The sequence below is a fragment of the Falco biarmicus genome, chromosome W (genome assembly GCF_023638135.1).
Source record: "Falco biarmicus isolate bFalBia1 chromosome W, bFalBia1.pri, whole genome shotgun sequence".
Lineage (NCBI taxonomy): Eukaryota > Metazoa > Chordata > Aves > Falconiformes > Falconidae > Falco > Falco biarmicus.
The window spans coordinates 23197382-23485739 of NC_079310.1; the positions used below are offsets into that span (position 1 = coordinate 23197382).

General features: G+C 43.1%; 2 protein-coding genes across 10 annotated transcripts in view; one reads left to right on the plus strand and one right to left on the minus strand.

The window, feature by feature from the left end:
• The window catches only part of LOC130141873 (polycomb group RING finger protein 3-like), a 145253-nt gene extending 120997 nt beyond the window's left edge, over positions 1–24256 (plus strand). For all 6 annotated transcript variants that reach the window (XM_056323141.1, XM_056323140.1, XM_056323138.1 and 3 more), the window contains 3 exons: positions 2087–2224; positions 8597–8677; positions 23639–24256. In XM_056323141.1, the coding sequence (XP_056179116.1) occupies positions 2087–2224; positions 8597–8677; positions 23639–23686 (267 nt within the window). In that variant the 3' untranslated portion in view covers positions 23687–24256. The remainder of the gene's footprint in view (positions 1–2086; positions 2225–8596; positions 8678–23638) is intronic.
• Positions 24257–45470: 21214 nt separating this feature from the next.
• LOC130141865 (E3 ubiquitin-protein ligase RNF38-like) lies at positions 45471–225663 on the minus strand. 4 transcript variants are annotated; one of them, XM_056323100.1, is made up of 13 exons: positions 224961–225661; positions 224599–224695; positions 145285–145355; positions 126412–126605; positions 103162–103375; positions 96186–96353; positions 76382–76552; positions 72363–72524; positions 58865–58974; positions 56268–56352; positions 54663–54784; positions 52844–52943; positions 45472–49633 (listed from the first exon to the last, which is right to left on the minus strand). In XM_056323100.1, exons 1-13 carry the CDS (start codon positions 225102–225104, stop codon positions 49571–49573), a joined length of 1701 nt encoding a protein of 566 aa, XP_056179075.1. In that variant the 5' UTR covers positions 225105–225661; the 3' UTR covers positions 45472–49570. The 4 variants fall into 4 exon arrangements, with proteins under 4 accessions (XP_056179077.1, XP_056179075.1, XP_056179076.1 ...); XM_056323101.1 differs by having other exon boundaries at positions 45473–49633; positions 224599–224805; positions 224961–225096; XM_056323102.1 differs by lacking the exon at positions 72363–72524 and having other exon boundaries at positions 45471–49633; positions 224961–225663.
• Positions 225664–288358: the final 62695 nt, after the last annotated feature.

Sequence of the window (288358 nt, forward strand, 5' to 3'; positions counted from 1 at the left end):
AGCCCTTTATCTGAGAGTCTACTCCCATGCCACTCCGGTGCATCAGGACTGAATGTTTCAATAATTAGAATGAAAAGTCTTTTTGTACTTAGTAATTAGTGTCGAGTTTTAAACACAAAACCTGTTTGAGTATGAAAGTTGCTATTGGAATACACAAGTCACTACCTTCATGTTTCCTTGCTAACTGTGTCCAAAGTAAATTAAATTTGGATTAATTTTCCATTTAATGATAGTGTAATGGTAGTATTCAGATGGATTGTATTTTGTACCAGATCATTTAAGTGCACAGAATAAACTTATCCTAAAGACCTTACACTAAATAAAGAAAATAGATGATTGAGGAAAGAAGAAGGAATTTAAGCACAGAGATAAAAAGGCCATTTTCCCCCATATAATCTTTTGAATTTCAAAAATTTGCTATATCATCTGCATCAGTAAATTTTAAAGTTCAAAATATTATTTTAAATCATGTCTTCAATAGTAAAATATGTTTCTGGATTCAGAGGTTAGATTAGAAACAGTCATTAAAAAGTGATAATGCTCCATAGTGGCAGGTGTCGTGGTTTAACCCCAGCCGGCAACCAAGCACCACACAGCCGCTTGCTCACTCCCCTCCACCTGGAGGGGTGGGGAGGACAATTGGAAAGGGATGTAAAACTGGAGGATTGAGATAAGAACAATTTAATAATTTAAATAGAATAAAAAGGTAAGAACAACAATAATAATAATAATGACAACAGTTATAATGGAAAGGTGGGGAAAAGGATAAAATCCAAAGGAAAAGGGAGAAAGGAAACAAGTGATGCACAGTATAACTGCTCACCACCCGCTGACCAATGCCCAGCCAGTCCCTGAGCAACAATCCTCAGGCCCCGGTTAACACCCCCACAAGTTTATATACCAAGCATGATGTCCCATGGTATGGAATACCTCTTTGGCTGGTTCAGGTCAGCTGACCTGGCTGTGTCCCTTCCCACTCTCTTGTGCCCCTCCAGCCCTCTGGCTGGCAGGGCCCAAGAAACCAAAGTCTTTGACTTAGTATAAACATTACCCAGCAACAACTAAAAACATCAGTGTGGTTATCAACATTATTCTCACATCATAGCCAAAACACAGCACTGTACTAGCTACTAAGAAGAAAGTTAACTCCATCCCAGCTGAAACCAGGACATCAGGCAAGCCAGGAGCCAAGAGTGACAGCAAGGCAGACAGGGCACTGACCTCACTAGCAAGTAGTGCAGTCCCACAATACCTGAATAAGGAGAGCATAGCAGCTCTGGTGACAGTGACCAATTTCAGCCACAGTCCAGTGATCATCAGGTAATCTTTAGTGATGAGGCAGGTCCAAGGTTAAGTCAGAAAGTAAAATTGGCAACTCAAAGTTTGGTCAGTCAGATGACAGTTAACCAAGGTCATACACAGTCCAGTGATCACCAAGCCAAGTCCATAGTGATGAGGCAGGTCCAAGGTCAAGCCAGGAAGTCTAATCTGTGGGTCAGTCTAGGCCAGGCACAGGCATGACTGCAATGTAGCTCATGCAGGAGGACCAACCAAGGGAGGGAACTTCAGCTTAAATTATGCTGCTTAGTGGAGCAGAGTGAGCTCACACTGAAAATTCTTCAACCTTTTTCTCTAACAGCTCAAACAATAGTTTCATGGCCATATAGCTGCTTATCAAAATTGGCCCTGAGCTCAGGTAACCAAACCCCCAGAGGGGAGGGGAATGAGCTCAGGGTTCTGACAGGTTTTCATATTAGATATCTCTCTTTGGCCTTGACCTAGGTTTCTTCTGAACTAGTTGTAACCTCTGCAGTTAGAATAAAGCTCTGGAACAAGGCAGCCCTAAAATTCTGGCTTGAAATTTTGTCCAGATCCCTTTTGAGTTGAATGGTGCTTAGCAGTAAGCTGACAAAATACTAGACAACCTTTTTTTTTAATGATACTGCATGCATTTTGCTTTAAAGAATACTGGTATTCTATATTTTCACCTTTTTGTTGGACTAATAAATGCTGCATCTGAAATGCACAATGGGGAATGCAGAAAATTCTGTCAACTAGCCCTGACTGTGTTTGCTTTTTCCTGAAGGTAAGCATCTGCTTGGAATGCAACAGCAGCAAATTACGTGGATTGAAACGAAAATGGATCCGCTGCTCAGCACAAGCAACAGTCTTGCATCTAAAGAAGTTCATTGCTAAAAAACTTAACCTTTCTTCTTTTAATGAGGTAATATTTTAATGTTTAAAACTGATTTTGCAAATGAAAGTCATGGATTATTTTCAAAACAGTGTCTTTGCTTCCAACCAGATTTTTTAAAAAACTAAAGCACACACTATTTCCTAATATAAAGGAGCAGAAAATGGCTATTTAAGTTGAAGAGCTGAATGCAGAGAAATAAGTTTTTCTCCAAATTTACCTCCCCCACTTTTAATTTAAGGATGCTGGTCATCTTCCCTTTTTTTCTCCCCCTCCAATACAATGGAGATGTAGCTCTTACTAGTTCTTGACTTTATACAGAGTTGGCAGTGCAGCTCAGTGTATTGTTCCATGACCAGTTTTAAAACATACCAAAAGGCTTGGTTATGTGTTTTACACCTGTGTTAAAACTGACTCCTGCAAGATACTTTGGTGGCCTTAAATGAAGGGATACACTGCCCTAGCAGAGATTTTTCACTCATTGCAGAGAATGGATTATAACACTTGGACACTACTGAAAGACTGATTTAATGGAAAGCAGCACATATACTTTCTTCTGCTTCTCTACTCTGAGTGAAACTCAGCCTTGTGTAGTATCAGCTGATGCCACCTTCTCTGCAGGGAGTACATAATGGACTGTTCATGGAAAGAAATCATGGTGGAGGGTAAGGGAAAAAAGAGGCTTTTCTATCCTCTGAAAGTTCTGTGATTTCAGATTCTAAAACTAGAACACACAATGTCAGGCACGTGAAAAACTCAGCCTCTGTTCCCTCTTTGTTGGTATTAGTCACAATCCCCCCTCCATCCAGTCTGACTCTCAATCTTGAAAGCTTCCAAGGATGGTGATGCCATGACCTCTTTGGGCAACTTGTTCTGGTGCTTAATTAACCTTTTAGAGATTTTTTTTCTCTTTATATCTGGACAGAACTTCCTCTGTTTCCATTGATGACTATTGTCTCTCATTCTCCCACCATACACCTCAGTAAAGAGCCTCGTTCTATCTTCTCTATAGGCTTCTCTTAGCTATTGGAAGGCTGTAACTAGGTCCCCTTTAAGTCTTCTGTTCTCTGAGATAATTAGGCCCAGTTCCCTCAGCCTCTCCTTATAGGACCTGTGTTCAAGCATCCTGACCATCTTGGTGACCCTTCGCTAAACTTGCTCAAGTTTATCAACATTTTTCTTGTAATGGAGGAGGCAAAACTAGATGCAGTATTCCAGATGTGGTCTAATGTAGAGGAATTGTAGAGGAATTATAGAGGAATGAAGGCAGGTTAATTAACATTGATAATATACAACTGTGGGTTTGCTTCAGGGGTGGTTGGTTGGCTGATGTGGATAATGTGCAGCCATGGCTGGTTCCTGCTAAGTAGTTAAATAGCTGTAAGGGGTATGGAAGAGGAGCACTGGATGAAGAGAGACCTGGAAGAAGCAGAGGGAGGAAAGAGAGTGTGCCCCCAGATGTAAGCAAGATAAGGAGAGGCCCTGGAAGAAGCAGAGAGAAGAAGGGGGCCCAGATGAGAGGAGGCTGGCTGGAAGAGGAGCTCAGAGAAGAAAGACTCTGGATGCAGCAGAGGCAAGAAGCATGGTGGACTGGCCTGTAAAGGATGAAGAAACAGCATGGACAGTAGATGAATTTTGAAACCTTGTGAGGAACTGGTGGCTGTGCCAGGGCAAGACGTGGGAGCTACTTATTGAGGTTAACCTGGTATGTGATAGTAAAAATTGTGTTGTAGCTTGTTGGTTTGGATAGCGCTGTGACAATTGGTGCCCTATGTGAGGCTTGAACTTAGGACCTTCAATTTATGAGACTGAGTGTAATGAGCGGTGACAGCAGTGATGGCTGTGCCAGAGGACATTTGAAGTTTTGAAGCAGTGAAGGTGGTGCCCAACGTAGCGGAGACAGGCAGGGATAGCCTGCGACCCAGATCACATTGAGATAGGTGGGAAGAGCCTGGGGATCTGGATCAGAGAGCGGTAGAGGTGTGCCATTGGGATCAAAGAGAAGGAAGACTGACTGCCGTGGAGCAAAGAGACTGAGAGTAACAGGCAGTAGCGACAATATACACGACCAGATGTGGTAGTGGCCCGCAGTGGCAGGTCCAGAGCAGGTCTGGCTAGACAGCAGTGATGGCTGTGCCAGGGGAAGGTGTGGGAGCAGTGTGGTGCCGCAGGTGGCTCCTGCTGCCGCTTGGCCTGGCGGTATTCTTGCTGATGTTTATGTGCTTGTTGGAGGTGTCTCCACTTGTAGAAGAAATGGGCGACCACAAGGATGTTAAGAAGCTTTTCAGGACAAAGAATGATGTGTTAGTGCTGTATTCTAGATCTGCTACTGCTGAAAGCTCACTCAGGTTACTGTCCAGTGTGACCCAGGAGGTGAAAGTGCAAGATACTATAATCTCATCAGAACCTCCCTCTGAACAAAACAATCCCAGGTGTCAAGAGCATGAGAAGAAAAGTGATCAGCCCCCAGAAGCTGAAAAGCCCAAGATAAAAGTGAAGCAGGAATATGCGCATGAGTTCAGGGACAAGTTGTCTGGACTGTATGAGAAGTTTATTTGTGAAAAGGTTGTGATGATTGTTAAATACATAACGTATGAAATGTTAAGGGAAAAAAAAAAGGGGGTGGGGAATTATAGAGGACTTAAAGCAGGGGTCCTCAAACTACGGCCCGCAGGCCGGATACAGCCCCCCAGGGTCCTCAATCCGGCCCCTGGTATTTGCAGACCCCCCCCGCCCCTCCCCCAATGGGGGTTGGGGGGGAAAACCAAGCAGCCACAAATAACTTCCTGCCACTTCATCCGCACGCCAGCCCCCTCTTTAAAAAGTTAGAGGACCCCTGCTCTAGAGTCATAAAATGGAAGGCTTGAAGGGTTGTAAGGGGCCTTAAAGATAATCTAGTCCAACCCCTCTGCCATAGGCAGGGACATCTTTCACTAGATCAAACCCTATCCGACCTGGCCTTGAACACTTCCATTAATGAGGACCCACAACTGCTCTGGGCAACCTGTTCCAGTGTCTCACTGCCCTCATTGTAAAAAAATTCTTCCTTATATCTAATCTAAACCTATTCTTGTTCAGTTTAAAACTGTTGCCCCTGGTCATAGGGCTACTTGTCCTTGTAAAAAGTCCCTCTCCAGCTTTCTTATAGGCCCCCTTTAGGTACTGAAAGGCTGCAATAAGGTCTCCCCAGATCCTTCTCTTCTCCAGGATGAACAACCCCAACTCTCTCAGCCTGTCTTACATAGGAGAGGTGTTCCAGCCCTCTGATCATCTTTGTGGGCCTCCTCTGGACTTGCTCCGACAGGTCCATGTCTTTCTTATGTTGGGGGCCACAGAGCTGAACACAGTACTCCAGGTGTGGTCTCACAAGAGCAGAGTAGAGGGGGAGAATCACCTCCCTCGACCTGCTAGCCACACTTCTTTTGATGAAGCTCAGGATACGGTTGGCTTTCTGGGCTGCAAGCACACGTTGCCGGCTCATGTCTAATTTTTCATCCACTGGTATATCCTCAAGTCCTTCTCTGCAGGGCTGCTCTCAATCCATTCAGCCCCCAGTCTGTAGTGGTATTGGGGATTGCCCCAACCCCAGTGCAGGGCCCTGCACTTGGCCTTGTTGAACTCTGTGAGGTCTGCACTGCAGGGGCCTGCTCTTCAAGCCTGTTGAGTTCCCTCTGGATGACATCCCTTCCCTCTAGTGAATCAACTGCATCACTCAGCTTGGTGGTGTCCGCAGACTTGCTGAGGGTGCACTCAATCCCACTGACTGTGTCATTGATGAAGATATTAATTAGTTTTGGTCCCAGTATGGACCCTTGAGGGATACCACTCGTTACTGGTTTCCACTTGGACACTGTTCCATTGACTTCTTTCAGTTTACTGGCTGCTCTTCTGTTTATAAACTCCAGTATCCTGTTAGGCTTCATCACTGCCAGAGCACACTGCTGACTAATGTTCAATTTACTTTCAACCAGGGCCCCCAGGTCCTTTTCAACAGAGCTGCTACCCAGCTTGTAATGTCTCATGACTTTGCTGTTATTCTTGTTAAGTTTCATGAGGTTCTTGTCAGCCCATTTTTCTTGCCTGTTTAGGTTCCCTCTGAATGGCAGCTCCATCCTCAAGTGTGTCAGCTGCAGTCCCCCAGTTCAGTGTAATCCACAAGCTTGATGAGGTGGATTCTGTCTCCTCCTCTAGGTCACTGATAAAGATATTCAACAGTACAGGTCCCAGGATAGACCCCTGCAATACTCCACATGTCACTGGCCTCTGCTTAGAGTACAACCCATTAACAGCTACTCTGAGCCTGACAATCCACTTGGGTGTTCGCTCATCAGGTAGTCTACCCATCCAGATTATAATGTCCAAATTTGGATACAAGGATGCTGTGCAAGATGGTGCTGAAAGCCTTGCTTAAGTCAAGGTTGACAACATCCACTGTTCTTTCCTTATCCATGGATCAAGTTATTTCATTAAAGAAGGCAATCAGATTGGTCAAGCATGATTTTTTTCCCTTGGTGACTGGGAAATAGCTGGCATGGATTTACCTTTACCTTTGCCCAGATATGGTTTCCAAGAGAACTCACTTCATGACTGTCCTAGGGATCACCAAAATGAGGCTGATCAGCATCTAGTTCCCTAGATAGTCTTTCTTGCCCTTTTTGGAGATGGGTACAACATTTCTCTAGTCATTGGGTACTTTCCCTGATCTTTGTGACCTTTCAGTGATGATAGTGTGGCCTCACAATGACATCAGCAAAATCTTGTGGCACCCTTGGATGCATCCCATCTCGTTCCATGGACTATTATGGGCTGAAATTTCTCAATAGATCCCTGACTCGATCCTCCTCTGCTACTGGCAGTTCACCTTCTCCTTGAACCCTGTCTCTAGGCACAAAAAAGCCTGGGAGACCTTGTTGGTGAAAACCAAGGCAAAGGTGGTACTGAGTACCTCAACCTTATCTGCAGTCAATTGTCCACCCCATGCAGCAGTGGGTTTACATTTCCCTTGTTTATTCTTTTATTGATAATGTAGCAATAGAAGTTCTTGTTACCTGTGATGTCCCTTGCCAGCTTCAGTTCCAGCTGAGCTTTGGCTTTCCCCAAACTATCCTTGTATACCCAGGCAATGTTTCTATATTTCTCCTTTGTAGCTTGTCCTCCCTTCCACCTTCTGTGTATGTCCTTTTTATCATGAGCTCCCTGTTTAGCCAAGCTGGTCTCCTGATACATCTACTCATTTTTCTGAGTATCGTGATGGACCGTTCTTGTGTTTGGAGGACATTGTCTGTAAAGACTTGTCGTCTCTTGAGCTTCTTTGCCCTTCAGAGCTGTCTCTCATGGGATCCCACTTACCAGCTTCTTGAAAAAGTAAATTTCTGCTCTACTGAAGTCCAGGATCTCTACTCTGCTACTTGATTTCCTCGCTTCTTTCAGGATCTTGAACTTCGCTATTTCATGGTTGCTAGAATCAAGGCTGCCATTGATTATAATGTCCCCAGAAAGTTCTTCCTTTTTGGTGAGTAGTAGATCCAGCTGTGCGTCACCTATGTTTGGCCCATTAATCCGTGTTAAAATTTCTAATACCTTTCAGAAATCTGGGTTGCTTTCTTACTAATTACACCTTTTACTTTTGTGTTTAAACTCACTATTCCACTGCAGCAATCTCTGGTTTTACAACCTACTTGGCTCTTATTGAAATGTAAGAATGTTCATTCAACAGTATTTGTGTTTTAGAGTCATCCCTCCCCGTTTAAGGGCACACAGCATTTTTGTGGAAACAGTGTATTGGTATGTCCAGTGAGGAGGAAGGCCCTAAGGATGTGAACACTTGGTTGAATGCTATAGACAAATCCTGGTTTGAGTTATTGTCTGTCAGCTAAGCCATGTTAGTGGACTGCATACACATTCTTAGCTTTCTCAGGTTGTAGTACAGTACTGTTAGCATATGTTACTTTCATGGTGACTTACCCTTTCAGTGCACGTCACCTTGCAGTCAAATAGGCTAAGATCAAGCGCACGATCATCTATTGCAATTCAGCTGATGACTGGTCACATAATCTCACATTTGCTTATGAGTCCATACCCTTGCTTTTTCCAATATCAAGATCTTTCAAAGCTATATAGTTATAGTTGTTTTTACTTTTCTATAAAGTGTCTGAAAAAAAAAAAAAGCCCTAAACATTGATGTATAAGTGGGGGATAGCCTTTTAATAATTTATTTTCAAAGTAGGAAGTTAGTTGCTGGGTACTGTGTAAACAATTTTCATAGCATGTCAAAGGACTGTCTTTACGTGAGAATTGAGTTCTGGGTTTTTTGGTCTTTTTATTGGGCCTTATCTGAAGTGTATCGTTTCAAAGCCATGTTGTGTGTCTCACTGAATTAATTATTGCTTCTTTTTACGTCAGCTGGATATATTATGCAATGAAGAGATTCTTGGCAAGGACCACACACTCAAGTTTGTAGTTGTTACAAGATGGAGATTTAAGGTATGACACAACTGCTTTTCATCAAAATTTTCATGTTCCATGTAAATCATTAGCTAACTAAAGAACAAAGTTCATAAAGCATACATCATGCAGGGCTATACTGCAATAACTTCAAAATTATTACAATAGATATTTTTAAATGTCTAATAAACTATCTTTGAAATCAGATATTTTTCTTAATTCAAATGAGAAAAATGGGGGGAAATGTAAGATGTGCCACTAAGGAAAAGGGGAAGTTGATGGCAGATCTCTATTTGATAGTCATTAAAAATGTGTAAAGTAAAGGAGGCTGAAGCCATTGAGAGGGACATTTTTCTCAGCCATGTCAGTCAGATACAACTAATGTTACTCTGTGTAGATTATGAAACTGGTTACAGTGCAGAACAGACAAATATTCAATACATTCATATTCTGTAGTTTGGAAGCAAGAGCCTGAATATACTCATTAAAGGAGGTGGATGAATTAACTTTGCTCCCTAGTTCAGTTCAAGAGACTCGTAGCAATATTTAGTAGGCATAAACAAGGCTGGGGAAAGCAGCTGAGTGGGTCTCTTGGTTACTGATATTAGTTTCTTTAAACAAAACAAAACCAAAACTCCACACAAAAAACCTTAGAGCTGAATAGTAAATGATGGTGTATTCATATTGACCATAAATTATCACAGGTTATTTATGGCTACCCAAATAAAATGGCTCTAAGTGTCATGAAATGTCAAGTTGAACATCTAGGAAACAAGTCACATCTAGAGAATCAGGGTGTATGCAGTTTGGGAGTGATAACTTTGAAGAGGGGTTAGTGTTCATAATGGACATGCAACGCAACACAAGTTCCCAGGATAATACTGTGTTAGAAAGATGTAATACCTTTTGATGCATAAATAGAAGGGATGGTTGAGAATAGGAAGGCAATTTTTATCTGTCTATGAAGAAATAATTGATTTCAGATTGGGAAATAGAAGGTAGGAGATTGTGGTCAGTTATGACATATTCATGAATGACCTGGAAAAGAGGTTAAATAGTGAGGTGACACTGGCACCAATAGTTATTCAAGACAGTAAAGATAAATGTTGGTGATGAAAGGTTGCAGGAGGCCTTTACGGTACTGGATGACCAGGTGATAAAATGGTACCTAAAGTTCAATATGGGTAAATGTAGAGATGCATGCTGGGGAAAACATGTATCTGAACTTTACATATAAAAACGGTGGGCTCTGAGATGACTGCCATTAAACAGAAATCAGGTTTTGGGGTTAGACATAAAGATATTGGCTCGGTAATGGTCCAAGAAAAACCCAAATGAAATGCTAGAAATTATTAGGAAAAGAATAGCAAGCTAAATGAGCACAGCCATGTCTCTGTATAAATCCACTGTTTACCTATACCATGAAGACTGGTACAGTCACGAGTGGCATGGAAAAGGCAGCAACTGTAAACTGTCTTATTCTGTGAAAGAGACAAAGGATATCAAGTGAAACTCATAGGTATGAGGTTCAGAACGTACAAAAGGAAGTGATTTTATTGTAAATTCCATTTACCCTGATAGGGGATTGAGTTGGGAGAGACACAGATCAAAACCAATATTCATTAATAACAAGTTTTATAAATCATGGAATCATAGAATACCAGGTTGGAAGGGATGTCAAGGATCATCTTGTCCAACCTTTCTTGGCAAAAGCATGGTCTAGACAAGATGGCCCAGCACCCTGTCCAGCCAAATCTTAAAAGTGTCCAATGTTGGGGAATCCACCACTTCCCTGGGGACGTTATTCCAATGGCTGATTGTTCTCATTGTGAAAAATTTTCCTCTTATGTCCAGTCATAATCTCCCCAGGAGTAACTTGTACCCATTACCCCTCCTCTTTTCCATGTGACTCCTTGTAAAAAGGGAGTCTCCATCTTCTTTGTAGCCACCCTTTAAATACTGGAAGATGGTCATAAGTTGTCCCCTAAGCCTTCTTTTCTCAAGGCTGAACAAACCCAGTTCTCTCAAGCCTTTTCTCATATGGCAGACTTCCCAGTCCTTTGATCACCTTTGTGGCCCTTCTCTGGACCCTCTCCAGCCTGTCCACATCTTTTTTCATAGCGGGGACCAAAACAGAACATAGTATTCCAGGTGCAGCCTGACAAGCGCTGAGTAGAGTGGGATAATGACTTCTTTATCTCTGCTGGTGACACCCTTGTTGATGCAACCCAGCATCCTGTTGGCTTTCTTTGCTGCAGCAGCACACTGTTCACTCATATTGAGCTTGTTGTCCACCAGGACCCCCAAGTCCCTTTCCACAGAGCTGCTCCCCAGTCAGGTAGATCCCTGCCTTTGCTGCACTCCTGGATTACGTTTTCCCAGGTGCAAGACCTTATGTTTGTCTTCATTGAATTTCATAAGGTTCTCGTTAGTCCACTCTTCCAGACTATCCAGGTCTTCCTGCAGGGTGGCTCTCCCTTGCAAAGTGTCTGCTTCCTCACTCAGTTTGGTTTCATCAGGCTATTATTAGTAGGAGATAACTTTATATGGTATATTGATTTATTCCTTCACACACTTGGTCAGTTACCTAGTTGGAGAAACAGCAGGGAGACCAACCCCAGCTGTATACTCAGAAGCAGTATGTCATATTGACATGCCAGTGGCTTCTAGGTAGGTGTTCAAACAGTCTTTTATGACACTTTTCCTGTTGATACCCAAGTTAAACTTATGGTATTGGCAATTTTCATTCAGTTTACATAATTACATGATATTTCATTAGCTGTATAATTATAAGCATAAATATTTTTATTCTATGATTATCAAAATTAATAAAACTATCCATTCAAATGTGATTAACCATACAACAGGGTGCCTTAAGAGATATACTAATATTTCCTTAAAGTCTTATCCCTTAAAACTTTTTACCCGATATCTTCTTATAACATGTGACAGTGATGAAATGTTTCTCATTCCTTATATAATTGTTTTGTTAACCAATATGTTCTCTTTTATCATGAGTAAGATTATATTTACAGTAGATCTTTCCCAATTCTATTAAGCATGTACATTTTACAGTATCTTGTTAGGTATCCTAATATAATTGTCACCTAATGTAGCACCAGTACATGAACAGTGATATTCCTGGTCACTACTGAAAAAGTTAACACATGATTGTAACGATCAAACCAGTTTCATCTAGCTTTCACCGTTGATATTAGTGGCTTGATCTGACCCAAAGTTCTCAGCTAGCCTCACCATGCTTTTCCCCTTCATATATTTATTCTTGCAGGTTCTCTCATAACTTAGTGATTTTCTCAGATGTGTCCCAAGGTTATGCAGCTGTGTAGCATCAGAGCTGGGCTTTTGATTCTTGGAACACAGGCAACTAAATAGTTGGGGGAGGAGAAAAAGAGAAATAGCAGAGGAGAAATTACACAGTTGTTCACATAAGCAGTCATCACATTCATGTATAGACTTCTACCATTCTTTCTTATTTTTTACTCTTACAGAAATGCTGGGTTTAGTGATTAAGTTCTAATTATTAGATATAAGTAACCTCCAATACCTGGCATAGATAAGTATCTCACTTCAGTGTTACTTCTATTCTGACTCAACCATAATATTTCACTATTCATTATATATTATCCTCTTTCAGACCTTGGTATATACACATGTAACCCACAATTATCTCAACCTGTTAGTATTGTTTCCCCTCTGTTTCAAATCTTTCTTTCTTTTTCCTTTCTTCTTTGATACCTCTCCCCAATTCCTTTTATATTTGCATATTTTCTTAAAAAAAATATTACTGAAATCAACAATTCTGTCACTAGTTCTGGCTGCTTCTATTCAAATTGTTTCTTTGAGCATTATCCTGTAAATAAAACTACAAAGGTTGTAAGGTTTTTATAACTTTAGAGCATTTTTACAAAGCTTTAACTGTGATCCCCCAGCCTGGGTGGACCCAAATCCTGAGTTGTTAACACTTAAATATGTTAGAGCTCTAAAAGGAGTCTTAATCCAAGTCTCTTAAACTGTTGTTATTACATTAAATAGTTAGACCAAGCTAAGCAAGACAAAGATGAGTTAGGTCACAGATTAGCTAACCAGTCATACAAAATTTTATTGTAATAATTACGGGCTACTCCAGTTAAACAGACAAAAATAAAGTTCCAAACAAGCAAAAATGACAAGTGAGGCCTATATCGAATTTGTGGCCTTGTTAGCAAAAGCAATGCCATGTTTCCTAGGCTACAAGGTCACTTCTCTTCCTCTCCTTTGGTAGTCCATGAGTCACAGGTTATTGCTCAATGAATCCAACAAGGATGCTGCAAACCCTCCTACAGCTCAAAGCCTAATCAGGACTGAGCAGAGACTCTTCTTGGAAGCATTCACTTTTTCCTATCAGGTCTTGCCTCATGATAATCTGTAAAGATCTGACACTCTTCATAGAATCATAGATGGTTTGGGTTGGAAGGGACCTTAAAGACCCTCTAGTTCCAACCTCCCTGCCACAAGCAGGGACACCTTCCACTAGACCAGCTTGCTCAAAGCCATGTCCAACCTGGCCTTGAACACTTCCAATGATGGGGCATCCACAACTTCTCTGGTGTCACATGCCAGTCCAAGACCGAAGCGAGGTTCTGCTTGTATTCTCAGGAACAGAATTAAGGCTCAACATGGAGTCAAGAGCCAAGGAATTTTATTTGCCTGACAACAGATTTGCAATTGCAAAGGAGAGAGCGAGAGGTAAAGAGAGAAAGGAAAGAATAAAAGAGTTCACAGCAATAGCTACCACCCCAGAGCTGTGGCGTCCTGACAGTCCGATTTGTTTCCAAGAACGGTGGGGGAATGTTCCACCCGATGTTGGTTGGTTCTGTTCTTTTATAGGGTTGCCACAAGCTGTTCTGCTTAACCACACCTTCCACCCAGTGGTAATGTGTGTGCCCAATACCATCAGGTGGTCCTCAGGGGTCTCCAGGCCCCTCGATCCCCTCAACCCCAGGTTTGGGCACATGCACAGGGATTTGGTTAAGTTTCTCAGGATTAGCTCCCCCCATTGCTCCATGGTATAAGCTGGTGGGATTCCTGCCTTAATGTTGAGAGAAACCTCTGCTGTGGCAATGGTGATTCTCACAGACACAGTCTCTTACACTCTGGGCAACCTGTTCCAGTGTCTCACTGCCCTCATTGTAAAAAAATTCTTCCTTGTATCTAATCTAAACCTATTCATGTTCAGTTTAAAACTGTTGCCCCTGGTCATAGGGCTACTTGTCCTTGTAAAAAGTCCCTCTCCAGCTTTCTTATAGGCCCCCTTTAGGTACTGAAAGGCTGCAATAAGGTCTCCCCAGATCCTTCTCTTCTCCAGGATGAACAACCCCAACTCTCTCAGCCTGTCTTTACATAGGAGAGGTGTTCCAGCCCTCTGATCATCTTTGTGGGCCTCCTCTGGACTTGCTTCAACAGGTCCATGTCTTTCTTATATTGGGGGCTGTTGCAGCACTCTCCAAACTATCAAGCTGCAACAAGGTCTTTTACCGTCACATACCAGCATACTCTTCATGCTGGTCCCTCTGCTGCCCTGCACTTGGCCTTGTTGAGCTCTGTGAGGTCTGCACTGCAGGGGCCTGCTCCTCAAGCCTGTTGAGTTCCCTCTGGATGACATCCCTTCCCTCTAGTGAATCAACTGCATCACTCAGCTTGGTGGTGTCCGCAGACTTGCTGAGGGTGCACTCAATCCCACTGACTGTGTCATTGATGAAGATATTAATTAGTTTTGGTCCCAGTATGGACCCTTGAGGGATACCACTCGTTCCTGGTTTCCACTTGGACATCAAGCTGTTGACTAGAACTCTTTGGGCATGGCCATCAAGCCAATTCCTTTTCCACCTAGCAGTCCATCTATCAAACCCATTTCTCTCTAATTTTGAGGCAAGAATGTGGGGGGGACTGCATCAAAGGCATTACAGAAGTCCAGGTAGATGATATCTGTTGCTCTTCCTTTGTCCACTGATGCAGTCTCTTCATCGGAGAAGGCCACTAAATTAGTCAGGCCCTTTTTCCAGTCATTTTTTTAAGTCAATGGGGATTTCGCCTGAATGCCATGACCTTTCAAATATGTTGGAGACTGGCTTGGTAACTACATCAGACAATTCCCTCAGGACCCTGGGGTGCATTTTGTTGCGTTCCATGGACTTGTGTATGTTTAGGTTCCTCAGGTGATCTTGAACCGGATCTTCTCCTACAATGGGGAGTGACTTCATTCCCCCCAGTCCCTGCTTTGAGATTCAGGGGCTTGAGAGATACGGGAAGAGAGGTTACTATTGGAAACCGAGGGGAAAAAATTGTTGAGTACCTCATTCTTCTCCATGTTGATCACCAGTTCTCCTGTCCTATTTATGAGGGGCTGTACATTTTCTTCAATCTTTCTTTTCTGGCCAATGTACCTGTAGAAGCCCTTATTATTCTTTGTATCCCTTGCCAAGTTCAGATCCAACTGCACCTTAGCTTTCCTGATCCCATGCCTACACATATGGGTAGCATTCCTATATTCTTCCCAGGATAAATGTCTCTGGTTCTACTGCCTGTGCATTTCCTTCTTACGCTTTAGTTTGACCAGGAGGTTATTACTCAGCCATGCTAGTCTCCTGCCTTCATTGCCCGGTTTCTTACACGTGGGATTTGAGAGTGCTCTAAGTAAAATATTCTTGAAGAGCTGCCAGCTATGTTCAGCATCTTTGTCCCTGAGGGCATCTTACCAGGGGGTCCCATCCACTAATTCCTTAAACAACTGAAAGTTTGCTTTCCTAAAATTCAGGGTCCTGACTCTACTCTTCACCTGTTCCATATCCCTCAAAATTGTGAATCCCACCAGGGCATGATCACTGCAGGCCAGGCTGCTACCAGTCATGACCTCTCTAATTAGTTCATCTCTTGGTGAGCAAGAGGTCCAGTAATCCATCTCCTGTGGTTGGATTTTCTATCACCTGGATTAAGAAATTATTCTTGATGCACACCAAGAGTCTCCTGAACTGCTTACACCTTGTGCTGCTTTTCCAGCCTATGTCAGAACGATTGAAGTCTCCGAGCATGATCAGTTTGCGAGCTTGATGCTTCCTGTAGATGAAGTAAGAATGCTTCGCCAACAGTATCAAACCCTACGGTACTCAACTCATGTCTGGTCTCCAGCTGGATTTTATGCTGCTGATCACAACCGTTTGTGTCTGGCAGTTCAGTCATTTTTCTGTCTGCTTAGCTCATTATTACCTCATTAGTTTGTTTGTGAGGCTTTTATGGGAGATAAAACCTTGATTGATTCCACACTTATTTACACCTGTAGGGAGACATCTGAGAAACATGAATCCATTTATATGTCAGGGAGCAGTTAGGGCTAGCTGCTCTCTACAAGAATGATGAAGCTGTGCACAAATAACATCTAGCAAGGCCGGGGTCTTCCTAGCCAGACTACAGCCCTACAGTACCAAAGTAAGGCAGACCCAGAGATCATAGCCAGGTTCATCTAAGAGCTTAGATCATCAGGGAAGTTCATGGTGATGAGGCCCTTACAGTCTTGAGTGTGGGGTCACTAAAGCATAGGCTATGCAAATATTATATGGAACAGTTTTAAACCAGTATTTATATCTGTCACTGTTCCTTAAAGCTACTAATATCAAGGGTAATTTTCCAGCCTATAATTGTGGGTATTGTCCTACAGTTTTCTTTAGACTATTTTTACAAGCCTGATAATTATTTCTACCACTCTGGATGATTGTGAGTGGTAGGATGTATGCAGTCTTTAATTCCCAGGTTACTCATTAAGGCTTGAGTTCTTTCACTTACAAAAGTCCCTCCTTATCTGATCCTTTCTCTGTGGATGTTCCATATCTACATATAATTTCCTTAAATGGAATTTTTACAGTTACAGAGGCTGTGTTCCTTTCAGAAGAAAAAGTTTTAACCCGTCCTGAAAAGATACCTCTGATGACAAGGTGACATGGTTTAACCTAGCCTGCAGCTAAGCACCACACAGCCACTTTTTCACTCCCCTCCACAGTGGGATGGGGGAGAGAATCGGAAGGGTAAAGTGTGAAAACTCATGGATTGAGATAAAGGCAGTTTAATAATTAAAAAAAAAAAAAGGGGGTGGGTGGGGGGGGAGAAACACAAAGAGAGAGGGAAACACCTCCCCCCAAGAAAAACAAGAAAAACAAATGGATGCAAAAGAAAGCAATTGCTCACCACCAAATGACCAATGTCCAGCCAGTTCCCGAGCAACAGCAGCCCCCGCCAACCTCCACCCACTCTGTTTTATTGCTGAGCAGAATGTCATATGGTATGGAATATCCCTTTGGTCAGTTGGTGTCAGCTGTCCCGGCTGTGTCCCCTCCCAACTGCTTGTGCACCCACAGCCTACTTGCTGGCGGGGCAGTATGAAAAGCAGAAAGGGCCTTGACACTGGAAGCACTGCTCAGCAACAGTTAAAACATCCCTGTATTATCAACACTGTTTTCATCACAAATTCAAAACATAGCCCCGTACAAGCTTCTATGAAGAAATTTTACTCTAACCCGACCAAAACCAGTACACAAGGAGATATCCTCTTTTAGTTTATGGAAGTTATCTATATAATCCATTTGCAGTATTTGCCAGATTCCAAGGGTTCTCTGATGCAATGGAGGTGGCATCTTAATTTCACTAGTCTGCTTTTGTATCATTACAGTTTGCTTTTGTATCATGCACTTTTTAATTATGTGCTGAATTTCTTCCTTCATTTGTGGCCAAATATAAAGTCCTTGAACTATAGTGCCCTATACTCCTTCATGTAACATATTATGACAATCTAAGATACTTTGCTTTCTTTCAGACATCCCTGGTATCCATGTCTTCTTATTTTTTCCCTTTTTCCTGGTTTAAACTGCAGCAATTATTCTGAGTCAACTGATCTATTTGATCACTAAACTGTTTCTCAGTATTGTTTTCAGTCTCTCGTGCTTTAACACACATGTTTTTCCCCACTGCCTCTCTGAGATTGTAAAATGAACCTCCGGTTTTCTTCCATCACTATTGGTCATCCATTGTCTGCTTTCCATCCCCCTTTCTCCCAGTCATAAGTCTAGTATTTTATTCCATTATTAACATAATCACTGCTGATAAAGAGAGATAATGGGTTCTGTTTAAAGGTTTGGTGTCTTTTAATAACTTCTGTGGTAGCCTATATTTCTGCTGTTTGAGATAATCTTTTGTTGTGGGTTTACCCTGGCCAGCAACTAAGTACCCACAGAGCCACTCAGCCCCCAGTCAACAAGATGGGTGAGAGAATAAAAACAGCAAAAAAAAGAGAAATCATGGGTCCAGATAAAGACAGTTTAATAAGTGAAGAAAAGAGAAAAAAACCAAGTGATGCAAACGCAAATCACTCACCACCTCCCACAAGTAGAATGATGCCTAGCCAGGCTCCAAGCAAGTCACCTTAGAAGACACACACACCCCTCCCCCCAACTTCTTCTGCTACCCCAGTTTTATTGCTGAGCATGATATTATATGGTATGGAATATCCCTTTGGTCAGTTTGGGCCATCTGTGTCTCCTCCCAACCTCTTGTCTTTCCGTAGCCTACTCCTGGGGAGTGGGGGTGGGGGGTGGGTAGAAAGCCTTGACACTGCTAGCACTGTTCAGCAACAGTCAAAACATTGGTGTGTCATCAACACTGTTTTAGTCACAAATCCAAAACACAGCATCATACAGGCTGCTATGAATAAAATTAACTCCATCCCAACCAAACACAGTACATCTTTTCTCTAGTTTTCCTACTATTTATTCTCCCATTCTATTAACAGCAACATATTGGACTATTCTTTTTCCTTGCTCATATCTAGCACTCTTGTCAGTGAACCACAACTTTAGTTTATTACTAGGTTTCTCTAAAGGACATGCACATCAATATCTAGTTGTTCTTTCCTGAGCAATTGCCCTTTGTTCACAACTGGGATCCACCCCTTGTTTAGATCTGGTTCTTGTAATACTCATACAGTACACCATCATCATTACCAACCCCAGTTCATTAATATTAACTTGATAAATTGGTGTGGTGGGTTAACCTTGGCCAGCAGTCAGATGCCCACCCAGCCACTCAGCCCCCTCCTCAACAGGACAGGGGGAGAAACTAAACAGTCTTTCTCACAGCCAGATAATTTTTGTTCTGCCCTCTGAAGATGATGTACTTTTTATTTTTGTAATGGTACTGCTCCCACAGAATCAGCCAGAGCTTTTTAAAGCAACTTCTTTCATTTTAGTTAAAGCATCATGTTCCTTGTTCCAGTTTCATTCCTGATTCTTTCTCAGTAATTTCCATAATGGTCTCCTGATACCAGCAAAGCTTTCTTTTTCCCCAATTACAGTTCCCAAGTAGTTTACCTGGGGTTGCCCTAACTGGGCCTTATTCAAATTGACTTTAAATCCTGTTTGGTCTGTTAATCTTAAATTTCAGATACTTGTGTTTTACACTTCTGTAGCTCCAATCACTAGAATATCATCCGCATAATGTTTCTGCTTTGTAAACCCCCTGCAGTACCTAAGTAAAGGTATATCATTTGTCTCTAAATGTGAAAGCAAACCTCTAAACTGATTCTTCAGTAAGTCAGATGGCAATGAAACATATTATAACTGAAAAACACTTGTTATTTTCTTGTAAATTAGCAATAATCTCAGGCATGCATGCTACAATAGGAGCCATCCTCAGAATGAACTTATTTATCTGACAGTAGCCTACCATCATTCTCCAGGATTTTTATCAACTTTTTTAACAGGCCATAATGGAGAATTATATTGTTAGGCCCCTGAGGGCACTAATAGGTCTTAACAGCCCTGACCAGCTTTACTTGGGGCCTCTACATCCTCTGCCCAGGAGCCCCAGTTCAGCTCAGACCTGGGCCTTCAGTCCCTGCCTGAGCTATGTCATAGGAATACTAGACTCCAGCTCAGCCACAGCTGTGCTTGACCATAGACCCCGCTGATCTGGACCCTGACCTGCAGACTGATTTCCTAGTCTGTCCTTGGCCTTGCCTCATCACTATGGACCTACTTGGTGATCACTGTCTGACTCTGTTTACTCTCATCAGACCTGATCTTGACATTAACCTGCAGATTGACTTCTTGGCTTGATCTTGAACTTGCATCATCATCATGAACTTGACTGATGATCTAGACTCTTAGTTGAACCTGTTTACCATCCCTGGGTCTACCCTGCTCACCTTGCTCGGGTACTGTGAGGTCTCTGGCCAGCAAAGCCCCTGCCCTGCTGGGTTTGTTATTGTATTTGGCTTCTCATTCCTTAGGGAGAAGATGGCCCTCACTGCACCCTGACATATGTGGGTTTATAATTTCCCACAAAACACCTTGTTCTAAATACTCTTTAATGATTTATCCCAGAGCAGTCCTAGAGTTTTTAGGATATGGATATTGTATAAGGGGGGCAAACTGAAAGTCCCACTGTTTCCTCTTGGTCTTTTCTTTTTTTCACACTGTAGGATTGTTTTCTGCCATACTCCTGGGACCTGTTGTTTCCAGAATTCTTTATCTATTTCAGTTAAAATTTGTGCTTGTTCTCTTGAATCTTTATACCAGCCTTTCTCTGCTTCCTGTATTCCTTTATATTTCTACAAAATATCACTATAAAAATTAAGAATCCATGTTCCATTATCCAGTCATAATTCATCCACTGTTCAAGGAACCTGATTCATCCTTATTTCTGCCAGGGATACTACTTGTACCCCATCAGGAAAGGGCAGTCAGTACATGATAGATATCAAGTCCTGCCAGCATTTGAGAAACTCCACATTTGTTCATAAAGCATTCTCCATCTTCTCCTGGCTTAGTGCAGCTAACAGAAGCATCCAACAGATACAGAAGTTTGATACAGTGGTTTCTGGGCTCTGCTTTTAGATCATCTAAATTTTCAGGGAACAGGAACAACTTCTGAGATTGTCAGGGGTCTTTTAGGAACCCCTTGAAGAACTTCAGGGTACCTGATGTTGCTGGGAAAAGATACCTACAGAAGAGTGTGGTTCTAGCAGCAGTTAATAAGCTCTGTCAGATGTTCTTGATCAAAGGGTGCTTTGAGCTTTTGTTCCAGCTGACTCCTGATTTGGAACAGTCAATCACACTTAAAGCAAGTGCTAGGAAGAAGCCTATATAACTGCTGGGCTTAGCACTAATAGGAGTAGTGAGCAGATATAATATTTGTTATAGTATGTAGAAATTGGTTAGACCCTCTGCTGAGGGTAGTTTATATGTGTTCAGCAATGATGTGCTTTGGGTCATGGTCCCTAGCACTAATTAGAGCAACTTTCCCTGGAATCTAAGTGGTCTTGACTAAGACCGAGCTCCAGAGGAAGATGCATCTCTCCAGGCCTTTGGCTGTAGGGAGTACCTAAGGATGGAGTAGGAGGAGATGGTGCCCTTGCCTGAAGATGTGTGTTGGAGGAGAATCTCTGCTGTGAAGTAAAGGAGCTGCAGAGAAGAGGTCAGCAGACTGCATGGTATCAAAGGTGATGAAAAGGAGATTGATAAGATATTTTTCTCGAAGACTGTAGAGATGCAAAAATCTGAATCTGTAGTTGCAATGAGGAAGGGGGCAGCCAGGGCCTGTGTTGAAAGAAAGGAACAAGGTAAATGACAGAATTGCATCCCTGGACTTCAGGAGAGCAAGCTTTGGTCTGTTTGAGCACCTGCTTGGAAGAATTCTGTGTGTTGTGGTTTAATCCCAATAGGCAACTAGGCACCACACAGCCACTTGTTCATTCCCTTCCAGGAAGATGGAAGAGAGAATTGGAACAGTAAAAGTAAGAAAAACTGTGGATTGAGATAGAGTTCAATGGGTAAAGCAAAGCTGTGTATGCAAGCAGAGCAAACTAAGGAATTCATTCATTTCTTCCTGTAGGCAAGCAGCTGTTTAGCCATTTCCAGGAAAGCAGGGGCTTCCTCATGCATAATGATCCAAATATCACCAATCGCCCCCTCCTCCTCCTTTCCCACAGCTTTTATTGAATCCCCTTCCAACTTCTTGTGTACCCCTAGCCTACTTGCTGATGAGGCAGTGTGAGAAAGATAAGGCCTTGATGCTATGCAAGCACTGTTCAGCAATAACTAAAACGTGGATGTGTTATCAACACCATTTTGTTTGCAAATCCAAAAGGTAGCACTATAAGAGCTGCTATGAAGAAAACTAACTCCATCCAGTAGATAATTAGTCACACAGTACAGTTATTTAACATAATTCACTTGTGCACATGTGCTTGTAATTATTGGATTGGAGCAACAGTAGGGAGGCCAACCCCATTTGTCTGCTAAGAAGTAGACTGTCATACTGACATGCTAGTGGCTTTCAGATAGGTGTTTAGGAAGTTCCCTTAGTGGTCCCTTGTCTATTCAGGTGTATATATAATCCTTTAGTTTTCATGTACATGTAGCAGCCATTGCTTTCTTGGATGTGGTCTGAGTTGTGCAGCCCATTATTAATGCTGGTGTTTGCTCATGGCCTTGGCGTTAAGCAGACCCTTGGTGGTCTGTGTTTATCAGGTTCCCCTACAAGGGTTCAACAGGACTGCTAGTTTCAGGAGTTTATTGGTCCTTGGGAGATATTCACACACTAACTTCATGATGTTCATGAAGTTCAACAAGGGAAAGTGCAAAGTCCTGCACCTGGGGAAGAAAAACCCCATGCACCAATATATGCTGGGGGCCACCCAACTGGAAAGCAGCTTGGCAGAAAAGGACATAGGGATCCTGGTGGATACCAGGTTGAACATGAGCTGGCAACGTGCCCTTGCAGCTAAGAAAGCTGATGGTGTCCTGGGATGTATCAGGCAAAGTATTGCCAGCAAGTTGAGGGAGGTGATCCTTCCCTTCTACTCAGCACTGGTGAGGCCACACCTGGAGTCATGTGTCTATTTTTTGGCTCCTCACTACAAGAGAGACATGGATATACTGGAGAGAGTCCAGCACAAGGCCACAAAGATGATTAAGGGACTAGAATATCTCTCCTATGAGGAAAGGCTGAGAGAACTGGGACTGTTTAGCCTAGAGAAGAGAAGGCTCAGAGGGGATCTCATCAATGTATATAAATACCTGAATGGAGGGTGCAAAGAAGACAGAGCCAGGCTCTTTTCATTGGTGCTCAGTGACAGGACAAGAGGCAATGGGCACAAACTGAAACATGGGAGGTCACACCTGAACATAAGGAAACACTTTTTTTTCCTGTGAGGGTGACAGTACTGGAAGGGGCTGTCCAGGGATGTTGTGGAGTCTCCCTCCTTGGAGATATTCAAAAGTCATCTGGACATAGTCCTGGGCAACTGGCTCTAGGTGGCCCTGCTTGAGCAGTGGGGTTGGACAAGATTACCTCCAAAAGTCACTTCCAACCTCAGTCATTCTGTGATTCTCAGCATGTACTTATCCTCTCTTTGTCCTGCTCTTTTCAGGTCACTATTGCTCCATCCATGCACATAAGTACCTGAAAAGCCAATTCACACAAACTCCCGCAGAAGAGGCTTTTATGACCATTCTTTACATTGTGTAAACTTGAACTGAAGAACTCTGTACTGCAGGATGTTGTAGGTGTTAAAAGTTTACATAGCTTTAAAAAAGCAATGGGTAAATTCACAGAAGAATTATTGGGTGAGGACTATTAATTAATACAAAGCTCTACTGGCTTTGGAAATTCCTGAATTGTTTGAGATTGGGGAGCATTCTGGAGACTATTGCTATTTACCTGATCCTATGCCCTTCCCCAAGGGTCTGTGACTGGCTCCTGCTGGGAACAGGTCCTATTCTAGATGGTCATTTCTAGTGTTAGTTAGCTTTTATCAAAATTGGTAAAATTCTGGAACATAGCTACGTTGATAGCCTCTCTAAGCCTTAATTTATGAAACAGATAAGTTTTATTTATAAAGTATATTAATTCATTTTGGTTTTGCTCCTTAACCTGTCTGATGGTTCTGTCTTGCAGAAAGCACCTCTACTGCTACATTACAGACCCAAAATGGACTTACTGTAGGAGAACTTTATTGTCCTTCTGGACAGTTTTTTTTGCAGAGACTATCATCTGGCACCTTAGTGCAGCACTTAACTCTCATGTGACACAAACCAGCAGAATCATTTTGGAACATTGTAGTGCTTCTGTAGCAGGTTGTCCTTCTGAATATTTCTAGGGATGTGCTACATGGATTTTTTTGACAAATATATATATATTTATTTTTGTACAAATGAAATAAATCACAACTCAATAGGATTCTACAAACACTGAGTTTACAAGCAATGAAAACACTTAACGGTTCCATGGAGCTCAGCCTGATTCATCTATTTGTAGTTACACAAAAATAAGTTAAAATGGTGCAGGAAAGATTTAAAATGTTGCTTTTAACACCAAATTACTAAATTTACTTATTTTTGTCTTTAAAATTTTCAACTTGTTTCAGTATGTTTTTCTGAGTTGTTCTTGTTTTATGTAGTATGTCCAATTATGTCAGCTTTAATCAAGCCATTCTATAGAGCATTGAACATACCTAATGGTACAGTGACTGGTGATATTTATTATGCTGCATTAAAAACTTCCTAAAAGCCTGGAGATCCAATTACTTCATTAGTTTTGCACAGTGATTGTTCTTTATTTTTTATTTCAGTAATATTTTAATATCCCTCCTTTGCATGTTGATTTTAAATGAGTTCTATTGACTTTTAAAAATATGCCTTAATATTTTGCCATGGCATAAATTACATCCAATCATAACAAATATTCATAAGTGCTGAACTTGTGAAATTGTTTTAAAGCAAATATGTCATATAATTGGGGCTTGAAAAAATCAGATTTTACTTTAGAGAGTATTTGCTATTTGATTAGCTGTTAAAACTATGGCTGTTGAGCACCTTTTGTTGATGTTGCAAAAGTTTCCATTTCACTAGCTAAAAATTCTTCAGTTAACTGCAAATCAATTCTGTGTTTCTTTTGCTGTTTTCTATGTGAAACCATAGCTGTTTATAGCTCAATTACTAATCTGACCTCAAAGATAAATAGATTACAGGGGCACCGTCTGGCTTTCCCTGATAATTTTGCTTGTGTCAAGCCCTGAGAGATGCAAACTACTGTATGTGTGTCTATGTACAGACATGCACACACCTTAGAGAATCCACCTTCAGTAGTGCTTAGCAGTGTTGACTACACTGATTGAAAGGCTTTTTAAAATAGCTTCATAAAAATGTGGTAGTAGCTGAAAGTGACTTCTGCAAGCTGTATGCTGCACAACACTATATATAGCACGGATGTGAGTGTGTCTGACATGGAGTCTTAAGTAACTGAAAAGATGAGCAGTATTATTGGCAGTTGCTAATAATTTTTAACTCTTTGAGTTTTCCTGTCTGCTAAAAATGGCAGTTATATCAAACACTTTATTCTTTCATAAAATATCAATGGCTAGGAAAATCAGTATGCCTATTAGCACTGTCCTGCTTCTTCCAGCTATGTTCCCGTACTTTGCAAGAAAGCATTGCTTAATGTTACTTGATAAAAGGAGGTTGATCTCATAAGAGGTTTATTCAAGTATTCTAAATCCTACTGCATCTTGAGTTTTCCATGCACCGCATTGCTCTGTACATCTCCCATGCTTTTCTTAATTGAACTTTTCAGTTCTTCTTTACCTAGTTCTGCTGTTGCCAGAGGGAAGCTCTAAGTTCACTTGTTTGTCTTAAGAAATGGGGCCCTTGTTTTCATTTATGGCCATAGATGGTGGATGGTGAAGAAATTGAAAGAAATGCAAAGAGAAAGAAAAAGTCTACTGAACTGTGAGGATGGTCAAGAGAGCCACAATAAGGCCAGTGGAGTACTGCCATCTCTGCAAATGATGATGTGATACCACTACATTTGAACACTTGACTTAGACAGGACTTGTTCACATCAAGGCTTAGAGAATATGCATGTAATGGAATTAGAAGTTTGCTCTGGTTTTGCTTTACTGTTTCTGGACTTGCTTGCCTACAATTTAGCTTTTATCTGTTTTTAGCATTAATAGAAGTGACAGAAGAGGGCAGGTGAGATCTAGTTAGTCTCTATTTTTGTTCAGCTATAGTCTAAGGGTTTAATAAATATATTTATGATTGGTCTATCTCAGTATATTTACACTGTGGAACCTTATTGTAAGATCAGATGTTGATGCAGTCCTGCTGAACTTTATTGGGATTTTAGTGTTTCCCTGTGTAGCTCTACAACTGAAAGAGGTTAGCATTATACAAATGTAAATTCAGGAAGCTCTCTGCCATACAGTTCTAAATCTTGTTCTAACAGTCTATAGTATAGAATATATGTTTTCAAGTACGTAACTACATTTGGAATCACTCAAATTTGTTAGTGATATATCAATATATTTAAATCTGTTTATAATAGGTATGCATCTGTAGCCATTGTTAACACCTATAGCTGGCAATTGCTCATAATCATAACTTCTTTGTAGTGTTTAATTTGATAAAACCTCAGCAGTAATTTTAAAAGCAAAACAAACCACAACCCTATTGTTTGCATCATGTCACAATAGATATCGTCATTACAAAAACCGTTTCCCATCAGGAGGGATGGGATGGGATGGTGTCTGCACCATTTGTTTGCTTTCTAGCTTTATAGAGAGGCTAGACTACAATTGGATTCAAGTCAGAGGCAAGCCTTAGGGTCAAAGTGCTAGTTTACTTCTTTGAAGCTTAAGGAACAGTTGGTTTGATGTCAAGATTATATTGGCTAAAACAATACGGACTTCTCTCTTTAATTTTTTTAAACTTAAATCTGAAAGTTGGGTTCAGTATAGCTATTTCTTAAATCCTAATGAAGTCATGATTAATTTATTTTGATCTTAATGAAAAAAGCATTAATGTGGCTGTAAAAATTACTTCACTTACGCTGGTAAATAATCGTGGTAAAAAGGTATCTTGTAGCATTATCCTCAGCAGCAATGAGACTAAATTATCCCATGTTCCATGTCCTGGTTTTGGCTGTCTGACTGTTGTGGTTTAACCCTGGCCAGCAACCAAGCACCATGCAGCTGCTCACTCGCTGCCCCTTCACCCATAGGGGTGGGGAGGAGAATCGGAAAGGAATGTAAAATTTGAGGATTGAGATAAGAACAATCTAATAATATAAACTGAATTAAAATGAAAGAACAATAACAATAACTAACAGTTATAATGAAAAGATGGGGGGAAAGGATAAAATCCAAAGGGAAAGGGAGAAAGAAAAACAAATGATGCACAGTACAATTGCTCACCACCTGCTGACCAATGCCCAGCCAGTCCCTGATCTGCAGGCCCTGGCTAACCCTCCAAGTTTATATACCAAGCATGACATCCCATGGTATGGGATACCTCTGGCTGGTTCAGGTCAGCTGACCTGGCTGTGTCCCCTCCCAATTTCTTTTGCCCCTCCAGCCTTCTCACTGGCAAGGCCCTGAAACAGAAAAGTCCTTGACTTAGTATAAACATTACCCAGCAACAACTAAAAACACCAGTGCAGTTATCAACACTGTTCTCACATCAGAGCCAAAACACAGCCCTGTACTAACTACTAAGAAGAAAATTAACTCTATTCCAGCCACAACCAGGACACAGAGTCTCACTAAACACAGTTTTTATAAAAAATGGGTAATTCACAGAAAGTATATAATATTCAATTTAAATAAGATTTGAAAGCCTCGAAGAACTAGCTTTATAAAAAATATTTATTAAGCATTCTGTTTTATCATTTTTTGTTTCAAAGGTTCAGATTTTTTTGTAGGCATATAAAACTAGAATGGTTTTACAGCTTCTTCCTATCATATTGGGTTTTAATGGCTTTTATTTGTATGGCTAAAGAGCTTTGCTTGTTCTTTTGTGCAATGGGTCAGAAACATACTTTTATAAGGCATATATTTAAACTATATATGTAGCATCTACTTCTAAATTGAAAAGCAGCATAGATGGGGATTTTCATATATATGTTTACTGGGGTTTGCTTGGGATTTTAATTTGTTGTTTGTTGGGGGCTCTGTTTTTTTTAAGAATGAAGTTTGGAATTTTATGGGCTTGTAAAATCTTTAAGTGCAAGAACTACCCATCAGCAATATTTTAAAATGGATGATCTAGCAAGAAACTTCAATGTGAATCGTGAAAGTAATATGCAAAAGATGCAGCCTATCCAAAATTTATTTGTGCCATTGTTATGTCTGGTATCTTTGTGCGTCATCTAACCTAAGAATATTTATTTTTATTAGTTGTGCAATAATGTACACAACACTGTCACCTCTGGGAATGTGGGACTTAAAAAATGAGACTACATTTATGATGGTACTATTTTTTTCAATAGACTATGAGCCTTTGAAATCTTATCTGGCTCTACTGTTTTAATGGTATAATTAGTCTTAGGGGATTCACTTTTTTTCCTACTGGATGGTAAATGGAACTATACAGCTAGCCTATTTTTCAATTATATGAATCTTACCATTGAGTTAAGTATAATTGGAAAGAGCCAACTAGTCTGTGCAATAACACATTAATCTTAATAAATGCATTTTCTCAGCAGTACTTAAGAAATGTATTTAGTACATAAGGCTGAATTTTACAGAAAAATCTAGTTTCTGTATTTCCTCAGGTAATTGATTCAGTTTGGACATTTCACCGGATATGTTAATACAATCTATGCTTCAGGTTTTCTGCCTGAAATTAATAACAAGAAAAAAATGTCATACATAATAGCATCTTTGCATAAGTTTCACTTAACTATAATTGAGAGGTATTGACTTCTGATGCTTTTAAAGGTGCAGAGAGAGCATTAAGGTGCCTAACATCAGCATGGAAAAATACTTTAATGTCTGCTTTCATCAAAATCTGTAATCATGTATGGACACTCTAGGTACCTGCTTTTTGTGGGAACCCAACAGTCATATTTTTACAATGGAGTTTGATATGTCTATACATAAATTTAAAACTGTTCTGGTTGTTTGAGACACTTGAGTGGATCCTCAAGGCTTCTTGGAAACCTTTTGAAGCCACCATGATCTGCTGAGGGCGGACTGCAAGATGGGCTAAAAGGCCAATTCTGCAAACTCTTACAGTGGTAGCTTTATTACTTAACCTAAATGATTCCACTGAAAGCAGTGGAATTATTCATGTGGAAAAAATTGCTTAAATGTGTGTCTGCAAGATGGAGTCCTAACTTTTGAAGGATGGACTGATGTTTCTGTATCTTTTAACTTAAAAAGCATTGGTTTAATAAAGTTCCTTTATCCAAGTAATTTAATTGGACAAAAAGAGTTTGTTCTTTTTCTGCAACAACATTAAGGTTAAAGGGCAATAAACCAGTACAATCACTGAGCCTTTATCCTCAAAATGTGGCATAATAAAGATACTGAAACTATCACAGTGTAATACCATATTTTTGACTTAGTTTCACTTGAGAGATTACTTTTTTAATACTGTTTTCTGTGTGAATTTTGTACTATTGGTGGCTAGTTTTGGTGTGAAGAAGCCTTTTAGGATTATTGCTTGATGTTCTGATTTTACAATAGTGATGCTTGTATACAGTGTTTTGCCAAATAATATATGCTTATTAATAAAAGTAAAAAAACTAACTGAAATCCTGCCAGGCTGGTGGTAGTTGTTCCATTCCATCCCCCCACCCCTGTACTATATTATGCGAGCTAGTCCTTTATGTTCTTAAGCAAAACAGAGTCTGACTGGAACAATAATGACATACGTGGTTCTATAATCAATCCTTATTCCCATCTTACTCAGTTGAGATGTTGGCATGGCCCAAAAGAGTACTTTTTGACATATGATGCTGAAATGTCTGTGCCAAATGTGTGGCCGTAATTGCCTATCAGTTAATTAACATGTTGGGGGGACAGGAAGTAGGTACTTTATTATTTTCAGGTATTTGTGAGTATAAATAGAGTAGAATATAGAATAGAACTGCACACAGTATTCAAGGTGAGGCTGCATCAGTGCTGAATACAGTTGGTTAATGACCTCTTTTGGCTGACTGTTTACACTGTGTGTAATGCACCCCAGGATGCGGTTTGCCCTCTTGGCTGCCAGAGCACACTGCTGACTCATATTGAGCCTGCTGTCAACCAGCACCCCCAGATCCCTTTCTGCAGGGCTGCTCTCCAGCCACTCCTCTCCCAATTTATACTTGTGCCTGGCGTTACTCTATCCTAGGTGCAGAATCTGACATTTTGACTTGTTAAATTTCATGCTATTAATGATTTCCCAGTGCTCCAATCTATCTAGGTCCCTCTGCATGGCATCTTGCCCCTCAAGCAAGTCAATAGCACCTCCCAGTTTGATATCATCAGCGAACTTGCTAATGGTGTATTCAACTCCTGCATTCAGATTGTTGATAAATATATTGAACAGAATTGGCCCTAGAATTGAGTCCTGAGGAACACCGCTGGGGACTGGTTGCCAGCCAGATGTAGCCCCATTCAATACAACCCTCTGAATCTTGATGTTCAGCTAGTTCTTCACCCAGTGCACTGCGAACCTGCTTATCTCACGGTTGGACAACTTGTCCAGAAGGATGCTCTGATGGACAGTATCAAAAGCCTTACTGAAAACCCGAAAAGCTATTTTCCCTACCCATGCATGTTACTTTTAAGTTTTGCTCTTATCTAATGATGCTGATGCAGAGGGGTACACTGGACCATGACACTTTTGGACATATGTCAAATTGAAAAGCATACCAACCCGGATTCTGCCTTTTCTCTTTTGAATAGGGAGGGAGAGAGCATAGTTGTCCCTGATGAACTTGGGAGAGGGTGATCTTGCAGTATCTTTCTATAGTACTGTGAATTTACAGGCTATTCTATTGCTCTTTGTATTGAGGAATGCAGAAGGGTTCTTTTCCTGCTAATAAGTTAGGAATTGTCAAGAGTTTTTGATTGCTTCAAAGTCAGAGCTTTGTTCTTACACACAGTTCTCACACCAATAATAGCCACGTATAATCATCCCAAGGAGATGCCACAGATTGCCACTGATTGGTTCATTGAAATACTGACATGAGATCTAACAGAGGAAGGCCACTGTATTTATAAATATTCATTTAAAGTGGATAACCATTAGCACTAATTCTACTGTCAGATCAAACAATGCAAATTGTAAATCTTACATGTTCTCATTATTAGTGGTTCTGACATTTCCCCTGTCCTTTCTACTGTTGTTTATCTGTCTGAATTAGTTGGGCACAATTCTGGTTCAGCTTGCTTTTTCCCACTGTGCTTTTTTTAGTGAATTTCAAGAATTCAGAAAAAAATAATGCTAGAAATGTTCTGTTTTGTAGTAGTATAATTATATATTTTATTTTATCCATCTCCTGTATGATGCTGAGACTATAACAAATTCTATCTGTGACCCAACATGTTCGGATAGAAGAATGTAATGATATACAGTGTGTATGTGTATTGTCTCTGGTTGAGCCCCATAGCAGCCCTCACAGTGCTGTGCTTTGTATTGGTAGCTAGAAAGGTGGTGCTAACACACCAGTGTTTTGACTACTGCTGAGCAGTGCTCACACAGCATCCAGGCTCTCTCTCCAACCTCACCACCACCACCACCTCACCAGTAGGCTGGGAGTGGGCAAGATCTTGGGAGGAGATGTAGCCAGGACAGCTGATACAAAGTGGCCAATGGGATATTCTATACCATATGACGTTGTGCTCAGATATAAAAGCTAAGAGAAAGGAGGAGGAAGTGGGGACATCATTACTTTTTTACAACATTTGTCTTCCAGAGCAGCCACTACATGTACCGAAGCCCTGCTTCCTGGGTCAGTGGCCAAACATCACCTGCTGATGGAAAGTAGAGAATAACATCTTTTGTTTTCCTTTGCTTCCACACATGCAACTTCTGCTATTGCTTCATTAAACTGCCTTTTTTCTTGACCCACAAGGGGGTTTCCCATCTTATTTTCTCCCTCCTCCCCGCACTTTGCTGAGTAGAGTGATAGAGCAGCTTGGTGGGCACCTGGCATCCAGCCAAGTCAACCCACCACAGTAAGCCATGAATTCTTAATTGGCATATGCTTCACAGAATGGTTGAGGTTGGAAGAAACAGCTGGAGATCTTCTATTCCAATCCCCTGTTCAAAGCACAGTCATCTAGAGGAGGTTTCTCAGAGCCATGTCTAGTCAGGTTTTGAATATCTCCAAGACTGGAGACTCCAAAACCTCTCTGGGCAAACTGTTCCAGTGTTCAATCACCCTCTGTTAAAGAAAATGTATTTTGAATTAGTAAATGTAAAGTGCTGAAGCTGCTAAATGGTAGAACCAGGCCTCATCCCTTGTATAGCCCTAATCCAAGGCTGGTTTAAAACTTTGTCAAGTTAATCAGTAGGAGAATAGAAAACAATATATGATCAATCTGTGTACACACGTGCTCTCAGAAACGCAGGGTTTTTTAGAAAAAATAGTATATCTGAACAGGAATTGCTTGTTCAAAGACTAAGTGTGCTTGAAGGATTGTGTGAGTTAAAGCAGACAGAAAGAAGATCGCGATCCGAGGAGGACCTTGGAACCGAGGCAGAGACTGGAATTGAATAGATGAATCAACTGGGACAGGGTCAGGTGATGGATTCACAGAACTGACAAGACCAAAGGAAACTTCTAAAAACTTCGGACATTGACTAACGATTTTATAAGTGTATATAAGCTGTGCTGTATCCCTTTGTTCTCTGCCACTCACTGAGGTGGTGGCCCAACTGAGCTGTGATTAAAGCAAGCCTAGTGGTACCCACATCTGTGTGAATTTTTCCTTTAACAGATGGCGACCCAGATGGGACACTAGGATGCAAGAGAAAGGAGTCAGGAATCTCTTCTGGACATACCCGTTACCAACGCTCTACTGCTGGCAACTAGGTGAGATCAACTGATGAGACTTGGACACGGGTAATTCCAGACACAGACCTGAAAGTACTCTTGTGTTTAAATTTGCATACTGGTGAGTAAGTTAAGAAATTTGATAAGAATGGAAAGTACACCCAGCGTTGAAAGGGGGACACCCCTTGCTGAGGTTTTAGAGAATTGGAAAAAGATATCTCTGGCACAGGCTTTGCAGGAACGAAAATTGATTATTTTGTGCCAGGAGGAATGGCCATTTCTGACTCATACTAGAGGAGGAGGACCAATGGATGTGTAGCCTCCTAAAGGAACTTTTAAGCCTCATAAACAGTAACTTTTGAGAATTATTTTAGAAGACTCTGGTGGCCAGGATATTGATTATTGTTATGTATGGTATAAGTGGGCACAGCAAAGACGTAAATCACCTAAAACAAAGGTAAGCTTACTTCCCTCCACCCCAGAGGCAGAGGAAACTAACCTTCCCACTGCAGGACTGTATCCTTTGAGGCTGGAATACATTCCTAACCCTAGAGCAGGATCCAGAGCTCCTCCAGAGGGTCAGTCACTGCGGTAATGAGAGATGAACCCTGGAAACAGGGAGGTTTGGTTGCTTGGCAGAGTAAAATGCTGAGATTGAGAGATGATGCTGAAAGATGTGCACAAATGTTATCTAGAATTTTTACAGATTATACTCCCAGCTGGAATGATATGAAACCTCTACTGAGAGAATTATTCCAAATGGAAGAGAGGGAAAGAATTTTTCAAAAAGATAGAAAAATTGCTCAAAGAAGACAAGGACTTAATCCTTGGCCTGAACAAGATCCTAATTGACAGTCTCAATTAAATTCTAATACTTTAGTATGTTTTCATTGTGGAGATTCAGGACATATGCAATGGGAATGCCCACTTTGCTCAACAGTCTCAGAACAAGGATCGACACCCCCACATCATCCACATCCTCATTCACAATAGACTGCGGCGAATGAAGAGACGGGACGCAGCTTGATGCAAGCAAATGTCGATTTATTGTACAGAAGCACGAGGTTTTATACACTTTCAGAAGCTGCGCGTTTTAAACAGATTGGTTCTTGAAGCTAAGCCTTGCATACTAGGCAATCCCTGATTGGTGGTTAACTACCAGCAACTAACCACAAGGTGTTACCTTTCCTTGGCACCAACCTTGGCGCCATCCGTCTCCCACTCCCCTGTGCTCTGTAAACATGCCCCATCATGTTAATTGTTGTCTAGACAAGCTCGAGCACATTCCCCTCAGCTGATTGCCACGCATGGTCCTAGTTTCCAGCCGCTCCTGCATCTCCCCCTTCCTGTTGCACAAAAGAACCCCTGAAACCGAGCAAAAAAAAGGCACAAGTAATAGAACAAATAAAAAACCAACTAAGACATATTATCAATGTCAAAATAACCCACTGTCTTTGTTTCGTATAATTTTACAATTTCCCCTTTTTGTTTTTGAACAGCTAGTACCAGGTTTGCCATGTTCTGCAGGGCCCTTGCAAACATGACAGCAACCAAGGCAACAGCAAAAAACAATACTGCCAATTGAGTGAATGGATGTCAAAAAAGGCTGAAATTTTCTCAGATTTTGATAACATGTTGCTGCAATGGGGCGCCTAAAATCCACGCAGCACATACCATCAAAATCCTCTCAGCCATGTCCCTGAACCAACAACAAAAAGCAGTGGCAATTTTGACTCACATTCTGAACTGCCTACCAAACAAGGTGATTTAACTCTTTAATGCTTTCCCTGCTGTTACTCTGGATAAGAGAAGAACTGCTGCAATACGTTCCCATCATAGCCTCCTACTACATTAGCATCTACAGAAAGACAATTATTGACAAAGTGTAAACAATATCATCTTCTTTTGGATTAACATTATACATAGGTGGAAGGGCACACCAAACAAGAATTGGTTCAGTCAAAAAGTTCAAAACATCACATGCCTTCTCTGAACATACCTCTGGGGTCATTCCCTTCATTCCCTCTCTTTTTTATGCAAAGAGAAACACTTTTACCATAACAGAGAAGCCCCTATTTACATCTGAGCCCGGACACAAACCAAACCGCAGCTGTATGCTCCACCAGGCTCAGGGCAGAAATCATTCATGTAGTTACATAGCTATGTATCTCTACAAGTATGCAGACACCTATTAAACACTAGATAACCATGTTTATCTTTCCTAGTCTCCTTCACAATACCCAGCTGTTCTCTCATCTCTTGTTAGGTCAAATATTCTCCAGTTTCCTCTCCTATATCTCTCTTCAGACATTCTCTATCCTCCTCTTTTTTGCTTGTTAATTGCGACAAGGCAAAGGTTGTGTGTAGCTGGGTGACCATGACCTGATTTATGTTACAATCAACTAAATACTGAATACAGGAAAGAAAAAAAATGTATGGGAGACATAAGGCAAACATCAATAAGGTGGTTAAAGATAATTATAATAAATCCTGTAATACTTTTGAGTCATGGCCCAAAGTTTCCCAGCCGTGAGAAGAGACCAAAGGCATCCCGCCCCTGGCTCTGTTGCAGATCTTTGTTTTAAGGCTTTTGAGTTTTGTATACTTTTGTAAATTAATTCACAGTGGTCACTCAGATTCACGTAACACATCCTATCAAAGTCTTCACACTTGTGTCCCTGTGCTAATAATAAAAATCAAAAGCAACTCGGTTCTGTAGCAACATAACATCTGTTAATAAGCCAGAAAAAAAAAAGAATAGTATTTGTAGTATTACTTTGTTTAGCAAGCTAGCAGCCTAATTTACTAAGCAAGTTAAGAGCGTGTACTATTCTTACAGAAGAGATTAGAGAAGCAAAAATCTGTTATGCTGCATTCCAGAACTCAGCCTGAGAATTACAGTCTGCTGTGAGTTCTGCGTTACAATCACTTGACACATGTTGGGGTTGCGATTGTGAAAGTTGCCCGTTTACTCTTTTCATTGGCATTATCACAGCCAGTTGTTTTAAAAGCAACCCTTGAGCTTCCTGATGTTCGACTTGTTGCAAAATATTCTGAAGCCAATCAATAAAGTTAGCATTAAAGTTAGTGACTCTCTAGGACCCGGCAAGACTGTGGCAAGACTCCCGCATCCGGACTGCCTTAATAGCCATCTCATTCATTTACAAACAGTTGTCCCTGGGATACCTTGCCTGAGTCACAGAATCGGCACAGTTAATTGCTCCAGCCAACTGCTCATATTTAACAGCAATTCCCCGATTAAGGTTTTCAGTCAAGGCCACTACACATAGCTCACAAAAATCAGATAACCACATCATATACTGTATCAGTTAGTACCATACAAAGCAATAACTTCCAATCATGCAGTGTGAGTGTATAAGGCTCTGCCATCACTTCAAGAAGGGACATAGCAAATGTATTATGAATCCTCCCTTCCCGCACTGCTTTGCTTAACTCTTTAACAGCCTCGTATTGCACAGGCTGCCACTCTGCAGGTTGATTTGTCTGACAAAATACTGAACATGCCCTAGCGACTCCCAAAACCCATCACTTAAGTGTTTCCCACTTGCATTCCTGCCACCAATCCCTCAGACCCCCTTTCACCCTCCCCAAAAATACAATCAATGCATCAGGAGAGACAAGGGGGTGGGGGAAAGGTCTAGCTCCTTTTCCAGATCTATAGGACCTGGATCAAAAGGTTTATCAGTGTCAATGGAATCATTGTCCGAGTTGTCCTGTTCCCGTGCTTGGTCCTGTGTTGTGAGGGTCGCTGCAGTCAGTGACAGAAGCTTTGGGGGCAGAGGAGGTGTGGACGGAATCGCCATCACTGACGGTGTCTTGAGAAGAGTCGCACTGTCGGTGGAATTTACAGCTTCCTCTGGTTTAGCACCGTTAGTAGAATTAGTCCACACTTGGCAAAGAGGAGTCAGAATTTGCCACCATGATGTTAAATGCATTCCCGACACGGAGTCCCCCTCCGCGGCAGCATCATACAATTGGCTGCTGTATGTACACACTTTCATTCTTTCAAAGTCTCTAAAGTTTCTTGGCTGCTCACCTGTCTCAATGAATACAGGTGTTATCCTCGGGGTTTAGGTTGTCTGCCTGGTCCAGACAGCAAGACGATCGTTCAGCCAAGCCGTCTCCTCCGGAACGCAGCCCTCTTCCACGAGCTGTCTTTTTTCCGTCCTTATTCTTCCAAGGCTTTGGAACACCACCATAGGGGTCACCATTTGAGGAGATTGAGGCACGGACTCCCTGATCTGACTAGAAGACCCTTCATGAGTCCATATACGTCTCTTTCTGGGGACGAAGCCTGATTCCCCATTACGGATTTCCCACAGCTCACCCCTCAACTCCGGAGGGATTTCAGGCCGGCTCCTGCTTCCTTTCAGCAGATCATTCAAAGTTCTGTGGGATTCGCTGCATGTCGCTCATACAGGCGATTCGAGAGCCCTTCACGTTAGATCCTTAAACGCATCACGTCGGGGTCACCAATTTGCGGCGAATGAAGAGAAGGGACGCAGCTTGATGCAAGCAAATGTCAATTTATTGTACAGAAGCACGAGGTTTTATACACTTTCAGAAGCTGCGCGTTTTAAACAGATTGGTTCTTGAAGCTAAGCCTTGCATACTAGGCAATCCCTGATTGGTGGTTAACTGCCAGCAATTAACAGCAAGGTGTTACCTTTCCTTGGCGCCAACCTTGGCGCCATCCGTCTCCCACTCCCCTGTGCTCTGTAAACATGCCTCATCATGTTAATTGTTGTCTAGACAAGCTCGAGCACATTCCCCTCAGCTAACTGATTGCCACGCGTGGTCCTAATTTCCAGCCCGCTCCTGCAATAGACGAATAAGATTATCGAGGAACTGCTGAGAGATGAATCTGGAAGGAATAGAGGTAAATGAGTACGGACAAATTACTGCAAAGGTAAATGGAATTCTTTCTGTTTTTTTTAGTAGATATTGGAGCAACATTATCATTGTTGATTTATGAGATACCTCAATTATCAGAAAAAAAAGTTATTGTTAAAGGGGTAGTAGGCAAGGAGGTGAAATACCTTTCTACACCCCTTCCAAGTGTTTTAGCTGGAAAAATTGCATGGGGAAGATTCGTAATTTCTCCTAATTCCTCTATATCATTATTAGGGAGATATCTTTTGCAGGAATTTGGTACTCAGGTATCTCTAGTGCCTGACGGGATTTGGTTAATCCTTATGGGTTCTGAAATTGTGCATGTTTTAAAAAATGAAGAACCTAATTTTGAAATAACTTTGGGATTGGAAGCAGTTCCCTGAGAATTGTGGAGTACCTCAAGTGAGGATGTAAGATTATTGCTATTGGCAGAGCCGGTGGTAATAAAACAAAGGGAGAGACTCCCTCCTCTATTAAACAATATCCTATTGTTGCTGAAGCAGTCCCAAGCATTGAAAAAACAACTTGAATTTTTCCTGAAAAAAAAAAGGAATTCTCAGAGAATGCCAAAGCCCTTATAATACCCCAATTTTACCTGTAAGCAAGCACAGAATAGATAAAGATGGGAATCCAGAGTACAGATTTGTTCAGGATCTCCGTGCAGTAAATGAGCATGTTATCTCACCTCACCCGATAGTTCCAGAGCCTAATTTAATACTTACTCAGATACCACCATGGGCAAACTATTCTAATGATCTTAAAGACTTAAATTTTCCAGGAAATTCTACTTTGTTTCAGTATGTGGATGATCTTTTTAGCTAGTCATACAGAAGAAGACATACCTGTGTATACTACTTGCAAAAAAGGGACACTGTGCATCTCTATCCAAATTACAACTTTGTCTACAACAGCTTATTATTCTTGTACTCTAGATCCAGTAATTAAAGGAACTCCCCTTTGTATATGGGCTATAGCAACTGCTGCTGAGTTAGTGGAAAGAGCTCAGACTACTGTCCTGGGACACCCCCTGACAGTATGTGTACCCCATGAAGTGGAAATACTTTTGAAACAATATGCAGAAAAAGTGCTTTCTCCACAAAGGGCACATCGATATGAAGTAGTGCTTTTACCTGCAGACAATGTGAAACTTGAAAGATGTAATAACATTAATCCAGCTACCTTAATGCCACTACCTACAGAGGGAGAAAAAGATGATCACAATTGTGAACAAGTAGTAACCACAACAAGTAAGCTGTGAGACGATTTAACAGATGAACCTTTAGATAAACCAGGTTTGAATCTTTACAGATGGATCATCATACTATGAAGACGGCTGGTGCTGCACTGGATATGCAGTTACCGCAGAGACTCAAGTTTTATTGGCCAGACCTTTATCTCCCAATCTAGGTGCACAAGTTGCAGAAATTTTTGCTCTCACTGAGGCTGCAAAATATGCACTTGGACTGCGAGTTAACCTTTACATGGACTCTAAATATGCATTTGGAGTTTGTCACGCTACAGGCATGCTATGGAAAGAGCGTGGGTTTCTTACCTCCTCAGGTAAGACCACAGCACATGGAACTTTAATTAAAGGATCGTTAGAGGCAATACAACAGCCCATGGAATTGGCAGTAATTTATGTAAAGTCTCATACCAACCACTGAGACAGTGTATCTCAAGGAAATGCCTTGTTTGATCAAGCAGCAAAAGCTGCTGCACAGCAAGTGATTTGAACAATGACTGATTCTGACTGAACAGGATAAGGCTGAACTACCAGTTGTAACTCATCTCCATGAAGACCTACCTGAAGAAGAAAGACAAACCTGGGAGAAACTGGGAGCACAATAATGTGATGAACAGTAACTATTAGGAAGTAAACCACTACTTCCAAAGAGGTATTTATTACCTATCACTCACTGGCAGCATGACAGATCTCAGAGGACCAGAAAGTATTGCTTTCAAAATCCAGCAGTTGTGGGCAGCGCCTGGAATTTATGCAACAGCCAAAAGAATTTGTGAGAACTGTTGACTATGTAAAGAATATGCCTCTTTAAGAATGAAGACACTGCTGGGAAAGCGACATCCAGTGACATATCCTTTTCAAAAGCTTCAGACTGATCATGCCGAAATGCCTAAAGTAATGGGGTTCACATACCTCCTTGTTATTGTTGATCAATTGTCAGGGTGAGCGGAAGCTTTCCCTTCTCAGAAAAATGACTCAAAAGTAGTTGTTAAAGCTCTCTTGAAGGAAATTATTCCTAGATATGGCATTCCAGAGGTAACTGGAACCAGCGCCTCGTTCTCGACCTGCCCCCGCCAGGGGGCGCCTCTCGCCTACAAACCGCGCCGCGTTCTCCTCCTCCTTCTTCTCCGCCGGGCAAGCTCAGTCGGCAGCCTCTGCACTGCGAGGTCCAGCCAACTCGGGCGAATCGCCAGAGCCCCGGCGCGGCAAAGTCCCTTCAGTCCCTTCTGGCCACCCTGTCCGGACTGCGCGGCCGGGCTGAGGAGGGGGGCGGCGGCATCAGCGAGGGGGGCGGCTCCCCCGTCTCTCCCTCCCTCCCTCCAGCTCCCAGGCAGGACAAGCAAGCCAGCACCAGTGGGAAGCGCGCACACCATCATGTCAAAAAAAAGAACAATTGACTCCGAGTGCGGGGTGTTCCAAGAAAAGTGGACTTCTGATTATTTTTTCACCGGAGTACAAAGAGCGAGCTGTTTGTCTGATATGCCAGAATTCAGTGTCTGTGTCAAAGGAATACAATTTGCGTTGACACTATGAAACTCAACATAAAGGTAAATATGATTCTTTGGTCGGACAAGTGAGAAAAGATAAAATATTAAGACTGAAACATGGATTGACAACTCAGCAAAGTACGTTTGTGAAGCAAAAGCAGCTCAATATGTCATCACTTCGAGCAAGCTATCAAGTTGCCAAGCTCGTAGCGCGCACTGGCAGAGCATTCACAGAGGGAGAATTTGTTAAAGAATGCCTCCTTTCTGTGGCCAAAGAGATGTGTCCAGAGAAGGCGAATTTATTTAGTATAGTGAGTATTTCAGGACCTACAATTACACGAAGGACTGAAGAAATGGGGGGAAATTTGAATCTGCAGTTGCAAAACTCCTCAAAAAAACTTTGCTATTTCTCATTGGCACTCGACGAAAGCAATGATGTTTGTGATTCTGCACAACTTCTAATTTTCATTCGTGGGACAAATGATTCTTTCGAAGTCACAAAGGAGCTTGCTGCACTGAAAAGCACCAAAGGAACAACTACAGGAGAGGATATCTCTGAGAAAGTTTGCCAAACTATGAATGATTTGGAGCTGGACTGGGGTAAACTATTCAATGTGACAAATGATGGTGCTTCTAGCATGGACGGCTCCATGAAAGGAGTGGTTGCACACATTAACAAAGAGATGGACAAACGCAGCCATTCACATCCAATAGCCATACACCGCATCATCCACCAACAAGCCCTGTGTTGTAAATCACTGAAGCTGGACTCTGTCATGAAAATTGTGCTTTCTTGTGTTAACTTCATTAGAGCTCCTGCACTAAAACACAGACAGTGTCAGGAATTTCTGTCTGAGCTAAATGTTGCCTATGAAGATATTCTGTACCACACAGAAGTCCGTTGGCTGAGTCGAGGGACAGTTTTGAAATGATTTTATGACTTATTTCCACAGGTTTATGATTTTGTGCTTTCTAAAAACAAAGAAGTACCAGAGATCAAAGATGCAGAATTTGCCACCAAGGTGTTAAATGCATTCCCGTTGCGGAGTCCCCCTCCATGGCAGCATCATACAATCGTCTGCTGACCGCTTTAATTTCTTTCAAAGTTTCTAAAATCAACCACATTGCAGAGAATTTAGCACTTTCTTTAGAGCCTGAACTAATGTCCTCCCACAGTGCCACGCCAATCTTTTCCCAAGTGGCTAGTTCAAAGGCTGCTCTCACTGAAAGGATTAATCCATGCTGCCGAGCCCATGACAGCAACCTCTTCAGGCCTCCCTCATCATAAGATAACTCTCTCTTAGAGAGGATATGTTGGAGCTTAACTACTGCCACTTCTTCTTTGCTTAGTGTGGACCCCATCTCCTCCCCGACCGCTCACCTGATCAGGGCGAGATTCCAAGGGTTGCGCTCAAGCGTCTTCCCAGGCACCAGGGTAGCGCCTGCTACGGCCGGCTTCTTCCGCCCCCTCTGAGCCGTCTCTTCGCTCCAGGAAGCATGGACGAGAGGGTCCCTGTTTGAGTGCCACTTGTTGATGTGGAAGGTTCGAACACAACTTATACGACCAATGTGATCAAGTTAGTGCCACTTTATTAAGGGATACACAGCAATGTATACACTAGCACAAACACACACATTGCTTCTAGATTGCTAATAGGCTAAAGCTGCTTGTCTATTCACTCTCCTGCACTCTATGATTGGTCACGGCGTGGTATCCATGCTCCTCGCCTACATTCTGTTTTGACATTCTATTTTCTTATTTTTCAGTCCAACTCCTTTATCTCTTTCCCACGTACGCAGTTCCTTAATAGTCCAACTTTCTTATCTCTCTGCCAGTACACAATTTCTTTGTCTCCCTTGGCCTTGCATATGTCCTTCACAACAGCTGCAGCTTGTTACAGCTTCTGCCTACTTGGCCTGCTATTACAACAAAGTTACTTGGTCTGGATTGCTTATAATATGCCCATTGTCTTCTAGCCACTCCACATAAGTCCATGCCTGAGCAGGCACTCTCGGAGTGTCTGTGGCCATGGTTATGTCTGTGCTGCAGAAGGTATGCTTCTGAAGGAATTGTGGCCCAAGGACAAGTTCATGTTGGAGAAGGCACACCTTGAAGCATCAGTGGCTGTACATGAGTTCATGCTGGAGCACCGCAAAGTGTGTGGTCATGAATAAGCCCACGACAGAGCAGGTACAGCCCTGGAGGGATTGTGGCCAGGGATAAGGCCATGATAGAGCTGATTTACTTCTGAAGGGACTGTGTCTGTGTGTAAGGCCACGCTAGAGCAGGTAGGTCTATGGTCATGGCCCATGGATAAGGCCACGTTGGAACAGGTTTACCTCAAAATGACTGTGACTGTGGATGAATCTGTGCCGCAGCAGGGATAACCCTGGAGAGACTGTGGCTCGTAGCTGAGGCTCCACTTGGAGCAGGTACAACCCTAAGGGACAGCAGTCTGGGGATAAGTCCAAGCCAGAGCAGGGGCAAGGGGAGGAGTTCATTGCAATGTTAAACCCTATGGGCTGGTCCAAAGGGTCCAGAGGTGGAGATTGTAATAGATATACCTTTAAATTGTGGTAACCCATGATTTGAGTTTCATGTTGTAGGAATGACTGTAGCAGCAACCACCTGAACCATTGGAGGACAAGCCTTACAAGAAGCAGTGACCTGACCTGAGCCGGCTTTGATGCCCGATAACCCCATACAACACACAACCTCTCATCTCCTGAGTGACCACCATAAGACATTGTGTTCATAGGCTAAATGAACTCAATGGATATTTTATGGACATTTTGTGGACATTTTATAGACATTTTTACAAGGGTGTGCATAGACTAGGGGAATGATATCAGTGTATTATATCAAAGGATGGGAAGGGTGATGGTGGTTAATGAGGTTGTATTGGAAAGTGTGGCATGACATAAATGGTATGGATAAGGACTGGATAGTGTCCTGGTTTCAGCTGCGATAGATTTAGTTTTCTTCTTAGTAGCTAGTACAGTGCTGTGCTTTGGATTTGGTGTGAGAACAATGTTGATAGGACACTGAGGTTATTAGTTGTTGCTGGGTGATTTTTTTACTAAGTCAAGGACTTTTCAGTTCCTTGGGCCCTGCCAGCCAGAGGGCTGGAGAGGCACAGGAAATTGGGAGGGGACACAGCCAGGGCAGGTGATCCAAACTAGCCAAAGGGATATTCCATACCATATGACATCATTAACTCTATCCCAGCTGAAACCAGGACACAATCAGTGCTAATAATAGCATAAATGGGAACAACCAATAGAGAGTTTGATCAGGTCCTGATCACAAGTGGTGTTCCCCAGGGCTCAGTATTGGGGCCAGTTCTGTTTAATATCTTTATCAGTGCCTGGGCGAAGGGATCAAGTGCACCCTCAGTAACTTTGCAGATGACACCATACTGGGCAGGAGTGTTGATCTGCTTGAGGGTAGATTGGCTCTACAGAGGGATCTGGACCGGCTGGATCAATGGGCCGAGGCCAACTGTATGAAGTTCAACAAGGCTTAGTGCCAGGTCCTCCACTTGGGTCACAACAACTTCATGCAATGCTACAAGCTTGGGGAAGGATGGCTGGAAAGCTGCCTGGCAGAAAAGGACCTGGGGGTGCTGGTTGACAGCCAGCTGAATATGAGCCAGCAGTGTGCCCAGGTGGCCAAGAAGGCCAATAGCATCCTGGCTTGTATTCGGGCATAGTGTGACTGGCAGGACTAGGGAAGTGATTGTCCCCTTGTACTCAGCACTGGTGAGGCCGCACCTCAAATACAGTGTTCAGTTTTGGGCCCCTCACTACAAGAAAGACATTGAGGTGCTGCAGCGTGTCCAAAGAAGAGCAATGAAGCTGGTGAAGGGCCTAGACAACAAGTCTTATGAGGAGCGGCTGAGAGAACTGGGCTTGCTTAGTCTGGAGAAAAGAAGGCTGAGGGGAAGACCTTATCACTTTCTACAACTACCTGAAAGGAGGTTGTGGCAAGGTGGGACTTCATCTCTTCTCCCAAGTAACAAGTGATTGGAGGAGAGGAAATGGCCTCAAGTTGCAATAGGGGAGGTTTAGATTGGATATAAGGAAAAATTTCTTCACCAAAAGGGTGGTCAAGCATTGGAACAGGCTTCCCAGGGAAGTGGTTGAGCCACCATCCCTGGAGGTATTTAAAAAACATGTAGACATGGTACTTAGGGATATGGTTTAGTGGTGGACTTGGCAGTGCTTGGTTTATGGTTGGATTCAATGACCTTAAAGGTCTTTTCCAACCTAAATGTTTCTATCATTCTGTGATCCAGGTTACAAACTGCCAGGCTTAAAATGCAATTCTTACAGCACAGCTTATAAAGTGACTTGTATTCAGTATAGCAGGAGATCACTGATGTATTTTCTGTGCAAAGTGCTGCTGAAGAAGGAAGTATCTGCACCCAAAGTAGGGTGCATGTATTAAAGCTAATAGTCTTTCTGGCCATGTCACAGCCTTCTGTTGTATTTGAACAGTTGAGCTACTGAAGTATTTCTAAATAATAATACAATTTCTGTTTGTCCTTGGGTGATCAGATTTACAGTGTCATCTTGAGAAATTATTGTTCTATGATGCTTTTCTAACCTAAATGTTTCTATCATTCTGTGATTTAGTGCACACACATCAAGATGTCCTACTTTCAGAGCTGTGCTGGCACAGTTTCTAATCAAGTCAGTCTTGAACACCCATGAGGCTCTGCCATTACTGAAACTGGACCTCCTAGCACCTTAGCTTGTAGAAATATTAGTAGTGGCAGTACTGTCCACTTTAATTGATAGATAATTTTTATTGCGTAAAGGGTAAACCAGTTATTTAACCAGGATTATAAAAACAAAAGAAATTTAAATAGATCCTCCCATAATGATTATCTTTAGCAAAACTCCACTAGATCTTCAAATATTATGTGCTTTGAGCACAAAAATAATTTCAACAGCAGGAAATGATCAACTGCACTGTGTGGATGGTATCCTTTACACAGATTACTTCTGAAGACGGAGTTTGTATCATCCCACCAACAAAAAAACAAGCAAGTAGAACCCTACCCACAGTATAAACCCTCTTCTTTTTATTTTATACTGTTTTCTTCCTGTGACCCTCAACTAACCAAACTCTGTACTTCAGATTTACCTCTTAATTCAGGGATATATTTTTACATCACACATGGGCACTCAATGCATAATACATCTTCACCTAACATAGAATACAAATTATATTTCCAAAACAATCCACCTTCCCCCCCTGGCACTTTCCTTATCATTCATTTCAATTAAGCAAGTTTTGCAGAAAGCTGAACAAGGCTTTAAAAAATGTTATAGTTCAAGAAGTTAAATTGTAAAAGAGCTATTAAAGACATGACACTGCATTTTTTAAAAAAATGTGTCTTCCTAGGGTCTCTAGGAATAAACCTGTTAATTAAAACAATTCTATTTGACAGAGTTAGCAAAGCACACACACCCTCCAACCCAACTTTGTTACTGGGATGAAACTATAAGAAAAAATTAAGTTGAAAGGAATCTCTGGAGATCACCTTGTCCTCTCCCTTGCTCAAAGCAGATCCATTAGATGAGGATGCTCAGGGCCTTGTTAAGTGTGAAATTTCTATCTTTAGAGATATTAAAAACCCACTTTATGCTCATATTTAAATACTCAACCACACTCATGGAAAAAAAAGTTTCCTTGCATCTAATCAGAATTTCCCACATCATAGCTTGGGCCCATTGCCTCTTGTCTTTTAACTGTGCATTTCCCCTAGTCAGCTCATCAGTCACCTGCATCAAGAAACTGCCATGAATACACTCCAGAAATCTGGGTTGCTTATGCCCAAACATATTACCCTTCCACCTAGAGTTGCATGAAGAAGCATTGAAATATGGAGACTACTCAAGGCAAGGACTGCATCCCTTTCTAGGAACAAGGAATAGGCCAAAATTGTGTAAGTATACATCATATCTTTATTTTTATTATTAAACAAGTCTCTCCAAAATTGGGCACAGAGATTAAAAATAAAAATTAATTGAACTATTTCATAAAGCATTAGTAGTAACTCATAAAAAAGTACAAGTTTTGTTAAAAAATTATCAAGCTTGCAAATTATTTCATTACACATATTTATACATTTAAAATGTTAAATGACACAATAAAGTGTGATTTTAAAGAAAATGCTTGACAAAATATTATTCTAAGAAAACCCATAAGCTTTGATAATCATTAACAAACCAAACATATAGAAAAATGAGGTAACAGTACCAAAGGAAAGGAAAAAAAACCAACCCCCAAAAAACCCACATAGCTCATTTATAGGAGTCTAAATATAACTCGGTCAAAAATGTGTTTTTCAAAAGTAAAACAGCAAAAGTTGGTAAATGCCATTCCAAATATTTTTCAGCTGTTAACATGTCTCATTATCACATTCAAGATCCTTTACAGAAGCCATACACACTAAAAAGGTTTACTTTGCACAGTAAATTTTCTGGAGAGAAAATGATAAAATGAGACCTTGGAGATATATGTAAGCCTTTAAGCCTCTCTCTCTCTCAGGTCAAAGTTATGTTGAGGGCTCTTGCTAAAAAAAACCCCAAACCCAAAACCCCCCAACTCTACCCCCCCCCCCCCCACCTAACAGGTGTGCCAATATGGTAAACTGTTAACATGCCCCCCCCTCCTTGGGTAAGTATGGTAGGAAGGCAATGAACGTTTATTTGTCTTGCTGGTTTCTGGTACCATCAGGCACCACAATGGGCTGTGACATTAAATACAAATGTGCACAGCACATGGCAGTTAAGAGCTGAGCATAAATCCCCTTCCCCTTCTCTTTTGACAGCCACAATACAAAAGACTTGGTTGTACCTGGTCTGATCTGATTTGGAACACATGCACATGTGCTGTTTATACACACTAACCACAGGAAGCAAGTCTGCACATATCTCCAAGAGTCCCATGGAAACAGAAGTAACATTCCAGAAGAGATCGACCACAGTAGTGCAACAATTAAATTCAGTATTTCACCAAATTAGATACTCCATCTCCTAAATCTTCATCTGTCTCAGTGTTTAACTGGCAAAAAAGGGACATTACACACCAAGATTTCTCCAGTTACAGAAAGACTACTTTCCCCTTGGTATTCATGCAGTGTGCCTTGTACATTGCGCATTTATATCTAGCTTAGAACAAGTGCCTTCTTTCCATGCTTCAAAGTGAATACTGAGTGTAGTAGTGTTTGCTATGGTTAAGTCTGCACAGCTAGGGTTGGGTTTTTTTCAGATATATTAGAGACCCTAAGTATTATAAGACATATACAGCACATACTTTTTAAAATAACTACATGATTTAATTTGCTAAAAAATAAAATTTACTATAGGTGATTTTTTTGATGTTATTTATTGTGAGGAGTCCATTCTTTAGTGCCTGGGGAAGAGGGCAAGTTGTAATATTTTGAAGTTGATATAACAGTATATTTTTATTTAGCGTTCTTAATTATTGACAGGTATGGACAGACTAAAGTTTTGAGTACTATTTATGGAACTAAAAGACAAGAGCATTTGAAACAAGCAAAAATAATAGCTATAATTAATTGGTTTGTAGAACCTTCAAAGAAGGGCAAGCAGCATATAAAACATAACATTGTCTGAAAATATAACTGATACTCAAGCATAGCAGCATACAAAAGTATCAGAAATGACAAAGAACAAACAAAGCTCATACTGGCACCAAGTTATAGCAATATTGGTAGTTGTGTTGCTTGTACTATTGTAACCAAGGTATTGACACTAAATTTAGGAGAAAACATTTTGATGCCAAAAATCACATCCCTTGATTAACTATGGTATGTTTAGATACAGTTATTTCACTAAAACATCTTTAAGTTCTTAACAGTCTGAAGTGTTAAGTCAATATTTTCAACTGCACAAATAAAAAATATTATTTGAAAAGCAGTCAAATGAAAGTTACTTCCCATTTCACAGCATTATTTGTTCTGGATGGTGTACCAATTTACTCTTCTACAGTGGAACATTCTGGAGACTTGACAGAAAAAGAAATAGGGGTAATTCATTCATGCCAAGCCTATCAGAAAATACAGAAGGCTAAGAAGCAGCATCCTAGGACAACTGTATTCTAGCAGTGAATGACCACCAACAACCCTTTCTGAAGCACAAAAATTGAAAGTTCTACTTCTCTGAAAAAATGTTAAAAACTTTATTTTGTTCATTAAGTCACAGGAATAAAATCATATCCTGTTACAGATTATTTTAATTGTATACAAACCCTCTTGTAAACAAAGAACATAAGTGACTAAAGCCAATGTTTATATACTAAAGAATAATACATACTTAGCAAGTATAATGGTCAAAGTGAAGAAACTTTTCACAAGACCCTCAACACCTTTTCAGCTTCCTTTTGGAGAAGGAGCACAAAATGCAATATCTTCAAAACTCAAGTCTAATCTGAAATCAGCTGAACGTAAATAAAACACAGCTAGAAGAACTGAGAACAGAAAAGTTTCAACATTTAATGTCACCAATTGGAAGTGTTAATATTGTTAACTGAATTATGCAATATTGCAACTTCATATTGATAAAATAAGCAGTAAACCTGTCATACTGAAATTTGGATTTCCTATTGTGTGTAAAAATCCAAAGTTACTCACATACTGAGTAATGAACACACTCTTTAGAGGTACATTTAAAAGCCTCCAATAAAGGGGAAGCATAACATCTGTTTGAATAGCGAGTAAAAAAGTCTTTTTATACCATTAAGTATATTGAGGAGAAAATATTAAATGTCTCTAATTGCAGCACCCTCTGCATTCAGTGTGCGACTCCAAACACAAGGAAAGAAACCAGTGTACAGTACTAGTACTGTTTAAATAGCATAAGATTATACACTGCAGCATAATTAATACTACACACATACATTCTTAGTACATGCTGGTATATATGTTCTCAAACACATATACACACCCAGTCACAAGTGCACTTCACACATCCTCTCACACACACACCCCCTTCATGCCCACTCACAGTATCTGAAGGTAGATTTCTATGTTGTTTGGAGCTACCACTTTTTATAAAAGCACATACTAAAAGATCATGTCCACTGTAATCTCGCAGCAAAACTCAGAATGATCACACAAACCCCAGGAAAAGTTAGTGCACACACAAAATTAAGCTAAAAAATGTCTTTGGAGTTCCAATCACACAGTTAGTATAGCAATCCCACAACTGTGAAGTCTAATTATAAGCTTTATAATCAATTAAGTCGCACAGTGCAAAGAAATGTCCATTGACTCTTGTGTAAAGGGAATGCTGGAAGCCACATGGGTAAGTTTAATGGATAGTTCATATACACACGTGACCAAGAACACCCAAACCAGATTTGTGCTCTTAGATTAGTCATACTGAATCACGATGCACTTCTGAAGCATCAGCTCTGCAAATTGGGCAGGTACGATTTGCCTGTAAAAACAGAAATAAAAGAAAGTTTAATGCACTGACAAATACACTCATTATGGTAACAGTGTCTGCAACCCAGAATGAAATTGCCACTCGCAGTGATCAAGAGTACCCAAAAGGGACAAAAAAAAAGAGATAAACCCAGTGAGCGCCCATTTTCTGTTACTTTAGAGAATGTGAAAATGAACTAAAAGTTTTGTAAACTCAAAAGAAAAATACAGTGGACAGAGAAAGCCACCATCGCTAGAGAAGCAAGACAGAGGTGGAAAAAAGTGCTCTATATTAGGGCATCCTAGTCTTACTAGCTCTTTGTCATGAATCACAGCTCTTTAGGTCTCACTACCCCCCATTATCCTAGAAGAAAAGTCTATCATGCAGGCTTGGCCAAAGCTTGAAAGCTGAACAGAGGGGAAAAAGAGAAGGGGTTTTAGTAATAGACACAACACACAATCTGACTAAACAGCTCCAAAGCTGAACATGCATAAAAGTTTTAAGTTTAGCCCTTCAGTGAAAAACTTGTTGAGGATACACCTATTCATAAAATAATTCATGTTGGAATGATCCTCAGGAGGTGTCTACTCCAGCCTCCTGCTCAAAGCAGGGTCAGCTGTAAGATTAGACCAGGTTACTCAGGGCTCTTTGCCATTAGGTCCTGAAAATATCCAGGATGGAGGCTGCACAGCATCTCTGGACCCCTGTTCGACTACTTGTTCTTGTATATTTCATGAAATTAATTCCCCTTCGCATCTTAACATAACTGGTGTAAAGACTAATTAGGTGCACATAATGCATCATAGGCTGCAATGTATATCCTCTTTTAACTTGCTATTCCTTCAGGCAAGCTAACTTTCTGTAACATAAGAGCTGCACAATTAACTGAAATTATCATAAAAAATATTAAATTAAAATTTTCTATCTGAAATGAACCACTTTTAGAAGAAAAGAATTTACAGCCTGAGCCTTCAGGGTGAATACAAGTCATGTTTTCAAGTTTTTCTTCGGAATTATGACTAAATCCTGCTTTAAAAAAAAAAAAGATTTCTCATGTATTCCTTTGACTCAAGGAGTTAGGATATCAATAAGCAATCAGATATTGTGAAACACGATAAAAATGAGTGCTGAAAAGACTGACAAGCAAAAAGGATAATCTCTCTTGTTAATCTTGTCCCATTCACTGTTTAACATCTCTTTCAAGAGTCTTCAGCCTTCTTTAACATGGGTTTTTTTTCTCACTGTAGTCTAATATATAGGTGTTGATGCAGAAGGCTCGGACACAACTTATACGACCAATGTGATCAAGTTAGTGCCACTTTATTAAGGGTTACACAGCAATTTATACTCTACAGGTGCTATTAATAGACCCACACCAATTCATACCCCCAGCTAAAAATACACACGCTATGCATGCTTTGTTATGTAAAAGGTGAGAGGTTAAAACTACTCGTTCACACGCTTCCATCTCCCCTATGGTTGGTCCCGGTGTGGTGCCCACACGCTGCTCTCCCCTTGTGCAGGCATCCTGCTTTTTCTCATCTTTCTGTCCAACTCTCTTATCTCTCTGCCAGTACACAGTTTCTTTGTCTCCCTTGGCCTTGCATATGTCCTTCACAACAGCTGCAGCTTGTTACAGCTTCGGCCTGCTCGGCCTGCTATTACAACACAGTTACTTCGTCTGGATTGCTCATAATATGCCCATTGTCTTCCAGTCACTCCACATATAGGCACATAATTCAGTATGAAATAGGTTTTACCCTGGCTATCTCATATTGCCTGAAATAGTCTATGTAGGATTTTATAACTATAGGACAGGCAAAAATCCAAATTTCATATGTAGACAAGTCAGTTTGCTTTGATGCCTTCTATTGTTGCATCACCAGCTTGCAATGGTATAGTAATTTTTACTGAAATTTACCAATGATAACGTGTTCCCTTGCACAGTTTATCTACATGGGATGTGAATTTGAAGTGCAAAAGTTATTTTACTCCACCCCCTACACAGTCTAAAACTTTGTGTTGACATAGTGTAACTGTACTCCCTTTAGGCTCAGATTACACAAGTCTTTCAATTAAAGAGAAACCTGCCAAATTTACATTGCTATGCTGATGTGTTTTTTCTGAAGTCAGTCATCCTTTAGCCAATACCAGTGTTAAAAGTCAGCAATTTCTAAGCTTAGTTAGAAGCATCAATGCAAAATTGCCTCACAAATACTACAGTTCATTTCAGATTACTAAAAAAAAGAATGCCCCAAAACTTTTTTCCCCATTTTACTGATCTCTAAGGGCTATATTCACTACCCTTTGATTGCCAATTGAAAGTGCTTAATGTAACATAAGAACTGCCATATTGAGTCCTAACAAAGCTTCATTTAACCAAATACTCTGATTTGAACATTGACTGACAGCAGATAAGAAAGAGCATACATGATATTTCCCTGATACATTTCCCTACCTTCCAGCAGTTTGTAGGTCAAGTGCTTTTTCAGCCAGACGCAATATCTTTGCATCAACAACCCTGGGAAGAATTATTTTTTAAAAAAATTATCAACCTTCACAGGATATCAGCATCCATCATGTCATGGGGTGCATGATACCCAGTGGTCCTAGTTCTCATTTCAGAAGAGGGAGTAAGCTATTTTTCCTTGTTTACCTTCTCTCCATGCCACACATAGAATCATATATATCTTCTAAACTGTATTTCTATCCTCACCTTCTGTACCACTGCAATTCTGTCAACTTATTGTGCTGTCCTGCTTCTAGGTCTTCCCCCCAACTTGTTTTGAAGGAATATCTCATAGAATGCATAAAGCCATAATTTCATGCTAAACCTTTTGTTTTTAAAATATCTCTCAATCATGCCTTATAAAAATAGATAATTTTTTATTTGCCCCAAGAATTCAAATTCATAGTGATAGGAAGGATTCTTATAGGAGCGCTTTCTACTAGTGAAGATCATTCTCCTCATATTCCTTTTAAAATGGCCCTACTCCAATTATTATTACAAATAAATATGTTTTGTTAATCACTAAAAAAGAATATTTCTATAGTGTAAGGAGACAACAAAAAGAAGATAAATTCAGCTTGTGCCCTTTTTTGTTACTTCAGAGCCTAAATATTAAAATGGAGAAACAAGATGAAATACAGTAGAAAACTAAAGAAAAAATGAAACTACAAACTAGGACATCATGAAACGCATCCAACACAGGTTTCATTTACCTTAAGCCATTTATCAACACACTTGGCATGAAACTCGTGGTTACAGGGTAAGACTCTAAGTAGCTGTCTTGGCTCAAAATCACACATACACACTACACACCTGAAAAAAAAAAAGACAGCAAATATCTATAAACTTTCCCATTTAATAGCAATAATTTCTATTCTATAAGCAACTTATTAGGTGTGTCTGCAAAAGTTTTTTTTAAAAAAGCACAGCAGTATCTACAGTGATCAAACTATTGTGGGTATAGATCTCTAGTGGACAAGTGTAAAATTAGAATTGCTTTTGTTTTCTTCACCATCATTTCAAAACTCAAAGCAGACAAGGGCTCAAACTCATACCCATGGGAGTTCACTGGCCCAAGCAGTAGATTGTATTACCATAATTCAAAATACTGGAGTTCATGCCTGCTCATTGTCCTGGTTTCAGCTGGGATGGAGTTAACTTTCTTCTTAGTAGCTAGTACAGTGCTGTGTTTTGGCTATGATGGGAGAACAATGTTGATAACCCCACTGATGTTTTTAGTTGTTGCTGGGTAATGTTTATACTAAATCAAGGACTTTGGTTTCTTGGGCCTTGCCGGCCAGAGGGCTGGAGGGGCACAAGAGAGTGGGAGGGGACACAGCCAGGACAAGTGACCTGAACCAGCCAAAGAGGTATTCCATACCATGGGACATCATGCTTGGTATATAAACTTGGATGGTGGGGGCAGGGGGGATCATTGTTCGGGAACTGGCTGGGCATTGGTCAGTGAGTGGTGAGCAGTTGTACTGTGCATCACTTGTTTTCCTTTCTCCCTTTTCCTTTGTTTTTTATCCTTTCCCCCACCTTTCCATTATAACTGTTATTATTATTATTGTTATTGTTGCTGTTCTTACTTTTTTATTCTGTTTAAATTATTAAATTGTTCTTATCTCAACCCTTTAGTTTTACATTCCTTTCCGATTCTCCTCCCCACCCCTCTGGGTGGGGGGGAGTGAGCAAGCGGCTGCATGGTGCTTGGTTGCCAGCTGGGGTTAAACCACAACACCCTTATAAACAGGTAGTACAAACCCTATAGCATATTTCTTTCAGTTTAAACTTTAATTTTACATATATTAAAATAAAAACCAGAAATTTTTTTGAGTATTTCTCAAAGCCATAATTCATTGGAGACCACACACATCTATATACTTTTGTACATATTTTATAAACACATTTCTTCCCCAGGGACATCATCAACTGAAGTTCCCCTCTACTTTTATTTTTCTTATTCCTTACTATGTTAAAAATAACATTGAAGATTGCTTTAAGTGGAAGATCAGAGAAAAAAATCTCTTCTGTCAAATTTTAAACGTTTGACAGCACTGTAAATCACTTTTACTGCCTCCCATCTATATCTCATATAGATCTTTCATATATATCTCATATGCAGATCTTTCAAACAGAATTACTCTTAAAAATAAGAAAATATAACTGTAAAACTCCAAAGCTCTTCCAGGACAACTTGAAATTTTAGTAATTGGAAAATATTTCAATATAGGCTGAATTCCAAGTTGATGATGGCCATTTAATATCTAGTATGCCAAACAAAAATTTGGAAAACTTTTAAAAAATACTGAATAACTAAATTTGAACATCTACCTGAAGTGAGACTATGCAGAATTTTAAAGCCAAGATAAATGATAACTGATCTGAAAAATGGTTTAAGAAAATTTATCTTTTTTATTTGAGTGCTTTTAGGGCACTTGTGTTACATTTTGCCTAGTTGAGGCTGGAGTCTGAAGGAATGGAAACACAGTTATGTAAAGTATTTAAATTTGAGATAGATGTGCTTACAATGTCTGTTCTGACTGATGGTTGCTTAGATTGAACCTGTAAGATGGAAGCTGTTCAATGTCTGCCTTTGTCAGTCCTCGAGGTTTGGCTTCTCCTAGACGTTCTGCCAAATTCAGCAGTGCCTATGAAACAAGGAATTTGGACTTTTTAACATTCATTGCTCAAACAAGCTCCAGCTCTACCAGAAGTGATTTCTTCTGCCATATCACTATCCCACCAGGTAGCACAACCCATCTCTCCATCAAGACATGTTTTGTCTTGCTTCTCTCTCTCTCCAACTGCAAGTACTACAGAAAGATGTCTTTCAAAGTTTGATCATTGATGAATCCTTCTGAACTGCATAAGATAGTATCTTTGGGATTTCCAAATATCTATGACCTGTTAATCACTCCTGCAGCTGTATTCATAGCTTGATACATGTTTTGCTTTGGAAATGAGGCCACTTCCCCCATCCCCCACACAGTAGTGTGAGTAACCGGAAGAAAATGTTGACAAACTTTCTTTCTAGGAATATGCAATGAGTGTAACTCTATGTGGCCAAGAGTTTAAAGGGACAGCTTTTGACTACCATTCCACTTCTTTGGCTAACTGAATTGACACATGGAGATTTTATGCTGAACCTTTGGAAACAAAGGCATGACATTAAACTGAATTGAGACCCTTTTAAATTAAATTTTGTACTCGTTCATACAGGTAGAACACTGTACCTAAGTCCTCCTCATGTAAATAATTTCTGCTCCCTCATGAGAGGCTCCAGAAAAGCATTAGTATCAACTTGATAGAGAACTGAAGCACAGAAATTAAGAGATTTGATGAAAGATGCAAAGAGTACAGGTACTCAAATAGCCCAAAACCTCTAGCCCAACATGTCAGTTACAATATGATGCTTCTTTTAACTAGCACAAGAAACATTATAGGAAAGGTTGTCATTACACTGTAAATGCTATGCAACTGCATAAATACACAGCTCTGAGCAGAATCAAGGAGAAATAGATCATGAGGAGGGGTAGGCAGCAGCTGAGGTTTTCTGAACAGACTCTGATGGGAATCCAACAACCTAAGAAGCAGCAAGGACAAGAGTTGGGATCAACCCTCAATTATCTAAGACACCACTGACATTTTATTTCAAAATATGTGACTTGCTGTACTGCCCTTATTGTCAAGACAAAATATATATTAGGAGATTCTTGTCAACATCACATTTACCTGAATCCATCCTATAATGTTAACACTAATCTGTAAAGTTAGCGAGGCACATAAAAAGCACTAAGTTATAGCGTATTCAAAAGAATAGGATATTTATGCTCAGTATTTCAGAATCAAGCAAAAGGCCAAAAGAAGAGTCACATCTACAATAGAAAGTTGAGGAATTTAACCATCACAAATCTGAAAGGACAGATTCTAGGGAAAAGAAATAGATAAAAAATAAGAGTGTGTCTAACATTCTGTGTTAGAAACTAGTATGAAAAGAATGTTTCTGGATTCTGTCTTCATAAACATTACATTTATTTAATCTTGGTTTTGTCTTTGAAAAGCAAAAGACCATTTAAGTTCATGTAGTGAGTTAACCTCTGCTCCTCATGAATTTGCACTTCGCACACCAACCTCATAGTTTTCTACCTCTCCATCTTCTACATCCAACTCGAAACTGAAAGCTGGTCCAACTGCAGGTGGCACTGGAAGCACTGATCTGCCAGAAGAACAAACAGTAAGACTCAACATCTTCCTGAAGTATGCAAACATATGGCAGATATAGGGTTATGCTGTTGATCCTTCTTAAATCAACAAATTCTAAGAATCAGTAAAAAGGTTAAATTTGAAATTAAGAATTAAAATTCAAAGTAAAGGAGTCAAAGGAAAGCTAATTGCACTACTTTTTGATGCTTGTTGTATTGCATTTTTAAATTGCATGTATACTGCTATGACAACTCATACTTAGAGTAAGGCTCAGTGTTATTACAGAAATTAATCTCTTGATAGTCTGCATCACAGAGTTAATATTAATATTGAACAGAGTTTCTGGTTTTAAATTTATTTAAACAGATAGAATATCAACAAAGATAAATAACCCAAGTTCACTTAGCTCCCCAATACAAAAGCACTCAAGCACTTGACTAGACTAGACTAGATTAGACTAGACTAGACTATTTCAGTTGGAAGGGACCTACAATGATCATGTAGTCCAACTGCCTGACCACTTCAGGGCTGACCAAAAGTTAAAGCATATTAATAAGGGCATTGTCCAAATGCCTCTTAAACACTGACAGGCACAGGGCATTGACCAGCTCTCTAGGAAGCCTGTTCCAGTGTTTGACTACCCTCTTGGTAAAGAAATGCTTCCTAATGTCCAGCCTGAACCTTCCCTGGTGCAGCTTTGAGCCATTCCCACGTATCCTGTCACAGGATACCAGGGAGATCAGCACCTCCCTTTCCACTTCCCCTCCTCAGGAGGCTGTAGGGAGCAATGAGGTTTCCCTTCAGTCTCCTTTTTGATAATATGCATAACGGATAATTACAATATAGTACTGGGCCAACATCTACATTGACAGCAGACTATACATTCCCATATAACATGGATTAGGCCAGAGAAGAACCTCTTCAGATATAAAGGCAAGAGGATGCCCTTTTTTTTTTTTATTATAAGTTAAAAAAGCATCTCCATCCCAAAATAGTAATATGGGTCAATGTTTAATACACAACCATAGAAATAAAAAATCCACAGCACTATAAATGTCATCTGATTAAATTAATAAGGAATGATTGTGGCACACTGTCCCTGAGTAGACAGGCAAACGGCTATAACATCAGAGCAGACTGTCAGAATGCACAATGCAAAGTTTAACAACTTCACTGAGTCATATATCCTGGTGCTATTTTGATGCAAGTCAAACTGCAGGGTCAGAAACTATAGATGTTGTGGCAAAACAACAAATGACAAAGATTATCTCCTTGTCAATGACACCTTTAAATTAAATCCTCATTTTCTAAGCATTTTTTATTAATTTCAAAAACAGAACCTACAAAGAACAATAAATTACGTCACACATCTAAATTACAGCAGAGGGGATCTATTTTAAATGGTTACTGATAACCTACTGATAAAAAATAAATATTGCTTTGTTGGGGAGAAGGGTTCGCCAGAGTCAAGAAATCGCTCAATATGAGTTATGCATCTTGCTCAACTTTATTAGTTTCTAACACTACTTATATAGACTCGATACACATGCATATTCATAAAGCAAAAATATAATTGGTTATTAGCCTCTAAGCGCACGCTATTCTCACACCCCTAATTATCATGACTAAAATAAGCATTCTATCCATGTAGCTAATTGTGTTGCTGTGCTTCAGCCTTGCAGTTTGCTACTCCCTATATTCCCATACCACTCCCTATCTTTCTTGGCCTGCACCTGCTTTCCCAGCAGCTGTAGCTTATTACAGCCACGGCCTGTTGGCACAACATAATTACTTGATCTCAGGATTCAAGAATAGCTCAAGGCTACCTTTCTAGTTAACTTCAGCACAGCAACTTCAGCACAATTCTAATTCCAGGCCTATTCTAATACCAGGCCTGGATTGTGCAGATCTTTAGAGATTTTATGGCCACGCTTCTGCAGCCATTCTTCTACATTGCTTCTCCCATCCCTTCTCTTCCAGAAATGGTTAATCAGGTGCAGAAGTTCAAAAGTTGTAACAGATTATGAGTTCAGAAGAAAAACACTCCTCCCAAATAAAAAAACACACCCACACCAGAAGGCTTCCCTCATTATGCTTCAGTAATTAATTAAGAGTAAATTGATTTGCCTGGGGTTTTTTTTGTAAGGACTGTTAGATCTTTATCCTACATAAGTAGACTTTAGGATGTAACTAGCCATGGGTATAACTCATAACTATTATCCAAGAACCAAGTGTAACCATTCTACAATGAACATCTTTAAGGAGATTTCAACAGAAAGAAGAGGCATAGAAAATCCCAAAACTGTATTATCATCAATCTGTTCACTTTTTTTTCCTTGCTCAGGTATGTATGCTGTTCATATAGACTGGAAACTTAAAATATAACTACAAGTTTTCTTATTCCTTGAGATTGTCTGAACTGTCTTTACCCTGTGGTAGAGCCCAAATGTAAAAAAACATTGAGGAGATCAACTAGCTTACAGAGTTATTTAGTAGTCTACAAGTACAATGTGCTTTGGACTTACAGCACATATGGTAATAGGCTGGGATGGTACGAGTGTGGTGGTATTGGTTGCTGTGATCGGTATCTACTGCGTGACCCTGTGAGTCTTCGAGGCATGAAAGGTGGGTAAGGCTGTAAAAAGGAAGAAAAACTTCAATATTTTCTTGTCTTATTTAATAATGAAATTAAATGGAAACTGAATGTTGAAATATTTTAAATAAGGCATTATAAAAAAAAATACAGCCCTATCCAAGCCAAAAATTTAAATCGTTTTGACCAACACATCTCATAATATACAATTGTAATATACAATTATACTATCCTGCAGGAAAAAGGTAACAGTGCTAACCAGAAACCCTTGTAAGCTAGCTAATAAACATTTAGTACGGCTTAGCCTATATACGGGCTAGTTTGGACAGGCAGGACTTGAATTGCTGAACATGCTGCAAACCAAAAGCTGAGGGCTTTCAACCTGGTGCAATGTGCTGGCTTGCGCAGCTAGTTGGGTAGGAATGAGAGTTTTAAACAACATACATACAGGAGTTCTTTCACTAGTATAAGCCAAACATCCATTAAGGGGCACTGCCAGGATGTTCTACAGCAAAGCCACTTTAAATGAAGAGCAAGGTTTAAAACTAATAAATAAAGAAATCTGTCTTGGTTTTGGCTGGGATAGAGTCAATTATCTTCCTAGTAGCTGGTACAGTGTTGTGTTTTGGATTTAGTATGAGAATAATGTTGATAACACACTGATGCTTGTAGTTGTTGCTAGGTAATGTTTATACTAAGTCAGGGACTTTCAGCTTCTCAGGCCCTGCCAGCGAGTAGGCTGGAGGAGCACAAGAAATTGGGAGGGAACACAGCCAGGACAGGTAACGCGAACCAATGAAAGGGATATTCCATATTATATGATGTTGTGCCGAGTATATAAACTAGGGGGGAGTTGGCTGGGGTGGGTACTCAGGGACTGGTTGGGCATCGGTCAGCAAGTGGTGAGAGACTGTATTGTGCATCACTTGATTGTTTTTGGGTTTTTTCCCTTGAGTTTTATTTATCTTTCTATTTTTGTAATTTCACTTTTTATTACATTAGTAGTAGTAGTAGTAGTAGTATAAGATTTTACTTTATTTCAATTATTAAACTGTTCTTAACCCATGGGTTTTACCTTTTTTTCGATTCTCCTCCCCATCCCACTGGGGTGGGCAAGTGAGCAAGCAGCTACGTTGGACTTAGTTGCTGGCTGGGATTAAGCCATGACAGTCTTTTTTGGCACCGAACGTGGGGCACAAAGGGTTGAGATAATGACAGGTCTGACCAGAGCATGTTAAAACAATTTTTGTAAGCATTCATTGTATTGATTTAATAGCTGCTGGTCACAATGTTGATTTATTTTCTCACATAGTTGTTGCGCTTGCTCTCAGAGTTGTGTTATGTAACACCTTATTTGCAGTATGTGTTCGCTGTCTTGGTATTTATCACCCTTGGGGTCTAGGCTAAGGTTCTCATTTTGTTGTCCTTTGTAATACTGGCTAGTGATATGATAAAGTTGCTGTTCATGAAATTAATCTAGTATGTGTACTCAGCATTGCTGTCACCTCTGTACTTCAGGAGTCATCTAATGGGAACTATTAATAATTACATCTTTTTCCTATTCTCCTCAGAAAGCCAAACTATGAAGGAGACATCTTCCCACATCTTCCCCTTCCCCACCAGGTTAATTACAGTGTTGTTTGAGAACTCTGAAAACTTTAAATATCCTTGGGATGCTGAAACCAGTGTGATCCTATTGCAAGGAACCAGCATGTTGCTGAATGTGCTCCAAATCTTGTTTAAGGTTAAACAAGTATTTAAGAATACCACCCACAGATCTGCCCCAAGGGTAGATAGTTATGAGTGGCAGGGTGTGTGGGATAGTATGGGCAAGTGCCTAGGACAGTGGGCACCTCCAGTGTTTTGGAACTTCACCCCTGAACAGGTGCAGAATCTGGAAAAACTAGTAAAATATTTGGAAAAAGTATGCGGTCACCCTGGTAATTCCAGAGAAGCACAAATCACTGCAATGTGCTGGGGCTTGGCCCATGCCTACCAAGCCCTGTTCAAAACTATTCAGTATCTTCAAGGGGAAAAGAAGGTTTCTGGATCTGAGGGCAGAGACAGACACTGCGTCTACTGCAAACCCCAATGAGAGACACTGTGGATGAACCAGTGAACCAACCCATGCTGGTATCAGTCGCCCCTATACACAAGAAGAAATGGACATGAAAGACATTTAGTGAAGGAGGACGAAGCAGGACCATCACAGGAACAGGAGGAAGAGGCAGAGCAAGAGGTAACCACTCGATCCCTATCTCTGAGTGAGCTGCAGGATATGCAAAAAGATTTCAGCCATCATCCAGGTGAGCACATTATCACTGGCTGCTCCGATGTTGGGATAATGGTGCTAATAGTTTGGAATTAGAGGGTAAGGAAGCCAAGCAGCTGGGATCACCTTCTAGAGAAGGGGGCATTGACAAGGCAAAGAGGGAAGAGGGATGTAGGGGTCTGCAGCGGGTCTGCAGATGAGTTAGTTGACCTTGAAGACTTAGTCATGTACCTTTAAGACAGCCACAAAAATGTCAAGCATGTAAACAGGATGTGAAAACCCAGAACTTAGAACTGCATCATACGGGCACATATAGCAACAGCAAATAGCAAGCAAGCAAGAAGAAGAAGACAGAAAGCCTATCAGCATCTGACACATGTACTATCTAAGATATATAAGCAATATGTAAAAACAATAAAGAGCCATTTTGTCTGAACCCAGCCACGCAGATATAGTGTTTTTGAGTCTGTCTTGACTTGCATCACCACAGAGGGACACAAGTCTTCAGCCTCTGGAGGTGACTCCTGTCAACCATGAAGGAAAGGTATCCCTTCAAGGAAGATGTTATGTCACCCAGGCACATGGACCACAATAGAGAAGGGTATCTAGTACCTGAGAGAATTAGCCATGCTAGAGATTATTTATTATGACCTGAACAGTGCATTTACCCACAGATCCAGACAAAGTCCAATGCACATGACCCATGTGGCAGAAATTTGTATAGAGTCCACCATTGTCATATGCCAACTCATTGGCGGTAATGAGCTGGAGACATGAAGCAGCACCGACAGTGGATGAAGTGGCTCACTGACTCTGGGAATACGAGGACAAACTATCCCTCATCTCAGCTGTGAAGAAACTGGTCCAGTGACTCAAACAGGATAGATCTTACTCCCCACCTGTACAGACCCACATCTCAGCTATTAACAGTAGTTGCCCTTCCGCTCAAGAGGGAGGATATAGAAGGTACACACAATGGGGTACCCTGTGTTTTTACCTGCAGGACAATGGAGAGGACATGAGGAAGTGGGATGGAAAATCTACCTTGACCCTAGAGGCACAGGTATGTGAATTGCAAGGAAAATCAACCATAAATGGGGGTTCATCCAGGAAAGTTGCTGCTCCACTGTCTGATGGGCAGTTCCCCAGACAGAGCAGAAGAGCTGATCTTACTCCTGAACCTATGGAAGGGAACTCTATACCGTTTTTACAAGAAGTAAGTGGAGAATCCTATGACCAGGATTAGTGGGACCCTACCTCCAGCCAGGTGGAGGACAGGGACAACCGGGTTTACTGGACTGTGTAGATCTGATGGCCTGACACACCAGACCCACAGGAGTATGAGACTCTAGTAGACTCTAGTGCATAGTGTACCCTAAAGCCATTAAGCCAGGGGTCCTCAAGCTTTTTAAACAGGGGGCCGGTGCGCAGATGAAGTAGCAGGAAGTCATCTGCGGCTGCTTGGTTTCCCCCCCCAACCCCCGGCGGGGGGGAGGAAGGGCGGGGGGGTCTGTAAATACCGGGGGCTGGATTGAGGACCCCGGGGGGCCGTATCTGGCCCGCGGGCCGTAGTTTGAGGACCCCTGCATTAAGCTATACAGGAGCAGAACCCATTTGTATTCTGGAGTGACAGGGGGATCCCAACAGCTAACTGTATTGGAGGCTGAAATAAGCCTGACTGGGAATGAGTGGCAAAAGCACCCCACTGTGATTCATCTGGAGGCTCCATGCATCCTTGGCATAGACTATCTCAGAAGAGGGTATTTTAATGACCCAAAAGTGTACAGGTGGGCTTTTCAGTATAGCTGCCTTGGAGACAGAGGAAATGAAGCACCTCTTGCCTGGTCTCTTGGAGGACTCTTCTGTTGTCTGTTGTGGGGTTGCTGAAGGTCAAGGAAGAACAAGTGCCAATCACTACCACAACAGTGCACCCATGGCAATATTGTACCAATTGAGACTCCCTGATTCCCATCTATAAGCTGATTTGTCGACTGGAGAGCCAAGGAGTGATCAGCAGGACCCGCTCACCCTTTAATAGCCCCATATGGCCAGTGTGAAAGTCAAATGGAGAATGGAGACTAACAGTGGACTATCAGGGCCTGAATGAAGTTAAGCCACTGTAAGGGACAAAAATAAGTTGAACTTGGGTAGATAAGCATTTGTATATAACTAGTGCTTATGTATACAATAAATGATCTCACTTCTTCACTGACATGGGGTCTGTGTCTTCATACACCACAAATGGCACCCAAACAGGGACACTGAAGAGGAGACTCACAAAGCCTGAACCGGTGGCATCGCCTGACTGAACCAGGAGCCGTGGAAATTTTGACTTTGTACACCCATCACCTACAAAGGAGGTGAGCAGTCGGGAACCATGGGAGGGGAGTTATCCCAAGATCAGCAGCGCAGCCTGGATGTATTGCGATGGCTGCTTGCAGCTCAGCAACGAGCTGTGACAGGTCCGCAGCTAGTGACTCTGTTAGAATGGATCCGTGACAAAGTGCTGGACTTTCCGCCTGATGACACGTTTCAAATTACTTTCTGGCAAGCAGTCGGCAGGTGATTGTATGATGCTGTTGTGGAGGGGGATCCCACTGCGGGAAAGCATTTGTCAACCTGGTGGAAGATTCTGACTACCCTTCACCAAGTGTCAACTAATTCTAATAGTGCCAAACTGAGGGAGGCTGTAAACTCCACTGACAACATGGCTTTTCTCAACACACTGTCAACGATGGCAATGTCCGCACCTCCTCTGTCCTCAAAACTCCTGTCACTGGTTGCAGCGGCCCTCGTGACACAGGACCAAGTGCAGGAACAGGGACTTGAGAGATAAAAGCTACAACTCCGGTGGCATAGCCCAGATGAACCAGGGAAAAAGGGAAAACAGATACATGAGCACTCTCATCGCCACTGCAGGACATCAGGTGAGTGGCTGGGAACCATGGGACAATCATTAACACGGGAACAGAAAAATCATATGGATGTTTTGCAGAATATTTTAAAGACTTATGGGGACAATGTGTCTCAGCTATCCATTGTAACCCTCTTGGTGTGGGCTCGGGACAATTGTTCTTGGTTCCCTAAAGAGGGCATGCTGAATATCACCATAAGAAAAGCTTAATCGGGGGATTGCTTTTACTTATGAGCAGTTGGCTGGAGAAAATAATTATGCCTCTTCCGTGATGCAGGCAGGGTATCCTAGGGATGCCTGTTTGCAAATTAAGGAAATAACTATTAAGGCGGTCCAGAAAATACCTGAATCTGGGTGCGCCTCTAGTGAGTCGTTTGCCACAGTCTTGCAGGGTCCTAGAGAGCCATATACTACCTTTATTGATCGTCTTCAAAATATTTTGCAATTACAAGTCGAGCATGAGGAAGCTTGAGGGCTGCTTTTGAAACAACTAGTGTATGATAATGCCAATGAAGACTGCAAGCGGGCATTGCAACCCTTTTGCAATCACAACCCTATGTTGTCAGATATGGTAAGAGTATGTCAAAATATAGGGACCATGTGGCAGCCCTTGCATCTGCACTGGCTGCTCAAATAATCACTTTAAAAAGAAATGTCCAAAAGGAGGGTCCAGTGGAACTAAGCTGGCTAGAGACTGCCCCTTGGTGCGGGAAGGGGAAACACTGGGCCAATGACTGTCACTCCAAATATCATACCAATGGGCAATTGATTGATGTGCCATCGGGAAACGGGAAATGGGGGGCAAAGCCACACACCCCGAACAACAAAAGAAATGCAAGTGCAGAAGTTTGGCCAGTGATCTCTGACTTGCACACGCAGCAGTGCCGGACTGGACTTGGCCATCTCCCAGTCAATCTTGATACCACTGTACATTTGCTCCCAACTGGAGTCTGGGGTCCCTTAGGGAATTATTGTAATGTGCTTTTGTTGGGATGCTCTTCAGTCACTCGCTCAGGGTTGTTTATACTTCCTGGAGTGATTGACACTGATTACATTGGTGAAATAAAAATTATGGCTTGGACCCCATCGCCTCTGTGTCATATTCAAAAGGGAGAAAAAATAGCTCAGCTTGTATTATTTCAAAATGTGGGTCCAAAAGGGAGAGGCGAAAGGCAAGTTGGGTTTGGCAGCACCAACCTTCCACAGATTATGTGGGCACACCAAATTACTCACAACCAACCTGTTATATTGAGGGAAGACCCTTTTCGGGCCTAGTGGACACTGGCGCTGATGTTTCGGTAGTTTTGCAATCAGACTGGCTGAAAGAGTGACATTTAAAAGACCCCGCATCAGCAATAGTATGTGTTGGGGGAATACAGCTGCCTAAACAAAGTGCCCGACCAATTTTAGTACTCGGCCCCAAAGGACAATGAGGATATATCACTCCATATGTTATGCAAGTCCCCTTCACCCTGTGGGGACGTGATTTGTTGAGCCAATGGGGGGTTACCTTGAAGACAAATTTGTCCTAAGGGCCACTGAGTTGCAGCCAACGATTAAACTCACCTGGAAAACAGATACACCGGTGTGGGTGGAACAGTGGCCCTTGCGCACAGAAAGGCTGCACAAATTGCATGAACTGGTGCAGGAGCAACTCAAAGCAGGCTGTATTGTACCCTCCACTAGCCCGGGCAGCTGAACACCAGGATCCATTGAGAATTTTGGAGTGGATCTTTTTGCCCCACTCTTTTTCCAAAACACTGACAACTCTTATTGACATGTTGGTGCTCCTCATTCAAAAGGGATAGTCTGCAGGAACTTATGGCCTGTGACCCAGCCACCATTTTTATACCCTTGGCCAAACAGGACTTTGAATTTTGGGTTAAGCAAAGCCTCTCACTGCAGTCTGCTCTGGCTGACTTTAGTGGAACCATTGCCTTTTCTATTCCTTGACATAAATTGCTTCACTCTTTAACTGATTTACCCTTACAATTGAAACTGCATATTTCTCATGTACCTATCCCAAATATCAATAGCTCGGGGCCTTCAGGAAAGGCTGTTGTATCATGGAAAAATGAGCAAGGGTATTGGAATTCAGATGTGACCTTTGTTACTGGCTCTGCACAAATAGTGGAGTTAGCTGCAGCTGTTCGTGCCTTCACATTGTTCAGACAACAACCTTTAAACCTAGTTGCAGATTCTTTATATGTTGTAGGGATAGTGCATAGAATTGAATTTACATTTTTAAAAACGGTTTCTAACCAACAGTTATTTGTTTTGTTGAAACATCTTTTGTTCCTATTGGAGCATTGCTGTCATGACTATTTTGTTTTACATGTGTAGTCACACACCTCATTGCCTGGTCCCATTGTTGAAGGCAATAAGGTGACGGAATTTTTTACTGTGGCTGTTGTTACCCCCGGTGTTTATCAACAGGCTAAGCTTTCACATGACTTTTTTCACCAAAATACTAAGGTGCTGCAACATTCGTATCACCTGACATGAGAACAGGCCCAAGAGATTGTGAGGGCCTGTCCTGACTGTCAAAACTTCAGCCCTTTACCCCAGTGTTAACCCTTGTGGCCGCCAAGCCCAAGAAATTTGGCAAACTGATATCACATATATTTCCTTGTTTGGGAATCTTAAATATGTTCATGTTTTGGTTGACACCATTTCACACTATGTTTTTGCCACTGCTCACACCAGGGAGAAAAGCCGTGATGTTTACCGTCATTGGCTTGCTTGCTTTGCTACTATGGGAGTTCCTGCTCAAATTAAAACCAACAAAGGCCCAGCATATATAGCACAATGCACATGCCTGTTTTTGCAACATGGGGGCATTACCCATGTGATGGGCATTCCCCACTCACCCACTAGAAAGGCTATCGTTGAACGAACTCATCAGTCTCTTAAAGACCTGCTGCAAAAACAAAAAAGGGGGAATAACCCAGGTACGTCACCACAGAAGCAACTGTGGAAAGATCTATAAGTGATCAAATTTTTAAAACGCTCTCCCAATCATAGCACCGTGCATAAACATTTCTCTTGTCCTGCTTGACGGGAACTGCCCTGGTGTAGTGGAATGAAGCTGGGTTAATTAGCATTGATAATATACAACTGTGGGTTGGCTTCAGGGGCAGTGGATTGGCTGATGTAGATAAGGTGCAGGTGTGGTTGTTTTTTCTAAGTGGTTGAGAGCCAATGAAGAGAAAGCAGCTGAGGAAGAAGCAGGGAGAAGAGAGGACACATGCTCTGGATGAGGCAAGATGAGGAGAAGGCAACAGAGGGACTGGTATGAAGAGTGTGTTGGTATGAGATGGTAAAAGACCTTGTTGCAGCTTGGTAATTTGGAGAATGCTGTGACAATTGGTGCCCCATGTGAGGCCCTTCAGATTATGAGACTGAGTGTAACAAGTGGTGACAGTGGTGATGGCTGTGCTGGGGGATGTTTAAAACCATAATGGCAGTGACCCAATGTAGTGAAGACAGGTGGGGTTAGACTTTGATCCAGATCATGTTGAGATAGGTGGGAAGAGCTTGGGGATCTGGATCAGACACTGGTGAAGGTGAGCCACTGGGATCAAAGAGAAGGAAGCCTGACTGCTGTGGAATTTAGAGACTGAGGGTAATGGGCGATAGTGGTGGAGTACATGGTCAGATGTGGCAGCAGCCCACAGTGGTGGCAGATCCAGAGTGGGTCTGGCTAGACAGCGGTGATGGCTGTGCCAGGGGAAGGTGTGGGAGCAGCATGGTGCCGTGGGCGGCTCCTGCCGTGGCTGCTGCTGCTCGGCCTGGTGGTATTCTTGCCGGTATTTCTGTATTCATTGAAGGTGTCTCCAGTTGAAGAAGAAATGGGCAACCACAAGGATGTTGAAGTTTTTCAGGACACAGAATGATGTGTTAGTGCTGTATTCTAGATCTGCTGCTGCTGAAAGCTCACTCAGATTACTGTCCAGTATGATCCAAGAGGTGAAAGGACAAGGCACTATAAGTTCATCAGAATCCCTCTCTGAAGAAATCAAAATCCCAGATGCTAAGAAAGCAGATAAGAAAGGCGATCAACCTGTAGAAGCTGAAAAGCCCAAGATAAAAGTGAGGAAGGAATATGAGTATGAGTTCTGGCACAAGTTGTCTGAATTGTATGAAAAGTTTATTTGTAAAAAGTTTGTGATGGTTGGTAAAAACATGAGGTATGAAATGTTAAAAAGGAGAAAAAAAAAAAGGGGGGATTTGTAGAGGAGTTACAGGACTGTATGAAAAATTTATTTGTAAAAAGGTTGTAATGATTGTTAAAAACATAAAGAGGAGAAAAAAAAGGGGAATTGTAGAAGAATGAAGCTGGGTTAATTAGCATTGATGATATACAACTGTGGGTTGGCTGATGTAGATAAGGTGCAGGTGTGGCTGGTTCTGTTAAGTGGTTGAGAGCCAATGAAGAGAGAGTAGCCGAGGAAGAAGAGAGAGAGGGAGAAGAGAGAGAACACATGCCCTGGATGAGGCAAGGTGAGGAGAAGGCAGCAGAGGGACTGGCATGAAGAGTGTGTTGGTATGAGATGGTAAAAGACCTTGTTGCAGCTTGATAATTTGGAGACTTTTGAAGAAAAGAATCCTTTTGAAGGTTGGTATTGGACCCTAGGATTAGGTCCTTGGATGGAAAAATTTTGATGTGCGGGTTTCTTACATTGCTAGGGGTTTTGACCATTTTTATGTCTACCATGTTTGATGAACCTGATGTGAGCCATGATACAAAGGGCTGTCTGTCAAGCTATGACGGTTCAAATTCACACAGCCTTAACCTTATCCAATTTAACAAACAAAAAAGGGGGAATTGTAAGGGATGAAAATAAGTTGACCTGGTAGAGAAACAAGGCTGAATTGGCAGAACTGTTAGTGTACAGATAAGCAGCCGAACTTGGCAGTGAATCCACAAGCATGTGAGCAGCTTGTAACGAGCAACTGCTTTGCTACATGTAGACAAATTCCCAGGTGCTCTGCGGCACATAGCCATATTCCAGGGCAGAACTTGGGTAGATAAGCGTTTGTGTATAACTATGTATGCAATAAATGATCTCACTTCTTCACTGACTTGGCAGTGGTGTGTGGCGTATGAAGGCACGGACCCTGAGTGTTGTCATACCAGACATGCCAGAACTTCAATACGAACTAGAATCGAAGGCAGCCAAGTGGTACGCCACCACTGATAGTAAAAATGCATTTTTCTTGATTCCTTTGGCTGTAGGGTGCAGGCCACAGTTTGCCTTCACTTGGAGGGGTGTCCAATACACCTGGAGTTGACTGCCACAGGGATGGAAACACAGCCCTACCATCTGCTATGGACTGATCTAGGCTACACTGGAAAAGGGTGAAATTCTGGAACGCCTGCAATATATTGATGACATCATCATGTGGGGGGCAATAGAGCAGAAGTAGTTTTCAAGAAAGGGAAGAAAATAGTCCAAATTCTTCTGAAAGCCAATTTTGCCATAAACCAAAGTAACGTCAAGAGACCTGCACAGGAGAATGATGGTTTTGGGAATAAAATGGCAAAATGGACATCATTAGGTTCTAATGGATATGATGAACAAATAACAATGATGTCTTCACCAACCAATAAGAAACACAAGCTTTCTTAGGTCTTGTGGATTTTTTGAGAATGCACATTCCAAATTACGATCTGATTGTAAGCCCTCTCTATGAAGTGACCTGGAAGAAGAATGATTTCAAGTGGAGCCCTGAGCATGGACAAGCCTTTGAACAAATTAAATAGGAGATAGTTCAAGCAGTAGCACTTGGGACAGTCCAGACATGGCAAGATGTAAAGAATGTGCTCTGAATGATAATGGCAATATATTGCTGCCCAGGTGGAGAACCTGGTGGTTAAGGTAAGTCACGTAGATGCTCATGTACTAGAGTCTGGCCACTGAAGATCATCAGAACAAACATGTGGATCAGGCTACTAAGATTGAAGTAGTTCAGATGGATCTGGATTGGCAACATAATGGTGAATTATTCATAGCGCAGTGTGCCCATGACACCTCAGGCCATTAAGAAAGAGATGCAACACATAGATGGGCTTAAGACTGAGGGGTGGACTTAAACATGGCCACTGTTGCACAGGTTTATCCATGAATGTGAAACACGTGCTTCAATTAAGCAAGCCAAGCAGTTAAAGCATCTCTGATATGGAGGGCGATGGCTGAAAAATAAATATGGGGAGGCCTGGCAGGTTGACTATATCACATTCCCACAAACACTCCAAGGCAAGTGCCATGTGCTTACAATGGTGGAAGCAACCACTGGATGGTTGGAAACATATCCTGTGCCCCATGCCACTGCCCGGAACATTCTCCTGGGCCTTGAAAATCAAATCTTATGGTGATGCAGTACCCTAGAAAGAATTGAGTCAGACAATGGAACTGATTTCTGAAACAACCTCATGGATACCTGGGCCAAAGAGCATGACGTTGGGTAGGTGTATCACATCCCCTATCATGCACCAGCCTCCAGAAAAATCGAATGATGCAACAGACTGTTAAAGACTACATTAAGAGCAATGGATGGTGAGACCTTCCAACATTGGGATATACATTTAGCAAAAGTCAACGCTAGAGGATCTTCCAATCAGGCTGGCCCTGCCAAATCAAAATTTTACATATTGTAGAAGGGAATAAAGTTCCTGTAGTGCACCTTAAAATATTCTTGGAAAAACTGTGTGGGTCATTCCTGCCTCAGGCAAAGACAAACCCATTTGTGGGATTGCTTTTGCTCAGGGGCCTGGGAGCACTTGTTGGGTAATGCGGGAAGATGGGGAAGTTTTATGTGTGCCTTAAGGGGATTTGATTTTGGGTGAGAATAGCCAATGAATTAAACTGTGTGATATTGATTACTACATTACGCTGTATATTATAACTTTTATGGTGGCTATATGCCCGTCAATACACTGGGCAGCTTGCAGTGCCTGTCTCTACCAGTCTGGATTTGGGGATCTGAACCTGACTCCCTTTTGATCACCACATTAATCAAGAAAGAAGTTTTATGAAACTGGACAAGTGCAGCGATGATGGAATCAGAACTGGCTTCAGCATGTTGATAACACATTGATGTTTGCAGTTGTTGCTGGGTAATGTTTATACTAAATCAAGGACTTTTCAGTTTCTCAGGCCCTGCCAGTGAGAAGGCTGGAGGGGCATGGGAAATTGGGAGGGGACACAGCCAGGAAAGCTGCCCTGGACTAGCCAAAGGGATATTCCATACAATATGATGTCATTCTTGGTATATACAGTGGGAGTAGTTGTCGGGGGGGGAGGGGGAGGGAAGGTTTGCTGCTTGGGGACTGGTTGGGCATTGGTCAGCAGGTGGTGAGCAATTGTATTGCGCATCTCTTTTTTTCTTTGTTTGTTTTTTCCCCCCGTGAGTTTTATTTATCTTTTTTTAATCTCCCTTTTCATAATGATGATCATCATAATCTTTATTAGTAGTATCATTTATTTAAATAATTGCACACTTTTTTTCTCAACCCATGGGTTTTACCTTTTTTCTGATTCTCCTCCCCATCCCACTGGGGCAGGGGGATGAGGAAGTGGCTGCATGTCACTTAGTTGCTGGCTGTGATTAAACCACAACTAAATCACTTTCGCAGTTGCAGTTAATTACGTTCACGTTTGGGAGGAGGGGTTGTAGCCTTTCAATTGCATATAGCTATAGTGCCTAAAGAGACATTCAGTTTTACAGCTTCAACGCATTCTTTCTATAGGAAAAAAAGACTATTTTCCCATTTCCATTTGCATGCAAAGCTCTTTAGTTTACTTACATAAGTCCTCAGTATGACTGTTTAAAGCATCTTCCACTGTCTACTAAAATGGGAGCAGGTGAAGAATTGTAACTTAGATATAAATTGTATTTTTTTAAAATACTTAGTAGTGAAAAATTAGCAAATTTTTAGAACCAAAATTCACACACCAGTACTGAAATGATATTCAGAGTACTTGAGGCATTTACTTTTATGAAAAAAGATTGCTCAAAGATGTTTTTAGCATGTTTTCGTTCTTCCAAGTTTGAACCCTCAGATTATATGAAGTAAGTCTAACCCTAAAAACCAACTACCCTGTCTTTCCACAGCTGCAGCCACTAATGAAATTAAATTGCAAAAGTGCCATTTTTCAATAAAATGTTAATAACTTAGAACAAAGATCAAGAATGTGAACTCAGCATGCATGAGGATGTAGTACAAAAAGCAATACTTACAACTCCAAATGAAACCTCTTGGTATAAAGGATCATGGGTTAAGAATTGGATAGGAGCTGAGGAAGTCAGTGTTGGTGGATGAGTTGATGGTGGGTAGGTAAAGCTTCCTATAGGAAGATGTTCTCCAAGCATTTCTACTTCATTCTCTATCCTTTGAAGTGGCTAAAAGAAACACAGGGTTTGTTGTATTAATAGAAAACCATTTTTTTTAAATTTATTTTTTAATATCAAAATAGCACAACTCCAATTATATGTTCTGAGGATATGTGGAAATTAAATAGAGTTGTACTGGGTATATATGGTAAGGCTTTGGGGTGTGTGTGGGGGGGGGGCTGCAGGGGTGGCCTCTGTGGGAAGAGGTATGGGCTGCCTTGTGCCAGACACAGCTGGTTCCAACTGTCTCTGCAATGGATCCACTGCAGGGAAAAGCTGAGCCAATCAGCAGCGTTGGTGGTGCCTCTGTGAAAAACTATTTAAGGAAAGTAAAAAAAAAAAAAAAAGCTGGATGGAGAGAGTAGGAGGGAACAAAAAAGAGTGAGAAACAGCAGAGGGAACACCAAGGTCAGAGAAAGAGAAGGATGAGAAGGAGGTACTCCATGGCACCAGAGCAGATATTCCCTGCAGCCCATGGAGGACCCACTCTGGAACAGATTTATATTTCCCAAAGGAACTGTTGCCCATTGAGAACCCATGCAGGGGTTTTTCCTGATAGGACTGAGCACATGGAAGAACTCGCACTAGAGCAGATTTTCCTGATGGACTGCAGCCCATGAAGAACCTACGCCAGAGCAGAGGAAAGGTGTGAAAAGGAAGGTGCAGCAGAGAACGACTGCTATATACTGACCATAACCACCCCACTCCATTCCTTGTGCCACTTGGGCAGGGAGAAGAATCTGGAGAACTACTAGCAGTGGATGAGGATTGAGTCAGGGATTGATTACTTGAGAGAACTTGACCCATACAAGTCTAAGAGGCCAGATGGACTACATCCAGGGTGCTGAGACAACTGGCCGATGTCCTTGCAAAGCTGCTTTCTATCATCCTTTCAAAGACTGTGGAGATCAGGGGGAGATCCCTGACAACTGGAGAAAGGCAAACATTGCATTCATCAACCAAAAAGGCCAATCTAGGAAACTACAGGCCAGCCAACCTTACTTCAGTCCCTGGGAAAATCATGGAGTGAGTCCTCTTGGAACATATTTCTGGGCACGTGGAAGAGGGAACAGTCAGCATGGCTATACCAAGGGAAAATCAACCAGATTGTCTAGTATTGATAAGGTGACTGAATTTGTGGCTGAGGGGAGAGAAGTGGATGCCATTTACCTCAACTTTTAGCAAGGCTTTTGACACTATCTCCCACAATATTCTTGTAACCAAGTTCAAACGTTACAGTCTGGATGTGTGGACAACCAGATGGATTAAAAAAAATTTTGGATGATCAGGCTTAGATCATAGTGGTTAATGGGTCATACTCTACCAAGATGCTGGTAACAAGTGGTATACCACAGGGACCTATCCTGTTTAACAACATTATCAGTTACCTGGAAGAGACAGAGTACTTGCTCATGAAGTCTATAGCTGATATCAAATTGCAGAGAACAATCCATACACTGGAAGGTAGGGCTGCCATACAGCAAGACATGGACAGGATGGAAAAATGGGCCAACAGGAACCTTATGATATTCAACAAGGATAAATTCCAAGTCCTGCACCTGAGAAGGAATAACTGGAAACAATCCAGACTGGGGAATGACTGGCTGTGAAGCAGCTCTGCTGAAAAGGCACTGGCGCCCTCAGGCAAGCTGAATATGATCCAACAGTGTACCCTAGCAGCAAAGAAGGCTTGCGGTACCTTGGGCTGTATTAACAAAAAATGGCATAGCCAGTACATTGAGCGAAGTGATTATCCACCTTCTACTAAACACCTGTTAGACCTCATGTAGAATACTACATCCAGTTTTGGGCACCCAGATACCAAAAAATCCCCGGATATTGGTAAAGTAGAACAAGCTCAAGGAGGGCCACCAAGATGGTCAGGGGACTGGAACATTTGTCCTATTAGAAGAACTTGAGGGAATCGGGCTTTTTCTGCCAGGAGAAGAACAGGCTTAGGGGAGAGGGGAAGCCACCTAACAGCAGCCTTCCCAACACCTGCAGAGATTTGATCAAGAAGATGGAGCCAGGCTCTTTACAGTGATGCATGGTGGAAGGACAAGAGACAATGGGCATAAGTGAAAACAAAAGAAGTTTCAGCTAAATACAAAGAGAAGCTTTTTCACCATGATGAGAGTCAAGCAGTGGAACAGGAGCCTAGAGAGTTTGTGTAGTCTCCATCTTTGGAGGTTTTCAAGACCCAAGTGGAAAAAACCCTGTGCACCCTCAACTGACCTCATAGCTGATCCTGTTTTGAATAGAAGATTGAACTAGAGACCTTCTGAGGTGTCTTCCAACCTGAATTAACCTCTGAGCCTGTGATCCTATGATCTCTTTCATCAAACTGTATATATAAGGCAGCAACTAACTTCCTTAATAGAGACATGTTCTCAAACTGAAGAAAACAGTTCTACATCAATACCATAAGGAATAATTGAAGGTATGCTGATGTATGAAGAATTAATAAGTTTCTTACAAAAACAACTCAGCATTTCCCTGTGAAGCAAAATTTTTTATTATAAACACCACGATTTATAATTAATCTATTACCACATTTAGGCTAGATACATTATCTTGAAGCTATACTTTTGCTGTTAGGAAAGATCAATTCACATCTCAGGTCATTTTGGTCTCATTTTTCGGGAAAAACTTAACTCTGATATTTCACTAATTCACCCTTCTTTTCCCAGTACTGAATACCACATGCTTCAAAACAGTCAGATATGAAAGTCATGTTGTGGAAGCAAAGGAAAAGGAAAATTGTTTCCCCATTCTGCTGATCAAACTTTAAATAGCATTTTTAAGGCAATAATTTTTCTAGTAAGACTTGACAGCAAAAAATCAAGCTATTGAACAGAGCTAAAAGTTAACAAGGGAGCCTATTCCTGAAGCTAAATTAGCAATCTAAGAAAGAAGCCCCAACATTTTCTGAGGGAAGACATCCTGACTACCAGAGAAAACTATCCATAACTGTTCCCCCATGACTATAATGCAATAATTACAATAGTGCCAGCACCTGACATTTAACACAGCAGTATTTGTTACTGCTCAAAACAGTCTGAGCAATATTTGTTAGTAATACTGAAATTATTTTGTATTTCTGTATTAATGAAATATTGGTAGAGCTCCAAAGAAACAGGTGGAAAGGTGCCTGGCAGAAGATTAATAAGTAGAAATTACTAACCTCTGGTAGAAGATTAGTAAGTAAAAATCTTAAAATGTAATTTTTTCCCTTGTGTCCAAAATAGCATCTTCTCTAATTTTTGCTCTATTATGAAGGCATTAACTTTTTGGCCAAGTTTCTTTAAGTGAAAAGAGTCAATAATTTCTACAAGCAGGAGAGAAAAGAGGTTCTAGTATGCCATAGAAAGTTTAAGTAATACTTTTCACACTAGTGTTCAGGGGGGATACAGTGGACACTAAATAAACTGTGATTTAATGTGATAGAAGCATGCAATAGAAATAAGGCTTTGTGCTTTCTGTTCTCTCTACAATTTATTTTCTCTGAGACCACTGCTGCACTACACTTAGGTCTCTATATTCTCTTTTACTTTCTGGAAGAACACCACCTGCAGAAGCAGTACATGAAGCAGACATGTCAGACTTACAGGAGTACAGGCCTCCAGGGAAACAGTGGGCAACAGCTGAGAAAATCTTAAGACAATCAAAATGAATTTCAAAATAATACTTTTTTTTTTTTTCTTCAGTCTAAGTCTTGCTCAGGTAGCACTATTACAAAACCCTATTACGTACTCTATATCAGATCTATTTGTTCTTTCAACCAGAATGTTATTAGAAGGACAAGAGCATCATTTGCTGATCAACCCCCAAATATTTTAGGAGAGGGGATAAGAAGCATTACTTACTGAACGTGACTGTTGTGCTTGGAAGGGAACAAATTGCCCTGGAGGTGGCAGGTGAGACGGGTGATGTGGAGAGAGGTGAGAAGGATGCAAAAGGAATGGGTCGTTAGAAATCAGGGGTGGGAACGCTGCATATGGTACTGGTAGATGTTGGACTGAGCACGCTTGAAGCATCTGAAAGAAAATGAACATTTTTACATCTACAGTAAAAGATTATTAAAAGAAAGCAGTCCACGTACCCTCAGCTTACAAACACAACCCACACAATAATTTGTTCAGAAACTAAATGAACAGTGATTCTAGTACAGAACAGGCTCTAAAAGTGTGATGCTACCAGCTATACTTGCAAGGTGCAAAGGGCCTTTTACTTCAGATGAAGTCAATAGGAGTTGGGGGTGTTCACTCTGCATTAGCAGGCACAGACTCCCAAGGGGGGAGCAGGTTTACTTACCATAGTAGCTTCTGTTCTTCCCATATATTACATTTACAGACACATGCTAAGAAAACAATCATTAGTTGGAACTGAAGGACTCCTAAATGTCAGATTGTGCCCTAAACAACTCTGTTGCCTGAAGCTGGGCCCCTTCTTTCCCCTCTTGCTGGTACCTGCTGTCTCTCTTCTCTGTCCTGGGACTTTGTGGTGATCTGCTAAAAGAAAATGGTGTCCATCTGCCAAAACTGTTAGGCTGTGGCTGTAACCCAAACAGAATCATTACAGCCCACCTATGCTGACAACTCCCACCAAACAGACCTCCCAAGGATGGATAAAGCTGTCCAGACCTCAGGATGCATAGATCTCCAGTATCTGGAAATCCCCCTAGTACCTAAAGGCATCAGTGGATGTCATAGATGCACAAGTGTACATAGCTGGAAGAACTCTTCAGACAAGTAGCCATTAACAAAAGGAGCTCAACAGGCAGTGCAGTATCTGGGAATGTGAGCAGGAAATTAATATGTGGTATTGTCCCAGGCTGAGTGACAATCCTGCCTTAAGGCTGTGCAAGGGGATTGTATGTGGAGTGACTACATGTACTGATTTCAGCTGGGATAGAGTTAATTTTCTTCTTAGTAGCTGGTACAGTGCTGTGTTTTGGATTTGGTGTGAGAACAATGTTGATAGGACACTGATATTTTCAATTGTTGCTGGGGGATATTTATACTAAATCGAGGACTTTTCCAGTTTCTTGGGCGCTACCAATGAGAGAGCTGGAGAGGCATTGTAAACTGGGAGGGGACACAGCCAGGACAGGTGACCTGAACTAGCCAAAGAGGTATTCCATACCATATGATGTCATGCTGAGAATATAAAACTGGGGGAAGAAGAAGGAAGGGTGTAGAGGAATTTTTAAAGGACCAAGGACATATGTTACCATTGTCCGGGTTGGACAACCCAGGCCTGTTAGTTAAAGCTGCAGAGCAACTTTAAATTGTCCTTGAAACAAGCAGGGTGAGAAAGAAAACAAGCTATGCACAAACAAGAAGCCAGGTGCAGAGCAAGTCCTGGGAACTGCGAAATCAACACACTCTCATCAGCACACTCTGATCAGGCGCCTGCAGCATGTCACCAATCAGCGACACGGATGCCCGCGTGACCAGAGACTTTTATCCAATCACCTGTGTGTAGAGTCGTGTGAGCGGTTGAAACCATGCGGTCATGCTGGAGCACCTCAAATCGTGTGGCCAGGGATAAGGCCATGATAGAGCTGATTTACATCTGCAGGGACTGTGGCTGTGGGTAAGGCCACTCTGGAGCAGGTCTATGGTCACGGCCAATGGATAAGGCCCTGTTGGAACGGGTGCACCTCAAAATGACTGTGGCTGTGGATGAATCTGTGCCGCAGCAGGGATAACCCTGGAGAGACTGTGGCTCGTAGCTGAGGCTCCACTTGGAGCAGGTACAACCCTAAGGGACAGCAGTCTAGGGATAAGTCCAAGCCAGAGCAGGGGCAAGGGGAGGAGTTCATTGCAATGTTAAACCCTATGGGCTGGTCCAAAGGGTCCAGGGATAGAGATTGTAATGGATATACCTTTAAATTGTTGTAACCCATGATTTGAGTTTCATGTTATAGGAATGACTATAGCAGAAACCACCTGAACCATTGGAGGACAAGCCTTACAAGAAGCAGTGCAAGTGCAGCAGTGAACTGACCTGAGCCGGCTTTGATGCCCGATAACCCCATACAACACACAACCTCTCATCTCCTGAGTGACCACCATAAGAGATCGTGTTCATGGACTAAATGAACTCAATGGAAATTGTGTGGACATTTTATAGACATTTTTACAAGAGTGGTGCATAGACTAGGGGAATGATATCAGTGTATTATATCAAAGGATGGGAAGGGTGATGGTGGTTAATGAGGTTGTATTGGAAAGTGTGGCATGACATAAATGGTATGGATAAGGACTGGATAGTGTCCTGGTTTCAGCTGGGATAGATTTAGTTTTCTTAGTAGCTAGTACAGTGCTGTGCTTTGGATTTGGTGTGAGAACAATGTTGATAGGACACTGAGGTTATTAGTTGTTGCTGGGTAATGTTTATACTAAGTTAAGGACTTTTCAGTTTCGTTGGGCCCTGCCAGCAAAAGGGCTGGAGAGGTACGGGAAATTGGTAGGGGACATAGCCAGGACAGCTGACCCAAACTAGCCAAAGAGGTATTCCATACCATATGACGTCATGCTGAATATATAAACTGGGGGAAGAAGAAGGAAGAGGGGGGGACATGGACATTTGGCATTATGGTGTTTGTCTTCCCGAATAACCGTTATGCGTGATGGAGCCCTGCTTTCCTGGGGATGGCTGAACAACTGATGACGGGAAGCAGTGAATAAATTCCTTGTTTTGCTTTGCTTGCATGCGCAGCTTTTGCTTTACCTGTTAGATTGTTCTTATCTCAACCCTTGAGTTTTACATTCCTTTCCGATTCTCCTCCCCATCCCTCTGGGTGAGGGGGAGTGAGCAAGTGGCTGCGTGGTGCTTGGTTGCTGGCCAGGGTTAAACCATGGCACTACATCAGTGGACAAGGGAAGAGCTACAGAACTGATCTATATGGACTTCTGTAAGGCATTTGGTACAACATCTTTTTCTGTAGGTTGGAGAGAGATGGATTTGATGGATGGATTGTTCTTTGGATAAGGAATCAATTCAATGGTCACATCCAGAGAGTAATGGTCATAAGCTCAATGTCTGGATGGAGATCGGTGATGAGTGGTGTCCCTCAGGGATCCATCTTGAGACCTGTACTGTTTAATATCTTCATCAATGACATAGTGTGATTGAGTGCACCCTCAGCAGATTTCAAGATGACACCAAGCTGATTGGTACGGTTACCATGCCTGAGGGATGGGATGCCATCCAGAGGGATCTGGACAAGCTTGAGATGTGGGCCCATGTGAAACTCATGAGGTTCAGCAAGGCCAAGTGCAAGGTCCTGCACCTGGATCAGGGCAATCCGCCATATCAATACAAGTTGGGGGACAAATAGATTGAGAGCAGCCCTGTGGAGAAGGACTTGGGAGTGCTGGTGGATGAGAAGCTCAACATGGCCCAACAATGTGCACTTGCAGCCCAGAAAGCCAACCGTATCCTGGGCTGCATCAAAGAAGCGTGGCCAGCAGGTCAAAGGAGGTGATTGTCCCCCTCTACTCTGCTCTAGTGAGACACCACCTGAAGTACTGCATTCAGCTCTGAGGCCACCAGCACAAGAAAGACACAAACGTGTTGGAACGAGTCCAGAGGAGGCCCATGAAGATGATCACATAGAGCTGGAGCACCTCTCCTATGAAGACAGGCTGAGAGAGTTGAGGTTGTTCAGCCTGGAGAAGAGAAGGGTCTGGGGAGACCTTACTGCAGCCTTCCAGTACCCTGAAGGTGGCTTATGAGAAAGATGGGGACAGACATTTAGCAGGGCCTGTTGCAATAGGACAAGGGGTAATGTCTTTAAACTAAAAGATGGTAGATTCAGACTAGATATAAGGAAGAATTTTTTTTATGATGAGGGTGGGAACCACTGGAACAGGTTTCCCAGAGAGGTGGTAGATGCCCCGTCTCTGGAAACATTCAAGGTTAGGCTGAATGGGGCTTTGAGCAACCTGATCTAGTTGAAGATGGCCCTGCTCATTGCAGGGGGGAGTTGGACTAGATGACCTTTACAGGTCCCTGCCAACCCAAACTATTTTATGATTCTATGAAAGTAAGACTGAATTCAATGTCCAGGTGACTGACACAAGTAACTCACAAGATGAAGAAGACCTGGACATTTGTCTCTGCTTGGGGTAGAAGGAAGAACATTCCCCAATCCCCTGAAGTGCCCCGGTATAACAGACAAAATGCTCTGGGGTTGGAGAATTAAGAGTACACGAGTAATGGTCAGATTCGAGGAGAAGCCAACCATGCAAACTTGATCTGACCACCCGTCAGCATTAGAACCAGTGCCACCTTAAAAGCACGTAAGTATTAGTAATTGGAGATTCCTTACTGAGAGGCACTGAAGCACCCACTTGCCATCCAAACAATTTCTCTAGTGAAGTCTGCTGCCTACCAGGATGTCCTGGTTTCAGCTGGGATAGAGTTAATTTTCTTCTGAGTAGCTGGTACAGTGCTGTGTTTTGGATTGAGTATGAGAATAATGTTGATAGCACACTGATGTTTCAGTTGTTGCTAAGCAGTGCTTGCTCTAAATCATGAAGTTTTCAGTTTCCCATGCTCTGCCAGTGAACAGGTGCACAAAAAGCTTTGAGGGAGCAGAGCCAGGACAGCTGATCCCAACTAGCCAAAAGGTTATTCCATACCATAGAATGTCATGCTCAGTATATAAACTGGGTGGAGTTGACTGGGGGCCACTGATCACTGCTTGGGGACTGGCTGGACATCGGTCAGCAGGTGGTGAGCAATTCTATTGTGCATCACTTGGGTTTTTTCCCTTCAGTTTAATTAATCTCTCTTTCCCTATGCTTTTCATTACAATTGTTGTTATTATTATAATTATATTTTACTTTATTTAAATTATTACATTGTTCTTATCTCAACACACAATTTTTACCTTTTTCTAGTTCTCCTCCTTGTCCCACTGGGGGGAGTGGGGGTGGGGAGTGAGTGAGTGAGCACCTGTGTGGTATTTAGTTGCCGGCTGCGGTTAAACCATGATACAGGAGCTCACATTCATGATGTCTCTGAGAGACTGCTGAGACTAGTGAACCCTACAGATTATCATCCGCTCTTTCTATTCCATGTAGGGTCTAATGATACTACAATGAGGCAACTTACTAACATCAAAAAATACTGTATGACCATCAGAGCAATGTTAAAAGGATCTGGAGCACAAGTGCTGTACTTCTCTATCCTCCCAATCAGAGGAAGGGGTTCAGGAAGGAGGAGATCAATTGAAGAGGTGAATGCCTGGCTGTGTGGCTGGTGCCATACTCAAGGTTTTGGCTTCTGTGATCGTGGATCTATCTTTGAGAAGCTGGGTCTGTTGAGAGCTCATGGAATTCAGCTGACCAAGTGGGCAAGAAGGTCTTTGCCAACAAGCTGACCAGACTTATAAAGAAGGCTTATAAGAAAGACAGTGAGACTTTTTGCCAGGGTCTGCAGTGACAGGACAAAGGGTAAAAGTTTTAAACTGAGAGTAGATTTAAACTTGACATAAGGAAGATATTTATTTATGATGAGGGTGATGAGACACTGGAACAGGTTTCCCAGAGAAGTTGTGGATGCCCCATCCCTGGAAGTGTTCAAGGCCAGGTTGGATGGGGCTTTGAGCAACCTGATCTAGAGAAATATGTCCCTGCCCATGGTGAGGGGGTGGACCTTTGACGGTCCTTTCCAACCCAAACCATTCTATGATTCTATGATTTTAAGTTATAACTAGCCTTAAAAGTTCTGCTCACTTCCATGTTTTGAGGAGAGCTTCATGCTCTGGAGCAAAAACTCTTCCTCTGATCTGTGAAGGCATCACCCAGAGACAGTTTCCTGTAAAAGCAGACGTCTCCTCTGTGAAGTTACATGTGCAAAGTATACTGTGAGTCATTAAAGTTTGAACTCTCAAGAATCAAGGTGGTGGTAGTGAGAACAGAATCTCACTTCACAGAAGTGCTCAGTTTCAATTTCAGCTCTACACATCCATGAACAAGACCCCAAATTTGCAGACTTTCAACTGCTTTTTTAGTCACCAGAATATCTGACATTCCTTTTATGTTTCTGATCATTAAAAGTGCAACTCAAAATTAGCTTTTAAAAAATAAGCATCAATTCTCTTATGCAAGCAAGAGTATTTATTAGAGACAATTTTCAAACATTAAATTTCACTGCTCCACTTCCAAAGTGAATCAAGCTTTATCAAGATATGAAGAGTACAGGACCCAGCTGTACTCTTTCTTATCTAAAGCATATTGTTCTTATTAGAAAACACAAAACATGTTATGTTCAATGTGCATAATGACTGCAAAGATGGTAAGGAGATACAGTTTATGATCAGATTCCAATAGTGAAAATACAGTCACAACCTCATTTACTGTGGTCATGACCCCAAATTGATCTTTACACCAAGCTGATACAGTTCAAGATTAATCTGATCTAAATACTAATATTTCTAAAGTGATCCTATGAAATAAATAATAAATGTGCAGGTACAACATAACATAGCATTCTATAACACATGTAGGAGGTACTTTTAGAAATATTAAAACACAGTTCATCAGTTTATATAATAGCCAAGAATAAATAAAGAGTATTATAACTTTAACGTATGTTAAAGGTACTGCATAAAGGTTGTTGAGCAACATTCTGTGATGTATGTTATGCAGGAGGTTAGGGTATATTTTAAATGTCCTTCAGGCTTTCAAATCAATTGCCTTAATCCAGTTGTTCAATACTGAAGAAACAGAATGTATTCTTCACCCAATATTACAGTAAGAGGACATGTCAACCAAAACTTCACTTTATAGTGTTATATTCTGAAATAATTTTCAATTTTATTTTTTTTAAGTAGAGCTAGAATGTGCAATGATGTCTGGTACTAAAAATAATGACCATTACAATTTTAGAAAGTCTTTTCAGAAGTTTATTGAAAAGTTTAAATTTTACAGGCTGACTTTTCCAGACCATGTCACGGAGACAGAGAGAAAGTGAGAGAAGGAAGTGAAGGAGCAAGGGAGAAAGCAAAAGAAGGATATTTAGGATGTGAGACAGAGAGGCAGAGAGAAAAAGAATGCACAAGAGGGAGATAAAGAGAAGGGGAGAGAGACAGGAAAAGAGAAAAAAACGAAAGGGTGGAAGAGAGAAAAGTGCAAATGTGAGAGTGAGGAAGAAAGAAAGAAAGGAAAGGAATAAAGTGAAATAGAAGTATAAAGGACGAAAAAGAGAAAGCAGAAAGGAAGAGAAAGGGTAAGGGAGAAACAGCAAGAGAGACTGAGTATAAGAAAGTGCAATCAAGAGAATGACACAGGAAGTGTGAGAGAAAGTGAGCACGCATGAGACAGCAGCAGACAGTGGAGAAGAGAGAGAGAAAGAGGACAAAAGGCTGAATGAGAGAAAGAGCATCAGCAAGAGACATATGGAGACAGACAGGAGACAGACACAGGGAGACATGTGTGTGCAAATGCAGAGGGAGAGAGGAGCGTGCAGACAGAGGAAGAGAAAGGCATGAAAGGCACGTGCAGATGGGTGTGGAGGAGGCTAGACAGACACACGCACACAAAGATGGGGAGGAAGAGAGACGCATGCACACACAGACACAAAGGAAGAGAGATGCACAGGCACACAAAGGCAGAGTGACAGAGAGAGAGAAACAGGCACTTACATAGACACAGACAGACAGAGAACCATGCACAGACACAGAGGAAGAGAGACATGCATGCAGATGCAGAGACATGGGGGGAGACACCTGTGCGCACAGATGAGGAAAGGTGTGTGTGAACACCAACACAGAGACAAAGGCCCCTGCACACAGGGGCAAAGAGAGAGCAGACACGCAGAAAAACAAATTAAGATATGTGCATGCACACACATGCAGGGAAAGGGAGATGTGTGCACAAAGATGGAGAGGAAGAGAGAGAGACATGAGTGCACACAGATGGAGATGGAGACATATAGATAAACACATGCACAGACATAATGGAAGGCAGGCAGAGGGACACACACAGATGCAGAGACATGCATGTACACACAGATGCAGAGAGATGTGCCTGCACACAGACAAGGAGGAAGAGACGTGCACACAGATGAAAAGGCAAACAGGGAGGCACATGTGCAGAGGAATAGAGACAAAAAGATGCGCATGCACACAGATGTGGAGAGGCATGCATTCATTCAAATGCAGAGAGAGAGAGAGACATATGCATGCACACACAGGTGCCAAGGAAGAGATGTGGGTGTGCACAGACAGAGAGATACACACAGACACAGAGGAAAAGAGACAGATGCATGCACGCACAGATATAGACGGGCATGCACACAAACACAGAGAAACAAAGATGGGGGCATGCACAGAGGAATAGAGACAGAGACATGCATGTGCACACACAGACACAGATGGGAGCCCACACAGACACAGAAGAGACAGGGCACATGCACAGACACAGAGACAGACAGACAAAGAGAGATACAGATGCATGTGCACAGACAAATGCAGAGGAAGAGAGAGTCACAGCCATGCGGAGACGCAGACAGAGAGAGACAGATAAGTGCACACAGGCGCAGAGGAACAGAGATGTGCATGTGTACAGATACAGAGAGAGACAGTGAGACAGACATGCACATGCATAGATATAGATGGGCATGCACAGATGCAAAGAGAAACAGAGACATGCACACAGATGCAGAGGAACAGACAGGTGTGCATGCACAAAGACATGGAGAGATGTGTGCACATTCAGATGCAGAGAGAAACTTGTGCACACAGATGCTGAGGAAGAGAAATGCACATGCACAGAGATGTGTACACAGATGTAAAGAAGGAAAGACAGAAAGATGTGCATATCTACATAGACTGGAGCACACACAGACACAGAGAGAAACAGGGAGGCGCATACGCAGATGCAGAGGAATAGAGACAGAAGCGCAAACTGCACTGGAACAGGGTGATACCCCTGAACATCTATAATACATCAATGACATGATTGTGTGGGGCAACAAAACAGAAAAAGTGTTTTAGAAAGGAAAAAAGAATAATTCAGATTCTTCTGAAAGCTGGTTTCACCATAAAAAGAAGCATGGTCAATGAACCTGCACAGGAGATTCAGTTCTTGGGAGTAAAATGGCAGGATGGATGCCATCATGTCCCTATGGATGTGATCAAGATAGCAACTATGTCTCCATCAGCTAACAAGAACGAAACATAAGCTTTCCTAGGCCTTGTGGGATTCTGGAGAAAGCATATTCCAGGTTCTAGTCAGCTTGTGAGCCCTCTCTATTGAGTGACCCAAAAGAAGGACTATTTTGAGTGGGGCCCTAAGCAACAACAAGCTTTTGAGCAGATCAAAGAGGAGACAGCTCGTGCAATAGTCCTTGGGCCTGTCCAGACAGGACCAGCTGTAAAAAATGTACTCTACATTGCAACTGGGGAGCATGGTTTCACCTGGAGCCTCTGGCAGAAAACATCAGGAGAAACCTGAGGTCGACCATTATGGTTTTGGAGCTGGGGGTATTGAGAATCTGAAGCCCACTACACCCCAATTGAAAAAGAGATACTAGCAGCATATGAGGGGGATCTGAGACACTTCAGAAGTTGTTGGTACAGCAACATATCTCCTTTTGGCACTGTGATTGCCTGTGCTACACTGGATGCTCAAAGGAAACATTCCCTCTACAAATCACATGACTGATGCTACATGGAGTAAGTGGGTAGAGTTGATCATGCAATGGGCTCGAATGGGGAACCTCAACTGCCCAGGAATTCTGAAAGAGATCATGGACTGGCCAGAAGGCAGTGATTTTGGAGCATTGCCTGAGGAGGTGGCTCATGCCCAAGAGGCATCACCATATAATGAGTTATCAGAAGATGAAAGGCATTATGCTTTGTTTACTGATGAATTCTGTCGTGTTGTGGGCAACCATTGGAAGTGGAAAGCTGATGTGTGGAGTCCCACATGACAAGTTGTTGAAGGTATCAAAGGAGAAGGAAAGTTTGTGGAAGTGAAAACCATCCAGCTGACCCTAGAGATTGCTGAAAAGTGGCCAGTACTTTGTCTCTATATTGACTCATGGATGGTGGCAAATGCCCTATGGGGGTGGTTACAGCAATGGAAGAAGATCAACTGCCAGTGCAGAGGTAAACCCATCTGGGCTGCTCCACTGTGGAAAGGCATCACAGCCCAGGTAGAAAACATTGCTCTAGAGGTACAGCACATAGATACTCACATGCCCAGGAACTGTGCCACTGAAGAACACCAAAACAACAAACAAGTAGAGAAGACTGTCAAAATTGTAGTGGCTCAGGTGGACCTGGACTGGGAGCATAAGGGCGAGTTATTTGTAGCTCGATGGACCCACAAAACATCGGGACATATAAGGAGAGATGTAAGAAAGATATTGAGGTGCTGGAGCACATTGAAAGAAGAGCAATGAAGCTGAAGGGCCTAGAGCACAAGACTTAGGAGCACCTGAAGGAACTGGGGTTGTTTGGTCTGGGTAAAAGGAGGTTGAGGGGAGACCTTATCGCTTTCTGCAACTACCTGAAAAGAAGGCTGTAGTGAGGTGGGTCCCGGTCTCTTCTCCCAAGTAACAAGTGATTGGAGGAGAGGAAATGGCCTCAAGTTGCAACAGGGGAGGTTTAGATTGGATATAAGGAAAAATTTCTTCACCAAAAGGGTGGTCAAGCATTGGAACAGGCTTCCCAGGGAAGTGGTTGAGCCACCATCCCTGGAGGTATTTAAAAGGCATGTAGACATGGTGCTTAGGGACATGGTTTAGTGGTGGACTTGGCAGTGCTTGGTTTATGGTTGGACTCGATGATCTTAGAGGTCTTTTCCAACCTAAATGATTCTACGACTCTCCACAACATACAGATGGGCTCATAATTGAGGGGTGGACCTGACCATGGAGGCTATCACACAGGTCACCCATGAACATGAAACATGCACTGCAATCAAGTGAGCCACATGAGTAAAGTCTCCCTGGAATAGAGGGCAGTGGCTGGGTTTTCAATATGAAAATTGACTGGCAAATTGACTATATTGGACCACTGCCATGAACATGCCTGGGCAAGGACTACATAGTCACCGTGGTGGAAGCAACTACTGGGTGTCTAGAAACATACCCTGTAAACCATGCTACTGGACCATCTTAGGCCTTGAAGGGCAAATTTTGTGGAGACACAGGACCCCAGAAAGAACTGAAACAGACAATGGAAGTAATTTCCAGAATAACCTCAGAAATTCCTGGCCAGGAAACATGGCATTGAATGGGTGTATCACATCCCCTATCACCCATAAGCCTCTGGAAAGATTGAACAGTATAATGGACTGTTAGAGACTACACTGAGAGTGTTGGGCATGGAAACACTGGGATATAAATTTAGCAAAAGCCACTTGGCTGGTTAACACCAGAGGATCTGCTAACCATCCTTGTCCTGCCCAAACAAAGCCCCTACATACTGTGGGAGGAGATAAGGTCCCTGTGGTGCACATAGGGAAGTGGCTGGGGAAGGCAGTGTGAGTTGCTCCTCCCTTGGGAAAAGGCAAGTCCATTCATGGGATTGTCTTTGATCAAGGACCTGGGTGTATTTGGTGGGTAATGTGGAAGGACTGGGAGATCTGGTATGTGTTTCAAGGAAATGCAATCTGATGCAACCCGACAAGTGCAGCAATGATCCAAACCATCATGCTGCTTCTCCTGTCCTGAGTTACCACTTTGACATATGAGATCCAAGTCACAACCTGTTCTTATGAACATTTTGGCAAGTGGTGGAGGCCCATGGAATGGGGAAATGATATCTATCTGTTAAGGGAGAAAGGATAGTAGTTAATGAGAATGTATAAATCTGTATGTTGGGTATAAAGATGGTTTAATTATGTCGTATAAGTTACAAGTGTTGGCAGGAGGATGTTTCATTAATGTGAAACAGATAAAAAGGGATGATCAGAAAATATGCTAATGCTTCAAATTATGTGGAATGAGCATGAAACAAATGGGATGGAATAAGTGGTGGAGATTGTACCGTGTTTGGCTGGGATGGAGTTAACTTTCCCCATAGCAGCCTTCATAGTGCTGTGCTTTGTATTTGTAGCTAGAATGATGTTGAAAACATACCACTGTTTTGGCTACTGCTGAGCAATGCTCACACAAGGAGGCTATCTCTCCAACCCTACCCCCACCCCAAAGGCTGGGAGTGGGCAAGAAGTTGGGAGGGGACATAGCTGGGACAGCTGATCCAAAGGGATATTCCATATGCTATGTCATGCTCAGCAATAAAAGCTCAGGGAAAGGAGGAGGATGGGGCATTTGTTATTAAGGCATTTGTCTTCCAAAGCAACTGCTATACATACTGAGACCCTACTTCCTAGGAAGTGGTTGGACAGCACCTGCTGATGGGAAGTATAGAATAATATTTTTTTTTTGCTTTGCTTCTGTGCATGGCCTTTGCTTTCTTTCATTCAACTGCCTTTATCTCAACCCGTAAGTTTTTAATCTTATTTTCTCCCCCTGTCCTGAGGAGGGGGGAGTGAAAGCGGCTTGGTGGGTACCTGGTGGCCAGCCAATGTCAACCTACCACATGTGCACACAGATGCAGAGAGACAGACAGATGTGCATACAGAGACATGGAGAGACGTATGCACACACAGATGCCGAGGAAGACAGACCGAGAGATGCACACTCACACATTGATGCACAGGTGGAGAGACAGAGTGACATGTGCAAAGAGAGATGCAGAGGAAGTGCAGCAGAGCCGCATGTGCACACAGACGCAGAGATGCTTCTGCACACAGAAGCAGAGGAAGAGAGATGTGCACACACTGAGAGTTGCATGTGTACACAGATGCAGAGAGAGACAGAGATGAGCAGAGAGAGAGACGTGTGTGCGGAGTAAGACAGAGAGACAGAGGCAGGCACATGCATACAGATGCAGAGGAGGAGACGGAAACACGTGCATATACACAGACTGGAGCACCCCCAGACACAGAGAGAAACACAAAGGTGCGCACACAGATGCAGAGGAAGAGAGACAAAGGAAGAGACAGACATACACAGCACACACGTGGAGAGACATGCATGCAGAGAGAGAGGCAAAGAGGCAGAGGCAGAGATGTGAGTGCACAGATGCAGGAGAAAGAGGTACATAGAGATGCACATGCACACAGATGCAGAGACAAATGCACATACACACAAAAGCAGAGGAAGAGAGAGACAGAGATAGAGGTATGTGCACACAGAAGAACAGAGATATACACACAGGCACAAAGTGAGACAGAGGGACAGAGAGAAAGACACACAAATGCATGCACTCACAGATTCAGAGGAAGAGCATCTAAAAAACATTCATGCAGATAGATGCAGAGGAAGAAAGATGTCAGCACACACAGATGCAGAGAGATACAGAAACATGCATGCACACAGACATAGAGAAACATGCCTAGGCAAAGACGCTGAGAAATACAGATGCATTCACACAGCCACAGAGACATGCACGCTCACAGAGGCAGAGGAGGAGAGATATCCATGTGTACACAGAGACACCCACAGACAGATGCACAGAAAGACAAAGCAAGACAGAGAGGTGCACACACACACACAGATGCAGAGGAAGAGAGATAGACAGAGGCATGTGCATGGATTCAGAGTGTTATAGTTTAACCCTGGTAGATAGCTAAGCACCACACAGCCACTTGCTTGCTCCTCCCACAGTGGGATGAGGGAGAAAATTGGAAGGGTAAAAGTGTGAAAATTCATGGGTTGAGATAAAGAAAGTTTCATAAGAAAAAAGAGAAAAAAACAACAAAAAGACAAAACTCAGAAAAACAAGTGATGCAAAAAAACCCACAACTGCTCACCACAAGCCAACTGATGCCTAGCCAGTCCCCGAGAAATGACAGCCCTGGCAAACTTCCTCCTCCCCGCCTAGTTTTTATTGCTGAGCATGACATCATATGGTATGGAATATCCATTTGGTCAGTTAGAGTCAGCCTACTTGCTGGCAGGGCAGTGTGAGAAGCAGAAAAGGCCCTGACACTGTGCAAAGCACTGTTCAGTATTAACTAAAACACAGATGTGTTATCAACACTGTTTTCAGCACAAATCCAAACCATAGCTCCATGTAAACTACTATGAAGAAAATGAACTCTATCCTAGCCAAAACCAGTATATTCTCCACCTCTTATTCCATACCATTTACATCATGCTCAGATCCCACACTATCCAATACATCCTCATTAAGCCCCCCCCTCCCCCTTTCATCCCTTGATATATAAATAGATATCATTCCCTTAGTGTGTGGAGCACACCTTTAAAATGTCCATAAAACGTCCATTGAGTTCATTTAGTCCATGACTTTGGGCTCCATCTGTTATGGTGGTCACTCAGAAGAAGAGAGGTGGTATGTTACATGGAGTTATTTGGCACCAAAGCCAGCTCAGGTTGGTTCACTGCTGCACTTGCACTGCTTCTTGTGAGGCACGTCCTCCATTGGTCTGGGTGGTTCCTGCTATAGTCATTCCTATAACATGCAGCTCAAATCATGGGTTACAACAATTTAAAGGTATATCCATTATAATCTCCACCTCTGGTCCCTTTGGGCCAGGTTATAGAATTTAACATTGCCTGGCTAGCAGCAAGGGGTTCCTGTTATAATACCTTTGACGTATGGCAGTCACAGCAGTGGCAACATACAGAATCATATAACACTGGCATCATACAATGATGGCACCATACAACTGAAATCATGGGTTATTTTCCCCCAAGGGCTAAATCTCCTTGAGGTACACATCGGACCTCCCCTTCCTTTTGCATTACCCACCAAGTACACCCAAGCTCTTGAGCAAAAGCAATCCCACAAATGGGTTTGCCTTCTCTGGAGGAAGGAATAACACACACTGTCTTTCCCAATAAGTTCCTTATGTGTACTTATGTATGGACTTAATCTCCTTCCACAGTACATAGGAGTTTTGATTGGGCAGGGCCAGGTCGACTGGCAGATCTAGTGTTAACTAGCCAAGTGGCTTCTGCTAAATTTGAATCCCAATGCTTGAATGTCCCAGCACCTAGCTCTCAGTGTAGCTTGTAACAGTCCATTTTATCATTCAATTTCCCCAGAGGCTGGTGCATGATAGGCAATGTGATATACCCAGTCAATGCCATGCTCTTTGGCCCAAGTGTCTATGAGGTTGTTGACCATCTCTGCCACAGATAATTCCCTCAGATACTGATACCTCCCTCAACGGTGGTCCACTTGTCTTGGTAATTTACAAGATCTTCCTTGAAGGAATACCTTTCCTTCATGCTCAACAGGAGGCACCTCCAGAGGCTCAGGACTGTTGTCCCTTTTCCAATCCCTTTGTCAATGACTTTATGCCTAGCAAGAGATCCCAGCTGCTGGGCTTCCTTACCCTCTGTTTCCTGACTATTGGTCCCAAAATCCCAGCGTTGGAGCAATCAGCTGAGAATTTGCTCACCTGGTTGATGGCTGAAATCTTTTTACATCTCGCAGCTCACTCAAGGATAGGGATCAGGTGGTTTCTGACTTGTTTATGCTTTCAGTCTCTTCCCTCTCCTGTTCTTGTGATTGCCCTGCTGCAGAACAGGCTGCCTCTTCTGATTGTCCCTCCTGCTCCCTCTCAGAAGCTTGTTTCTCCCTTACTAAACAAATTGACCTCTGCTTCCATTGTTTCTTCTTGACTATCCTGGAGCAGCAGATATAGTTCAGGGCTGGGTCTCTGGTTCAGCCACAGTGTCTGTTTGCATGTCTTCAGATCCAGAGACCCTCTCTTCTTGAGGGTGCTGAATAGCTCTCAGTAGGCGTAGGCCAGGCCCCAGCACAGTGTGAGAACTTGTGTCTCTTTGGCATAGCCAGGGCCAGGGCCTCCTTTTTTCAAACTTTCTATCACTTTGTCAGGATTTCTCACTTGTTTGGGGGTGAAGTTCCAGACAATCAGTGATAACCATTCTAGGTACCTGCCCATGTTGTCCCATACACCTTGCCACCCATAACCATACTGCCTTGAGGCATATCCCTGGGTGATACTCCTAAACAGTTGATTAACCTTAGAAAAAAAAAATATTCTTCAGAAGTACCAATAGGAGTGTTTTGGTTACCCAAGGATGTTTAAGATACTGACAACATTGTAACAAGGGAGCAAACATCTGCCCCACAGGAGAAGAGGAAGGTGCCATTCCGTGTGTCCTCCACTGAATGACACTCAGAGGAGAAAAGGTAAAAAGTGTAATTGTTAATTGTCTCCATGAGATGGTTCTTGAAGTACAGGGAAGGCAGCAATGCAGGGCCCAAATACCAGATTAAGCTCAAGGCCAGTGCTTTTATCATAGTTCTCCCAGGCAAAATATTAAGTGCTACACAGTACAGCAAACTGCAAAAGGCAAAACCAGCCTTTAACAAGCTCTCAAATTTGATGTACAGCAAAAAAAGAGAGCATGGTGCAGATCAGATAAACCAGCGTCAAGGACAGATAAATCAACATCACGACCAGCAAATGCTAAACAGATATAATAATTATAACTTCCCTCCGATACACTTTGGTCAAATCTGTTGTTATCTCAAACCCTTTGAGCCCCACGTTGGGCACCAAAAAGGACTGTTGTGGTTTAATCCCAGTATGCAGCTAAACACCAAACAGCCACTTGCTCACTCCCCTCCCCCCAGTGGTATGGGGAAGAGAATCAGAAGGATAAAAGTGTGAAAACTCATGGGTTGAGATAAAGACAGTTTCATAGGTAAAGCAAAAGCATAACAGTCTGAAATGCAAGATCTGTACTTTGCTTCTTGCCTTCCTCACACCCCTCAGGTTCTTGAACTCCACTCAAGTCAAGGCTGCCACTGATTGCCACATCCTCAATTAGCTCTTCCTTGTTCATGAGCTGTGGGAGAAGAGGACGGAGACTGTCTGATCGTTACTAATGGGAAGTAAGAAAACAACTGAGTCTTATGAAGGAAAGTAAGAAAGAAAAACATGTTTATCTGGCCAAAAAGGTGTTTGTGTATTTATAAACATATATAGCTATGTAACTGCATGAACGGCTTCCACCCTGAGCCTGGTGGAACATACAGCTGGAATTTGTAACCGGGCTCAAAGATATAAATATGACCTTCTTTGCACAATAAAGCATCTCTGTTTGCACCATAATCTGAGTCCGTGCCTTCATATGCCACAATGAGCAGCAGATCCAGCTGTGCATCCCCCCATTTGGCCCATTCAAGATCTGTATTAAGAAGTTTTCATCATCATTCACCCCCTACAACACCCTCCAGAAGGCTCCTGGACTGTTTCTGTCCTATTGTTGCCCTTCCAGCAGATGTCAGGGAGTTTCAAGTCCCCCATAAGAACCAGGGTCTATAATCTGGAGACTTTCTCAGGTTGCTTAAAGAAGGTCTTGCCCCTTCTACAAACTGATCAGGTGGTCTGTAACAAGCTCACATCATGATATGCCTGACATGCCTGACAAATTTGGTGACCTTCTACGATGGGGTTACTGTGGAGTGGCTGGAAGAAAACGGGCATATTATGAGCAATCCAGACCGAATAACTGGTTTGTAATAACAGGCCGCGGCTCTAACAAGCTGCAGGTGTTGTGAAGGACATAGACAAGACCAAGGGAGACAAAGAAACTGTGTACTGGCAGAGAGATAAGAGAGTTGGACAGAAAGATGAGAATAAGCAGGATGCCTGCGTAAGGGGGGAGCAGCGTGTGGGCACCACACCGGGACCAATCATAGGGGAGATGGAAGCATGTGAACGAGTAGTTTTAACCCATCACCTTTTACGTAACAAAGCGTGCGTAGCGTGTGTATTTTTAGCTGTAGAGTATAAATTGGTGTGAGTCTATTAATAAAGTGACACTAACTTGATCACATTGGTCGTATAAGTTGTGTCCGAGCCTTCTGCATCAACAGGTTACATCATTGACGGATGAGGGAAGAGCAACTGATGTTGCCTACTTAGATTTGTGCAAAGCTTTTGACACTATCCTGAACAACATCCTTGTCTAAACTGGAGAGACATGGGTTTGACAGGTGGACCACTCGGTGGATAAGGAATTGGCTGGATGATTGCACTCAAAGAGTTTCGATCAATGGCTCGATGTCCAAGTGGAAACCAGTGACTTGTGGTGTTCCTCAGGGATCTGTACTGGGAATGGTGCTGTTCAACATCTTTGTCAGTGACATGGACAGTGGGATTGAGTGCACCCTCAGCAAGTTTGCCAACAACACTAAGCTGTGTGGTGCAGTTGACATGTTGGAGGGAAGGGATGCCAACATGATTCTCTTGACAGGCTTGAGAGGTGGGCCCAGGTGAACGTCATGAAGTTCAGCAAGGCCAAGTGCAAGGTCCTGCATGTGGGTCTCAGCAATCCCAAGCACAAATACAGACTGGGCGAAGAATTAATTGAGAGCAGCCCTGAGGAGAAGGACTTGGGAGTGCTGGTGGATGAGAAGCTCAACATGGCCCAACAATGTGCACTTACAGCCCAACCGTATCCTGGGCTGCATCAAAGAAGCGTGGCCAGCAGGTCAAAGGAGGTGATTGTCCCCCTCTACTCTGTTCTCGTGAGACCCCACCTGGAGTACTGCATTCAGCTCTGGAGCCCCCAACATAAGAAGGACATGGACCTGTTGGAACGAGTCCAGAGGAGGCCCATGAAGATGATCACATAGAGCTGGAGCACCTCTCCTATGAAGACAGGCTGAGAGAGTTGAGGTTGTTCAGCCTGGAGAAGAGAAGGCTCCGGGGAGACCCCTTACAGCGGCCTTCCAGTACCTAAAGGGGGCCTATAAGAAAGCTGGAGAGGGACCTTTTACAAGGGCATGTAGCTATAGGACAAGAGGTAATGGTTTTAAACTAAAAGAGGGTAGATTTAGATTAGATATTGGGAAGAAATTCTTCACTATGAAGGTGGTGAGACATTGGAACAGGTTGCCCAGAGAAATTGTAGATGCCCCATCCCTGGAAGTGTTCAAGGCCAGGTTGGATGGGGCTTTGAGCAGCCTGGTCTAGTGGAAGGCGTCCTTACCCATGGCACGGGAGTTGGAACTAGATGATCTTTAAGGTCCCTTCCAACCCAAACCATTCTATGATTCTATGTTCTATGATATCACCCCTTACTAGTCTCTTTGTTCCTGACCCACAACCTCTCTGCCTGTCACCCATTCCATAGAAGAGCTCTATATGCTTGAGCTAGTCCTTCATGTAAGGGGCAATCCCCTTCTTTTTCTGTCTTTCATAAAGAGCTGTCAGCTGTAGCTGTAGCCTTTTATAAGACCATTTTCAGATAAAAGCTCTAGGTGAGATTCCTAATAGTACTTTACAAACTTTGAATGTCTTTTCCTGTAAGCATGTGAATGTATGTAGATTAGCTGTTAATAGATAGGGTAAGAGACAAGATCATAAACCAGCATACATTTTGAGTCAAAAATACATGAGAATATGGCAGAATTCTATGAAGGGAGCAGGGAAGCACAATATGTTTACTAGCTCTAAAGCTTGCGCTATTATATATACCATGTTATATATACCATTAAAATTTACCCCAGGAAATAACAGCTTTTATTGTACATTAGAGAAAGCTGTATGGGCAGTGAAACTCCAGCCTTTCCACCTCCTATGTCTAAATACAGAATCAATATAACTAGAGAACAGTACTTACTGGAGGAGGCACACTACAGATAGGAAGGTGCTGTCCACTGAATACCACAGAACAACCTGGGACCTGTTGTGTGCTGCAGGGTGGTATGTGCTGGGCTGTACAAAGTGGAATTCCATGTGGCGCCACTGTTGTCACCGTGTATGAGACGGGGACTGTGCCCTGATGGATCTGCAGCAAAAACACAAGTGTATGAAGTAAGATGTTACAAGGGCTTTGGACAGTTATGGCATGGCACAGAAAACAAGCTTTCACCTAACATAATAAAAAAGTATTTTTTACTCTGAAGGTATTAAAGAAGGCAAATACCTGAAATCCCTGTCCTTTAAAAAAAGAAAAAAGAAAAGATATCTTCTCATTGGAGTATCACTCATCAGTCAGTGCTTTTAGGACAAGGCCAGGAGGGAGCTCTCAAGATGTTAAGTCCTCCAAGGGACTGTTAGAGGCACTCAAAAGCATCTCAAATTCAGCAAAGCTGCCCCTCCCACACACTATGATTAGTTCTTAGAGAAAATAGGCAGCAGTAACTCCCACATAAAAGTCAGTCAGAAAAAGGGGGGGAAAAAACTCCCTACAAGTAGCTAAAGAACCTCTTCAACTCGTCCTTGTAAAGTGATTAAATGTTAACGCAGAGGCTTATATCTTTGAAGAAAAATAACTTCAGATAGATTTTCTTTCCTGTAAAGAACCAATCTATGAATGCCTACTCAGAACAATGTTCCAGGAATGTGTCTTAACATAACTAACAGTAGTTGAAACCAAAGATTAATTTAAAAGCTGAAAAAGACAAGGTTACATATTCATAATCATGCCTCTGAGACAACAGCCACTAAATAATTACAAACATAGTAGAGAACATGATGGCTTACAGGTTTTTTGTTATCAATATTCATTTAGTACTCAATCATCAATCCAAGGGTAGAAAGTACTCTGGACCCATACACTGCTCAGTTCTTGTACTACATCAGGAATCTAGTAAAAACTGCAAAGAATCATAGGTAGGGAATGTGGATCCACAGAAAACAATTATTTTGAAGAACCTTCCTTCACAACCTACTAAAATGGAATCCACCCTTGGAAAATGAACAAGCAAGAACAGTTTGTAACAAAGGTAAGAATAATTAAAATGAAGAGAGCTAACCTACTGAACTAGCCCTGAGATGCAGAGGTCAAAACAGGAACACCACACAGACGACTGAATGAAACTTCAAATCTCAAAACTGCACATACTTGGGAAAAAACCCACTCAGCAGAAACAGTGACTTTGATCTAGTTCCAGTTCAGATACCAAATGTAAATATTTTGTCTGTGAGCTGTCAAAGAGTTTTTAATGCCATAATTGTTGGATGTTTGAGGGCAGTGCCAGGTGCAATTCAGGAGAGGTTACCACTGCTCTCACTGCAGAAAGAAAGAAAAAAAAAGAAACAGTGGTTCCTTCTCTAGAGTAGTCTCTGCAAACCACCATCTCGGAAGACCCATAGTAACTCTGAAAACACTAACACCTGGTAGTCAATGGTGATCGGAAGGTAGAGACAGCATCATAGAACAATAATTTCTCAAGATGACACTGTAAATCTGATCACCCAAGGGCAAACAGAAATTGTATTATTATTTAGAAATACTTCAGTAGCTCAACTGTTCAAATACAACAGAAGGCTGTGACATGGCCAGAAAGACTATTAGCTTTAATACATGCACCCTACTTTGGGTGCAGATACTTCCTTCTTCAGCAGCACTTTGCACAGAAAATACATCAGTGATCTCCTGCTATACTGAATACAAGTCACTTTATAAGCTGTGCTGTAAGAATTGCATTTTAAGCCTGGCAGTTTGTAACCTGGATCACAGAATGATAGAAACATTTAGGTTGGAAAAGACCTTTAAGGTCATTGAATCCAACCATAAACCAAGCACTGCCAAGTCCACCACTAAACCATATCCCTAAGTACCATGTCTACATGTTTTTTAAATACCTCCAGGGATGGTGGCTCAACCACTTCCCTGGGAAGCCTGTTCCAATGCTTGACCACCCTTTTGGTGAAGAAATTTTTCCTTATATCCAATCTAAACCTCCCCTATTGCAACTTGAGGCCATTTCCTCTCCTCCAATCACTTGTTACTTGGGAGAAGAGATGAAGTCCCACCTTGCCACAACCTCCTTTCAGGTAGTTGTAGAAAGTGATAAGGTCTTCCCCTCAGCCTTCTTTTCTCCAGACTAAGCAAGCCCAGTTCTCTCAGCCGCTCCTCATAAGACTTGTTGTCTAGGCCCTTCACCAGCTTCATTGCTCTTCTTTGGACACGCTGCAGCACCTCAATGTCTTTCTTGTAGTGAGGGGCCCAAAACTGAACACTGTATTTGAGGTGCGGCCTCACCAGTGCTGAGTACAAGGGGACAATCACTTCCCTAGTCCTGCCAGTCACACTATGCCCGAATACAAGCCAGGATGCTATTGGCCTTCTTGGCCACCTGGGCACACTGCTGGCTCATATTCAGCTGGCTGTCAACCAGCACCCCCAGGTCCTTTTCTGCCAGGCAGCTTTCCAGCCATCCTTCCCCAAGCTTGTAGCATTGCATGAAGTTGTTGTGACCCAAGTGGAGGACCTGGCACTAAGCCTTGTTGAACTTCATACAGTTGGCCTCGGCCCATTGATCCAGCCGGTCCAGATCCCTCTGTAGAGCCAATCTACCCTCAAGCAGATCAACACTCCTGCCCAGTATGGTGTCATCTGCAAAGTTACTGAGGGTGCACTTGATCCCTTCGCCCAGGCACTGATAAAGATATTAAACAGAACTGGCCCCAATACTGAGCCCTGGGGAACACCACTTGTGATCAGGACCTGATCAAACTCTCTATTGGTTGTTCCCATTTATGCTATTATTAGCACTGATTGTGTCCTGGTTTCAGCTGGGATAGAGTTAATGATGTCATATGGTATGGAATATCCCTTTGGCTAGTTTGGATCACCTGCCCTGGCTGTGTCCCCTCCCAATTTCCTGTGCCTCTCCAGCCCTCTGGCTGGCAGGGCCCAAGGAACTGAACAGTTCTTGTATTAGTATAAATGTTATCCAGCAACAACTGGAAACATCAGTGTCCTATCAACATTGTTCTCACACCAAATCCAAAGCACAGCACTGCACCAGCTACTAAGAAGAACATTAACTCTATCGCAGCTGAAACCAGTATAGTGCCACATGATGGCACTCAAAATGATCTACTCCATAACCTTCCCTGGCAGCAAGTCCAGAGTGACAGATTTTTAGTTTCCTGGATCCTCCTTCCAGCCCTTCTTGCAGATGGGCATCGCATTTGCTAATCTCCAGTCAAATGGGACCTCCCCAGTTAGCCAGTACTGATAAATGATGGAAAGTGGCTCGGTGAGCACTTCTGCCAGCTCCTTCAGTACCCTTGAATGGATCCCATTTGGCCCCATAGACTTGTGTGCGTCTGAGTGGTGTAGCACGTCACTAACCATTTCCCCTTGGATTATGGTGGCTTTGTTCTGCTCCCCGTCCCTCTCTTCCAGCTCAGTGGGTTCAGTACCTGTAGAACAATTGGTCTTAATTTATTAAAAACTGAGGCATAGAAGGCATTAAATACCTCAGCCTTTTCCTCAGCCTTTGTCTCTATGTTTTGCCTCGCATCCAATAAAGGATGGAGATTCTTCTTAGCCCTCCTTTTGTTGCTAATGTATTTATAGAAACAATTTTTGTCTTTTATGGCAATAGCCAGATTAAGTTCTAGTTGGGCTTTGGCCATTCTAATTCTCTCCCTGCATAGTCTCACAACATCCTTGTAGTCCTCCTGAGTTGCCTGCCCCTTCTTCCAAAGGTCATAAACTCTCCTTTTTTCCCTGTGTTCCAGCAAAAGCTCTTTGTTCAGCCAGGATGGTCTTCTTCCCCGCTGGCTCGTCTTTTGACACATGGGGACAGCCTGCTCCTGTGACTTTAAGATTTCCTTCTTGAAAAATGTCCAGCCTTCCTGGACCCCTTGGCCCTTCAGGACTGCCTCCCAAGGGACTCTGTCAACTGTTGGGGTCTGCAGCGGGTCTGCAGACAAGTTAGTTGACTTCAAAGATTTAGCCGTGTACCTTTAAGACAGCCACAAATTGTCAGGTATGTAAACAGGATGTGAAGAACCAGAACTTAGAACCGCAGCATACAGGCACCTACAGCAACAGCAAATAGCAAGCAAGAAGAAGGACACAAAAACCTATCAGGGTCTAACACCTGCACTGTCTAAGATATATAAATAGTTTGTATAAACAATAAAGGCCATTTTGTCTGAACCTAGCCACGCAGACATAGTGTTTCTTTTCAGTCCGCCTCGACTTGCGTCACCACAGTCAACCAGGCTCCTAAACAGGCCAAAGTCTGCCCTCTGGAAGTCCAAGGTAGCAGTTGTACTGACCACCCTCCTTACTTCTCCAAGAATTGAAAACTGTCATTGCTATGCCCAAGTTGGCCTCCAGCCATCACATCACCCACAAGTCCTTCTCTGCTCACAGACAACAGGTCCAGCAGGGCGCCTTCCCTAGTTGGCTCACTCACCAGCTGTGTCAGGAAGTTACCTTCCACACACTCCAGGAACCTCCTAGACCATTTCCTCTCTGCTGTATTGCATTTCCAGTAGACATCTGCTAAGTCCCCCATGAGAAGAAGGGCTAGCAATCATGAGACTTCTCCCAGCTGCTTATAGAATATTTCGTCTGCAGCTTCATCCTGGTTGGGTGGTCTATAAGAGACTCCCACCATTATATCTGCCTTTTTGGCCTTCCCCCTTATCCTTACCCATAAACACTCGAGCCTTTTATCACCATTGTCAATCTCTAGACAGTCAGAACACTCCCTAACATACAGGGCTACCCCACCGCATCTCCTTCCTTGCCTATCCCTTCTGAAGGGTTTATAGTCATCCATTGCAGTACTTCAGTTGTGCAAGTCATCCCACCATGTTTCTGTGATGGCAAAAATGCCAGTTTCCCAGCTGCACAATGGCTTCCAACTCCTCCTGTTTGTTGCCCATGCTGCATTCATTGGCGTAGATGCACTTCAATTGGGCTATTGATCCTGCCACCTTTTTTGGGGGAGAAGCCCTAATTCCTATGTGACCATTCTCAGGCACTTCCATGGTTTCTAACACATCAGTAACCCTTATGTCTTTGCTGCCATGTGGATCCCTATCCCTTTCCTCCACTGAGATGGTAGACTAATGAACCTTGCTAGCACACCGTCCCTTGAACACTGGTATGCCACCCCCAGGCTTATCTCTAATGAGCCTGGTTTTATCCCTTTCCTCTTTCAAATCTAGTTTAAAGCTCTTTCAATGAGTCCTGCTAACTCCTGCGAAAAGAACCTTTTCTCTCTTAGAGACGAGTGCACTCCATCTGTTGCCAGCAGGCCTGGTGTCGTGTAACCAACCCATGATAAAATCCTCCAAAATTCTTCAGGCTTGGAGCCAGGTATTGATCTGCTGGCTCTTCCTATTTCTTCCCTCATCATTCCCTGCAACTGGAAGGATAGAGGAGATCACTGATTTTGTTCCTTATCCCTTAACCAGTCGTCCCAAGGCCATGAAGTCTCTCTTGATTGCCCTTGGACTTCTTGGTGCAACTTCATTGATGCCTACCTGAAAAATCAATAATGGATAATAATCCAAGGGCCATACCAGAGTAGGAAGCTTTCTCTTCACCATCTTTAAGCCTGGTCCCAGGGAGGCAGCAGACATCCCTAAGTGGGTCCTGTCTGCATATTGGAGTCTCCTATGACAATGATCTGTCTTTTTTCTTTCTGGAAGCAGTTTTCACACAGGGCATAGGCCAACTTAACCTTGGAAACACCTCCAAGCTAGATGAACTGTCGTCCTCATCATTGTTCAGTTCCATTTGCAGAGCCTTGTACCTATTATACAAGGGCACCTGGGAAGGTGGGGTAGTCATGGAGGAGATGCGCCTGCTGTGCCGGGCAGGAACTTGTTGCTATCCCTTAAGTCACCATGTTCAGCCAGGTGGAGAGAGGATAGAGAATCCTCCATACCACTTGTCCTGTTTGCCTGACAGGCCTGTCCCAGGGACTGTAGGGTGAGATTCCATTAATCTATCTCTCTCAGATTCCCTGATACTCCTCATCCTACTCACCTTGTCCCAGAGCTCTGTCACTAAGCTGAGGAGTTCCTCTACCTGGGTGCGCCTCCCACAGATGTACTCACTACTCCCATCCAATACTGGCCTAAGAGTAGGACACCTGGATGGCAGCATGTTCCCATCAGAGCTCTGTCTGGGAAGCTGCATCAGTCGTGGCAGGTGCAGAGTTTAGAGAGGCCATGGACTCCTGATGGGTAGATACCATTTCTCCCTGGTTGAGCTGGGAGAGCTACCCCACCCTTCCTGCGCACCCTTCTGCATGAACTGCCATGCAAACTGCTGCGCCATCGCCCTTGCTGCTGCGCCACACCCTGTTTGCCCACCCTGATCACTAGCATATATGCAGGCAGGCAATTGCATGCATTGTGAATTCTATTTTTAAAGAATATATTTAAACTACGTAAAGCACTTTAAGCTAAGGAGAGGTACTTCATATGCAGTGAAGTAAAATACATTATTACCGTAGCATATCTTAAACTAAATTAACTTCAGAAGCAGAAGAGTCACATTTCAAAGGTGGGATGCAGAGATCTTCAGAACTGTGCTAACACACACTGGCAGACTGTTGACTTTTGTTCTTTATTAGAGTCTAGATTTTTATTTTTTCTTAAGTAACAAACGTATCTGCTTTCACTGAATGCTGCAGCTCTCTATACACTGATACTACTCAGAAGAAAAAAAGAAAAAAACCCGCTGTACAAAAGGACTAATAGGAGTTAGTGTTATGTGACCCTCATTACCAAGTAACTTGTCAAGGAGCGTTCACTCATTTGCTGTCTTTGGAGAGGAATACACAGAGTTTAAGACATTTGCATCCATGTTCTAAACACACTCTTACCTGATCATGAATGTCAACCATCACTGTGTTCTGCTGTGGCGGGTGAGCAGCTGGGTGCAACATACGATGGGATATATTTGGAGGGTTAAAGGCTTGGGGCTCTTCTATTGCTTGCTGTTGTCCATAGAACAGGTGGTGATAGTTTTCATCCTGGCTAACAGAATTGTGTCGAGACAGACGATCCCTTCTTGCTCTCTGACGGCGAGCAGGAGGACTAAAAACACATAAAGAAAAAGATGAAAGATCACATTGAGAAAGGTTTGTGGCACATTTAACTAGAAGCACAAAGAACTCAATAGTAAGGATACACTGGAAATTTTACTAGGCCAGGTATGTTAGATTGTCATACAATCTTTCATTGAGAAAATTTCTGAAAGCCCTACATCCTTATTTCAGCATGAGTGTTTTAGCATAGCTTAATACAAGACAGAAAAACAGAAGCAGCATTTTTATAGAAATACTACCTTCACAAAAGACATATTAAAAAGATATTTGAGCACTTGATTCACAGAATCACAGAATGGTTGAGGTTGAAAGGGTCCTCTGGAGGTCACCCAGTCCAACTCCACTGCTCAAGCAGGGCCACCAAGAGCCTGTTGCCCAGGACCATGTGTCCTGGTTTCAGCTGGGATAGAGTTAATTTTCTTCTTAGTAGTTAGTACAGTGCTGTGTTTTGGCCCTGGTGTGAGAACAATGTTGATAACACACTGATGGTTTTAGTTGTTGCTGGGTGATGTTTATACTAAGTCAAGGACTTTTCCGTTTCTCAGGCCTTGCCAGCGAGAAGGCTGGAGGGGCACAGGAAATTGGGAGGGGACACAGCCAGGACAGGTGACCCAAACTAACCAAAGAGGCATTCCATACCATAGGACATCATGCTCAGTATATAAACTTGTGGGGGTTAGCCGGGGCCGGTTGATTGTTGCTCGGGGACTGGCTGGGCATCGGTTAGTGGGTGGTGAGCAGTTATATTGTGTATCACTTGTTTTCTTTCTTCCTTTCCCTTTGTATTTTATTCCCCCCCCCCCTTATAACTGTTATTGTCAGTATTGTTATTATTGTTCTTTCATTTTTATTCTATTTCAATTATTAAATTGCTCTTTTCTCAACCCTCGAGTTGAACATTCCTTTCTGACTCTCCTCCTCATCCCTCTGGGTGGGGGGGAGTGAGTGAGCAGCTGCGTGGTACTTTAATTAGCAGCTAGGGTTAAACCATGACACCATGTCCAGATGGCTTTTGTATACCTCTAAGGAGGGAGCCTCCACAACCTCTCTGGACAACCTGCTCCAGTGCTCAGTCACCCTCACAGTAAAAAAATGTTTCCTGACATTCAGATGGAACCTCCTGTGTTTCACTTTATGCTCATTGACTCTGGTCCTGTCACTGGGCACCACTGAAAAGAGCCTGGCTCCATCCTCTTTGCAGCCTCCCTTCAGATATTTATATACATTAAGATGCCCCTCGAGCCTTCTCTTCTCCAGACTAAACAGTTCCAGCTCTCTCAGCCTTTGCTCATAGGAGAGATGCTTCACTCACTTAAAACAACCCTTGTGGCCCTTCTTTAAACTCTATCCAGTATGTCCATGTCTTTCTTGTACTGGGGAGCCCAGAACTGGACACAGGACTCCATGTGTGGCTTCACCAGTGCTGAGTAGAGGGGAATGATACCTCCATCAACCTGTGACACCCTGCCACTTGACTGTTATTGTAGGCCTAGACAGACTGCTGACATACTGCCCTGACACCCTGACCCTTGACCTTGGAAGTGTAGGCAGGGTCCCATCCACATTCCATGTAAAGTTTGAATCTCTCAAATCACACTACCATTGGTGGAGCCAAGGGATGGTGTGACTCTCACCCTCATTCAAAAGGCATTTCCATGACTGACTGTTGCTCCCAGATTACTCAGACATCAAATGTTCCTAGCAGTACACCAGAGCCATGCCATTGCTTATAATCTTGTGTTTGCTATAATCATGTGTTTCTGGAGCAGGTGGATATTTCCTGAAGGAACTGCAGCCCATGAAGAGCACATGCTGGAGCAGGTTCTCCTGACAGAAGCTGCAGCCTGTGGAGAGTCCACACCAGAGCAGGTTTAGCCTGAAGGACTGCGGCCCATGGAGATGACCCACACTGGAGCAAGGGAAAAGTGTGAGGAGGAAGGAGAAGCAGAGAGGACCTGTTATAAACTGACTTTAACCCCCCCATTCCTCATCCTCCCTGTGCTGCTTGGGGCAGTGAGAGGAGGTAGAAGAGTTGGGAATGAAGGAGTGAAGTTGAGCCTGGGAAGAAGGGTGTGTATAGTTTTAATTTTTTGTCTTTGTTTTTCAGTATTCAAATCTCTTTTAATTGTCAATAAATTAAATTAATTTTCCCCAAGTCAAGTCCGTTTTGCCCATGACAGTAACTGGTCAGCTTGTGTTGGTTTCAACCCATGTATTCCTTCCTAGCAACTGGAGACACACAGCATCAGGATGGTGAGCATATAGATACCGGTAATAGGAATCATGCTTGTATTGTCATTCAACTGCATATTGCAATTGTTATATTATGCTTGTATTGGGATTTCAGTTTATTGCTGTATCACTCTGCTAAATCAAAATCCTGTGTAACATCAAATATCTTAAAATAAGTAAAATTGGTATTAAAATATTACAACTTACTTGTGTGACATATCTAAAAGAACCTGGTCAGAGAGTATTGGACTCTGGCACATGGGCCACAGTTCCTGTCAGGAAAATCTGCTCCAGCATGGGTTCTCCATGGACCACAGGGAAATACCTGCTTCATTGTGGTCTCTTCCACAGGATTCAGGGGAATATCTGCTCTGGTGCCTGAAGCACCTCTTCCCCCTCCTGGAACCAGCTGTTTGGCACAGGCCAACCCCTGACCTCTTCTCATAGAGGCCACCCATGTAGCCCCTGCCCCCTGCTACCAAGACCTTGTCACATACACCCAACACAATCTGCTAGCTAATAGGCCAACAATCAAGCCCATTTACTTTGCCAGGAAATGTTCTCAGTGTCAAATCCTTAGACTCCTCTTTTTTACCTGTCAGTTGGGTATTCTCTGCTCCTGCTGGCTGAATGCTGCCCCAAACACAACCACATTCTAAAGTTTAATCCCCTTAATCTTCAAACAAAAAAATACTAAGGACTTCTATAAATCCACAAATCTGTCATGTGTTGCCCATAAATTGTTGATAACTTTAGTCAGGCATGCTGCCACAACAAAGTTTTCCTTCTTCTTTCTGCTCCTCCTCCCCTACCCTCTGTTCCTGCTTTCTTGGAATATTACAGAATCACAGCATAATTCAGATTGGAAGGGAATTTTATCCTTCAACATAGAATGAGCTCACTGTAGAAGTTTGCCAGGCCACTGTAAATCATCCTCCTAGCACAGCATCACACTGGCACAGCCTCCCTGAGTCTACAAGAACAGAATGGCTGCCTGTACTGCATCAGGCAGTTGTAGGATCATAGGATAAAGTTGGAAGGGAGTTCACTTTGCTCAAAGCAGGTTAGCTATGAGATTGGATCAAGTTGCTCAGGGATTTGCCCAGTCTTGTCTTGAAAACCTCCAAGGATGGAGACTGCACAGCCTCTCTGGGCTCTAGCTCCACTGCTTAACTGTTCCCATGGTAAAAAAGTTTATCATATCTAGTTTGAACCTCTCTTGCTTCCATTCGTGCCTATTGTTTTTCATCCTTCCGCCATGCACCACTGTAAAGAGCCTGGCTGTGTTGTCTTGATAACTTCCTTGCAGGTGTTGGGGGGTGGGGGTTGTGCTATTAGCTGTCTTCCCCCCACACTCCATAGCCTTTCCTCCAGGCTGAACAAGCACAGCTCCCTCATTATCTCCTTGCAGAGCATTTGCTCCAGCTCCTCAACTATCTTGGAGGCCCTCCACTGAACTCACTCTAGTCTGTCAATGCCTGTCTTGTATTAGGGTGCCCAATTCTGACCACAGTACTGTAGATGCACTCTAAAGAGTGCTGACTAAAAGGGAATACTCACTTCCATTAAACTACTGGCTGAGCTCTTGTTGATATTCCTGGCTGCCTTTGCTGCCAGGGAAACACTGCTGACTCATGTAGACATGCTGTCTACCAAAACCTCCACATCCTTTTCAGTAGAGCTGCTCCCTAGTTTGTATCATTGCAGGTGGTTCTTCCTTTTCAGGTACAAAACTTTGTGTTTGTCCTTGTTGAATTTCACAAGGTTGCCCTATTCCTCCAGCCTCTCCAGGTACTCTTGCTGGCAGCCCTGCCCTCAAGTGTATCAACTGTTTCCCAACTTTGGTGCAATTTGCAAATTTCATTAGAGTGCACTCTGTCACCTCGTTCAGGTCATTGACGGAGATCTTAAATAGCCTAGATCCCTGCAGTACTCCACTTGTTACTGACCCCCAGGTAGAGTATGACCTGTTGACCACTACCCTTTGAGCATGACCGGCTGACCAGGTATTTTTTAACCATCTACATGTCCAAGAAGTCAGACCCTAATGCCCCAAAAAGGATACAGGAATGTTGTGGGAGATCATGTCAAAAGCCTTGCTAAAGCTGAGGTAAATGACATGCAATGCTCTCCCTGCATCCACAAATCTAGTCATTTTATCATAGAAGGCAATCAGGTGAGTCAGCAGTGATTTCTGCTTCGTAAATTCATGCTGACTCTTCCCAATAACCTTTCCCTTCATGTGCCTGGAAATGTGTTCCAAGAGGACTTTATCCATGGTTTTCCCAGGGACCAAAGTAAGGCTCAAGTGCAGGGTTAGTCTGCTCCTATCTAAGCCAGCATGACAATACCAAATTGTGTGGTGCGGTTGACATGCTGGAGGGAAGGGATGCTGTCCAGAAGGAGCTTGACAAGCTTGAGAGGTGGGCCCAGGTGAACGTCATGAAGTTCAACAAGGCCAAGTGCAAGGTCCTGCATGTGGGTCTCAGCAATCCCAAGCACAAATACAGACTGGGCGAAGAATTAATTGAGAGCAGCCCTGAGGAGAAGGACTTGGGAGTGCTGGTGGATGAGAAGCTCAACATGGCCCAACAATGTGCACTTACAGCCCAACCGTATCCTGGGCTGCATCAAAGAAGCGTGGCCAGCAGGTCAAAGGAGGTGATTGTCCCCCTCTACTCTGTTCTCGTGAGACCCCACCTGGAGTACTGCATTCAGCTCTGGAGCCCCCAACATAAGAAGGACATGGACCTGTTGGAACGAGTCCAGAGGAGGCCCATGAAGATGATCACATAGAGCTGGAGCACCTCTCCTATGAAGACAGGCTGAGAGAGTTGAGGTTGTTCAGCCTGGAGAAGAGAAGGCTCCGGGGAGACCCCTTACAGCGGCCTTCCAGTACCTAAAGGGGGCCTATAAGAAAGCTGGAGAGGGACCTTTTACAAGGGCATGTAGCTATAGGACAAGAGGTAATGGTTTTAAACTAAAAGAGGGTAGATTTAGATTAGATATTGGGAAGAAATTCTTCACTATGAAGGTGGTGAGACATTGGAACAGGTTGCCCAGAGAAATTGTAGATGCCCCATCCCTGGAAGTGTTCAAGGCCAGGTTGGATGGGGCTTTGAACAGCCTGGTCTAGTGGAAGGCGTCCCTACCCATGGCAGGGGAGTTGGAACTAGATGATCTTTAAGGTCCCTTCCAACCCAAACCATTCTATGATTCTATGTTTGAGGAGACTACCACCTGAACTCTGGTGCCCTTTTTCCACTTTTCCTGAGCCCTGTAGTCACAGTTGGTATGCTCAAGGTCTCCCTTGGGATTTCCATTGATACCCACATGGATGAGCAACCACTTGGTGTTATTCCACTGACTAACACAGAATCATAGAGTTTGGAAGAGGTTGGTCTTGAGATCGTCTAGTCCAGTGCCCCTGCAGAAGCAGGGGCAGCTAGAGTAGGTTGCCTACAGATGAAGTTGTCACAACCTCTCTGGGAAAGCTGTGCCAGTGTTTGACCATCCTCACAGTAAAAGTATTTTCTTATGTTCAGATGGAATTTAATCTGTTTTAATTTGTGACCATTGCATCTTGTCCTGTCACTCGGCACGACTGAGAAGACTCTGGCTCTCTCTTCTTTATTCCCTCTGTTCAGTTTCATATCCAGCAGGATCTGGTTGAGCTGTGAGTACTCCCAAGATTGCACACATATAACTCTTATGTGAGGGGGGAACTGATCCTTTGCTAATGTGTCTACAGTGATAAATTTGTAACCAACTTTCTAGAGCTTTATGCTGGCACCAGAAGAGGACCTGTGCTACTAAATTCATGGGTTAATTGGAACAATTGGGTTGAAAAGATGTTTACAGAACATTAGAAGGACAATAGGAGGTGTAAATTACTCAATCAGCAGGCCTAGTGACTGGGATTTGTAGTTTGGGGGATGAAAAGGGAGGCTTACGAAAATATGTACAAGGCCTCCTATAAGTAACAGATAGCTTCCATCTATCAAATCATTAATTATGTTGGCTATAAAGCAGGATGAAACCCGAGACAATCAGGTTAAGGCTGAGCCCTCTAAAATGAATTTCCAAATTTGTGAAGAATCAGGTAGAAAAGGGAAATGCACAGTTGCAAAGGAAGAGCATCTTACGGAGATTTAAACCTGATGGAGCCAAGTAGTAGACCCAAGCAGGGCTGTCGAAATCGATGAATTATAGAGGAACAAAAATCACTTAACTCTGCAAATAATAGACCCAGTGGAAATGTAAAACCCTTGTTAGACAAATGCATATGATCCTGCTTGTAAACAAGTGGCTGGACAGGACAACTAGGGTCAGCCAGTCCAATTGTTAGTGGCACAAGAGGTCCTTGTCTCCAAGGATGCTCAAATAAGTCCCTGATCCAAGGGGTGTCACAGTCCATTTGGATCTCTCAAATTTACAGGACAGCGTACTCTGCGATTTAAACTTTATTTCATGAGCTCACTGAGAAATGCAACAAACGCAACCAACAGGGGTTCAAGTCCCTTTTGCCCAGACTAGTCTAGCACGTGAATTCAATTTTTCACCATTCGAGTCACAAAGTTTCATAAGTTATAACCCGTAACTCTTAAGAATGTGCAAATTATTTGGAATCCTATGAGCAAAAGAAAATAATTAGTTACCTAGCTGACTGTGAGTGCTTATCCTTCCTCCTCCAATCACCGTGAGAGCATCCCCTGTATCACACCCGGAAGCATGAAAGCCACAGCAGTCCAGCTGCTGTTGGATCTGCTTCAAAAGCTTTTTGGGTAAGCTGATGTTTTATATCCTCCAGCCTGGAGGTTTGGTCTATACCATTTCCATAAGTTAGTGGATTCTGAAGAAACTACCAGACAAAAGATAATGGCTGCCAGAGACAGCAATTTGCAGGTGATAATGGCTGCATCATGGCCCTTTAGTTCTTTCTGGCCACCTGTCCTGTCTATGTGGTGCTCTCACTTTGACCTAATGATGCTACTCCCAGCAGACATCAGGCCTTAGCATGAGGTGTGAGCCAAAATCTGAGCAGGAGTTGAGTGAACAGTCACAAAGGGGATATATGATTTGTTTTCCTCCTAAAACCCTTCTAGGGGTCCTTAAAAGATTCTACCCTTAAGAGCATGTATTGAGTCTGGCTGGGATGGAGTTAACTTCCCGCATAGCAGCCCTCATTTGTAGCTAGAAAGGTGTTGATAACACACCAGTGTTTTGGCTACTGCTGAGCAGTGCTCACACAGCACCAAGACTGTGTCTCCAACCCCAAAACACCCTCCCCCCCAAAGGCCAGTAGGCTGGGGGTGGGCAAGAGGTTGGGAGGGGATATAGCCAGGACAACTGACCCAAACTGACCAAAGAGATATTCTATTCCATATGACATTGTGCTCAGCAATAAAAGATAAGAGAAAGGAGGAGAGGGAACATTTGTTATTAAGGCATTTGTCTTCCAAAACAACTGCTATGCATGCTGAGGCGCTACTTCACAGGAAGTGTCTGGACATCGCCTACTGATAGGAAGTAGAGAATAATTTGCTTGTGTGTTTCCTTTGCTTCCATGCATGGCGTTTGTTTGCATTTGTTTATTAAACTGTCTTTATATCGACTCATGAGTTTTTAATCTGATTTTCTCCTGTCCCTGTCCCGCTAAGGAGGTGTGATAGAGTGGCCTGGTGGGCACCTGGCAGCCAGTCAAGGTTAACTCACCACAGTTGTTGCTCATCTTTTCTAGTGCCTCAATAAAGCTTTGTTTTATAATTTGTTGTCAGACTCCATTACTGTTCAGACCACAACCTGCTGGCAACATACCTCCTAATGCAGCCCAGGTTAATATTGGTCTTTTTTACCACATGGGTGTATTGCTGGCTCATGTTCAACTTGGTGTCCACCAGAACCCCCAGGTTCTTTTCCATAATGCTGCTTTCCAGCCATTCAGCCCCCAGCACGTACTGGTGCATGGGTTTATTCCTCCCCAGGTGCAGGACTTTGCACTTCCCCTTGTTGAACTAAAGGTTCACTAACCCTAAACTCCCTTGTTTTAGGGTTCAGCAACCCTAAAAACAAGAATGCAAATTTCAGTAGACTTCCACATATTTACATTACTTGTGTGCTTCACAAAAATTATCTCTAGAGGCTCCTAACGAGTTGTAACCATGGTAATATTTCTATTTTACAATGGGTAACTGACACTTAAACCAACTGAAGCTAGCACATCTTCTTACTTTGAGTAAGCAATTTAGAGACTTGGGATTTGACAATGTACTCATGAGACGCACAATTAATAACTTGTCCATAAAAAAAGTTTAGATTAAGTTACTTCCATGGCATTTCTCATAATTTTTGCAATAGAACAAACTAAGTAGAGACCATCCCAGAGTGCCCCACTTGATTCCACAACATGCCTTCCAATCTCCACAAATAAATAATTTATCCATTGTGTGTAGAATCATTCAAGTTACATGGGATTTAGTGCTAACCTGGGTACAGGCTCAATGAGCCAAACTGCAGGAAAGAAACAAAAAAGGTCTGCGAACACTAGAGCACATCTTTTCCAGCACAGCCTTGAACAGAATGCAAGATTCTCAGCTTTCACCATTCCTTTTGCTATCATCAAACAACCCTGAAACCTGTTGGTAACTCACTACACAGCCCTGACATTTCTCAAGTTGCACCCAGTTTCACTACTGAAGGTGGGGATGGGGGGTGGGTGAAGAAGAAGGATACTACCACGGTTGTTCACATTCTATTGTGATTGTATCATAGTCTGTCTTACATTACTCATTGTCATAGATAGCCTCATTGTCCCTCTCTGCATTATTAGTATGATCTACCTGTTCAGTGTTTTGGATTAGGACAATTTTCTTTCCTTTATGTGATTCTAATTCTAGAGCAGATAATACTTAAAGGCAGTAGATGTATTTTGTTGGGGTTTTTTTTCCTTGGAATATTCTAATTATAGCTTTAAAGCTGCTATTTCTTAAAAAAAAAAAATAATTCTGATGCATATACATGCTCTGAATGCTTTTAATATAAAACATATACTGAGGCCCTACTTCCCAGGAAGTGGCTGGACATCACCTGCCTTTACCTTGATCTACAAGTTTTTCATCTGATTTTCTCCCTGTCCCACTGAGAAGGGGAGTGATAAAGCAGCTTGGGTGGGCACCTGGTGTCCAGCCACGGTTAACCCACCACAGAGCAACAATTCAGGCACAGGGACAGGTCAGGTGACAGTTTCATTGCTGTCCTGGAGGATACCCGCACTTCCCAGCCCCCTTGAATGTAAGAGCTAAAGGCGGCTGCAGCAGCAACACTTGGTGATGAAGAGGGTTCAGTGAGAGGGAGGGGGCTGAAATAACATTCAGATCCTCCTTCTGTTGTCTAAAACTCCCAAATTCTTGAACTCTGATTTAGTGTTTAACTAATTGTGCACAGAGTTTAGGTCAAGCTGGCCCTCTAGATTTGTCAGGAATGAGGAATGAAAGGACTTCTAATCGAGGGAGTCATCTTTGGGAGAGAGAACAGCCTATCTTTGTGATGAAAGCCATGCACACTTAGACTACCTTGTTTATGTTAAACTCCTATTAGTCAGCTCTTATGGTCTTTAGCCTTGCCCTAGAAGTGAACTATCCTCATTATAATACTAAAAATCACACCCGCTGAGGGAAAGACCCAGGCCCACTAAAAGACCCTTCCTCAGAGAGTATGGGTAGTAGTAAAATAAGTAAGGTAATGGATATGCAAATGTATAGCCAATCATCTATACGGACCTGCCCTCTGGGCAGGGAAAGTGTGATAAGATTTTGTATATAATGTTTGTAACTTTGTACTGTGGTATGCTAGCTTTGTTTGCTAGCACCCAGACTTGCGCAATTGTAATAAAACAATATTTTGTCTCATTGTGTAAGATTGGCTTGTTGCACGCCAGGAACGGACTCACGTTTTAGAGACAACACTTTCACTGGGGAGCCAGAGCTCGTTCAGCAAAGAAGCAGAAACTTTACTTTTAATATTTTAGTTCTTACTGAATATGCTCTAAATTAACTACTCAGCCACCACCAGTATTTAATATTTTATACCTTATTTGGTATTCAAGGATAATGAAGGTGGGGTTAATGAACTGAAACAGAGACAGCCCTTAACTCCATACAGCTGCTGGGGAGGTGGGGTTGCTCAAACTCCTGTGATGTCCCCAGGGATTTTTCCCTAGGAGGTATTCCTGAGAAGATAGTAAAGGAGAGATAGGGAGACTCTCCTATTGCTCGAAAAATTTCTCTCATCCTGATTTCTTAGACTATAGTTCACTTGATCACTCCAAACTAATTGTACTACAACTAACCAAGAGGTAGGAAATACCCTGCAGTGAACCTAGGCAGAGTTATTAAACTCTGCTCTCTGCCAATTGCAGGCAAAATGGCTTTTGGAGTACAGCAAGATTAAAAGATACATATACCCTTGCTCATGTGGCCCATTCTCTGGCCCACACCAGCAAAGGAAGGATTATTCCAGCTGTATGACAGGATTAGTTTGATCCAAATTTTTCTTATGCATGTATTTTTCAGTTATTTGTCTATTTTCAACATTATTTTGGAATGGGATGAGAGCAGTGGAATGCTTTAGTGAAGTCACTGAGCTAATGACTACATCATTAAAATGCTGATGTATGTGAAGATACAGCTAATACTGAGAAAGAAAAATTAAAGAACATTAAATGTATCAATGAAATGTTTAAGGACTTTCCACACATGGCTGAAAGAAGCTTTGCCGTAATCTGCCACTGAAGTCTGTCATCCCTTGAAACCAAGAGACTGGGTCTGCATTAAGGTATACCAGTGAAAATACACACTTCAGCTGTGCCGGAAGGGACCTTATCAGGCACTGGTAATTACTAATACTGCAAGTCGTGGTTTAATACCAGCCAGCAACTAAGCCCCACACAGCTACTCACTCACTCCCCCCTCAAGTGGGATGGGGAACAGAACTGGAAAAGTAAAAGTGAGAAAACTCATTGGTTGAGCTAAAGACAGGTTAATAGGTAAAAGAAAAGATGCACACACAAGCAAAGCAAAGCAAGGTATTCATTCACCACTTCCCATCAGCAGGCAGGTGTTCAGCCATCCCCAGGAAAGCAGGGCTCCATCACACATAAGGGTTACTCAGGAAGACAAACGCCATAACTCTGAACATGTGTCATCCGTCCATCCGTGTCCCCCTTCTTCTTCCCCCAGCTTATATATACTCAGCATGACGTCATATGGTATGGAACATCCCTTTGGCTAGTTTGGGTCAGTTGACCTGGCTGTGTTCCCTCCCAATTCTTTGTGCCCCTCCAGCCTTCTCACTGGCAGGGCCTGAGAAATTGAAAAGTCCTTGACTTAGTATAAACATTACTTAGGAACAACTAAAACCATCAGTGTCCTCTCAACATTGTTCTCTCACCAAATCCAAAGCACAGCACTGCACCAGCTACTAAGAAGAAAATGAAGCTGAAACCAGTACAGTATCCACCCCTTATTCCATACCATTTACATCATGCTACATTTTCTAATCCATCATCATCTTTCCAGTATTTTAATATAAACACACATGTATCATTCCTTTAGTCTATGGACCATCCCTCTAAAAGTCCATTGAGTTCATTTAGTCCATGACTTTGGGCTCCATCTGTTATCGTGGTCACTCAGGACAGGAGAGGTTGTGTATTGCATGGAGTTATTTGGCACCAAATACAGCTCAGGTTGGGTCATCTGCTGCACTTGCACTGCTTCTTGTAAGGTGTGGTGGTGTCCTCCCCCCTCCCCATCCTGACCTTTGTTTCTGTGACAGTGCTCAAGTGATAACCACCTGTGGCAGTCCTGACAATGCTCAAGTGATAACCATCTGTGGTGGTCCTGATGGATGTATCCCAGTGGGGATGGCTGTATCTGACTCAAAGTGGGTTTGGGGGAGACCGATAACAACACAATAGCCAAGGGCTAATTTGAACAGTGCACCCACCTAACAGTGCTGGTCAAGGTCCATCTCAAGACAAGTGTGAAAGAAACTAACTTCTGTAGTATGCAAATATGACTATGAGTCAATTATCTTGCACCATAAACACTGGACAGCCCAGAGCCCATTGAGCTCTCCTGCACAGCAGTGGGCTGCATGACAGGACCTCCCCTTGAGTAGGGATGCTTCTCAAGGTTACTCCTCGAGGCTGAGAGATTCCTTGCTGCAACAGATTCTCGATAAATTATTAATAGCATGCAAAACTTTGAAATCTTAGCTAAGCGGTATAAAGGATTGACTGTGCACTTATAATCCTTTAGATATAAATCATTGACTAAGTCTGAGACTAAGTCTGTATCTAGCCACATGTAAGCTAAACTTCCCTCTGAGAAGGAGTTTAGAGTGCAAGGGGGTCCTTTCTGAACCTCATGACTAAACAGAAGGGTGTCCTTGACAATTTTGTCTGACCCTGTCCTCTGTGCAGTAAATAATCAAGTGTACTTTGCCATCGAATTTTGTTAAACCACTGTCACATTTACTATCAAACTTTGTTAAACCACTGTTTTATATCAATAAACATGTTGCTACTTCTCTCTTACGAGTGAAGTGTGTCACTCCATCTGTGACAAATTGGCATAGTCAGCAGGTTGACAAGTAGTATCACTGATTATTTACAGAGGCATGGAGTGAATCCAAGTCGCGACTTCTTTTAAGACTGGACTTGTGACAATTGGCATAATTTGGAAGCCATAGCCCTAGGCATTCCCAGAGCTGTGATTCAAGGTCAGCCTACTGGCATTATCTTGAGTCTGATTGAAGCATTCCAGAAACAGTGAAAGGAAGAAGAGTATTTCAGCTCCTTCAGCACCAGTCCCCAGAAAAGAAGACAGCCCTTTCCTCCCCCTTAGGAAGGAATTTCATGATATGAAGTAAAAAACCAAGTAACATCCGAAAGCAAGTGGCCCTGTCTGTCCAGAAAATGAAAGCTTATCAGTGGATAAGTGATGATGGCCCATACATTTTAATTCCAGTTGGTCCTCAGAGACAATTGGTGAAGTTTTTAATAGATACGGGAACACAAATTTCAATTCTAACACAACAAGATGCTGAGAAGCTGGGTGTGCAATCCGGACAGTGAAGAGTTAAGATTAGTGGTGTGAATGGAGTGAGTGTTGTGTGTCAAACTGCCAAAGTCGGTATATGGCTCCTGGGCAAGAAGCATATGTTGACTACTCACTTTGCAATTAAAGATCATTATGAAAATATTTTAGGTTACAATGTTTTAAATGGACAAGACTGGCACCTGCCAAATGGCAGTGTGTGGTCTTTCAGCTCAAACATCAATCCCAACCCCGGCAGAAATCGGAAGGCTGCAGTGTGTGTGCTGTGCACAGCCCCTGCACTCCCTGACACAAGAATTATGGACATACCACAGTATCGTTTTTTCTGCTGTGGCACGACATGGAATTTCTGAGGTCATAGCTGATTTGCAGAAATTACAAATTATCTCCAGAACCCACTCCTCATATAACTCACCTGTCTGACTGGTTCAGAAACCAGAGGGGAGGTGGCATTTATCAATTGAATGCCAATGCAGCCCTGCTGACAGCTGCTGTACCGAACATTGCAAACTTAACAGCTACTTTGCAAGCAGCTGCATACCCAAGCATGGTGGCTCTAGATGTAAAAGATATGTTCTTTATGGCACCCTTGAAGGAGGAGGATAAAGAAAAGTTTGCTTTCACTTGGGAAGGAATTAAATATACATTTAATAGACTCCCACAGGGATATAAACATTCACCCACAACTGCTCATGCCAGGCTTGCTGAACTTTTACAGACAGTCTCACTTCCTCAAGATGTGAAACTGTACCAATATATAGATGATATTCTGATTGGAGGAACTTCTTCTGAGAAGGTGGGGGAAGTGGCAGCAGCAGTATGGCAAGCACTAAATAAAGCACAAATTGAGATTCCACCCAGAAAATGTTAGGAACCAAGTAAAGAAGTAAAATTTTTGGGTACTTGGTGGATAACAGGCAGTGCAGTGATTCCTCCAGATACCTTAAGAAAAACTGAAGAGCTGCAAATGCTCTACTCAAGGAAGTAGTTACAATTAATGGGAATTTAGGATATCAGAGGAAACATGTACCTGGATTATATATTATTTCCCATCCATTATACTCATTCTTATGGAAAGGCAAACCCTGGGAGTGGAAATAAGAATGTAGAGAAGTGGTCAAAACACATGACTGAAGAATTAAAAACATATCAGTCACTGGGACCAGTACACTCCTGTGACCCTATTATAACTGAATGGGGTTTCACCAAACACCCTACTCACTGTAACCTGTCCCAAACTTGCCCTGATGGGCCAAAAAGACCTTTATTGTCTGCAGCTCAACTGCATTTAAAGAAACAGAACGATACTCTGAATGGGAAAAGGATACTATCACAGTTGTTCAGATGCTATTGTGATTGTGTCATAGTCTGTCTTACATTACTTATTGTCATAGATAGCATCATTGTCTTTCTCTGCATTATTAGTATGATCTACCTGTTCAGTGTTTTGTATTAGGATATTTTTCTTTCCTTTATGTGATTCTAATTCTAGAGCAGATAATACTTAAGGCAGTAGACTGTTGGGTTTTTTTTTCCTTGGAATATTCTAATTATAGCTTTAAAGCTGTTATTTCTTAAAAAAATTAAATTCTGATGCATATGCATGCTCTGAATGCTTTTTATATAAAATATATATGTAAAGACTTATGTTTACAAGAACTGTAGGAGAGAAGGAGAGTTGGCAATGAAAGTCCTAATTGCTTGGAAAAACAGTTAAGCATATTTCCTAATTATGATCAGTACTGATCCTCAGAGAGAATAGCTTCTTTTAAGACTACTCCCAGAAAGAGAGAGGTAGAAGTTAAAGGGTGTATGGCTGGGGTTTTGGCATTGCTTCTGGGGTGGTTTTTTTTTCCTCCAGCTGGGCAGAACAAAATTCTCTGAAAGCAACGAAATTGGAAGCAAAAGATTCTTTTACTATGTAGAGCTATTAAAAAAAAAGATTTAACAAAACTCAGAGTATTCAGATACACAGCTCTAAAAGCTTTTAAAATTTCTAATTTATTGTAAATGACTCAGGAAAAGTAGTCAGAACTGCATCTAAATTATGAAATACCTATACTGAAGTTGCACTTCAACTTTGTTCCCAGGCTTTGGGAACAGAAACCCATGTTGATGCAAACACAGACCCACTGTCAGTGAAGGAAGAGTTGGAATGTGAATTATTACAGGAGCTTGACCCCTACAAATCAATGGGCCCTGATGATATCACCCAAGGGTGTTAAGAGAGCTGGCTGATGTCATTGCAAGGCCGTTCTCCATAATCTTTGAGATGTCATGGAGATCAGAGGATGTCCCAGAAGACTGGAAGAAGGCTAATGTCACACCCATATACAAGAAGGGTTTAAAGGAGGATCCAGGAAATTATAGGTCCATCAGTCTTACTTCAGTCCCTGGGAAAGTCATGGAATGAATCCTCCTAGGAGCTAGCACAAGTCAAATGAAGCATATGATTGGGAAAAGCCAGCACGGATTCACCAAGGGCAAATCGTGCTTGACAAACCTGATTGCCTTCTACGACAAAGTAACCTGCTCAGTTGATGTGGGGTGAGTGGTGGATATTGTCTACCTGCATTTCTTCAAGGCTTTTTATATGGTTTCCCACAGCCTTCTCCTAGAGAAACTGATACCTTACGGTCTAGACAAGTGGTCTGTGCAGTGGGTGGGGAACTGGTTGACAGGCCACTCCCAGAAGGTGGCAGTAAACAGATCATTTTCAAACTGGCAACCTGTCACAAGTGGGGTTCCCCAGGGATCTGTATTGGGCCCAATGCTGTTTAATATCTTCATAAGTGATCTGGATGATGGGATCAAGTGTACCCTGATGAAGTTTCCTGATGATACCAAACTGAGTGAGGAAGCAGACACTTTGCAAGGGAGAGCCACCCTGCAGGAAGACCTGGATAGTCTGGAAGAGTGGACTAACGAGAACCTTATGAAATTCAATGAAGACAAACATAAGGTCTTGCACCTGGGAAAACGTAATCCAGGAGTGCAGCAAAGGCAGGGATCTACCTGACTGGGGAGCAGCTCTGTGGAAAGGGACTTGGGGGTCCTGGTGGACAACAAGCTCAATATGAGCGAACAGTGTGCTGCTGCAGCAAAGAAAGCCAACAGGATGCTGGGTTGCATCAACAAGGGTGTCACCAGCAGAGATAAAGAAGTCATTATCCCACTCTACTCAGCGCTTGTCAGGCTGCACCTGGAATACTATGTTCTGTTTTGGTCCCCGCTATGAAAAAAGATGTGGACAGGCTGGAGAGGGTCCAGAGAAGGGCCACAAAGGTGATCAAAGGACTGGGAAGTCTGCCATATGAGAAAAGGCTGAGAGAACTGGGTTTGTTCAGCCTTGAGAAAAGAAGGCTTAGGGGACAACTTATGACCATCTTCCAGTATTTAAAGGGTGGCTACAAAGAAGATGGAGACTCCCTTTTTACAAGGAGTCACATGGAAAAGAGGAGGGGTAATGGGTACAAGTTACTCCTGGGGAGATTATGACTGGACATAAGAGGAAAATTTTTCACAATGAGAACAATCAGCCATTGGAATAACGTCCCCAGGGAAGTGGTGGATTCCCCAACATTGGACACTTTTAAGATTTGGCTGGACAGGGTGCTGGGCCATCTTGTCTAGACCATGCTTTTGCCAAGAAAGGTTGGACAAGATGATCCTTGACATCCTTTCCAACCTGGTATTCTATGATTCCATGATTCTTTTCTTCCAAGCACCGTGCTAGATGTTGTACAAAACCAGTAAGCGACAGTCCCTGGCACCCAAAATCATTTACAATCTAAAAAAGGTGATGTGTCCAGATGAGTTAAAGTGGGTCAGATGGAAACAGACAGAACACATAGTAATTATCATCTTTAGACAAGAACAGCCATCACAAGCTGTCCATAACTGAAGAACCTTGATGTCAGCATTCTCTAAGGTAATTTCTTTGATGCAGCAACTTTTTGAATGCCTTTACTCTTTTGAACTGAAATTACTGACATAGTGGGATTGAGTGCATTCTCAGAAAAAATGCAGATGGCACCAATCTGAGTCATGCAGTTGATTCCCTTGAGGGAAGGGATGCCATCCAGAGGGATCTGGATAAGCTTGAGAAGCGGGTGCATGTGAACCTCATGAAGTTCAACAAGGCCAAGCACAAGGAAGGTCCTGTACCTGGGTTGAAGCAATCCCCAACATCAGTACAGACTGGAGGATGAACAGACTGAGAGCAGCCCTGAGGAGAAGGACTTGGGGGTGTTGGTGGATGAAAAATTGAACATGAGCCAGCAATGTGTGCTTGTAGCCGAGAAAGCCAAACATAATGTGGGCTGCAGAAAAAGAAATGTGTCCAGCAGGATGAGGGAGGTGATTCTCCCCCTCTACTCTGCTCTAGTGAGACCTCACCTGGAGTCCTGTGTCCAGCTCTGGAGTCCCCAGCACAAGAAAGACACAGAGCTCTTGGATCAGGTCCAGAGGAGGGCCACAAAAACTATTAGAGAGCTGGAACACCTCTCCTATGAAGAAAGACTGAGAGACAGTTAGGGTTGTTGAACCTGAAGAAGAGAAGGCTCCGGGAAGACCTGAATGCAGCCTTTCAATATATAAAAGAGGCTTATAAGAAAGACAGAGAGACTTTTTGCCAGGGCCTGCAGTGACAGGACAATGGGCAATGGTTTTAAACTGAAAGTGGGTAGGTTTAGACTGGATATAAGGAAGAAATACTTTATGATGAGGGTGGTGAGACACTGTAACAGGCTGCCCAGGGAAGCTGTGAATGCCCCATCATTGGAAGTGTTCAAGACGAGGTTGGATGGGGCTTTGAGCAACCTGATCTAGTGAAAGATGTCCCTGTCCATGGCAGCAAAGTTGGACTAGATGAACTTTAAAAGTCCTTTCCAATTGAACCCATTCTATGATTCTATGACTCACAACAACCTTAAAGAATTGAGCTCTGAACCATTAGGGCTTATCAGCTTTGGTTTAGCATTAGTTCTATAAAACTTTATCAGACTCCTGCAGAACATGTACACAGATGTGTATAAACTGTGCTCCCCCAACAATCATATTCTGGGAAGGTAGATTAGCTCAGGCTCACACTAGCAATAGATGGTAATGGAAGGATGCAAGGAAATGTGTGTGGACTGGTCAGATGACAAGCAAAAATGCCAAATGCATCATATTCTGAATGGCCCAGTTCAAAACATTTCTGAATAAAAACATCTTGTGGACTTGATTTATGAGTAACCACTGCACAGAACTGAATAAAGGACATATAGCAGTTATTCTGAAAAGAGAAGCTTGAGTCAACAAACACATTTCTTTCTTGGGTCTGACAGCTGTATGAACACCCATACCATGTTCATGCTTTGGACTGAAAGCTTCCATATTTGTGGACTTGAAGAAGAAACAAAATCCAGTACATTTAAGTCTGTTCCTTCTAACACTATATTATCATGGCTGACAAAATTTATCTATGGAATCAGAGGAGAAGCAATTACATTATTTCAACCTCATCTAACATTCTACAGTCATGAAAAAGAACAAATACTTCCATTTTAGTAGAAATCAAGCTATAGTGTGTCTGCGATGTAAACAGGTCAGTTAGCTTTAAAATTTCATTACATGGCTTGGACACATTTCTGAAACAATGCAGTGTGAAATGCTGAGGAATTGAAAGCTTTTGCTTTGGATAACTAAATAGAAGAGTAAAGGTCAACTTTATTTTTATGCTTTCCTATATACTCTTATCCAGGCATCAGTTCAACATAGTCATCTAAAACTCTACTCTTCCATGATTAAGGAATCTTGTTACAAAAGCTCTGCCTCAGAGAGCATTATAAGTCACTGTGGGAAAATTACTTGGTGGTGGGGAATTAGAGAAAACTGGGACCTAATAGAAGCGTAGTATTACAGAAAGCCTTTGTCCTGGTTTCAGCTAGGATAGAGTTAATTTTCTTCTTAGTAGCTGGTGCAGTGATGTGTTTTGGATTTGGTGTGAGAACAATGTTGACTGGACACTGGCAGTTTTGGTTGTAAGTAGGTAATGTTTATACTAAGTCAAGGACTGTTCAGTTTCTCAGGCCCTGCCAGTGAGAGGGTTGGAGAGGCATGAGAAATTGGGAGGGAACACAGCCAGGACAGGTGACCCAAGCTAGCCAAAGAGGTATTCCATACCATATGACGTCAATCTGAGTATATAAACTGGGGGAAGAAGAAGGAAGGGGAGGACATTCAGCATTATGGCATTTGTTTTCCCAAGTAACCGTTACACGTGATGGAGCCCTGCTTTCCTGGAGATGGCTGAACACCTGCCTGCCCATGGGAAGTGGTGAATGAATTCCTTGCTTTGCTTTGCTTGCATGCGCGGCTTTTGCTTTACCTATTAAATTGTTCTTATCTCAACCCTTGAGTTTTACATTCCTTTCTGATGCTCCTTACCATCCCTCTGGGTGAGGGCGAGTGAGTGAGTGGCTGCATGGTGCTTAGTTACCAGCTGGGGTTAAACCACTAAAGCTTTTTAGGGTAGAATGCAGCTATCGCTTTCAGGATGGTTGGCATGCACGGGATCTACTTTACTACAGCTCCCTAAGAATTACACCCTGCCATCTCAGCACATGCTCATAGGAGTAATGGAGGACGGAGTGGAGTGGAGACACTGTGGCCAGGCTTTGTCGTGCTCCCTGCAAGAACAGGAACTTGATGGTACCACACAGCTGATAAGCTGCATAGCAGTTGTCACATAAAGAGTATATGAGATGTCCACTGCTGAGCCAACCACTGTGGCAAAATTACTTTCCTTAGATGAAATAATCTCATTGTAATAACAACGCACACCTCCATCTCAAAGTTACCTGCCTCCAAGGTACTACTACGCTTCACTGGGCATGTGATACCAATCAGTAACAACAATATGTATGACTAGAGTCACTCAAGCTCCACCTAAATGTGAAGGAAATGGACTAGTCCTGGACTGAAGTAAGTCCAAAGGGGGGAACTGTTGTATAAACTCCTGGATTACCAAACTCTGATTTAGTGTTTAACTATATACAAATCTGTGCATAAAGTTAGGTCAAGCTGACCCACTCTTTAAAGTTGTTATAAATTAAAGGGCTTCTAATCAAGGGAGTCAGCCTTGGGAAGGATGAGAAACACAGAACAGATAGTGAGAAGAACACCATTATCAAAGTTATGCAGAAAGAAGCCTTCAAGTGAATAAAGTTCTGGCTGTAAGAGGAGACAGGCTGATAAGGTGTTGCAATCCACTGACATCAACAGAAAATTAGTTGAAAATAGGACAAAGATAATTGTAGTAGTGCAGGAGCGGGTTGGAAACTAGGACCATGCGTGGCAATCAGTTAGCTGAGGGGAATGTGCTCGAGCTTGTCTAGACAACAATTAACATGATGAGGCATGTTTGCAGAGCACAGGGGAGTGGGAGATGGATGGCGCCAAGGAAAGGTAACACCTTGTGGTTAATTGATGGCAGTTAACCACCAATCAGGGATTGCCTAGTATGCAAGGCTTAGCTTCAAGAACCAATTAGTTTAAAATGCGCAGCTTCTGAAAGTGTATAGAAACTTGCGCTTCTGTACAATAAATTGACATTTGCTTGCATCAAGCTGCGTCCCGTCTCTTCATTCGCCGCATAGTAGTGGGAGATCGCGACCTCCAACTCAAATAGCATCCCCCCTGAAAGAGGGAAAAACCCTGCTTGAGGAGCATGTGTAGTTAGCAGAAAACTTCAGCAGTGCTATCTGAGGATGTGTAGTAATTTGCATTGAAGCGAGAAACTTGTAACCAATCCTGTTTATCATAAATGAATGTGCAATGAACTATGAAGTATAGAAAGTGGACAAATGACAGGAGAAGGTAGGTAAGACTCCATCGTAACTTCTGGGATCGGCTGAACCTGTCTTCTCCCCCATAGGGACGCCTATTGGGTAAGAACTTTATTCTATGACTAACTCATGCTAGCTGCTATTAGGTATATTGTTTTAAGCTTGCTTTGCAGTCAGTGTATTATCACCGGAATCTTTGAACCTTATTCTGTCACAAATTTGCATTTTATAATAAAAATCTTCAGCTGAAGTTATAAGTCTCTGGAGATTTGAATAGTTGTATCAAATGTAAAGGGTTTGAGGAAACCCCCTTTCTTAACGTGACAGCCACACACTAAAAATCAGAACAAAAATGCAGTCTTTATAATATGCAAACCAACCACCTCAGCAACCACATGATGCTATGGTGTCCTCCAGTCAGGTCCTCCTCACCTTTGCTGTTTGCAAGACAAGGACTGAGTTGTGAGTGCAGTGAACATACATGACACTACATATGGAATTTATTGTTTTTGATAGCACTCTGACAATAAAGAGGGTTTTATTCCTGTATTGGATTTATGTGGCAAGGTTTTGGTATTAGAGGGGCTGAAGGGGTGGCTTCTCTGAGAAGATGCCAGAAGCTACCCCCATATCAGACAGAGCCAGTTCTAGCCAGCTCCAAGGCTGGCCAAAGCTGAGGCAATCAGCAACGTTGGTAGCACGTCTGTGATAACACATTTAAGAAAGGCAGTTGGGAGAGAGAAAATGTGAGAGAAACAACTATGCAGACACCAAAGTCAGCAAAGGAGGGGGAGGAGGTGCTGTGCCCTAGGCACTGGAGCAGAGATTCCCCTGTAGCTTGTGGAGAAGACCATGGTGATGCAGGTTGTTTCCATGCAGCCCACGGTGGAGCAAATATCCACCCTGCAACCCATGGAGGACTCCACGATGGAGCAGGTGGATTTGCCCTGAAGGAAGTTGCAGCCCATAGAGAGCCTATGCTGGAGCAGGTTTGCTGGCAGGGCCTGTGACCCCATGGAAAGGACCCATGCTGGAGCAGTTCTTGAAGAAATGCAGCCTGTGGGAAGGACCCACATTGGAGAAGTTCATGAAGGATTGTCTCCCATGGGTGGGACCCTATGCTGGACCAGAGGAAGAGCATGAAGAGGAAGGAACAGCAGACATGAAGCATTATGAACTGACCACGATCCCCATTCCCCATACTCCTGTGCCACTGAGGGGGAAGAGGTACAAGAGTCAGGAGTGAAGTTGAGCCTGGGAAGAAGGGAGGGGTGGGGGGAGGGTATTTTCAGATTTGTTCTCATTTCTCATTTTCCTATGATGTTTAATTGGCAACAAATTAATTCCTGCAAGTTGAGTTTGTTTTACTTGTGACTGTAATTGCTGAGTGATCTCTCTGTCCTCATCTTGACTCATGAACTTTTTAGTCATATTTTTCTCCCCCTGTCCTATTGAGGAGATGGAGTGATAGAGTGGCCTGGTGGGCACCTGGTAGCTAGCCAAGGTCAACCCACCACAATTCCCCCCTTCCCATTTTTTAAACCCTTATTTCTCCAGTACAGAATGAGAGAAAGAAGACAGCTCATAACAAAAAATGTTAACAAGTATTCTCTTCTCAAATTCTCTGTACTCTTACAAAGTATTGGAAGATGTAAGAACTTAAATTACTTTCAATACAGAGTTTTCTGTTGCACTTATAATTTAGTAAAAAAAAAGTCAAAAGAAGCATTAGAGTATTTATCATATAATAAATACTATTCAATGTTGCCTGAAATAGACTTCCCCTGAGTTGACAGTAGAGAGAATAAGAAACTGGTCCCTAACCTATTTAGCTTGCTTACCTCCTCCTACTTCGCGCAGGTGTGCTGCAGCGTTCCCCAGAGAAGTGATGTTGGTTGGACCGAGCCATAGGAGGCTGCCTATTTGATGCTATCTCCCACGGTCGCATTGGCAGTGATGCAGTTGGTGATGCTGCTGTATAGTCAAAGACTGAATGAGAAAGACGTTGTCTCTTGGGACTTGAACTGTCTTCACTCTGTGCCAACATAAACAAAAAAGCCCTCAGCTGAGTGATTTGTTTCCCATATTGAAACTCCAATATTATTTACTTCAGCTAGCATTACAGAGGGAGATTTAACAGACTAATCAGAACACCATAAAGTTAAACAACTACAATTAGTTGTAGAACCTACTGCGTTCATAATGCAAACAACTAATTGCCTACCTGAGCATTTTTACTAAAGCATATTTCAGCAACATCAAGATATTTTAAAGACTAATGCTAAGGCAATAAGAGAAGTTATATCAGAAAAAGGAGTAAACATTTACTTCAGAAGAAAGAGCTAGGTCCTATTTTGTTATAATATTCAACAGAGGCACTGCCCTGCCACCTCAATACAGGTTTAGGATATAAACACATGAATGAGTTATCCAAAGACTTTTTTGTAAAAGATAAGCATAGATTTCACACCAATATGATCCATATTTGCCAGTAAATAGATGCCATATAGACCTCTAGTTCAACATATGCATTCCATTCCTACCAGGTACATGCATACATAGCTGAAAAAACATTTTTAAATATCTGGAGTACAAATCAGCTCTGCTATCCCACCACAGAGGTGCCTCATCTTTTAACTTGTTAGTGCAGTAATAGTAATTAACAGGTAAAGACAATGTGATTAAACCCAACCACCATGAAAAACTTGATTTAAGTTTGTGTATTTTACTGAAGTTCTACTCGGACTAGGTAGCTCCTAGAGTTGTTAGTGTTAGTGATATGAAAACCATTCACCTCCAAGTTTACATCAGGTCCTGAACAGGAATAGTTACCTTCCCTTTTCACTGCTTGCCCCTGCTTAAAATGGTTAGCTAGACCTCTCCTTGTTCACCATAATAATTTAAGAGATATGATGTGATGAGTTTAAGAAACTAAATATTTGCAGTCATTTGCAGATGACCAATACAGAGAAAACTGAGTTTCTCTACAATAACTGTCTTCTTGAACTGCCCCCTCTAACCCTGTTAGAAGCCTTTTGCTTCACATAAATTTATAGACTATAATCTTTTAAAGCCTCTCTACACTTATTCATCTCTCACAATTTTCCTTGGTCTACCAAATATTCTTTTTCTTCCTATTTTATTGTCCTTCTTATGGTTTTATCTTTAAAGGAGTTTGATTTCCACTTTCTGAACACTATTGGTTGAGTAGAATATTTCACAGAATCATAGAACAGCTAAGATTGAAAGGGACCTCAAAAGATCATCTTATCCAGCCTTTTGTGGGAAAGGGAGCCTAGATGAGATTATCTAGTGCCCTGTCCAATTGCATCTTGAAAACCTCCAGTGATGGGGGACTCTACCACACCCCTGGGGAGGTTGTTTCAGTGAATGATTGTTCTCATTGTAAAAAATTTCTTTCCTAAGTCAAAATGAAACCTCTCCTGATACAACTTGAACCCATTGTCCCTCGTCTTCTCCATATGGCTCCTTGTGATGAGAGAGCCTCCATCCTCTTTGCAGCCATACTTTAAGTACTGGAATATTGTGATGTGGTCCCCCTTGAGCCTTCTCCAGGGACAAAAGACCCAACTCCTTCAGTGTCTCCTCATAGGGCAGGTTCTCTATCCCTTTGCTCGTTTTCATGGCCTTCCTTTGGACCCTCTCCAGTCTCTCCATATCATTCTTGAATTGTGGGGACCAGAACTGGACACAGTACTCCAGATATGGCTTGATAAGCACTGAGTGGGATGATCCCTTCTCTATCTGTGCTAGTAATGCCTCTGCAGATGCAGCCCAGGATCCCGTTTTCCTTTTTTGCTGCAGTGGCACACTGCTGACTCATGTTCAGCTTGTTTTCTGCCAGGTCCCTTTCAGCAAGGCTGCTCCCCAGCCACACAGATCCTAGCCTGCACCGGGCTCTTTGGTAATGTCATCCCAGGTGTAGGACCTTGCATTTGTCTTTGGTAAACTTCACACTGTTCTTGCTTGCCCACTCTTCCAGCCTGTCCAGGTTTCTCTGTAATATGGCTCTCCCTTCTGACATGTCTACCTTACCATTCAGTTTAGTGCCATCAGCAAACTTGGTGAGGGCGCTTTCAATCTCATTGTCCAGATCATTTATGAAGATGTTGAAGAATTGATCCCGGTATTGATCCCTGGGGGACCACACTTGTGACAGGCTGCCATGTAAAAACCATTGATCATCACCCTCTGAGTGCAGCCTGTTAACCAGTTTCCCACCCATCTTGCAGATTGCCCATCCAGTCTGTATCTTGCTAGTTTTTCGAGGTGACAGCTGTGGGAAACAGTGTCAAACACTTTGCTGAAGTCCAGGTAAACAACATCCACTGCTCTGCTCTCCTCATGTTGACAGAATAAGTTATTTTGTTCTAGAAGGTGATCAGGTTAGTCTAGCATGATTTGCCTTTGGTAAATCCATGCTGTCTTTTCCCAATCACCTGCTTCATTTGGATTGTAATAGTTTCTAGGAGGACTCGTTCCATTACTTTCTCAGGGACTGAAGCAAGACTATGGGTCTGTAGTTTCCTGAGTCCTCTTTTGGGCCCTTCTTGTACATGGGTGTGACATCTGCCCTCTTCCAGTCATCAGGGACATCCCCTGATCTCCATGACTTTTCAGTGATTATAGACAGAAGCCCTACTTCTCTTCTGCTTGATAGGTTACTTGTTTTCTTGCCTTTTTTTCAGCTCACACCTGTATTAACACACACAGGTGCAAGACTTGGCACTTCCCCTTAGTGAACTGCATGAGGTTTCTGTCAGTCCATTTCTCCTGCCTGTCCAGGTCCCTCTGAATGGCAGCATGACCTTCTGGCATATCAGCTACTCTTCCCAGTTTTGTGCCATCAGCAAACTTACTGAGGGTACACTCTGCCCCAGCATCCAGATCATTAATTAAGATGTTGAACAGGATTGGACCTAGTATTGATCCCTGTTTTAGCATTGTTTCCTTAACAGTCTGCTCTCATAGTTGACCCTGCTTTGAGCAAGAAGTTGGACTAGAGAACTAGATCCCTTCCAACCTGAATTATCCTATGATTCTATGATGCATATACTTGCTCATCCTCCAATCACTTTTGAATTCCTTCATAAACTGAAATTCAACACAAAAGAACAAAGAAGTCAAAGACAGGTCTATTCTTAGAGTTTCATGAAAGCTCTCCAAGAAGGGTTCCCACTTCCATAAGATCAGCCTCCTTAAACAGCAGTAAATCCCACCTGGAGAAATGCCCCAGACGTGACAAAAAGCTTAAATCAGAATATGCTTCTTGTTACATGCTAGAGAATCTTACCAAAGAGAAATCACTATGAAACTAGACTTCATTACTTCTGCCACTTGTTTATTTAAATTTATCTTATTGTTGCAACAAAAAGAATGTAGGATGAAAATGATTTGTGACCTGCCTCAGAACTTTCAGGCTAGGGAGAAGTAACTTTTTACACCAAGTTGACTGGAGACAAGACAAAAATATATGCAAGAAAGGTAGATAAGGCAGGCACAGAAACATGGCACACTGTGGGGTCTGGAATGCAAAAAGGAAGAGCTGAATGTAGGAAGGAGACAGAGGGTTCAGTGGAATTGGAAGACCAGCAAAGCAAAGCAAAGGGTTAAAATATTCATCACTCCACCTATATCTTTGCCATGGTTTAACCCTGGCCGACAACAAAGCACCACACATCCCACTAACTCTCATCTCCAGTGGGATGGAGGGGAGAATTAGAAGAGTAAAAGTGAGAAAGAAACTCATGGGTTGAGATAGTTTAATAATTAGAGAGAAATAATAATTAAAAATAAAATTGTGAGAAAAGGAGAAAAAAATAGCAACCACCAACCAAGCAATGCCCAGACAGTTCCCAAGCCATGCCCCCCCCCCCCCCCTTCCCCTCGGTTTTATTGCTGAGCATGATGTCATATGGTATGGAATATCCCTTTGGCCAGTTGGGGTCAGCTGTCCCAACTGTGTCCCCTCCCAGCTTTTTGTGCACCTCCAACCTACTTGCTGTGGGGGCAGTCTGAGGAGCTGAAAAGGCCTTGAGACTGTGCAAGTGCTGTCCAGCAATAACTAAATCAGTGTGTTATCAACACTATTTTCAGTACAAATCCAAAACATAGTCCCATTCAAGCTACTATAAAGAAACTTAACTCTGTCCCAGCCAAAACCAGTACAATCTTGTAGCTTCCTTTTGATAGACATCTGCTGCCACTATCATAATTTAGAGCCCAAGAAATGTGGCAGAGGTAAAATGAACATGCTTTCTACAGGACAGGAAGTGTCATAAATCCACCCCCAAAAACATGGTGGCTCTCTTTGGTTTCAACTAAAAATAAATTAATAAATAAACTCCTATATGATCATTACAGCAAGGTTATAAGAGCATGCTGGGAAACTGTAATAGGTGAATATGGCAAGGTTTTGGTAGTGAGAGGGGGTTGCAGGAGTGTCCTTTGTGAGAAGAGGTCAGGAGCTGCTGTCATGCCAGACACAGGTGGTTCTGGCCATCTCCAAAACAGACTCACTGTTGGCTGAGGCTGAGCCAGCCAGCAAAGCTGGTGGTGTCTCTATGAAAACATATTTAAAGGGCAAAACCACCAGACAGGCAGAGAAAGAGAGAAAATAGAGCAAGAAATAGCAGTGCTGACACCAAGGTCAGAGAAGGAGGAGGGGGAGGATGTGCTCCAGGTGCCGGAACAGATATTCCCCTGCAGCCCATGGAAGAGACCAGCAGAGCAAATATTCACACTGCAGACTGTGGAGGCACAAATATATTTTATGTATTTTAAGATTGTTTTTAAAATGTATCAGATTCCACTAACCTTTGGAAGAACTAGTTATATCTGTTACAGGAAAGTATATTGTGCTGGATCCGACAGCCTGAGAGGCAAAGCTGCTACAGCTTCATGCACCAAGTACAACTGGTAGCGAGGCTGAAAATTTACTCCCAGTAGGCATGCGCACACACACACACAGAGCACATGTATACACCACATATATATACACAGCCAGCTACACAGATCACAGACAGACATTCAGAGCACAGACAGCACCAATGGCCTCATCCTGCTCTGCTCTCTGGCTGAGCAAGATAGAGGTCCACTAGGGAGAGAAAATACATGTCTAGTGAGAGAAAATATATATATATATATGTACAAAGTGGAGCCCCTCCAGCAGTTGACCTCAGACACTCAGTCTTCCCAGTAGTTGGCCCCTGAATCCCACTCTCCCCAGTTGCTGGCACCTGGACATAGGAGTCCCCAAAGCCACAGCCCCACTCCAGTTGCTGGTATAGACTGTTTCACACACATGCATAGCATTGGCCAGGAAACCCCTGTTCTCCCATAGCTGACCCCCACCCCCTGTGCTCTTTACCTTAGAAACACACAGGTGCTCTCACAACCAGAGCTGGCCCTTAGAGACTCACACATACCCCTGACCCCAAGGTCACTTCACCTACTCAACAGCAAGTCCAGCTTGATCTTCACTAACAACCACACACTTGCACACCTATATTTACTGGCACTACAGACCCCCATACACACACATGCACATGGAATAAAGAACCCCTTACCAGAAAATAGTTGAAGGAAGAGCTTAATAAAGAGACAGGACAGCTGGAGCTGATCATGTACAGGGCGTGGCCAGGCAAGTATACTGAACAGGAGCTGTTTACATGCAACTGGCCTTTTTTATCACCTTTACCCCAATATTTTCCTATGCTTGTTCCTCCCCAAATCACCTTTCCCTGGCTTTGGTTCCTCCCCTAAACATCCCATAATAAATCCTGTGCAATCCCAAAATGCTTTTCCCCTGCATCCCATAACATGTCCAATTACCCTTAGGCAGTAACACACACACATACACCGGTCCAAAGGGTGCTCTGGTGTTGACCATCATGATTAGTTTCATGCCTGGACAATGGAACTCATGCCTCACCTGGGACAGCCCTGAGAATGGCCTGCACAAGGTGTCCATTTCTTTGAGTCTGGAATTTGGGTTCCCCACCTGCGATTGTGCTCCTGCTCTCCTCTGGGGTGTTGTTTTAAATTTTGATCTTTGTTTCTCAGCATTCAAATATCTTAATTAGCAAGAAATTAATTTTTTCCCGAGTCAAACCTGTTTTGCCCATGATCATAACTTGTAAATGATCTCTCTGTCTTTATCTTGACCCATAAGCTTTTTCATCCTATTTTCTCCCCCTGTCTTGATGAGGGGGAAAATTGAGAGCAGCTGGGTGGGCATCTGGTCAAGGTCAACCAACCACAGTTACACTTCTGAACATGCTTCAATAGTCACTTTTACATAGTTTACCTAAATGCTGTTCTGCTTTGTATAGAGAAAGTGAAAGTTATAGCACGATAATTCAGACCTCTTATATTTTCACCAAGTCAGTGTACCTTGAGATATGCCTGTTTTCCAGTTAAATTATAAGTATTACACATACAAACGAATCATTAAAAAAAGACACCTACAACACAAAAAATCCCCCAAACCAAACAACATAAATAGAATTATTACCAGAAATAATTAAGATTGATATCTAAAATACATCTCCACTCCATTCCTCCACATATTGTCTACATATTTAAGAAGATTAAATGTTGTCATGATGTCCACAGATGTTTCTATTTTACCAAAAGCTATGAATGATCAAAGGTGGAAAAAATGGGGAGATAAGATTCAAGAATAAAACTCAATTTGGAGGATGCAAATTAGCCAGGTCTTGTGAAAACAACCTGGAGGAAAGACACATTAAGATGTGGACAAATCTGAGAAAGAGCAATACTAACACACTGATACTAAATATTACAGGTGTTAAACATTTGCTTTTCTGAAAATTAAAACTAATTAGACAAAGTTTTCCAACTTTCAGAATTGGAACCCACAACAAAATATGATATCAAGCTTAATAGGGAAACATTTATGACAAAAATGTAACTATTAAGTATTATTTTTAGGCAGTCTTTTCAGCATCAGAAAAGATGAAGAGTGGTGCGATTTTCACAGAGACCCTGCAGAGATGAGAGCCTGAATCCTCAACTGCACAGAAGGAACAACCAGAAACTGTAGTCAGTTGTGAGGCATATGAAGACTCCCATGATGGGGAAGATTGCAGGCTTGCAACTTCTGGTAACAGGAAGACTGCTCCTTCTCTACCTGTACATCTGCAACAGTGGAATAAGTTCAGTGCCCTGGTAGAAGACAAGGGAGAGAAAGCCATGTCTGAGGAGGCATCAGATCCAGCCAAGCCTGAACCACAAATCAGCACCAAGAAGAAGCAACAGGTGATAGTGGTGGGAGACTCCCTCCTTCAAGAGATGGAGACTCCTATCTGCCAAACTGAGTTATTGTCTACAGAGGTTTATTGCTTGCCAGAAGCTCATTGGAATGGAAGACATGGTAGAACAGCATGTACAACTGGATGCTGCAGTGGTGGATATAAACTCTTAAAAAAAAACCAAAACAACCAAAAAAACCCCAGAACAAAAACCACACTGCAGGCAGGGCAGACAAGTGTGTGTGTGCGCGCGCGTGCGTGTGCATGTGCGTGTGTGTGTGTGTGTGTGCGTGTGCATGTGTATGCATACATGTGTGTTTGGGGGCAAAGGCTGTATCTCAATAAACAGCTTGAACATATGGAGCTCTTCTATATGACTGATGTCAGTCCCTGTGAGAGCTTATGAGTCAGGATCAGAGGACACACAAAAATGTCACACAGAAGTGACACTGTAGTGGGGGTTTTGGAGCTTGCTACAGACCATCAAATGAGAATGAAGGAGATGATGAATGAAGAGATCCACAGCTGGTTCTGCTATTTAGCAAGGGAGAACTGGTTGGGGACATGATAATAAATGGTATCCTTGGCTGCAGTGACCATGAAATAGCAGTGTTCAAGAACCTGAGAAGAGTGAAAAAGCCAAGCCACAAAGTACAGATCTTGGCCTGGTGGGATATCATGGAAGACAGCTCTGAAGGGCAAAGGAACTCCAGAGCAGGGGTCCTCAAACTTTTTAGCCAGGGGGCTGGCGCGGATGAAGTGGCAGGCAGTCATCTGCGGCTGCTTGGTTTCCCCCCCCCATCCCCCGGCGGGGGGGGGGGGCGGGGCGGTTCTGTAAATACCGGGGGCCAGATTGAGGACCCTGGGGGGCCGTATCCGGCCCACAGGCTGTAGTTTGAGGACCCCTGCTCTAGAGTACTGGCAGGTCATTAAGAACAACACTATTGATATTCAGAATTACACCCTACCCTCTCTCCCAGAGTTAAGCCTTGATTTCAAATTTGACAGATAAATCTTGAAAATCTGGCTGTCTGGACACAGAAACAGGATTTCTCAATGAAGGAACATGAAGACAGTTGGAACTTGGGCTACTGAAAATATGACATAGAAAAAATTGACCTCCCAAAACTCTGAGAGCTGCCTTAAACTCTGGATACCTGTAAGGAAGGCCAAAACAAGCCAATCATTAGTGTAGGTAAAAAGGATTGTGAGACAGCACAAAGGGAGCTTGTAAATAAGTCTTCTCTGCATGTAAAGTACAAAGTTTCTAGGAGCATTTGCCTGCAGAAGAACTCAAAAGTTTGGAGCAGAGAGCAACTTGGAGTATTTTTGCATAGAATTCTAGCAGTTATTTTTAAGATGGTGAGTACCTCTCTGAGCAGTTGTTTCTCCCCATCAAATGCTAGGTATGTCTTAGAAGACACAGTACAGAAGAAGAGATAGCATTCCTGAAATTGTCAACTATTACTGAAAGCAACATATACCTTAAAACTAGGATGTATATTTCAGGGATACAGACAAATAAATTCCAGAATGGTACTGCCCATTTCTACTACTTCAGTGAAAATACTATTTCAGAGGAAAACCTGATGTGATGGATTAACCTTTGGCTGGCTGCCAGACACCCACTCAGCTGCTCTCTCACTCCCCCTCCTCAACAGGACATGGGAAGAAATTAAGATGAAAAACCTCACTAGTTGAGACAGACAGGGAGGTCACTTATCAATTACTGTTACAAGCAAAACAGACTTGACTTGCGGAAGATTAATTTAATTTATTGCCAATTAAAATAGATTTGGATAGTGAGAAACAAAGACAAAATTAAAAGAACATCTTCCCCTTGCCCCCTTCCCAGGCTTAACTTCACTCTTTCATGCCAGACTGCTCTATTACCTCCCCTGCATCCTGAGTGACACGGGGCAGGAACGGGGGCTTGCAGTCAGTTCATAACAGTTTATCTCTGTTGCTCCTTCCTTTTCACACCCCTGCTCTAGCACAGGTCCCTTCCATGGGACACAGTCCTTCACAAACAGGTCCAGCATGGGCTCTCCACAGGCTATAGTGGGGATATTTGCTTCACCATGGTCTCTTCCATGGGATGCAGGGGAATCTCTGCTCGAGCACCTGGAGTACCTCTTCCCCCTCCTTCACTGACCTTGGTGTTCATACTGCTTTGTCTGTCTCACATTTTCTCCTCACTCCTCTCTTTCACAGCTGCTGCATAGCATTTTTTGCCCTTTATTAAATATGTTTTCACAGAGGTGCCACCAACTTTGCTGATTGTCTCAGCTTTGGCCAGTGACGGGTCCATTTGGAGCCAACTGGAAATGGCTCTGACATGGGGCCAACGCTGGCCTCTTCTCACAGAGGCCACCCCTGCAGCCCCCCCACTACCAAAACCTTGCCACATAAACCAAATATATCTGCAATCTTGACCTCTCTTCTTTGTGTAAACCAACCAACCAAATCAAAACAAACAAACAAAAAAAGCCTCAAACACCAAAACACACACTAAACCACAAACCCATACAACTCACAATGTGAACACCCTGCATTTCTATCCTATGAGAGGCAGAACAAGCAAGTTTGTTAGAATGCTTCCAAAACAATGGAGTTTGGAAAAGATGGGAGAAAAGGGAGGGGAGGAATGACATCAACTTAAAAAATGGAAGCTAAACCACAGAAACTTCTTTTTAACATGTGTTGGGTTACTTATTCATTTCTATGAATTAAATGGTAAAAAATGAACATCTACTTATTAAAAGAAACACAACTTGTGTTGTAAAATAAGATGTACCCTATGAAGTGTGGTATATGTTTGTGCCCATTGCCTCTTGTCCTATTACTGGGTGCCACTGAGAAGATTCTGGTTCCATTTTTTTACTCCCTCCCGTCAGGTATTTATATATATTGATAAGATATTCCCTGAGTCCCCTCTTTTCTAGGCTAAACAGTCCCAGCTGTCTCAGCTTTTCCTCATGTGAAAGATGTTCCAGTCCCCCAATCATCTTTGTGGTCCTTTTCTGGACTCTCTCCAGTATGTCCATATATCCTTTGTACTGGGAAGCCCAGAACTGGACACAAAAGTCCAGATGTGGCATCACCAGTGCTGACTAGAGGGGAAGGATCACCTCTCCTCAGACTGCTGGCAATACTCTTCCTAATACAGCCAAGGATGCTGCTGGTCATCTGCCACAAGGGCACATGGCTGTTCAACTTGCTGTCCACCAGGACCCCTAGGTCTTTTGCTTCAGTCAGTTAGCCCCCAGCCTAGTAGTACATGGGCTTATTCCTGCCCAGGTGCAGGACTTGGCATCTCCCTTTGCTGAATTTCATTAAGTTTCTATCTGCCCATATGTTGCATCAACCACTCCTCCCAGTTGTGTTTTTTTTTAAAGAGATTAAACACTATTGGTCCCTGTATCAACCCTGGGTTATACAACTAGAGACTGGCTTCCAACTGGATTTTATGCCATTGATCATAATCCTTTGAACTTGGAAGTTCAGCCAGATTTCAGTCCATCTCACTGTCCATATATCTATCCTGTACTTCATCAGTTTGTCTATGAGGATGTTATCAGAGACAAAGTCAAAAGCATTGCTAAAATCAATAAACAACATCTACATCACACACACACACCCCTCCGCATAACAATTTAAAGTGCACAAGATAGAGATTTGTACTTTGTATAGTGCCCAAAACTGTTCTGTCCTGGTTAGACTAACCCTCTTCTGAAGAACTTAGAAAAAAAAAAAGTTGTTTACATTAACTACAGCTATTACAGTTCTTTTTTAAAATCAAATACAGAATCATTAGTTATTGAAAACAGCAATAAAAAACAACCTCCATACCAGAATTATGTGTTTGGGTCTCGAGAAGAGCATTTTTTAGTAGTTCTCAGACCCAATAAGGATGCAGAGGATAAAGAAGAAGTTTCCTAGGTAAGCTCCATCCTTGGCTTGGTAGACAGTTGAGAATGATATACACACACCCTTCTCCCCCTACCACACTCCACAGAACAAACATATAGCAGTCTTGTCAGGTTCTTCATGTACACATCTACTTATTTCTCTCATATCCACATACTCAAACACTTGAAACTTTACCACTTGTTTTGGCAAGTTCATTCCACAGGACCACTTAAATCAAATAGTAGCTTTTGCTCATTTACCACTCCATCTGCTCTACTTCCGTAGACAATATGGAACATCCCACAGAAAGACGCCTCAAACTCTAAAACATATCCTTATTTTATGCAAAGGCTATCTATCAAGCATATTTTATGTCAATTAGACTTTTACTTTATTTTTGAAAAAAAATATGTATACCCTTCAGTAATAACTGAACATTTTAATTTCATAGTGCAATACATTATAATAGGCACACTAGTTGAAAACAATCATATGCTAAAGCTTCATATCCAATTTTTTTAACCAACAAGTTTTTATACATGCAGCATAGCAAACTAAAAACCTACTAGAGTACTTAATGTCCAAAACAGCTGTCCATCTGTCCTTGCAACACACTGGCCAATTTTTGAAGGAATAAGAAGCACTGAAATGGAACCAGCTGTAATGGGAGTCTTGAAGAAGATATTGTAATTGAGGTGCTAGTGATCTTGAGCAGGCCATGTCTGCTCTATTGAGCCTTGTACTTAGGGCTTGAGAAGCCATATGTTAGCATGAGTAGCTGCTGTAAGGGGTATCTGCTGGAATGTCCCATGCTGAGTTGTGCTGCACATTGGTGGATGTTATGATAGAGAAAACATTGCAACATGTCAGAAGATATGATTCTGCTTGTTACACAAAATAAAAGGTGCCATGGCATGAGAGGGAGGAAGATCCTCTCCATGGATGGGATCTGTGCAGCATGCCATGGGAAAATCCATCCGGGGTCTATCTGAAGCTGCACAAAAGCAAGGTTCCCAGCATCTGAAGGATGTAAGATTTACTTGCTATCTATATTCCTCTTCGTATTATATAATATTAAACCAGATATTTTATTATGCGATTTATTGTTGGGCCTTCCTTAGAGATCCAGAAAGAACCCTACACTCTCCTTTCTTCTCCCACTCTGATGCAGAACACCAGCTCATCAAAAACATTCAGCACACAGCAGCCTTAATTCAGAACAATCCAAACACAGTTGAAGCCTCTGAAGAAATAACCAGTGAGGAAGAAAACCAAATTGTTATTTTTCTTTATTTGCCAAGAGACAGAACCATCTCAAAGCTTTACTGAAGTCTCCTAGGTATTCTCTCTTTTCAAAAGAATTACAAATTGTGTTATTTGTGCTTTCATTCTCTCTTATATAATAGTCCATTCTTACTGTAGCATGAAACAACATGGAGAGGATTCTATCAAAAACTCAAGGAGCTGACCAAGCCAGACACTGCATTAAGATGAAAGGCTGTGGAGAGAGGATGGGGCTGAAATCATATAATCATTAAGTTGGCCTATTACTAATGGAAAACCAGTGATTACAGGAATGGAGACAGAATTGTGAGACTGACAGGAAGTTATTCAGTTATAACGGTGAGGATTAGAGGACTCTCTAAGGAACAAAAACTAAAGGATGCATGCATAGTGGTATTCAGGCAAAAAAAAGCACAGCACTTTTTGACAAGAGCTGAGGTGGTGGGGAGGAATAGAAGCGACAAAGTTACTGCAAGTGAACTAGGAAGTGGGAACTACTAGGAAACAAAGTTTGAAAAGCACTAAATGAAAACAAAGAACTATAGAAGATGAGGGACATCAGAGAAACAAGAGAGAGAATGCTTCCACTTCAAGAAAATTTTTTAATGGTTCAAAGGAATCAAGATTAAAGACATATCCAAAGCAATCTTTCAGCAGCTAAAAGCTCTCAAGTGTGTGTGAGACTCCAGGTAAGGCAGATGCAGATTAAATGTTCGAGGTCCACCCCTCGATCCCAGGCCATCTATATGTTGCATCTCATCCTTGATGACCAGAAGTGTCATGGGCCCATCGAGCTATGAATAATTCACCTTTATGTTGCCAATCCAAATCTACTTGTGCCACTTCAATCTTGGCTGCTTGATCTACCTGCTGGTTGTTTACAAGTTCCTCAGTGGCCCAACTCTTGGGTACATGAGCATCTACATGATGTACTTTTACAACCAGGTTGTCCACCCTTGTAGAGGAATTTTTAAAGGACCGAGGACATATGTTACCATTGTCCGGGTTGGACAACCCAGGCCTGTTAGTTAAAGCAGCAGAGCAACTTTAAATTGTCCTTGGAACAAGCAGTGTGAGAAAGAAAACAAGCTATGCACAAACAAGAAGCCACGTGCAGAGCAAGTCCTGGGAACCGCAAAATCAACACACTCTCATCGGCACACACTGATCAGGTGCCTGCAGCATGCTCACCAATCAGCGACACAGACGCCCGCGTGACCAGAAACTTTTATCCAATCACCTGTGTGTAGAGTTGTGTGAGCAATTGGTTTAAGTTATAAATATGACCTGTTTGTTTAATAAAGTGAGCACGGCATGTAGCCATATTGGTGTGATTGTCGTGACTTGGCCAACTCTCCACAGGGACCCTCTTCGCACCCGGACAACAATATCTTGCCATAATGCAGCAGCCAAATGGGTTTACCTCTGCGTTGCCAATTACTTTGCTTCCATTGCTGCAACCACCCCCACAGGGCATTTGCCACCATCCATGAATCAGTATAGAGGTAAACTATTGGCCATTTCTCTCATTCAGCAATGTCTAAAGCCAGCTGGATAGCTTTCACCTCTGCAAACTGACTCTATTCACCTCCTTCAGCAGTTTCTGTGACTTGTCATAGGGGAATCCATACAGCTGTCTTCCATCTCCGATGCTTTCCTACAATATGGCAGGACCAATCAGTAAACAAGGCATATTGCTTCTCATATTCTGGCAGTTTATTATACAATGGGGGACACTTCAGCAATGTCACCTCTTCCTCTGGTGACATTCTGAAATCTTTACCTTCTGGCCAGTCCATAATCACTTCCAGGATTCCTGGACAACTGGGGTTTTCCCATTCAAGCTCATTGTGTGATCAATGCGACCCACTTCATGCAGTAGCAGTTGCGTGATCTGTAGAGTAGAGGAGATCCTCCTTTTGAACTTCCAGCCCAGCACTGGCAAACGGGCACCAGAAGGAGTTGTGTGTCAGTACCAATCATGTCCAAAGAGACTCAAACCCTTTCATAAGCTGCCAATATCTCTTTTTCAGTTGCAGCATAGCAGGCCTCAGATCCTCTATATGTTATCAACATTGTTCTCACACCAAATCCCAAACACAGCACTGTACCAGCAACTAAGAAGAAAATTAACTCTGTCCCATCTGGAACTAGGGCACATCCATAACACCATAAAAATGTTAGTTGTGCAAAAGGAGGAAACATCTTGAGATACATAAGAATATTGTTTGGCTTAAAAATTCCCCAACTTTTTTTTTCCTCAGATAGAGGCTGACACATATATTAACATGTAGCAGCCTCAAAGAAGAGGATGTTGCTTAGTACAACCTTCCTGTATACATATCACCCCAGTGTTAAGAGATGTTATAAATAGCCATTGCATGCAGCAGGTGCAGGGACTGGCTGATGGAGCCCAGCCAGGAGACCCGAGGGTCTCCATCCCAGGCTGATGGATGCAGCTGCTGCTTTCACATTTGCAGGTTCAAGCAGTAAGGCTGAGAGTGTACCCCTGTACTAGATTTGTATGACAAGGTTTTGGTAGCAGGGGGGTTACAGGGATGGTTTCTGTGAGAAGCTGCTAGAAGCTTCCTCTGTGTCCAATGGAGCCAATGCTAGCCAGCTTCAAAATGGACTTGCCACTGGCCAAGGCTGAGCCAATCAGCGACAGTGGTAGCACCTCTATGATAACATATTTAAGAAGGGGGGGGGGGGGGGGGGAAGCCTTGTACAACAGTAGCCAAAGAGAGACAAGTGAGAAAATGCAAGAGAAACAACCTGCAGACTCCAAGGTCAGTGAAGGAGGAGGAGGTGCTCAGCCCCATGTAAGTGGAGCCAAGACCCTCACTCCAGTGACTGGCACTGAGACACACCTAGTCACTTCAGTTGCTGACAACATGGGCCAGGGAGCACCTACACTCCCAGTCTGAATCCAGTTGCTGGCATCAAATCCACTCATGTCAGTCTCACCAGTGACTGGCACCTAGTCCTTATAACACTCACACACACAGGTCAGAGAGTGAGATTACACACAGCAATAGTTATGGATTTATTAAAAGCTAGGACAGACTGCAATAATCAGCCACAGAGCTTAGTCAGACCAGTGTACTGAACAGCCCCATGTAGAAGAATGAAGCTGGGTTAATTAGCATTGATAATATACAGCTGTGGGTTGGCTTCAGGGGCGGCAGGTTGGTAGATGTAGATAAGGTGCAGCTGTGGCTGGTTCTGTTAAGTGGTTGAGAGCCAATGGAGAGAGAGCAGAGAGGAAGAAGCAAGAGGAGAGAAAACATGTGCCTTAGATAAGGTGAAAGTAGCAGAGGGACTGGCATGAAGAGTGTGTTGTATGAGATGGTAAAAGACCTTGTTGCAGCTTGATAGTCTGGAGAATGCTGAGACAATTGGTGCCCTGTGTGAGGCCCTTCAGATTATGAGACTGAGTGTAATGAGCGGTGACAGCAGTGATGGCTGTGCTGGGGGATGTTTGAAGTTTTGAACAGTGATGGTGGTGCCCAATGTAGTAGAGAGAGGCGGGGATAGCCTGCGATCCAGATCGTGTTTGAGATAGGTGGGAAGAGCCTAGGGATCTGGATCAGACACTGGTAAAGGTGAGTCATTGGGATCAAAGAGAAGGAAGCCTGACTGCTGTGGAATTTAGAGACTGAGGGTAACAGGCGATAGTGGCGGGGTACACAGCCAGATGTGGCAGCAGCCTGCAGCGGTGGTGGGTCCGGCTAGACAGTGGTGATGGCTGTGCCAGGGGAAGGTGTAGGAGCAGCATGGTGCTGTGAGCGGCTCCTGCCGTGGCTGCTGCTGCTCGGCCTGGTGGTATTCTTGCCGGTATTTCTGTATTCATTGAAGGTGTCTCCAGTTGAAGAAGAAATGGGCAACCACAAGGATGTTGAGAAGTTTTTCAGGACACAGAATGATGTGTTAGTGCTGTATTCTAGATCTGCTACTGCTGAAAGCTCACTCAGGTTACTGTCCGGTATGATCCAAGAGGTGAAAGGACAAGGCACTATAAGTTCATCAGAATCCCTCTCTGAAGAAATCAAAGTCCCAGATGCTAAAAAAGCAGATTAGAAGAAAGGTGATCAACCTGCAGAAGCTGAAAAGCCCAAGAAAAAAGTGAGGAAGGAATATGAATTCAGGGACAAGTTGTCCGAATTGTATGAGAAGTTTATTTCTAAAAAGTTTGTGATGGTTGGTAATTAAATGAGGTATAAAATCTTAAAAAGAAGGAAAAAAAAAAGGGGGGGGGGGAATTTGTAGAGGCGTTATAGAAGACTGTATGAAAAATCTATTTGTAAAAAGGTTGTAATGATTGTTAAAAACATAAGGTATGAAATGTTAAGAAAAAAAGGGGGAATTGTAGAAGAATGAAGCTGGGTTAATTAGCATTGTTAATATACAACTTACAACTGTGGGTTGGCTTCAGGGGCAGTGGGTTGGCCAATGTCGATAAGGTGCAGGTGTGACTGGTTAAGTGGTTGAGAGACAATGAAGAGAGAGCAGTGGAGGAAGAAGCAAGAGGAGAGAGAACATGTACCCTGGATGAGGTGAGACATGGAGAAGGTAGCAGAGGGACTGGCATGAAGAGTATGCTGGTGTGAGATGGTAAAAGACCTTGTTGCAGCTTGATAATTTGGAGAGGGCTGCAACAGCCCCATTTTATATGACTATCCCTTTTTATACCTGCTTTGTTCCTTCCCAATCCCTTTCCCCTAAACGTTCCCTAATAGATTTTAGAACAGGTTCCCCTTGAATATCCCAAATCCTTATATACCTCTAGTTTCCTGCTTCTTATCAGTTACAAAGACCAGGTGGCCCTCTCCAAAGCATGTAGTTTCTTGATGGCACATCAGTTAGTGACCAGAGACTTTTGGTCCTTGGCATTGTCTCTGTTATCCCTTGTCTACCAGGTTTGTGTCTCTGTGTGTTCTTGTTAATGGATTCCCCCTTACTTATTATCTTGTTTTGCATTGAAAAGGCCCTTGATCAGATGGACTCCTTTTCCACATACCCTTACACTCAGTTTGTCCTGTAGCTCTTTTGTATCTATTCACAGTTCTGCATCCGTTAGATCCCTCAACGCTGTAAGCACTGCAAGACTCCCAGCAAAACACAGATTATCATCGTTGTTATTTAGATCAATTAAGTAGCAGAACTTTTCATCTAATTTAGAATTGAAGGATTGACTGTAGAGGGGACTGGAGCATCTCCCTTATGAGGAAAGGCTGAGGGAGCTGGGCCTGTTTAGCCTGGAGAAGAGAAGACTGAGAGGGGATCTTATCAATGTTTACAAATATCTTAAGGGGAGTGTCAAGAGGATGGGGTCAGGCTCTTTTCAGTAGTACCAACCGACAGGTCAAGGGGCAACAAGCACAAACTGTAACACAGGCAGTTACATCTGAATATGAGGAAGATCTTTACTTTGAGGGTGACGCAGCACTGCAACAGGCTGCCCGGAGAGGTTGTGGAGTCTCCTTCTCTGGAGATATTAAAAATCTGCCTGGATGTGATTCTGTGCAACCTGTTCCAGGTGAACCTGCTTTAGCAGGGGGTTGGACTAGATGATCTCCAGAGGTCCCTTCCAACCCTGACCATTCTGTGATTTTATGATCTGCAATGTCCACACATGTCATGCATCAACTATAGTAGAATCAAAGTAATATAACATAAAAAAACACTATGCTGGAATTAAGTTTGGGATCACTTGTAGCGATCCTAACCAGGAGACTACTGTACACTGAAGAGTTAGTGATATACATAAACATTTAACCTGAGTAGACCCAGGCCCAGTACTGTGCTGTGCTGCACTTATAGCTTAGTGTGCTGAACTGTAAGTGCACACTTATAGCTTAATGTAGCCTGATTCTGTGATAGGAGTAAGACACATTACTGTGCCTAATGTATTAGCAATGACGTTACCACTCTTTATTACCTGTGAGGGTCACTATGGTAAACCACAAATATTTAGAATAGAAGGGAATGTGAAGAAGAAGAAAAATCCACTACAAGAGAAATCTCTCTTTAATCAACTAAAAATTTTACCTTGAGTGAATTTAGTACATATACTTGTTAAAAAGCCAGAAAGATTTCAAATTGTAACACTAAAAATTAGCTACTGGGCCTGTAAAACAAACATTAGTAATACAGTAAAATCAATGTGTTTCATTTAAAAAAAAATGTACCTTGTGAATGGAACATTTATGCAAATCTCACCTTGTCACTGTCATTGCTGCAAATGTGTTCTTGATGGATTGACTGGTATTGCAATGAAGTGCCAATGCTACCTACAAGAGAAGCGGGGGAGGGGAAGGAAAAAAATTCATTAAAATTAAAACCCAATTCCTATGAATGCTAAAAATAGACAACTGTATCAGCAGGAAACTAATTTTACACAGCAGAGATATTTGCTTGCCAAACATCTTTAATAGATAGGTCTTATATTCAAGACAATAAGCAGCAGAGAGACATTTTTTAGTTTGCCAGCAATAACTTCACCCAGATTTATTTTTTAATTTCTTAAAGATAACAAAATTCGCATTTGTTCATATATCCAAAACAAACATATAAACATATGCGGTAAAGTGCATAGGACCAAACTTAAGTAAGGACTAAGCTGTACTGAACCAAAATAGTTAGAAGCTGGGAACAGCTTTTGGCTGATGTGCAAATGGCTATATGTATAGAGTCTGTACACTGTGGAAAAAATAAAAAAAGTAGAAAAAGCAGTCTCATTTGTAAAGCTGAATTATTACATAGTTTCCTTGCAGAAGATGTACCTAAAGCATTTCCTTAACAATTTCTCACTGTTTTTAAAGTTTTGAAATGTGGATAATTTTATTTTGTGATTTCACATACAGCATTTTTATACATCTTTGTGGTCCATGTTTCTTTGGACCATAAGAAGACTGATCAAAGATCTTGTAAGAATGCTTGACAAAATACAGACTAGACACAGGCAAAAGTCATTGCCAGTGGAAGGTCTCCTTAGACATCTCTCCCAACATAGTTATTTGGAAAAAAAATTGTAATATTTCATTGCTTATTGTCATCACTACTTTAGTTAAAAATTTATCAGACATTAAAATTGCTTTCAATACTTTTTTCCTGCTTTTAAAGTAGAAAGTCAAGAACCATGTGTTTCAGTTAATTTCCGAGTACATTCACTTCGCTGTAAACTTATTTTGTTTAAGGACACGATCTTCAAAGTTAATTTTTTAGAAAAGTTTTAATCCCTCCGTTTTCAAATTGAAAGAATGCTTAAGAACATGTCTTTTGGTTATGTACTCCCTCCACAAATAATCCCATAATTGTATTTTAGGAAAGAAAAAAATTGTCAGAAAAATTGGTAGAATCTTCCTGTTAGTCTGAAAACCCCTCACACATGATTTCAATAAACTGAAATTGTTAAATAGTTGCAGACTACTTTAGTACATAAATGTAATATATGGCCATAAAACCTAGATAGATTTTGGACTTGAACCTAAAAAACTGATACCAGTTGCAAACTACATAAATTGATCCAACAGTCACAGCTTATTTAAAAGTTTTAGCATTTGTGCTCACAAGCAAACTTTGAAGTTAATCTAGATTTCTATGGTGGGTTCACATTGTCTGGATACCAGGTACCCACCAAGCCACTCTCTCACTCCCTCTCCTCAGCAAGACAGGGGAAGTTTGTGGGTCAAGATGAGGACAAGGAGATTGTTCACCAATTACCATCATGGGCAAAACAGACTCAACTTGAGGAAATTAATTTATTGCCAAACAAAAATAGAGTAGGGTAGTGGAAAGAAAATCCCAAAACTTAAAATCACCTTCCCCCCACCCCCCTTCTTCCCAGGCTCAACTTCAGTCCTGACTCTTTACCTCATCCCCCCTCCCCTCTGCAAGGGGACAATTAATGGGGGTTGCGATCAGTCCATTACTGCCACTCCTTCCTCCTCACACTTTTTATGTGCTCCACCGTGGGGTCCCTTCCACAGGAGACAGTTCTTCACAACCTTTTCCAACACTGGTCATTCCCGCAGGCTGCAGTTCTGCTCCAGTGTGGGTCCCCCATGGGGTTGCAAGTCCTGCCAGAAAACCTGCTCTGGCATGATCTCTCCATGAGCTGCAGCTTCCTTCAGGGCATACCCACCTGCTGTGGCATAGGGTCCTCCTTGGGCTAGAGGGTGGATATCTGATTCATGCCAGGACTCTTAATAAATTATGGAAAGTGGCTTAGCAAGCTCCTCTGCCAGCTGCCTCAGTACCCTTGTGTGGATCCCATCTGGCCCCATAGACTTCTGTGTGTCTAAGTGATGCAGCAAGTCACTAACCATTTCCTCCTGGACCGTAGGAACTTCATTCTGCTTTTCCTCAACCCTGTCTTCCAGCTCAGGGGGCTGAGTACTCTGAAGGTAATTGGTCTTGCAATTAAAGACTGAGGCAAAGAAAGCATTGAGTACCTCAGCCTTTTCCTCATCCTTTGTGGCAGTGTTCCCTGCCACATCCAATTAAGGAAGGAGATTATCCTTGGCCCTTTTTTTTTTGTTTCTAATGCATTTGTAAAAACATTTTTTGTTATCTTTTATGGCAGTGGCCAGCCTGAGTTCTAGCTGGGTTTTCACCTCTCTAATCTTTACCCTGCATAACCTTGTGACGTCCTTATAGTCCTCCAGAGTTGCCTGCCCCTTCTTCCAAAGGTGGTAAACTCTCCTTTTTTTCTGAGTTCCAGCCAAAGCTCTCTGTTCAGCCAGGCTGGTCGTCTTCCCCGTTTCTATAAATACATTAACAGCAAAAGGAGGACTAATAAGAATCTCCATCTTTTATTGGATGCGAAGGAAACAGTGAAAAAGGATGAGGTACTTAATGACTTCTTTGCCTCAGTCTTTAATAGTAAGACCAATTGTTCTGAGGGTACCCAGCCCCCTGAACTGGAAGACAGGGACGAGGAGCAGAATGAAGCCCCCATAATCCAAGGGGAAATGGTAAGCAACCTGCTACCCCGCTGAGACACACACAAGTCTATGGGGCCAGATGGGATCCACCCAAGGGTACTGAGGGATCCTGCAGAAGAGCTCAATAAGCCACTTTCAATCATTTATCAGCAATCCTAGCTAACCGGGGAGGTCCTATTTGAATGGAGGTTAGCAAATTTGACGTGCATCTACAAGAAGGGCTGGAAGGAGGATCCAGGGAACTACAGGCCTGTCAGTCTCACCTCAGTGCCAGGGAAGGTTATGGAGCAGATCACCGTGAGGGCCATCATGCAGCACGTACATGACAACCAGGCGATCAGGCCCAGTCAGCATGGATTTATGAAAGACAGGTCCTGCTTGATGAACCTGATCTCCTTTTATGACAAGGTGACCCACTTAGTGGATGAGGGAAAAGCTGTGGATGTTGTTGTCTTCCTGGACTTTAGTAAAGCCTTTGACACTGTTTCCCACAGCATTCTTCTGGAGAAACTGGCTGCTCCTGTCTTGGATGGGCGTATGCTTCACTGGGTAAAAACTGGCTGGATAGCCAGGCCCAAAATGTTGCTCTGTATGGAGTTAGTGTTAGTAAAGAGTGACTGGAAAGCTGCCTGGCAGAAAAGGATCTGGGGGTGTTGAACAACAGCCAGCTGAATATGAGCTGGCAGTGTGCCCAGGTGGCCAAGAAGGCCAACAGCATCCTGGCTTGTATTCGGGCATAGTGTGACTGGCAGGACTAGGGAAGTGATCATCCCCCTGTACTCGGCACTGGTGAGGCTGCACCTCGAATACTGTGTTCAGTTTTTGGCCACTCAATGCAAGAAAGACATTGAGGTGCTGGAGTGTGTCCAAAGAAGGGCAATTAAGCTGGTGAAGGGCCTAGACAACAAGTCTTATGAGGAGCGGCTGAGAGAACTGGGCTTGCTTAGTCTGGAGAAAAGGAGGCTCAGGGGAGACCTTATTGGTCTTTACAACTACCTGAAAGGAGGTTGTTGCTAGGTGGATTTCAGTCTCTTCTCCCAAGTAACAAATGATAGGAGGAGAGGAAATGGCCTCAAGTTGCACCAGGGGAGGTTTGGATTGGATATTAGGAAAAATTTCTGCACCAAAATGGTTGTTTAAGCATCAGAACAGGCTTCCCAGGGAAGTGGTTGAGCCACCATCCCTGGAGGTATTTAAAAGACATGTAGACATGGTGCTTAGGGACATGGTTTAGTGGTGGACTTGACAGTGCTTGGTTTATGGTTGAACTCAATCAACCTGTGATAGATAGTAAACTGTTTGTTCATCAATTTTAGTTAAAAGATAATGGAGAAGGAGGTTGCCACAGAAACTATATAAGGCTAACTGCAAGGCTAACTATATTGCTACATTGTGTAAGACTAACCGGAAGCGCTCAACTAACCAAATGTGGTAAAGCAAGATAACATTGTGTGGGGGTCAAGGAAGCAAGGAAAAAGGAAATACAGAAGTACGAGGCGAGGAATTCATGACGTGAAGAAGACAAGGAGCTTTCATCCCCACGACCACCAGGAAGCTGAAGAAGACAATGAACGACCCCTTAGCAACAAGCCACACAAACGCAGAGTATACCACTAAAGGAGACACGTATACCGGAAGGCAAAGGGTATAAAACCAGTGACTCTCGGGAACTGGGTGCGCGCCGTTGGTGGAGCAGGAGACTCCCCGGCCGCCCAGCGCTGTTTTGCTTGTTGCCGCTTGCTTTAATAAACTAATTTGGCTCAATTGGCTCTGGCCCTGACCAGTTATTATCGCCAACATATATAACAAATTTGGTGCCGTGACTCAGATAGAGGCAATCTGGTGGGAAGCCCCATACAGGGAGGCGCCCCGCTGAAATTCAGCGGCCCTGACTGGGTGCTGTCACACCACATCCTCTACCGACGAACCCTAAATTTGACAACAAGCAAAAGAAAGCCAGAAAACCCTGTAATCTTTGTGCACGAAGCCCCGGATGAAGACGCAGGAGTGCGTGAGTATAGGCCGGTGATCCGTTCAGTTGGGGTTGAGTATCCCGGAGTGTGCTGTGTGAGATGTCCAATTGCGGGCGAAGCGAGTGCGAACCCCTTAGTAGTGCAGCTCCCATACCCCGTGAGCGGCTGGGTCACAAACGGGGGGCAGCGAGTGTGTGTGTGAGAGAAGGTACTCCGGAAGATGGGACAGAGAAAAAGCAAGCCCTCTGTTCCCATGGGCGGAGGACCCCAAGTTAAGCTCCCCCACATACCACCAGATAGTCCATTAGGTTTAATGATTAAAACCTGGGATGCTTTCCCCTCTAGGAAAGGGAAAGATAAGGCAAAAATGATATATTATTGCATGGAAAAATGGGGTGGCAAGCATATCAGGGGAGACCACCTCTATTGGCCAGTTTTTGGATCCTTTAAGGATTGGATTTGTCAAGCTCTGAATATATATGTGAATTCTAAGGAACCCTTTAATCTGGAGGAAAGCGAGTACGCTGCCTTGTGGATAGTTACTGAGACCAGGGTGAACCTCTTCACGTTAAGCGAAGAGAAGAAGAAAAAAACTAGGACGGAGGACGAGACACCCGTGGTGCCCCCACCATACATTCCACCACCTCCCCCTCTTACACCCTTACCACCACCCAATCCTACAGCCCCCATACATTCAGGGGATTCGGACTCAGATTCCGGCACACCAAGGGTGGAGCGGTGGGTGACCCGGAGTCAGACGAGAAGGGAACAAGAGGTACAGGGGTTATTTCCCCTTCGGGAAGTCGCAATGGGAATGGTTCCCCAGCAAGGTGGGGGACAGGCTCCCGGGATTGGATATGTAGCTATACCCCTTAATTCAGGGGATGTTCGGGAATTTAAAAAAGAAATGGGGCATCTCCTGGAAGATCCTTTAGGGGTGTCAGAAAGGGTTGATTAGTTCTTGGGGCCCAATATTTATACATGGGATGAAATACAAGCTATTTGGGGTATTTTATTCACAACTGAGGAGAGGCGAATGATTAGGGCAGCTGGAATGAGGATATGGGAACAGCAACACCAGCAAGGTCCACCTGGGGATCAGAAATGGCCATTACAGCGGCCCAATTGGGATAACCAAAACCCTAACCATCAAACAGAAATGCAAGACCTCAGGAACATAATTATCCAGGGAATTAAGGAATCTGTCCCATGGGGACAGAACATAAACAAAGCCTATAGTGAACATCAAAAAAAGGATGAAGATCCCACAGAATGGTTAGAGAGACTTAGGAAGAACTTTCAATTATATTTGGGAGTGGACCCCAACACCCCTGCGGGGGAAGCATTGTTAAAATTCCAGTTTGTGGCAAAATCATGGGTGGACATTAGGAAGAAGTTAGAGAAGTTAGAAGACTGGCAAGCTAGAGGCTTAGAGGAATTGTTGAGAGAAGCTCAGAAGGTATATGTCCGGCGGGAGGATGAGACTCATAGGAAACAAGTAAAAATGATGGTGGCGGCAGTTCGTGAAGGACAAAGAGTAGCACCCCCTCCAAGGGTAGCTGTTTCTAGGGGAGAAAAGGGCAATCAAGAAGTGGGGAGAACAGGAAGAGAAAAGGAGAAAGGAGTAATATGTTTTTATTGTGGAAAGAGAGGACACATGAAAAGAGAATGCAGGAAAAGGGCAGCGGATGAAAGGATGTTCGAAGAAGATTAGAGGGGTCAGGGGCTCTATTTGCTGGGGACCCGTGAAAAATCTGAGCCCTTGATAAAATTAAAAGTGGGTCCCCAGCGACAAGAAATCGAGTTCCTAGTGGACTCGGGAGCAGAAAGATCTACTGTTCAAAGATTACCCCAGGGATGTTATTCAGGCAAAAGGAGAACCTTTCGGAGTCCCTATAATAAAAGATGTATTATTTGAAACCGATTCGAAAATAAGTTTAGGATCCCTGTTGTTAGTCCCCGAAGCTGATTATAACCTGTTGGGAAGGGATCTAATGACTGAATTAGGAATTAGCCTGGAAGTTATGGAAAACAAATTAAGCATTAAATTGTGCCCCCTGCGCACGGTAGATGAGGAAAAGATAAATCCTGAAGTATGGTACACACCCGACACTGTAGGAAAGTTAAATATTGAACCCTTTGAAGTAACAATTAGAAACCCAGAAATCCCTATAAGGATCAAACAATACCCTTTGTCTAAGGAAGGGAGACAAGGCCTGAAACATGAAATTGACAGACTATTAAAACAAGGGTTGCTAGAACCCTGCATGTCTCTCTTTAATACTCCCATACTACCTGTAAAGAAAGCTGATGGAAAATATAGATTGGTACATGATTTAAGAGAAATTAATAAAAAAACTGTAGAAAGGTTCCCAGTGGTAGCCAATCCCCACACGTTATTGAGTCAACTGGGACCAGAAGATAAGTGGTATAGTGTAATAGATTTAAAAGATGCATTTTGGGCATGTCCCGTAAAGGAAAACTGTCGTGACTATTTTGCCTTTGAATGGGAAGACCCAGACACACATAGGAAACAACAATTGAGGTGGAAGAGTCCTTCCCCAAGGGTTTACGGAGTCCCCTAATCTGTTTGGACAAGCATTAGAACAAATTTTACGAAATTATGATTTGGGGAAAGAGGTGACATTAGTACAATATGTAGATGACTTATTAATAGCTGGGAAAGATGAGGAAGCGGTCAGGCAAGAAAGCATAAAATTATTGAACTTTTTAAATCTGCAAGGACTAAAAGTGTCTAAACCTAAGTTACAATTCGTGGAGAAAGAAGTAAAATATTTAGGACATAGGTTAACCAATGGCACTAAAAAACTGGACCCTGAGAGAGTGCAGGGAATCCTTTCAATTCCAGCCCCAAGACTAAAAGACAGGTCCGACAGTTGTTAGGACTGTTTGGCTATTGTAGACAATGGATTGAAAACTTTAGTGGGAAAGTAAAATTTTTATACCGGAAACTAACCAAGGAAGGATTAGTGAAATGGTCTCCAGAAGATGAAAAGCAATTGGAGAATCTTAAAGCAGAATTAGTAAATGCCCCAGTACTTAGTTTACCAGATTTAAAGAGGCCTTTTTTCCTGTTTGTTAACACTGATGAAGGGACAGCATTTGGAGTTCTGGCCCAGGAGTGGGCTGGGAGTAGAAAACCCGTGGCGTACATATCCAAACTTTTAGACCCCGTTAGTCGAGGATGGCCAATGTGTTTGCAAGCCATAGTGGCCACGGCCTTATTAGTTAAAGAAGCAGTAAAAATAACTTTCGGAGGCGAACTCAGAGTTATGTCCCCACATAATATCAGAGGAGTATTACAACAAAAAGCAGAGAAATGGATTACTGATGCAAGGTTAATGCAGTATGAAGGGATCTTGATATCATCCCCTAAGTTAACACTAGAAACAACCACCTTACAAACCCCCGCTCAATTTTTATACGGAGAACCTAGTAAAGAATTAACCCATGATTGTCTTAAGACCATAGAAGAACAGATAAAAATAAGACCAGACTTAGAAGAAGAGGAACTGGACGAAGGGGAAAAATTATTTGTAGATGGATCTTCTAGGGTAGTAGAAGGGAAAAGGAAATCAGAGTATTCTATCATAAATGGGAAAACCTTTGAAGCTATAGAATCAGGCCCTCTTAGCCCCAGCTGGTCAGCCCAAGCATGTGAATTATATGCAGTATTGAGGGCCCTAAGATTACTTAAAAATAAGAAAGGAACGATATACACAGATTCTAAGTATGCTTATGGGGTGGTACACACATTTGGAAAAATATGGGAAGAAAGAGGCCTAATAAATTCACAAGGGAAAGGGTTAATCCATGAGGGATTAATAACACAAATCTTGCAGGCCCTGAGAGGGCCAGAGAAATTAGCTATTGTACATGTACGAGGGCACCAGACGGGGCTAAGTGCTATAGTGAGAGGGAATAATTTGGCAGATCAGGAGGCCAGACGGGCAGCCTTGTTACCCTTACGGGTTAAAGAACAGACCAGAGAAGACTGTCCTAACTGTGGTGGAGACTTAGAAGAGGAGCCATGTTATGCATGCTGGGAGGACTTCGGGGTAGACGGAATACGCTGTGCTTGTGACAATCCAGAGAAAAAACATTGTCTTTTGCATGGCCCCATACGTACTCTCAGTTTTACTACACAAGACAAAACCAAATTAACCCAAATAGGAATAAAAGAAACACCTAAGGGGAAATGGGAACTACTGGATGGTAGAGAAGTCCTCCCCAAATCACTTGCCTTAAAAATACTACGAACAATTCACGAGAAGACCCATTGGGGAACACAGGCATTAGTAGATCAATTTACCATTAAATATATGTGCATTGGAATTTATAATTTGGCTAAACAAATAACACAAAGCTGTATAACCTGTCAAAAGGTTAACAAACAACAGCTAAGGAAACGGGTAATGGGGGGAAGAGAATTAGCACACCGACCTTTCTCCCATATACAAATAGATTTCACTGAATTGCCAAAAATAGGGAGGCATAAATATCTGCTAGTAATAATAGACCATTTAACTCATTATGTGGAAGCGTTCCCTACCGCCAGAGCTACCACTCAAACTGTAGTAAAAATACTTTTGGAGGAAATTATCCCGCGCTATGGGATAATAGAGATAATTGACTCAGACAGAGGCCCGCATTTCGTGTCAAAAGTGGCGAGGGACGTCTTCTCAGCACTAGGAACCCAATGGCAATATCATACCCCCTGGCACCCGCAGAGCTCAGGAAGAGTTGAAAGAATGAATAGAGAAATTAAGAAACAATTAACCAAATTAATGCTAGAAACAAAGATGTCATGGATAAAATGCCTCCCTCTAGCCTTGCTAAATCTAAGAACACAACCCCGAACGGACGTAGGGATTTCCCCTTTTGAAATGCTTTATGGAATGCCCTATGATATGGAAGCCCCTGTGGATCATTCGCGTCTCGAGAACTCTCAAATTAGTTTGTACATAACACAATTAATGACTAGAAGTGAGGAGTTATGTAAAAAGGGCCTTTTAGCACAGCGTCCCCCTTTGGATATAACAATCCATAAAATTAGGCCAGGAGATAAAGTATTAATTAAGACTTGGAGAGAAGCATCTTTGACACCTCGTTGGGAAGGACCCTATGTTGTTTTGCTTACCACAGAAACAGCTGTAAGAACTGCTGAAAAAGGATGGACTCACGCTAGTAGAGTGAAAGGACCTATTTCGGTAGATGCCGAGAAGCCCTGGAAAATCACTAGCATGCCTGGAGATCTGAAGGTCACCCTTCAAAGATAAGGACTTGAGGCCGGATTAAAATTGCTACTAATGAACTCTGTACAATTAATCCAAGGGACCCGATTTAGTGAGTTGGCCGGATTTAGCTATGCTATTGTTACTGATTTTAGGGTTCATTGTGGGATTCAAGATTGTAATTGTTACCCCTTTGTATGCTTTGTTTGTAAAGTTTGCCAAGAATGGTGGTGGACTCATTGTTATGGAGGCAGACTGCCCAGGGGAATTTGTGGAGAGTGCTATCGAATAGAGAGAAAAATTACTAAGACAACCTTAAAAATAGGAGAAATAACTGGAAAAATACCGAAACAATCTCGCGAATGGTGGGAAATATTTGTTAAAGGGGCTAATCCTGCAAATTATTGTTACCATTCCAACGAACCAGCCCCATTAATAGTCCAAATTGTAAAAGGGTGTTGCCGAAAAGTCCTAAATAAGATCCAGTGGATCCGGTGCGACTTACAAGTAAAAGACAAAAATTGGGAATCGTACAAGAACAGAAAGGGGCACACTAATGAACCTCCCAGACATTACCTCTGCTGCCGAGAAGATGAAACACCTCGCGGCTTGCAGCAACCAAGTCGGCGAGCGAGGCAGAGAGGAAGAAAGGTGTGGAGGCAAGACCCCACCGAGTGGGACAGCGCTGAGGCATTGCGAGAAATGCCCCAGGATTACTGATTCCCTAAAAGAGCCCGGACAAAACACCAGGAAAGGACTTAGAGGCAAACACCTGGATATAAGGGAAAAATTTAAAATTAAAAAGATAATAAGAGGACTGAGACCCCACCCTTTCTGGCAAACTATTTTAGTGATTTTGGGAATGTTTTGCAATCTGTTAAAAGGGGAATATGCTCACCAACCCTTTAAATGGTCTTTGATTAGAGGGGAAGATAAGAAGCCTTTACAATCAGTAAATGTGGCTGGGTCCCCAACCTTCCAGGTGTCCTTATGCGATTTGGCACCCAACGACCCTTGTTTAGATAGACAGGGTTTCTACATATGTCCAGCATCAAATCCAGGAAAAAAGTATTGCAATTGGCCCGGACACTACTATTGTGCCCGTTGGGGATGTGAAACTATTGCATATGGATTCGAACCAGGAGGAGGCCCAGACAAATATCTAAAAGTAGAATGGGGACCAAGAGGATGTAAGCCCCCTGAGGCATACCAAGCCCGAAGTAACCTCCGCCGCCTGACCCTTGGGAATTGTACATACCTATACCTAAATGTGACACAACCCCATGATGGTGGATGGATGATTGGAAGAACATGGGGATTAAGGTTTTGGGAGACAGGGACCGACAGAGGAGGACTATTTCTTATAAAAAAGGAACCTCTGCCCAATGACTATCAAGCTGTGAGCCCGAACCCAATAATTGGTAAAGACAAACTACCTAAAGTAAATAACAAAATACTTGCAGAAAATAATAGCACCCTAACACCAGAGAGTGAGCCCCTCATACTCCCAACCATAGACCCACAACAACATACTCTCTGGGAGCTTATGCATGCTGCTTATCAAGTTCTTAATGCCACCGGACCCAACCTCACTGAGCACTGTTGGCTTTGCTTTAATATCACCCCCCCTTTCTATGAGGCGATAGGAGTCATGGAAAAAGCAAAACGAGTGAATGGAAGCAACCCCCCCCCAGTGTGATTGGAAAAATACTCAAACATGCGGAATAACCCTAGCAGCAATAACTGGGAAGGGTAGATGCATTGGGGAGGTTCCTGAACAAAAAAGGCGTTTCTGTGGGATAATTACTAAAGCAAAACGGTCGGAAAGCCCGGCGGAGTGGTTAGTTCCAGCAAAAAACACCAAATGGATATGTTCTAAAGAAGGGCTCACCCCTTGTATTTCCCTGAATCTATTTAATGAGTCTACTGATTTTTGCATACAAGTATTGATAATTCCCCAAATCATATATCATCCAGAAGAGTATGCATACAGCCTCCAAAACATCAGGGAACATCACCTTACAAAAAGGGAACCATTGACAGCCTTGACTGTAGCTACTCTGGTGCTATTAGGAGGAGCAGGTGTTGCTACAGGGGTAGCGTCTTTAGTAAAACAAGACCGGGAGTTTAACTCCTTAAGAGTGGCAGTAGATGCAGATTTAGCACATATCGAACAATCCATAACAGCCTTAGAACAAGATGTACGGTCATTGTCAGAAGTTGTGCTGCAAAATCGAAGTGGTTTAGATTTGATATTTTTACAACAGGGAGGATTGTGCGTTGCTTTGCAGGAAGAGTGCTGTGTATATGCAAATAAAACAGATATTGTAAGGGACTCAATGGCTAAGTTGAGGGAAGCACTAGAACAAAGAAAAAAAGTGAGAGAGACACAACAAAACTGGTATGAGACCTGGTTTAGCAATTCCCCCTGGCTCACCACCTTGTTATCAACTGTAACAGGACCAATAATTCTCCTGGTATTAGGTTTAACATTTGGCCCTTGCATTTTTAACAAAATCATAGAAATTGTAAAAGGTAAATTAGAAACAACTCATTTAATGCTTATGAGAACCAAGTATGAATCCCTAGAAATACCAGAAATAGAAGAAACCCTTATTCTAAGCCGACAAGAACTTAAGCGGTTTGATGAACAAAATAGTGAAAAGAAAAAGGGGTGATTGTGATAGATAGTAAACTGTTCATCAATTTTAGTTAAAAGACAATGGAGAAGGAGGTTGCCACAGAAACTATATAAGGCTAACTGCAAGGCTAACTATATTGCTACATTGTGTAAGACTAACCGGAAGCGCTCAACTAACCAAATGTGGTAAAGCAAGATAACATTGTGTGGGGGTCAAGGAAGCAAGGAAAAAGGAAATACAGAAGTACGAGGCGAGGAATTCGTGACGTGAAGAAGACAAGGAGCTTTCATCCCCACGACCACCAGGAAGCCGAAGAAAACAATGAACGACCCCTTAAGCAACAAGCCACACAAACGCAGAGTATACCACTAAAGGAGACACGTATACCGGAAGGCAAAGAGTATAAAACCAGTGACTCTCGGGAACTGGGTGCGCGCCGTTGGTGGAGCAGGAGACTCCCCGGCCGCCCAGCGCTGTTTTGCTTGTTGCTGCTTGCTTTAATAAATTAATTTGGCTCAGTTGGCTCTGGCCCTGGTCAGTTATTATCGCCAACATATATAACAAACCAAAGGGACTTTTTCAACCTAAATGATTCTATGATCCTATGAATTGATGGATATTACTTTAAGTCTTGTCATATTTTGGGTTTCCCTTAAATATTCCACTTCTGGAGTACTATTGCTGCATGAAATATATCAGAACATTCGCTTTTTTAAAATAAAGTTTGTTGTGCCCCCAAGGGTGAGGATGCTGATAGAGACAGAACGTGTAGGTTTTTTTCTGGATCTCAATAAGAAAGGCTCGACAACAAAGGGCATAATGAAATAGCTGGTTTAATATTACAGAATAAGAAGATAAATATCTATAGTGAGTAAATCTTAGGTCCTTTCAGATGTTGGGAACCTTGTTTTCATGCAGCAGTGGATGGACCCCAGATGGAGTTTCCTTTGGCATACTGCACAGATCCTGTACATGGAGACGTTCAGCCTCCTTCCCATACCATGGTGCCTTTTATGTTGTGTAACAAGCAGAATCATATATCTTATCCTGACAGACTGAAATGTTCTATCTGTCATAACATCCACCAGCATGCAGCACAAACCAACACAGGGCATTCCAGCAGATTCCCTTACAACAGCTCCTCATGCTAACGTACAGGCTTTGCAAGCCCTAAGTACAAGGCACAATAAAGCAGACATGGCTTGCCTAAGATCAATAAACCTTCAAAGACAATGTCTTCTGCAAGGCACTCAATACAAAGTTTATAGACAACATACCTGTGAAGAAGACCATAAAACTCCATCAAATGTAACCAATAAGTTGGAGGAAAAATCATGACGAGAAAAAAAGATATGTGTATTTAAAATAATTTCTTAAACCAAACTCCTCAATTTTTAGTGTCCAACCTATGATTTTGCAGAACTTTTGAATTGGCCATATAGTCAACACAAAGCTACGCAGACAAAGGGAATTTAGGTAACATTAAAGAGTTTTGTACATACCACTGGTTGTAGTTTTTCACTCAGGTAGTCAAAATGTTTAAGGAATGCTGAGTGTAATCAATAATGGAAAATGGAAAAAGTAGTACCTCCATCTTTCAGACATCCTGCAACATTTCTAAAATAAAGTTTGATAGATATCTAGCATATAAGAATGTTGAAGGGCACAAGTAGAAAGGTTTATGCACTTTTTGCTGACAAAAATCACTAGCAATGGAGGTGGTATCTCACCTATGTGAGAACAGAATCATCATACAATAAATTCCTTATATTTACTATTCCTAATATTAAGCTCAATGTTTTGCAGTTTTTTACAATGTATTTCAGTATTATTGTTTAACATTCCCTTAATGCCACTCAAAAATAATATCAATACTAGCAAAATTTAACAAGTTAAGACAAATAGGGAAGACCGATGCTAAATTTTGCAATGAATGTGCTTGTGTATCCAGCAGTAGGAAATGACCATAAACTTCCTTTTTTGTCACATATGTGCATATCAGCCTTTTGAAAAGTGGTTTGGTTGCTGAAGAAAGGGCAACTTGCAGCTTTGGCATTGGTGTTTGAAAATTCTAATCCACAATGGATCAGAAGCTTTTTACAACAGCACATTCCTCTAGGCTCCCTAACTTCATTATGCAGTAACAGTAAAGAGGTAGTCTCACAGCCAGTCTGTCACAAGCAGGCTATTGATCCCTCCTCCTCCCCTCTTTTTCCTCTAGGGAGACCAGTCTTGAAGGTGTTACTCGATGTTCTCAGCAGGAAACCTGACATTTAGTACTGACAATCCTGCTTACTGGAAACAAATTCAGATTCAGTATGAAGAAAGCTATATCCCTTTCTTCTCGCTTGCTACATGAAGGAATGTTTGCTGTTTAATTTACAGATATATGTTTGCTAGTGGATAGATCAGTCGTAATGTAAAAGTGAAATTAAAGTGTTACTAAGGCTACTTAAGGATACTAAAGGAATGGACCTGTGTGGTTCAGGGAAGAACAAATGTAGGAAAATAGAGGGATAAAGGGAATAAAAAGGGCCAGTTGTGTGCAAACAGCTCCTGATCAGTACACTTGCCTGGCTATGCCCTAAACCTGATAAACACCATCTGTCCTGTCTTCTCATTGAACTCCGTTCTAACTCTTTTCTTGGGTGAGGGACTCTCTGTCCTGTGTGCAAGTATGTTTATGGAGATCTAAGTGCCAGCAGCTGGAGTGGGACCATTGGTCAAAGGGTCTGTGTGTCTGTGGTGCAAGCAAGCAACTGGTGCAAGTGTGGGTGTGCAAGTGTGTGATTGCTACTGAAAATCAATCCGGCGTAGCTGGTGAGTAGGTGAAGTGGCCTGGGAGCCAGGGTAGTGTGTGTGTGTGTCTAAGAGCAAGTCCACAGGGCGAGTTGGCTACCAGAGGGATCAAGGGAGTCCTGGCCAATTGCTGGAGAGCTCTGTGCATGTGTGTCTTTAAGTGAGGAGGTCTGCACTAGCAAGTGGAGTGGGGCTGCAGCCTAGGGGGCTCTTATGTCCAGGTGCCAGCAACTGGGGACATGAATCCAAGGATCAGCTACTGGGCAGACTGAATGAGCCCAGCTCCTTGAAGGATCCACATTGTACATATATATATATATACACATTTCCCACTAATGGACCTTCATCCTGATTAGCCAGAGAGGGGAACAGGATGAAGTTGTTGGTGGTTTGTGTTTGTGTGAGCACTGAGTGTTTGCCTGTGTTGCCAGAAATGTGTGTGTATATATATAAAAATATGTATATACAAGTTGTATATGTGTTTGTGTGCACACCTCCTGGGAGTACATTCTCAGTGTTGCTATTGGATGGACCTGGTGACATACAGCTGTAGCAGCCTTACCTCTGTCAGGCTATCAGATTCGTCTCTCCCTAATATTGCTGGAAGGTAATTATGGACTTCATTTAAGGAACAGACAGCAGAAGTACTGAGAAACAGTCTGTTTTCAAACAAGTGTCCTTAGCTATAAAAGAATATTGAAAATTAGGAGACTTGACTGAGACTTGACATTAAGAAACATTTCTTTACAGAGAGTGTAGTCAAACACTGGAACAGGCTTCCTAGAGAGGTGGTTGATGCCCCAAGCCTGTCAGTGTTTAAGAGGCATTTGGGCAATGCCCTTAGTAATATGCTTTAACTCTTGGTCAGCCCTGAAGTGGTCAGGCAGTTGGACTAGGTGATCATTGTAGATCCCTTCCAACTGAAACAGTCTATTCTATTCTATTCCAGAAAATGTGATATGCAAGAAGATTTTTCTCCAAAGTTCCATTACTTATGACTTACAGATCTGCCCAGATATAGCATACTCTGACAGAAGAGTCTCCACTCAAAATAGTTTATAGTCTATGTTACAACATGAGACTTGCAAAAAGCCTTATGTGAAGAGAATAGCATAAGGACAATAATACTTTAGTTGACTAGTTATTTAATATTAGTCTCATGCTAAGTATATGAAACTGCTGTTCATAAATAATATGAATAAACAGGTTTTGAAAAATGTGGCTCAGCAGCACTGGAAAACATGGGCTTGCAATTAAATTTTTAAAAAACCCAAGCTCACATGCACAGGTTTTTCTTTTATACTTGTGGTGGATTCATCGCAGACAACAGTCAAGCACCCACACAGACACTTGCTCACTTCTCCCCCCCCCAGTACATTACTAAAAATTTAAGATGTGATTGCCTTGTTTCCCTACCTCTATGAACTACTGAAGAACTTTCAGCATGACTGAGATTCTGCAAAAGAAATAAGACTGAGATGGGAATTGATTTTTATTCAGAATTGTTCGGTTTATAAAATATATTGTAGATGAGCACACATACATCCCTACCTCAGTCCCCTAGCAAGTACAAGTAAAACCCAAAATAACACTTGACAGATACACAGTCATTAAAAATGCCACAGATTGAGCCTTTTGTTTTTTTTTAAATTATCTGTAGATTACAAAGCAGCAAAACCAAGAATGCATTTTCAGAAGGCACAGGTCACCCTAAGGTTGCAAAGTAAGTTTAAGAAATAATGCATAGCTGAGAGAAAGAGACCATGAACTGTCTCTGGAGAAGAAAAAAATCAACAACACATAGCCAGAGGAATTTCTATCATTGTAATACAACACACTAGATGCAAGAAACTCATAATTAAGACAAACATGACAATTCCCTTTGTTCTCTTCAGTGGAAGAAAAGAATCTTGATCCTGACACCAAAAGTTTTTGTTAAAACAGTGGTCACATTTTTCAGATTTCTTCATCAGCTTGTAGCCCAAAATGCAACCAAGAGTTTTGTCTTTAAGTTACACAACTGTGCCTTTAAGACCTGATGATTATGTTTGTATTCATGTTCACATAAACAGAATCACAGAATAACTGAGATTTGAAGGGACCTCTGGAAGTCTCTGGTCTAAGCAATTATTCAAAGCAGGGCCAACTTAAAGCAAGTTGTCAGGGTCTTGTCCAGTCACAGTTTAAACATCTCTAAGGATGGCAATCCCACAGCCTCTCTGTGCCCCTGTTCTACTGCTGGACCACACTAATGGCAATAAATAAATAAATAAAGCCTAAAATCTAATTGTATTTCCCTTGTTGCAACTTGAGTCCATTACCTCTCATCCAAAGACTGCACCTACAACAGTATTCTTGCTCCATCTTCTCTGTATCCTCTGATCAGGTAGTTGTAGACAGCAATAAGCTCTCCTCTTAGCCTTCTCTTCTTAAGGCTGAACGAGCTCAATTCTCTCAGCCCCCTAATCATCTTGGTGGCCTCCGATTGATTCAATCCAGCATGTCAATAGCTTTCTCATACTGGAGAGCCCAGAACTGGACACATTACTGCAGATGTGATCTCACAAGTGCCAAATACAAGGGAGTAGTTGCTTCTCTCATTCTGCAGCCTAATAAAGCCTAGTATGTGGATGGCCTTCTTCACTGCAAGGACACGCTGCTCACTCATAGTCAACTTGTCTACCAGTTCTGCAAAAATACTTTCTAGCCAGTCAGACCCCAGCCTGTCCTGCTGCATGGGTTTTTTTCCAGCCCAGGGACAGGACTTCAAATTTTCCTTTGCTGAGCTTCACAAAGTTCCTCTCAACCCATTACTCCAGTCTGTAGAGATCCCTCTGAATAGCAGCCCTGTCCTCCAGCACATCAACCATGAACTTTCTGAGAGCACATTCTGTCCCATTGTCCAGGTTGTTAATAATGACATTAAATAGTATTGGCTCCACTATTGGCACCCCTGTAACACCACTAGTAACTGGCTGCCAGTTGGACATGGTACCACTTGTCACAAGCCTCTGAGCCTGACAGTCCAGCCAGATTTCCATCCACCTTATAGTCCACTTATCCAGTTCATTGGACTTGAGTATAAGGGTACTATGAGAGACTGCGTCAAAGGCCTTTTCTAAAGTGAAGGTAAACTACACCAACTGCATTTCTCTCATCCACACAGCCAGTCATCTAATTGTAGATGGCAATCAGGTTGAACAAGCATAATTTGCCCTTGGTAATGCCATACTGGCTGTTCCAAATCACCTCTCTGTCTGGCACATGTTTGGTTTCCAGGGAGATTTTTATATCCATGGAAGTCTTTGAAACATAAGGTATGCTGGGGCCTCATGGGATCCACCTGTCCCAATGGGGGAAACACATCTTTACTCATAATCTGGCAGGAGTGATTGAGAGGCCTTTAAACTAGAATCCATGGGGGAAGGGGATGCCATCAGGAAACCTGAAGGCAAACCAAGGGTTGGCATGACATCGCCTGAGGGTGGCAATACTAGTGGGAACATTTACACTTCTCTCCTGCAGTTGTAGGAAATGTGTCAAAGATTTTCATTCATTTTAAACTTTCTTTTCCTTATGACAGGATGGTAGAAGTATCCTGGGTCTGGCTGGGATGGAGTTAATTGTTTTCAGAGTAGCTCTTATGGTGCTATGTTTTGGATTTGTGATGAAAACAGTGTTGATAACACACCCATGTTTTAGCTATTGCTGAAGAGTACTTACACATCATCAAGGCATTTTCTGCTTTACACACTGCCCTGCCAGTGAGTAGGTTGGGGGTGTGCAAGAAGTTGGGAGGAGACACAGCCAGGACAGCTGAACCAATTTGACCAACCTGTAAAAATTATGGAGAAGTCATACTGGGTGCTATTGAAAGGCATTTAATGAACAATGCAATCATCAGGTACAGTCAACATGGGTTCACAACAGGGAAAGTCCTGTTAAAACAATTTGATATCCTTCTACAATGAGGTCACCTGCCTAGTGGATGAATGTTGCAGAATGGCTGTGTGATCATGGCCATGACTCCCTTAAAGATCTTTGTGAAACAAAGTTAGCGTAAGTTAGCTGAAGCAGGCCTTGCAGCTATGCTGAGGCATGCTGATAAGGAAGCTGAGAAAAACACTGACCTTGTGCCTAATGTTGTAAATAACTTTGAGGAATTCGCGTAGACAAGAGAGGAAAAAAAAAAATGTAGCTAGCTATCCGCAGAAACCGCAAGTAGGAGGACGTATGAAAATGTAACCCTTTAGAGCTTAGCCAATCAGCAGATGACTTGTAGGCATAATTAACTGGAACTGTATATAAGACATAATCACGCCGTAATAAATCGAAGCTTGCTTTATCACTCATATTGAGTCGGCCGCGTGCTTCCCCTCGCTCGTCAAAGTGGCGCCCGAACAGGGACCCCCAATCCCTGTTCTTCACCGGACAGCGAGGACGGAGAAGCACTGGTAGCAGCGACCAGGGAGCAAAGATCGACTGATGCTGGCATCGTGCCCGATCCGTGCTTGAACCAACGTTAATCAAGGAAAGGTTTGCCGTCCGTGAGTGACTACCCAGGGAAAAGGCTGCATCTTAATCAAGGAAAAGAACTGTTTAAAGCGCGCTATGGAAAAAGAGGTAGCACTCGCTCTTTTACAATGCTTTTTAGAAAAGCGGGGAGTAGGCCCTTTAAAAGATCTGGCCAGGTTAATTGCATTAGGTAAAGCAAAAAGATATTTTGCAGATCCTGAGCATATGTTTGAAGTAGAAGAATGGCGTAATTATGGGGATTGTTTATGGGATTCAGTAATTGATGATGATAAAGCTGCTAAGAAATTAATGAAACCTTGGAGAGAAGTTATTAATTGTTTAAAAAGATATAAAGTTGAAAAACAAATGGCAGCAGCTGCTTCCAGCCGACTCGAACGGTCTGACCCGGCTGCTGGGCATCTTACGGCAGGAGGTGATTATTTTACCCCCCCTGCCTCGGGAATCCCTGTTCCTGTTGTCCGCCGACCCTCAGACCATCCTCCTCCCCCTCCTCCTCCGGAAGAAAAAGCTTGTCCCTCGGCACCACCTCAAGAGGAGGTGCAGGGAGAATCACAAGAAAGTGAAACTGAGGAGGAGACAAGTGACAAAAATGAGGGGGCAGACGATGGGAAGTTAAAAACTGATTCAGCTAATAAAACTTTTAAACCGCCTTGCCTTCACCCGCAGCCACGACTAATTCGAGTCGGTTGGGACAAAATAGTCCGAGAAGCGATGGAACAAAAAGACTTTGATGTTGTAGCTCAAATTAATCATCAAGCCTATCCAGTAATTTACACTGTTGATAATGCAGGAAAAATTATACCATGTGAAAATTACATTCCAATACCCCCTTTATCACAAACAGTGCCCTCTGTACCACCTATAGAGCCCACTGTACCACCTATAGACCCTTCGTGCCCTCTGCCCCCCCCCTCCCCCCCGGCACAGTAGCCTCGGGGGGGGCCAGAGGGCGGGGACACATCTGACGAAAGTGCTGCTGAGGAAGAAAATAGCAGTGGGCAGTCAATACAAAATTAAAAAAAAAAAAAAAAAAAAAAGGAACAAAAAATACAGTAAACAAACTGGTGCGCACATTAATTGGCAAAAAATAGCACAAGAAGCAGCTGCTCAGGGAATATTTGATATTGCTGAGCAAGTCAACCCTCCACAAGCTTTCCCTGTAACGTATCAGATAAATGCCGCTAACCAAAGACAGGGAACCTGGGAGGCTTTGATTGGAAAATATTAAGTCAGTTACGTAGTACAGTGAATGAGTCAGGCCTCCACAGTGAGCCCACCAGATATACCTAACTTTATGAAAGGGCCGTTATTGTGCCAGTGTATTCTGGAGAATAGTAACAGTTACACCAAAGGCATTTTAGTAACCCTGCCCTTAGATTCTTCTGTAGAAACAATGCTAGAGCGAATGAGTTGGGTGCCAGTAGGTCAGCAAGCCTTGCTAGTGGAAGCAATCCAAGCAGTAGGGAGAGTTTTAGTGCAAGCCCAAAGTCAGGCTTTTGCAGCGCTTGCGCCTCTGCACCCCCCTGGGGCTACCGCGCCCCCAAAGCCAGCGACCACCACGCGCCGAGACTTCCCCTGCTATCGATGCGGGAAGCCAGGACATACCCGTGACCGATGTCGACAACGTCAAGTGTGGTGCCAAAATTGTCAGCAAGGGACCCACAGAACCAATGTCTGTCGGCAGACGGGAAACGAGAAACCGAGCGCGAGGAGCCGCAGCGCGTCAACCCTAATCGCGACTCCTGTCACCTTCACGACACCCCCTCCAGGAGACATGACCAACTCTTATCGGCAGACACCGTGTTACAACCCGCCACCCGAAGGAGCCTCGGCCTGGACCTGGCAACAGCAGTAGATACAACGTTAATTGACAACCGACCACAAAACATCGCAACTCGTGTCCGAGGACCTCTGATAATTAACGGACAAAGCTATGGTGCTCTATTATTAGGGTGGTCTTCTGGTAGTTCAAAAGGGCTGTTGTAAAGTGTGTTGCTTATAGTAATAATTGTTATCATTGCACTCGTATGTTTAAGCTGTGCTCTCTCTTGTATTCAAAAATTACTCGAGCGTGTAACTGCACAAGGTTTGCTTGCGCAAAGAGAAAAAGGGGGAAATGTTGCAGAATGGCTGTGTGATCATGGCCATGACTCCCTTAAAGATCTTTGTGAAACAAAGTTAGCGTAAGTTAGCTGAAGCAGGCCTTGCAGCTATGCTGAGGCATGCTGATAAGGAAGCTGAGAAAAACACTGACCTTGTGCCTAATGTTGTAAATAACTTTGAGGAATTCACGTAGACAAGAGAGGAAAAAAAAAATATGTAGCTAGCTATCCGCAGAAACCGCAAGTAGGAGGACATATGAAAATGTAACCCTTTAGAGCTTAGCCAATCAGCAGATGACTAGTAGGCATAATTAACTGGAACTGTATATAAGACATAATCACGCCGTAATAAATCGAAGCTTGCTTTATCACTCATATTGAGTCGGCCGCGTGCTTCCCCTCGCTTGTCAGATGAAGTGAAGACAGTGGGTATAGTTTTTTCTGGATTTTAGTAAGGCTTTTGATACCGTCCATCACAGTATCCTTCTGGACAAGTTGTCCAACTGTGGGATGAGGGGGTTTATGGTGCACTGGGTGAAGAACTGGCAGGGCTCAAAGGGTTGTAGTGAATGGGGCTACATCTAGCTGATGACCAGTCACCAGTGGTGTTCCTCAGGGTTCAAGGCCAGTTCTGTTCAATATTTTTATCAATGATCTGGATGCAGGAGGTGAATGCACCCTTAGCAAGTTTGCTGATGATACCAAACTGGGAGGTGCTGTTGACTTTCTTGAGGTTCAAGAGGCCTTGCAGAGGGATCTAGATAGATTGGCATGACATTTAGCAACAACAAATGCCAAATTCTGCACCTGGGATGGATTAATGCTGGATGCAAGTATAGATTGGGAGAGAAGTGGCTGGAGAGCAGCCTTGCAGAAAGGGACCTGGGGGTGCTGGTTGACAGCAGGCTCAACAGGAGTCAGCAGTGTGCCCTGGCAGCCAAGAGGCCAAACCACCACTCAACAAGGCATAACCAGCCAGTCAAAAGAGGTGATTATCCCAGTGTTCAAGCATAAAACAGTAACAAATGTAATATAGCTCTTTCCCCTTCTTGGTATGTCTTCTGTAATCACTCAGCAACTCTCAGTATATAGTCCAGCAAATCCTTTCTGTGTTGTCCAAAGCATCCTTGGTATGAAACTACTTCTTGGAAAGGGGAGGGGCCAAGACACTGTGTAGTCCTTGAAGAGTAGTGGTAGGAAACAGGAATCAAGACTGTGTAGCTGTGCTCTGAGCAGTGTATCCTAACACTTCCTCTCCTGGCATCCATGTGAAGAGGCTGTTTCTTGCAACAGTTTCTGTCAGGCTGGAAGAGGGGCTAAGAACAGAACACACTAATGATGTAAGAAACTGAAACCACACAACACTTAAATAGGGACCTAAAGACTGATTTTAAATGAGGAAAATCTACTAACCTATTATGATGCTGGGGTGTGGGCACCAGCAGCTTAGAGACAAGAGGACTGGGAGGCATGGTGGATGGGGTCTCTGTCCAATGACAGTGCCATGGATAGTGCAGTCACCAAGGAGTTAGCTATCTGGGTACATGAACTCAAGGAACAAGAAGGACGTTTCTGCCTTTTTCAGGCCTCTGAGTGCACTAATAGGCCTTAGTGGCCCTGACCATCCTCACATGGGGCCTCCACTTACACCCTCAGCCCATGGGCCCAGGGGATCCATTATAGCTGAAGGGGAAATTCAAACTGTAACTGCTCAGCAATGGTAATTTGTGACAGAGGAATGATCTCGTGTGAAGGGTAAGAAGGCCTAACTGCAGAACTGGTTAAACTGCAGAAGAAGCAAGAATGCCAGACACTGAAGGTCTCCTTGAAAGGGAACATAGATTCCCTTGCTGATAAGAAAAGAAATGCTGTCTTGTAAGGACCATGGAAATCAAGTGTTCAGGGGGACACTTTTGGTCAGCAGAACTGGCACTGGGGGATGAACCAAATGCTGGGTTAAGGCTCCCAATACCAACACTCCTATGATTACACTCCAAGTGTATATAAGGAATCAGCTTGTGCTGCATCTTTGCAGACTCCTTTTAGAACTGCTTATGGTGGTAGGACTCTGTCCAATGCAGTGTCCATTAAATCTCTTTATATTTAAGCAGAAACAAGTGTTTAATTTGCCTTGAGAGGTACAATAAAATTTCCCCAACAGATGCTACTGTTCAAAAAAGAGAGACCCATTGTTAAAGGTTAATCATAGATTAATAGCAGTATTGTGTAGGTTAAAGTAGTAAGATTAATTGTTAGCAGCAGTGAAAACACAGGTACAGCAATAACAATATAACCAAGTCCATTGTATGATTCTTTCCATGATTGATTTAGCCTTCAACTGAGTTAATCAGTAAATAAAAATAAATGTATATGTTAAACAGTAAGTAATAATCAAATAAGCCTGTCAGAGTATTATTATTAGATATAAATTACTTTCATGATTTTGAGTCATGAAGAGAACAGCATGATCTACATGGTCGACAATTGGATTGAATGATGAGAAATAGCTGATGGAAGAGAATTCAAAGTACTTTCTAGCTGACCAAGAAGAATAGAAGAATCAAAAAGATGAGGAAACTTTAGGTGGACTCTTATGATTGGACTTTAGGGATTATGTAATTGCTTTAAGAAACCAATATAAGATGGAAAATTAAAAATTTCAAGTTGCCACTCACTGAGGTGATGGCCCAACTCTGAGTTGTGATTAAAAGCAAACCTAGAGAAACCCATTGGGCTTGTGGAAATTCTTTAACACCCATCCTTGTTTCCTTTGTTCTGTAAGGAGGCTTGAATATTGTCTCCCATGAAGCTTACTAGCTCCCTGTCAGGCTTTGGCAAGGCTGTTTCACTTGTCATGACTGTGTTGGGAGTTTTCTTCTTCTGTTAGAAGGTTATTAATTAAAGCTGTCTGGTTGCAGCTCAGCAAAGATAAGACATTACTGGAGAAAACCAGCTCGATTTAGGAATAAGGAAAGGGCTTATCCCTATGGGGTCATAGGAGATAACTTAGGAATAGTGCACCCACAATACTGAAATTACCACACCCAAGAATTGGAGATCTAGGAATATATTTTTTTAATCTGTGACATAAATGAAGTCCACATCACAGTACTTATTGCCTGCAGAGGTTAACTCCTCTCTTGTTTATCAACTTCACTGTAACCTCTGGAGGATTCAGAATACAGAGCCTCCCTTATACGTGGTATTACTTATGGAGCTGGATTAAACCACCATCTAACAGGGTTCTGAGAGCAAGTGTGCCATGACCATGTGTGACTTGAATGAGAATGGATGCGTCTCAGAAAGCTACCTCTTCACTATTTACTGTTCACCCAGAGGTAAATGTTAGAGAAGGACAAATCCAGTAGCCTGACAGAGGTGAGGCTGCTGCAGCTCCATACTCCCATGTCCAAGCAGTAGCCAGGATGAGCATTTCTTCCCAGCAGGCACATGCATGAGCACACGTATACACTACATGTATACACAGCTGGCCACACAGATCAACACAGACAGACAAACTCAGAACTTACACAGAAACAAGCAGCACCAATGGCTTCATCCTCTTTCCCTCTCTGGCTGATCAGGATGAAGGTCCATTAGTAGGAATATATACACATGTAAAATGTGGACACTCAGTCTGCCCAGTAGCTGGCTCCTGGATCCCAGTATCCCCAGTTTCTTGCATCTGAATATATGAGCCCCCAAGACCTGCAGCCCCACTCCAGTTGCCGGTACAGACATCCTCATGCACAAGCACACATGAAAAGCTGGCTGGGACTTCCCACGTCCCTCTGGTAGCCAAACCTTGTAGTCTTGCCCTTAGAAGCACACAGACACAAGCGGATCTCACCCTCAAAGTCCCCCAGACCCTATAGTCCCTCTGGCAAATGGCTGAGTGGGCCCCCCTGGTCCCTCCACTAGCCAACTCCTCCTGTGGTCTCACCCTTAGAGAAGCACACACATACCTGGCTCCCAGGCCACTTCATCTACATGCTGGCTAGTCTAGCTTGATATTTGCTAGTGATCACACACTCCCTCACACATCCTCATTTGCTACAGTTGCTGCCACTGTTACCATGTATTGTTTGTTTCAGTATAATTATAGATAGTCTTTACTAATGGAGGAGCACAATTGTTAATACCTGAATCAAAAGCTGTGAAGGCAAAGATTTTTATGTTACAGAATACACAGAGATAAAAGGAAGAAATCCCTGAAGAAGTAGAAGATGCGGTAACCCCTTTGGTATGGGCTAGTGGAATCCCAGTTCGATCCAAGTTGGCCGAGCCAGTAAGAATCGTTTTAAAGTCCAAAGCCAAACCAGTAAGACAAAAACAGTATCCTATTAAGTGGGAGGATAGGAAGGGATTGGAAGAGTTAATATGGAAATTTTAAAATTATGGATTATTAATAGAATGTGAATCAGAATATAACACTCTGATATTGCCAGCAAAGAAACTGAATAGGGAGTATAGATTAGTTCAAGATTTAAGAGCCATAAATCAGATTGTTCAAGATATTCACCCAGTGGTAGATAGCCCATGTACCTTGCTGACATCCTCAAAGGACAAACATAAGTGGTTTACAGTGCTTGATCTTAAGGATGCTTTCTTCTGCATACCTCTAGACAAAGTAGCCAGTCGATATTTGCCTTTGAATGGAAAAGCCCCACCACCAGACACAAACCTCAACTTACTTGGATGGTATTTCTACAAGGGTTCAAAAACAGTCCAACAATATTTGGCAACAAACTGGCAAAGGAATTGGAATTGTGGAAAAAGGAAAATCCAGAATGAATAGTATTACAGTATGTGGATATTTTATTGGCTGCAGAAACCTGGGGAGAATGCTTACAGATGACTCTAGAATTGTTGAATTTCTTAGAACAAGGAGGATATCATGTATCAAAGGGCAAAGCCCAAGTAGGAAAAGAAACTCTGCTCTGTCTTGGGATTTGAGATTTCCCAAGGACAACAGAAACTGGGAACCAATAGGAAAGAAGCAATCTGCCAAACTCCAGAACCAAGAACTGTGTGGGAGTTAAGGTCGTGCTCAGATGGTGCAGACTGTGGATCCTCAACTATAAACTATTGGTAAAAACCCTTTATGAAACCCTGAAGGGGTCAAAAGAGAACCACTTACTATGGACCCCCGAATGCCAAGCAGCCTTTAAGGATTTGAAAAGGGCTTTTATGTCGGCACCTGCATTGGGACTACCTGATTTGTATTTGGCCTTGGGCATGATGTCTCAAATATTTGGAACATGGAGGAGAGCTGTGGAATATTTCTCACCCTCGGTCAGTTGTAACTATAGGGTCAACCATTGTTTGTGACCCCTTAGAAGACTCTAAAATACCTGTAAGGAGCATGTGTGACATTTAATCAACATAACCTAATGAATGAGTATGTATGATTTTTCCCAGAAATGTAATGCATAAACATAAGCGTGGACTATATAATTTTGCTTGAATGAAACATATGGCATGCACATTAGGTGGAGCAATTCCCTATGCATTCAGTGCTGCAATAAAGAAATGTCTGCTTCTAAATGCTACATTGGCGTTAAGGAGTTTTTGCGGCGAATGAAGAGACGGGAGGCAGCTTGATGCAAGCAAATGTCAATTTATTGTACAGAAGCACGAGGTTTTATACACTTTCAGAAGCTGCGCGTTTTAAACTAATTGGTTCTTGAAGCTAAGCCCTGCATACTAGGCAATCCCTGATTGGTGGTTAACTATCAGCAATTAACAGCAAATTGTTACCTTTCCTTGGCGCCATCCTTGGCGCCATCCGTCTCCCACTCCCCCGTGCTCTGCAAACATGCCCCATCATGTTAATTGTTGTCTGGACAAGCTTTAGCACATTCCCCTCAGCTAACTGATTGCCACGCATGGTCCTAGTTTCCTGACCGCTCCTGCATCTCCCCCTTCCTGTTGCACAAAAGAACCCCTGAAACCGAGCAAAAACAAGGCACAAGTAATAGAACAAATAAAAAACCAACTAAGACATATTATCAATGTCAAAATAACCCACTGTCTTTGTTCCGTACAATTTTACAATTTCCCCTTTTTGTTTTTGAACAGCTAGTACCAGGTTTGCCATGTTCTGCAGGGCCCTTGCAAACATGACAACCAAGGTAATAGCAAACAAACAATACTGCCAATTGAGTGAATGGATGCCAAAAAAAAGGCTGGAATTTTCTCAGATTTTGATAACGTTGCTGCAATGGGGCGCCTAAAATCCACGCAGCACATACCATCAAAATCCTCACAGCCATGTCCTTGAACCAACAACAAAAAGCAGTGGCAATTTTGACTCACATTCTTAACTGCCTACCAAACAAGGTGATTTAACTCTTTAATGCTTTCCCTGCTGTTACTCTGGATAAGAGAAGAACCGCTGCAATACGTTCCCATCATAGCCTCCTACTACATTAGCATCTACAGAAAGACAATTATCGACAAAGTGTAAACAATATCAGCTTCTTTTAGATTAACATTATACATAGGTGGAAGGGCACACCAAACAAGAACTGGTTCAGTCAAAAAGTTCGAAACATCACATGCCTTCTCTGAACATACCTCTGGGGTCATTCCCTTCATTCCCTCTCTTTTTTATGCAAAGAGAAACACTTTTACCATAACAGAGAAGCCCCTATTTACATCTCTGAGCCCGGACACAAACCGCAGCTGTATGCTCCACCAGGCTCAGGGCAGGAATCATTCATGTAGTTACGTAGCTATATATCACTACAAGCATGCAGACACCTATTAAACACTAGATAACCATGTTTATCTTTCCTATTCTCCTTCACAATACCCAGCTGTTCTCTCATCTCTTGTTAGGTCAAATATTCTCCAGCTTCTTCTCCTACATCTCTCTTCAGACATTCTCTATACTCCTCTTTTTTGCTTGTTAATTGTGAGGAGGCAAAGGGTGTGTGTAGCTGGGTGACCATGACCTGCTTTAAGTTACAATCAACTAAACACTGAATACAGAGAAAAAAAGGTATGGGAGACATAAGGCAAACATCAATTAGGTGGTTAAAGATAATTATAATAAATCCTGTAATACTTTTGAGTCATGGCCCAAAGTTTCCCAGCCGTGAGAAGAGACCAAAGGCATCCCGCCCCTGGCTCTGTTGCAGATCTTTGTTTTAAGGCTTTTGAGTTTTGTATACTTTTGTAAATTAATTCACAGTGGTCACTCAGATTCACGTAACACATCCTATCAAAGTCTTCACACTTGTGTCCCTGTGCTAATAATGAACATCAATAGCAACTCGGTTCTGTAGCAACATATGATGGACAGAATCAACATCTGTTAATAAGCCAGAAAAAAAATAGTATTTGTAGTATTACTTTGTTTAGCAAGCTAGCAGCCTAATTTACTAAGCAAGTTAAGAGCGTGTACTATTCTTACAGAAGAGATTAGAGCAGCAAAAATGTGTTATGCTGCAATCCAGAACTCAGCCTGAGAATTACAGTCTGCTGTGAGTTCTGTGTTACAATCATTTGACACATGTTGGGGTTGCGATTGTGAAAGTTGCCCGTTTACAATTTTCATTGACATTATCACAGCTAGTTGTTTTAAAAGCAACCCTTGAGCTTCCTGATGTTCGACTTGTTGCAAAATATTCTGAAGCCAATCAATCAAGTTAGTATTAAAGTTAGTGACTCTCTAGGACCCTGCAAGACTGTGGCAAGACTCCCCCATCCTGACTGCTTTAATAGCCATCTCATTCATTTGCAAACAGTTGTCCCTGGGATACCTTACCTGAGTCACAGAATCGGCACAGTTATTTGCTCCAGCCAACTGCTCATAGTTAACAGCAATTCCCCGATTAAGGTTTTCAGTCAAGGCCACTACACATAGCTCACAAAAATCAAATAGCCACATCATATACTGTATCAGTTAGTACCATACAAAGCAATAACTTCCAATCATGCAGTGTGAGTGTATAAGGCTCTGCCATCACTTCAAGAAGGGACATAGCAAATGTATTATGAATCCTCCCTTCCCGCACTGCTTTGCTTAACTCTTTAACAGCCTCGTATTGCACAGGCTTTCACTCTGCAGGTTGATTTGTCTGAAAAAATACTGAACATGCCATAGCGACTCCCAAAACCCATCACTTAAGTGTTTCCCACTTGCATTCCTGCCACCAATCCCTCAGACTCCCTTTCACCCTCCCCGAAAATACAATCAATGCATCAGGAGATGAGGGGGTGGGGGAAAGGTCTAGCTCCTTTTCCAGATCTATAGGACCTGGATCAAAAGGTTTATCAGTGTCAATGGAATCATTGTCCGAGTTGTCCTGTTCCCGTGCTTGGTCCTGTGTTGTGAGGGTCGCTGCAATCAGTGACAGAAGGTTTGGGGGCAGAGGATGTGTGGACAGAATCGCCATTGCTGACGGTGTCTTGAGAAGAGTCGCGCTGTCGGTGGAATTTACAGCTTCCTCTGGTTTAGCACCGTTAGTAGAATTAGTCCACACTTGGCAGAGTAGTCAGAATTTGCCACCAAGGTGTTAAATGCATTCCCGACACGGAGTTCCCCTCTGCGGCAGCATCATACAATTGTCTGCTGTATGTACACACTTTCATTCTTTCAAAGTCTCTAAAGTTTCTTGGCTGCTCACCTGTCTCGATGAATACAGGTGTTATCCTCAGGGTTTAGGTTGTCCGCCTGGTCCAGACAGCAAGACGATCGTTCAGCCAAGCCGTCTCCTCCGGAACGCAGCCCTCTTCCACGAGCTGTCTTTTTTCCGTCCTTATTCTTCCAAGGCTTCGGAACACCACCATAGGGGTCACCATTTGAGGAGATTGAGGCACGGACTCCCTGATCTGACTAGAAGACCCTTCATGAGTCCATATACGTCTCTTTCTGGGGACGAAGCCTGATTCCCCATTACGGATTTCCCACAGCTCACCTCTCAACTCCGGAGGGATTTCAGGCCGGCTCCTGCTTCCTTTCAGCAGATCATTCAAAGTTCTGTGGGATTCGCTGCATGTCGCTCAGATAGGCGATTCGAGAGCCCTTCACGTCAGATCCTTAAACGTATCACGTCGGGGTCACCAATTTGCGGCGAATGAAGAGACGGGACGCAGCTTGATGCAAGCAAATGTCAATTTATTGTACAGAAGCACGAGGTTTTATACACTTTCAGAAGCTGCGCGTTTTAAACAGATTGGTTCTTGAAGCTAAGCATTGCATTCTAGGCAATCCCTGATTGGTGGTTAACTACCAGCAATTAACAGCAAGGTGTTACCTTTCCTTGGCGCCATCCTTGGCGCCATCCGTCTCCCACTCCCCCGTGCTCTGCAAACATGCCCCATCATGTTAATTGTTGTCTAGACAAGCTCGAGCACATTCCCCTCAGCTAACTGATTGCCACGCATGGTCCTAGTTTCCTGACCGCTCCTGCAAGTTTTCTTGTTCCCAATTTTGGTGACACTACTAAGAAGCCTCTCTCTATCTTTCTTATAAGCCCCCTTTACCTGTTGAAAGTCTGCAGTAAGGTCTCCCTAGAGCATTCTTTTCTCCAGGCTGAACAACCTCAGTTCTCTCAGCCTTTCTTCATAGGAGAGGTTTTTCAGCCCTCTGTTTTTTTGGCCCTCCTCTGGACCTGATCCAACAGGTCCATGTCCTTCTTGTGTTGGGGGCCTCAGAGCTGAATGCAGTACTTCAGGTGGGGTCTCACGAGAACAGAGTAGAGGGGGACAATCACCTCCCTTGACCTGCTGGCCATGCTTCTTTTTATGCAGCCCAGGATAATGTTGGCCTTCTGGGCTACAAGCACACATTGCCGGCTCATGTCCAGCTTTTCATCCACCAGCATCCCCAAGTCCTTCTCCACAGGGTTGTTCTCAATCCATTCATCCTCCAACTTGTATTGATATCGGGAATTGCCCTGACTCAGGTGCAGGACCTTGTACTTGGCCTTGCTGAGCCTCATGAGGTTCACATGGGCCCACTTCTCAAGCTTGTCCAAGTCCCTCTGGATGGCATCCCATCCCTCAGGCACGGTAACCATACCACTCAGCTTGGTGTCATCTGCAAATTTGCTGAGGGTGCACTTGATCCCACTGTCTATGACATTGATGAACATATTAAACAGTAAGGGAGTCACCAAAGATTTTCTTGCTTAGCCTAAGGAACAGTCAGTTGCCATGTTATTGTTACAAGTCTTATTTGATAAGCAGGGACAATATCTGAACATCAGAATCAGTTTATGTAAATCAATTGGAATAACTGTTCTCATAACTTTAAGCTATATTTTGCAAGAAAATCAATTGCAGTTTTGAAAAACAGGAAAGAAAACCCACCCCCAAAATACCATACATGAATGACAATAACTCTCAGGAGGAAAAAAAAAGGCTAAAATATAATTATATAGCTTTTTACCATTAATACCATATCCCAAACCCTCCTCTTAACCGTACTAGCCAAATATCTCACAATCATAAATGTGTTAATTATCACAACAGCCTTTGTTATGGAATGGCAAGACTGAGTCCAGCATACAGAATGAGAAACAAGATACACGCTGGTCATGTGATTTGCCCAACATTCACAGTGGAACATGAGACTTGAAACTGATAGGGAAGCTATCTACTTGATCTTCCTTCCTTCCATAGTAAGACCTATCTTTAGTTAAAAATGTATCTCATATATATACACACACATATATATATAAATCTACGTTAGTGGAAAGGAATCCATTGTCTCGTGCTACACAACAGCTCTTCATTACAATCAGATTTAATACTATTCTAAGCACTTTGATAGGGAACAACCATAGTATATTGAACTGTTGAGGCAGAATCACCAGGCAGTTTCCCCAGTATTGGGTATAGCTCAATCCTCAACTTAGGGATAGAACAGGTTATTTAAGCAACAGGAACTCAAAGGAATTAAGAACAACTGGTTTATCATTCATGCAAATAAGGGTTTTTACTCTGCGGTGTATTTTAGCTTTATCTTCAGATAAGATGTTCAGTGTCCTTTTTAGCTCTATGAACAGCAGACACAAAAGATGTATATAAATATTTTAAAAGATCACAATTTTTTGTGACTCACTGATGTTCAAAAAGAAACATATTTTCCAAAATGTGCTTCTATTTCATTGATATTATTTAGAATTACTAAATGTGTTGGACAAAAAATAGCTTAAATTGTGAATGCTGACAGGTATGCTGCAGATAATTGTGTGTATGTGTGTGGGTGAATGTGTAAAACTGAACCTCTGAACTCTCAAGTAGAAGCCTGCTAATTGCTAGCTACAGGCTGGTTGTAAATTTTCATAACACCTGTCATCAACAAAAGTGACGTCCTGAATGCTTCAATTAATAGAGATGTGAGACAAAATCACTAATTAGGAGGCTGATCGGGAGTTGTGCTTCTGTACATAGAATGGGAAAATCAGGGACTTGGGGCTCAGAAATAAGATGTTGAATGTCCTGGCTGGAGGAAACATTGGAAACATCCTGTAAGTGAGGGAAGATCCTGGAGATGGGAGAGATGTGGGCAGACAAATGTCAGAGGATGCCCAGGGACCTTGGCTGGTAATGCCCCAAACTGGTAACTGTAAGCATCTGTATGGCACAGAACCAACATGACTTTCTCCCTGACCTTCCTGAACCAGCAGCGACCTCCTCAATGGAAAGGGAAGTCAAGACCAAATGAATGCGACACTTTGGAGGGAGTGAACAACTAAGTGTGTGAAATTATCAAGTAGGGCAAGAGCTTTAATATCATTGGTTCTTAAATAAACCCCAGTATCCAGATCTATTTCAAGTTATTGCTTATTCTGCCTTTCCCATGACACTGAAGCAGCATTTATTTGTAATAAGACTTACTTTAGCTATTTGGAAAAGTACAGACATCAAGTGGATCAAGACACCTGCCTAATGCTTTCAGTAGTACATATGAACAGACAATGAGCAGGGACTTCATTCAGTAGCAGGCTAGATTCCGAACTATGGCTGTTATTCAAGAGGCCTTTCTCTGGCTATGGCAAATGAGGCATTAATATCTACTTGAGTTCATGCAGGTGCTCAACCAACCAAGAACAAAGAGACACTGCCTGAGAGAAGGCTTGCAGGAGCGGGCTGGAAACTAGGACCATGCGTGGCAATCAGTTAGCTGAGGGGAATGTGCTCGAGCTTGTCTAGACAACAATTAACATGATGAGGCATGTTTACAGAGCACAGGGGAGTGGGAGACGGATGGCGCCAAGTATGGCGCCAAGGAAAGGTAACACCTTGTGGTTAGTTGCTGGTAGTTAACCACCAATCAGGGATTGCCTAGTATGCAATGCTTAGCTTCAAGAACCAATTAGTTTAAAACGCGCAGCTTCTGAAAGTGTATAAAACCTCGTGCTTCTGTACAATAAATTGACATTTGCTTGCATCAAGCTGCGTCCCGTCTCTTCATTCACTGCAAATTGGTGACCCCGACGTGATGCGTTTAAGGATCTGACGTGAAGGGCTCTCGAATCGCCTGTCTGAGCAACATGCAGCGAATCCCACAGAACTTTGAATGATCTGCTGAAAGGAAGCAGGAGCCGGCCTGAAATCCCTCCGGAGTTGAGAGGTGAGCTGTGGGAAATCCGTAATGGGGAATCAGGCTTCGTCCCCAGAAAGAGACGTATATGGACTCATGAAGGGTCTTCTAGTCAGATCAGGGAGTCCGTGCCTCAGTCTCCTCAAATGGTGATCCCTATGGTGGTGTTCCGAAGCCTTGGAAGAATAAGGACGGAAAAAAGACAGCTCGTGGAAGAGGGCTGCGTTCCAGAGGAGACGGCTTGGCTGAACGATCGTCTTGCTGTCTGGACCAGGCGGACAACCTAAACCCCGAGGATAACACCTGTATTCATTGAGACAGGTGAGCAGCCAAGAAACTTTAGAGACTTTGAAAGAATGAAAGTGTGTACATACAGCAGCCAATTGTATGATGCTGCCGCGGAGGGGAACTCCGTGTCGGGAATGCAATTAACATCTTGGTGGCAAATTCTGACTACTCTTTGCCAAGTGTGGACTAATTCTACTAACGGTGCTAATCCAGAGGAAGCTGTAAATTCCACCAACAGCGCGACTCTTCTCAAGACACCGTCAGTGATGGTGAATCTGTCCACACATCCTCTGCCCCCAAAGCTTCTGTCACCGATTGCAGTGACCCTCACAACACAGGACCAAGCACGGGAACAGGACAACTCGGACAATGATTTTATTGACACTGATAAACCTTTTGATCCAGGTCCTATAGATCTGGAAAAGGAGCTAGACCTTTCCCCCACCCCCTTGTCTCTCTTGATGCATTGATTGTATTTTCGGGGAGGGTGAAAGGGAGTCTGAGGGATTGGTGACAGGAATGCAAGTGGGAAACACTTCAGTGATGGGTTTTGGGAGTCGCTAGGGCATGTTCAGTATTTTTTCAGACAAATCAACCTGCAGAGTGGCAGCCTGTGCAATACGAGGCTGTTAAAGGGTTAAGCAAAGCAGTGCGGGAAGGGAGGATTCATAATACATTTGCTATGTCCCTTCTTGAAGTGATGGCAGAGCCTTATACACTCACACTGCATGATTGGAAGTTATTGCTTTGTATGGTACTAACTGATACAGTATATGATGTGGTTATTTGATTTTTGTGAGCTATGTGTAGTGGCCTTGACTGAAAACCTTAATCGGGGAATTGCTATTAACTATGAGCAGTCGGCTGGAGCAAATAACTGTGCCGATTCTGTGACTCAGGCAAGGTATCCCAGGGACAACTGTTTGCAAATGAATGAGATGGCTATTAAGGCAGTCCGGATGGGGGAGTCTTGCCACAGTCTTGCCGGGTCCTAGAGAGTCACTAACTTTAATACTAACTTGATTGATTGGCTTCAGAATATTTTGCAACAAGTCGAACATCAGGAAGCTCAAGGGTTGCTTTTAAAACAACTAGCTGTGATAATGTCAATGAAAATTGTAAACGGGCGACTTTCACAATCGCAACCCCAACATGTGTCAAGTGATTGTAACGCAGAACTCACAGCAGACTGTAATTCTCAGGCTGAGTTCTGGAATGCAGCATAACAGATTTTTGCTGCTCTAATCTCTTCTGTAAGAATAGTACACGCTCTTAACTTGCTTAGTAAATTAGGCTGCTAGCTTGCTAAACAAAGTAATACTACAAATACTATTTTTTTTTTCTGGCTTATTAACAGATGTTGATTCTGTCCATCTTATGTTGCTACAGAACCGAGTTGCTATTGATTTTTATTATTAGCACAGGGACACAAGTGTGAAGACTTTGATAGGATGTGTTACGTGAATCTGAGTGACCACTGTGAATTAATTTCCAAAAGTATACAAAACTCAAAAGCCTTAAAACAAAGATCTGCAATAGAGCCAGGGGCGGGATGCCTTTGGTCTCTTCTCACGGCTGGGAAACTTTGGGCCATGACTCAAAAGTATTACAGGATTTATTATAATTATCTTTAACCACCTAATTGATGTTTGCCTTATGTCTCCCATACCTTTTTTTCTCTGTATTCAGTGTTTAGTTGATTGTAACTTAAAGCAGGTCATGGTCACCCAGCTACACACACCCTTTGCCTCCTCACAATTAACAAGCAAAAAAGAGGAGTATAGAGAATGTCTGAAGAGAGATGTAGGAGAAGAAGCTGGAGAATATTTGACCTAACAAGAGATGAGAGAACAGCTGGGTATTGTGAAGGAGAATAGGAAAGATAAACATGGTTATCTAGTGTTTAATAGGTGTCTGCATGCTTGTAGTGATATATAGCTACGTAACTACATGAATGATTCCTGCCCTGAGCCTGGTGGAGCATACAGCTGCGGTTTGTGTCCGGGCTCAGAGATGTAAATAGGGGCTTCTCTGTTATGGTAAAAGTGTTTCTCTTTGCATAAAAAAGAGAGGGAATGAAGGGAATGACCCCAGAGGTATGTTCAGAGAAGGCATGTGATGTTTCGAACTTTTTGACTGAACCAGTTCTTGTTTGGTGTGCCCTTCCACCTATGTATAATGTTAATCCAAAAGAAGATGACATTGTTTACACTTTGAAGGTCGATAATTGTCTTTCTGTAGATACTAATGTAGTAGGAGGCTATGATGGGAACGTATTGCAGCGGTTCTTCTCTTATCCAGAGTAACAGCAGGGAAAGCATTAAAGAGTTAAATCACCTTGTTTGGTAGGCAGTTAAGAATGTGAGTCAAAATTGCCACTGCTTTTTGTTGTTGGTTCAAGGACATGGCTGTGAGGATTTTGATGGTATGTGCTGCGTGGATTTTAGGCGCCCCATTGCAGCAACGTTATCAAAATCTGAGAAAATTCCAGCCTTTTTTTTGGCATCCATTCACTCAATTGGCAGTATTGTTTGTTTGCTGTTGCCTTGGTTGCTGTCATGTTTGCAAGGGCCCTGCAGAACATGGCAAACCTGGTACTAGCTGTTCAAAAACAAAAAGGGGAAATTGTAAAATTGTACGGAACAAAGACAGTGGGTTATTTTGACATTGATAATATGTCTTAGCTGGTTTTTTATTTGTTCTATTACTTATACCTTGTTTTTACTCGTTCGGTTTCAAAGGTTCTTTTGTGCAACAGGAAGGGGGAGATGCAGGAGCGGGCTGGAAACTAGGACCATGCGTGGCAATCAGTTAGCTGAGGGGAATGTGCTCGAGCTTGTCTAGACAACAATTAACATGATGAGGCATGTTTGCAGAGCACAGGGGAGTGGGAGACGGATGGCGCCAAGGATGGCGCCAAGGAAAGGTAACACCTTGTGGTTAGTTGCTGGTAGTTAACCACCAATCAGGGATTGCCTAGTATGCAAGGCTTAGCTTCAAGAACCAATTAGTTTAAAACGCGCAGCTTCTGAAAGTGTATAAAACCTCGTGCTTCTGTACAATAAATTGACATTTGCTTGCATCAAGCTGCCTCCCGTCTCTTCATTCGCCGCAAAGGCTTCTCATTGAACCAAGAACAAGGTCGAAACCTTGAGTCATAGAATGTCTGTATTACATTTTCATCTGAGAACAAGAGGTAGTTTCTATCTAGAAAGGAGATATAACTAGTTGACTCAACATTTTTATACTTCACCAGCTTACATACTAATAGAGCTCCAGCATGCTTACAATGTTTTGTGTTAGAGGAAAATATATCATGCCAGATCCACCAGCCCAAGAGAAGTAAGGCTGCTGCCACTCCATGTCCCCAGGTCCATCCAGTAAAGAGGCTGAAGATATATTCCCAGCACGCACACACAAAAAAGCACACATATACACTACATATAGACATATATCCATGTATACATATATACATGACTTGCCACACAGATCACAGATAGACACTAAGAGCACTCACACAAACATAGATAGCACTAATGGCCTCATCCTGCTCCCCTCTCTGGCTGGACAGGATGGAAGTCCGCTAGTGAGAATATATATATATACACATATGTACAAGGTGGATCCCTCCAACACCTGGGTTCAGACAGTCTGCCCAGTAGCTGGCCCCTTGGACTGCAGTCTCCCTAGTTGCTGGCATTTGGACATACAAGCCCCTGAGGCTGCAGTCCTACTCTAGATGCTGGTATATACGGTCACACACACACAGCAGGACAGGTCCCCCTCCCATGCTCGCCGTTAGAGTTACACAGGTATTCTCACACCCAGAGATAGCCCTTAGAGACCCACTCACCCTCTTGCTCCACAGCTACTTCACCTATTCACTGGCTAGTCCGGCTTGATCTTTGCTAGTGATTGCATGCTCACTCACATGCCCACACTCACTCCAGTCACTGGCATCATGGACACACGGGCCCTCCTTTTGGGGTCTGCAGCAGGTCTGCAGACAAGTTAGTTGACTTCAAAGACTTAGTCATGTACCTTTAAGACAGCCACAAATTGTCAGGTATGTAAACAGGGTGTGAAGAACCGGAACTTAGAACCGCAGCATACAGGCACCTACAGCAACAGCAAATAGCAAGCAAGAAGAAGAACTCAGAAAGCCTATCAGGGTCTGACACATGTACTATCTAAGATATATAAGCAATATGTATAAACAATAAAGGGCATTTTGCCATTTTATCTGAACTCAGCCATGCAGACATAGTGTTTTTTCAGTCTGCCTCGACCTGTGTCACCACATTTGGTGACCCCAACGTGCCAATGTGATCCCAGTAAAGGGTACCAAAGAGACCCTGAGACTGTGCCGATGTGACCCCAGTAAAGGGGTGTCAGGAGCAGATCCTGAGACTGTGACCAGTGAGTTGCTGGGGAGGCGGAGCCTGGTGAAGCGGAATAGCACAGAGAGCGGCTGCAAGATCTCGGGAGAATGTGACACCGGTAAGGTGAGCCACCAGGGACAACATGGGGACTAAGTTATCTAAAGAAGATACCATAGTGCTATCAACGTGGAAATTAGTATTATAATTACTTTAGATGAGCTTCGGTTAAAAGATATGTTATTGTGGGCCAAAACACATGGAGTGGAAGCATCCCCCGCTACTGCTCTTAGTGTGTGGACCTGGGACAATTTAGGATCAACACTGTCAGAAGCTCTGGAGAAAGGGGACAAAGAGGCGTCGGGGCTTTTGCTTACATGGGGACTGCTTAGACATGCTGTAGGTGCCCATATGCTGCGGTTCTAAGTTCTGGTTTTTTACATCCTGTTTACATACCTGACAATTTGTGGCTGTCTTAAAGGTACACAACTAAGTCTTTGAAGTCAACTAACTTGTCTGCAGACCCACTGCAGACCCCAACACCCTCCAACCTGTGGTCTGACTCCAGCTGCTGCACTCACACTCCCATACACATACATGCACACAGAACAGGGAGTGCCTCACCCAGGAAAGAGTTAGAAAGGAATTGAATAAGAAGATAAGACAGACTGTGCTGATCAGGAACAGAGCATAGCCAGACAAGCATCGTGACTAGCCAACTACATGCAACCAGTCCTTTTTATCCCCTTACCCATCTATTTTCCCACTCTTGTTCCTCCCCAAAACACCTAAACTCCTCCCTTGTCCCGCCTTTGGTTCCTCCCCTAAACATCCCATACTAAGTCCTGTACGATCCCAAACAGATTTTATCCTGCATCCCATAAAGTGTCTCATCCCTTGGCAGCAACCCCCCTTGGTCCAAAAGGTGATCTAGAGAGCTGAGAGCTGCTCCCAATGACTCAGTGTGATAGGTTTCATGCCCCACAGTTCTGATCCTAAAAATACATAAACATGACTTTTATGAAAGCAGAATTACACACAGGCTTAGAAGGCCAGTAAGAAGTGGCGTTCCACAGGAGTCTGTCCTGCAACCTGTCCTGTTTAATATCTTCACCAGTGACCTGGAGGAGGAGACGGAATCTACCTCACTGAGTTTGTGGACAACACCAAACTGGGGCAATGTAGTTGATATACTCAAGTGTCCTGGTTTCAGCTGGGATGGAGTTAATTTTCTTCTTAGTAGTTAGTACAGTGCTGTGTTTTGGCTATGATGTGAGAACAATGTTGATAGGACACTGATGGTTTTGGTTGTTGCTGGGTGATGTTTATACTAAGTCAAGGACTGTTCAGTTTCTTGGGCCCTGCCAGCCAGAGGGCTGTGGAAGCACAGGAAATTGGGAGGGGACACAGCCAGGGCAGGTGACCTAAGCTAGCCAAAGAGGTATTCCATATCATGGGATGTCATGCTGAGTATATAAACTGGGGGAAGAAGGAAGGGGGGGACATTTGGCATAATGGTGTTTGTCTTCCCAAGTAACTGTTACGTGTGATGGAGCCCTGCTTTCCTGGGGATGGAGGAACACCTGCCTGCCCATGGGAAGTAGTGAATGAATTTCTTGCTTTGCTTTGCTTGCATGCGCAGCTTTTGCTTTACCTCTTAAATTGTTCTTATCTCAACCCTTGAGTTTTACATTCCTTTCTGATTCTCCTTTCCATCCCTCTGGGTGAGGGGGAGTGAGCAAGTGGCTGTGTGGTACTTGGTTGCTGGCCAGGGTTAAACCATGACATCAAGGATGGAGCTGCCATTCAGAGGGATCTAGAAAGACTGGAGGAATGGGCCAGCAGGAACCTTATGAAACTCAACAAGGATAAATATCAAATCTTGTACGTGGGATGGACTAACCCCTTGCAGCGGTACAGGTCTGACTAGCTGGAGAGCAGATCTGCTGAAAAGGACCTTGGGGTCCTGGGGGACAGAAGGCTAAACAGGAGCCAGCAGCATGCTTTAGTGCACACGCATGTGTGCACACACACATGCATGCACCCACACACACCCACAAACACAGTGCAAGAAAGATGTTGATAAACCTGAGCAAGTCCAACAAAGGCCACCAAGATGGTCAGGAGGCTGGAGCACATGCCCTATGAGAAGAGGGTGAGGCCTACAGGGTATTTCAAGACCTAGTTTTCCTTCTTTAAAGATAAAAGCTGTCAGGTAGCAAGGGCTGGCTGTTCTGCAAGGGAAGGTGAGCCAGAAGCCAAGCCTGATAACAAGGCCAGCAGAGGCAGTGGCCTCACCAGTAAGGCTCCAGTCCTACAGTACCCAAGCAAGATTAGCAGAGTAGAACTGGTGATGGTAACCAGGGTCAGACAGTCCAGTGATCTCCAGGTAAGTCCATGATCAACCAAGGCAACTCCAAAGTCAGGCCAAGAAATCAGTTTGTGAGTCAGGGTCCAGGTTCTAACCAACGGGTCTCATGGCCAGGCACAGGTTTCGCTGCAACACAGTGAGAGCTGTAGCTCAGGCAGTGGCCAAACAGTGGAGACTCAGTTTAAAAGAAACTCTCATGGGAAGTGGGGTCAGCCCTTGCTGAGGCCTCCCTGCAGAGCTGTCTGGGAGCACTCTCCCCAAGTTTACCAGAGGGAAGGGGGCAGCCCTCAGCCACACTGTTTCTAAGTGTCCTGGTTTCAGCTGGGACAAAGCTAATCTTCTTCCTAGTAGCTGGTACAGTGCTGTGTTTTGGATTTAGCATGAGAATAATGTTGATAACACACTGATGTTTTAGTTGTTCCTAAGTAGTGATTACTCTAAATCAAGGACTTTTCAGTTTCTCATGCTCTGCCAGTGAGCAGGTACACAAGAAGCTGGGAGGGAGCATACCCAGGACAGTTGATCCCAACTAGCCAAAGGGATATTCCATATCATATGACGTCATGCTCAGTATATAAACTGAGGGAAGTTGGCCAGAAGGGGCCTGCTTGGGGACTGGTTGGGCATTGGTCAGTGGGTGGTGAGCAATTGTATTGTGCATCACTTGGTTTTTTTCCCTTGGGTTTTATTCCTCTCTCTTTCTCTCTTTCCTTTTCATTACTATTATTATTACTATTCTTGTTGTTGTTGTTATTATTATTATTATTATATTTTACTTTATATTGAACTGTTCTTGTAGAAGAATGGCTGCAGAAGCGTGGCCTTAGAATCTCTGAAGATCTGCACAATCCAGGCCTGGTATTAGAATAGGCCTGGAATTAGAATTGTGCTGAAGTTGCTGTGCTGAAGATAACAAGAAAGGTAGCCTTGAGCTATTCTTGAATCCTGAGACCAAGTAATTATGTTGTGCCAACAGGCTGTGGCTGTAACAAGCTACAGCTGCTGGGAAAGCAGGTGCAGGGCCAAGAAAGATAGGGAGCGGTATGGGAATATGGGGAGTAACAAACTACAAGGCAGAAGCACAGCAACACAATTAGCTACACGGATAGAATGCTTATTTTAGTCATGATAATTAGGGGTGTGAGAACCGCGCGTGCTTAGAGAGACTAATAACCAATTATATTTTTGCTTTACGAATATTCATGTATATCGAGTCTATATAAGTAGTGTTAGAAACTAATAAAGTTGAGCAAGATGCATAACTCATATTGACCGACTTCTTGACTCCGGCAAACCCTTCTCCCCAACATGTTCTTATCTCAACCCACAAGTTTTACCATTTTCCAGTTCTCCTCTTCATCCCAATGGGGGCAGGGGGGAGAAGTGAGCAAGCAGATGCGTTGTACTTCAGTTGTCGTCTGGGGTTAAACCACAACACTAAGTTGGCCTTAGCCCAGTCAGCCAAAACTCCAGGAGAGGGAGGATTCTCTCAGGGCTCTTACAGAAGGAATTGCTACCCTATCTCATTCTCCTGAACAGAACAGTACTGACTGATGTCCAGTGTTAAACTCCTTGATAGCTTACATCAAACAGATCTAAGGAAAAGTTATATCCAGCGAGGATTTTTCCACTGATATGGTCTGTCATGGTTTAACCCCAGCCAGCAACCAAGCACCACGCAGCTGCTAGCTCACTCCCCCTCACCCAGAGGGATGGGGAGGAGAATCGGAAAGGAATGCAAAACTCAAGGGTTGAGATAAGAACAATTTAATAGAGAAAGCAGAAGCTGCACACACAAGCAAAGCAAAACAAGGAATTCATTCACTACTTCCCATGGGCAGGCAGGTGTTCAGCCATCCCCAGGAAAGCAGGGCTCCATAACGAATAATGGTTACTCAGGAAGACAAATGCCATAATGCTGGATGTCCCCCACTTCCTTCTTCTTCCTCCAGCTTATATATACTCAGCATGACATCTCATGGTATGGAATATCCCTTTGTCTAGTTTGGGTCACCTGTCCTGGCTGTGTCCCCTCCCAATTTCCTGTGCCACTCCAACCTTCTTGCTGGCAACGCCCAAGAAACTGAACAGTCCTTGATTTAGTATAAACATTACATAGTAACAACGAAAAACATCAGTGTCCTATCAGCATTGTTTTCACATCAAATCCAAAACACATCACTACACCAGCTACTAAGAAGAAAATTAACTCTACCCCAGCTGAAACCAGGACATAGTCTTTGTTTTGTTTTAGAGTTTACAAGCTCAAAATATTGCAGTGATCAGATAGTTACTGCATTCAGTATTGCAGATTGCCTTTCACTTCAGGTGAGTTCAAAGCACACTCCTTTAAGTAACAATAACCACTAAGACAACATCTCCCAGGCCTTTGTGCCTAGAGACAGAGTTCAAGGAGGAGAGGAACTGCCAATAGTGGAAGGTCAAGTCAGGCATCAGGATCTCTTGAGAAAACGCAACTCACACAAGTCCATGGACCATATGTGATGCAGCCAAGGGAGGTTGCTGAGAGAGCTGGCTGATTTCATTATGAGGCTGCTCTCAATCACCTTTTAAAGGGCTTGGAGATCAGGGAAGATTCCCAGTGACTGGAGAAAGTAAAACATTGCACCTGTTTTCAGAAAGGACAAGAAGGATGATCCAAGGAACTACAGGCTGGTCAACCTAACTTCAGTCCCTGGGAAAATCATGGAGCAATTCCTCTTGGAACATATTTCTGGGAACATGAAGGAAGAGGTGATTGGGAAGAACCAGCACAGATTTATCAAGGGTAAAACATGCTTGAACAACCTGATGCCTTCTATGATGAGATGACTGACTCTGAGGACAAGGGGAGAGCAGTGGATGTTGCTTACCTTGACTTTAGCAAGACTTTTGACACTGTCTCCCACAGCATCCTCATATCCAAGTTGGGACATTGTGGTCTAGATGAGTGGACTACTAGATGGGTGAAAGTGGCTGGATCATTTGGCTCAAAGGTTAATGGCTCATGCTCTATCTGGAGGTTGGTTACAAGTGGAGTTTCTCAGAGGTCTGTTCTGGAACAGCTCCTGCTTAATATCTTTATCAGTGTCCTGGAGGAGGAGACGTAATGCACCTCATCAACTTTGTGAACACCACCAAACTGCAGGGTGCAGTTTTAAGACCTGACCAGACAAAGCCCTGAACAACCTGGTCTGAATTCAGTGCTGACCTTGCTTTGAGCTGGGGGTTAGACTAGGGACCTCCTAAGGTCCCTTCCAACCTGCATGGTTCTAGGAGTCTGTGAATCAAATCTTCATAGGAACAGGCCTGAGCAGAGAGTAAATGTAAACCTCAAAAGATTTCCTTTGCAACCTAAATAATATCCCAGGTACATAGTGCAGAAACATAAAGAGGGATAATTTTTATCTATGCTTATAACACACAGCAAACTTTTTCAAATTCTGTATTACAACTTCTTGGTACAGGTACATCATACAGCATTCATGTGGTGTTCCTTGTTTTCTCCAACACAAACTCAACACTTTCATCTTTTCAGTAAATGTTACTGGCCAGATTTAGTTGCATAATCATTCCCAAACCTTTCATACAAATACATAACACACAAACAGATATGCTCTATGCCATTTACCATTTTTTTAGAATATTGTAGGGTGCTCCTTTAAGAGGAAACTTTTAAATTATGCAGATTATGAAGTTATATTTTAATAAAATCTACAGAATTCAGATTTATTTTTTTTTCTACATATATATTGGCAGAGAATGATCTTGTATATCTTGTAAGAAACATTTCACACTCATATTTCCCTTGAGTTTTATTCCTCACCCTCTCTCTCATCTTCATTACAATTATTATCGTCATTGCTACTACTGTTATTATTATTATAATTTTTAAACTGTTTTTATCTCAACCTATGGGTTTTACCTTTTTCCAGTTCTTCTTCCCATCCCACCGGGGCGGGAGGATGGTTAGGGGGAGTGAGCAAGCAACTGCATAGTACTTAGTTGCTAGCTGCAGTTAAATCATGACAGTCCTTTTTGGTGCCCAACATGGGGCTTGAAGCATTGAGATAACAACAGATCTGACCGGAGTGTGTTAAAACAAACTTGTTATAAGCATTTATTATATTAGTTTAATAGTTGCTGGTCACAATGTTGATTTATTCGCACTCAGAGTTGTTGCGCTTGTTGTCAGAGTTGCATTATGTAAGACCTTCCTTGCAGTATGCATTCCCTGTTGTGCTGCTTATCATCCCTGGGGCCTGGGCTAAGGTTATAATTGTGTTGGACTTTGCAACACTGGCTTATGATATGATAGAATTCCTGGTTGTGAAACTAATCTGGTATGTGTACTCTGCATTGCCATCACCTCTGTACTTTAGGAGCCATTTAGTGGGAACTATTAATGATTACACCTTTTGACTTTTCTCCTCAGAGACCCAACCTATATGGGAGACATCTTCCTACACCTATCTTCCTTCCTTCCTTTCAACATCTTCCTTCTCCTCCAGGCTAATCACAGAAGCGTTTGAGAATTTTGAAAATTTTGAATATCCTTGGGATGAGACCAGCCTATTGCTTGATATGGTCCTGTTGCTAGCAATGCTGAACATGGTTCAGACCTTGTTTAGGTTTAAGCAACTATTGCAGCTATTCCAACCCCTGTGACAGGCACTGCAGCTACTCAGACCCCAGCAATAGTCCCTGTGGGTACTCCAACTGCTGTGACAAGCACTGCGGCTACTCAAATCTCAGCGACAGGCACTGCAGCTACTTCAATCCCTGCGACAAGCATGCAGCTACTCAAACCCCAGCAATAAGCATTGTGGCTACTCAAAATCCAGCAACAGGCTATTTCAATCCCCATGACAAGCACTGTAGATATTCAAACCTCGGAGACAGGTACTGCAGCTACTCAAAACCCAGTGACTGGTACTACAACTGCTGAGACACTGGTGATGGGTGATACAGCTAAACCAGAAGTCCAACCCGTGCTGGTATCAGTCGCCCCTAAATACAAGAAAAAATGAACATGAAAGACAGTTCGTTTAGTAAAGAAGGACAAAGCGGGGCCATCACAAGAACAGGAGGAAGAGGCAGAACAAGAAGTAACCACTCTATCCCTATCCCTAAGTGCCAACTCCGGGAATATATAGACAATATAACTTCTTCCCTCATCTTGCCTGTGGAGAAAATGGTCCGGAGTCTCAATGAGAATAGATCCTACCCCCACCAGTATGGACAAAAATCTCAGCTATTAACAGTAAGCATACTTTTTCTCAATTGAGAGAATATAGAAGGTACAGACCATGGGGTACCCTGCGATTTTACCTGCTGGACCACAGAGAGGACATGAGAAAGTGAGATGGAAAATCTACTTCAGAACTAGAGGCACGTCAGACCCACAGGAGTATAAAGCTCTAGTAGATACCAGTGTACAGTGTACCCTAATTCCATCAAGCTATGAGGGGACTGTCATGGTTTAACCCCAGCCAGCAACCAAACACCACACAGCCACTTGCTCACTCCACCCCCACCCAGAGGGGTGGGGAGGAGAATCAGAAAGCATTGTAAAACTCAACGGTTGAGCTAACAACTATTTAATAATTTAAACAGAATAAAAAGATAAGAACACCAATAATAACAATTATAATAATAACAATTATAATGGAAAGGTGGGGAAAAGGATAAAATCCAAAGGAAAAGGGAAAAAGGAAAACAAATACAACTGCTCACCACCCACTGACCGATGCCCAGCCAGTCCCTGAGCAATGAAATCCCCCGCCCCAGCTAACCGTCCAAGATTGTATACCAAGCATGACATCCCATGGTATGGAATACCTCTTTGGCTGGTTCAGGTCAGCTGACCTGGCTGTGTCCCTTCCCACTCTCTTGTGCCCCTCCAGCCCTTTGGCTGGCAAGGCCCAAGAAACTGAAAAATCATTGCCTTAGTATAAACATCACCCAGCAGCAACTGGAAACATCAGTGCCCTGTCAACATTGTTCTCACACCAAATCCAAAGCACAGCACTGTACTAGCTACTAAGAAGAAAGTTAACTCCATCCCAGCCAAAACCAGGACAGGGGAAGAACCCATTTGTATTTCTGGAGTGACAGAGGGATTGAAACAGCTAATTGTATTGGAGGCTGAAAGAAGCCTGAGTGGGAATGAGTGGCAAAAATGTCCCATTGTGACTGGCTCAGAGGCTCCGTGCACCCTTGGTATAGACTACCCAAAAGGGTACCAGTGGGCTTTCAGTATAGCTGCCTTGGAAACAGAGGAAATTAAGCAGGTGTCTACCTTGCCCAATTTCTCAGAAGACCCTTCCATTGTGGGGTTGCTGAAGGTCAAAGGACAACAAGTGCTGATTGCTACCACAACAGTGCACTGCCAGCAATATTGCACAAACCAAGACTTCCTGATTCCCATCCATAAGCTGATTCACCGACAAGAGAGCCAAGGAGTGACCATCAGGACCCACTCACCCTTTAATAGATCCATATAGCCAGTGTGAAAGTCAAATGGAGAATGGAGACTAACAGTACACTATTGTGGCCTGAATGAAGTCACACCATCGCTGAGTGCTGCCGTGCCAGACATGCTAGAACTTCAATATGAACTGGAATCAAAGGCAGCCAAGTGGTATGCCACCACTGAAATTGCAAATGCATTTTTCTCAATCCCTTTGGCTGCGGAGTGCAGGCCACAGTTTGCCTTCACTTGGAGGGGCATCTAGTACACCTGGAATTGTCTGCCCCAAGGGTGGAAACGCAGCCCTACCATCTGTCATGGACTAATCAAGGCTGTACTGGAAAAGGGTGAAGCTCCAGAACACCTGCAATACATTGATGACATCATCATCTGGGGCAATACAGAAGAAGTTTTTGTGAAAGAGAATAGTCCAAATCCTTCTAAAAGCTGGTTTTGCCACAAAACAAAGTAAGGTCAAGGGACCTACACAGGAGATTCAGTTTTGGGGAATAAAATGGCAAGGTAGATGTCATCAGATCCTGATGGATGTGATCAACAAAACAACAGCAATATCTCCATCAACTAGTAAGAAAGAAACACAAGCTTTCTTAGGTGTTGTGGTTTTTTGGAGAATGCACATTGCAAATTACAGTCTGATCATAAGCCCTCTCTATCAAGTGGCTTGGAAGAAGAATGATTTAAAATGGGGCCCTGAGCAACAACAAGCCTTTGAACAAACTGAACAGGAGATAGTTCATGCTTTAGCACTTGGGCCAGTCCAGACAGGGCAAGATGTAAAAAATGAGCTCTATACTGCAGCCAGGGAGAATGGCCCTGCCTGGAGGCTCTGGCAGACAGCATCAGTTTAGACTCGAGGTCAGTCCCTAGGCTTTTGGAGTCAGCGATGCAGAGGATCTGAGGCCCGCTATACGCCAACTGAAAAAGAGATACTGGCAGCTTATGAAGGGGTTCGGGCTGCTTTGGCAGTTGATGCAAGAAAATATAGTGAAAAACCTAAAACTCTGCTTTAGACAGGAGCTTCATAGATAACAGAAACATCAACATGCAAGCAAGAGCCTCACAGCTAGCTATCTGGGAGAAGAGACCTACCCCTCTCTTCCAGACAGAAGTTGCATAGATAGGAGTTGCATAGATAACAGGAACCATCAAGATGCATGCAGGAGCCTCACTGTCTTCAAGAGAAGGTTGGGAGCTTGGCCCACTCAGCACTTCAAGAAGGGGCAGTTAGTACAGGTGTAGATGAGCTCAACAAGAATGTAAATAAGGAGCCTTCTGACAAGGATATGCTAACTGCTAAAAGAAAATAAACTGCTGAATATATAAGACTCAAGGATACTAGGGTAAAATAATTGTGGTAGTGGGAGATCACGACCTCCTACTCAAATGCCCCCCTTCCCCCCCCAAGAGGGTGGATCCCCTTCTCGGGGAGCATGCACAGTAAATTTAAAATTAACTGTACCTTTAAATTGAAGCGAGAAAGCAACTAACCAATAATTAGTTAGTAGGTGTAGACTTTGAGCAGAACTAACCAACTTCACTGTATAAATATGTATTGTGAGTAAAATAAAGTGTGCACGTTAGGAGGAGCGATCCCCCTTGCACCCGGTGCTGCAATAAACATACCAGCTTTATAACTCTTCCTGAGTTGTAGAGATCGATTCCGTACATCAAAGTGATTGGTACTGAAGCGCAGCTCCTCCTGGCACCCTGGTTGCCAGTGCTGGGTTGGATGTCTAAAGGCAGGGTCTCCTTTACACATCGTGCAACTGATGCTATGTGGAGTAAGTAGGTCACACTGATCACACAACATGCTCAAATCAGAAATCCCAGTCATCAAAGAATATTGGAAGTGATGATGGACTGGCCAGAAGGCAAAGATTTTGGAACGTCACCAGAGGAGGAGGTGATGCATGCTGAAGAGTCCCCACTGTATAATAAATTACCAGAACATGGTAAGCAATATGCCTTGTTTACTGATGGGTCCTGCCATATTATAGGAAAGCATCAGAGGTAGAAGCCTGCTGTATGAAGTCCCCTACAACAGGTCACAGAAACTGCTGAAGGAGAAGGTGAATCAAGTCACTTTGCAAAGGTGAAAGCTATCCAGCTGGCTTTAGACATGTCATTGTTTAACCCTGGCCAGCAACTAAATAACATGCAGCCACTCACTCACTCCCCCACCCACCACTCCAGTGGGATGGGGAGGAGAATCAGGAAAAAGGTAAAATTTCTGGGTTGAGATAAGAACAATTTAATAATAGAAATATAATGATGATGATAATAATAATAAAAAACCAATACTAATTATAATTATAATTATAATGCACAGGAGAGAGAGGGAGAGAGGAATTAAACACAAAAGAAAAAAATTTATGCACAATTCAATTGCTCACAGCCCTCTGGCTGGCAAGGCCCAAGAAACTGAAAAATCCTTGACTTAGTATAAACATCACCCAGCAGCAACTGGAAACATCAGTGCCCTGTCAACATTGTTCTCACACCAAATCCAAAGCACAGCACTGCACCAGCTACTATGAAGAAAATTAACTCCATCCCAGCAGAAACCAGGACAGTATCCACCCCTTATTCCATACCATTTACGTCACGCTACATTTTCCAATACATCGTCATTGCCTCTCCTGTCCTTTATATAAATACACAGATATAATTCCCTTCATCTCTGAACCATCCCTCTAAAATCCATTCAGTTCATTTAGTCCATGATGTTGGGCTCCACCTTTTATAACAGTCTTTCTGGGCAAGGAGGATGGTATCAGGTGTTGGACTGTTCCATGTTGAAGCCAGTTCTAATCCTATTACAGCTGCGCTGGTTTGGTTTCACCAGTCAGTCTTCGTTGGTGTGGCAGTTGAAGAGGAGTAAGGTTCAAATCTTCAAATCTAAAATGGTAGAAATGGATGCCACAAAATTATCCAGTCTCTCCGGAGGCGTAGGTTCAAATTCTACCATTGTCACCAATGACAATATAAAGTATTATGTAACAATTAACATCACTCAGTTTATTGGCAATTTACACCCAAAATCAAATCCCCTTGAGGCACACATCAAACTTCCCCATCCTCCCCCATTACCCACCAAGCGCTCCCAGGCCCTTGAGCAAAAGCAATCCCACAAATGGGTTTGCCTTTGCCTGAGGCAGGAATGACCCACACTGTTTTCCCAAGCATATTTTTAAGGTGCGCTACAAGAACTCTAACTCTCTCTACAGTATGCAAAAGCTTTGAATGGGCAGGACCAGCTCGGGTAACAGATCCTCTAGTAATAACCAACCAGGTAGCCTTTGCTAAATGTTTATCCCACCGTTTGGAAGCTCAACCACCCATTGCTTTCAGTGTAGTCTTTAACAGTCTGTTACATTGTTCAATTTTCCCAGAGACTGGTGCGTGATAGGGGATGTGATATACCCACTCAATGCCATGTTCTTTGGCCCAAACGTCCATGAGGTTGTTTCAGAAATGAGTTCCATTGTCTGACTCAATTCTTTCTGGGGTACCGCAGCACCATAAGATTTGATTTCCAAGGCCCAGGATAGTGTTCTGAGCAGTGGCATGGGGCACAGAGTATGTTTCAAGCCATCTGGTGGTTGCTTCTACCACTGTAAGCACATGGCGCTTGCCTTGGTGGGTCTGTGGGAGTGTGATATAGTCAATCTGCCAAGCCTCACCATATATAAATATAAATAAATATTTCTGCCATCATCCTCCATAGCACAGAGGCTTTAACTGCTTGGCTTGCTTAATTGCAGTGCATGTTTCACATTCATGGATTACCTGTGCAATAGTGTCCATGGTTAAGTTCACCCCTCGATCTCGGGCCCATTTATATGTTGCATCTCGTCCTTGATGACCTGAAGTGTCATGGGCCCATCGAGCTATGAATAATTCACCTTTATGTTGCCAATCCAAATCTACTTGAGCCACTTCAATTTTGGCTGCTTGATCTACCTGCTGGTTGTTTACAAGTTCCTCAGTGGCCTGAGTCTTGGGTACATGAGCATCTACATGACATACCTTTACAACCAAGTTCTCTAACTGAGTGGCGATATCCTGTCATAATGCAGCAGCCCAAATGGGTTTACCTCTGCGTTGCCAATTACTTTGCTTCCATTGCTGCAACCACCCCCACAGGGCATTTGCCACCATCCATGAGTCAGGATAGAGGTAAAGTATTGGCCATCTTTCTCCTTTAGAAATGTCTAAAGCCAGCTGGATAGCTTTCACTGCTGCAAACTTGCTCGATTCACCTTCTCCTTCAGCAGTTTCTGCAGCTTGTTGTAGGGGACTCCATACAGCCACCTTCCACCTCTGATGCTTTCCTACAATACGACAGGACCCATCAGTAAACAAGGCATATTGCTTCTCATGTTCTGGCAGTTCATTATACAAAGGGGCTTCTTCAGCACGTCACCTCTTCCTCTGATGAAATCCCAAAATCTTCACCTTCTGGGCAATCCATAATAATTTCCAAAATTCCTGGACGACTGGGATTTTCTATCTGAGCTCACTGTGTAATCACCGTAATCCACTTACTCCATGTAGCATCAGTTGTGTGATGTGTAGAAGAAACCCTCCCATTAAACATCCAGCCCAGCACTGGTAACCGGGGGGCCAAGAGGAGCTGTGCTTCAGTACCAATCACTTCTGAAGCGGCTCAAACTCCTTCATAAGCTGCCAATAGCTCTTTTTCAGTTGGAGTATAGCAGGCCTCAGATCCTTTATATGCCCGACTCCATAATCCCAAAGGTCGCCCTCGAGTTTCACCTGGTGCTTTCTGCCAGAAGCTCCAGGTAGGGCCATTATCCCCGGCTGCAGTGTAGAGCACATTCTTTACATCTTGCCCAGTCTGAACCGGCCCAAGACCTACTGCTTGAACTATGTCCCATTTAATTTGTTCAAAGGCTTGTCATTGCTCAGGACCCCATTTAAAATCATTCTTCTTTCGGGTCACGTGATAAAGAGGGCTTACAATCATACTGTAATTTGGAATGTGCATTCTCCAAAAACCAAAAACACCTAAGAAAGCTTGAGTTTCTTTCTTATTAGTTGGTGGCAAAATCACTGCTATTTTGTTGATCACATCCATTGGGATATCACAACGTACATCTTGCCATTTTATTCCCAAAACCTGGATCTCCTGTGCAAGTCCCTTGACTTTACTTTGTTTTATGGCAAAACCGGATTTCAGAAGGATTTGGTTTCAGCTGGGATAGAGTTAATTTTCTTCTTAGTAGCTAGTACAGTGCTGTGTTTTGGCTATGATATGAGAACAATGTTGATAGGACACTGAGGTTATTAGTTGTTCCTAAAGTAATATTTATACTGAAAAAAGGACTTTTCAGTTCCTTGGGCCCTGCCAGCCAGAGGGCTGGAGGGGCACAGGAAATTGGAAGCGGGCACAGGAAATTGGAAGCGGACACAGCCAGGACAGCTGACCCAAACTAGCCAAAGAGATATTCCATACCATATGACGTCATGCTGAGTATATAAACTGGGGAAAGAAGGAAGGGGGGGACATTTGGCATTATGGCATTTGTCTTCCCAAGTAGCTGTTACACGTGATGGAGCCCTGCTTTCCTGGGGACAGCCAAACACCTGCCTGCCCATGGGAAATAGTGAATGAATTCCTTGCTTTGCTTGCATGCATGGCTTTTGCTTTACCCTTTTTCCCCACCTCTCCATTTTGTTATTAGTATTATTGTTAGTATTATTGTTAGTATTGTTGTTCTTACCTCTTTATTCTGTTTAAATCATTAAATTGTTCTTATCTCAACCCTTGAGTTTTACATTCCTTTTCTGATTCTCCTCTACATCCCTCTGAGTGAGGGGGACTAAGCAACTGGCTGCATGGTGCTTGGTTGCTGGCCAGGGTTAAACCACAACAATAATTCTCTCCCCTTTCTCAAAAACTTCTTCTGCTGTATTGCCCCAGATAATGATGTCATCGATGTACTGCAGATGTTCTGGAGCTCCACCCTGTTCTAGTACAGCCCGGATCAGTTCATGGCACATGGTAGGGCTGTGTTTCCACCCTTGGGACAATCGATTCCAGGTGTACTAGACGCCCCTCCAAGTGAAGGCAAACTGTGGCTTGCACTCCACAGCCAAAGGGATTGAGAAAAATGCATTTGCAATTTCAGTGGTGGCATACCACTTGGCTGCCTTTGATTCCAGTTCATATTGAAGTTCTGGCATGTCCGGTACGGCAGCACTCAGTGACATGACTTAATTCAGGCCACGACAGTCCACTGTTAGTCTCCATTCTCCATTTGACTTTTGCACTGGCCATATGGGGCATTAAAGGGTGAACGGGTTTTGCTGATCACTCCTTGGCTCTCTAGATGGCGAAACCGCTCCTGGATGGGAATCAGGGAGTCTCAGTTGGTGCGGTATTGCCACTGGTGCACTGTGTTGTAGCAATCAGCACCTGCTGTTCCTCGACTTTCAGTAACCCCACCACAAATGGGTCTTCTGAAAGACCAGGCAAAGTAGAAAGCTGCTTAATTTCCTCTGTTTCCAGGGCAGCTATACCAAAAGCCCACCGATACCCTTTCGGATCCTTGAAATACCCTCTCCTGAGATGGTCTCTGCCAAGGATACATGGAGCTTCTGGGCCAGTCACAATGGGATGATTTTGCCACTCATTCCCAGCCAAGCTTATTTCAGCCTCCAATACAGTCAGCTGTTGCGATCCCCCTGTCAGTCCAGAAATACTAATTGGTTCTGCCCCTTCATAGCTTGATGGCATTGAAGTACACTGTACACCTGTATCTACTAAAGCTTTATATTCCTGTGGGTCTGATGTGCCAGGCCATCGGATCCACACAGTCCAATAAACCCGGTTATCTCTGACCTCCACCTGACTGGAGGCAGGGTCCCTCTAATCCTGGTCTAGGGACTCCACACTAGGATGGCTAGCGGTGAGAAACGGATGTAGTGTGGACTGGTTCCTCTCACTTATGTCTTGCCAGAATGGGTTAGAATTCCTTTTCACAGGATCAAGAGTAAAGTCAGTCCTATTACTCTGTCTGGAAAATTGTCCTCTGGAGAGTGGAGCAGCAACCATCCTGGAAGACTCCTTATTTGTGATTGTTTTTCCTTGTAGTTCACGCACTCATGCCTCCAGGACTGAGGTAGGTTTTCTGTCCCACCTCCTCATATCCTTTCCGTGGTCTCGCAGGTGAAACCACAGGGTACCCCATGGTGTGTATTTTCTATATTCTCCCACCCAAACAGAAGGGCATTTATGGTTGATAGCTGAGATGCGAGTCTGTATTGGTGGAGAGTAGGACATATTCTTGTTAATCTGCTGGACCTGTCTGTCTACAGCTGAGATGATGGAGTTAGAGACACTATCTTCATAGTTTTGCAGCTGATGAATCTCTTCATCCACTGTTGGTGGTGCAGTGTCTGACCAACCCATTACTGCCAATGAGTTGGCATATGCTGATGGTGCACTCTGTATCAATTTCCACCATGTGGGTCATGTGCATCGGACTTCATCAGGATCTATGGGTGACTGTGGATCATTCAGGTTATAATAGATCATCTCTTTCACAGCTAATTCCCTCAAGTACTGAGTACCCTTCTCTGTTGCAGTCCAATTGGTTGGGCAACATGTAATATTCTCCTTGTAGGGATACCTTTCCTTCACACTTGACAGAAGTTGCTTCCAGAGGCTGATGATTTGTGCTCCTTTTCCAATTGCCCTATCAATGCCCCTTTGTCTAGCAAGTGATCCCAGCTGCTTGGCTTCTCTACCCTCCAAGTCTATACTATGAGCCCCATTATCCCAGCATCGAAGCAACCAGGTGATAATGTGTTCACCTGGTTGACAGGTGTAATCTTTCCTCATATCCTGCAGTTCACTCAGGGATAGAGATCGAGAGGTTGCCTCTTGTTCACTTTCTTCATCTTGTTCATGTGATGGGCCTGCTCCTTTATCCTCCTTTACCAAATGAGCTGCTTTCCATTTCCATTTCTTTTTTTCTACAGGGGCCACTAACACTGACACCAGTTGGTCTTCTGCATCACTCGTTTTCAGGGCCAAAGTAGCTGGAATGCCTGCCACAGGGGCTAGAGTAGCTGCAGCGCCGGCTGTGGGGGCTGGAGCAGCTGGAAAGGCTGGAGCAGGGGCTGCAGCGGCTGGAGCAGGGGCCGGCTGGAGCAGGGGCGGCAGAGGCCACAGTGCCTGCCACTGGAGCTGGAGCGGCTGCAGAGGGTGCAGCAGGGGCCGGAGCAGTAGTTACAGTTTGTCGCTTAGAATTCCACCAGTTCCAGGACATGAAAACCGAATTCAGTATTCCTATCACTAGGTTCAGGACACCAGGGAGCTTCCAGCGGACCAAAGATACTCAGAGCCTCCTAAAATCCTTAATGTTTCATTAATTATCCCTGAGGAGAAGGGGGAGGTGTAGACCCCACCCACAGGCTGACTCTCTGGGAAAACAAAGCCAAAGTACAGTTGTGGGCATCCCCCCGCAGGGGCCACCAGACACACAGAGGAGACAACACCGAGTACACAGACCAGATTAGTTTCATAAGCAACGAGTCCATCATATTATAAACTAGTACTATATAGTACAGCACTATAATAACTTCAGCCCAGGTCCCAATGTAAACAAACAACACAAAAGGGAACACATACTGTAAATAAACAAGACAATTCAAGCCTGGGACCATGGGCAGCAAATTCGAAAGCAGAGAAGCCAGCATTGTAGCCAATTATTATAAATCTAATAAAGTGAATACTGCAAACAATTTAATCTAACACAGTCTGATTAGACCTGTCGCTATCTCAACCCTTGGAGCCCCATGTTGGGTGCCAAAATGACTCAGCTAGTCAAGAGCAGTGATCAGTATGATATGGAGAAACAGTGTGAAATGGGGACAATGGACATCGACTGTGATTGTATATGTCTGCTCAAGGAATGTGGGTATGGTGACTAGTCATGGGTGCGGTGTCTGGTCACATAGGCACACAGCTTTGAGGAGACACCTACCCTTCTTCCTCTAACAAAGGGGCTATTTTAAAAAGAATGAGAAAAGGATGAGAGATATTCCAATGCTATCTAGAGGGAGGGAGTGCTAAGTCTCCTTGCTGGAGAAGATCAGATGGTCACAAGGACATGAATCACCTACAAACCTGCAAGACCACCACATTCCAGGCAAAGGACTGATAAGCTAATTATCATACGAAGCGAGAGTAAGCGGGTTTAGGTGACGAATATGTATAGGCGTTAATTGAATATTCATTTGTTTTATTGTATAAATGTGAGATGGTTTGTTACTTCGGGCATGCACGCTTGTGGAGGAGCGATCCCCCGTGCATCTGCGCACAATAAACATATCTACTTTATAACTTTCGATTTATAGAGTTTAATTCCGTACGTCACTTTATGGCTCACTATAGGTTAGGGCTGACTGAGGCCCTCAAAGATGAGAGGCTGGGGCAGTGCTCAGACCTGGCAACCAGTTGCCAGATAGCATGCCAGAAAGAGGGTGCCCAGATCCCTGGGGGAACTCAGCCATGCTTTTCTCTACCTCCCTTACCACCCTGTCATAGCTTAAGTTGTGAATGCTAACAGGCAGCAGATAATTAGGTGTATGTGTGGGTGAATGTCTGAAATTGAAATTTTGAACTCTTAAGTGGAAGTCTGCTACATGCTAGCTGCAGCTGGTATAGGCTGGTCAAAAACTTTGATAACACCTGGACTAAACAAAAGTGGCATATCCTGCATCCTTCAATTAATAAAGAGATGCAAGACAGACCCACCAGTTAGGAGGGTGATCACACTGTGCTTCTGCATGTAGACTATTTAGATTAAGAAGAACAGGGCCTTGGGGTTCAGGAAAATCAAGTTTGTGCCAAAAAGAAGGGTTCTCAAAAAGAAGTCTCAAGAGGGAGGGAGGGGCATGGGGGGCAAGGTGAGTGAAGAACCTGGTAGTGGGGAAAGATCCTGGAGATCAGGGTGATGTATGGAGACAAATGCTGGGGGGATCACAGAATGGTTGAGAATGGAAGGGACCTCTGGAGGTCTTCTGGTCCAACCCCCCTGATCAAGCAGGGCCACCAAGAGCCAGTTGCCCAGGACTATGTCCAGATGGCTTTTGCATTATCTCCAAGGAGAGAGACTCCACAATCTCTCTGGGCAACCTGTCCCAAGTGCTCAGTCACACTCACAGTAAAGACATGTTTCCTGGTGTTCAGATGGAACCTCCTGTGTTTCACTTTGTGCCCATTGCCTCTTGTCCTGTCACTGGACACCACTGAAAAGAGCCTGGCTCTTTGCACCCTCCCTTCTGATATTTGTATACATTGATGAGATCCCCCCCGAGCTTTCTCTTCTCTAGGCTGAACAGCCCCAGCTCTTTCAGCCTTTCCTCATGTGAGATGCTCCAGTCCCTAAATGCCCGGGGACCTTGGCCAGTAATGCTTGAGACCAGTAACTGTGAGTAGCTGCACAGCAGGAATTGATCCAACTTTCTTTGAGGGTAACAGAGCACTGGAACAGGCTGCCCAGAGAGGTTGTGGAGTCTCCTTCTCTGGAGATAGTCAAAACCCATCTGGACATGATCCTGTGCAACCTGCTCTAGGTGAACCTGCTTTAGCAGGGGGGTTGGACTAGATGATCTCCAGAGGTCCCTTCTAACCTCAACCATTCTATGATTCTGTGATTCTGTTCAGTCTTCCTGGACTAGCAGCAAACTCCCTCATGGGAAGGGAAGTTAAGACCCGACCTAGTGAATATAACAGTGGGGGAAGGAAGCAAGCCAATGAATGAGTGTGTGAGAGAAACATGTAGGGTACAAGCTCTAATCTTGTTGATTCTTAAATAAACCCCAGCATCCAGTTCCACAATGGGTTCTCATTTACTCTGTCTCACCCATAACACCCTGCCAGAGTATGAGCCCATGGAAGTAGGTGCCATCCAGCCACACCCCTCATCCCAAGAGTAAGAACACAGATGGAGGGAAGGGGTATGCTTTTATTGTGGTGAAAAAGGCCATCATGCTGTCATTTACCCCAACAAACCTACGCTGACCACTGCAAACACCTTTTATCCTCTTAGTTTTATTAGAATTGGTCAAAATGTTAGAGGTAAAGACGACTCCTGTAAAAAAATATTCCACGTTTTATTCTTTCCCCTCATACCCCTCTGCTAGCATCCAGGTTGCCACAAAACACAACAGAACAGGCAGTCTTTGGGGAGGTTTCTTTTCTTCTCCCCTCTCTTTTTCTTTTTTCAAGGAGAGGGGGGAGACAATAACAAAAGTTTCTCAAGTGATAATTTTTTCCAGCGTGGCACTCTTAAAAGTCTTCCTCAGTTTTGGAACCTTCACTGAGTGACAAAAAAAGAATGGAAAATAAACCCAGATCTCACAAGTGGTCAGAGGTTGAGAGAGCCCTTGAGAAAGTATCATGTACACTTGTTCAGTTCTTATCCCCTTCTTTCAACATTGTGCTGGCTTTGGGTGAGGTAGAGTTAATTTTCTTCATAGTAACTAGCATGGAGCTACGTTTTGGAATTGTGCTGGAAACAGTGTTGATAAGACAGGGATGTTTTTGTTATTGCTGAGCAGTGCTCGCACAGTCTCAAGGCCTTTTCTGCTTCTCACACAACCCCCCCAGTGAGCAGGCTGGGGGTGCACAAGAAGTTGGGAGGGGGCACAGCTGGGAGAGCTGACCCCAACTGACCAAAGGGATATTCCATACCATATAACATCATGCTCAGCATATAAAGCTGAGGGAAGAAGGAAGGGGAGAAACATTTGGAATGATGGTGTTTTGTCTTCCCAAGTAACCGCTACTCATGATGGAGCCCTGCTTTCCTGGAGATGGCTGAACACCTGCCTGCCCATGGGAAGTAGTGAATGAATTCTTTGTTTTGCTTTGCTTGCATGCGTGAAGCATATAAAGCTGAGGGAAGAAGGAAGGGGAGAAACATTTGGAATGATGGTGTTTTGTCTTCCCAAGTAACCGCTACTCATGATGGAGCCCTGCTTTCCTGGAGATGGCTGAACACCTGCCTGCCCATGGGAAGTAGTGAATGAATTCTTTGTTTTGCTTTGCTTGCATGCGTGACTTTTGCTTTACTTATTAAGCTATCTTTATCTCAACCCACAAGTTTTCTCAGTTTTATTCTTCCAATTCTCTCCTCCATCCCACTGTGGGGAGAGTGAGCGAGCAGCTGTGTGGTACTTAGTTGCTGGCTGGTGGGGTTAAACCATGACAGACTTCCACTTCTGGTCACTGTCAGTGAAAGGATACTAGGTGGACCTTAGGTCTGACCCAGTATGGCTGTTATTATGTTTTCAATCAGTGGAATAAATGGGGAAAGGAAGAAAGGGAGATCGGAAGAGGGGGAAAATGTAAAAAACATTTTTTTAATTAATTTTGTAATCACCTTTATTTATAAAATAAAAACCCCTTCCATTTCAAAACCCATGGAACTCAAAAGATTTGAGCATTTTCAAGGATTTTATTTTTAATTCTGACTTGTTCTATCATAATTCTATTTGATTTATATGATCATCAAAAATATGCTTAGCAGTCTGAAAATTTTCCTCTGTGGAAAAATAATTTACTTTGCATCCAAAAAAAAAAAAGACAGAAAAAAAGCTTTTCTGATGGAAACGTACTTGGTTGTTTCTTCTGTTTTTTTGTGCTTGGTGCTGTGCATGGAAAGAGCAAACATTTCAATATCTTATCATGTTAATTATCTCCACATTACAGTTGGAGACCTGTTGAAATTCAGTGGGTGTACAGGGTAGTAATCACCTGTCCTATTTTACACAATAAAATGTGGGACATCTAGTCACTCCAAGCTGTTTTTCCAAGTCAATAGCACCCCTAGAAGGTGATGCATGACATAAGGTAGATTAGATGGCTCACCCTATGGAGCAGCCCATTTCTCTCCAAGATAGCAAATGACTACACCACTGACTAGTCCCTGGCCTGAGATTATTATAACTGAACAAGATGTGGAAAACTACTGGCCAAGACATAAGAAATTGCTGGACGTGACAGATAACTGTCAAAGCACTGAGTGCAATAATAGGCCTTCATTGTCCTGACCAACCTTACCTGGGACTCCCACTCACATACCCTCTGCTCACTGGGTCTAGGGGCTCCATTTAAGTTCAGGCCCATACTATATGTCCTTGCCTGAGCTATGCAACTGGTATACTTGTTTCCAGTCTTGTCCCCTGTCATTCCTGACATGTTGCTTGGACTTTCCAGATAGACCTCAGATTTGACTTGTTACCTCACCTGTGTCTGATTATTGTTGGACTGTTGATGGAACCTGCTGCTATCACCACCCCTGCTCTGCTCACCCTGCTCAGATACTGTGGTGTTGTGCCCTTTTTGGTTAGGTCACTGCCCCTGTCTGTGCTGCAGTTGCCTTTGTGTCACAGTCTGATAGTCTCTGACCAGGTAATTTTAGTTATTCCAGAATAATATGAAATATCAGATTTACTTATTTGTAGGTATTTGACATTACATGGTATTTTTGATTTAGCAGAGTGATACAGCAACATACTGAAATCACAACACAAACACACTACAGCAATTGCAACATATAATTGGATCACAATATAAACATGATTCCCGCTACCAATATCTATATGCTCACCATCACGACACTGAGCATCCCCAATTGCCAGGAAGGAATACATGGGTTGAAGCCAGCTCAAGCCTGTTGCTTTCTTCAAAATTCACCTTGCTAGTTGTCCAGTTTTTCTGCTCTGTGTTGGGCTGAGCCACATATACATTTCCCATGTTGGTCTGTCTGGCTTAGGAAGATAATACTCTCTGGTGATTGTATTAGGGAGGGAAGTCCATTTGCATAACCAGTTGACTCAACCTGTTTATCTAAAACAGTCCCCTTTGTGTTGAGATAAGTTCAGCTTCCTTTACAATAGGTGTGGTCACTTTCTACATTCTTTTCTGAGTGTCATGAGCACATCACCCTTGCCTATCTTCTCTGAGCCTTCTTCCATTGTAGGGGTTGTTGATCAGTCACACCTTAGTTCTCAGCTCACCTTCCCTCATGGAGCAGTTCTCCTCTTGCTGCTCCTTGACAGTTAGCTCTGGCCTTGTTGAGCCCTGAGCTGAGTACCAGAGTCTGGCTCTCAGGCTAGATAGGGACTTGCCCCTATGGCTCCCCCACAGCTCCAGGCTGACCTCCAAACCCTATGAGAAGCTGTAATCAGCATGCAGAGGCAGGTCACAGACTACCCCTGCCCCCCACCTCCCCAAATCCTTCAATGGGCATCAGATGAGGGTATGGGGATTTATTAGTGAGATACAGCTAATCTGTACTGCTTATCCAAGAGAAATTAGCCACACAGAGTTAATAATATTCTGGCTCTCAGGGATGGTCCTAGACTGCATCACCCCCTATATGAAGAGCAAAGACGCAGTGCTCCAGGACCCTGATTATTTATTCATTGCTCTGGAACAGTAATGGAGGAAACTTCAATCATGCAGCTGAGGCTGCCTTGCTGGAGCTATGGCAAGGGAGTCAGTCAGGCATTAACTATGCAATTCAATTCAATTCAATTCCAAATTCAAATTCATGTAGTTGGCCATGGAAACCGGGTGGGAGGAACCAAGCCCTTATGGCCTGTTACAGATCAGGGCTGACTGAGGTTCTCAAAGATGAGCTAGCCAGGGCTGACCCACCCCAGAGCCTGGGGCAGCTCTTAGATTTGGCTATCACCCTGGAGAAATGCCTGATAGCACACCAGAGAGAGCATACCTCCACATTTTGCTCCACCTCCCTTGCTATCCCCAGAGGAGAAATCCATAGAGATAGGCAAAACCCAACCTCACTTCAAGAGTGAGAACACAGATGGAAGGAAAGGGTATGTTTCTACTGTGGTGAGAAAGGCCATTGTGTTGCCACTTGCCCCAACAAATCCTCTTCCCTAGCCACTAGTGGAGGGAGTGTGGTCAGGGGCATCTGCACAAGGTAAGGGATGTTGTGAGTCCAGGATCATCACCCTCCCAGGTGGGCACACCATTTTAACTATTGTTCTGGTAGACTTGGGACCTCCCATTGGTTTATGGCCTCTGAGTATGGAGAGTGCCCAGCCCTGACCCACCCCAAGCACAATCATTGCTATAAGATGGGAGGAGAACCCAAGATTGGGGGGGGATGGGGGGGCATCACTCATGAGACTTTTCCTCTTTGGGTAACCATGGCACCTAGACACTGAGATTTTGCCCTTCCTCATCCTGCACACACCCCTCTTTCTAGTCATACTCAGGCTGCCCTGGTTATGGAAGCAGAACCTATTGTTAACTGACAATTGGTCTTCTTGGGATTTCCTGTGGAAAGGGGATATTCAGAACCTGAGGACAAGATCTGGCCCTAGGATCTTCTTGGGGCTGTCTCCCTCACCACAGCACCCTCTGCGACTTGACCCAGAGACTCCCATGTTCCTGGCTCTACATCATGTGTGCAGTTGTCCAGGTTGAACATACCTCTGCCTCAGTCACTGGATCCCTTGCTCCCAACAATGTTCCTAGATGAGTACACTGACTTTGCAGATGTCTTTGAGAAGAAGGGGATGGAAACACTACTGCCCTGTTGCCTGTATGACTGTCCCATTGGCCTGATCCAAGGAAAGGAGGGGCCTTTCAAATGCTTCTGTGCCTGGAATTAGCAGCTCTTGAGGACAATCTGGCATGTAGGTTCATCTGTCCCCTCCATCTCCCCCACCAGGGCTCCCATATTTTTCAGCAAAAAGAATGATGGAGGTTTCTGCCCCTGCATAGAATACAGGGGGTTGAATGATACAATGGTTAAAAACCATCACCCACTGGCTCTCATCCTGAAGCTCTTGGTACATTTGCAGGAGCTAGTTGCTTCACAAAGCTGGACCTGAGAAGGTGCTACAACTTGCTCGAAATCTACAGGGGGGCAAGTGGAAAACTGCTTTGCACACCAGGTACAGCCACTACGAGTATCTTGTGATGCCATTTGGTCTCTGCAATGTTCCAACCACCTTCCAACATTTTATAAATTATGTCCTGAGGGATTTGCTTGATAGCTCTGTTGTGGCATACCTGGATGACATCTTGACTTTTTCAACCACTCAAAAGGCTCATGTAGACGACATGCAGGAATTCTCGAGTGACCTGTGACAGAAGTATCTCTATGCCAAACTTAAGAAATGCTCCTTCAGGAAAATGAAACGGGTACTCACTACAGCCCCATTCCTAGACTACCCAGATGGCCTTTCATTGTAGAAGTGGATGCCTTGGAGCGGTAGGGGTCATCCTCTCTCAGAAGGTCAGCCCTGAGTGGGAGCTCCACCTCTGTGCCTTTTTCTCTCAGCAGCTTGCTCCCACTGAGACAAATTACATCTGGGACAAGTTGCTCCTGGCAATCAAAGCTGCCTTTCACCTCCTCAAGGAGGCAAAAGACACAACAGTGTTGTTGACTGACCACCATAGCCTGGAATACTACTGAGGGATGACAGGTCTCTCTCTCAGCCTTGCCCTCTAGGCCTCTGTCTTTATGCACTTTCACTTCATTTTCACCTAATGTCCAGGGCAGCAAAATGGCAAGGCTGATGCCTTGTCATGGAAGGGGAACTCAGACACTTTGTCACCACCACAGCAGAGGATGAGCACTACTAGCAAAGCATTGCCCTGGTACTAAATTAGCCTGCAAAAACAGGACAGCTGCCTGTATTGGGGGAAGAAGCTGTACATCCTGCAGAGACTGATGCAAGCATCAGTGCCGTCATGGATCTGCAGCCAGATGCATGGGCTGATGGAAAATACAACACCTGATTACCTGGACCTACTGGTGGCCCACAGTACAGGTCACAGTCCATGGACTTCATAGTAGACCTACCTGACTCACAGGACAACACAGCTGTCCTAGCAATGATGGACCTCTTCACTAAGATGGCTTACTTTTTTCCCCTCAGGAAATTGTCCACAGACTGCCTGACTTCCTACAGCACATTTTTGATGCCATAGCCATTCCCAGACAGCATCATTACTGACTGGGGAAAGGGGGGAGGGGGGGGAAGCAGTTTACAGACAGATTTTGGAAGGAGCTTGTGGGGCTCTTCCCCATACAAACTTGCCTTGCCCTCTCACCACCCCCAGACCAATGAGCAGAGAGAGTGAGTCAGATCCTGGAACAGTATCTCTGGCATTACAATAATTTTCTACAAGATGGCTGGGTCACTGTATTGGGTCTGGCTGAACCCCATAGCAGTCCTCATAGTGCTGTGCTTTGTATTGGTAGCTAGAAAGGTGGTGATAACACACCAGTGTTTTGACTACTGCTGAGCAGTGCTCCCACAGCATCAAGGCTGTCTCTCCAACCTTCACCCCCACCTCATCAGTACGCTGGGGGTGGGAAGGTCTTGGGAGGGGACATAGCCAGGACAGCTGACCCAAAGTGACCAATGGGATATTCCATACCATAGGACATCTGCTCAGATATAAACACTAAGAGAAAGGAAGAGGAAGTGGGGGGCATTTGTTATTTATGACATTTGTCTTCCAGAGCAACCACTACGTGTACTGAAGCCCTGCTTCCCAGGAAGTGGCCGAACATTGCCTGCTGATGAGAAGTAGAGAATAACACTTTTTGTTTCCTTTGCTTCTGTGTACATGACTTTTGCTATTGCTTCATTAAACTGCTTTTATCTTAACCCACAAGTATTTATTTTCTCCCTCCCTGTTCCGCTGAGGAGGGGAGTGATAGAGCAGCTTGGTGGGCACCTGGCATTCAGCCAAGGTCAACCCACCACAGTCACCCTCCTCCCATTGGCAGAGTTTGTTTACAACAATAACACCCTTGCATCTTCAGAGTAGACTCCATTCTTTGCTAACTTTGATTTACACCTTCAGAGTCATCCAACCACAGCAGCTGCTTCACATGCACCTGGAACTGGTAACCTGCTTGTACAATTCCATCAAATTCACGTTCTCTTTATAACCCAGCTGGACAAAGCCAGAAGCACCTATAAAACAGGCAGATGATGTTGTCTGGCCACAGCCTTCTCCATTGGTCACTGGGTTTGGCTTCCTAGCAAGCACATCCAGACTGCCTGACCATCTGCCAAGCTAGACCATCATTATTTGGGGCCTTTCACCATGGCTGACCAAATCACCTACTGCCTGGAGCTCCCATGATCCTGGAAGATTTACCTAGTTTTTTGTGTCTCCCTCCTGAAGCCTTATCACACAGACCCTTTCCACTGCCATTGCCCCTGTCTTTTCTGTAATTGCCTTTTGGTTGTAACTCTTTTTTTCCCCCTCATAGAGCAATTCTGCTCTTGCTTCTCCTCATCAATAAGAAGTTACGGGCAGTGCCATGAGGGATGGCTGGATTTCATTTGAGGCTAAGGAGAAGACACCTAACGTGAGTATCGGGGGCCTTTTGGGTAGTAGAATCTTGCAAGGCCAGCAGTGCTTGGGTAACTGTACAGTAATAACATATATAGCTAGAGAGAGAGAGAGAGAGTGTATCCTCAGTGTATCCTCATGGGATACTCTCTCATCAGGAATATAGGAAGCAGCATTGCTTCACATAAAGCTGGATCACCCACATCTCCCACAGGAAGTGTGTGCAAGTAGAGGTACCTGCACTCCCAGGAGAGGGTGTGCATATAATGGTGTCAGTGGGGTGGGTGATTAAAACCTCTTGGGGTTAGTTATAGGAGGGTGTTTACAATTTTTTAAGTGTTTATTAATATTTTGTGAGTTTGTAGTATTGTGCTTTATCTGTTGAATTCCTGATATTGATCCTGAATATATAGTTCACTGATTGCTGGCTAATTATGTCATCAATAAACTATTTGGATCCTGATTTGATTTAAACTACATAGGTTCACCAGGGTTTTTTTCCTGCAACAGAAGTACGAGGGCAATGAAAAGGAGGGTGAAGACATGGGAAAATGAGTAATTTATGCAAATCATGGGATCAGGGCTGTCTGGGGGCACTGCCAGACAGCCCTGCACTGGATCACTGCAGCCTAAATCAAGACATTGAACAAAGCCTGTTGTTCTGACAATGCCACGCAAATCAAACTTTTCTGTGGTCAGGAAGGGGAGCTGCTTTCACTAGCTAGCAGGAGAACACTCTGACAGGATGGGTCAAGCATCCTGGTATTGCCATATCGGTGCCTGTTCTAGTCATGATGGCATTTTGCTAATCAGTGCCTAACATCCGACATAGTGCCAGGATCCTGATCTGAAGTTAGCAGACTAAATGGGTATGTCTGGGAAGGAGGGGTTGGTTATGTAGGGGAGAAGGCCATCTGGTGGAATTAGATGGATGCTTGGAACTGGTAGGGAAATCAATGGAAAGGTATGTGTGGGAAGCAGGGGCAGCATGGACAGATCCTGAGCCATGATCCTCCTGGATGAACTGGAGAAATTGAATAGTCACTAACTACTCTAAGAATGAGAAACTATGTAAGGCTACTCCAGAATTTCTGCATCACTGCAGCTCCCCTGGTCCCAAGAGCCTGCAGCTCTGACTCCCTGGACTACTGGTAGGACCTGTTGCTGTTCACCACACTGCCTCTTAGTGCTGTGGGAATGTGCCCTGTTGGTGAGGTCGTTGCTTGGCCTGTGTTGTGTCTGTTCTCAGCTTCTGGCTCACCTTCCTTGAGAGGGCAGCCCTACTCTTGCTGCTGTCTGACAGTATCTAAGGCAGTCTCTTAAAGGTTAAAAAATGACCCCCCTTGATGAGTAGGTAGTATAAATGATTGTTTTAAAGTAGGCAGGGCTTCAGAAATCATAAAGAATGCTCATTCATGTCATCATGCCATTACACACCAACTTATGTACATGACCAGTTGTGCTCCCTCTTATTTGTTAACTGAGAGAGGCTATGAAATTCTCAGGGAACAGTAAGAGTGACTCCTTTGTGAGGGAGGGCAAGCTAGGAGACAAGGGTGACAGCAAGGCAGGTCGGGGCAGTGACCTTGCTTACAAGGTGTGCAGCCCCACTCTCAGGGTGCAGTAAGGGCTGGCTGCTCCCTAAGGGAAGAGGAGCCAGGAGCTGAGCAACAAAGACAGCAGAAGCAGTGACCTTGCCAGCAAGGGCCCAGTTCACAGTACCCAACTAAGGCAAGCAAGGCAGGCCTGGGGATGGTAGCCAGATTCAACCAAGAGTTCCAATTGCCAGGCAAGTCTGTGATGATGAGGCAGATCTGAGACTAGGCTAGGAAGTCTGTCCCCAGGTCAGGGTCTGCATCAGTGAGGTCTCTGGCCAGGTAGGTACAGGCATGGCTGTGGTGTAGTTGTAGCTCAGGTGGAGGCCAGCTGCTAGAGCATCAGCTTAAAAGCCAAGGGAAGTGGGGGTGGGTCTGGCTGAGGCCTCCCAGCAGAGCTACCTGGGAGTACTCTCCCCAAAGTCACGGAAGGGAAGGGAAGGGAAGGGAAGGGAAGGGAAGGGAAGGGAAGGGAAGGGAAGGGAAGGGAAGGGAAGGGAAGGGAAGGGAAGGGAAGGGAAGGGAAGGGAAGGGAAGGGAAGGGAAGGGAAGGGAAGGGAAGGGAAGGGAAGGGAAGGGAAGGGAAGGGAAGGGAAGGGAAGGGAAGGGAAGGGAAGGGAAGGGAAGGGAAGGGAAGGGAAGGGAAGGGAAGGGGGGCTGCCTTCAGCTGTACTATATCTAAGTTGGCCCTGAGCCCAGGCAGCCAAACCACCAGGAGTAGGGGCTGCTCTCAGGGCCCTTAAACCCACAGTACCTACCTGTGCAAAGAGAACAGAGCAGGTCCGATGACAATAACCAGGGTCAGACAACAGTCCAGATGGCCAGGTAAGTTCATAGTGATGTATTGGTTAATTTTTGAACTCTGAAATATTGTAGTGCTTTACTGAAGGCTAATTGTTAAGAAAAAATTCCAAACTATAAAAGATAAATATCATCTCTCTATGTACACAGGAAAGATTCCCAACAAAACCATACCAGGTGCTAGACAACGCTGCAATGAACACAGGTTATCTATGTTATAATGTAAGATTAGCCATTACAAGAGAAATTAGTGAAATGTCTTGAAATGTCTTATCATCTATAGATGATGATAAAGGTTCCCTTTTCATACAAACCATGATTAACAAGGGCTTGTGCTGAGAGGCAGAGGCTCAACCTAAATAAGATAGCAGTGATTCTGAGAACAGCAACCTAGGTGATAAAAGGTATGATATCAATTCCTTCAACTGAGAAAGGTCTGGAGAAGACAGTGTTTTAAAAATGAACATTTGGGGCATGTATCTGTATTTGAGAAGATGAGAAAACAGGAACACTATACATACTCAAAAACCTTAAAATATCAAATTTCAAAACCACTTCCCACTTCTTTCCCTAAATAAAACAAAGTACTCATTCTTCCTTCTACATTACTTGTCAAGTAAAGTAATTTCTAAAAGAAAGCTGTATCTTAGATTGCCAGTGCACAAGAACAACAGCCAATAATTTTCCCCTCAACAGTGAGAAAATGTTTTCCACAGCCAGGGAGCTCTAACAACAAAATATATATTAACTGCACTTTACACACACATAGAGAGAAAAAAAAAAAAACCACCACAAAAAACTCCCAATACTATAGAACAAGCATAACAGTTCAACCAAAACACATCATGTCATGGTTCAACCCTAGCCGGAGACTAAGCCCCACCCCACGCATCCACTTCCTCATTCCCCCCACAGTGGGATGGGGGAGAGGATCAGAAGAGTAAAAGTGGGAAACTCATGGGTTGAAATAAAGACAGTTTAATAGGGAAAGCAAAAGCCACGCATGCAAGCAAAGCAAAACAAGGAATTAATTCACTACTTCCCATGGGCAGGCAGGTGTTCAGCCATCCCCAGGAAAACAGGGCTCCATCACATGTAACAGTTACTTGGGAAGACAAACACCATAATGCCGGATGTCCCCCCCTTCCTTCTTCTTCCCCTAGCTTATATATGTCATATGGTATGGAATACCTCTTTGGCTAGCTTAGGTCACCTGTCCTAGCTGTGTCCCCTCCCAATTTCCTGTGCTTCCACAGCCCTCTGGCTGGCAGGGCCCAAGAAACTGAACAGTCCTTGACTTAGTATAAACATTACCTGGCAACAACTAATAACCTCAGTGTCCTATCAACATTGTTCTCACACCAAATCCAAAGCACAGCACTGTACTAGCTACTAAGAAAACTAAATCTATCCCAGCTGAAACCAGGACACTATCCAGTCCTTATCCATACCATTTATGTCATGCCACACTTTCCAATACAACCTCATTAACCACCATCACCCTTCCCATCCTTTGATATAATACACTGATATCATTCCCCTAGTCTATGCACCACCCTTGTAAAAATGTCTATAAAATGTCCACACAATTTCCATTGAGTTCATTTAGTCCATGAACACGATCTCTTATGGTGGTCACTCAGGAGATGAGAGGTTGTGTGTTGTATGGGGTTATCGGGCATCAAAGCCGGCTCAGGTCAGGTCACTGCTGCACTTGCACTGCTTCTTGTAAGGCTTGTCCTCCAATGGTTCAGGTGGTTTCTGCTATAGTCATTCCTATAACATGAAACTCAAATCATGGGTTACAACAATTTAAAGGTATATCCATTACAGTCTCTATCCCTGGACCCTTTGGACCAGCCCATAGGGTTTAACATTGCAATGAACTCCTCCCCTTGCCCCTGCTCTGGCTTGGACTTATCCACAGACTGCTGTCCCTTAGGGTTGTACCTGCTCCAAGTGGAGCCTCAGCTACGAGCCACAGTCTCTCCAGGGTTATCCCTGCTGCGGCACAGATTCATCCACAGCCACAGTCATTTTGAGGTGCACCCGTTCCAACAGGGCCTTATCCATTGGCCATGACCATAGACCTGCTCCAGAATGGCCTTACCCACAGCCACAGTCCCTTCAAAAGTAAATCAGCTCTATCATGGCCTTATCCCTGGCCACAATCCCTCCAGGGCTGTACCTGCTCTGTCGTGGGCTTATACATGTCCACACACTTTGAGGTGCTCCAACATGATCTCATGCACAGCCACTGATTCTTCAAGGTGTACCTACTGCAGCACAGACTTGTCCTTGGGCCACAATTCCTTCAGAGGCATACCTGCTGTGGCATGGACATAACCATGGCCACAGACACTCCAAGATATACCTGCTCAGGCATGGACTTAGTCACGGCCACAGGGGCTTTGGGGTGTCCTGCTCCCACGTGGACTCATCCACAGGTCACAGTCCCTTTGACTGGAGTTCACACTGGAGTTCCAGCCTGTCCAGTACAGCAGCACAGAAACAGCAGCCATGCCCTGGCCATCTGCCAGTCCAGGCGCATCACCATTGCTGTTATCAGAATGTTCCCGGGCACAGCACAGTGAGATGATAAGCAATACAGCAAGCAGCGAAGCAAGAATCAGCCACTAACGAGCACTAGACTCTAATATACAGTAAGGCAAGAGAGCCCCATGGCAAGCACAGAAACCTGCCCCTAAATAGCTAAATAGCAGTAACAGCTACAAATTCAAACTAGCACATTCAAATCAAAACTGTTGTTATCTTGAACCCTTCACGCCCCACACTGGGTGCCAAAAAGGACTCATGGTTCAACCCCGGCCGGTGACTAAGCCCCACACAGCTGCTCACTCACTGTAAAAGTAAGAAAACTTGTGGGTTGAGATATAGACAGTTTAATAAGGAAAGCAAAAGCCACACATGCAAGCAAAGCAAAGCAAGGAATTCATTCAGCACTTCCCATGGGCAGGCAGGTATTCAGCCATCCCCAGGAAAGCAGGGCTCCGTCACAGGTAACAGTTACTCAGGAAGACAAACACCATAACGCTGAACATCCCTGCCTTCCTCCTTCCCCCAGCTTACATATACTGAGCATGACGTCATATGGTATGGAATACCTCTTTGGCTAGTTTGGATCACCTGTCCTGGCTGTGTTCCCTCCCAATTTCCCATGCCTTCCAGCCTTCTCACTGAGAAACTGAAAAGTCCTTGACTTAGTATAAACATTACCCAGCAACAACTAAAACCATCAGTATCCTATCAACATTGTACTCACACCAAATCCAAAACACAGCACTGCACCAGCTGCTATGAAGAAAATTAACTCTATCCCAGCTGAAACCAGGACACATCTAAAGAAAAAAGCAACAGAAAAATAAAAGCAGGAGGAAGGTAGCACCTTGACATCAGCATGTTCACATGAAGGGAGATTCACTACAAATTTTTTTAAGACACTCCCTGACGTTTTGCATTCTTATTTGAAGAGGAGGGAGCTTAATCAGAGCACCCCTGCATGGTTTTGCTGCATCATCCTTCTCTCCTCTCTTCCGAGTAAGACATTCCAAATCACCTCCTAAAGAGTCACACTGAAAACATTCCTAATCCTTCCCCAGTCAGGCTTCTGACCAGCATGTCGTTTGGGATGGTCACTGCCAGTAACTATTGCCAGATGACCACCTTGCTGAGGGATAGGATAGGTTGTCCAGACTCAGATCTGTGGCTCCCCCCTACATCTTGCATCTCATTCAGCTTTTCAACCCTATGTTTAGCTGACATCATTCTATCTGCACTTCTGATATAAAGCAGATACCATATAAGAAGACCTGATGAGTGGGTTTCAAGTGCAAGAATCCTGAGGAAAAAAAAGATTTTAAATCTTTTTCTTAGACAACATAGGTTAAAAGATTATATGTACATGCGGGTTTCATTTTGCAAAGGTAACATTGAGGGTGAAGAAAAGAGGTTATAAGCAGCATGAAAAGAAGAGCAAAAGCTTTTTTTAAAAAAAACTAGCTCATATTTTCAAAGGGTTTGTATGTTCACAGTCACGCTTATTAGTACTCTGATAAAGCATTATTCTTTACTTCCAGTGACAAAGTAATCATTCTTTTTAACACTATATAAATAAAACTTCTGACATAAAATTTCAGTCTCCCCAGCTGTCCCAAAACACAACCCCCACATAAAGCGGGAAGAATACAAGAAAAGAAGCAGGCAATATGTTTTAAATAATTTTACTCTGGAATGAAATATCCCACAGCACAAACAACACATTTTTGAGTGTCTGTGATGCTACTTTAAGATAGGCATGAAAACATGTGTGTTTGTAGCATCATTTCCAATACTGAAAAATAATGCAGACATAGAAGGGAAGTGTTGGGACATGGACTGAGGTAAAAAAAATATAGCTATCTATTCAACTACAAAGGGCAACTGAAGAGATTTTAATATTGAATTAAAGTCACAGTTAAATATGCTTGTGTCATTGCTTTTAGACACAGGACAGCTACATTTTGCAGCATTTCACTGAATTGAGGCCGTACTGTACACCAAGTTATCATTATCATGTCTGTTACCAGTCATTTTAACTGAGACAGGATTACCAGACATATCCTCACCATAAAAACTATAAGATGTTAGGCCTGAATTGCCTTTCAACTGCATACAAGCAAATCCAGGGCATTTTCAGTAGTGTTTGTACACTGGTACCAACAGAAAAATCAAGACAGAGGAAGAGATGATGGTATATGTGTGTGCATCTCCAGCTGTATGTGTGCATGTGTGTGTGTATGTGTGTGTGTCTTCTTCTGTGCATTTGTGTATGTGTATACATATGCATCTGAGCATCTCCTGTGGTGTGCACATGCATTTCTCCCTGTGTGTGAACATGCATCAGTATCTACCAATGTGCATGTGTGCACACAAGTATTTCTCTCTGTGTCTATGTGTATACACTCATGACTGTCTCCCTGTATGTTTATGTGTGCCTCTCTCTCTGTACATAATTTCCCTGTCTTCCTGTCTGCGTGTATCGGTCTCCCTGTGTCTGTGTGTACCTCCTTCTGCATGTGCATCTCCCTGCGTACATGTGCATGTGTCTCAATGTGTGCATGCTCTGTGTGTGTACATCTCCCCCTCTGACTCTGTGCATCTCCCTCTGTGCCCATGTATATCAGTGTACTCTGTGTGTGCATGGGGGTGTAGGGGTGTGTGTCTCCCTCTTTATCTGTATGAATCTAAGTGTCTCTGTGTGCGTGCACACATCTGTCCCTCTGTGTGAGCATCTCCATCTGTGTGGGTGCATGCTAGTTTCTCCCTCTCTGTAGCATTGTGTGTCTCCATATACGGATGTCTTGTGTTAGCCTCTGTGAGTGTACATGCACAAGCGTCTCTGCATGTGTCAGGGCACGTTTCTCCCTTTGTATGTGCATGAGTGTCCTCCTCTAATGCACAAAAAATTGCTCAGTGGATATGGGGAGAGCAGTGGACATCATCTATCTCAAATTTTGCAAGGTGTTTGACATGGTCTCCCATCCCATCCTTGTTGGCAAGTTGGTAATATATGGACTAGATAGATGGACCACAAGATGGATAGAAAAGTAGCTAAACTGCTGAGCTGGAAATAGTCAAGACAGCTTGATGGGGTCCTGGATAACCTAATCTAAGACCCTGCTTTTAACAGAAGGTTAGACTAGACTTTTTTATGAGGGGGAGACACACATGCACATATGTGTGCAGAGAGAAACATTCATGCATACATGCTCACTTGCTACAAACACACCTACAGAAGCCTGCCTTGTTATTCTTGACATCTCTTGCCAGTTTGAGTTCCAGCTGAGCTTTTGTCTTCCTAACTGCATCTCTACATGCCCAAGCAATATTTCTATATTCTTTGGGAGTTTTTCCCCTTTTCCATCTCTCATATGCTTCTTTTTTTGCATTTGAGCTCTCTCAGTAGCTCACTGTTTAACAAGGCTGGTTTCTTGTTATGTCTACTCCTTTTCCTGCTTAGGAAGATGGACTGCTCTTGTGCTTTGGAGGAGGCCGTCTCTGAAAATCTCCCAGGACTCCTGAGCCCCTTTACCCTCCAAAGCAGACTTCCATGGGATCCCTCATAACAGTTCCCTAAACAAGTTGAAATCAGGTCTTCTGAAGTCCAAGGTCTTTATCCTGCTACTTGTCTTCCTCATGCCCCTTAGGATCTCAAACTGTGATCTTTTGGTCACTGCAGCCAAGGTGGCCATTGACAGTCACATCTCCATATAAATCTTCCTTATTTGTAAGCAGTAGGTCCAGAAGAGCACCCACCACTCCTAGTTGGCACATCCAGCAATTGCATCAGGAAGTTGCCCTCAATGCATTCAAGAAATCTTAGAATGCTTGTTCACCACTGTGTTGCTTTCCCAACAAATATCAGGGTAGTTGAAGTCCCCCATAATAACCAGGGCCTGCAGACCTGAGGCTTCTTTGAGCTGCCTGAAGTTGTTATTCTGTTTGTATCTCTCTGTGTGAACATGTCTCCTGTGTGCATGTGCAACTCTCCTTGTGTTTGTGCACACAAGTGTCTCCCTGTGTGAGCACATGAGCATTTCCCTCCATTTGTACATGTGCAGAAATGTCCTCCTCTGTGTGTGTGCACATGAGTGTCTGTGTGTGTGTCCCCAAATACCTAATTGGAGGATACAGAGCAGATGAAGTCAGTCTCTTCTTGGAGATGCACAGCAATAGGAAGACAGGCAATAGAAACAAGTTGGAACATGGGAAGTTCTAATTAGGAAAAAAAATTTTACCATGAAGGTGGTCAAATACTGGAACAGGTTGCCCAAAGAGGTTGCAGTATCTCCATCCTTGGAGGTGTTCAAGGCCCTGAGAAACCTGATTTAATTAGACTTGTTCTGAGCAGGAGGTTGGACTAGACTTCTGGAGGTCCTTTTCAACCTAGATTATTCTATGATTCCATGAGTGTGCATCTGTCTGTGCATGTGTGTCTCTGTGTCTATCTCTGTGGACAGTGCTTATAAAATATGTTTAGTTGTTACTGTTACTGTTTAGTTACTCCCAAAATTTGAGGAGGGTTTAATAATATAGTCTTGATCTTGATATTTTACCTTTTGGCAAAAAATGGAAAACTTGTTTTCAAAAATATGACTAACAGGATTTTCAGCAACATCAAAAAAATTCAACTTCCTGATTCCACAAATAGGTGCACAACTCAATTCTCCAGTAGCAAAAATTTAAATGCACTAAATAGATTTTCACAGATCCAAAATGATCTTTTCCCAGTGTAGGGGGTGAGATAGGAATCATTTCTTCTCTCCCATCTACACACCACCTGATTTGGTTTGTAAAATATCTACACTTTCTTAACACTAGAAGATTAATCGCAGGTCATAATACACATACACTTTATATAGGCTTGAAATTATAACTAAAAATGAACATTCATCTGCTATGAGGATCCAAACACATTGTAAAACTTAACCATTTAATTCTAGTACCCAAAAGAGCTTAAACTCTTTGAATAAACTGGTCCTAACTGTTTCAAGTGTCATAGTTGCAAACAAACTTTTCTGACTGCAACATCATCTCTAACAGAGATTGCTCAAAAACTGAATGTTTAGCTCAGGATCTGCATTAATGAAGACTTTTTAACAATCCCCCAAAGCTCCATCCCTTTTCAGAGTAAAAACAAGAAAGAAAGTGAACTCCCCCTAATCCAATGGCAAGATCTCGGTACACAGTTACCAGGACTGTGATGAACTGAAAAACTGATAAAGGTTCTATTTCTTTACTGTATCTAAGAGTTTCCAAGTCACAGGCAATGTAAAACTTTCTTTCACAGTAATACATTAAGTTAATTTTATTATGAGATTATCAGAAGTGCAGGAGAGCTAGGAGAGGATTTGGGATCAGACTTCAACCTGAGCTGTTCAACTACACCAAGAATGTCCAATTTCTAAACAGCAGAATTGAAATGAACTTTAGTCAAGTAAAACTTCCCTTCCTGAGATCACTTATATCTGGAGAAGATATTTTTTTTCCTGTTAAATATCATCTTTTGTGAAAGACCCACATAACTGGGGAGGAGAGATAGCTAATAAGAAGTGATCTCCAATACACATACACAGATATTTCTCCAATATATATATATACCAATTTAAATGCAAAAATTAAAATTCTGTTTAAATTTTTAACATGATATTCCTTTAAAACATTTCCAACCACAAATTCCAAGGGAAAGTGGTGAACCCTGTTGAGTATAAAATATATCTTAGAGTAAGATTTCTAACAGTGTAAACAACCACACTACAGACTCTCATAAGTTATCTAAGTAATTCCCCAAGACATAATCACAGTTACAAATATATTCTAGGAAAGGATTAATTAGTCTATTTTTCCACGCTTCAGTCCCAAAGAATGATCCTTCATTGTTTGCTGTGCTCCCTGCACCAATGCATAATTACTGACTTCATATATATAAAACTGATGTTATAGATATGGTTATTATATGTAGTTATATAGTTATAGAAATAGGGGTTTATTATATTTTTATATATAATAGTTCTTCTTGCCATATGCAAACAATGGTGAAAAAACATCTAAGACCCCAATCCTGAAAGCACAGTTGTGTTTAAAATTTAATCATGTGGGAAATCCCAATGCAGTCTAGAAAAGAACTCCCATGTTTTACAATAAACACATAAACTTAAGTGTTAGGGCCTCAGTCTTGAAAACATCATAGCTCCAAAATAAAAGTGAATTGAGTGGTCAAAAGCTGTTCCTCAGAGGGATATCATCATGTAACCATTTTTAACAGGAAATGGACCTGACACTTAAAAAGTCAGGTGTCAAATGGCCAATATACAGAGATTATTAGGAAGAAAAATAGGGTTTCCATAAGATTTTTCCCAAAATTTTGGAGTTACTAACATATACAAGAATTTAAGAAGCCATATCAGTCATAATAATAGTTTCAAAAGACATTTACAGTAAAGGAAAAAAGTAGTCAACCAGCTAGGGGCTGCTTTGGATTTGTATATGCATGTAATTTTGGAACTGAATGCCACTCCTGAAGGACTGCAAGAATCCCCACAAAATAAATATTCTAAAAATCAAACACTTGATGCTTACAAAAGTGTCAGTTCACTTTCCAATACAATACAAAGGACAATAAGAAAGCAAGCAGCCAGCTACTCATTAAAGAAATTAAGTAAGAGTACATCACCCATACACTTATGCTATCTACTACATTTATCAACAGATTAGTTGTATTAGGGGGCTGTTTCTTTACCAAAGAGATCAGAGCTAACCATAGACAATCACTGAATCTCACATAATATTTTGGAGGATCAGCTAAACAGAATAACTACAATCAAAGTTACACAGCCCTGATATTATTCAGAATACAATAAAAGTTTATGTGACAGTACAGACATATTTAAAGGCACAGTAAAAAAACAGTAATCTCAAATTAAAAAAACCCCAACATTATACCAACAGGCTAGGAAACACAAAGACAGCACAAATACTATATTAACAATGATTATACTAAGAACAAATGTGCCCTCTCAAATTTAATTACAGCATTTCTTCTCCAGCAGCATAATTTATAATGGCACATCTGATGCTAATAAATATATATATATATATATGAAAGGTCTCAAAGGATGGAATCATTTTAAATGCTTCTATCCTAACAACCAACTTGGGCTCTGTGGCAAGACCCATGCATCCCTTTGAGCCACATGGAGCAAGAGAGTTCAGAAACTTTCTCCAGCAGTATAGTCCACTCAACGATTCCAATACCAGAAATACAGGGAGAAAATAGGCAGAGAAGGAAATGACTTCTCAACATAGATCTGAGGACTCCACAAACCCTCGGTCTTGTTGAGTCTGTTTCTCCTTAACCCCGATACACTGCAGTTTCAGCTGTTCACCAGGGGGTACAAAACTAGAACAAGAGCCCCAAAAAGTTAATTTGCTTTGGTACAACTCTAGCAGAGTTTTAGTCCCTTTTCCAGGAGCCCCAACGTCTCCACCGTGTGCGCTGCTGCTCTCATATCACCCCGGGGACTCAGCACCGTTCAGGTCGCGAGGCGACCAGTCAAGAAGGTTACAAGCTCTGAGGGCAGAGACCACCCCAAAGGAGATGGAGGGCGATACCACGACTCTGGTGTCTCCCCTATCCCTGCATGTTTTACCGCCTGGCGTCCAGACACCCGTCGTGTCTCCCGTGGGGACACATACCCGGCGGGACAGGCATAACTCCACTGAAGTGTTGAGGAGGGTGTCAACTTCTGGGACCTTTGGGGGAGAAGATGAACAAAGGGGTTGTCGGGAGGGGTGGGGTTGGGTAGCCTTCCCTGCCTCACACGCACCGCTTACCTGACACAGGGGTGTCCGGGGCGGCGATGTGTCTGCCTCTGCCCTGGCTCTGAGTTCCTTGCTCCGGGAGGCTCGGCCTGTGTAGGGTTGGCGGCGGCTGGCGGAGGGTGGGGGGAGGCGGCTGCTGGATATGAGCGGCGCCACCGTTCATGGCGAAGCTGAGGAAGCTGGAGTGGATTCGGGGTGGCTCCAGGAGGAGGAAGGGAGCTGGGGGGGAGGTGACGGCTGCGGCAGTGATGGGGGAGGGGGAGGAGGAGAAGAAGAACGCGGGAGGCGACAGCGCAGGAGAAGGGGGGGAGGGAAACGGCGGAAGGAGCCACCAATCTGCTAGTGAGCCCAGCTTCCCTATCCGCTTCTCCCACCTGGCGAAGGGGATCCGATCGATCTTCAACGCCGTCCTCCCCGGACTTTGCGGATTCCCGGTCGTGGTTCCGCAGGCAGGCGGAAGGAAAGAGGCGGGAGGCGGGCTGCACAGCGCAAGGTTGCGAGTTGGAGGCGATCGGCATCACTTCCCTCCGCCCGCCCCCAAGCAGTTGGCAGCAGACGGGGTCCCAATCCCCCAGACAGCGCACGAGGGGTGGCGGGCGCGGCAGCAAACTTCCTTTCGGTCTCCTCCCCTGCGAAGTAGCAGCGGTAGGGCAAGGGGGCTGTCACAGCTCGTTGTCCCCCCTGTACGGGCTCAGGGGCACTGGGCGGGGGCTGAGCCTGCTAGTTCGGCAGGGGAGGCGATTAGCTGTGCCTCACTACTCAAAGGGCTAGGGCTCAGTGCAAGAGAGAAAACAAAGGCAGCATAGAAGGCTATTATACCTCTCCCTTCCCCGCCTCCGCCCTGGAAACAATAACAGCACTACGCCAGAGGAGCGAAAGAAGAATATCCGAATCAGTGAAGTCCGTCCCCTCCCCACCCTTCCGTCTCGGGGACTTCCTCTACCGTTTTGGCCCCCCTCGTATAAGACGGCAAGGTCCACATCTCAATCCCGGCCCTGACCGGAAGAGGGGGGTGATTCCCCGCGGGTGCCTGTTCATGTATTGGATACCTCTCTCTGTCTCTCTCTCTCTCTCTCTCTCTCTCTGTGTCTCTCTGTGTCTGTGTGTGTCTGTGTGCGTGTGTATCTGTGTGCGCGTGCGTGTCTGTGTGTGTGTGTGTGTGTGTGTGTGCGCGCGCCCCCCTTCCTCTCTCCCTATGCTGGGAAGAGGCAAGTCCTCTATCCCCTGCTCAGGGAAAAAGTTGCTTCCTTCCTCCTCTGCTATCGGCCTCACCAGCCCAGCATAAATTATACATGGTGAGAAAGAAGAATGCTCAGCTCACAGCCAGCCCTGCATCTTCCTGCTTCCATACCAATTCTGTCCACTATGGTCCCAAGGCAGCAGAGGGGATCAGTGCCTTTCTGGAATACCGGCTCCTGCACGGGATAGAACGTGACAACCAGGGGAGGGCCTCATCCCCACCAAACACACAAACTTTCATTCCCTTGTTTTGTTCTCCCCTCTCCTTCCTTTCTCCACTTCTTTTCCTTCCATCCCACTCCCATTGCCAGCATTCAGCTGCACCAGCAGGTCTCAGCCCAACCACCTTGGATATCCCTTGGCCATACTGGAAGGGGCAAAATGTCCTGCATCATATGCCACTTGAGATGCTAGGGCACATCCCTCTCCCAGGTCTTGCTCCCTTCTTTCTTTTCCCAGACTCTACTTGCCCCCACCCCCAGCGGTGGCAGTGACAGATGTCTCAACAGTCAAGGGCCTGGGCACTAAGCTCAGGCAGAGCTCTGCTCATCTTTATCTTTTTTCCCTTCTCCTTTAAAAAGTTTATGACCAAAGCATACAAGCAATGGAGAGAGGACAGCCCCACATGGATTGCCACACATACACACAGAAAGCAGAAAGCCACTGGCTAGCAGTACTGCCTGTACTGCTCGGTATGTACTGGAGCATCTCACATGAGGAAAGGCTGAAAGAGCTGGGGCTGTTCAGCCTAGAGAAGAGAAAGCTCGGGGGGGATCTCATCAGTATACAAATATCAGAAGAGAGGGTGCAAAGAAGACAAGAGCCAGGCTCTTTTCAGTGGTGTCCAGTGACAGGACAAGAGGCAATGGGCACAAAGTGAAACACAGGAGGTTCCATCTGAACACCAGGAAACATGTCTTTACTGTGAGCGTGACTGAGCACTGGGACAGGTTGCCCAGAGAGATTGTGGAGTCTCTCTCCTTGGAGATAATGCAAAAGCCATCTGGACATAGTCCTGGGCAACTGGCTCTTGGTGGCCCTGCTTGATCAGGGTGGTTGGACCAGAAGACCTCCAGAGGTCCCTTCCATTCTCAACCATTCTGTGATTCTGTGTGTGTGCATGCACATGGCTGTAAACTCAACAGGGAAGGCTTGAAAGGGCTTGGTAGACTTTTCCAGCCCTGGGTCCTTGCCATCCATACACTTTTGATTAAATGAACCTTTGTCTTACCAAGGTGGCCCTGGTTCCCGGGAGATCTACACAAAGCCAGGGAATCTTCTGCCTGCAATAAATATGCAGCAATCAATTGTGTTGGAATGTCCTGAGTAGACCAGACACACCAAACCTGCAGTCATTATTGTCCCCTTTGCATTGCCTCATGGATTAGGGCTCAAGCATGTCCTTTATGCTCCAGCTACCCCTAGCTTCTCCCATTGCTCCAATTCAGAAGCACCTACAAGTGTCTCCCCACATTTCTCCCCCCCTTCTCCCCCCCCCCCCAGCCCTCCCACACCCAGTGAGTTAGCAGGAAGCTACAGGGAATGCCTGTAATTGCAAAGGCCTCTCCATATCAAGATCAGATCAGCCTTTGAAGAAATTTTATTCACCAATCTGACTTCAAGCTCTATAAAAGTTAATCACAAACATCATAACCTATTGATTGGGTAAATCTTTACATTTATTTCGCAGAGTGATCCTCCAAGGGCTATCAACCAGTAATATTGTTTGTGTTTTAAGATGCTAAGAATAATGCTGTCTTGCTAACAAGTTTCTGATTTCAAGGGAATATATTATTTGTGATTTGAAAATGATACTAGCCTTAAATGAACAGCTGATTAAAAATCAATGTAACCAAAAGAATAATTTAGAGGAAATATCAAACTGTGAGATTCTTTCAAATCAAGCTTTAATGATATCATATTGGGAACAAAATGTGAAAATAAGCAATGAAAATCTTTAACATAAATAAAGGAAAAGTATTAAGACTGGAGAAATGTTACTAGCATTGACAGAGCTTGTACCCAAATGCAAATGTTAGCAGTTGAGACAAGACAGCAAACAACCAAAGTAATGGTTTCTTGCTGTAAAAAGAACAATCACCTGAATACATACAGTGTGAAAATCAATGTCCAGATAGGTTTAAATTCCAGTTGTGGAAATGGAATGGAATAATGAGGCAATAATTACTTACACATGGTACCAGTTAATGATTCTCACATATATGCTGCTGGAAATGGATGTATATGTGTTGTTTCCTGTATTCAGTTTGGTAGGGATTGCATTAGAAAACTGAAACCCTTATGGAAAAATGTAAGTGCAATTTTTCTCATGTGTATAGATAAGGGGTGAAACATCTGGAGGCATCTTTTACCCTGGAGGCAAGAGAGGAAGTCTGGAGAAAGAAAGACTTTTCCTTGATTGAGGAGGATGAGGTTAAAGATCGTTTCAGCAAACCTGACACCCACAAATCCATGGGCCCAAATGGGATGCATCCCCGAGTACTGAGGGACCTGGAAGATGTTATTGCCAAGCCACTCTCCATCATCTTTGAAAGGTCATGGAGGACAGGAGAGGTGCCTGAGGACTGGAGGAAAGCCAATGTCACTCCAGTGACAAAAAGGGCAAGAAGGAGGACCCAGGAAACTCCAGGCTGGTCAGCTTCACCTCCATCCCTGGAAAGGTGATGGAACAACTCATCCTGGAGGTCATCTCTAAGCATGTGGAGGAAAAGAAGGTCATCAGAAACAGTCAACATGAATTCACCAAGGGGAAATCATGCCTGACCATTCTAATAGCCTTCTATGATGGAATGACTGGCTGGGGAGATGAGGGGAGAGAAGTGGATGTTGTCTACCTTGAACTCAGCAAGACTTTTGACACTGTCTCTCATAACATCCTCATACATAAAGTCAGGAAGTGTGGGTAAGATGAGTGGACAGTGAGGTGGACTGAGAACTGGCTGAATGGCAGGGCTCAGAGAGTTGTGATCAATGGTGCAGAGTTTAGCTGGAAGCCTGTAGCTAGCAGTGTTCCCCAGGGGTCAGTACTGGGTCCAGTCTTGTTATAATTATTCATCAATGACTTGGATGAAGGGTCAAAGTGTACCCTCAGCAAGTTTGCTGATGATACAAAGCTGGGAGGAGTGGCTGATTCACCAGAAGGCTGCTCTGCCATTCAGCGAGACCTGGACAGGCTAGAGAGTTGGGCGGAGAGGAACCTCATGAAGTTCGACTAAGGCAAGTATAGGGTCCTGCACCTAGGGAGGAACAACCCCACACACCAGTACAGGCTGAGGTTGACCTGCTGGAAGGCATCTCTGCAGAGAAGGACCTGGGAGTTCTGGTGGACAGCAAGTTGGCCATGAGCCAGCAGTATGCCCTTGTAACCAAGAAGGCCAATGGGATCCTGGGGTGCATTAGGAGGAACATGGCCAGCAGGTCGAGGGAGGTTATCTTCCCCCTCTACTCTGCCCTGGTGAGCATCTGGAGTGCTGTGTCCAGTTCTGGGCTCCCCAGTTCAAGAGAGATGGGGAACTACTGGAGAGGGTCCAGCAGAGGGCTACAAAGATGATTAGGGGACTGGAGCATCTCCCTTATGAGGAAAGGCTGAGGGAGCTGGGCCTGTTTAGCCTGGGGAAGTCTGAGAGGGGATCTTATCAATGTCTACAAATATCTTAAGGGCGAGTGTCAAGAGGACAGGGCCAGGCTCTTTTCAGTAGTGCCAAGTGACAGGACAAAGGGCAACAAGCACAAACTGCAACACAGGAAGTTCCATCTGAATATGAGGAAGAAGTTCTTTACTTTGAGGGTGACACAGCACTGCAACAGGCTGTCTGGAGAGGTTGTGGAGTCTCCTTCTCTGGAGATATTCAAAACCCACCAAGACATGATTCTGTGGAACCTGTTCCAGGTGAACCTGTTTTAGCAGGGGGATTGGACTAGATGATCTCCAGAGGTCCCTTCCAACCGTGACCATTCTGTGATTCTGTGGTGTAAACAAAGTCACACCACTACTGAGTGCTGCCATACTGGACATGCTAGAACTCTGATATGAAGTGGAGTTGAAGGCTGCCAAGTGGTATGCCACAATTGCTATTGCCAGTGTGTTTCTCTCGATTCCTTTAGTAGCAAAATGCAGGCCACAGTTTGCTTTCACTTGGAGGGGTATCCAATACACCTGGAACTGACTGTCCCAGGGGTGGAAGCACTGCTGTTCTGTTTGTCTACTGATCCAGACTGCACTGGAATAGGACAAAGCCCCTGAACACCTGCAATACACCAGTGACAACACTGGGTGGGGCAACACAGCCCGAATGTTAGCATGAGTAGCTTCTGTAAGGGAATCTGCTGGAGTGCTCCTTGCTGGCCTGTGCTGCGCACTGGTGAATATTAAAACAGAGATAATATTACAACCTTTCAGGAGAATATATATGGTTTTGTTTGTTACAGAAAATAAAAGGCACCATGGCATGTGAGAGGGGAAGAAACTCTCTACAGATGGTAGCTTTTTACCACAGGGTTACAGTGTTGGATGAGGGAAGAACAACTGATGTCCTCTACCTGGACTTGTGCAAAGCATTTGACACTGTCCCGCACAACATCCTTGTCTCTAAACTTGAGAGACATGTATTTGACAGATGGACCACTCAGTGAATAAGGAATTGGTTAGATGGCTGCACTTGAAGAGTTGCAGTCAGTGGCTCAATGTTCAGTGATGAGTGGCATATCTCAGGGGTCTGTACTAGGACTGGCTGTTTAACATCTTTGTCACCAACATGGACAGTGGCATTGACTGTACCCTCAGAAAATTTTCAGATGACACCAAGCTGAGTGTTGTGGTCTGTAAGTGACAAAAATAAGTTGACCTTGTAGAGAAACAAAGCTGAATTGGCAGAACTGTTAATGTACATATAAGCGGCCAAATTTGGCAGTGAAACCACAAGTGTGTGAACAGCTTGTAATGAGCAACTGCTTTGCTACACATAGACAAATTCCCAGGTGCTCTGCTGCATGTAGGCACATTCCAGGGCAGAACTTGGGTAGATAAGCGATTGTATATACCCAGCACTTATGTATGCAATAAACAATCTCACTTCTTCACTGCCTTGGGGTCCGTGCCTTCATATGCCACAAATGGTGCCCAAACAGGGACTTGAGGAATAAAAACTGCAGCTCCGGTGGCATAGCCCAGCTGAACCAGGGAAGACGGATACACAAGCACTCTCATCACCACTGTCGGATGGCAGGTGAGTGGCTGGGAACCATGGGGCAATCATTACCACAGGAACAGAAAAATTGTATGGATGTTTTGCAGAAAATTTAAAGACTTATGGGGACAATGTGTCTCAGCTATCCATTGTAACCCTCTTGGTGTGGGCTCGGGACAATTGTTCTTGGTTCCCTAGAGAGGGCGTGCTGAATATCACCGTATGGAAATATATCAGGGATGAGTTGGGACAGCGAAATGATGAGAAATCAAAGAGTTTGCTGATAACCTGGCAGCAAGTGTTCTCAGCTCTTAGCCACTTACAGACTGTTAATGAAGCAAAACTCCCCCATTATAGTTCGACAGCCTCATCAACAGCAAGTGGAGATAAAGAACAGCATAACGTCTTTGCATAACGATCCTGAGCCTGATGATCCTTTCGACCCAGGCTTAGTAGATCAAGAAAAGGAGCCGGATCTCTACCCACCAGATGATAATGATGCAGGCGTAATCCCTGTGCCTCCAACCGAGCCAACAGCTCCATTTAACCCTATGACCAAGGAGCCTGGAACAAAACAGCCAGAATCACCCCCACCCACAGATCCTGCATTTTGGGCAAAACCAGCTGAGTCCTCACATTCTGGTGAGTCATCTGAAGTATACTAGGGTACTTTAAATCAGTGCAGAAAGGAGGCTATGTGAAAGGGAGAGGTGGAATTACTCAGTGCATTCCCCATCCAGGCTGGTACCAGGCAGGGTGACCAGCTGTGTGGGAGTAACTCCTGTACAAAGCTGTAAAAGAACTCAGACATTCAGTTAAAGATTTTGGACTCAGATCGGCATTTACCATGAACCTGTACACTGCTATTGCAGAAGGATATGTTATGACCCCATATGATTGGAAAGTGCTGTGTTGTATGACGCTTATCTCTATGCAGTATACAGTTTGGGTAACAGAGTACCGAGACCGAGCTACTGCACAGACAATGGATAATTTAATGAACATTGGAAATATAGGTATGGATGAACTGATGGGGGAGGGCAGATATTCTGTTGCAGTAGTGCAGGTACAATTGCCTAGAGAGGCACTTGAACAAGCCACCCAGATAGCTTTTGCCTCCTTAAGAAAGGTCCCTGGGGGAAAGCCCAAACAGTCATTTGCAGCTGTCTAGCAAGTAGAGTCAGAAGAAGCCAAACAATTACTTCTTATGCAGCTCGCAGTTGAAAATGCAAATGCGGATTGTCAGAGAATTTTCTGTCTACTTCGGAATAGTAACTCTTCATTAGCAGATATGATAAGGGCTTGCTAGAATGTTGGCACCGAGGTCCATGGTGCAGATTTACTTGCTGCTACCTTGTCACAGCAAATGGTAGTGGCAAATGCACAATGAGGCTCTTGTTTGACTCCTGGTCACTTATAGTGATTGATCTTAAAGACTGTTTCTTTACCATACCATTACATCCTGACGATGCACCTCGGTTTGCATTTAGGGTACCAGCAATTAATCATCAGGAACCCACCATACGTTTTCACTGGGCTGTGTTGCCACAGGGCATGTTAAACAGCCCCACCATGTGTCAAATGTTGTAGCACAGGCTATCAGTCCTGTTCGCAAAAGGTACCCGCAGGTTTTCATCTACCACTATATGGATGACATTTTAGTATCGGCATCATCATCCTCATTGGTCACTCAAGCCGTGATGGACCTAAGACGATCATTAAGCAACGCCAGCCTCTGTATAGCAGAGGAAAAGGTCCAAACTCAAGCGCCATGGAAATATCTTGGATGGAAAATTGAGACAGATATTCTTCCTCAACCTTTACACCTTGCTACAAATGTCAGGACCCTCAATGACCTGCAAAAGTTACTGGGTACCATCAACTGGGTGCGACCATATCTGGGAATAACTACACAAGACCTGGCACCTTTGTTTACCCTGTTAAAAGGAGACTCTAATTTGTTGTTGCCACGTGCACTCACCTTCGAAGCCAAAAGGGTTTTGCAAACCATAACCAATAACGTACAGGAGGATCAGAGTCATCACATTATACTAACTTTGCCTGGTTTGTTTGTTTTGATTTATAATGAATTTCAGCCTCATGCTCTTTTGTTTCAATGGGCAACTGAACACCAGGATCCACTGAAAATTTTGGAGTGGGTCTTTTTGCCCCACTCTTTTTCCAAAACACTGACAACTCTTATTGACATGTTGGTGCTCCTCATTCAAAAATGTCGACATCGTCTACAGGAACTTACGGCCCGTGACCCAGCCACCATTTTTATACCTTTGGCCAAACAGGACTTTGATTTTTGGGTTAAGCAAAGCCTCTCACTGCAGTCTGCTCTGGCTGACTTTAGTGGAACCATTGCCTTTTCTATTCCTCGACATAAATTGCTTCACTCTTTAACTGATTTACCCTTACAATTGAAACTGTATATTTCTCATGTACCTATCCCAAATGCCCTGACTGTTTTTATTGATGACTCGGGGCCTTCAGGAAAGGCTGTTGTATCATAGAAAAATGAGCAAGGGCATTGAAACTCAGATGTTACCTTTGTTACAGGCTCTACACAAATAGTGGAGTTAGCTGCAGCTGTTCGTGCCTTTACATTGTTCAGACAACAACCTTTAAACCTAGTTGCAGATTCTTTATATGTTGTAGTGACAGTGCGTAGATAGTGCATAGAAACTGCTTTGCTACATGTAGACAAATTCCCAGGTGCTCTGCTGCACGTAGGCACATTCCAGGGCAGAACTTGGGTAGATAAGCGATTGCATATAGCTAGCACTTATGTATGCAATAAACAATCTCACTTCTTCACTGCCTTGGGGTCCGTGCCTTCATATGCCACAGTGGCTGACATGCTGGAGGGAAGGGATGCTGTCCAGAGGGAGCTTGACAGGCTTGAGAGGTGGACCCAAGTGAACCTTATGAAGTTCAACAAGGCCAAGTGCAAGGTCCTGCATGTGGGTCTGAGCAATCCCAAGCACAAATACAGACTGGGCGGAGAATGGATTGACAGCAGCCCTGAGGAGAAAGCTTGGGGGTGTTGGTGGATGAGAAGCTCAACATGGCCCAACAATGTGCACTTGCAGCCCTGAAAGCCAACTGTATCCTGGGCTGCATCAAAAGAATCATGGCCAGCAGGCCAAAGGAGGTGAGACCCCACCTGGAGTACTGCGTTCAGCTCTGAAGGCCTCAACATAAAAATGACATGGACTTGTTGGAGTGAGTCCAGAGGAGGCCCATGAAGATGATCAGAGGGCTGGAGCACCTCTCCTATGAAGACAGGCTGAGAGAGTTGGGGCTGTTCAGCCTGGAGAAGAGAAGGATCCAGGGAGACCTTATAGAACCTTTCAATACTTAAAGGGGGCCTACAAGAAAGCTGGAGAGGGACCTTTTACAAGGCCATGTAGCTATAGGACAAGGGGTAATGGTTTTAAACTAAAAGAGGGTAGATTTAGATTAGATATAGGGAAGAAATTCTTCACTGTGAGGGTAGTGAGGCACTGAGACAGGTTGCATGGAGAAGCTGTGGATGCCCCATCCCTGGCAGTGCTCAAGGGCAGGCTGGATGGGGCTTTGAGCAACCTGGTCTAGTGGAAGTTGTCCCTGCCCATGGCAGGGGGACTGGAACTTGATGATCTTTAAGGTCCCTTCTAACCCAAACCATTCTATGATGCTATTATTCTATGATTCTATAATTCTATGACATTTAAGTACAAACATGTCCAATTCACCTCAAGGGGTACAATAAGAATTGCCAAATAGTTTTATCTAGTCAGGGCTTTAAAATGTCTAAGAATAGAGATTGTACAATCTCTCTCGGCAACCTATTCCTCTGTTCAATTGCCGTCATGATGAAAAAGGTTTTTTATATCCAGTCTGAATGTCTCCTGTTTCAGCTTAGGCCTGTTGTCTCTCATCCTCCTTCCATGCACTACTGTGAAGAGCCTGGCTCCACTTTCTCAATGACCTCCTCACAGGTATTGGAAGGCCATTATTAGGTCTCCCCAAAGCCTTCTGTTCTCCAGGTTGAACAAGCCCAGTTTCCTCAGCCTCTCCTAATAGGGCATCTTTGGAGGACAAAATGCTTGGTTGTCTTCTCTGAGAACTGCCTGACAGCTGATTCCAGTACAACAGGGAAATGAATCTGCTCCCAAACAGGGACCCTCTTCAAGTTTCAATTCCATGAGGAGACTTGCTGGGTCACTGACCAATCAACATGCTGATACAGTGGAAGAAGGTTCAGAGGAGATGAGCAAGAATGATGAGCTCAGGGAAGAATGTAAGGACTGGCCACCAATTATCCTGAAGAAAGTTGAACTTACATCAACAAGGGGTACTGAAGAGTAACTTTTGGTTTAGCATAGTGCTGGGTCATCAGATTGTGTCAACAGCCTTCCCTGAGATAATTAGTAGAAAGTAATTTCTTCCGGAGGTAGCCAGACAAGTATGGGGGTGGGAGGGAAGCTTATATGTGGCTCAGCCCAACATAAAGTATAAAAATTGATGTACTGGGTTTGGCTGTTATTTTTCTTCATAGTAGCTTGCATGGGGCTGTTTTGGATTTGACACCAAACCAGTGTTGATAACACACTAATGTTTTAGCTGTTGCTGAACAGTGCTTACACAGTGTCAAGGCTGCCTTCTGTTTCTCATGCTGCCCCCACCAGCAAGTAGGCTGGGGGAGCACAAGAAGTTGGAAGGGGACACAGCTGGGACAGCTGACCCCAAGTGACCAAAAGGATATTCCATACCATATGACATCATGCTCAGTAATAAAACCTCGGGGGAAGGGGGGGGGGCACACATTTGGAGTCATGGCATTTGTCTTCCCAAGTAACTGTTGCATGTGCTGAGGCCCTGCTTTCCAGGAAAGAGGCTAAACATCTGCCTGCAGCTGGGAAGTAGTGAATTTATTATTTTGCTTTGCTTGCACATCCAGCTTTTGCTTTACCTATTAAACTTTTTATCTCAACCCATGAGTTTAATTGCTTTTGCCCTTCTAATTCTCTTCCCACATCCTGCTAGGGGGAGTAAGCAAGTGAATGGGTGGAGGTTTACCTGCCAGCCAGGGTCAACCCACCACAGTCCTTTTTGGCATGCAATGTGGGGCAGGAGCAGTTTGAGACAACAGATTTGAATGGAATGTGCTAGACCAAATTTATAGCTGTTATAACTGTTTAGTTACTAATTGGCAGGCTCCTGGGCTTGCCATGGGGCTTGCTTACTTTGCTGTATATGTCTAGTGCTTGTTAGTGGCTGCTTTTTGCTTTTGCTGTTTGCTGCACTGCTTATCATCTTACTGTGCTGTGCCTGGGAACATTTTGATAACAGCAATGGCCATATGCCTGGGCTGGTAGATGGCCAGAGCATTGCTGCTCTTCATATGCTGCTGTACTGGAACGCCATTGTGAACTCAAGTTGAAGGGACTTCAGACTGTGGATAAGCCAACACCAGAGCAGGTTGCTACAACAGAAAAGATAGATGGATCAGCTCAATCGGCTGAGCCCCAAGCAGTGGTGTTAGCTGCCAAATGGGGCACCAACACATTATATACTGATTCCTATGTAGTATGGGTTGGGGTCACTCAGTGGCTCCCATACTGGACAGCTGAAAGATGGAAAAATAAGGGAAGGTGCTTGATCACCTGGGTAATGAATATCTTGTTTCTGAGCTATGCAAAAGGAAGGAAGCATTTTTTTGGTGTTTTCTTTCAGGTTACCCTAATTGCAACATCAGTAACGAGAAACTCAGATTATCTTCCCTGGATTTTAGTTCTATCTTATTCAGTATACTGATTGTTTGGCAATTTGGCATGAAATGAAACAATGCTGTGAGCAATTTTCTTTCCTTCTTGTAATTGCTATCTTGTAATTATATATACATAATGATTGGGTCATATGTAGCAATTATAATAATGCTTGTTCTCTTATCCTAGGGATGGAATAGCAATCACATTATTCAATTTATGAATGCAATTTCTCAAGTGAGTAATGAAACGGATTGTTGGTATTGCTTATACCACCCTAGATCATTATGCCAAGTTTTGGTGGTTAGCAGAACCTATCCCTGAAGCATCTTGTTATCAACCTAATTTGGCATACTTACTTCCCAATATCCCAGATTATTGACAACAACCTTTTGAAGCACATGCATACAATAAGGTCCCATGGTGCATTATGATGACCCAAAGCACAAATGCAACTTGAGCAAGGAAGACAAGTAATTGTAATTACACTCTGCATTATAATTGAACCCAAGCTTGGTTTCAATTTAAATGTAACAGAACACAAGCTTGTATTGTTTTTGACCTAAAAACTTCATGGACCTGTAATAATGAATCAGTAATTACAAAGATTTTTTTTATGGTTTGGAATCTTACATGAAAAGTTAATAACACGAATTGCCAAAGATTATAATTTCACCAGTCCTAATTCTACACGATATAATCTACAGAATAATGGTTGGCTGAGTACTAACAATAATTGGAACACATGTATCCCAAACAACATATCTCACTTTATAGATTGCAACCCCTTTCAAACAAATTCAATTAAGCCAAATGTGCTTAATAAAATTCAGTTGTCCTTCCAATCCATGGTATTAATTTTTCCAACATCACAATATCTCCAGGCAAAGCTGGTGGTCTACCATTTTAATACCTGGGTCGTTCTGGCTTTGCAGAACTAATGCCTATAAGAGTCTACCACCACAGTGGGTAGGCACTTGTACCATACCACATCTTGCTCCCTATGCATTTCCATCCAAAGATTTAATATTTAACTCTCTACACAACTATTACCCTGTACGTAATAAGCATCAAGTGTTTAATCCCTTAGTAATAAGACCAACTAAATTTCACAAGTTTGTATGATGTGCATTCTTTCCGAACTTGGATGTTGCTGAATTAGAACAAGCTATTGTTAACATTTCTGCTATACTTGAAATTGTCCAAAATGCTACTATAGTTGCTTTAAAGAATCTACAGTCTGAAATTAATTCACTCTCACAATTAGCTATTCAAAATTGCTGTGCCTTAGGCTATCTTTTAGCCTCACAAAGAGATGTTTGTTTGCTAAAAAATACTACCTGTTCTTTTTATGCTAACAAATCTAAACAAATCAAATATGATGTAAATATCATTCAGCAACATGTCCTTTCACCAAATAGCTTGAGAACAATCTCTGCTCGGGGGTCTGTCAGCTGACTGGCCATGGTTATGGTCTTGGCTATCAGACCTTGGAGCATGGGCACAGCACATTTTAATGATATTAGCTGTAATTCTAGCTGTGTAGGTTTTGGGCTTTTCTGTACTGTACCTTGTATCAAATCACTGTGCATATCACTTTTATCTAAACTGGTACTGTATACTCATGTCTCAATTGACAAACCCTTTCATGAGTTACAGTGTTGGGCCTAATGCAGATAAAAGTCTCCTCTGCCTCACACATTAGGAGGCAAGAGAGATGCATCAGATATGGTGTAGCTTACTTCTTAGTGATCCATAAGTGGTTGTAGGTGTAAGGGATGGAGTGATGGGCGAAGCCATAAAGGTGACCTGGTTATAATGGGAAAAATACCAAACAGAAGAAGATGCCTGCTAAAATACTGACAGAGAAAATGTCTTAAAGTCTGGGAACTGCTAGTCTCAAAACAGCCTGGGAACCAGAAGCATCCTTGAGAAGCACAATGGCATCCTTGAGGTGCAGCTGGGTACCTAAAAATCAGCAACATCCTGACATACCCTTAATAAGCACAAAAGCAGGAAACTGCATCAATAAACCTATTGTCTGGAAAGGTGAAAAATAGTCTGGAAAGATGGAAAACATCCTGAGAAAATAAGAATCAGTGGCAGCTATTGGCTATTGCAGCTGGAAGAACAGAAAAAACATCTGGAAAAGTAAAAATTAGTCTGAGAAAATAGAAAGCTAACTATTGACTATTCCAGGTGAAAAATAGACGTTAGCAACATCTATTGTCTGCTCCAGGTGGTGGTGTCCTACATCCCCATGTCTCTACCACATAAAAATTACTTGCTTTCTACCCAAAATGGAGCCTTTCTCTGAGAACTTCCCCTGTGTTAATTTCTCTCTACAATCTCTTGGACAGACTGGACCCTCACCGGGAACACCTGACTGACTCCAGACTCTGTGATGCGGATCATCTTTGAGGTGAGACTTTGTCCATTGTCAATTGGCCCCACTCCTGGGAGTGGTTTGATAAGCACCGTACTGGTAATTCTTTGAATAATATATATATATATATGTACATGGAAGTAATTAATCATAAGTATACTTGCTTTATTGTGGTAACTTGCAATATTTCAGTATAGACTTGTTGCTAATATTTCAATATATACTTGTTTTTCTGTTAGTAATATTGTAGTAATTTGCAATATATACTTGTCTTAGTAATACTAGTTTGTAATAAAAACCATAAGGAATAAACCCTCTGTGTCCTTGTGTATTACAGAATCCTACAAGTCCACTGTTGTGATCATTACCTGAGGGGCAGGTACCCTTACAGACTGTGACACAGGTACACCCCAAAGGGATTGTGGCCCATAAATAAATCCATGTCAGAGCAGGTATGCCCCTGAAGTGACTGTGGCCCATGGATAAGACCATAATGGAGCAGGGGCAAGGGGAGGGGTTCATTGCAATGTTAAACTGCTCCAAAGGGAAAAGGGGTGGAGATTATAATGGATATACCTTAAAATTCTTGTAACTCATGATTTGAGTTGTATGTTATAGGAAGCACTACAGCAGCAACTACCCAAACCAACGGAGGACGAGTCTCACAAGAAGCTGTGCAAAGGCACTGGTGACCCAACCTGAGCTGGCTTTGGTGCCCAATAACTCAATACAACACACTGTCTCTTCTGTCCTGAAAGACCACCATAAGAGATGGAAACCAAGTCATGGACTAAATAAAATCAATGGACATCTTATGGACATTTTACAGGGGTGGGCCATAAACTAAATGAATAATATCTGTGTATATTTCATGTTATGGGAAGCAGGGAGGTGGTTAATGAGAATGTATTGGATAGTGTGGGATCTGAGCGTGATGTAAATGGTATGGAATAAGGGGTAGAGATTGTACTGGGTCTGGCTGGGATGGAGTTAATTTTCTTCACAGTAGCTCATATGGTGCTATGTTTTGGATTTGTGACCAAAACAGTGTTGATAACACACCGATGTTTTAAATACTGTTGAACAGTGTTTGCCCAACTGACCAAAGGGATATTTCATACCATATGACACCATGCTCAACAATAAAACCTCAGGAAAAGGAGGAGGAAAGGTGGTGGTGGTGGGGGGGGCACATCTGTGATTATAGTATTTGTCTTCCCAAGTAACTGTTAAATGTGCTGAAGCCCAGCTTTTCTGGAATGTGGCTAAACATCTGCCTGCAGATGGGAAGTAGTGAATGAATTCCTCATTTTGTTTTGCTTGCGTGTGCAACTTTACTTCGCTTATTAAACTGTCTTTATCTTGACCCAGGTTTTTTTTTTGCTTTTGCACTTCTGATTCTCTCTCCAATCCCACTGCAGGGAGTGAGCAAGCAACTGGGTGGGGGCTTACCTTCCAGTACCCACCACAGGTGCTCAGCACATTCTGAACATCAGATTTTGCCAAAGCTGCCCCTTTGTTCCCAGGACAGATGGATTATTGGTATATCTGGATTAATTATGCCTGGAGAAATAAATGTCCCCCTCCACTCATCCATCAAGGTCGGGCAAACAGGGAATTTTTACAAATCAACCCCCCTTGATTTCATCCAACTTTGAGGATCCCAGGTCACCTAGTGCACCAGAGGTCCAGGTTTCTCTAAAACAAGTTGTAGTGGGACCTGGGCAGGTTCCCAGACATTTGACTTGAGGTACTGTTCACGTTCCTTTCAGCCCTAATGATTTAATTGCAACTATTGCAAGCAATTAGGACACTGGAAAAAGATTACCCCTATAAACCCCAATATTCTCTTCACCACCATTTATGCCCAGTTTAACTGTGATTCCCAGGTTCTACCCTCGCACAAGGATGTAATTATACCTAAGACTGACAATTGCTAAGAATCTGTTGCGACGGAGGGAAGACGCAGTCGCTCAATATGAGTGATCAGCAGACTTCGTTTATTGTCCCTTACAGTCACCTTTTATGCCTTGTTATAATTAGCTCATACATATTACAAAAGTTAAGCTCATTATTGGTTAGTTGCCTAAATACCAAGCCCGCCCCTAGTTTCTCTTCTGTAGTTATCTGTTCCCACCTGCAACATTCTTTTCCCACCGCAATCTTCCTGTTACTGTGTAACAAGAACAGCCAGGGATAGTGTATTTTTGCTTTACTTCAGATAAGCTGAGAGCGATGTGCATTTTTGTCCAGCCAGCTGGACTATGTCTATGTGAACTTTTTCAGCTAACCAGTTATCCACAATTCCCCCGTTTTTATTTTGGGCGACATAGGCTTGGTTGACCATTTTCAATAACAGCGTTTTAACACAGGAAAATACACAGCCAACTTATAAAATCTCAGTTCAGAAGTATAATTCCTGAAATACTTGAAAAATAAAGTTAGCTTGAAGCTTTAATTTAGATGTTCTTTCTGTTCCAGTGATATAAAAAGTTAAAAAAATTCAAAGGTAATTTTAAAGTTCTGAACATGGACTAATGCAAGCTCAAAACCCAAAAAGAAACCAAACTGATGTTTGACTAGGAATATTTGCAAATATTTTAGTGGAAAATCCCTGACCATTAACAATTTTCTGTCCAAATAACAACTGCCCTTATGCAACCGACCAGTCCATACATTTTCTGAAGAATACCTCATTGATATCAAAGAATTAACAAAGGGAAAAAATTAGTTCTAAGCTATATACATTCATAAGTGGATTTACACACTAAGCCATAATGGCTTGTAGGTGATACACACAAGAAGAGTACGTTGCTTATCTGTCTGAATGTCTATGCTAAATTTGACAACTATGCCACAAGCCAAGCCTACATGGGTGCTGTATGTTATGCACGTTCCTTAACAAACAGAAGTATAATAGACAAATTCCCAAGATCTAGTCTCCCCAGCCTAATTATATTATTTTGTAGCCAATTAAGGAAAATAACAAAAATGTGCATATCTACATGTGCACACACCTTTTAGTTCAGAACCAATCTGTGATAAAAGGCCTTAGCCTTATGGCATCATCGAATCTTAACGAGTACAGTAATTAAAAATGCAGTCTTACTGTAAGTGCGATTTATGCTGACATTCCCTCAAATGCTACACGTGAGTATTTCTCACTCAACTGCCTCAAGTTAAAATAGTAGTATTTGTTAATATGTATTAAAAAATCATTAATTCTCTACAATAGCAGTTGACTTCCATAACACTGTGTAAGCAAAAGAGGCTTAAGATGGGCTTTCTGAATACTAACAATTTATTATAGACTGTCTAAACTCAGGTCTTGAAAGATTTCACTCTGCCAGGCGTAGAAACACTGTTGCACTCCAGTTGTGATATCCCTTTTCCCAAGTTGTCACATGCACATCTCGCTCAAGCAACATTATTGTTAAAGTTTCTCTCTGCTACATAAAAGCATATTGCACTTGTAGATATAAAAGACAGCACTCTTACTTAGATTATTACCTTATTACCTCATAACTCTTAGTATACCTTGTATCTCTGATTTCATCACTTCAAAAATTCACCAGAAGCAGATAAAACCACAGCCTCAGACTAAACTACACCTTAACTGCTGATTCAAATAAAGGCATTCTCTTCAGATATGCCTAATGCTTACAAATAGTGTTGGCTGGTTTTGATCAAGAAACTATTATTACAATAATGATCAAAAATAATAATCCCGTTTGCAAAATGCCTTTAAGCCAGCCTCCTAGTCCCAACCAATTTCCACATTCAGAATACAGCATAAATACAGAATACAGAATAAATTATCTCCATCAAGGCAAAAAGGCTTCTTTTTAAACACAGAAATGTTTGCTAGTTCAAGGCAGAAACCCATTTCTTGTAGGTGACATCTGAAGCTTTTTTTTTTTTTTTTTTTTTTTTGGTGGGATTGTAATCAAGTCCGTATTTTTCCTTGAGAAGCTTAAGCTGTTCCTCTTGTTTCAGGAGTGTTTCCAACTCTGATTTGTCGACTAGGTCCGTATTTCCCAAAGATATCATACATTTCCTCCGCTGTGATTTTATACGGCAGGTTCCGAATATAAAGGGTCCGATTGACCTCTGGGGGCAGCCAGATGTCAGCTCGCTTGGCCGCTTGCATTGCCATGGCGCCGATCGGAGGGGGGGGTGTGGGGGGGTGCCGCCTTGGAGAGAAACCGCGGCCGGGAAGGGGCCTGCCGGGCTGCGCCGCCGCTCGCCGCTGCCGCGGGGGTCCCGGATGCTATCCCATACGCTAATAACCCGAGTAATTCCTTTTTACAATCTATGTCCCGAACGCTCCGCTTTTCTAAAAAGCATATGAGCGAATCATACGTCGCTTGTCTCTCCATACCTTCGTCAGCGCTGTTGCAGCCTTTGCGAGACTTCGGCGACGCGTGGCCAGCGGGACCCTCTGTAGGTGCTCCCGGGCGCTGGGACTGTGCCCTTCCGCCTCCTGCGCTGCTTTCAGGACCGGTACCCGAATCTCCGTCGAACCGTGGCTCGCAGGTTCAGCCCTCTCTAGGGTCCCTGTTCGGGCGCCATTTGTCGTGACGGAGGGAAGACACAGTCGCTCAATATGAGTGATCAGCAGACTTCGTTTATTGTCTCTTACAGTCACCTTTTATGCCTTCTTATAATTAGCTCATACATATTACAAAAGTTAAGCTCATTATTGGTTAGTTGCCTAAATACCAAGCCCACCCCTAGTTTCTCTTCTGTAGTTTTCTGTTCCCACCTGCAACATTCTTTTCCCACCAAAATCTTCCTGTTATTGTGTAACAAGGACAGCCAAAGACAGTGTATTTTTGCTTTACTTCAGATAAGCTGAGAGCGATGTGCATTTTTGTCCAGCCAGCTGGACTATGTCTATGTGACCCTTTTCAGCTAGCCAGTTATCCACAAGAATCTATTATGCAGCAACCATGAGTATTGCCCACATAATTTAAAACACTCTAAAACCACAAGAACTCTAACTGACCCTTAAAGTATAGGAGGGAGATTACTTGTGCCTAGTAGATACAGATGCTACACATTTGGCTCTAAACAAACGACGACAAAACATTAATACAGCGGGACAAAAATACATCATGGGAATTGAAGGAAGCCCCCAACACGTACCCTTGTTAGAAGAGATGCCCCTCCAGGTAGGACCCTTATCAATTACACATTCTTTTATACTACTTGAAAACAGCCCAAGAAATTTATTAGGGAGAGATTTATACTGCAAATTGCAGAAAAATTTAAACTGTTCCCCTCAGGCTCCAGATACCTATCAAGAATTTATCAAAATTAGTTGCTGCATTACAGGAAAAGCCCTAGAGACTTCACCCTACCAAAAGAGCTGCAAAAACTCTCACCCCATGTCTGGGGGTGGGATCCCACTGAAGTAGGACTCCTAAAATCTGCAAAAACAGACTAAAGAGGGTCCCCCACCTTCACTCAAGCAATATACAATATCTCATGAAGCCACTGAAGAGGTATTACCCCTAATACAAAGCTTTTTACACAAAGGAATATTAAAAAAATACCAATCACCATGCACCACCCCCATTCTACCCATTAAATAACTTAAACCAGGCCTGGACAGGAAACCTCTCTATCAATTTGTACAGGATTTAAAAGCCATCAACAAGTGGGTAGAAATACCCCACCCAATAGTGCCTGATCCATCTACTATTATGAACTTAATCCCTCCAAATTCTAAATTTTATACTGTCATTGATTTATGCACAGCATTTTTTAGCATCCCCATTCACTCTGATTCCCAAGATATTTTTTCTTTTACTTGTATGTCAGGGCAACTTACTTGGACCCAATCACCTCAAGGATTCGCAGGATTGCTGACTATTTTTTTCTTGGAATTGTTCAAAGATTTACAAGATATAAAACTTCCAGGGCAGTCTGTACTAATACAATATGTTGATGATTTACTCATTGCTAGTCCCGACTCCCATGCATGCAAAACCAATATTCTAGCACTATTGACTGCATTGACTGATAAAGGTCATGAAGTTTCTCCTTATAAACTCCAACTTTGTAAATAAAAAGTGGAATATTTGGGATATATCTTAGAAGAAGGAACTCGACTTTTTATATCTGGATCTCATCCAAACAACCCAAACTATACCCTGGCCACAAATTAAAAAAAACAAAACAGATGGAAGCCTTTTTAGGAGCTGTAGGATTTTGTAGACCATGGATTGCTGCTTTTGGAGAATTAGCAAAGACACTCCTCAACAGCATACATCAGGATCAAGCTGAACCCTTGCAATGGAATGTGGACCAGATGACTGCCTTTGAAAAATGTAAAGGAACCTCGCTGATGGCCCCCACACTTGGCCTTCCAAATGATGATAAACCTTTTACTTTATACATACACGAAAGAGAAGGAACCACCTCTAGGGTACTGACACAAGAATGGGGGGCGGGGGGAAGGCCCAGCCAAGGTTTGTAGCATATTACTTTATGCAGTTAGATCCAGCCATATGAGGATCTATCCCTTGTATGCGTGCCGTGACTGCCATCGCTACTTTAATAGACAAAGTGAAAAATATAGTCCTAGGACACCCTGTAGAAGTTCAAGTGCACCATGAAGTTGAAACAGTCTTGACAAATCACATGACTCAAGCCTTGTCCCCTCAACACCTTCATAAATATGAAGCAACACTCTTAACAGCTGACAGCATTACATTGAAACATTGCAACACTTTTGTAAGAGACTGCACCAGTGAGACCCACCATCGCCACAGCAGATGTGTTGTCTCAACATTGCTATGGCAGGAAATTCATGCCATCACCACAGGGAATGATCTATCTATACATTGTTAAGGCAGGAAGATAACACCACTGCCACAGAAGAGATTTAAGCAGGAAGATAACACCACTGCCACCGCAGAGATTTATCTAGGAGATCGACTGACGCCATGGAGCAACGAGGGAGGCTGATCCTGCAAAACTTAACCAAACTCCTGTGCATGCGCCCAGACTTGGGGTCAGGGGGATCAGAGTGCCTGGAGGCCCCTGAGGACCACCTGATAACGTTGGGCACATACACCATTGCCAGGTGGAAGGTGTGGTTAAGCAGAACAGCTTGTAACAACTCTGTAAAAAGCCTGATCCAACTAACATCGGACGGAATGTTCCCCCACCGGACTTGGAAATGAATCGGACTGTCGGGACGCCAAAGCTCTGGGGTGGTAGCTATTGCTGTGACCTCTTTCCTTCCTTCCTTTCTCTCTTTATCTCTTGCTCTCTCTCCCTTTGCATTCACAGATTTATTGTTGGGCAAATAAAGTTCTTTGGCTCTTGACTCTGTTTTGCGTCTTAATTCTGTTCCCGAGAATACAAACAGAACCACGCTCTGGTCTCAGACCGGCATGCGACAACTTTAAATCCAGCTTCCTTGCTTTCACTACCCCATGAAGGACTCCCACATCATGACTGTACAGCAGTCATACAAGAAACTGGAAAAATAAGAGAAGACCTCCAAGATACTCCTCTTGCAAATCCAGTTTTGATTCTATACGTTGATGGCTCTTCATCAGACAAAGTAATTTCCCTAACTGAAGCTTGTAAACTAAGCACAGATAAATCAGCTAACATCTACACAGACTCAAAATATGCCTTCGGAGTGTGCCATGCCACAGGAAAAATTTGGAAACAGAGAGGTTTTATAACTTCAGTGGGAACACATATTTTGTACAGAGTACAATGTATTTGGTTTGTGTGGCAAGGTTTTGATAGCAGGGGGGGATACAGGGGTAGCTTCTGTGAGAAGATATCATAAGCTTCCCCCATGTCCAACAGTCAGTGCCAGCTGGCTCCAAGACAGAACCACCACTGGCCAAAGCTGAGCCAATCAGTGATGGTGGTAGTACCTCTGTGATAACACATTTAAGAAGGGGAAAAAAACTTGCTGCACAACAGCAACCAGAAAAGAGAGGAGTGAGAATATGCAAGACAAACAACTATGCAGACACCAAGGTCAGTGAAGAAGGAGGAGGATGAGATGCTCCAGGCACCAGAGCGGTTTCCCCTGTAGCCCACGGTGAAGACCATGGTGATGCAGGTTGTCCCCCTGCAGCCCATGGAGGTCCACAGTGGAGCAGATATTAACCTGCAGCCTGTGGAGGATCCCATGCCGGAGCAGGTGAATGTGCCCTGAAGGAAGCTGTGACCCTGTGGAGAGGAGCCCATGCTGGAGCTGTCTGTTCCTGAAGGAGTGTACCCTGTGGCATGGACCCATGCTGGAGCTGTTTGTGAAGAACTGCAGCCCATGGGAAAGACCCATGCTGGTGCAGTTTGTGGAGGACTGTATCCCATGGGTGGGACCCCACACTGGAGCAGAGGAAGAGTGTGAGGAGGAAAGATTGGCAGAGACAATGCATGATGAACTGACAGCAACTGCCATTCCCTGTTACTCCTGCGCCACTCAGGGGGAGGAGGTAGAGAATTTGGGAGTAAAGTTCAGCATGGGGGGAAGGTGTTTTAACATTTGTTCTTATTTCTCATTATCCTACTCTGATTTTATTGGTAATAAATTAAATTAATTTTCCCAAGTTGAATCTGTTTTGTCTGTGATGGTAATTGCTGAGTGATCTCCCTGTCTTTATCTCAACCCATGAGCTTTTCATCACGTTTTTTTCTCTCCCCTGTCCATTTGAGAAGGGAGAGTGATAGAGAGGCTTGGTGGGCATCTGGCATCCAGCCAAGGTCATCCCACCACAAAGAAATAAAAGGCCTCTTCAAGCATTCCTGCAACCTAAAGAAATAGCTGTAATACATCAACCAGCTCTCTTCAAACCCATCTCACCACATGCTAGAGGAAATGCTCTCAATGCAGCTGTTAAAGCTGCAGCAAGACAACCCTTGACCCCAACCTCACAATTATCTGCAGAAGAAATTGAAAATCCAACCTCCATCCAATTACCACACATTTACAAAAATTTCCCTGATGATTAAATACAACAATGGAAAACTATGGAAGCTCAACTTGACAAAGCAGAAATGTGGTGGATAGGGGAGCACAGCCTTCCACTACTACCAAGACAAGTATTACCTCCCAATGGCTCACCTAGAGCACAGCCAGGGCCACTTCAGAACAACTACTCTGACTCAAACCATCTTGAAAAGCTGGGTGGCTCCAGGGATCTCCATTGCTGCTAAACAAATTACCTCAGCTTGTCTGACCTGCCAGGAATTTAATAATGATCATAAAGCCTCCCTCAAGGCACAAGGAGAAAAACCTTGGGCAACCTCTCCCTTTCAAATACATATAGACTTTGCAGAATTACCACCATCCCAGGACTATTAATATATGCTTGTAATAATACATCAACTTTCTAACTAGCCAGAAGCAACTCTATCAAGAAAAGCAGACATGGCCAGTATAGTCAAATTTCTGCTGAAAGAAATAATTTCTAGTAATTCCTACTAATAATCCTACTCAAATTGATTCAGACAGAGTAAGCCACTTCACCTCAAAAAATATGCAATACATTATGAAAACCTTAGGCACACACCAACATTTCCACACTCCATACTGCCCACAATCAGCTGGTAAAATAGAAAGAATAACTCATCTTTATAAAAACTTATAGGGGAAATTTGTTCCAAGACCAACCTCAAATAGCCAGATGCACTACCACTAGCTTTAATGCACATTCAGCAGTGACCATTACAGTCTACCAGACTGTCGCCTTACAAAATTCTTTTTGAACGATGTATGCCTATAGCTACAAATCTATATATTGCTGCCTATACGAGCCTATTACCAGGGATGAACAAGTAACACAATATATCCTAAATATTCATCAAACTATAAAACAAAATCAGAATCAGGCCCAATTGGCACAGCCAGTATTGCTAGAGGGATCATTACATACCTTTTCCCCAGGGGATAAATATGGATAAAGGTATATAAAGGGAAAAATGGATTGTCTCCAAAATGGGAAGAAACCTATCTTGTATTACTAACCTCTTTTTCTATTGTAAAGGTGGAGAGTAGATTCCTGAATTCATCATTCCCATGTAAAAAAGGGCCCAGATGGCAAAACCTGATCCTATGACAGAAATACCTAATTCGTAAAAATACACCTTCACAAATAGTTATTCAGAACAAATTGGCCTTAAATTACATTTTAGCAGCACAAGGCAGATTATATGCCCTAATTAATACTAGCTGCTGCTTTTATGTCAATCAAAATCAATGAATAAAGACAGATATTGAACAAATTAGAACTAATTTGCAAGTCCTACATGAAGTAGGACAAGAGCAAACTTTTGGTGCTTTGAAATGGCTAATGACATGGTTTCCTAATATTGCTCAATGGGCACAAAAGCTTACAATGATCTTAATAATAATTCACTTTTTGTTGTCTTTTATGTGAGTATTAAATGTTGTCTTTCTCGTTCTAATACTATAATTCCCAAGTATTATATTAAGTAAATAGGTCCTGACCAACAAAAGAAGAGGGACTGTGAAAGGCAAGGTGCTAACTGCAATAGGACTTGCTTAGAAGAATGAACATTACCTGAGGCTATGAGCTTTTATCCTCAGGGTCATTGTGACCTGAAGACCCAACCTAAGTCAGCTCTTACCGGCTAAGAATGCCCCAGACTGACAATAAAAAAATAAAAGATTTACCTTTCAAAAAAACCAGGCATATAACCACAGCCAGAACAGCAATCAACCAGAATCCAGTATAACACACACACACACACCTGCATGGGACATCAGTTTAGAACAATGAAGATTAACACACCACTGACCATACATCCACACCACCTTCACGGGACAAGCATATATTGATCCTGCATGGAACAAGTACATACCGATTACATCAGCAATAATAACTGATTAGCCCACCCTTTAATATGGGTAATTTGATTGGTCTACACAACCATATTGTAACATATATAAACCCTGCTTTCCTCTGTATCAGGGTCCTCCATGCATTAGGCTGGGGTATCACTTTGCACATTGCTAATATGAGCTAATAAATTCACTGGGTAATTCTATGCTAAGTGTCCTTGTCTCCCTCTTTGGCTGGCAAAGAACTGATTTTTACACACTGTACTCTTCCTGCTCATTAACCTCCTCAGCTCTGGACTGGACTCAACATACAGTGGATGGTGGTGACTTCTTAGGCTTAAGCCACCTAGCTGAGAGATGCCTTTATCCCATCCCCACCTCCCACAGAAGTGTTGTGGTGGTGGTACAGTCATCAATGGAATTCAGGGGTCCTCATCACCTCCTCAAAGGAACACCCATACCCACACAATATCCCTGTTAGATAAGAGAGAACTTTATCTAGAGATGCCAATACTGTTACATAGGTATCTATGCAGTTATCTCTTAGCATATGTCCAACTTTCCTTTGCATCTGAACCAACAAATCAGGATGTTCACTGTTCCTCTAAAACCTTTGCTAAAGAATATTTATGGTATATCACCATCCTGAAAGAATTTAAGGTTGAAAACAGTTGATAAATTTGCACTCTGGTTCTAAGGGGATGAGGGGATTCCTTATGAAAGGACATAATACATTTTAATTCTTCAGTTCAGACAGAAAATGGTCTAGATTTAAATCTTCCCCTCTTGTCATTTCTCTGTTTCCTTATCTCCAAAACAAAATAAAAGTCTGATATATGTCATCTCTAAGTCTGGGGAATGCAAAAATGTCTGTGATCTACTTAAATTTGATCTTAGGAAGCAAACTTGACCCCTGTCCCTCACAGGAAGCAACCAGCACTTAAATAAGGAATATATCTGAAACAGAAAGATATTTTATAGCTTAACATTTGCTTTGATGCCTACATTAGTTCAGAAAAATGCCAGAATTTCTATAGATAGTATATTATCATAGTAATGATAATAAATTTCACTATGCAAACATACCCATCAATTTGGAGTCCCACAGGAAAGTCAGGCATTAAATCAACCCACCATTCAGAAATGACCTTCCCACTATGTATGTGCTCTTAGTAACTACCTGCCACATTACTAATGTGTTGACTGACTGTCCCTTCTGAAGGTCTAAGTGATACAAAAGTGAGCTAGAGATACTGAATATGTTACATTTTTGTAAAATGGCAAGTATTTTCCCAGGTAGGAGTTTTATGTGAGAGGAAGGGGGGCTTAATCTGTGAAGATTCAGTGTATTTCACCTTCCCTCAACATCCATTCACTACTTCTCAGTCTTCATTTTAGCAACCTATCAGTCAGAACAAACTCTGGCTTCTGCCAAATCAACTGAAATCTGCAAAAGATCCCAATCAAGGACATTGTTTGAAAGAAACAGTAGATGCAAATAAGAGAGTAATAATGGTGTGTAAAAACCTCACCTTCCCCAGTCTTGAATGAAGGAGTTGGACATGGTTTGTTCCTTATTTCATGTTTCTGTGCCTTACAAAGCCTGCTTTATTTTCAGCACAAAGTCTTCCAGGAAAAAACATTCACTGAAGAGTGTAGAATCTTGGCTGGGTAAAAATGGGAAGGGCAGATGTGCAGGTATTGCCTTGTTCTTTTTCTGTCACGTTTTTAAAAATGGAAAAATTGGAAAATATTAACCATGTCTCTCAGTTGATCCTTCTTCTGTGGCAGAAGGTTTAGGCAGACTGTGCATGGAAAGAACTGTGCATATTAGCAACTTCACTAAGAACAATTAAATAGTAACAGGGCTCAGACCATCTGAATCTTTGCTTAAGGGTATGCATGTCTTAGCTGCTGTTGAAATTAAAGCTCTGCTCCACTTAGAAAAGGAACCCCCATCATGGGGCACAGGGAGCCTGCTGCTATGATTGATGAAGGGGAAATTCAAATTTTAGCTGCTCAGCAGTAGTAATTTTTGACAGGGTAATGATCTAGCAAGGAGGGCAAGAAGGTCCAACTGCAGAAGGCGTTAAACTGGCTGGAAGCAGGAATGCCAGAGACAGAAGGACTCCTTGTAAGGGATTAAAGTTTCCCTTGGTGATAAGAAACAGCTGCATCACTGTCTTGTAGCCATCCTGAAATGCATGTGCTCAGGAGCCACCTTTGGGCAGCAGGTGCTGGGGGATGGACCCAAGGCCAGGCACCGCATGCAACCACTTGGATTGGTGCTGGTGCAAGTGTATATAAGGAATCTGCTCATGATGCATATTTGCAAAATCCTTGTAGAATTGCTACTGGCAGTAGGATGCTGCTCAATGCATTGGAAAGGAGAATCAGAAAAGGAATGTAAAACTCAAGGGTTGAGATAAGAACAATTCAAGAGGTAAAGCAAAAGCCACACATGCAAGCAAAGCAAAGCAAAGCAAGAAATTCATTCACTACTTCCCATGGGCAGGCAGGTGTTCCTCCATTCCCAGGAAAGCAGGGCTCCATCACGTGTAACGGTTACTCAGGAAGACAAACGCCATAATGCCAGATGTCCTCCCCTTCCTTCTTCTTTCCCCATTTTCTATACTCAGCATGATGTCATATGGTATGGAAAACCTCTTTGGCTAGTTTGGGTCACTTGTCCTGGCTGTGTCCCCTCCCAATTTCCTGTGCCCCCAGAGCCTTCTGGCTGGCAGGGCCCAAGGAACTGAAAAGTCCTTGACTTAGTATAAACATCACCCAGCAACAACTAAAACCATCAGTGTCCAATCAACATTGTTCTCACACCAAATCCAAAACACAGCACTGCACCAGCTACTAGGAAGAAAATTAACTCTATCCCGGCTGAAACCAGGACAATACATTAGTCTTTTTTTTCCTCATATAAATGATACAGACAAAACTGAAACACACTGCATATAAATTTAGCTAATACTGAAACTAGCAACAGTATTTGACTATTTCAAGACAACATTTACTGGGTTTGTATCACAAACCTTAAACCTATTTGTAAAATATACATGAAAGTGTTTATAAGATTAAGTTCTTTAGCTGGTCATCTGAATATTTTTCTGTTATTACTATTTAACGTAAAGCTTATGTATGTTTATGTATGTATTAAGAATGTCTCACTTGTGCATGGCAAACAAAGCAGAAATGTTTTTCTAGTACTTTTTTTCTTGTTCTTTGGTCTGGATTTTTCCTTTTGAGTAAGATGTAGGATGTACTTTACAATCTGTTCCTTCTGCCTTTTCGAGATTGTGCAATACTCTTATTTTCTGTTTTTACAGCTAAATGTAATGGTAAACAGTGTTGACAACTTCATTGTCTCATGTATTTAACAATTCCAAAACAAAGGTGTACTTTGGAAATCCTCCACTGTATTTGAGCAGTTACTTTCCTCTTAAAGAAACAGGGTTGATAAGACTTAGTAAAAAGATGAGAAAAGTAGATGCATTCACTCACCACTACTTTTTTTGCTTATTTAAAAATACATCAGGGAAAAGGATATAATACTAGGTATATTAATATGATGGATTATATTCTTTACTGAGTTCTTAAAATAAATTTAATTTTGACCTTGTTTGGTCACTGAAAATTCCTCAGGAAAACTGTTTCAAGCAATACTATTAAAATAGCTGATTTTAAAAGGCAGCTAAAATTCTTCTGGGCAATCATTGTGAAGTATCTGATAGAAAATTTTAGCTAGAAATTTTGTAGAATGTATTTCGAGTTTACTTTTTAATTAGTATAAAACTAACATTTGTCAAAACAAGATCTACTTAGAAAATGTAATTTTTATAAAAAGAAATGTAGTTTTAATCAAACAATTTGAATTTTTGTGGTGTTTTTCAAACAATGTTTTGAAATAATAAATGTATACATGAAAAAAATTTCAGGTTGAATCAGACCCTAGCTGCTGTTTAACAAATTAATTTTCTATTTTGCAGTTAACTGCAAATAATACAGGTTTCCAACATGAGGGTAATACTTTACACTTGCTCTGTTTTCATGTGAAGATGAATTTTGACTCTCAGTTAAATTATCAGATTGAAATCTTGAAAATGGAAATTTATTAAATAGATATACTTGATATTTAAATTTTACTTCAGAAAGCTATTATGCAAATTAAATGTCAGACCAAAAATTTATTTCTATATTTAAATATTCTCTATATCCGAAGCAGAATAGAAGTAAATACCATTCATTAAAGCAATCTGAGGAGATGAAGACACATCTGAATCTGACCAGAAGACCTTTTATTAGTCCAAAACCCATGCTTATATATCCTCGTTCGCTGTTTACGCGCAACATACTAAAATATCATTGGTTAATCAATACTGTTCACACTTCTTGGCTACATATAATTGGTTAATTACTAAGCTACAAACACACTGAACTTTTTGCATTTTTTTCCTCTCTTTCTTATCTCTGTGAGTTTCATGTTCTCAGCCAGCCGCCAAGATGTGGCATCGCACATCCGCTCAGGCCTCGCGTCATATCCCATTTTTCTTCTAGGCGTTCAGCCAACCTTATCTTACTTTCTTTCTTCTTTAGCCTTCAAGGTTCTTCACAGGCATCGTGGCCTCCAGCACTTGCCATAAAGCTCTCTACAGCAATCAAACCTTCTATTTTAGGTTAATGCATTTTTATATATATATGAAAAGTAGTGATAGTTTACTCTCAGATCAATATAGTACTATTTAATTGTGATTAGTAGTGTTTAAAGTTTCTTTAGTTCAAAATAAATATTTCTGTACAAACAGGGTAACTTGATAGAAAAATAGTACAAGTGGAAAAAATACTCTTATGCCTATTTTTGTTATATATGCTAATGTTACTGTTAACATGTTAGATAAAGTCAATTTTTCCCATGCTTTAACTATAGATGCCACCTCTGGATTGAAATCGATTTTGATGTAACGATCATGTGACATGCAGTTGCATGTACACACAAAACAATACTTATGCACTATAAAAATGTCTTCAGATTTGTAGTGTTTTAAGATCACTTATATAGTACTGCTTTAACAACAGGTCTTGCAAAGTCTGTCTAAATGCATATCCATTATTTTAAATATACTCAATTAATCACTGTGATTATTTGTTACAGAGCCCAATATTTTGTGAAGGTTTTGGTGGTTTTACTTGTTTTCTAACTCTTTCCTAAGAGATGTACTGTCTATTGACTCTTTGTTGCCGCTGACTGAAACATAGGTTCACTAAGAACAATGACTAATAAATCTGCTGTTATTGAGGGTAATATTGCTTGCTTATCCTATTGTGGTGACAAATTTTATCACATCTCAAGTGCTTTATAGTTTTGGCAGAAGTGTCTTAATTTAAACCAAAACAGACTGCCAGTATAAGAAATTTTATCGGCAACCAAAATAGTAAAAGGGATGATAAGCAATATGTTTTAATTTTTTCCTTGATAGAAAAAGATAGTCATATTGTATTCAGTGAAGTTTAAATTTAAAGGACCTGTGATATTCAAGGCTTTATAACTGGATGAGGTTAGTTACTTTAAACTTGTTCTTTCAACTCTGTTAATTAAAATTATTCTGCAAAAAGAACTGAAAGTCAGCAGAACAAACTCACTCCCACTGTGGGTTAAAATAGCATTTAATAACCTCTTTAAAATGGTGATTCAGAATTTTTGCAATGCATTTTCACTGTCCCTTCTCTCTGTATTTCTCCTTTATCAGGAAAAGAAAATTACATCTGTCAAAACATATTTTATGTTTCTCTTTGTATAGATTTTTATTTGCAATTAATTGGTTGGCTTTGATACCAGCTTATGTTTGCCAAAGGGATTATTATAAATTTAAATACTCAATAATACAAAACCTTAATTTACAGATGAAGGAAAAACAGTTTTGATGATAATGGCTTACTAAAGTGTAAATATAAAGGTTTTATAATTCTTATGTCATTATTATTAAGCTATTATTAATGATTAATTTTAAATAATATTGTTATATTAAGTTAATTATTAAGTTATGCAATTTTTTAAAAAGTAATTTGAAGGCCTCTGAAGTTCTTTGTTCCAGAGTTGTAGGAAGTTTACCTTATAATTTTGTCTTTCTAAATGCCAGGTGTTCCACAAACTCAGAAAAATATGGAAATATGGTCTCTGCTCCAAAGAACTTACTGTAAATTATCTGCCTTAGTATCATTTGAAAATTACATTGTATCATATAAATACTTTACATGTTAAAATCCTTGGGCCATTTAGAGATTAACAAGTATTTAGCTCTACTATGATAGAAGTGCATGACAGACCATGATTTTTATTTAGAAGCTGTTACTTTAACTTGCAATGATCCATATATTCAAGAGCAGCTAAGCACTCAAACATGTTAGACCATAACTTTATGAAGTTCTGCTTGATCATGTTAATAATCTATGGATTAAGATTCCTTAAAAGTATTTATTTATTTAATTCTGAAAGGTATGTCATGTCAAGAATTTTAATATATCTTGTTATGTCCTGTCATATGAATAAAAAAAATATTATCTCAGTGACAGAATTACCCAGGTTTTGAATTAAAATTAAAAAAATCAATCATAAAATCAATTACAAGAACTTAAATCCTATATAAAGTAGTAGTAACTGAAGATTCCTTACTGAGCAGCACTGAAGCATCCATTTGCCATCCAATTTTTCTAGCAGTCTGCTGTCTACCAGGAGCTCACATTCGTGACATCACTGAAAGGCTGCCAAGCCTGGTGAACCCTACAGATTATCATCTGCTCCTACTATTCCATATAGGGTCTATTAATACTGTGACAAAGTGATTTAGAACCATCAAAAGAGCCCCTTGGAGGAATGTTAAAAGAATCAGGAGCACAGGTCGTGGTCTCCTCTATCCTCCCAGTCAAAGGAAGGGGTTCAGGAAGGAAGAGACAAATTGAACAGGTGAATGCCGGGCTGTGCAGCTAGTGCCATACTCAAGTTTTTGGCTTCTGTGATCATGGACCTACCTTTGAGAAACTGTCTGCTGGGAGCTGATGGGATTCACCTGACCAAGCGAGGCAAGAAGGTCTTTGCCAACAAACTGACCAGACTTATAAGGAGAGCTTTTAACTTGATTTACTGGGGGAAGGGGATGGAACTTTGAGTAACAGAGAAGAGCCAGGGGCTGCTGATGCATTAGCAACCAACAGGGAAACACCTGTGAAATGCCTAAAAGGAAGTGGGGCATGATCCTCCAAAAAGCTGACACAGTTGACAGCCCAACTGAAGTGCCTCTATATGCATGCAGCATGGGTAACAAACAGGAGGAGCTGGAAGCCACTGTGCAGCTAGAAAGCTGCAATCTAATCGCTATCACTGAAACATGGTGGAATGAATCACACACCTGGAGTGCTGCAATTGGTGGCTATAAACTATTCAGAAGGGACAGGCAAGGAAGGGGGGATGGGGGATGTTGCTCTCTATGTAAAAGAATGAATTGACTGTACAGAGCTGTCTTTGAAAAACAGCAAAAAATAGGTTGAGAGCATATGGGTAGTCTCAGGACAGGGATTGTGGGAATGAAGTCCCTCCCATTGCAGGAGAAGATCAGGTTCAAGACCACCTGAGTAACCTGAACATACACAAGTCCATGGGACCCAACAAGATGCATCCCAGGGTCCTGAGGGATTTGGCAGATGTTGTTGTGCCGCTCTCCGTCATATTTGAAAACTCATGGCAATCAGGCAAAGTCCCCAGTGACTGGAAAAAGGGAAATATCACACCCATTTTTAAAAACAGTAGAAAGGAGGACCCTGGAAACTACTGACCAGTCAATCTCACCTCAGTGTTTGGTAAGATTGTGGAACAGATCCTCCTAGAAGATATGTCAAAACATATGGAAGACATGGAGGTGATTAGACAGTCAACATAGCTTCACCAAAGGCAAACAGTGCCTAACTCATCTGGTGGCCTTCTACAATGGAGTTACTGCATTGTTGGACAAGGGAAGAGCTACAGATGTCATCTACCTGGACTTCTGCAGGGCCTTTGATATGCCTCCCCTCAACATTCTGGTAACTGAATTGGAGAGGTATGGGTTTGATGCAAGGATTGTTAGATGGATAAGGAATTGGCTGGATGTCCCTGTTCAAAGAGTTATAGTCAATGGCTCCATGTCCAAATGGAAACTAGTAATGGTCCCTCAAGGGTCCGTACTGGGACCAATACTATTTAATATCTTAATCAATGACATATACAGTGGGATTGAGTGCACCCTCAGAAAGTTTGCAGATGACACCAAGCTGAGTGGTGCAGTTGATTCACTTGAGGGAAGGGATGTCATCCAGAGGGGCCTTGACAGGCTTGAGGAGTGGGCCTGTGTGAATCTCATGAAGTTCAACAAGGCCAAGTGCAAGGTCCTGCGTCAGGGTAATCCCCAGTATTGATGCAGACTGGGGGATGAATGGATTAACAGCAGCCCTGTGGAGAAGGACTTAGAGATGCTGGTAGGTGAAAAATAGGACATGAGCCAGCAATGTGCACTTGCAGCCCAGAAAGCCAATCATATCTTGGGCTTCAGAAAAAAGAACTGTGGCCAGCAGTTTGAGGGAGGTGATTCTGCCCCTTTGCTCTTGTGAGACCCCACCTGGAGTACTGCATCAAGCTCTGGAGCCACCAGTACAAGAAAGACATGGATCTGTTTGAGTGGGTCCAGAGGAGTGCCACAAAAATGATCAGAGAGCTGGAATGCCTCTCCTATGAAGAAAGGCTGAGACAGTTGGGGTTGTCCAACCTGGAGAAGAGAAGGCTCCAGGTGACACCTTATTGTAGCTTTTCAATATATAAAGAGGTCTTATAAGAAAGATGGAGACTTTTTAACAAGGCCTGTAGTGACAGGACAAGGGACAATGATTTTAAACTGAAAGAGGGTAGGTTTAGATTGGATGTAAGGAAGAAATACTTCATTATGAGGGTGGTAAGATACTGGAAAAGGTTTCCCAGAGTAGCTGTGAATGCCCCATCCCTGGAAGTGTTCAAGGCAAGGTTGGATGTGGCTTTGAGAAACCTGGTCTAGTGGAAGGTGTTCCTGCCCATGGCAGGGGGTGTTGGACTAGATGGTCTTTAAAGGTCCTTTCCAACTCAAACCATTCTATGATTCTATGATTCTATAATGTGGTGACGCAGGTCGAGGCAGTCTGAAAAAACACTATGTCTGCATGGCTGGGTTCGGACAAAAAATGGCCTTTATTGTTTATACAAATTATTTATATATGTTAGACAGTGCAGGTTTCAGACCCTGATAGGTTTTTGTGTTCTTCTTGCTTGCTATTTGCTGTTGCTGTAGGTACCCGTATGCTGCGGTTCTAAGTTCCGGTTCTTCACATCCTGTTTACATACCTGTTAAATTGTGTGTGCTAAGAGGCCTTTGTGCTTTTGCTGCTTGTCACCAATTGACACAAAATGTCACACAATGGGAGGCACCACATGATTGGCAGAGATTTTCAGAAAGTTCAAAACATAACATGCTTTCTCTAATCATGCCTCTGAGGTCATTCCCTTCATTCCCCCCCCCCCCCCCTTTTTTTTCTTTTTCTCTTTTTCTTTCTTTTTTTTCTCTCTCTCTCTTTTTTTTTTTTAGCAAAATATATTTCAACCGCTGTAATACAGTAGATTATAAACAGCTTTTCTGCGTGACAGAACACGGTCACCCTGTACTGTGAAACAGTTTTTTTCAAGTTGCAAGTCCTGCACTACTTTCCAAGCAAATGGTGTATGAACGTGAGGATTACCAGCAGCCGCATCTCCCATTACAATAGGATATGCGTGCGGTGCATTGGTGGAAGGAGTAAGAAGATCAAGGAGTGGTCCGCCTATCTGTTCTGCTAAATCCCAGTTTCCCTCTCTTAATGCCCCAACTCTTACAGCCTGCCAAAATTGCCCAGGGTTGTGCGTCATTACTGTACCACTGGAAACTGGATTTTACCACCTCCACCTTCTTCATTGCCTGTGACTGATAACGTTGTCACGTTGTCGTAGGTTGATCCAATTCTGGGTTTTCGGCATTTCCATCCTGTGCAGGCAGGGGCGGAGCAGGCGGAGGAGGAAAGCGTGTGGGCTCGAATGTTGGGGGGAGTCAGGGGGGCTGGGATCAGTCCGCCGAGTTTTCTGCTTGTCGTTCTCGTCCTTGGAATCGGAATTGGAATCGAGTATAGATCGATGCCGTTGGACAGATTTAGGGGATTCGGGACATTGGGGAGTGGCGTCTGGCAAGGGACACAGACTCTCCCCCTCCCCCACCCCCTCATCCTCTTGTCTGTATTCTGGAGGGGGATACAAGGGAGGTTTGAATGATACACTCTCATTCGCATTTTGCTGATTTTGCAAGCCCCCACTCGTGCCTTGATGATTTTTAAGCCCCCTACAGCATGTCTAAGCAGTCCCCATGTAAGCAAAAGCCCCGACGCCTCTTTGTCCCCTTTCTCCAGAGCTTCTGACAGTGTTGATCCTAAATTGTCCCAGGTCCACACACTAAGAGCAGTCACGGGGTACACTTCCACTCCATGTGTTTTGGCCCACAATAACATATTTTTTAACCGGAACCCATCTAAAGTAATTCCATGCTTCTCTAATACTAATGATATGGAGAAATAGTGTGAAATGGGGATAATGGACATCGATTGTGATTGTATGTGTCTGCTTAAGGAATGTGGGTATGGTGACTAGTCATGGGTGCGGTGACAACTACAGTTTTGAGGAGACGCCTGCCCCTCTTCCTCTAACGAAGGGGAGACGCCTGCCCTTCTTTCTCTAACAAAGGGGCTATCTAAAAGAGAATGAGAAAAGATGAGAGACATTCAAATGCTATCTAGAGGGAGGGAGTGCTAAGTCTCCTTGCTGGAGAAGATTGGATGGTCACAAGGACATGAATCACCTGAAGAAGATCGGATGGTCACAAGAACATGAATCACCTACAAACCTGCAAGACCACCACCACATTCCAGGAAATGGACTGATAAGCTAATTAACATACGAAGCGGGGTTTAGGTAACGAATATGTATAGGCATTAATTGAATATTCATTTGTTCATTGTATAAATGTGAGATGGTTTGTCACTTCGGGCATGCACGCTTGTGGAGGAGCGATCCCCCGTGCATCTGCGCGCAATAAACATACCTACTTTATAACTTTCGAGTTATAGAGTCTAATTCCGCACGTCACTAATTTCCACATTGATAGCACCATGGTATCTTCTTTAGATAACTTAGTCCCCATGTTGTCCCTGGTGGCTCACCTTACCGGTGTCAGTTCTCCTGGGATCTTGCAGCTGCTCGCTGAGCTATTCCGCTGGTCAGTCTCAGGATCGCTCCTGACACCCCTTACCGGGGTCAGATCGGTACAGTCTCAGGGTCTCTTTTTGATACCCTTTACTGGGATCACATCGGCACGTTAGGGTCACCAAATGTGGTGACACAGGTCGAGGCAGACTGAAAAAACACTATGTCTGCATGGCTGAATTCAGATAAAATGGCAAAATGCCCTTTATTGTTTGTACATATTGCTTATATATCTTAGATAGTACATGTGTCAGACCCTGATAGGCTTTCTGAGTTCTTCTTCTTGCTTGCTATTTGCTGTTGCTGTAGGTGCCCGTATGCTGCGGTTCTATAGTTCCGGTTCTTCACACCCTGTTTACATACCTGACAATTTGTGGCTGTCTTAAAGGTACATGACTAAGTCTTTGAAGTCAACTTGTCTGCAGACCCGCTGCAGACCCCAACATTGAGTAAAGCCTGGTTTTGGCATTGAGACTTCTTTAATAACAAGAAGTTTATGAGAAATGTGTAAAAGCACTTGTGTGTGTTAAAACATGTTAAAAGACATGCTAAATACCTGTCACTTGTTATCAGATACTTATATCTTTGCCTAAATATACATGATGCCTATAAATGGAGAATGCATGAAAAAGTGATGATGAAATTGCTTTAAAAAACATTTGCAGCAAATGAAGAGACAGGATGTAGCTTGATGCAAGCAAGATGTCGATTTATTGTACACAATCACGAGTTTATATATGTTTTCAGAAGGTGCCCGCTTTAAACAGATTGGTTCTTTAAGCTAAGCATTACACACTAGGCAATCCCTGATTGGTTAACTACAAACAAAGGACACTTTAAGTAAGTTTTTACAGTCATCAATTAACAGCAAGGCGTTACTTCTTCTTGGCGCCATCTGTTCCTCATTCCCTTATCTTTTCTCGGCATGACTTATCCTGTTGATTGTTATCTATTCACATTCCTTGTCCTCCCAGGGTTTGTGGCCTACAAGCTGGAGCACATTCCTTTCAGCTAACTGACTGGTACTTATGGTCCTGATTTCCAGGCCTCCTCCTGCAAACATTAACTTCTGCACTTAGCATCTTGGCAATGTAAGGAAAATTACTGTCTTTTAAGACTATCTATTAGTGAAAAGATACTGCAGGTTGAGGCCTAAATAATGTAATGTTAAAAGAGAAAAGTTAAACATTAATTTAGAATGTCAAGGTACACCTACAAAAGTGTATTTCTAACAAACTGATACAATGCCCTGTTCCAGCAGCATATTTTTGCTTGTGGTTTTGTTTAATTTTATCTATGAATAGAAATGCACCTCTTCTTTTTTAAAGTTTTTAGGAAGAATTTTTTTTTAAATGGAACTTTCTGTGTTTGCATCTGAGAATGAAATTCGTTTAGTAGACCACACAGAGATTAGAGAGAGAGAGAAAGCATGAGAGAGAGCAAAAGGGAGCTGTAAACCGTTTAGAATTACAGTAAAATTAAAACCATGGGGTTTGTTCGGCTTCCAAGTGTATTAGCTAATAAATATAATAATTTTAGCTCTGTTCAATTTCTGATTTTACAAGCTTTACAAATGTTTGTGTTCAGATTAACGTGTAAATATGCATCTACTCAGTGGCATGAGCATGTGTGTATATAACCATGCCTGTATGCATTGTCCATGTGCTATAAGTTTATATAAAGGCCTGTGATTGGTCTCCTAATAAACATTCAAATAAAATATATATGAATCCCTATAAAAGTTTCTTTCTTTTCCTTTTGCTGCCTTCTCCATTCCTCCCTTCTCCCCCACTCTACTTCTAAGCTTTGTTGTTCTTTTCCATCCCTGTGGCTGTTTATCCATCATTGTTTGGGGTCCAAACAGTGGTAAAATGTCTTGTCACTGATCCAGAATGCTATGAATGGCAGCTTGTCTCCAGACAATCATCCAGAGATCCTGAGAAATATTCTTGAGGGTATTATTTAACCTTTCAGTTTAGGGGGCACAAAGCCTGGCTAATTAATGAACTTCCTGATGGGTCCTGATAAATGGATCTATTTCTTTATTTCCTCTAAAAGTGATTCCTTCTCCTGTCCCTTACTACTATCAATTTAAACATGAAATGTGGCAAATAAAAAAAAAATACAAACCAAACAAAACTAAAAAAACCCAGCACTGAAGAATGTATCTGGCTAGCAAACTAAAGGAGATAAATTAAAATTGGTAATGAAAGCAGCGGCTGAGTTCTGCATGTGGTTTTTAAGTATGCTATCTTCTGCTTGCCTAATTATGACAGGTTTTGATGCTCAGTCCAGGGCTGGCTTCTGTAATCTCCACCCCAAACTCCCCCCACCATGAGTTGTGTTATCTGGATGACTGCAGACATATATGCATCCCTCCTTTCTCAACGCATGGATGACCAAGGTGGATAGCATTATGAGGTATCTGAGGCAGTGCTTGTTTCACTTTTCAGAGCTGCCAGTTTTCAGCCAGATTTGAATTACAAATGAAGATGACATGAAAAATTAAAGGGTTTATCAGCTAGTCTGAAGCCTCATAGCACATTGCTTATTTATACAGTTCATTTGCAACAGAAAATATCAAAAGAAAATACATTTTAAAAATAAGATCATAAAGATCCTGATATGTTTAAGATGACAAATAAAATATAGATCTCTATAATTTGTTTCTAGGAAATAATTTCACTTAATGTTGCACATTACCTCTCAGGAGCATTTATGTATATTGTCATAAATTTGTGCATTTGTGTCACTACATAGATAGCTTTGTAAATTAAGAAAGAAGCCTTTGCTAACTTACTTGAAAATTAAAATAGAAGAAAGATAGGTCTGTAATTTGAGAGCTACATCAGAAACAGTTGATGTTTAATGCAACAATGTATTTAAATAGTGCTTTTCATTCCATGTAAAATTAACCATTGACAATTGGATAGATACCACCACCTTTGAAGAAAACTAAGAGATCTTCTAAACCAGAAGATTCTGGAAGATTTAGGGGGAGTGAATTGCTGTTATTTGTACTGGAGACTTTTTGTCCACTTTACAGAAGAGATGTTCTAAATTAATATTTAAGTTCTTTCTTTCCTTATAAGAATATGAAAAAATTACATTCATTTCTTTTAAATATAAATATATAATTTTTTACTTCCTGTCTCTTATTCTAACCTTTTTGCAGTTAATTGTTGTAGTAGCATAGGGATGTGGCGATGCGGAAGATCACTTGTTGTGACGGAAATGTAGGAACTAAGTAGAAAACCGCCCACGAAGGGGCTGGCTCTGCTACTGGTATGTAAGTGCCTGTGTCTTTCAATAAACTGCCATTTTGCCTTCCTCTCCATGAGAGTCTGAGTGCTGATGGTCCCTCAGGTGCTACGCTGAGGTTTGGACACGTCATGAGCTACTACAAATTGTAGATGATATTTGCATGTATTGAAAATACGTTTTATAGATGTCTTATTACTGTAGAAGACTAGCATATCATACCATTTGTACTGTAAATTAGAACAACTTATGTTTCTTCTAAAAAATGCTTTCCTTTTCTTGACTATTCTACTGATTTGTGAATTAATGCATAGAATTTATTTTTTAAATCTGTTTAGTTAGATAACTTTTCTGATTATTTCAGTGTGTTTGCTAGATAATGGGAGGATATGTTATAGACATATTTAGTAAACTCATCTGAAAGGTGTAATTTGTTATAAGAGAATGGTTAAGTGTTTGGGGGACCTGAACAACTTATTTTGTAAATATAGAATTTTGAAATGGCTAACAGTAAAGGAATGATACAACCTTCTAATTGTCTGGAGATTGGGGTTTTTTTAAGCCAAAATATTAAAATTGTATTTTCCCCTGTATTCTAGCCAAGCTCTGTATATTTTTTTCATGATTTTTCATATGGATTTTTACTATGTAGCATGTGTAGCTTAATGATGCCATCGCTTGATAGAATAGGAGGACTTGAAAGGAAATGTTCCAGCCTGTGTGTGTAATACTTGTTTCAAAAATCTGCCTAACTAAGGAGTTATCCAACAAAGTGAAGGTCTACTGGATGTATGACATGGCTCCTTCCCCCCAAGTATAATTATGATATTATACAATATCTTATATTGGTGATTTTTAATATAGGGAAATTATAGATACTTACCATTTTTTCATCTAAAATACAAATAGACTGTGACAGTTTGTAAAGGGGAATTAAATGTGTTTTTTACAGTGATAGTTGTTTTAACACTTCCCCTGTCCAGCTCTGGTGACATCTACAGCTTCTAACAATTCACTCAATTCTCTAGGAATTGGTAAAACATCACTGGTAATGAATTTTAGTCCCTGTTTTACATTTCTTTATTTGTCTTCGAGGTGCAAAGGCTTGCAAAGAGTACCCGACATGCAAAACTTGTGTTGGTTTTGATGGGAGATTTGTTAGAACAAGATCTGCAAGATCACTGATTTATGTATGTTTCCTCCCCCTGCTCCATTAAACCACTATTTAATTTAGTGTTAGAGTGTAGCAAAAAATAAAGGTAAAAATTAATTGACAGATTAGGTATGAACATGGCAATTTCCATAGTGGATCAGAAGAAATAAGTCTCTTCTCAGCATGAGAGAACAGTGCTAGATGCCGCAGAGGTATTATAAGTAGCTTTACATTGGGCAACCCTAGAATATGCTGTGTGGAGAGTTTACAAAGTTGCCATGTTGCATGCTAAAGTGGAGCTACCCAAAACAGTGTTTACTTTAGCCATAAAAATCAGTGCAAGCCTAAATCAGATGCAGAACAGTAACTGGTATATGTGGCAATTGAGGCACGGACTTTGCAAGGATGGTGAAGCAAAGACCTTTATTGTTAGTTAGTTACAGCTTTTATAAGTTTATACTCTGCACATGGCACTGCTAAAGCTTTATTATTGGTCAAAATCTACTGTCCATGCGCCCAGCCACTGTTCCCTATAGGCTACTCTCTGCTGTTCACACTGTTTCCTTATCTTCTAGAGGTTAGATCATATTCCTCCTTTGTTTCTGTTTCATCCAGGTTTCTTCTCATACTCCCTCAAAGTTATTTACTTCTTTGCTGCAGGATCACAGCTGCACATTATCAATGTCAAACCCACTGTCTCCGTCCTCTATAGGTATAAGCTGATTGATGCATGAAGGGCATGACCTTGGTTTCATCTGATTATGTCCCTGGTAAGCATTTGAAACTTTTTTTGTATTTTACTCTGTTGTCAAAAAGGTTTCACTGACTGTGTATTGTGGAAATCTTTGGTTTTAGAGGGTACTTCCTCTCAGACAGGTAGGATCAGATGCCTCTTTGTGAGTTATTAAATTTGACGGGTTTGGAAGGGACTTAGAAGATCAAATTCAAGCCACATTTGACTGTTACTGAAGTTAGATGTGTCTGTCAGAGTCCAAATCACAAAGTATGCAATCAATCATTGTGCATTACTTTAAAAGTAAATTCATATGCTTAGCTGCAAAATATATGTGAAATGTGCTGTTCTGTGCAAATCAGAGTTTTGCTTACTTACGTGTCATGGTTTAACTCCAGCCAGCAACCAAGCACCACACAGCTGCTTGCTCACTCCTCCCTCACCCAGAGGAGTGGGGAGGAAAACTGGAAAGGAATGTAAAATTCAAGGGTTGAGATAAGAACAATCTAATAATTTAAACAGAATAAAAATGAAACAATAATAATAAGAAGAACAATAACAGTTATAAATTAAAAGGCGGGAGGAAAGGATAAAATCCAAAGGGAAAGGGAGAAAGAAAAACAAGTGATGCACAGTACAATTGCTCACCACCTGCTGACTGATGCCCAGCCAATCCCAGAGCAGTGATCTGCAGGCCCTGGCTAACACCCCCCCCACCCCCCCCCACCCCCCAGTTTATATACCAGGCATGACGTCCCATGGTATGGAATACCTCTTTGGCCAGTTTGGGTCAGCTGTCCTGGCTGTGTCCCCTCCCAATTTCTTGTGCCCCTCCAGCCTTCTCACTGGCAAGGCCTGAGAAACTGAAAAGTCCTTGACTTATTATGAATATTACCCAGCAACAACTGCAAATATCATTGTTATCAACATGAGAATACATACTAAATTCAAAACACCACACTGCACCAGCTACTAAGAAGAAAATTAACTCTCTCAGCTGAAACCAGGACACTGCATCTCAGATTTTTGCCATATTACTTTAGGTGAGCCCTGCTGGAAGGGACTAGTTTGGTGATGCACACTATCTGATAGCCCTGGCTGTCCCCTGTGGATAGAAGGACACTTATCAAAGGACAGGAGAGGGAGGAACAAAGGAAAGAGAAGGAGATGAGAGAAATCTAACAGGCTAGTTTCTTGTGTTTGGAAGATGAAATAACATGACCATGTGGAATAGACACTGAAATTACCTCTTTACACATTATTTTTTATAATGAAGGTTTAATTTGTGCCGTAGCATTACTATAATATGTGCAAATTGGTGCTTTTTCAAACTTTTACCCTCCTACTTGCTGTTGGCAGTTATTGATTTAGGTAATACTTTGTTTAGATTATTTTAATTTATTTTTAATTCAACATTTAGAATAATACCAGACCTGATTCTCACCAATTTCCATCTTTCTCACAAAATATAGAGCAACCAAGAATGCCATTCCTTACTCTGAGTGTCTGTAAGAGATTGTGTTGGTGAGAACCACCATCGCCACGACAGATGTTTGTCTCAACATTGCTATGGCAGGAAGCCAACACCACTGCCACAGCAGAGGTTTATCTCAACATTGTTAAGGCAGGAAACCCACCGACTGATGCCATGGAGCAAAAGGGGGAGCTAATCCTGAGAAACTTAACCAGACTCCTGTGTATGCGCCCAGACCTGGGGTCGGGGGGATCAAGGGGCCTGGAGACCTCTGAGGACCACCTGATGGTACTGGGCACGCACACCACCACCGGGTGGAAGGTGTGGTTAAGCAGAACAGCTCATGACAACCCTATAAAAGAATGGAACCAACCAACATCGGGTGGAACGTTCCCCCACTGGACTTGGAAACGAATTGGACTGTTGGGATGCCACAGCTCTGGGGTGGTAGCTATTGCTGTGAACTATTTCATTCTTTCCTTCTTTCTTTCCTTCCTTTCTCTCTTTATCTCTTGCTCTCTCCTTTGCATTTGCAAACCTGTTGTCAGGCAAATAAAATTCCTTGGCTCTTGACTCTGTTTTGAGCCTTAATTCTGTTCCTAAGAATACAAGCAGGACCTTGCTCTGGTCTTGGACCGGCATGCAACAGTGTCCTGCCTTTTTATGCTGCTACAACTGCTCCTGGAAGGAATATTATGAATATGTAAGTCTTGGCAATTTCTGGCTCAATGTTGAATGTATTCATGGTGTACAAGTGCTGATCTTTGCTACAGTGTGTGGTTGGAGAAAAAAGCTCAAATAATCAAACTAATGCTGTACAAAGAGCCACTGATTAAACTTTGTGAGCTTAAATGCAACTGTTAAAATCATCAGAGGCCAATCACAGAATGACTGAGGTTAGAAGGGACCTCTGGAGGTCATATAGTCCAAACCCCCTGTTCAAGTAAGGCCACCTCGAGCAGGTTCCCAGGACCATGTCCAGATGGCTTTTGGATATCTCCGGAACCTCTCTAGGCAACCTATTCCAGTGCTCAGTCACCCTCAGAGTGAAAAAGTATTTCCTGATGTTCAGATGGAACCTTCAGTTCGTGCCCACTGCCTCATGTCCTGTCACTGGACACCACTGAAAAGGGCCTGGCTCCATCTGCTTTGCACCCTCCCTTCAGATATTTATATACATTGATGAGAACCCCTCTCAGTCTTCTCTAGGCTAAACAGTCCCAGTTCTCTCAGCCTTTCCACATAGGTGAGATGCTCCAGTCCCTTAATCACCTTTGTGGCCCTTTGCTGGAATCTCTCCAGTATGTCCACATCTCTCTTGTACTGAGGAGCCCAGAACTGGAGACAGGACTCCAGGTGTGGCCTCACCAGTGCTGAGGAGAGGGGAAGGATAACTTCCCTCAACCTGTTGGCAATGCTTTGCCTAATGCAGCCCAGGATACTTCTGGCCCTCTTTGCAGCAAGGGCACACAGCTCACTCACGTTCAACCTGGTGCCCACTAGGACCTCCAGGTCCTTTTCTTCCAAGCTGGTTTCCAGCTGGGTGGCCTTCAGCATATATTGGTGCCTGGGGTTGTGCCTCCCCAGGTGCAGGACTTGGCACTTCCCCTTGGTGGAAGGCGGGGAGAAGCTTTGTGATAACAACACAGAGAAATCCTTACAGGAGGTAATAGATAAATTAAGAAAACTGGAAAAGCGAGTTGAAATGAACCTGCCTACTACTTCAATACCTGTAATTCCTCCAGTTAGCCCAACTACCCCTCTGATGCTGAACTCGAGAAAAGATCCAATTCTACAGCATTGGTCCGGTGTTGTTTGTGATGCTATTTTGGAGGGTGATTGGCAGGTGACCAGCTCATTAGCTTGTCCAGTACTGATTAATAATCTTGATGTGTCGCGACGGAGGGAAGACACAGTCACTCAATATGAGTGATCAGCAGACTTCGTTTATTGTGCCTTACAGTCACCTTTTATGCCTTCTTATAATTAGCTCATACATATTACAAAAGTTAAGCTCATTATTGGTTAGTTGCCTAAATACCAAGCCCGCCCCTAGTTTCTCTTCTGTAGTTATCTGTTCCCACCTGCAACATTCTTTTCCCACAGAAATCTTCCTGTTACTGTGTAACAAGAACAGCCAAAGACAGTGTATTTTTGCTTTACTTCAGTTAAGCTGAGAGCGATGTGCATTTTTGTCCAGCCAGCTGGACTATGTCTATGTGACCCTTTTCAGCTAGCCAGTTATCCACAGGTATCCTCTACACATGACACAACTGATGCTACATGGCGCAAGTGAGTCACACTGATCACACAACAGGCTCAAATAGGAAATCCCAGTTGTCCAGGAATCTTGGTAGTGATCATGGACTGGCCAGAAGGCAAAGATTTCGGAACATCACCAGAGGAGGTGGTGATGTGTGCTGAAGAGGTCCCATTGTATAATAAATTGCCAGAAAATGAGAAGCAATATGCCTTGTTTACTGATGGGTCCTCTGTAGGAAAGCATCAGAGGTGGAAGGTGGCTGTATGGAGTCCCCTACAAGTCACAGAAACTGCTGAAGGAGGTGAATTGAGTCACTTTGCAGAGGTGAAAGCTATCCAGCTGGCTTTAGACATTTCTGAATGAGAGAAATGGCTGATATTTTACCTCTATACTGTCTCATGGATAGTAGCAAATGCCCTGTGGGGGTGGTTGCAGCAATGGAAGCAGAGCAACTGGCAGCACAGAGGTAAACCCATCTGGGCTGCCGCTTTGTGGTAAGATATTGCTGCCCAGGTGGAGAACCTGGTTCTGAAGGTATGTCACATAGATGCTCATGTACCCAAGAGTTGGGACACTGAAGAATATCAAAACATCCGGCAGGTAGATCAGGCTACTAAGATTGAAGTGTCTCAGGTGGATCTGGATTGGCAATATAAAGGTGAATTATTTATAGGTCAGTAGGCCCATGACACCTCAGGCCATCAAGGAAGAGAAGCAACATATAAATGGGCCCAGGACTGAGGGGTGGACCTAACCATGGACACTATGGCACAGGTCATTCATGAATGTGAAACGTGCTGCAATTAAGCAAGCCAAGTGGTTAAAGCCTCTGTGGTATGGAGGATGATGGCTAAAATATAAATATGGTGAGGCTTGGCAAATTGACTATATCACACTCCCACAGACCCGCCAAGGCAAGCACCATGTGCTTATAATGGTGGAGGCAACCTCCAGATGGCTGGAAACATACCCTGTGCCCCATGCCACTGCCCGGAACACTATCCTGGGCCTTGAAAAGTGTCTTATGGTGACATGACACCCCAGAAAGAATTGAGTCAGCCAACAGAACTCATTTCTGAAACAACCTCATAGATACCTGGGCCAAAGAACATGTCAGCGAGTGGGTATATCACATCCCCTTATCATGCACCAGCCTCTGGGAAAACTGAACCATACAATGGACTGTTAAAGACTACACTGAGAGCAATGGGTGATGGGACTTTCAAACATTGGGATACACATTAAGCGAAAGCCATCTGGTTAGTCAACACTAGAGGATCTGCCAAGCAAGCTGGCCCTGCCCAATAAAAGATTTTATGTACTGTAGAAGGGGATAAAGTTCCTGTAGTGCACCTTAAAAATATGCTGGGGAAAACAGTCTGCCTCAGGCAAAGACAAACCCATTCATGGGATTGCTTTTGCTCAAGGACCTGGGTGCACTTGGTGGGTAATGCAGGAGGATGGGGAAGTCTGGTGTGTGCCTCAAGGGGACTTCATTTTGGGTGAGAATAGCCAATGAATTGAATTGTATTATGTTAATTGCTATACAACACTGTATATTGTCACTTTTATATGACCATCATTGCATTGGGCGCCTTGCGGTGTCCATCTCTACCACTCTGGATTTGGAAATCTGAACCTGACTCCCTTCCAATTGCCATATTAATGAAGAATGAACTTTGATGAAACCAGACCAGCACAGCAGTAATAGAATCAGAACTGGCTTCAACATGCAACAATCCATCCATCACCTTGCACCGTCTTCCCTGCCCAGAAAGACTGTTATGACAGCTGGAGCCCAACGTCATGGACTAAATGAACTCAATGGACTTTTAGAGGGATGGTCCATAGACTAAGGGAATATCATCTGTGTGTTTATATCAAAAGATGAGGTGATGGTGTATTGGGAAGTGTGGCATGATGTAAATGGTATGGAATAAGGGGTGAATACTGTCCTGGTTTTGGCTGGGGTAGAGTTAATTTTCTTCTCAGTAGCTGGTGTTGTGATGTGTTTTGGATTTAGTATGGGAATAATGTTGATAGCACACTGATGTTTTTTGTTGTTACTAGGTAATGTTTATGCTAAGTCAAGGTCTTTTCAGTTTCTCATGGCCTGCCAGCAAAAAGGCTGGAGGGGCACAGGAAATTGGGAGGGGACACATCCAGGACAGGTGACTTGAACTAGCCAAAGGGATATTCCATACCGTAGAATGTCATGCTGAGTATATAAACTGGGGAGAGTTGGCCGGGGCCTGACGATCACTGCTCAAAGACTGTCTGGGCATTGGTCAGTGGGTGGTGAGCAATTGTATTGTGCATCACTTGGGGTTGTTTTTCCTTTTGGGTTCTATTCCTCTCTCCCTCTCTTTCCTTTTCATTACAGTTGTTGTTATGATTATTATTTTTAATAAAATATTATTTTATTTCAATTATTTGTTCTTATCTCAACCCACAAATTTAACTTTTTTCCTGAGTCTCTTCCCTATCCCTCTGGGGGGCAGGAGGGAGTGAGTGAGTGGCTGCGTGGTACTTAGTTGCTGGCTGGGGTTAAACCATGACAACAGTGTACCCCAATGCCATCAGGATACAAAGGGGCAGAACTCATCTGTATTTCTGGAGTGATAGGGGAATCCCAACAGTTGTCTGTGTTGGAGGCTGAGGTGAGCCTAACAGGGACTGAGTGGCTTCATGTTGTGACTTGCTCAGAGGCCCTGTGCATCCTTGGCATAGACTACCTCAGACAAGGGTACTTCAAGGACCCAAAGGGATACTGGTGGGCTTTTGGTATAGCTGCCTTGAGTACAGAGAGGATTAAGCATCTGTCTACCTTGCCTGGTCTCTTGGAAGATCCTTCTGTTGTGGGGTTGTCAGATTAAAGAATAGCAGGTGCCAATTGCTACTAGGACAGTGCACCGTCAGCAATATCGCACCAACCTAGACTCTCTGATTCCCATCCATGAGCTGATTCATCAATTGGAGAGTGAAAGAGTGATCAGCAAGGCTCACTCACCCTTTAACAGTCCCATATGTCCAGTGCCAAAGTCTGATGGAGGGTGGAGGCTACAGGTGCACTATTGTGGTCTGAATGAAGTCATGCTACCACTGAGTGCTTCTGTACCAGACATTCTAGAGCTCCAATATGAACTGGAGTTGAAGACAGTCAAGTGGTATGCCAGAAATGATATTGCTAACACGTTTTTCTCAATTGCTTTGGTAGCATAGTGCAGGCCACAGTTTGCTTTCACACAGTGCTACCATTTGCCATGGAGTGATACAGACTGCACTGGAACAGGGTGAAGCTCCTGAATACCTGCAACATTGATGACATCATCGTGTGAGGCATCAGAGAGGAAGAAGTGTTTGAGAAAGGGAAATGAACAATCCAGATTCTTCTGAAAGCTGGTTTTGCCAAAAAACAAAGTAAGGTCAAAGGACCTGCACGGGAGATCCAGTTTTTAGGAATAAAATGGCAAGATGGGTGTTGTCAGATTCCAATGGATGTGATAAACAAAATAACAGCTATGTCTCCACCAACTAACAAAAACAAAACACAAAATTTCTTAGACATTGTGGGTTTTTGGAGAATGCATATTCCAGGTCTGATTGTAAGCCCTCTCAGTTGAATGACCCAGAAGAAGAGTGGTTTTGAATAGGGCCCTGAGCAGTGTCAGACCTTTGAACAAGTTAAAGGGGGGAGAGTTCGTGCAGTAGCACTTGGGCCAGTCTGTACAGGACAACATGTGAAAAACATGCTTTACACCTCAGCCAGGGATAACGGCCCCACCTGGAGCCTCTGGCAGAAAGCACCTGGAGAGACTCAAGGTCAACCTCAAGGGTTTTGGAGTTGCAGATATAGAGGATCTGAGGCCCACTACACTCCAAGTGAAAAAGAAATATTAGCAGCATATGATAGGGGGTTGAGCCACTTCAGAAGTAGTTCATACTGAAGCACAGCTCCCCTTGGCACCAAGATTGCCTATGCTAGGCTGGATGTTCAAAGGGATGGTCATGCAACTGATGCTACATGGAGTAAGTGGGTTGTATTGATCACACAATGGGCTTATATGGGAAACCTCAACTGCCTAGGAATCTTAGAACTGATCATGGACTGGCCAGAAGGCAGAAACTTCAGTGTTGCTAGAGGAGGTGACTCATGCTGAAGAGGCTCCTCTGTATAAAAAAATAGAAGAAAATGAAAAGCAATATGCCCTGTTTATTGATGGCTGGCTTTAGATATTGCTGAATGAGAAAAATTGCCAGTATCCCATCTCTATACTCAGTCATGGATTGTGGCAAATGTCCTGTGGGGGTAGCTACAGCAATGGAAGCAGAGCAACTGGCAGTGCAGAGGTAAACCCATCTGGGCTTCTGAATTGTGGCAAGATATTGCTGCCTGGGTAGAGAACCTTGTAAAAGTACATCACGTAGATGCTCACGTACACAAGAGTCATGCCACTGAAGAACATGAAACAACGACGAGGTGGACCAGGCTGGACTGGGCTCAAATAGATCTGGACTGGGAATATAAGTGTGATCTATTCATAGCTCAGAGGGCCCATAACACATCAGGACATTTAAGAAGGGATGCAACAGACAAATGGGTTCATGATCAAGGGGAAGACTTGACTATTGATGCCATTGCACAAGTTATCCATGAATGTAAAACGTGCATCATTATCAAACAAGCCAAGTGGCTAAAGCCTTTTTGGTAGAGAGGATGATGACTAAAATATCAGTATGGGGAAGCCTGGCAGATTTATTATATCACACTACCATAAACCTGCCATGGCAAGCACCATGTGCTTACAATGGTGGAAGCGACTACTGTATGGTTGGAAACATGCCCTGTGACCCATGCCACCACGTGGAACACTATCTTGGGCCTTGAAAACAAGTTTTACGGCAACACGGCACTCCTGAAAGAATTGAATCAGACAACGGGACCCATTTCCGAAACAACCTCATAGACACCTGGGCCAAGGAGCATGGTATTGACTGGGTGTATCATGCACCTGCCTCCAGGAAAATTGAACGATACAACAGACTGTTAAAAACTACACTGAAAGCAATGGGTGCTGGAAGATTCAAGCACTGGGATACAAGTTTAGCAGAATCCTCTTGGCTAGTTAAGACTACAGGATCTGTGAATCAACTTGGCCCTGCCCAATTGAAACCTCTACGTACTGTGAAAGGAGATAAGGTACCCATAGTATGATTCTTTCATAAGATTGTAATAAATGTGTATAAATACATAATTTTAAACTTACCATTTCTGCAAGTATAATTCTTAAAATCATATAAGAGAAAGAGATAATACATAGATATAAAAACATGTACAACTAGAATGAAGAGCACGCATTAGAAAGGCTACTACACTGCATGTTTCAAGGTCCAAGTCACTTTTCAGCTGTTTGAGATCAGGGTGAGATTTAACTTGGGACCTGAACTTGGGAGGCTGTCATGGTTTAACCCCAGCTGGAAACTGAAGTAGCATGCACCTGCTTGCTCACTCCCCTCCACCCCCCAGAGGGATGGGGAGAAGAATCAAGAAAAAGGTAAAACTCATGGGTTGAGAAAAGAACAATCTAATAATTAAAATAAAATGATAATAACAACAATTGTAATGAGGAGGGGAGAGGAATAAAATCCAAAAGGGGGAAAAAACCTAAATGATGCACAATACAATTGCTCACCACCTGCTGACCGATGCCCAGACAGTCCCTGAACAGTGATTGTCAGGCCCCTCCCCAGTTTATATACTCAGCATGACGTTCTATGGTATGGAATACCTCTTTGGCTAGTTTGGGACAGCTGTCCTGCCTGTGTCCCCTCCCAATTTCCTGTGCCACTCCAGCCTTTTTGATGGCAGGGCCAGAGAAACTGAGAAGTCCTTGACTTAGTATAAACATTACCCAGCAACAACTAAAAACATCAGTGTCCTATCAACATTGTTCTCACACTAAATCCCAAACACATGACAGCACCAGCTACTAAGAAGAAAATTAACTCTATCCCAGCTGAAACCAGGACATCTCCCTGTCCTTATCTTGACCCAGGAGCTTTTCATCATATATTTCTCCCCTGTCCAGCTGAGAAGGGGGAGTGATAGAGCGGCTTGGTGGGTGCCTGTCATCCAGCCAAGGTCAACCCACCATAATAGCTATAGTGCCTTGGGAAGTGATGAGGACATGAAAGATCTATCAGTGTCTTTAAAGACCCATCAGAGCCAACTGAGCCCAAACTTTGTGGACACACAAAGGAGGAAAGCCATGTTGATGTGCAGAATCAGACTCCACAATCTTATCAGATTGTAAAGTAGGTATGGGCAGTGGGGTGGGGGTGGGGTGGGGGGGATGGGGTGTGTGTGTAGTCCCACCAAAGCTGTGAATGTCTGGGGCAACAACTTGCCTCAATTTATACAATGAAATGTTGCATATACATAAGATTTCCAAATACGCCTATACATATTCATAACCTAGCCCCGCTTCATATTAAAATTAGTTCCAAGAAGTAATTTCCATAAGTCCCTCCCAACTGCGCTTGTGTAGTGCCTCTTGGTGGTGGTCCTGGGGGTCATGGGGATGAAGGCTTGGTAGTCTCCCTCACTCTGAACTTTTTACCTTCTCTCTTCGTGCAGACTCAGTTATCCTTGATCTTTGTCTAAACTATAGAGTTAAGTTTAGCTAGTTCTCATCACGAAGTGTCCTTCAGGAGGAACTGTAGACTCCTTGCTTCAGTTAATTTACACAAAGCATTATCAACAACAATCTAGGTAATCGTTAAGCAATTAGATCTACTAAAATTTCTTTAACCCCTTCCTTCAATGTGATAGTTATCAGAGAATCCCTCCTGTGGGGCATGAGGGAATCTGCTGATATGACCTAATATCTTGTGAGGTTTATTATTTGCCAGGGTCCAGGATATAGGGTGTTGCAAAGGGACTGTCCAACCCTCAGACTATTACCCTTTCTTGCACTTCCATGGGGGCACCAACCATTTTGCTAGGAGTAACCAGAAGCATATCAAGAGTGACTACAGAACTCGGGGTGTGAGTGAAAGGTATGGGGGCCCAGGTGGTGTTCTCCTCAACCCTTTCAGAGGGGAAGAAAAGACTTGAGCAGAAGTGGACTCATCCAGATGATCAACATCTGGTTGTGTGGCTGATGTTGCAGGCAGGGCTTTGGCTTCTATGACCATGGGGCTCTCTTTGAGGAGTGAGGGCTACTGAGAAGTGATGGGATACTGTGAGGTTCAGACTTTTTGGAAAAAAACAACAGTGTGCTGAAGAAGGGAAACAGCCATTGAAGCCATAAAGAGAGGAGCAGGACTGGGCAGGTAGTTTCTCCTTTCTGAGGCCCTCAATCCCTACTGTGCATGGGTGATAACAATGCCTCACTCACACCCTCTGTCTCAAGGGGAACAAAGCCCAAAGATAAAAACTATCTATCGTCTAAGGGGGAGCACACATCCAGTGTTGTTACACCTCCATGTTGTGTCTAAACTGATAAAAAAGGCTTGCCTATCAAAGTTATCCATACAAAAAGCCTAAGTGACTTTAAGGGTATAAAATCTTAACTCAAAGTGCTCTATGGAGCTTCCTCTCAGCTGGCCTGAGATCCCTTATCATCACGCAGTGCTTTCCCTCTGAGCAGGTCGTATGTCTATTACCTTTGTCCACTTGTAGGTTACTATAATGTGTTGATCAGATCTGTAGTCTATTTCTTTACCTTTCTGTGCATTGTTTATTATAATACTATCAAGAGTGATCCACATATGATCACTACCTCCAATATATAAACATGGATAGTGATTTGCTTGTGAGAATTGATTTATGGTGTTTTATTAAAGTAATCATATTAATCACACAGTGAGTCCTAGTGTTTGGTTGCACTGCCTGGGTCTATAACCAGTGAAGCAGATTTCCTGCTCTAGGTAGCAGATGGGAAGTCTGTTGGGTCATGACATACATCTGACAAAGTGGAACAAAAGTGTATTTGCAAACAGGCTTCCTAACCTACGGAGGAGGGCTTTAAGTTAGGTATGCTGTTGGGGAATTACCATGATTTGAAGAGAAGTGAAGGCACAAAGGGTAGAGCAGATGTGTCTGCGGGAATGTTGCAATGGGGAGGCTCTTACACTTTCCCTGTAAAAGCAGCTCAAGAAAGAGCCCATCTCAAATGCTTGTTGTACTGGGTATGGATGGGATGGGGTCAATCTTCATAGCAACCCGTATGGTGCTGTGTTTTGGATGCGTGACCAAAAAAAGTGTTGGTGACACACTGATATTTTAGCTATTGCTGAACAGTGCTTGCACAGCATCAAGGCCTTTTATGTTTCTCACTTTGCCCCACTGAAAAGGCTAGGGTGGGGCAAGAGGTTGGGAGGGGACACAGCTGGGACAGCTGACCCCAACTTACCAAAGAGATATTCTATAACATATGATGTCATGCTCAGCTATAAAAGCTCAGGGAAAGGAGGAGAAAGGGGGGATGTTTGTGGTTATGGCGTTTGTCTTCCCAAGCAACTGTTATGCATAATGAAGCCCTGCTTCCCAGGAAGTGGCTACATATCTGCCTGATGAAGGGAAATAGTAAATTAATTCCTTATTTTGCTTTGCTTGTGTGCACAGCTTTTGCTTTACCTGTTAAACTGTCTTTATCTTGATCCATGAGTTTTCTCATATTCCTTCTGTTTTCTTCCCCTCTTGCAGAAGAGGCGAGTGAGCAGCTGTGTGGGTGTTTGTCTGTTGGCTGGAATCAACCCACAGCACTGTACACCAATGTACATGGCGTGGGGAAAAAGCAGGAGTTAGAAGTCGCTATACAGTTGCAGAGCTATAAACTCATGGGGATTACAGAGACATGGTGGGATAGCTCTCATGATTGGAGCACTGCAATGGAGGGACACAGGCTCTTTAGGAAGGATAGGGTAAGAAGGTGATGAGAAGGGTCTGCACTTTACATAAAGGAATGGTTTCAGTGAGTGGAGCTCTGCCTTGGGGCAAATAACAAAGCAGCTGAGAGCTTGTGGGTATTAGAAGGATTAGAAGCCAGACTAGCACAGCTGTTGTAGTAAGTGTCTGCTACAGGCCTCCTGCTCAAGAAGAGGAGGCAGATGAAGCCTTCTTTAGGCAGCTGGTGAAAGTCTCAGTCACAGGCTCTGATACCCATGAGTGATTTCAACCACCCCAGTATCTGCTGGAAGGGCAATTCACCTGGGCATAAGCAATCCAGGAAGTTTCTGGAATGTATTGAAGACAAATGATTGATTCAGATGATCAGTGAACCAACTAGGGGAAATTCTGTGTTGGACCTGCTAGTTGCAAACAGGGAAGAACTGCTGGATGATGTCAAGGTCAAGGGCAGCCCTGGCTGCAATGACCATGAGACTGTGTTTTTTAAAATCCTGAGAGGAGTGAGCAAGAAAAACAATAGAATAACAACTCTGGAGTTCAGAAGAGCAGATTTTAGTGTGTTTGGGGACCTGCTTGGCAGGATCATGGGAGAAACTGCCCCAAAGGGCAGAAGGGCCAAGGAGAGCTAGGTGATCTTCAAGGCCAGGCTCCTCAGAGCAATAAAATTGTCTGTTCCAATGTGCAGAAAGCTGAGCAAGTGTGGCAGAACAGATGAACATGGAGCTCCTGACAGAGCTTAAACACAGAAAAGAAGTACACAGAAGGTGGAAGCAGGGACAGGCTATTTAGGAGGAATACAAAAATATTGCCTGCACATGGAGGAATGGAGTCAGGAAAGCCAAAGTTCAGCTGGAGTTGGAACTAGTGAGAGATGTGAAGGGCACCAAGAAGAACTACTATAAGCACACTGGCAGCATAAGGAAAGCTAAGGAGAGTATGGTGTCACAGGATTCTTTATTGCTAACACCTTAAATATGGAATTACAAAGAGAAATTTTTTACTGTAGTGTGCATGTGGTGCCCCAGCCTAGTTCTGAGGGACCCTAATCACTAGTAACACACAGGTTATATAGAATATACAGGTAGGCTATCGGCCAATTACAGTCCTAGGCTTATTTACAGTCAGCCAATCAGTCCTTAATGTTTGCGTGCAAAATGGGGTTTCCTTCGTGTGGCTGTGTGATCAGAGACAGTGGTCTGGGCTGTTTTTCATCCTTTGTCTGCTACATGCTCAGAACCGGTTTCCATGGGTTTGTTATCAGGCAAGGCTGTCATAACTAGCTGAACTTTCGTGCTTCAGTGTCTTCCCTCCTTGAGTTCATGGAGAGCTCACCAAAACGAGGATAAAGCTATTAAATGTCCTAAATTTGTATTTTCTTCACAGTCTCCCCTTTTCTTTTGACTGTCAGGGGCAGATTTAAGACACTCAGTAGGTGAACTTTGAAGACCATCTAAGCCACAGAGAAATACAGCAATGCAGAAGGACATAAATTACAGCAAAAGCAAGTAAAATTATAACCAATATAGTTAAAAGCTTTTGGACTCAGAGAGAAAGGTTGGGAAACTATGAGGTTACACACCCAAACATATTGAGGGGTGCTTCTTTTCCAATATCATAAAGTATTTTATTATGAGTCTTTATCTGTTTCAGTCCTTTGATCTTGGTAAACATAAAACCAACTAGCATTAACTAAAGCACAAACTACTCCTTGTTCAGCTATAGCATGATCTAAAGTCAATCTATTTTGAATTACCATTTATTATCTCTTCAGCAAACTTCACTCCCTTGCAGGGAGTAGTTCAGTCTCTGGCATTCCTGCTTCCAGTCAGTTTAACCCCTTTTGCAGTTAGGCTTTCTTTCCCTCCATACCAGATCATTCCTTGGGCACAAATTTCCATTGCTGCACAGTTAGAATTTGAATTTCCCCTTCATTCTCTCCTTTTGTGAGTAGTTTGTATTCACACATATTCATCACTACAAGTCTTTCAAATTCCTCCTTACACTTCTTATCTATTTTTATTTCCAAAAACATTTGGTTTGCCTCACTTTAGATTATTCCCTTTGCTCCCTTCTTCATGTCTTAACAGTCCGTTTTCAGGCACCATAAGATAAGGAGGCTTGGGACAGTTTTACTGGGTTTACATGGCAAGGTTTTGGTAGTGGAAGGGGAATGCAGGGGTGGCTTCTGTGAGAAGATGCCCCCTGTTGGATAGAACCAGTTCAAGATGGCTCCAAGATGGACCCACAGCTGGCCAAATCTGAGCCAATCAGTGACATTGGTAGCGCCTCTGTGATAACATATTTAAGAACGGGAAAAATACTGTGCAACAGCAGCTGGGAGAGAGGGGTGAGAAAATGTGAGAGAAACAACCCTTCAGACATCAGTGTCAGGGAGGAAGAAGGTGCTTTAGGTGCCGGAGCTGAGATTCCCCTGCACCCCATGGTGAAGATGATGGTGATGCAGGTTGTCCCCCTGTACCCCATGGAGGTCCACGGTGGAGCAGATATCCACCTGCAGCCCATGGAGGTCCCCATGCTTGAGCATGTTTATATGCCCTGAAGGAAGCTGCAGCCTGTGGAGAGTCCATTCTGGAGCAGGCTTCTGGCAGGAACTGTGGCCCTGTCAAGAGAAGTCCACACAGGAACAGGTTTTCTGGCAGAACCCGTGACCCTGTGGGGGACCCACACTGGAGCAATCTGTTCCTGAAGGACTGCACCCCATGGAAAGGACCTGTGCTGGAGTAGTTTGTGAAGAACTGCAACCCATGGGAAGAACCCACTTTGGAGAAGTTCATGGAGGACTGTCTCCTGTTGGACGGACCCCACACTGTTGCAGGGGAAGAGAACAAGGAGGAAGGAGCCGCAGAGAAAATGTGTGATGAACTGTCCAGAACCCCCATTTTCTATACCCTGTTTCCCATCCCCCTGCGCCACTCACAGGGAGGACGTAGAGAAGTTAGGAGTGAAGCTGAGCCTGGGAAGAAGGGATGGGTGGGGAGAAGGTGTTTTTAGATTTGTTCTTCTTTCTCCTTATCCTATTATTTTTAATTGGCAATAAATTAGAATTAATTTCCCCAAGTCAAGTCTGTTTTGCCCATGATGGTAATTGGTAAGTGATCTCCCTGTCATGAGCTTTTTGTTGTATTTTCTCTCCCTGTCCTATTGATGGAGGGGAAGCGATAGAGCAGCTTGGTGGGCACCTGGCATCCAGCTAAGGTCAACCCACCACAACAGCAGATCTTCTTACAAGTAATAATAATACACACTTTAAGTGAAATTGTGCTGACTGGCAAGACCATTAGCTGCAAATGCTTTTTTTTTAAAAAAAAAACTAGTGAGGCCTGCCAAGTCATATGGGACTTTTTCAGACTTTTAGCTTCACACCATCCTTGTCTATCTAGATTATGGTAGAAGGGCCACAGATGCCCTACTCCCAACTCCTGGGAGCCCAGAATCGATCACTATGTGGGCTGTGCTGTCTCTGGATTTTATAAACATTAATAGCCATGAGTTGAAGCACTTCTCCTTTTTGTTCTTCCTTACCTTCTAATACATTCAGCATCATTGTTCTGGCCTCTGCTTAAGTTATGCCTCATTCACTGCTGTCTTAAGCACTTTTTCCTAATATTTCTTCTGCCTCTGGGAGCCATTCCCACCATTCAAAAATGTTTTTTTTCTCCAGGTATTGCATGCAGTATCTGAAGTTTACTTCACATTTTATGTGTGTCCATTTCTGCAGAAGCAAAATCACGGACTCAACGACATATCAATATGATCCTAGTTGAAGCCACTGTACTTAAGTTTCTGCAAATTATATAAAATATTAATATTCATACACGTCATACCTTAATTCTATTGGTTACATACACTGTTCAGACGCTGCTATACAGATACTAATTGGTTAAAAGCATACAAACAGTTAGTCTCATCATTAAAATTGTTGACATTCTTGGAGTCATCAGTTCCCAGCTCAGGTCCTGTTTTTCTGCCTGCTTATACTGCCAAAGATCCTGTTTTCTTCATTCTGGGTGTCTTTCTCACACAACCGCGCGGCCTTGCTGAGCAGACAAAGCTTTTAATCATATCAAGGTGCTAAAGCAAGAGCGACTTTTGATAGGCCAGGTGTCCCTTTTCTTCCAAATACATTGCCACACATTTCTGTTCGGTCATGTTGCCCTGCATACGCATCGCAAATGGTGTTAACTAATACACATATTTACTTGAGCAACAAGCACATAGTCAAATGCCATTCTGTTTACAGGGCAACCTAAGATGCTTATTTTACCTCTAACCGTAAGACTGAATAAGGCTGAAATCTATTACAGCAGATATATTTATGACAGACCTTTCTAATTCTGATACTCCTAGCAAGGGGAGGAATGTTCATGCAAACTGGTAGAACCCAGTTTGTCAAATAACAAGTGGATTTTGCATGTAGCATTTTGTACTATCTTTGGTACATTCAGGTAAATTGTGCCTTTCATTACAGAAGAGGTCTGAATGTATTGAAATTCCAGGAAAAAAATACTGGCTGGCAGCCAGTCACCAGCAATGTTTTTCAGGGTTCAATTCTGGGGGCAGTTTTGTTCAATATTTTTATCAGTGATCTGAATGCAGGAGTTGAATGCACCCCTAGCAAGTTTCTTGATGATACTAAACTGGGAGGTGCTGTTGACTCTTGAAGGACAAGAGGCCTTGCAGAGGGATCTAGATAGACTGGAGCATTGGGCGATCATCAGTGACATGAAATTTAGCAAGAACAAATGCCGGATTCTGCACTTGGGAGAAACTAACGCTGGACTCAAGCATAGATGGGGAGAAGAGTGGCTGGAGAGCAGCCCTGCAGAAAAGCATCTAGGGGTGCTGGTTGACGGTTGGCTCAATAGCAGTCAGCAGTGTGCCCTGGCAGCCAAGAGGCCAGACCACGTTGTGGGGTGCATTCAACACAGCATAACCAGCCGATCAAAAAAGGTGATTATCCTGCTGTATCTAGCACTGGTGTGGTCTCACCTTGAGTATTGTGTGCAGTTCTGGGCCCCACAATTTAAGAAGGATGTTAAGGTACTTGAATGCATCCAGAGGAGGGCAACAAACCTGGTGAAAAGGCTGGAAAGGTATGTCCTATGAGTGTAGAGGAATTAAAGAGGACTGTATGAAAAGTTTATTTGTAAAAATATTGTGATGATTGTTAAAAACATAAGGTATGAAATGTTAAGAAGGAGAAAAAATAAGAAGAGGGGAAGTGTAGAGGAATGAAGCTGGGTTAATTAACATTGATAATATACAGCTGTGGGCTGGCTTGGGGTGGTGGGTTGGCTGATGTAGATAAAGTGCAGCTGTGGCTGGTTCTGTTAAGTGGTTGGGCAGCCAATGAAGGGTGAGCAGCCAAGGAAGCTCTGGATGGGGAGGGATTAGGAGAGAGCAGCAGAGACTGCCATGAAGGGTATACTGTTATGCAATAGTAAAAGACCTTATTGCAGCTGGTAGTTTTAAGAGTGCTGTGACAATTGGTGCCCTGTGTGAGGCTCAAACTCAGGACCTTCAGATTATGAGACTGAGTGTAATGAGTGGTGACAGCAATAATGGCTGTGCCAGGGGACATTTGAAGTTCTGAGTGGTGATGGCGGTGCCCAACATAGTGGAGACAGGTGGGGATAGACTGCGATCCAGATCACATTGAGATAGATGGGAAGAGCCTGGGGATCTGAATAAGACATTGGTAGAGGTGAGCTGTTGGGATGAAAGAGAAGGGAGCCTGACTGATGTGGAATTTAGAGACTGAGGGTAATGGATGATAGCAACAGAGTACACAGCTAAATGTGGCAGCAGCCCGCAGTGGTGGCTGGTCCAGAGTGGAACTAGCTAGACAGTGGTGATGGCTGTGCCGGGGGAAGGTGCGGGAGCAGTGTGGTGCGTTGGGTGGCTCCCACCATTGCTGCTGCTGCTAGGCCTGGTGTTATTCTTGCTGGTGTTTATGTGCTTGTTGAAGATGCCTCCAGTCGTAGAAGAAATGAGCGACCACAAGGATGTTGAGAAGCTTGTTGGAACATGGAGTAATGTATAAGTGCTGTATTCTACATCTGCTGCTGTTGAAAGCTCGTTCAGGTTCCTGTCCGGTGTGACCCAGGAGAAGAAAGGACGACATACTATAGGTTCATTGGAACTTCACTCTGAAGAAAACAAAGCCCCAGATTTCAAGAAAGCAGATGAGAAGAAAGGTGATCAGCCTCAAGAAGCTGAAAAGCCCAAGATGAAAGTGAAGAAGGGATATGTGTCTGAGTTAAGGGACAAGTTGTCAAGACTGTATGAAAAAACTTATTTGTAAAAGTTTGTGATGATTGTTAGGCATGAAATGTTAAGAAGAAAAAAAAGAGTTCGAGGACAGGTTGTCCAGACAGGACGGAGAAACGTTCAGTCTTTGAAAAAGGTAGTGAGGAATGGCAGTGAAATAGCTCTAGGCATGACACGGTAAGAACGGAGGCGGGTGGGGGGAAGACAAAAAGTTGGGGACAAGTTGTCCAGACGGGACGGAGAAACGGTTCCGTCTTTGGAAAAGGCGGCGAGGAACGGCTGGGAAATTAGCTCTAGGCACGCCACGGTCAGAACGGAGGTGGGTGGGGGGAAGACAAAAAGTTGGGGACAAGTTGTCCAGACGGGACAGAGAAACGGTTCCGTCTTTGGAAAAGGCGGAGAGGAAAGGCTGGAAATTAGCTCTAGGCACGCCATGGTCAGAACGGAGGCGGGTGGGGAGAAGACAAAAGGTTGGGGACAAGTTGTCCTGACGGGGTGGAGAAACGGTTCCTTCGTTGGAAAAGGCGGCGAGGAATGGCTGGGAAATTAGCTCTAGGCACGCCACGGTCAGAATGGAGGTGGGTGGCGGAAGACAAAAAACTGGGAATGAGTTGTCCAGACGGGACGGAGAAACGGTTCCGTCTTTGGAAAAGGCGGTGAGGAACGTCTGGGAAATTAGGTCTAGGCACGCCACGGTCAGAACGGAGGCGCGTGGGGGGAAGACAAAAAGCTGGGGACAAGTTGTCCAGACGGGACGGTGGGTCGGTTCCGTCTTTGGAAAAGGCGGCGAGGAACGGCTGGGAAATTAGCTCTAGGCACGCCACGGTCAGAACGGAGGCGGGTGGGGGGAAGACAAAAGTTTAGGACAAGTTGTCCAGACGGGACGGAGGGTCGGTTCCGTCTTTGGAAAGGGCGGTGAGGAACGGCTGGGAAATTAGCTCTAGGCACGCCACGGTCAGAGCAGAGGCGGGTGGGGGGAAGACAAAAAGTTGGGGACAAGTTGTCCAGACGGGATGGAGAAACGGTTACGTCTTTGGAAAAGGCGGCGAGGAACGGCGTGGAAATTAGCTCTAGGCACGCCACGGTCAGAAGAGAAGCGGGTGGGGGGAAGACAAAAAGCTGGGGACGACATGTCCAGACAGGACGGAGAAACGGTTCCGTCTTTGGAAAAGACGGCGAGGAACGGCTGGGAAATTAGCTCTAGGCACGCCACGGTCAGAACGGAGGCGGGTGGGCGGAAGACAAAAAGATGGGGACAAGTTGTCCAGACGGGACGTAGAAACGGTTCCTTTTTTGGAAAAGTTGGTGAGGAACGACTGGGAAATTAGCTCTAGGCACGCCACGGTCAGAACCGAGGCGGGTGGGGGGAAGACAAAAAGTTGGGGACGAGTTGTCCAGAAGGGACGGAGAAACGGTTCCTTTTTTGGAAAAGGCGGCGAGGAACGGCTGGGAACTTAGCTCTAGGCACGCCACGGTCAGAACGGAGGCAATTGGGGGGAAGAAAAAAGCTGGGGATAAGTTGTCCAGACGGGACGAAGGGTCGGTTCCGTCTTTGGAAAAGGCGGCGAGGAACGGCCTGGAAAATAGCTCTAGGCACGCCACGGTCAGAACGGAGGCGGGTGGGGGGAAGACAAAAAGTGGGGACGAGTTGTCCAGACGGGACAAAGAAACGGTTCCTTTTTTGGAAAAGGCGGCAAGGAACGGCTGGGAAATTAGCTCTAGGTACGCCACGGTCAGAACGGAGGCGGGTGGGGGGAAGACAAAAATTTGGGAATGAGTTGTCCAGACGGGACGGAGAAACGGTTCCGTCTTTGGAAAAGGCGGCGAGGAACGGCTGGGAAATTAGCTCTAGGCACGCCACGGTCAGAACGGAGGCGCGTGGGGGGAAGACAAAAAGTTGGTGACAAGTTGTCTAGACGGGACAGAGAAACGGTTCCGTCTTTGGAAAAGGTGGCGAAGAACGGCTACGAAATTAGCTCTAGGCACGCCACGGTCAGAACGGAGGCGGGTGGGGTAAGGACAAAAAGTTGGGGACAAGTTGTCCAGTCGGGATGGCGGGTCGGTTCCATCTTTAGAAAAGGCGGCGAAGAACGGCTACAAAATTAGCTCTAGGCACGCCACGGTCAGCACGGAGGCGGGTGGGGGGAAGACAAAAAGTTGGGGACGAGTTGTCCAGACGGGACGGAGAAACGGTTCCGTCTTTGGAAAAGGCGGCGAGGAACGGCTGGGAAATTAGCTCTAGGAAACGCCACGGTCAGAACGGAGGCTGGTGGGTGGAAGACAAAAAGCTGGGGACGAGTTGTCCAGACGGGACGGAGAAACGATTCCGTCTTTGGAAAGGGTGGCGAGGAACGGCTGGGAACTTAGCTCTAGGCACGCCACGGTCAGAACGGAGGCAGGTGGGGGGAAGACAAAAATCTGGGGACAAGTTGTCCAGACGGGACGGAGAAATGGTTCCGTCTTTGGAAAAGGCGGCAAGGAACGGCTGGGAAATTAGCTCTAGGCACGCCACGGTCAGAACGGAGGCGGGTGGGAGGAAGACAAATAGTTGGGGTTGAGTTCTCCAGACGGGACGTAGAAATGGTTCCGTCTTTGGAAAAGGCGGCGAGGAACGGCTGGGAAAATAGCTCTAGGCACGCCACAGTCAGAACGGAGGCGGGTGGGGGGAAGAAAAAAGTTGGGGACGAGTTGTCCAGACGGGACGTAAAAATGGTTCCGTCTTTGGAAAAGGCGGCGAGGAACGGCTGGGAAATTAGCTCTAGGCACGCCACGGTCAGAACGGAGGCGGGTGGGGGGAAGACAAAACACTGGGGACGAGTTGTCCAGACGGGACGGAGAAACGGTTTCTTTTTTGGAAAAGGCGGCGAGGAACGACTGGGAAATTAGCTCTAGGCACGCCACGGTC

What these genes read in the sequence shown, in the direction of transcription:
- LOC130141865 (XM_056323100.1), bottom strand. Translation starts at nt 225,104, where the DNA reads ATGCCGATCGCCTCCAACTCGCAACCTTGCGCTGTGCAGCCCGCCTCC. An exon ending in AAGAGGTTTCATTTGGAGTT is followed by an intron (nt 58,975 to 72,362) that starts GTAAGTATTGCT and finishes TCCTTTTTACAG; the next exon opens with CCTTACCCACCTTTCATGCC. An exon ending in GAGAGGTAGAAAACTATGAG is followed by an intron (nt 54,785 to 56,267) that starts GTTGGTGTGCGA and finishes CTTGTTTCATAG; the next exon opens with GCACTGCTGAATTTGGCAGA.